Source organism: Anopheles stephensi, chromosome 2 (assembly GCF_013141755.1).
Source record: "Anopheles stephensi strain Indian chromosome 2, UCI_ANSTEP_V1.0, whole genome shotgun sequence".
Lineage (NCBI taxonomy): Eukaryota > Metazoa > Arthropoda > Insecta > Diptera > Culicidae > Anopheles > Anopheles stephensi.
This window is the reverse complement of record NC_050202.1, coordinates 41,708,041-41,982,844: the sequence shown is the minus strand read 5'-3', so window position 1 is coordinate 41,982,844 and position 274,804 is coordinate 41,708,041. Positions and strand designations below refer to the sequence as shown.

At 44.5% G+C, this 274,804-nt stretch overlaps 39 protein-coding genes and 2 long non-coding RNA genes across 86 annotated transcripts; 23 read left to right on the top strand and 18 right to left on the bottom strand.

The window, feature by feature from the left end:
- Positions 1–58,660: 58,660 nt before the first annotated feature.
- LOC118503279 (nucleolin) lies at positions 58,661–60,645 on the top strand. Its single transcript, XM_036036357.1, has 3 exons — positions 58,661–58,923; positions 59,001–59,091; positions 59,228–60,645. Exons 2-3 carry the CDS (start codon positions 59,046–59,048, stop codon positions 60,046–60,048), a joined length of 867 nt encoding a protein of 288 aa, XP_035892250.1. The 5' UTR covers positions 58,661–58,923; positions 59,001–59,045; the 3' UTR covers positions 60,049–60,645.
- A 779-nt stretch (positions 60,646–61,424) lies between these two features.
- On the bottom strand, positions 61,425–64,280 carry LOC118503277 (exonuclease 1). Its single transcript, XM_036036355.1, has 2 exons — positions 61,704–64,280; positions 61,425–61,643 (listed from the first exon to the last, which is right to left on the bottom strand). The coding sequence occupies exons 1-2, from the start codon at positions 64,137–64,139 to the stop codon at positions 61,617–61,619; spliced, it is 2,463 nt and encodes an 820-aa protein (XP_035892248.1). The 5' UTR covers positions 64,140–64,280; the 3' UTR covers positions 61,425–61,616.
- A 259-nt stretch (positions 64,281–64,539) lies between these two features.
- On the bottom strand, positions 64,540–66,433 carry LOC118503278 (G patch domain-containing protein 4). The gene is made up of 3 exons (XM_036036356.1): positions 66,306–66,433; positions 65,790–66,249; positions 64,540–65,713 (listed from the first exon to the last, which is right to left on the bottom strand). Exons 1-3 carry the CDS (start codon positions 66,349–66,351, stop codon positions 64,717–64,719), a joined length of 1,503 nt encoding a protein of 500 aa, XP_035892249.1. The 5' UTR covers positions 66,352–66,433; the 3' UTR covers positions 64,540–64,716.
- Positions 66,434–66,764: 331 nt separating this feature from the next.
- On the bottom strand, positions 66,765–72,355 carry LOC118503276 (acyl-CoA-binding domain-containing protein 5). 2 transcript variants are annotated; one of them, XR_004905168.1, is made up of 5 exons: positions 71,114–72,355; positions 68,854–68,965; positions 68,691–68,772; positions 67,629–68,618; positions 66,765–67,534 (listed from the first exon to the last, which is right to left on the bottom strand). XR_004905168.1 is itself a non-coding variant. In XM_036036354.1 (4 exons), the coding sequence occupies exons 1-4, from the start codon at positions 71,172–71,174 to the stop codon at positions 67,779–67,781; spliced, it is 1,095 nt and encodes a 364-aa protein (XP_035892247.1). In that variant the 5' UTR covers positions 71,175–72,355; the 3' UTR covers positions 66,765–67,778. The 2 variants fall into 2 exon arrangements, 1 of the variants encoding a protein (XP_035892247.1); XM_036036354.1 differs by having other exon boundaries at positions 66,765–68,618.
- A 200-nt stretch (positions 72,356–72,555) lies between these two features.
- Positions 72,556–74,714, bottom strand: LOC118503273 (actin-related protein 5). The gene has a single exon (XM_036036346.1). The coding sequence runs from the start codon at positions 74,592–74,594 to the stop codon at positions 72,621–72,623; it is 1,974 nt and encodes a 657-aa protein (XP_035892239.1). The 5' UTR covers positions 74,595–74,714; the 3' UTR covers positions 72,556–72,620.
- Positions 74,715–74,951: 237 nt separating this feature from the next.
- LOC118503274 (sorting nexin-6) lies at positions 74,952–79,318 on the top strand. Of its 2 annotated transcripts, XM_036036347.1 has the most exons (8): positions 74,952–75,291; positions 75,350–75,421; positions 75,578–75,736; positions 75,828–76,568; positions 76,656–76,838; positions 77,758–77,775; positions 77,891–78,000; positions 78,082–79,318. In XM_036036347.1, the coding sequence occupies exons 2-8, from the start codon at positions 75,416–75,418 to the stop codon at positions 78,173–78,175; spliced, it is 1,311 nt and encodes a 436-aa protein (XP_035892240.1). In that variant the 5' UTR covers positions 74,952–75,291; positions 75,350–75,415; the 3' UTR covers positions 78,176–79,318. The 2 variants fall into 2 exon arrangements, with proteins under 2 accessions (XP_035892240.1, XP_035892241.1); XM_036036348.1 differs by lacking the exon at positions 77,758–77,775 and having other exon boundaries at positions 74,954–75,291.
- A 480-nt stretch (positions 79,319–79,798) lies between these two features.
- On the bottom strand, positions 79,799–86,088 carry LOC118503275 (adiponectin receptor protein). 4 transcript variants are annotated; one of them, XM_036036349.1, is made up of 5 exons: positions 85,848–86,088; positions 83,579–84,349; positions 83,311–83,498; positions 83,047–83,240; positions 79,799–81,994 (listed from the first exon to the last, which is right to left on the bottom strand). In XM_036036349.1, the coding sequence occupies exons 2-5, from the start codon at positions 84,328–84,330 to the stop codon at positions 81,854–81,856; spliced, it is 1,275 nt and encodes a 424-aa protein (XP_035892242.1). In that variant the 5' UTR covers positions 84,331–84,349; positions 85,848–86,088; the 3' UTR covers positions 79,799–81,853. The 4 variants fall into 4 exon arrangements, with proteins under 4 accessions (XP_035892242.1, XP_035892245.1, XP_035892243.1 ...); XM_036036352.1 differs by having other exon boundaries at positions 85,306–86,059; XM_036036350.1 differs by lacking the exon at positions 85,848–86,088 and adding an exon at positions 84,776–85,131.
- A 733-nt stretch (positions 86,089–86,821) lies between these two features.
- Positions 86,822–96,879, top strand: LOC118503270 (leucine-rich repeat protein soc-2 homolog). 8 transcript variants are annotated; one of them, XM_036036336.1, is made up of 3 exons: positions 86,822–87,130; positions 88,802–91,765; positions 95,277–96,879. In XM_036036336.1, the coding sequence occupies exon 2, from the start codon at positions 89,026–89,028 to the stop codon at positions 90,838–90,840; it is 1,815 nt and encodes a 604-aa protein (XP_035892229.1). In that variant the 5' UTR covers positions 86,822–87,130; positions 88,802–89,025; the 3' UTR covers positions 90,841–91,765; positions 95,277–96,879. The 8 variants fall into 8 exon arrangements, with proteins under 8 accessions (XP_035892229.1, XP_035892234.1, XP_035892233.1 ...); XM_036036341.1 differs by lacking the exon at positions 86,822–87,130 and adding an exon at positions 87,191–87,581; XM_036036340.1 differs by lacking the exon at positions 86,822–87,130 and adding an exon at positions 87,191–87,603.
- LOC118503271 (CDGSH iron-sulfur domain-containing protein 2 homolog) lies at positions 93,085–95,102 on the bottom strand. The gene is made up of 3 exons (XM_036036345.1): positions 94,476–95,102; positions 93,726–93,937; positions 93,085–93,615 (listed from the first exon to the last, which is right to left on the bottom strand). Exons 1-3 carry the CDS (start codon positions 94,570–94,572, stop codon positions 93,526–93,528), a joined length of 399 nt encoding a protein of 132 aa, XP_035892238.1. The 5' UTR covers positions 94,573–95,102; the 3' UTR covers positions 93,085–93,525.
- Positions 96,880–105,966: 9,087 nt separating the features above from the next.
- Positions 105,967–122,803, bottom strand: LOC118503269 (lethal(2) giant larvae protein). Of its 6 annotated transcripts, none has more exons than XM_036036331.1 (9): positions 122,675–122,803; positions 121,274–121,407; positions 116,880–117,432; positions 109,522–111,373; positions 108,974–109,443; positions 108,280–108,743; positions 107,710–108,209; positions 107,525–107,633; positions 105,967–107,440 (listed from the first exon to the last, which is right to left on the bottom strand). In XM_036036331.1, exons 3-9 carry the CDS (start codon positions 116,961–116,963, stop codon positions 107,203–107,205), a joined length of 3,717 nt encoding a protein of 1,238 aa, XP_035892224.1. In that variant the 5' UTR covers positions 116,964–117,432; positions 121,274–121,407; positions 122,675–122,803; the 3' UTR covers positions 105,967–107,202. The 6 variants fall into 6 exon arrangements, with proteins under 6 accessions (XP_035892224.1, XP_035892222.1, XP_035892223.1 ...); XM_036036329.1 differs by having other exon boundaries at positions 122,566–122,715; XM_036036330.1 differs by having other exon boundaries at positions 122,512–122,714.
- Positions 113,806–115,311, top strand: LOC118503272. Its single transcript, XR_004905167.1, has 2 exons — positions 113,806–114,528; positions 114,609–115,311. It is a non-coding gene; the product is annotated as an uncharacterized LOC118503272 (long non-coding RNA).
- A 455-nt stretch (positions 122,804–123,258) lies between the features above and the next one.
- Positions 123,259–124,464, top strand: LOC118503267 (probable 28S ribosomal protein S26, mitochondrial). Its single transcript, XM_036036327.1, has 2 exons — positions 123,259–123,540; positions 123,628–124,464. The coding sequence occupies exon 2, from the start codon at positions 123,706–123,708 to the stop codon at positions 124,348–124,350; it is 645 nt and encodes a 214-aa protein (XP_035892220.1). The 5' UTR covers positions 123,259–123,540; positions 123,628–123,705; the 3' UTR covers positions 124,351–124,464.
- On the bottom strand, positions 124,348–125,843 carry LOC118503266 (DNA-directed RNA polymerase III subunit RPC4). The gene is made up of 4 exons (XM_036036326.1): positions 125,481–125,843; positions 125,238–125,398; positions 124,953–125,144; positions 124,348–124,879 (listed from the first exon to the last, which is right to left on the bottom strand). Exons 1-4 carry the CDS (start codon positions 125,708–125,710, stop codon positions 124,383–124,385), a joined length of 1,080 nt encoding a protein of 359 aa, XP_035892219.1. The 5' UTR covers positions 125,711–125,843; the 3' UTR covers positions 124,348–124,382.
- Positions 125,844–126,313: 470 nt separating this feature from the next.
- LOC118503268 (KAT8 regulatory NSL complex subunit 3) lies at positions 126,314–130,753 on the top strand. Its single transcript, XM_036036328.1, has 4 exons — positions 126,314–126,839; positions 126,904–127,728; positions 127,809–129,611; positions 130,111–130,753. The coding sequence occupies exons 1-4, from the start codon at positions 126,568–126,570 to the stop codon at positions 130,709–130,711; spliced, it is 3,501 nt and encodes a 1,166-aa protein (XP_035892221.1). The 5' UTR covers positions 126,314–126,567; the 3' UTR covers positions 130,712–130,753.
- A 139-nt stretch (positions 130,754–130,892) lies between these two features.
- On the top strand, positions 130,893–134,765 carry LOC118503264 (polyphosphoinositide phosphatase). The gene is made up of 4 exons (XM_036036308.1): positions 130,893–131,076; positions 131,158–132,751; positions 133,718–134,318; positions 134,394–134,765. The coding sequence occupies exons 1-4, from the start codon at positions 131,005–131,007 to the stop codon at positions 134,698–134,700; spliced, it is 2,574 nt and encodes an 857-aa protein (XP_035892201.1). The 5' UTR covers positions 130,893–131,004; the 3' UTR covers positions 134,701–134,765.
- A 1,948-nt stretch (positions 134,766–136,713) lies between these two features.
- Positions 136,714–165,877, bottom strand: LOC118503265 (synaptic vesicular amine transporter). Of its 15 annotated transcripts, none has more exons than XM_036036321.1 (10): positions 165,707–165,844; positions 164,717–165,067; positions 154,737–154,973; positions 141,230–141,373; positions 140,994–141,132; positions 140,860–140,918; positions 140,192–140,787; positions 139,912–140,108; positions 139,638–139,758; positions 136,714–138,871 (listed from the first exon to the last, which is right to left on the bottom strand). In XM_036036321.1, exons 3-10 carry the CDS (start codon positions 154,948–154,950, stop codon positions 138,803–138,805), a joined length of 1,539 nt encoding a protein of 512 aa, XP_035892214.1. In that variant the 5' UTR covers positions 154,951–154,973; positions 164,717–165,067; positions 165,707–165,844; the 3' UTR covers positions 136,714–138,802. The 15 variants fall into 15 exon arrangements, with proteins under 15 accessions (XP_035892214.1, XP_035892215.1, XP_035892216.1 ...); XM_036036322.1 differs by having other exon boundaries at positions 164,717–165,212; positions 165,787–165,842; XM_036036323.1 differs by having other exon boundaries at positions 137,652–138,871; positions 165,742–165,845.
- Positions 165,878–173,088: 7,211 nt separating this feature from the next.
- On the bottom strand, positions 173,089–175,701 carry LOC118504215. Its single transcript, XM_036038418.1, has 4 exons — positions 175,235–175,701; positions 174,738–175,150; positions 173,868–174,671; positions 173,089–173,793 (listed from the first exon to the last, which is right to left on the bottom strand). Exons 3-4 carry the CDS (start codon positions 174,549–174,551, stop codon positions 173,182–173,184), a joined length of 1,296 nt encoding a protein of 431 aa, XP_035894311.1. The 5' UTR covers positions 174,552–174,671; positions 174,738–175,150; positions 175,235–175,701; the 3' UTR covers positions 173,089–173,181.
- A 1,844-nt stretch (positions 175,702–177,545) lies between these two features.
- LOC118508541 lies at positions 177,546–181,320 on the top strand. The gene is made up of 4 exons (XM_036048422.1): positions 177,546–180,804; positions 180,864–180,955; positions 181,029–181,134; positions 181,200–181,320. The coding sequence occupies exons 1-4, from the start codon at positions 179,670–179,672 to the stop codon at positions 181,292–181,294; spliced, it is 1,428 nt and encodes a 475-aa protein (XP_035904315.1). The 5' UTR covers positions 177,546–179,669; the 3' UTR covers positions 181,295–181,320.
- Positions 181,275–182,384, top strand: LOC118508547 (dynein regulatory complex protein 9-like). The gene is made up of 2 exons (XM_036048436.1): positions 181,275–181,734; positions 181,802–182,384. Exons 1-2 carry the CDS (start codon positions 181,339–181,341, stop codon positions 182,342–182,344), a joined length of 939 nt encoding a protein of 312 aa, XP_035904329.1. The 5' UTR covers positions 181,275–181,338; the 3' UTR covers positions 182,345–182,384.
- LOC118508536 lies at positions 182,342–188,639 on the bottom strand. Of its 2 annotated transcripts, XM_036048416.1 has the most exons (8): positions 188,271–188,639; positions 188,079–188,199; positions 187,345–188,008; positions 187,206–187,268; positions 185,910–187,131; positions 185,654–185,828; positions 185,436–185,576; positions 182,342–184,991 (listed from the first exon to the last, which is right to left on the bottom strand). In XM_036048416.1, the coding sequence occupies exons 1-8, from the start codon at positions 188,435–188,437 to the stop codon at positions 182,505–182,507; spliced, it is 5,040 nt and encodes a 1,679-aa protein (XP_035904309.1). In that variant the 5' UTR covers positions 188,438–188,639; the 3' UTR covers positions 182,342–182,504. The 2 variants fall into 2 exon arrangements, with proteins under 2 accessions (XP_035904309.1, XP_035904308.1); XM_036048415.1 differs by having other exon boundaries at positions 185,654–187,131.
- A 119-nt stretch (positions 188,640–188,758) lies between these two features.
- LOC118508551 (protein C1orf43 homolog) lies at positions 188,759–190,620 on the top strand. Of its 2 annotated transcripts, none has more exons than XM_036048442.1 (5): positions 188,759–189,262; positions 189,335–189,639; positions 189,702–189,788; positions 189,859–190,142; positions 190,498–190,620. In XM_036048442.1, the coding sequence occupies exons 1-5, from the start codon at positions 189,107–189,109 to the stop codon at positions 190,521–190,523; spliced, it is 858 nt and encodes a 285-aa protein (XP_035904335.1). In that variant the 5' UTR covers positions 188,759–189,106; the 3' UTR covers positions 190,524–190,620. The 2 variants fall into 2 exon arrangements, with proteins under 2 accessions (XP_035904335.1, XP_035904334.1); XM_036048441.1 differs by having other exon boundaries at positions 190,479–190,589.
- A 31-nt stretch (positions 190,621–190,651) lies between these two features.
- LOC118508542 (CAAX prenyl protease 1 homolog) lies at positions 190,652–192,557 on the bottom strand. The gene is made up of 2 exons (XM_036048424.1): positions 192,261–192,557; positions 190,652–192,194 (listed from the first exon to the last, which is right to left on the bottom strand). The coding sequence occupies exons 1-2, from the start codon at positions 192,348–192,350 to the stop codon at positions 190,914–190,916; spliced, it is 1,371 nt and encodes a 456-aa protein (XP_035904317.1). The 5' UTR covers positions 192,351–192,557; the 3' UTR covers positions 190,652–190,913.
- A 260-nt stretch (positions 192,558–192,817) lies between these two features.
- On the top strand, positions 192,818–194,982 carry LOC118508552 (cytoplasmic phosphatidylinositol transfer protein 1). 2 transcript variants are annotated; one of them, XM_036048444.1, is made up of 7 exons: positions 192,818–193,117; positions 193,204–193,352; positions 193,428–193,516; positions 193,590–193,597; positions 193,668–193,739; positions 193,812–194,066; positions 194,124–194,982. In XM_036048444.1, the coding sequence occupies exons 1-7, from the start codon at positions 193,067–193,069 to the stop codon at positions 194,304–194,306; spliced, it is 807 nt and encodes a 268-aa protein (XP_035904337.1). In that variant the 5' UTR covers positions 192,818–193,066; the 3' UTR covers positions 194,307–194,982. The 2 variants fall into 2 exon arrangements, with proteins under 2 accessions (XP_035904337.1, XP_035904336.1); XM_036048443.1 differs by having other exon boundaries at positions 193,812–194,982.
- Positions 193,648–195,552, bottom strand: LOC118508555. Of its 2 annotated transcripts, XR_004905804.1 has the most exons (4): positions 195,370–195,552; positions 195,139–195,269; positions 194,817–194,948; positions 193,648–194,719 (listed from the first exon to the last, which is right to left on the bottom strand). It is a non-coding gene; the product is annotated as an uncharacterized LOC118508555 (long non-coding RNA). The 2 variants fall into 2 exon arrangements; XR_004905803.1 differs by having other exon boundaries at positions 194,817–195,269; positions 195,370–195,528.
- Positions 195,553–195,752: 200 nt separating this feature from the next.
- LOC118508550 (phosducin-like protein) lies at positions 195,753–197,531 on the top strand. Of its 2 annotated transcripts, none has more exons than XM_036048438.1 (2): positions 195,753–195,998; positions 196,065–197,531. In XM_036048438.1, the coding sequence occupies exon 2, from the start codon at positions 196,132–196,134 to the stop codon at positions 197,014–197,016; it is 885 nt and encodes a 294-aa protein (XP_035904331.1). In that variant the 5' UTR covers positions 195,753–195,998; positions 196,065–196,131; the 3' UTR covers positions 197,017–197,531. The 2 variants fall into 2 exon arrangements, with proteins under 2 accessions (XP_035904331.1, XP_035904332.1); XM_036048439.1 differs by having other exon boundaries at positions 195,780–196,007.
- LOC118508538 (centromere/kinetochore protein zw10) lies at positions 197,076–199,558 on the bottom strand. Its single transcript, XM_036048418.1, has 3 exons — positions 197,895–199,558; positions 197,562–197,827; positions 197,076–197,471 (listed from the first exon to the last, which is right to left on the bottom strand). Exons 1-3 carry the CDS (start codon positions 199,471–199,473, stop codon positions 197,256–197,258), a joined length of 2,061 nt encoding a protein of 686 aa, XP_035904311.1. The 5' UTR covers positions 199,474–199,558; the 3' UTR covers positions 197,076–197,255.
- A 237-nt stretch (positions 199,559–199,795) lies between these two features.
- LOC118508537 lies at positions 199,796–203,425 on the top strand. The gene is made up of 8 exons (XM_036048417.1): positions 199,796–199,950; positions 200,045–200,177; positions 200,257–200,355; positions 200,425–200,661; positions 200,721–200,815; positions 200,898–202,557; positions 202,619–202,848; positions 202,927–203,425. The coding sequence occupies exons 1-8, from the start codon at positions 199,943–199,945 to the stop codon at positions 203,093–203,095; spliced, it is 2,631 nt and encodes an 876-aa protein (XP_035904310.1). The 5' UTR covers positions 199,796–199,942; the 3' UTR covers positions 203,096–203,425.
- A 101-nt stretch (positions 203,426–203,526) lies between these two features.
- On the top strand, positions 203,527–204,675 carry LOC118508549 (probable dimethyladenosine transferase). Its single transcript, XM_036048437.1, has 2 exons — positions 203,527–203,678; positions 203,741–204,675. Exons 1-2 carry the CDS (start codon positions 203,621–203,623, stop codon positions 204,601–204,603), a joined length of 921 nt encoding a protein of 306 aa, XP_035904330.1. The 5' UTR covers positions 203,527–203,620; the 3' UTR covers positions 204,604–204,675.
- Positions 204,676–204,933: 258 nt separating this feature from the next.
- Positions 204,934–207,452, bottom strand: LOC118508539 (protein FAM114A2). Its single transcript, XM_036048419.1, has 2 exons — positions 205,267–207,452; positions 204,934–205,195 (listed from the first exon to the last, which is right to left on the bottom strand). The coding sequence occupies exons 1-2, from the start codon at positions 207,337–207,339 to the stop codon at positions 205,121–205,123; spliced, it is 2,148 nt and encodes a 715-aa protein (XP_035904312.1). The 5' UTR covers positions 207,340–207,452; the 3' UTR covers positions 204,934–205,120.
- Positions 207,453–207,760: 308 nt separating this feature from the next.
- LOC118508553 (nucleolar protein 12) lies at positions 207,761–208,855 on the top strand. The gene is made up of 2 exons (XM_036048445.1): positions 207,761–207,962; positions 208,034–208,855. Exons 1-2 carry the CDS (start codon positions 207,880–207,882, stop codon positions 208,791–208,793), a joined length of 843 nt encoding a protein of 280 aa, XP_035904338.1. The 5' UTR covers positions 207,761–207,879; the 3' UTR covers positions 208,794–208,855.
- Positions 208,856–208,858: 3 nt separating this feature from the next.
- On the bottom strand, positions 208,859–209,829 carry LOC118508554 (40S ribosomal protein S25). Its single transcript, XM_036048446.1, has 2 exons — positions 209,681–209,829; positions 208,859–209,367 (listed from the first exon to the last, which is right to left on the bottom strand). The coding sequence occupies exons 1-2, from the start codon at positions 209,681–209,683 to the stop codon at positions 209,011–209,013; spliced, it is 360 nt and encodes a 119-aa protein (XP_035904339.1). The 5' UTR covers positions 209,684–209,829; the 3' UTR covers positions 208,859–209,010.
- Positions 209,830–210,181: 352 nt separating this feature from the next.
- On the top strand, positions 210,182–213,108 carry LOC118508543 (zinc transporter 7). Of its 2 annotated transcripts, none has more exons than XM_036048425.1 (3): positions 210,182–210,410; positions 210,853–211,240; positions 211,308–213,108. In XM_036048425.1, exons 2-3 carry the CDS (start codon positions 211,060–211,062, stop codon positions 212,270–212,272), a joined length of 1,146 nt encoding a protein of 381 aa, XP_035904318.1. In that variant the 5' UTR covers positions 210,182–210,410; positions 210,853–211,059; the 3' UTR covers positions 212,273–213,108. The 2 variants fall into 2 exon arrangements, with proteins under 2 accessions (XP_035904318.1, XP_035904319.1); XM_036048426.1 differs by having other exon boundaries at positions 210,193–210,410; positions 210,858–211,240.
- Positions 213,109–213,243: 135 nt separating this feature from the next.
- On the top strand, positions 213,244–215,680 carry LOC118508544 (sialic acid synthase). The gene is made up of 3 exons (XM_036048427.1): positions 213,244–213,745; positions 213,835–214,455; positions 214,518–215,680. The coding sequence occupies exons 2-3, from the start codon at positions 214,348–214,350 to the stop codon at positions 215,535–215,537; spliced, it is 1,128 nt and encodes a 375-aa protein (XP_035904320.1). The 5' UTR covers positions 213,244–213,745; positions 213,835–214,347; the 3' UTR covers positions 215,538–215,680.
- Positions 213,607–214,091, top strand: LOC118502367 (tctex1 domain-containing protein 2-like). Its single transcript, XM_036034586.1, has 2 exons — positions 213,607–213,745; positions 213,835–214,091. Exons 1-2 carry the CDS (start codon positions 213,607–213,609, stop codon positions 214,089–214,091), a joined length of 396 nt encoding a protein of 131 aa, XP_035890479.1.
- LOC118508546 (SUMO-activating enzyme subunit 1) lies at positions 215,544–216,900 on the bottom strand. Its single transcript, XM_036048435.1, has 2 exons — positions 216,677–216,900; positions 215,544–216,590 (listed from the first exon to the last, which is right to left on the bottom strand). Exons 1-2 carry the CDS (start codon positions 216,766–216,768, stop codon positions 215,684–215,686), a joined length of 999 nt encoding a protein of 332 aa, XP_035904328.1. The 5' UTR covers positions 216,769–216,900; the 3' UTR covers positions 215,544–215,683.
- Positions 216,901–217,013: 113 nt separating this feature from the next.
- LOC118508545 (leucine-rich repeat-containing protein 58) lies at positions 217,014–224,539 on the top strand. 7 transcript variants are annotated; one of them, XM_036048429.1, is made up of 7 exons: positions 217,189–217,368; positions 219,722–220,139; positions 220,951–221,640; positions 222,494–222,710; positions 223,533–223,722; positions 223,800–223,893; positions 223,974–224,539. In XM_036048429.1, exons 3-7 carry the CDS (start codon positions 221,150–221,152, stop codon positions 224,050–224,052), a joined length of 1,071 nt encoding a protein of 356 aa, XP_035904322.1. In that variant the 5' UTR covers positions 217,189–217,368; positions 219,722–220,139; positions 220,951–221,149; the 3' UTR covers positions 224,053–224,539. The 7 variants fall into 7 exon arrangements, 6 of the variants coding, with proteins under 6 accessions (XP_035904321.1, XP_035904326.1, XP_035904322.1 ...); XM_036048430.1 differs by having other exon boundaries at positions 219,587–220,139; XM_036048428.1 differs by lacking the exon at positions 219,722–220,139 and having other exon boundaries at positions 217,183–217,368.
- A 1,613-nt stretch (positions 224,540–226,152) lies between these two features.
- LOC118508540 (facilitated trehalose transporter Tret1-like) lies at positions 226,153–232,891 on the top strand. 2 transcript variants are annotated; one of them, XM_036048420.1, is made up of 6 exons: positions 226,153–226,557; positions 228,874–229,328; positions 229,390–229,831; positions 229,905–230,074; positions 230,143–230,706; positions 230,790–232,891. In XM_036048420.1, exons 2-6 carry the CDS (start codon positions 229,116–229,118, stop codon positions 231,051–231,053), a joined length of 1,653 nt encoding a protein of 550 aa, XP_035904313.1. In that variant the 5' UTR covers positions 226,153–226,557; positions 228,874–229,115; the 3' UTR covers positions 231,054–232,891. The 2 variants fall into 2 exon arrangements, with proteins under 2 accessions (XP_035904313.1, XP_035904314.1); XM_036048421.1 differs by having other exon boundaries at positions 226,228–226,590.
- A 2,097-nt stretch (positions 232,892–234,988) lies between these two features.
- Positions 234,989–237,374, top strand: LOC118508535 (beta-1,3-glucan-binding protein-like). 2 transcript variants are annotated; one of them, XM_036048412.1, is made up of 5 exons: positions 234,989–235,103; positions 235,271–235,972; positions 236,033–236,127; positions 236,201–236,355; positions 236,439–237,373. In XM_036048412.1, exons 2-5 carry the CDS (start codon positions 235,816–235,818, stop codon positions 237,232–237,234), a joined length of 1,203 nt encoding a protein of 400 aa, XP_035904305.1. In that variant the 5' UTR covers positions 234,989–235,103; positions 235,271–235,815; the 3' UTR covers positions 237,235–237,373. The 2 variants fall into 2 exon arrangements, with proteins under 2 accessions (XP_035904305.1, XP_035904306.1); XM_036048413.1 differs by having other exon boundaries at positions 235,062–235,972; positions 236,439–237,374.
- A 1,595-nt stretch (positions 237,375–238,969) lies between these two features.
- On the top strand, positions 238,970–240,675 carry LOC118508252 (beta-1,3-glucan-binding protein-like). The gene is made up of 3 exons (XM_036047865.1): positions 238,970–239,411; positions 239,495–239,649; positions 239,810–240,675. Exons 1-3 carry the CDS (start codon positions 239,172–239,174, stop codon positions 240,582–240,584), a joined length of 1,170 nt encoding a protein of 389 aa, XP_035903758.1. The 5' UTR covers positions 238,970–239,171; the 3' UTR covers positions 240,585–240,675.
- A 4,073-nt stretch (positions 240,676–244,748) lies between these two features.
- On the bottom strand, positions 244,749–245,228 carry LOC118502366 (keratin, type II cytoskeletal 2 epidermal-like). Its single transcript, XM_036034585.1, has one exon. The coding sequence runs from the start codon at positions 245,226–245,228 to the stop codon at positions 244,749–244,751; it is 480 nt and encodes a 159-aa protein (XP_035890478.1).
- A 13,991-nt stretch (positions 245,229–259,219) lies between these two features.
- LOC118503514 lies at positions 259,220–261,154 on the top strand. The gene is made up of 2 exons (XM_036036866.1): positions 259,220–259,750; positions 260,846–261,154. Exons 1-2 carry the CDS (start codon positions 259,226–259,228, stop codon positions 260,852–260,854), a joined length of 534 nt encoding a protein of 177 aa, XP_035892759.1. The 5' UTR covers positions 259,220–259,225; the 3' UTR covers positions 260,855–261,154.
- Positions 261,155–274,804: the final 13,650 nt, after the last annotated feature.

Genomic DNA, 274,804 nt, shown 5'->3' with positions numbered 1-274,804 from the left:
TGAAGCGCTGACAGAAGTAGTAAAGATTATTTTCTAGAGTTACCGAGAGATTTTCTTGCTATATGCACGACTTCTTAGTTCAGTTCAAGCGGTCTATAGTTATGGCCAAGACTCTATAGTATCTTTTCTATTCGCTCTAACCAATGGATTAGGAGCATCCATCACACCGACGAGACATATAAAGGCATGGGGCATTATTAGGTCTCCTAGCAAGTATATCTAAACCAAACAACAAATAAAAAGTATGGTACGAAGGATGAAAGGTTCCATTACACTTCGGAGTGCAGTAATCCAAAGACTCTGATAGATGTCAGAAAGCAGTGTGAGTCATTGATTTTGTTCGACTAAATACGAATAAATTCTAGCATTTTATTGGTTTGCTCTGACCGTGGTGTGCGAACAAGGCTGGCTCCCATATCCCTGCCAATATTGTAGATAGTTGTGTCGCTAATATGCTAGAAGTGAAGACTACAGGTGTTGCAACGCAACAGGTAACAACCCACGAGAAATCAATTGAATACCGACGCCTTTTTATATCGGTGCACCAGTGTATTTCATGTAAAGTTTAGTTATTCACACAGCGGATAAAAATCTAAGCGTCTTAGTTCGCGCTCTTTTTGGTTGATACTGACATGTGTAACGCGGCCATTCGCCTTTCTTCCGTTTTTCTAATTCTCTCCGGTTCTTCCTTGGCTGCGCATGTGGCTCATCCTTGCACGGCTGCGTACAGCCACGGTCAGCTGTCACACGGTCGATCGTTAACGTTGAATTTTATCAACAACAGGACTAACCGTTCCAACACGCATGAGAACATATGATAACTCCTATGAGCTTAGCCAGCCATAAGCGATAATTCATGCAGTCAAATGAATCCTTTATGTCAGCATATGCTGAGACTGTTTGAGAGCCAACTAAGTATAATAAGTACCTTATGTGCGCAGGACAATAGTATCACCAACAATGCTGAAGAATTCCTTCTCTTAGCATTGGTAATAATTTATCTGGTTCTTTTATGTTTCGCATATTACAAACATGGCTATTTTCCCTAGTAATGAAAAAGACAATACTAGACATGATAGCTACCTATCAGTCTTAGGAGGTGTTTTGGTCGCAGGGTTTTCAACTTTCGATCAGCAGAAAGTTAAGGAAGTCAACAATCGCAGACCAACCCCTCCAGACGTTGTAGATCCAAAGTAGATGTAAAGGCCAAGGCAGAAGAAAAGCATCAAAATCAGTTCATAACATAATATTATTACTAGTGGATTATCATAGGAAATCTTGTTCCTGTATCTTCGCTCTGTTAACAGACATAACTGAAGTAAAATCATTAAACTATATTTCAAATTAAAAAAATGATTATGACCCGCTCGCATGCATCCATTCGTTGCTATTATAAGTAAATTGGGCTCAGCATTCCTTGCACGCGTCCGGATAAGCCCCAGGGCGAACTGATGCCACTACGCTGAACCATGGCACGACGATGTTAATTTGTAACACTTTGTACCATGTCCGAGTCTAGATAGCCTCCAGTTCGGTGTCCAGCGACGTGGGGTGTCGCCCGTTTATCTTCTTTGGTTAGGACGCGTAAAAAACACCTGAACATCCAAACACGGTCCAGACGCTGTGCACGAATCTGTTTGGTGAAGCTGCTCAAACGCTGCCAATCTGTCAACAGACAGTGTCGCGCGGAAGGTTAGTTGCCGTTGCTGTAGTTGCTTTGGCGATCGGTGCCTCACCACCGTGCTACACCTACGCCACACCGTACTAATCTTGCATCAATAATGGTCCGCTGGTCCGCGTGCACTTCTCTGCAACGGAACATTTGCTTGCGAAACGCCAACCGAGAATATGGTGCACTAGATGGGATTTCAATTGTTGAAATGAAATCGATATTACTTCACCTCAATGAAAGGACAAACTCGGTGTGGGTAAATATTGATGCATCTACACACACAACTCCCCCCTTGACACAGTGCACACGTTGCGATGGGAGAGCTCCGGACTCTAGCGAACGTTCTTGGGTAGGTTTTAGTAGCAACATATGGGAAAACATTGTTTAATACACGTGTCAATGAGGTTGTCTTCGAAATATGCCGTACAACCCGGGACTAACAATTGCACACGTTCAGGATATCCCAGAGAATAGTTAACAATTTCTCAGAAAGCTTTTACTGGAGGCACTGTTTACTGAAGACTCCCCAAATAAATTTGAATTAGTCCTCGTGCAGGAACACATTCAACGGAACATTTACAAGAGTTTTTTGATGAAATTTCGAAAAAAAAGCAATTCATGTCAAGTGATTCACATTTCTAGTTCTCTCGTCACATATTAATTGTTCCTTCAGTTACACTCAGAAATTGTGTACTGCAGAAACTAGGAACAATGTCTATAGTACTTTGAAATTTTTTTTTCCGTATTGCTTAGGAAACATATTTAGGAAGCCTTCAATAGATTGTAAAAAAGTCTGAACCATACATGGGAATTGTGAAAACAGAAACAATGGGCACACTTTCAAAAACTTCAGGATACTCTGTAGCGCTAAAATCGAACGTTCTGTCTGTCAGAGAAGTGATGCCAGAAGATCCCTGAAAGAAAACATATCCCTTCTTGGATATCCGGTCCAAAAGGCCAAGACTGTTTGTCACCTTTGATGCAAATAATGACCTATAAGGGATAACTTGCACAAAATGCTCTTCGCCATTGGAGGTAATCTTGGACTTGAAATGCTAGTCAATTGATCTCTGTACAATAAGGTGAGTGTGATAAAATTTTCCATGTTTCCAGACAAATTTTTAAAGCTACAGCGATGAAGGACCGCTTGAAAATGGCTTTCCGTGGAAATCCAAGAATAGAAGTAAGCTCTACATACGTTAGCCGGAAATTTTCTGAAGCCAATGTCCCCAGTTGAATAATCTCGATTGTTTCTGATCGCCTTTGGCTACCATAGAGCAGAACCTATCAATATCGATGTTCCACAAGATATATTGAAACATTCTCCTAAGTGGTTGAACTTAAATTCCATTTACGGGACCAAAAACCATTAAAAATGAAGAATTGACCGTAAATGGCGAATATTGGGTAGTAAGCTTTTAATAATAAAATGATGATGACATCCGTATATGATGGAATAAATCAATGACTACCAATTGTTTACTAAACGCTCCTACTTAATCGCTATTGCCCGTGCGTCCATCAAAATTAAAAACAGTCATTATGCAGTTTCCAATCTAATATATTTTAATAATAAAATCAGTAAAAAAAACTATCAGAATTATTCTTTTCTCTAGATATTCAATACTATTAAACCTTCCAGTATCAAGTACGATCTAATAAGCGATTGTCCCTTCATGTCATTTAAAGCTTAAATCCCCGTTTCACCACATTCAAACTGTGTTTAAAACTCCATAAGCACCAAACAAAGCAAGACACACAACAAATACGCACCTAACCGTACGCACCTAATGTACATGCGGAACGTTAGCATAAAGCTTGGCTATTAAAAATTTGCCATAACTTGCCCCAGCAAAACGCACTAAGATGTAAAGCAAAGAGAGAAAACCCCCACAACCTCACACGCTTTGCAAAACGGGCTGGTCGTTCTTAAAGCCCTGCTGCTTTCCAATGGTTTTCCATCCGTCAATAGGATCGTTTGTTTGCGTGGATGATGATGGATGATGAAACGAAACAAAAAATACATATATCTATATTTTTATGCTCCGCCACACGAACGATTAGACCATGGGGCACTGCACATTAAAGCCGCTGTCGGGAGGTCGGTTTAAATGATGGCAAATGGAAATATAGGAAATCCTTCTATTCATCGTGCTGCCGTGCACCGTGCGTGCCGTCCCCCTTGCTTTCATCGATTTCAGCCTTAGGATTTGAGCTATGAAACAAAACCAGCATCCAGCACAAAGAGTGTGTCGCATTTTCATCAAATTAACACACACAGAAGAGTGCACACAAGCAAGGAGTGATTTCATATGTTTTGCTTTTCTCTTTTGGATTCCAATTTTTTCTTTTATTTGTGATTTTTTTATTTTATTACAGCAATTTTTATGTATCCTTAAAGAGTTCAAAAAAATGTGTGAAAAATAATAAATATAATTATAAGCACTAACGCCATGAGCCACAATATTGGCTAGCAGCAACTACAATCCCCTTAACGTCACAATGTATCACAACTAGCAGAACTAATCGCATCACTTTCTACTAAAATGGACACTAATGTCTTTAACTGCATCCCCCCCCCCCGTCCCCCGCCCTCTGTTTTCCCTAACCAGCGTTCGGCCAGGGTCAACAAACTTCCCAGCGTAATAGTGGAGTAAAGTTTTCAGAAGAATAAAATTCTAGTAGCATGCAAATGCTCCCACGACTCGTCCTCTTACGTATACGCATGTCGATGTCGACGGCACGGCATTTCTACCCTTTTGTACGCTTTTATTTCACATCGAGCGTTAGCAACAATCACAGTCGATTGGTTCAGCTCAGGTCCACCCGTCCACTCACCCAATCCGCCACGAACGAACACGACTATCTAGCTAGCCTAGGGTATCGCATCTCGCCGGGGATGCCGGGAACTCTCGATCATAACAATACCGAACGACAAGATGCCCACGGATGATGCCTAGCTCCACGACGATCGTATTACATCGTCCCGAGGACGCGAGCTCGGGTAGTGGTAGTTGTAGTAGTAGCAGTACGGGTAAGCGACTCCTCAGCGGCATCAGCGATAGGCACTTTAAAAACCAATTTAAGCAGCGATAATGATTTCATTCCGCTTCAGGGCGCCCTCTCTTTTGATGCAAGTATCCAATTTAAAAACATAATCATTGTTTGATTTTTTCCTACCATTCTATGTCCGTGCACACAGCTGCAGCTGGAACAGCCTGGAATGAAGAGAGAGAGAGAGAGAGAGAGAGAGAGAGAGAGCGAGAACAGAGGTATCAGTATGTAGTAAGGATCTCACATACAAACACAACAGAGCAAAACATGAAACGATGTTTCGCTAATTCTTTATCTGCTTTTCGTTTTTTTTTCTTCAAACGATAATGCAACAATGTTACGGTTTGAAGAGTTACATCGTACATTACAAGGAATGTTTTGTAAAAATTCAAAATTTTAAACAAATCCTTTTGAACAGTTTTTTATTTATTCAAACCCTTTTTTTCGTTTGGTTTGTCCAATACTGTGATGAAACTCTTTCCCAGCACTGTAATTTTTTTATGTTATCCCGCCGAGAGTGTTCTGAGGAATCTGCCTAACGGCTCAACCCTCTCACAATCGCTTCCTGTACTTTTAGTTCCGGCGAAAATAACACCCCCCCCCCCCCCCCCCCCCCCGCCCTTACCACACTTTCCACTTACTCTCCCCTGCCAATTGTTTCTTGCAGCCAGTGGCACCCTACCTACGAGCGGCCATGAAAGAGAAACTTGATAAAGAATGGCTGGTAAACGGTTCCAAAGCAATGAGGAATCACGAAAAAAGGACTCTGGAGTGAGCAACAACAAAAAAACAAACCAGAGGAGCACAAAGGGACGTTGGATACTAGCTCTTGCAAAAAAAAGGAAGACAGAGGAGACTGATGGAGCTCGAATGTCCCTTGGTCGACTTGGTCCTGCTGCTTTCACACATGAAGTCATGTGTCATTAATGATCCTCGCTAGCTTTCCAACAGCAGCAGCAGCAGGGCAACACTGGCGTTTGTTTCTATTCCCTTCGCATCGGTTGCACTACTACTGCACTCTCCATTCACCAAAGTTCACCCCTGTGTGATTGATATGTAATGCAGTTCGCATGCACACATGCATTTTGCTCCAACACAATTCACCTGCTGCAGTTGGCAGTTGACGGTGCATCTTTCACTTCGGCCCTGGTGGATCAAATGAATGTGACAGCTGGTGCATCTAGTGCACAATCCTCCCGATCCTCCTTATTTTCCGGTGGGTTCCATCGAAAAAAGGGGGACTGTGTGTGTGTGTGTCTAGTCGCTCAGGGTACATGATTTGGATGGGGCGCGGTTATGTATGGGAGGACGCTTTGTTTGCGCTAGAACAACAAGCTAGTTCCACTAGGCCGTTACGTTTTCAGCAGTCTATAAAGAGAGTCCAAAAAATCACAACTTCAACCAGAGGACTCCGAGTTGAGTTTAATGTTCAAGCACGAATTAAGGGAGTTTGGAGCTTATAGAGCTCTTCCTCTTCTTCCTTAGCACTACAACCTCGAGAGGTCTCGGCCTGCCATTTCTGACTTTCTGTGACTTAATTTTACCCGTAGTAAAGTAATCAGCCTTACAGTCAGTCATCAGTCTGGATGGGATTTGAACCCCGGCCCTGCCGTGTGAAGACCGGCACTTATAAAGATAGGCTAAACAATTCAAGCCGGATTTCTTATATCTGAGTCTGTATCGATGATTTTCTGACTGCTAAAGCACCTATGAAGACAAATCTCGTCCAAACTGTCCCGACTGCACTTTATCGCTTTTTTCTGTGTGGCCCTCATGTGTCGTCAATCCCTCGCCCCTCGCCATTGACGCACTCGCATGTGAATGTCACGCAACTATTGTTCCTTTTGTGCATTGTTGTTTCGGTCCAAAACTGCCAACAATTGTGCATATCCTTGCAACCCTTCACAAGTCCAAATAATCCCACTTTCTTTTCACTGTGGCAATGTCACAGTGGCCAGCTCCCGGCCTTATACGCTTGCAGCTTGAAAGAACTTACGTTGAATGCTTCCACTTTGTCATTTTGTGAACGTGTGTTTGTGTGTGTGTGTGTGTGTTTGTGTGTATGGGTTGGTTTTGTTTCGCAAATTATCTATCCTTAACAGATTTTTTGTGCCTACGAACAATAAAGACTGACTAGCAGGATATGTGGCGAAAATATGTCTAGTATGGCGCATTACGGCAAGCATGACCTAGTACTGCGTCAATCTAATGCGAGGAAATAATTTGGCAATCTGGTTTGATAACATTTGATAGTTTAGTTTTTTTTTTAAATAATTATAATTCAATTTTTCAAAACTGGTAGTTCGATTCGAAACAGTATCAGGTTCTTATGAGAAGGTATAACTATATGCTTTTAGTTTATTTATGATGATCCTTTTAATACCATTTTATGATTGTTTTAGTACGATTTATGCATAAAGAGATGGTGTGGTGGCCACTGGGCGATGACGGCACCAATTTTCACTCAACAGGGCCGTAGTTCAAATCCCATTCAAACCGCCTCCCCGTACTCAGGGTTGACTACCTTGGTACGAGCAAAACCAAGTCACAGAAAACCAGAAATGGACCTTTCGAGGTTATGCAAAGGTAGAAGAAGAAGATTGATACATATAAATATAATTACTGTATCATTATTAAATCATTGATATAAGTCTTCGAGATTCTAATATCTTTTGCCAGAATATTATTTAATCGTACACATTTGTAGTTTCCTGGCCTTTCAGTATTAAGCCACCCGGGGTTGAATCAGGAAGTACGGGTGTACGGATGAGCCTCTTTAATGGATTACTTTCATGAACTTTCTATTGACTATTAGTCAATATGTCTGAAAGTCCTAACCATTGTAATGACACGTAACACAAATTTTGTGTATTTCTCTTCTTATGCACTCATGTTTAACCGACCACCACCAGCATTTAAGAATCACGTACTCAGAATTGATCAACATCGACCGTACCACTGATCGCCAATCACCAATACGATAAATTTCCTAGCTCATCAGGTTTTTAGTGTTCTCACAATAAGCCGCTTAACCCTATAATGCGCTAGCGATTTTGAGCCGCTTTGCAAGTTATTCCTATGCATTCTTCACTGAACCAGCACTGTCAAATTCTACTGACTATCCTCATGCCTCAAACCTGCTTCCACAGTGAAATCTATGAGTCCCTTTGAGCCAGCGACTCCTCGCGACCGTTCAGTTCGCGTGCCGTTCACTCCGCTACACCATATCTTCAAAAATCTCTCTGCGAGTCGGATCTTTGATTGATTGAAGGGCTTTCTAAATGTCGGAACCGCTTCATAAGTTTCCATTTGAAAATTACTGTCGATTTTTGCATTACAATCTTTAGACCAATCCAAGTCTATTATTACATGCTGATAGTAAGCATTATTTGTAAAAGCTTTATAAGAACACCAGCATAGAATACGAATATGTTCTGGCGAAAACTTGTAGGGAAGATAACTACACCATACAGTGATATACGCTAAAAGTTGTGGTTAATTAGCTATACAGTACGAGGAATGTCAAACACTAAATCTTACAGAACCCATAAGGCAATGTTTAACGAGTGCTATAAATAAGTTCAGATTATGAGTCCCACCTCTTACCCCGACAATGGATTGAGATATATTTAAACTAGGATATATTTAAAATGAAACAACTTCTACACACTACAATATCCCTGGAAGATAGCATTTACTTCACAATTAATCTCTTGAAAACGTTTACACACATTTGCAATCAAAACCAGTAAAACAATTAAGGATGCTTACGAGTAGCACACGCACCAGCATCGCTGCAAAATTCAATCGTTTTCCACCGATGCATAAGAATTAAGTAAATTGAATTACATCCCAACAATTCCCAACTGTGGACAAATTGTGTATATTAGTGATCCTCAGACTTGAGAGCACTGTGCCACACAAGCCTTCCAGTTTGTGCACAATAACAATCCGCAGTAAAACAAACATTGCCATAGCTCGGTAAACAGATTGATTGTAAAATAAAACACACGGTTCGGATTCCGTGCTGAGGCAACAGCTGAGTTGACGTAGAACGACATTGACATTTTATTTGTTGCCAGAATGGAAATACATTTTTCATACGGCATAAACGGTAACTACTCCGCAAAAGCTAATTATAAGTTTGCTACAAAAGCGCTACAGTGCCACAGTTGTTTCAGCACTGGTACCAAAACCAAAATTTTAGATTATTACACATTGTTGGCACGGCTCATTGTGCCCTCCGCTGCCGTTTTTTTCTTATTCTTTTCAGAAATATTTTTTTGAATCGTATTTCTCACTCACGCACTCATGTGCTTGCTGCTGCCTTCGCGTAGAACGCAGACACTCTATTCACCTAGCCGCCCGATCTCTACCGCGAGCGTAAACTTTTCGCTGCGCTTTCTGCGAATGTCAATTATGTGGCCTCGAGTGACGAATAATTTTATGGCGCAATAGTAACGATTTGCCAAACAATCGAGAGCGGGCGAGCGCGTGCACCGAGCCCCGAGCATAGCCGCGAATGGAAGGGATGCGGACGCTGTAAACCGCCGCACCACCGCAGCAGCTCCAAATGCAGTTCAGATTGTTCGAATTGTGCATCAACAAGTGCAACCGGCCGTGCAGCGAAAAACCTCGAGCTTTACGATAGCGAACAATTTTGTGTGTGTGATCATCTATCCCTCTCGGCCTAATTAGCAGTCAACGGGTTCGCCGTCCTGCTCTCTCCAACCGTGATGATCGTTCGCTCTACCATCCGATGATTGCATTTACGCTGCTACTTTCGGACTCGGCGGTCCTCACTGTCTCGATGCCGCTTGTTCGTTTTTGTGCCCCAACGCGCGTACGCTGGATGCATTTGATTCGACAAACGTTCGTCCGTCGTACGTACGGATCAAGGTCTAAGATCAATGCTTATTTGTCTTGTTTCGGATTTCCCTCGCCTCAGCCCCCTGAACGCCTGCCTCCTTTCTTCTCACTCTGCTCTGCCGCTGGGCCCTCACACTGCATTGAACTTCGTCGTTTTGTTTAGGCCTTTGCGCAACACTTGCCTGCCCGATTGGTGCGACTTTTTTGTGAACCCCCCACATTTTGCAGCCACCCCCCTACCCCCTGTTCCGACTCGAATTGTACCACTTTTTCTAACCACCGCAAACATTCCACTTCCAACCCGCCGCACCGATCTTGCTTCGACCAATCAATGGAGTTCCTTCCCAACTGCCATTTTATAGCAAACGATCGAGTCAAAATGGCTGATGGCTTGGCCTTGGAAGTTTGAGCTGGCGGGAGCTTAATTTCGTTTGCGGTTTCTATCTTGCTCTCGCGCTTAGACAAACGCCTTCCGAATGCAGGAGCAGCACCCCCTCACTGGGCTACTCTGTCAACATTTGACATATGCGCTAATGGCAGCTCGGTCTTGGTCACTTGGAGAGTCGCCGCAAAAGGTTCGTGTCTTTGAGAATGGCAATTGTAGGCAAAGCAAAAAAGATATCCGTGAACTGTGGGCCCATCATGACCCTCGATTACGGGAAGCACCCGTAGCGAATCAAAGAGATAAATTATCGCTACGCTATTGGCAGCGGCAGCTTGGCCTCCACTGTCTGTCGTCGTTATTAGAAACAAATCTCAAAATGGTTCTGCCCAGCGGCTAGAACTGCCGTCAGCGAGGAGATTTAAATACTAGCAAAAAACCAGTAGGGTTGGCATTCATTTTTTTCCTGTTTGAATGTTAATGAGAATTTAAACAAAGTTTATAGTTCGACTAATAAAAATTAAACTAATTTATTGGTAATTTTTATTACGAATGTATTTTTTGCTCGATTGCCTACAAACGCGATGTATAGGAAGTCATCTGAAAATATTGTATCTTCAAGTGCGTCTGTCTCATTATTCCTAACCGAAGAAGGAATTCTTATTCAACTGACGTTCATCACAACAAGCCCATGTGGTATGAATTATTCAGCAATTTAATAGTTTTTAATCGAAACTCTGATTGCGGAGGCTTTTTTTACTGAAGAGCCCAGGCTGACACAATGTGTTTAATTTGTCGAATATCAATCTATCGCTGAACTAATGGTTAACTTTACCATATAAAACAAATATAAATAAACTATACATTTAATGAAGTACCTTTACCTTATATGTACTTCAAGGCTATTCTCGAGACATAACATAGCTTTTTGTAATCATATTTAGATCTTTAGAAATCTTTAGATACACTAAACCCTTTTCTCTTCGCTTATAACAGTTTTTTTCTAAATCGATGTGCATTATGCCTTTATCAACTATATTAAACAGATTCCACATCGATTGTAACCAAACCTTTCCTCTATGAGCACGACAGCGCTTTTGTGAGGGCTACACCTAGCTGTCTTGCTAGCGTAGTCAAAATGGGAAGAAGATCCACAGCAAGCTGGAAGCTCCTTTCAAAGCGCCTCTTGAGTGAAGTGAGAATTGGCACGATAAACATTATTGATTCTAAGTTAGAAGAATATTTGTAGAGAGAAAAACAATTTCATATTTACTTTTAGTGCCTATTTCTTGACTTCTTTAGTCTAATCTCGTTTCACCCAATATTGCTCCGTACCGTTTCAACAAAGCCTGTATTAATTACAGTATCTTTCTGGATCGAAAGACTTGTAGATATTGAACAGGATAGAGACTATGACTATGACTATGAGACTATGAGACAGAAATGGCAAGCCTTCCGAAGTTGTTAGTGCCAAAGAAGAAGAACAAGTCTTAGGACAACAGAAGCGCGTCATGGCTAGAAAATGCATTTGCTTTGTTCTTGATTGAGCCTCGAGCAGTGCGATCGCCTGAATTATGGTAAAAAATCTTAAAGAATTGCAATTAAAATTTCATATTTTCCTCAACGACCTTAGTGCCACAAGATCGATACCCTGGAAGCTTGCTTTAAACGCTGTCACAAATGTTCCAGTCTAGTGTCTGTTGTACGATTCTTTTCATAGTCTTGTAATCATGGTACATCAACGTTATAGTCAATAAGCTAATTAAGCTCATTTTAATGCTCAGTCATATGTGTGAAGATGTCAAGGATAAAAGGATGCCCGTAGGTAACCCCAGAAATAAGACAGAAGAGGTAATAACGGTTCATCGAACGAACGAACTGATCGAAGCGTTCAATTAATTTATTTTTAATTGCATAAAAATGTTTGAAAAATCCTCCAGGATAATTCGGAAGAACACATGTTGAGATTAAACACATTGGATCATTTCCTAGAATCCTAGGAGACGTCACTTCGACGCTGGACGCTGGACACTGGACGAGAATGAAAATGACAAATGAGATCTTCGAAACCCAAAACCCAAAACTCTGGAATAACAATTGCTAAACTTATCTTATGCAAAATATTCCTTACAAACACCTTGCATTGGAACACTTCAATCTACGCACTCCCATATAAGTAGTGCTTGCTTTAGTGATATAACGCATAAAGCACTAACAGATAATGTATTCTAATAAATTAATTTCCAATCAAACCATCACGCAACGGAAACGGTCGACCAGTGCCAATCATTAGAGAGCGTAGAGCAAAAAAAACACACATATTTACATTCATCCTTCACCACAACAAAAAAGGACATCAGGGAAAAAGGAGCGCCTTTTCACGATCGATGAAAACGCACCCCGTTTCCGACCCAGAACGTTCATGAACCTGTCCGGCCATCCGCCGTGATTGTTGGGACTGTTGTTGAAAGAGGGTTGTCGTTTTTAAGCTATAACACGCATTTATAACAAACAACCATAAATTCAGAATTTCAAATCCTACCATGAATAATACAACACCGAGCGCCACATTATTTCAGGCCCGGGGTCAACCGTGTCGCTCTGTGCTCTGTGTGTGTGTCGATTAGCTGTCAATCAAATTCCTCCATCGCAGTCTACGATGAAAGCCTAGCCGCGACGTCAATCGCGAGAACCAGCGTACAGCACGCGTCATCACGGTGGCACTCCAGAATGATAATAGTAGAGCCGTTTTTTTTGTTTTGTATCGCGGGTCGTATGTTACGATCGGTGACATATCATTGGAAAGCAAAGACAAAAAAGCCAGACCACATAACATGGTGACATCTCGTAAAGGCCATCGCGATGTCTTTATTGTTCGATTCATAGCACGATAGAATGGCTGAGTTTGAGAAGTGAGGTTTTCAAATTCAAGCTCCCAACTCAAAATGTGATCCAGATTTAAAATTAGTCCCAACAGAGCACAGATTAACCCAGCCTGGTATTACCGTAAATCTCTCTTCGGCAGTCAGGAACGACTGACGGCGCAAAGGACCGTCAAACATTCATGGTCATCCAGACAAGAGTGAACGAATCGAACCAATGGGCCGCGAACTGGCCGCACGCTTTCTGTTTCAGTCCGAATCCAACGCGAAATCTCGATACAAACTCAAGATCCCCCCCCCTCGACTGCCCACTGCCGACTGACCCCTCCGTGGAGCCTCTGGCGTGGAAACAATGATCGTTTAGTAACCTTAACTTTTCCTCACACTGCTCCGTGTCCGTGCCGGACCGTGGATTTGCTTCCACGTTTAGAGCATGATTTATACCGACGAAGCGATTAGAATTTTAGATTTCTCACCTTCTCCAACCGGCCTGCGCTGCCTTCCTTATTGCGGAGCGAATAATAGCAACAAGTATTAGCTTAACTCCCGTGAGTTTGCCGCTGATTTATGGTAACCTTGTAGCCGAAGCTCTTGTTTTTTGTCTCTTACTCTCTACTTATACTACTACCACTACTACTACTACTACTGTCCCGCAAGGGGTTTCAGCACTTCACAGGTTGTGTTTGTTGTTGCTTTTTTGAAGGTTTGGCCCGCAGTAGCTCTAGCGGCCGGCCAGATCGTGCTGGCGAGTAAGAACAAAAAATTAATGACTCGTTCTTCGTTCGGAACACAATTCCAGGGCGACTAGATTCCTTTTTGTCACGAGCAATTGAAATAGCATCGTCAATGATAATGCGACTGCAAGTGGCCGTCGTGTGTGAATCGACTCTTGCAATGGCCCAATGGTGCAAGAGCCAGAGCTATGGCCAATGCTATATTGCAAACATGATTAGAATATTATTCGATTTTTGAGTGAAGTTTGTTCACCGGCAGTAATGAAAATTACATCAACGGCATCAAGTAAATTGTCCTAGTTTTTCGGAATTAGGAATATCTTAGCATTGACGAAGAACAAAATGGGTGTAAGTCCCAACTGCAATAGGATAGGCGTCAATTAAAACAGCATCTCACTCTTTATAGATGTGATAGCCGATGCGATAACGATCAAATCCCATCTTTACACCAGCTACAGATACAAAAATGACAGACCGAGACCTTGCTAGGTGGTAGTTCCAAGGAAGAAGAAAAACAAGAGAGAGCCCATGATTTTACTCAAATATCTCGAGTTTATAGTAGGTTTTTTTTCATTCATAAAGAACGGCCTGGCCGTATTGCTTATTGTAGGTTTTTAATAGATACAAAATCTGCCCTAACCATTAATCCAACCAACCTGAATTCCATTAACTAACTCGGCAAGTGTGATCGTAGCTGCATTACCGCCCCGAGCACCAACTCTCATGCTATTAGATGCTATAACAAACGTAGCTACTCCCAGCGTAATCGAGTAATGCAAATAAATTACTGACCTTCTCGGTTTCTGTACGGCCGATCGCGACAATACGCGCGGCCGTAAAGAAAATTACACAAAAAAACGAACAATTTTAAACCCATTATGATTCACCCGCTCGATGGATTAGTTTCGGAGGGTGTCGATCAGCCGGGGGCTGGCTGGCGGGTGCAGTTAAGGGTATCGATGATGACGCCACCGTTCTAAGAATGGCACCGGAACAAAGACACACCATACCATATACCTGCCGCTGTAGGCTGTAGGTTCCGTGAGGAAAATTAGATGATCGTCCAATTCAGCGAGTTGTATCATTATCACTCAGCGCCCCGCTTGATGGTCGCCCTGCTAGATCATCTGTACCAAGGTTGCGAGCTTTAAGCGATTCATAGTTCAGATGAGGTTGTGCTTCGTCAAATATCATCTCACTGGAGTAGTAGATCGATGTGGCGGTAACAACGATTTACTTCCATTACAACAAAAATGAGTTCTTATACACTTTAAAATGTCATTAACCTAGCCTTAATTTCCATTACCCTTGAGGTGACTGAGTGGGCTTTCTCTAGGAAGAAACCAACAATCCTGTCTGATTCAGGTGGTATACTAAAAGTGGTATAAAATCTATTTAAAACTCTTGCCACACTTTTTTATTAGTTTTTTATAATATCTTGTAGAGAACAGTTCAAACGTCATTATTAACCGATCAGTAAGCCAATATGTACAGAGTTCCGTGGAGCAATTAAACGAATTCTTAAAGCTTCTTCTGATTGACTTAACGATCTTCAAAATCTAGATCATACCTTCTATAGTCTAGTAAACCATTAGATGGCTTACTAGACTTAATGACACCACGGAGTTGGCTGGTCAGTCTTCAGCATGGAAGAACTCGCTTTAGCTTAAATCAATTAAAATGATCTAACAAGGGGTCGGTAATGCTATAACATCACAGGTATCACATGATTTGAATTTTCGATCAAGTCAAGTTAAACCAGGTAAACATATTTCCAACAGTTTTCCTTGATATTCTGGTGTTTCCTGAAGACATGGATCCGTAAACTCCAATCCGCTGTCCAATTGTTCCGGCAATTTGGCGTAAAATGGAAATATAGCAACAAGCAATCATAAAACATTAAAAAACATATTTTCAAAAATGGATTAAAAATCATCATCAGACATCACTTTACAGTAACAAGTTGGAAAGCTGTTCCAGACTTTTTTTGTCCTCTTCTGTGACACTAAAACCTCGAGAGGTCTCAGCTTGCCAATTCTGCCTTCTTTGTCTGGATTGTACCCATTGCTGGATACTACCTGTATCTACCGTGTGTCTCTAATGTGGTCTCGGTGTCTCTAATGAAACGACTACCGAACCAGTGGCGACCCTAAGCTCTAAGAATTTGGAGGCCTCCATTCATATCGATTCCGCTGATCGAAAGCGAGGTCTTTGAGCATTCGGGGCAGTTACGAGTTCGAGGCCTTCCGCAGCAGCGTAGACCACGTACCGTTAAACCCACCACTGCTATTCCTACCGTCGATGTTAACTTGAACTTCAGCAACAAGTTCGTGATATCATAACAAAAGCCTACAATACTGTTGGATTCATTATTCAAGTCACTGATGCTTTCCGCGATTTGGTTCGCAATTTGTTTAATATCGAGGGACCCGCTAAGATCGAAAGCATTTGAAGACATTTGCTCACGAGTTAGCTATAAACGGCACATTAATCCTTCTCTGCAGTGCTAATCACATTAATAATACTGTTTGGACTCAGTGAGTTAAACAAAACACGTCACAAAGCGCAGATGTCATATGCTGGTATTTCTTGGGACTTTATTTCCTAGCGCTCTATTCGGCTTAGAGATCCTATGGTGTTGTCCATATTGTGATTGCCTTCATTTTGACTGCAGTTGATTTAAGCATTTTGACGGTCTCAACTAATGCTTATCTTATTAACGTGACCGTTTGGCTTAATCCTTTTATGGCACCTAAATTCCATATCTGTAATTCTCCAAATCTACCTGAGTCTCCAATACCTCTTAAGCAATTGTTTTTATTATGAAAATAAATTTGAAGTTTAATAAATAAAACACACAACATAATCATACACATCTGCTCTTATCACTCCCGTTTAGTGATTCGGTGAGCACAATGAACCACGCACCCCGTTCCGGGAGAACCATTGGCATTGCTGAATTAAGACATCAGTTTTAAAAAAGCAAAACATCGCCCAGAACAACTTACAAGATTTTAGTCTCGATGCCATCGCCTGCACGGATAATTATGCTAATTTGATGGATGTTTTGCTAGCTTTTCCAGTCAACTGCCGACGGTACGATGCACCCAGCAGGGGGTGCCGATGGGGTCGAATGCCATACGCGGCGTTAAAAGCGCAACGACCACTATCGAGGCGACCCAGTCTGCACGGATTCCGCATCCGCGATCCGCGGAGGAGAGTTTATCAACCTGACCCCTCTCTTCTATCTTCCCTCCCCGCTCACCCCTTCTATCCTGTCATGATGACAGGTTTCGCGCTCAAGATTCGACCGTCCGTCTCTCTAGTCTGTGCCCGTTTCTACGACTATTATCACTGGCCATGTCGCTACCTTCCCAACCGACACCCGGCCTTGGCGCACCTTTACGCTACCAAATGGAAGCTACTACCATCATTGCTGGCGGCGATGATACACATAATTACCTTTTTTTTTTTTTGCTTCCCCCTTTGCTTGCTCGTATCAAAAACAATATCCAAACGGTACGATCCGTCCGGCCTGGTGCTGTGGCCTGGTGCTTTTAAGCCGACGCGCTTTTGTGACTGGTGCGTTCTCACCTCACGTCTACCGATTCCGATTTCCGGAGCTACTTATCCTTCCCACCCCACCCCGTTTGGTGCGCCATTTTAACGGGACCGTCGCGATTTTTCTCTTCAATTAAAAGCCTTCTCCTCACGGTCCCCCGCGCGTTCCAGCGCCTCACGCGATCAGAATCGCGAATTGTTTCGCGAAACGCACTACAACGAAAACATCACTTTATCCATGTCCAAGACCTCAGCCCCTCCCCTTCATCCGGGCCGAATGGACGCCGCTCAGTACACGGTGATGTTCAACGGCTTCTGCGCTCAACTTAGAATTGATTAAATTGCACACAAGCATAATGAGACCACGCATGATGGTAAGCCGACATTGGTGGCGATGCCTACCGCTGCCATTGCCGCTGCACGGATGCATGTACGACTCGGACACCCTACTTCGGCAGAACCGAGCTTTTGGGAAAAAGTTTGCACTTGTTGGTGGTGGAGGCACCGGCACAAGAATGCATTTGGAACTCCCCACGCCAGCTCCCAGAGTTTGTGAATGGTGTTGTTGTTTTTCCACATTGCCTCAATGTTTCAATGCGTCGATTATGCCCAGCTTTCCTCCGTTCGGGAGTGGTGCATTCCGCGGGCGAAGGGTTCTTCGCGGATACGCGAGATTAACCGCGGTTCGGCAGCACAAAACCCTTCGGCATCAAAACATTTGCAATACAAACAAAACTTAAGATGCAGCTAGGCTAGGTTAGGCTAGGAGGCGAGAAAGAGAGAGAGACTGAGAGAGAGAGAGAGAGTGAAAAAAAACTCCACATCCATCACCATCATTCTCCCACAATTATGATTGTCCGGGACGCAACCGGTGCATGTTCCGGTTGCTCGCCTTCCGTTGTTTAACATTTCTATTCTTTAATGGATGTTTGTTTCTTTCAACTATTTTTATTTATATGGCCCGCAGGCGTCTTTTTTGTGTTTGTGTTGAGTGTGTGTGTGTTTTTTTTTATTCCAGCAAGCGCACGCCCTCCAACGAAAGCAGATCAGTTGAGCGCTTTGGTTGATTTCGCGGGTATTTGTCAGAAATATCATGGGTCCGTTCTGCCCCGGCTCGTTTCGCATATGTTTAGTGCGCGGTACTTGATGCACTGCACCCCACAGTTCATCATAATTTTTTCACCAAGTAGTTTAATTGTAAAATCGTTTTTTTTAAGTTTTCCTCCACGCTGCACAACGCAGGAAAAATAACTCTTTTGCTCGGGAGGCACGAAAATGGGAAGCCGGTTTGTGATTAATGTGGCGCGTGAAATGGATATTGAAATTAAGGTCTCATTACGGATTCACCCTTATCTCGAAGGGTTTTTTTTTGTTCTTTCCACGGGTTTTTTTGTGAATCGATTATCACGCTCAGAAGGAAATACGCATCACAATGTATGTGCGTGGCAGTGTGGCATGAACAACCGAATCCCAATAAATACGTATGCGAGATTTTTTGTTATGCTCGCCGTTCTTTTATTTCACAATAACAAACACTTAAATCCTCCATCCGCGTCTGGGTGGTGGTGGAAAATGATTTTAAACGATTGATACGGTTTTTTGCGCTTTTCAAAGCAGATTTTCGCATTCTCTCAAACTTTACTCACTGTTCATCGACATCAATCACCAAAAAAAAAAAATGTTTGAAATTTTTATAAATATTTATACAATATAACAAAAAATATAACAACATTTGTTCAGGAATATTTAAGTAGAAATAAGTAAAACAATATATTTTTAATTACTACAGCCAATTATGCAATAAAAATATTGGGGATATCGAGTGTGAACTTTTGGAAAACATTAAAATGAATTTAAGTAATGTACAGAATGTTTTTTACTGATTATACGAATCCGAAAGATATCGAATTTTAAATGTTAAGTATAAAATTGAATAAGAATATAAACCAATAGGGCTTCCGAATGATTCCACAAGTATAAGAGCATTTGAGCCAAAAGCAATACGGCAACAGCTTTAGAGGCTATATTTAAGGCTTCTGGCCAGATGACATTGCAATGGATACACGGTACTGCAGCTTAAAGGAAGTAAGTAGACTAGTATGTTACTCTTGTGCAATCATCTCTTAAAATAATTAAAATAGCATTTGAAAGACAATACGGCATCGGATCGTCATAATACATAAATCATTATAAGAACTAAAACATCTCCAAAATTGGTTGTTATTAATTACTTATAAGCTCGTCTGTAGTGCTTTAAGTGTTAGTTGAATTCGTAAAATCTGTTAGAAGCGTGTAATATACAACGCCTTTTCAATTTTAACCTTCTAGCTTTCTTACTTACTGCTGCAACAATCCTCGATAGCGCTCACAGTCCAGCGTCGTCGTCTGCCAGTGATTATCCCGGTCGGTCTGGCGGACGCATCAACACCATCACTGTATATCAGGTTGAGCTTATCACGGCTTCTTTGTCCGTGTGGACAACCTTAAAGGACTTTACGGGTTAGGTCGTCCGGTGTCATTCTCATGACATGACCAGCCCACCGCAGTATGGCAAGTCTTATTAGCAGCTCCTCCATTGTCCTTCCACACATATGGGGCCAAAAATCCTTCTGAGCATCTTCCTCTCGAACGCAGCCTAGAGGGTTTCGTCAGTTTTGGGCAGAGCTCCTTGTATCAGAGGCGTATGTGAGTACTGGGACTATAAATGTTCTGTACAGTCCCAGCTTCGTCCATTCCGACAGGTATTTAGAGTGGAGAAGTTTCCTCAGGCTGTGGTATGACCGGTTGGCAGCCAGCACCCGTGCGTGTAACTCAACATCAATGTTGTTGTCGGTGCTGACTTTTGACCCCAGATAGGTGAAGCTTCGGAAGACTTCAAAAGTGCGGTTCCCTATCTGTGCATTACCTCTGTGTAAATCAGTGTTTGCTAGCAGGGCTGCTAGTAATGCCACCATCATTTTGGTTTTCGATTTCGGTAATCTCCAACCCGAGGTTAAGTGGCACTCGCCCGACCCTCTGGTAAGCTTCTGATCCATAGGAGAGCTCCTCACACCAATTATGTCTATGTCAACAGCGGTTTTATTTTTATGATTAAAATGCATTCTCACAGTATTTCAACTGCTTCAAGTAATTTTGTATCTATTTTGTGATCTACAAAGTCCACTCGCGATAGGCAATGCGGATGCATCTTTCCGCTAGTTGAATCATTCTATTCAATTTTTAGCTGTTTCAAGCCATATTTTTTAACTGTAGTATTAACTCTGAATAAAATGCACGACATCTTCTAAGTCGAGTTCGAGCAGAAAATGCTCAGAAGAGTTATTCAAGCTTTATGGTAGCCGCACTGTCTTGCATTGGATTGATCAGTGAGCTGGCTGGTCGTGTCATTAAAATGGTACCAGATAGCCCAGTTCAATAGTATTCCAAGACCGTGTGCATGGCCAGAAAAGAAGTTGTAGACCCCGATTGAGATAACGTTGAAGCGTTGATGCGTTTAAACAATAGTGATTGACCTTCAAACCAGGTCTAGGCCTAGGCCTGAAATAAGTAGAAGTTTTTTTTACTAGTAGGAATCAATTCAATGAATCTGTCTAAAGGAAATGTTCAATCGAATCCAGTACAAAGAAGAATAATAGGTTCTTTATTCTAGTGGAACTGCCTAACCGTATCGTTAGGTATTATGGCTTTCATTACCGAATTCGAAAGAAATTCAAGAGGTTTATAAGACAGTAATTCATTAATGTGCTAATTTCTGATGAGGTTAAACAAAGTGGTATCAATGTATCTTAAAATCACAATATCGATAACATAATCCTTCGAGCAATACAGCAGCATCCATGGAATGCCTCACAAAAGAATCACCACCAATCACCAACAAACCGTTAAACATCAATCCATCCGCACCCGAACCATGTTTGCCATTAGGCAGACAAAACATCTCATTAACCACCTACGGACCTTGGGCGGTTCTGTCCCCGCCATAGAATGGAAAATCTTTTGAGCAGCCTTGCGCAACACTAGGCCACATTCGTCATGTGCCAAATAAAAATAGTGAAAATGGTGAGCCAAACACAAAACCTTCAATGGCACACCTTGGTGCCTCGCATGATAAATATATCATCACATGCCAAAAGACACAAAAGGCCCGTGCCCCTGGTTGCCAGTGACTCCCATGCTCCCCGCACTCCCCGCCGAATCTGCGTACTTATAAAATGTCTTTTCACGTCCACGTCACGCTGCCAGTGAAAGCCTGTGCACCTATGCCGTGTTCATTACGCTCGATTATTCAATGTGACTGCCATGAAAAATCGTCATAATTAGAAAATTATAATCTTCTTTCTCACTCGCACGTACGCTCACACACAAACACACACACTCTTGGAGCTTCACAGCTGTCGCACACAAATTCTGCATCTTTCCCAAAATGCATGTGGTGATCTCAAATCTCGCTTTTTGGCCTCATTACATATGAGCTGATATCGTTATCGTCACCACACGTACGTACCCAGGCACATGTGTTTGGATGTGTGTGTGTGGTGGAAAATGAAAGGCACAAACCTAAACCCATAAAAGGAAGGCTCATATGTAAAGAGCGTGCAAACGGTACGATTTGAATGTCGTTAGGCCACGGCTCGATTCTGGAGGCGCTAGGCAAAAAAAGGATGTACAACAAAAGCGCACCGGTAATGATTTTAATGAGGAATTTGCGCCATTAATTTTCATGTGAAAATCCTTGCATTCATTTATGGCGTAGTGTTGTAAGTATGGTCAAAGTGTTAAAATAGTTTTGCTTTGCTAACGGGATTAATTATTAATTATCGGTCCTAATCATCTCATTGGAACTGGCAACATTACGGCTGGATTGAAGGTGAAATAGAATGTGTTGTTTTTAGAAATGCCTAATGGCGAACAAATTAACTCATCCACATAACTTTTCCACCTTTGAAAACTAAACAATGTTGGATATTTACTGAGTATGTAATTACGCACGCAAATAAAAAATTGTAACTGACTTGCGATTGCGTTGCGTTTGTAATACTGGTACAAACCTCGCACCCCTAGAAGAGCTCTGTAAACCGTTTTAACGTAGCTAGAATTGGGTCGTTGGCAATGTCACGATACTTTCGAAGATAAATCACAATCAATTGCTGATATCTGGCAGCCTCCATATCAGTGCCCAAATTCAACAATCGGATACACAAGACTCTAGACTAGACAACATCAGGCCCTTTGAGTCACTTCAATCCGGACGAAGCAAACGACTATCGCATCTACCGAATACTGAGTACGTTCAAAACGTTTTCTAGCAGACATTTTATCACATCCACTCTAGCAGTTTATTGCGTTCTAGTTGCTAAAACTAGAGAAAAATAGATTTTGTAATTGTGTTTTCCTAATTCTTTTTCTTCTTTTACTGCGCAGGTTTAGGAGGTCTTGGCCTGTCAATACTGGCTTCTTTGACTTAAATTTCCTATACCTATCGAGACCCTTGTTTGAGGCTTATTTCTAAATAAAAGGTGCGTTGCGATCGATCGAGGCTGCAATCATGAGTAAATAGTATCGCCAAATGAAACAGAGTGAGAGAGAGAGAGAGAGAGAGAGAGAGAAAGAGATTAGCAGTGTCAGTCTTTCACTTGGAAGGATCATGTGCCTGATGTCCCCGTTCGAGCTGAAGGAGAAAAAAAGAATGGATGGAAACAAGTAGGATAAGCATTTCTTGGACAACCACGTCCAACAAAATATTTAACTCTATGTGTGAGGCTATCAGCAAATAAATTTGACTATTTTCAACTTCCTTTTGGAGGACATAACAAGTGAACATCGTTACAATCTTTTCTATCTTCCCGTAAAACCCTTAATATTTAACCAATTCCTTTTCATAGTCGAGGTATCCTATAAATGTTCAAGTCGTCTTCCGCCGTTGTCATTTATGTCTAACACAGTTAATTTATTTAGTGTACCTTAAGAGATGAAATTAATTTTTGCCTTAAGTTAAAAAGTCCAAAAACACGCACGCCGACCACAATTCAAATTGGTTGTACACAGCAAAAACAAGTGTTTGCCCTTAACCCTCGGTGCGAATGAACCGCAGACGGTCGATAAGCAAACGAAAAAAAGACCCATCGGCATATGTACGCTAACGAACACAGACGCAATACGCTTTACAAAATAAAAGGCCGCCATCAACTAAGAAACCAAAATCGCTCCTCTACCATCTCTTCCCCGGGGGCCGTTCACACACAAACACACACACACAAGCAGCCAGCAAGCGGACTTGCTAATAATTTCGCGAGCTGAATTTTTTGTTGTGCTGTTTCGGAAACACACAACAACCGCTGGTCTGTGGCGCAAGTGGCGGAAGAAGAACGGCGGCACACAGTGTCAATGTGTTTGTGATGACGGCGGACGATACGAAACGGATCCAGGGTGCGTCTCCATCACTCAAACCCGGTGCCAGTGCGAGCGGATGTCAACCCGCGCACCCGCCAACAGACGACGCACGCAGACGACGGATGAGTTCCTTCAGATCGAACGACAACGAACGGTGCAAGAGAAATGCAAGCAAGCGTTAAAAAGAGCTAGCAGCTGTGTTACCCGCTGAAACTCAATCGGTAGCAGGCCCCCTGGGGGGAGGGAAGGTTCAGACGGTCAGAGAGTGAGATTGAGGGAGGGGGGGGACGTGATAATGGGCGCGCAAGGAGCGGCAGCCGATTCGAAACCGGAAAGAAGGTCAACGAACCTGTCTCAATTTTTATTTTGTTAGGATAGGTTCGGGTTTCCGACAACCAGACGGTCACTACCGGTGCCGCCCGTGATGTGATGATGGCTGTATGGTGTTGCGGTGTGTTATGTCAAGCAAAAGAAGGATGAGAGCGCATCGACGTTCTTCTGCTTGGAACGATAGCTTGAGAGTTGATTGCGTGGTTCCTTTTTACAACTCAAAATACTGTTGATGATTTGAAGTTCATGTTACTCACTATTATAATTCGCAAAGTTAAGCATTTAGAAACAAAGAAGATTCCATCAACACTCTTGAGTCAGGCCACTTTTGATTATCTCACCATATTCCCATACTCAACACTCCACAGCTGTTTGCTATTGCTGTACACCCTTTTTTTTCGTGAGTCATTTCGTTGGCTCTTCACGCGCATATGACGCCTCGTAGACGCAACAAACATACGCTCCGAGACCAACCATCGACAGCGCACGAACCTAACTTAGCCCCGTGTGCGATAATATATGCGGCCACAAAATTGGTGGCGGCGGGGAACAGAGCTGAGAGCTGAGATGCAAAAAAAACTGTTTTTAAAGAAAGCAACTCTAGCTGTATCGCGAGTCCAACCAACGCATGGCCATGACCTGTGGAAAAACATACCCCCGTTTGGGCATTTCCTTGTGGCATCGATGGGGTTGCGCTCTGGTGTCAGTTGGGGTTTTGTTTAGTCAAACTGATACATAGTAGTTGAGAGAGAGAAGCTTGTCCGAACTGATCGATGTGAGCGTAAAAATCATCTTAAACCTCGGCTGAGATACGATCGCTATTAGCAGCATTGAGATCTATGATCACGTGATGACTTAAGTTAGAGAACTAAACATCTCCGTCACCCAGCTGTAAAATCTTCCCTAATAAGCAATTGACAACAGACACTCAGTAGTTTGACAGCATCAAATATATGGAACTGTGCAGAATCCATACTGAGTTGTCTGAGTTGAACTTTGTCTGGATAAAATTTAAAACATATATTTCTAACTTGCCAGAGTTGTCCAGCAACTTTGTAAAATTTTGTGAAACTTATATGCAACTTAATTGTTAGCTTGGGGAAAAATTGCGGCAAAAAACCAATCCGGAGTCATTACAGACCTCCAATGACAGCTTCGTTAATACGATCTATTCGAACTTTGTTTTTCGAACAACTCTTAATAATTCGTTCATGTCTCTCTGGAAGGACAAATTGTAACACTACCATCATTATCATCATCATCATCATCCTCATCAACACCAGTGCAGTGACCTAGGAGTACCGGGGAGCAGAGGAGCAAGTAGCTTTTGTACAAAAAAAAACTATCTCCCAACTGCAATCCCAAGAATAGACAACATGGCGAGCTGGGAGAAACCTGCTTCTGCACCACGGACCGAACCCAATTGGTGGCACACCCAATCTCGTGCCTTGATGATGATGCCCTCGCGAAGTTTCCGCGAAGTACCGCGAACACCTGTTGTTTTGTGCCCGTGCTTTGGCCACCGGCGAAAAGGCTGCCAATCACGCCAATTGCTCCAAATAACACACTCCACCGTTCATGGTCACGGCCACCGGATAGGACGTATAGATGGATGGATGGATGGATGGATGAGCGGAGCGGGATTGCACTTGGCGTACTACCGATCGGATCCGATGATCGCCGTCAGTTTTTGTACCCATCTTTCAATCCCCTTCACTCTTCTGCTCTGATAGTAGACCATGTTTTCTCGCTCGCTCCGGACCCTCGCCACTGTCCACGCGGGGTTCTACGAATATTAATGAAAAGAAATACCGTATGCGTACGGTGGCTACCGCATGCCCCAAACTGAAACCCATCGCCATCACTCTCGCGCACCTCTTCCATCATCATCATCACCATCATCATCATCGATTCTCGATAGCGCGATGCCTACGAGTCGAACGAAAAGGCAAAAACGCACGCCAGCGATTCCTGGCCGGCTCCACGCGATCCGCACTCTTCGCCGAACCCGTCCACCGAACCGTGTTCTTAATTAAACTGCCACCTGCGGAAGGAGTGGCAACAACGATAAAGAGGACGACGACGACGACGACGGCGACGATGATGATGACGACGGCGATGGACGACGAAACATGCGAAAAAAGTAGTAATTTTATCCCCCCGGTTGGCCAATTATTTTTAAGTATTCTGCCATTAATAGTTGCCCTCTCGCGATCGAACCCCAACTCGGGCCGGACGCCAAACCGAAGCACCAAAACCGGAATCGGGGATGCAACGGTGCGGCGGGGCAACCATGGCTACATTCTGGCGCGTTCCCTCCATTCTGTCTAGTTTCCTCGAGGCGACGTCCAAAAGGGCCAGCACAGTAGTGGTTGCCTTCCGTCCGCGCCTCCAAACCTCGTCCCCACACCTCAACTACCGGTTCCCATTCGAACCGGGTTCGAGCTCGGTTTTTTTCCTTCGTGTATCGACAAAACGCGTTGTGGACCCTTTCGGGCAAGTAGTTCATCAGCGCAACCGAAGGGGAAACGCTTTGGCGTGCTCTCAATTTGGTGCTTCGCGTTCAAGCTTCGGGGAACCCGTGGACGTCCACAGCCACTGAGGACGCTCTCGTCGCGCCACTCGACCACACTCCACCGGGCCCCAACCGGACGCGTGGAGGTGAATGAGGGACAAATTACAATGCAAAAATGACCACTAAACTATTTATTAACGGTCTACAACGCAACATACGATCAACGCATCACATCGATCGTATCGGAACGATCTCGAGCAGCCTACCCGTTCGAACGGTGGCACGTTCACGCAATCCAATTTCACCTAGCCAGCTAGCTGTGGAAAGCGCGAAAGGAAAACAAAAACCGTACTCGCGTACCATCCGGGGCTGGCCAGGGACGATCGCTGTGGCGTGGAGCGAAGAAGGAAGTGACCGTGAGCCTTCAGGTTCTGGGATTTCATTCATGTCGACTCGTCGATCAACCTCAGGCTCAGCTTACATTATCGGCAGGGTACGCGGTCAGCCTATCTCAGCGATTCCGAACATTGTCGCTATTTGTTAAGGAAATGAACGATTATTGTAGTATAACGAAAAATTAAATATTTATCAACCTCGGCCGAACGATCGGAACAGATACGCCAAGTTCGAGCGCAGGGACTTTGACGTTGTGATAGGGTTGACGATCTCTTATGCTTCTTCCCCGTTGTGTCTGGGTTTCTTCTATTCTATTTGCTTGAATACGGCGCTCTTAACTATTCCATTGAAAACTTTAATTCCATTCCGATCAACAAGAAATCAATCGCCAAGCCCGCCTCAAGCGTTCCTCGATCCTCGATTACACTTGAATTGTAAGGCGTGCTTCGCTCATCGTTCTAATTATGGTAGCACGCGCAGCATAACTGTGAGAAAGTAAGACACCACCTACACCCACCCACAATGCGTCAGTTTAGCACGCTCGCATCACTCTCCCTCCCCCACTCCCCTCGAGCGCCACAACTACCGACCCGTACCGGCCGGCCGTAAATCACTCTCGCTTTCGATTGCCAGTGTCAACACGGCAACCACCGCAGACCGCCCATCACCGCTTTGCCGCCATGGCTCTACACACGACTTGCCATTCAATGATTGCGTCGGCAATGAAGTTGTATTTATTATAACCCATTAATGTGTGTTACGTGACACAGGCAAGACGTCACCACGTAGGCCTCTTCCCTGTTGCACCGGATGCATCCCAATATGGGCGCGGCGATACCTTGGCGCGAGGATTCGCTCGTCTAACGGCGACGGCGCGGCTATCCGCAGCAGCGATTTGGTCTTCGCTGTGTGTACGGCAGCAGCACGTAAGCTGCAAAACTATAACCGCTGCTGCTGCTGCTGCTGCTGCTTCTGTTGCTGGCAGCTTGACAGTTGAATCACTCAGACCTACTGACCAACTGCATCGGGTGCAGCCATCTTGCTGCCATCCTTGTGGCCATTCACCGCACCTCTCCAGTAAAGCTGCCCCGTTCTAGCCGTTACTCATCCGACTTCGACACATTTTATTACTTTCTCAACTGCACCATCGACCGCTCTTCCAACGTGGGCTTAATTCTACGGGAGCATTTTCCACTAAAGCGAAGCGCTTCGGGTTAGTGAGATTGTGGTGTTGCATCACCGTGACCGTAAGCACCTTTACTAGTGAAAGTGATGAACAGCTGATGAACAGTGCTTGGTGCTAGTAACGTACGCACGGCTGACACCATCTTCCGGCCAATCTCGTAGGTAAGGAAGATAACACATTTAATGTTATGAATCGTTTCTAGGTTAGTTGCTATTGAGCTGGACCTGAAAATTACACTAAATGCAAAAGCTAACGCCAGAGTTAGGATCGATTCCAAATTCAATGAGGATTCATGATCGAATTCTTCAACGTTGCCTTTAGATAGTAATACAAATAGGATTGTGTTATGAAGCTATAGCGAGAATCAATCGCGAAATGGGCCAGCAAAGAAGATCAATCCATCGATAGATGTCCTCTTCACCACACAGAATCCGTTACAGAAAAGCTACGACAAGGCTTGCAAAAGATATCCGGAACGATCAATCTGGATCTTGGTCGATCAACCCAGATCAGCGGGTACTTTCCCTTTCTTGTTTGACTGTACAACTTCGAAAGCTCTAACCCCGATATTTTAAGCTTCTCTTGACTTTATTATAGCCGTTGCTGGATAACCAGTCCTGCGTTCAGACAGCCGATCCAGACAGCCAAGAGACATCCGTTAAATTAATAGTAAGAAGATTTGGTTAATTTGGGGTGGTCCGGTGACCGAGGCGCCGGTCTTCATACGGCATGACCAGGGTTCAAATCCCATTCGGACCACCTCTCCGTACGCAGGGCTGACTACCTTGCTACGGGTAAAATCCAGTCACAGAAAGCCAGAAATAGCAGGCCGTGACCTTTCGAGGTTGTAGTGCCACCGAAGAAGAAGAAGAAAAAGAAGAAGAAGATTTGGTTAAAGCTTTTAAACTTTGACCACTTCACCGTATTAGATCCTACGATTCTTCCAAATTTCTTCTTCTTTGGCACTAACAACCTCGAGAGGTCTCGACCTGTTGACTAACTGGCTTCCTTAATCTTAATTTTGCCCGCGCTTACGGGTTGGCGGTTCGGATGGGATCACAGACCCGGATGAGACTGCCATGTGAAGTCCGGCGCCGCTATCACCTCGTCCACCGGACAGCCACACGATTCTTCCAACACCACTGTTTATAGTGTTTCGTTTAAACTACAGCAGATAATTCATACACAAACTGTCCGCTCTATTTTCCCTCCCTCCCTCTCTCTCTCTCTCTCTCTCTCTCTCTATCTCTCTGTCTCTCTCTCACTCTCTCTCTCTCTCACTTAATCTTTCGATCTAAAGTTCAACCATCCAGGTTTGATCGTTGATTGATTTATTGCGCATCTTGCCACCCGGTACCGGCGGCTTCGGTGGACTCTTTGTGCACGACAAATTGCTTCAAAATTGGTTCCATTTGCAAACGACCACACACACACACATTGAACCGAACATCGAATCGGTGATCATAATTTTTGGAGTGAGAATATGTGGTCTTTTATATATGACGATAAATTACTAGCATTAGAGCCGGATTAAAAATTGAGCACTATAGATGATGCGAAAGGTGAAAGTGTGAGAAAAAGAAGCAAGGAGGATGATTTGAATATCCAAAACTAGAATCCCAACTTGCACTATCTCCGTTGATAGGCTTTATCAACTTTAAGAATATGCGTATACCAACCACATTGCGTCCAGTTCGTTTTGCTCTGCCATATTGATAAGCGAATCCATCCCCTGCCTACCGATTGCTTCCTCAATGATTCAATTCTTAAAACTGTCAGCTTGTCGGAATGTCAAATAAGATGCTGTACGCTATGCGAGTTGCATGCGAAGTTATGAACCATAAAAAGTATGCAAAAGAAATGGAGGAGAAAAAACGGCCACCAAGGATCACGAATGGTGGCACTAGGTAGGTTCACTTTGAAATTGAATAGTTTTTACCCTCACACACCCACATGTTAACTAGAGGAACATGGACTGTGTAGCATCACATCACATCTCATCACTCACGGCGGCGCGATGCTTCACCATGCACTCTCAAACCGACGATAAAATGAGGACCGGAATGCAAAACTGTGGTCGAGGGAAAACTTTATTAAAATTACGATGATACATCACTTGTAATTATTCAAGGCATCCACATCGTTCGGCGTCCAACCTCGGGAAGCGGAGGCGATTCTCCCTTCGGAAGGCGCTCGGAAGGCTGAGGCGAAAATGAGGACATTAGTAAATTTTTCAATGCACTCCCAACACTCTCCCATGTTTCAAGGCGCTCCAAAGCCAGCTCTGTCCAGCTTTTGGCTCTATGCAATTTTCTCAACTCAATGGAATTGCCGGTCAGGATCGGATCCGACGGTGCTGTTCCTCAATTGAGTTAATGAACGTCACTCCGGGAGGACATCCAGTCATCCGCGGAACCGTATCCTGTCTTTCATTTATTTTTATTCCCTGTCCCTTCCAGTCCTGTCCTCCCCGTCACAAACACCTGGAGATGAGGCGGGGGGGGAGGCCAAGAGAAGTGCACCTAATCGCGAAAGCTGTCATTTTCATTTCGCTCCGGTGCCAGTTTTTGTGTACCGTTCTCAAGTGCCAAGCCGCACCGGTGGCGATAGGAAACCCGTTCAACTGTACCGCCCGGGTGAACACAGGCAACAGGTGAGATGAACATGAAGCACATAGACAAAAAAAACAACCGGCGGAGGATTTTGTTAGGGTAGATTCGTTAAAACAAAACCGAATCCAACACGCAAAAAATAGAACGCTCACAATAGGAGTACCCACCAGCCAGCAGACGTCCCTTTCCATAAGTGGCATTCGTTAGCCACTAGCAGCTGGTGTGGAGCTAGTAGTGTGCTGATTGTTTTCTGTTAGTTTGCGAAAAATTCACGCCTTTCGACAGTGTGCGTCTGGTGCCGTTTTTTTTGCCAACTAACCTGATACTTGATACAATTGATGTGGAACCGGTGCCGTTGTCGTGCAACACGGTACGGGCGAGCATTGAATACATCGACAAAAACTAATAGCGGAGGACACATTTAGACAAACACGGAGGGCCCATGGACGGCTTGAATTACTGGGAATAAAATTGTGGGGATAGATTTTTGAATCAAACTTCACGACTACAACGTGTTTTACATCTCATTGCTCAACTAATGTGTTTATTTTGGAAATTCAAATTCCCTTTAAAAACGAGAAACTCCCTACTCTTTGTATACTACACACTTTAGAAAAGTAGTTTTCTACCAACTTTAGCCCACATCGCGAGCTGCCTGTCAACTAGGGCTCCGTGGCGCAGTGCTGGAACGAAGATGTAACCTCCTCCGAGACACAAACATACACAAACAATCGTCTAACGCGACGTACTGTATATAACCAACCAAACACACCAGCAGCACAAGACGAAACAGTTGGTTGTGGAAAATGGCACATGCAACACGTTTGTTTGCTGGCTGGCAAATATTTGCCAATACCTTTTACAATATACTTTTTCCGTTCGCGCAGTTTCGACGTGCACCCGTCCGGGGCGGGTTGCCCGTTTTAGAGACAGCGAGGTCAGTTCGAAGTCGGGAGTCGAGAAAATGGTGAGCGGCAAAACGGAAGCAGGATCAACGGCTTACCTCCATATTCCCTTCTAAACTCTCCCCTTCCCTCATCCGTCCATCCCCTTTCTCAAGTCCATCCACTCCACCCGAGCGGAAGTGTGCCTGGCATGCAACTCTATGGTAACATTTTCACAAATAGTAAAATATGTCCATTGTCACCCACAAATACAAACACACTCACACACACATATGGTCAATGGCCCTGTTCGAACTTCGCACACCGTACAGTTCTTTGTTTCGGACACCCTAACCGCCCTAACCGGTCATCGTTTCAAATTGACAGCAAAATGATGACAGTTTTCGCAAAAAGACTGACCCAGTTCTCGGGCACCCAAGTTTGGCAGATGTTGGAAAAGTTGTCCGGATAGCAGCATCCCACGGTTACTAACAAACTGCTAGGGAAACACATTTCAGCAAGGATTTCCACCGGTTCGACCCAGCTCCAAGGAACACCGTTTACTCTAAATCAATCCTTGTCCTTGTTTCTTGATGCTCCCTAGATGGGTTGATATGGACGGGCAGGGGGTTCCCGGTTTTCATTTTTCCACTAAAACATCAAACCCAAAGTGCAAACGACACACACGGGCACGATGCAGATGAAAGCGTATAGCAACACATGGCTCTCCAACTGCACCAGGCCCTCTCAATCGATCTCCGTCGAATGCGATCCAATGCTCAACCGCCATGCCGTCCGAATCGCTTCCATTCCAAATCCATATCCGCGTGATTTCGCACAAGACACAGACAATATTGAATTTCGCAAATTGCAAACAATCGCGCCTTTGATTGATTGCACGAGAGCGTTACTTGCCACGGACCACGGCTCCGGCCCCGGTTCGGGCTGTCCGGAGATTCTATCTATTCGCTTCCATCGGTTCGAACGGGACGCGATCGAACGCGGTTTCGATTGCATTGGATTGAGATAAAAATTTATAAATTGTATAAATCATAACTTCCCACCCTCTCCCTCCCCAGGTCCCCATGTGTCGTGGGAACTGAAGCTTCTTTGCCAGCAGGTTGTCACCCACAAGCGCGGAGAAGCAAGCGCAATGGGATTCGCGTGAATCGGCGTAAAGAAATCCCCTTCGCGAAAACTGAGCAATGAAGCTTATGAAGATGGATGGTTGAAATGTGTGTTGTGTGTGTTCTTTTTTTTGTTTCAGGTTCGCGTTCCGGAGTGTGTTTTATGCCACAATTCAATCGCACACACACCGTACCGCTCCCCAATGCGACAAAATCCTCATCCGATTCGAGAGCCGGGCACGTTTTATGGCCGATTTCACCGAACCGCGGGCCCACCGACCGACCCACCCTTAATCCGGGCAACACTTGCTTGACCGTTTTGCTTTCGCTGCTCGGCAAACGACAAACACATGTGCCGGTCTTTAAACTTAAATCTGGCGCTGGCAACGAAATCCCCATCCCCATTCGTTCTGAACCCAATCCATTCCCACAACCAGCCGGAAATGGTACGCGATAAAACATACCACTCAGCTTGCTGCATGCATTTCACGCATTTCATGGCTGGGTGCAGATCGAAGGCATCCCGAACACAACGACTAGCTTCGTTTTGTCACAGGAATTGTTTTAAATCGTATATTTTTAACAGTCTGTATACGTAAGAGATCTGTTATTATACTGCCGGGAAATGATTAGATTCGCGCGTTTGGAGAGATAGGATGTGCGGAGAATTTATCTTTTTGCGAAAACAATGTGAAGAGTTGCTTATTTCAGAACAGTTCAACCGTTGCTTAGTCGATAGTGTATTATTAGATATTAATGAATCAATTAGATTCGTACAAAATGTGCTCCAATTAGAATTTTAGTTTATGCAAAACTTGAACCTGTGTGTTGTAACCTCAAAAACAAGTCTGGGCCTTGTAATGTAACTTCCAATGATGTTCAGGATTATCTTCCCTGTTAGGTTCTGTTTGGTTGGCAAACGCTTTAAGAATTTGCCAACCAGTTCTAGGTGCAACTCAAAGTACATGTCTAATAAAGGAATCTTTTCCACACATAATGAGTGATTAGAAACTTAAAAGAAATTTAAATTTAGCCATCCAAAACCTAAGGCTTCTATTGGACCAAGAAAAATCTCTAATCACAAGATAAATATTTAGTAATTATTGTAGGCAATATACGAATAATGACATATGAATGAAGTGATAAAAATTATTGCAAAAAAGTAGTTGACAACTGTAGTAGTTGAAATCTTGTTGAATATGTTAAAATATAGCTTTGAACCCGCTATCACTCCTTTGCAACATTGCTGAATTATGATACTAAACTAGCAAGCTGTAAATAGTTCAGTACATAGTCATCATAGGACGAGATTTGAACACTGTACAAAAGCGATAAACATCTCTCGAATACTATTATCGAGTGCTGGAAACTCCATAGTGTGTATTACGCCATTTCTTGCTTCTTTAATAAAAATTAACATGTTAACGAGCATGTTGAGTGAGATTCAAATTGTACATCCATTAGCCTGCTAGTTAAGATTGAATTAAAAAATAATGTTGCCTTTTCTGTTGAAACCTTGTCTCGAGATAGATTTTTGAGTATAGAAATGGAAATCTGTTTTATAGCAAATGATATCTTATCTTTGGTCAAGCACCTACTGGATACGTTATTAACTATGGTTCAAAGATAAGTTATCACTCAAATATATCAACTGTGTTGACCATTATTATTGAAACTGACTTTTTTTTTTGTATTTTTTCTTTTTTACTAGACTTGATGATGCCACGTACTTGGATAATCAGTCCTCACTATGTTAAATAAGCTTTACATCAAACAATCATCTTGACAAGAATCCAACACATGTTGCATCCACTTTAACGACTGGTAGAAACAGGTGACAGCTGTAAATGACATCATACGTCAGAGAAGTGTTTCATAATCAAACGGAGGACTGGGCATTCGGAAATCTTCCAAATCCATGAACTCTTAAAAAAAACTCATCATTTATTAAATATATCTTAGCTTAATTTTAATGAGGCATCAGAATCGTTCATTATCTTATGACTCATAGTGTACATATGGTCCCTTTTCATCTGTTTCCCCACTGGTTACTATCCCCACGTGGAGCGCTGAGCAGCAATTTAAATTAATACTTACTGAGAATGAGCATTGTTGAACGTTAAACATTTCCTGAAGGGGTTGTCACGAGATTTCCGACGTGGAAAACACTCGGAACATACGCATTTCCGGATTCACCCCACGGAGAGCTTAGAGCAAAAAGATGTAAAAGCATGTGCAAGGGGTTAGGGATCATTTTTCATTTCGCATAATACTCCCTTTTCGCTAAAAAAAAGTCTTGAAAAAATACTCACACTCACATTCAAATGCAATGATTGAAGAAAATTCTTGACCTCCGTTCGAAACCATCTCCGTCAAACAACACACAATCAAATCAATCGACCATTTGCACTCGCACAGGCATGCGGCAGCCCCGTCCGTTCCTGGTTCCACGCACGCACCGTCCCCAGTCACTCCCAGCGACCCGGCATCCGAAAGCAGGCACGCCGCAAATTAACAATTCATGAAGAAAAAGCACAGTCATCTGTCGAACATAACCTCGTTAATCAATTCACGTCGTTCACGTCGACGCGCCGGGAGTGCAATTTTGTGCCGGGCTGCGAATGTTACTGACCTACGCCAATGCGAAACGTATTTTGATAGCCAGCGCAGATGTTTTTGCTGCGATGCTGCATGCGAAGAAGATCGCCAGATCGCCAAGTGCGAACGCCAAGGGTTTTTGCTCCGTTCCACGGCCTCATTGCCAAACAGTTGCCACCACCACCACCATCACCATCACCAACGCCAACAACACCATCATCATCATCATCATCATCGTCATCAACAACGTATTCTTCATGTGCATCTTCATCTTGCACTTGAGCAGCAGCGACGGCGGCGCGATCATCACCATTAGCACAATCTTGTCCATTCTTTGCCCAGTTTTTTTTTTCAGCTGATGCCAACACGACTGGACACAAACAGATTCGGTTTACTTTAAGCATTCAGTTATGCTGGTCCACCCCTCTTTCGCCCACAGTCACTTCGGGGAACAAAAATTAATAGCTGCTAGACTCGGTGCCGTGCAGGAGCAACCCGCGGGAACTGCGGCCAACGGAACGGAGACCAGCTGAAGACAATGGTTGTCTTTCTCTAGCCAGCTTCGACAGCAACTTGTTTATGGTGGTTAGACGATTTAGGAGCACGACAAGTGGCGGTTGTGACATAAAGTACGCATCGGTAGCTGCGTGGCGTGCGTGTCTGTGCCTGCCTCCTGCTGCTGGATCCCTCAACATCAGCAGCGAAATAAATGAGTTCAGTGTGAGATTCCGCGACCGAAACCAAATCGAACGAACCAAAACTAAATACAGAAAGTACTAAATACACACACACGCGCGCCCGAAGGGACGGATACAGGAAAAAACCAACTGCAAATAGAAAGAATGGCAAACAGCAAACAGGCGGCGAATGGAAAGAAATGGCTACGAAAGGCACTACTAAGCATTGGACAGTGCATGGTGTGCAAAATTTCGGACCGTTATGTACGCATTCAACAGTAAAGCATGCAAAAAGCCTACGCGAATTCTAGCATTTATAGCCACGAACATTGCATATACCGAGACTTTATATGATCTTACACATGATCTTTTCGATCTTAGCTTGGTTTTTGGGGAGATGGAAATGGTGTTGTGGAGTTGTACTGTTGAGAATTTATTTGATGTTCATTAAATCGTAATTTTGTGAGTAATCAGAATAGCTATCATTTAGAGTCATGCTCTAGAAAAAATCGTACTTTATTGAATACTTTTATAATACTTTGATTTGCTCTCAAAGTATGTTTTATATCTATCAAACATCGTTCTTTTTATAGAAATCTATTACAACATCATCTATTCTTAGCATACAGAGCTATCAGAGTCTTTAAGGATTTTACGCAGGAGGCTTGTATAGATAGATGATCGCACCTCTAAAGTCGTTCAGAACATCAAACCTATGTCGGGTTTAAAGTCAGCGACAACAATACCATAGATGTTGAGATACCCGCAAGGATGCAAGGAGCTAACATTGTTATAGTCACAGTACTCACCATACGCTAATGGACATGGACTCTTTTGAACTCTGTTCAAAACTGACAAATTTTTTGCTGCTTCTGATTGAAGATTCCTGGATTCCTGTTTCAATCTGAAACGAGAACGATAATCAGAAAGATGCTGAAGGACAATGGAGGAGTTACTTGAAAGATGGTGATCTCTTCGTCGTGCAGCGAATTAGACACGCCAGGTCCGGCTGGTCATGTCATGAGAATGGCACCGGACGACCCAGTCCGTAAAGTCCAAGTAATCCGTCCTCATAGACAGAGGAGGCATGGTGGGACAGAGTGCTGCTGGCATGGTGGGACAGAGGAGGCCTAGTAAGTACTGCCTTTAAACCTACTTTGACTGTACGTCTCCAGCAGGATCCCCAAATATCCTGTTGTCCTAAAAAAGAAGATCGATCATATATTTCTTCGAATGTTCGATCGGCGATGGAATCAAGGCATTGTCTGTAATTGCTGAAAACGATTCTAAGACATTTATTTGAACTGACAATGAACTCAACTTTAGCACAAGTTCACCTATCGTCTGTGCCAGGGAAAAAAGGGGCCCCAAACCGCCCTAGACCGCAGTTAAAGTTCTCTCCTCCAGTTAAAGAGCAAATTTTTACCCACCGACCAACCGCAAAATTGTCCTGCCGTCAAAACGAATGCTCGTGAGAGTGACTATTATTTAAACTTTAGCCAATTTTTGTTAGAAAAAACCGATAACATGGGCAAGAAATGATACTTCCTCCTTATCCTAACCTACTAATGTCCAAACGTTCGTATATTATTTTCGTTTAAAAGATAGACTTTTAGCGATTTTAACAAATTGTCCATTGCTACTTACAGTTTCGGTTCTTATAATATGAAATGCATCTACAAGCCAGGAGCTTTTTTTTTGTACCATGTCTTGTACCGCGAAAATTGCGAAACTCGTCTACCACATTCTGACTGACTCTGACCTGACTCAATAAAATTTAGATTAGGTTGTAATTTATTTTTATTACGCCCGCGACCAGCCACCAGGATGCTAGGGACTGGGTGTATGCTTGGGACTGTGTTTTATGAAAATTGATTGATCGTTTATTGCTTTCGGGTTTCGTACCGGGCCATCTCCGCCCGCCACGGCCAGCAGCAACTGCAGCAGCCTTTGGTGCCTTCCGACCGCCCGTAGGACACTTCCGACGTCGATAAAGCACCGAAGAAGCGCTGCAACATGATTGATCTTTACTTTATTACATTTTTTTCGTCTGGTTCGTTCCATTTTTCGCCATTTAACCGGTCGGTTTAGTTTGTCGGTATATATGCGCTCAAGTCCGTCGTCAAGCTGCCAGGCGGCTATCGTCGATGTTTCTACGATGTATAATTTTTTTGTTGCTCCTATTTATTCACCACTTCCTGTACTCTGCAGCAACCTCGTCCTATGGCCCACAGTACCTCCAACATCTGACACGCGCACAGCTATCGTGTACCGAAAAAAATGAAGGAAGAAAAGACCTCCCCTCACACACACAGAAAATGTAGTTCAAGAAGAACTCATCAAGCAGCAGGAGCAGCAGCAGCACGATGCGAAGAACATGATGACATGAGATTGAAAAATATCGTTGCACCAACGGAGGAGAACCAGAGTACCGGAAGTCAATGGCAAAACCGGCTCCCAACCGATGACTTCCAACTGTCGATGGCTTCTCTTTCCCTCGCTGCTCGCTGGTTCGAGCAAATTACTCCTCTGATAAGCAAAACCCGTCACTGCGTTTGGTTGACAACGTTTAATCATAATCTAAGGGTTGTTGCGTCAACTGCTGCGGCACAAAAACGAAAAAGGTAAAAAGCAATAGGAACATCGCCACATGCCACATTGGGAGGAAGGATGAACGAAATTGAAGCTGCTTGAAAGTCTCTTCGGGGAATGCTCAGTAAGGTAGGATGAGGTAGGTGGAAGGAACTGACACATTTTACAGGAATTAGTGTTTCCTATACGTTTATTAAGCGTTACAAAGTAAGTATTAAAATATTTAAAATACATCAAAGGTTAAATGTCTTATTTTCTAACGACAAAAGCATTATGAGTAACTAAAAAGGGAAGCAATGTAAAGCTTTATTTCAACAGTTTTTTCTACGGGTTTTTGTTTGCATTTTCAAATTTTTTTTTTTCATCTGGAAGAATAAAGAGAAACAGAGTAGCAGAAAATAGCAGTCAATGGCAGTAAAGCATTATAATATAAAATTAATCACGGTATCGTATCACGGAGCATCACGGTTCGACGCCGACCCCATCAAGAAGTATCTTAATAAACATGTATAAAAAGAAAAGCAAAAAAGATATCAGAAGCAAGAAGAAATTAAAAAAACGAAGAAACATGAAAACTGAATTATAAAACCATTTTAAAACAGAAGGAAAACAAAAGAAGATTTTAATCAAAATGTTAAGCGAATCCAAAAGATTGTAAACAAAAAATTAAATAACACGGGCCTAGAAAAAAAAAGATAAAACGATAGGTAAATTAAAAAAGATAAAAGAAAGTAGAGCAAAAACATTCCACCTATTCCCAAACACATCAGGAACATAATAACAGGAGAAGAGAGAAACAGAAGTTAATAAAAAAGGAGAAAACAGGTTAAAATAGATTAGAACCACTGCAAAGGGAACACTCAGCATGGTTTAAAAAACCTGACTGACGAAGTACAAAAAACGCAAAGATTTAAAGATCTAAAGAGGCGAATTTCTTTTCCGAAACCAGTTGGCTGTCGTTAGTTCTATAATATAACAAATCTTTTAGAGAAACGTTTTTAAGTGCAAATTAATACTGAACGATAAACGTAAAATCGATTGTGCATGAGTTGCGACCTGCGTGGGGAGTGTTCACAATCTGCTCGATTTCATAAACATTGTTGAAATTGAACGACACGCTGTTGAAATCAAATACCACAAAATCGAGAAGCTTGATGGATGCAATACCCGTTGACACTTAAATACGAGCCATTAATCCCTGAAATGCTACTCTTTGGCAAACTACTAATGATGTATTAAAATGAATTGGTAAAAGTCCATTACAAGGAGTGCTTTCTATGCTTAGTTCCATAACACTGTATACTTCTGTCGACACACACTGTGTAAACTCTGCTTTGTGCAATACATTTCCGAGATGAGTTTTGAAGTATCACACTCATTGCCAACGTTGGAACCCCCCGATGATGTATGCATCCCGGCTCTAAAGTCCTTATGCAAACTGACAATTTGCGTACATGTTTGGTAGCATATAAATTTGACGACGAATGTAAGGCATGTTACATCGGGCCAACTTCCCATGCGTCTGTTCGCAGCGTCGCGTTGAGTAAACATTCGCTCACTCGGCGTGCTCCTCAACTGTGCTGACACTGGAGAAGAAGCACAAGTTTTTCATTTAATTAACACATTCAACTACTTCCAACACTTGGCCGGAAGCGAACTTGGGGTGCTGGGATGTTTAATTAGCCAATTTCGCCAGGCTGTCCACCACCGTACTAACCACATATGCGGTGGCAAAGTAAAGAGCGAAAAACAAAAACATCCTTTCCTCAAAGTTTATCAAACATATTCCTGAAGAAGAACTATCACCACCCTCAGACAACCCCAGACGCTACCGGCCGGCAGCTCCCTGTTTCTCAATGCTACTGAATGCGTAGCTCAAAAAAAATCCAGACCCCGCGAACAACCATACAAAAGCCAGACCACCGGACCGGATAAGTCGGAACCCAGTGTCAGGCGCTCACTGACCTACCTCAAGGTCTCGTCGGCTTTTGGCCATCGATCATGATAAATCATCTTTCTCGCGCGCGCACTCGCTCGCGCTCCCGCTTGAGAGCGGAAAGAGTGTTGTTATCTGACGCATGTTTGCACACACATATACGGAAGAAACGGCCAAGTTCGCGGGTATGCGTGTGCACCTTAGCGAGGAACCCACTTCTTAAATGTGCGAAAGCGATACGAACTGCAGCGAGCAATAAATGCGAAAAATTGCACCAAACCTCGTCTCGCTTTTTTTTAGGGATGCAAAGGGATGCGGAGATGGAGCTAGGGGGCGTAAGGGTGGAAGTGACAACGATTGACCAAACCATCATCATCATCATCATCGGTTGCTGAATATCGAGTTCTTTTCCTCATAAACACTCGCAGCCACAGACGCAGACACACACACCCGCCAGCACTGAGTAAACAGTTGATGCACCCTCTCTCCATCTCTCTCTCTCTCTCTCTTGCCGGACTGCCGTCGTGGCATGTATGGTGGATTTGGTCAACGACCTGTTCGGTTTGGCAAAAACGGGGGGTTTCTGGGGGTGGGGGGGTTGGTTTTGTGGTTTGTCCATTAGGGGTGACTGGCAATCGTTGGACTGAGGAACCAGGGTCGATGATGATGATGCGACAAGACAACGATGACAAAGACGACGACGGCGACGACGATGATGATGGCGGCGATGACGAGGACGAAAATCGTTGTCCAAAGAACGAAAACCATCAGTCTCCCCCCGTGCCCTCCCCCCCCCCCCCCACCTACCCTTTTGCTTTCACACATTCACCACACACACAGACACACACACACACACACACACAAGTTACGTATTCTTCTCGTCTCTTTATGGCGACCGTTTTCATGTGCGAAATAGGAACGAAATGGACACGAAATGGTCAACCTTAAGGAAGAGAATTCCAAAACGGAACAGCGGTGGAGATGGGGTGGAGGGAATGAGAAGGCATTGGTAAATGTCCATCCGTCAAGACTAAATACGGTTTCCACTTCCAACCCCGCTTCCCGTCCTTCATTCTCCCATCATCCCCCTTTCGAGGTTCGTATGACGTCGCATCGAATTGGTTCGAATCGGTTTGGGGCTGCGTGTTTTGAACTGTAACTGACCACGGTCAAGCCTTTGAACTGCGCTCGCTTCACTCTTCACTCAACGGTGACCGAGTGAACGCAAGGAGCGGGTGGGAATGGACCTATCGGGACGGGCGTCCCAAGTATCGTTCGGGTTAGTGGCCATTGGCCACTCTAACGAAAAACAGATGGGAAGACGCGAAAACAAAACACACAAAAACGCAACCCACCCAAATGGACACACAGCGAATGGAATCGATTGCATGTCATGCTAGGCGCGCCCTTGCCACCAGCTTGCCTTGGCTGCGCGCTTGCTTGTCGCGGGTTTTGGAGTACGTTTTTTATGGTTTTGGGGTAGGTCAGAAAATATGCAAAGTGCAGCCGTGAAGTATAAATTTACTGCCTCGTGGTTTGTTTTTTGTTCTTCAATTTTGTCTTGTGCCGTCACGTTGTGTGAGACTGGACGGTGTTGAGTATGAGCCGGTAGGTTAGTATAAATGTTTGTTGATGTAATGTAAAAAATATTAACTTAAAAAATAAGCAACAAAATGTATACAAATTTGATGAAAATGAAGTTATATTCCTGTTGCTCACTGTACCTTGAATGACTTCTTCAAACGATTAGATCGATTGGAAAGCTTCGGTGGAAAAGTATCCACCGAGATAGTTGCAGCATATTTCCAGGGCAGTCAAAGCCAATTCTTTCAGGAGGAATAAGAAGCAAATCTCCCCATTCGAATGCCTTTCCATTAGGAAGAGCTTGCCGCGCTATCATCTCCTATCATCCCCACATCCTCATGCTGCTCGGAGATAAAAATGACAAAACTGTACGAAATATGTTCGAATGGCTTCCAACGATTGGCCTGCCACAAATTGTTCGGCTTTTTCTAACGGGAACGCAAGTTATTTGAATTGAGGGACAACGGGAACGCTTTGAAATTTCGCTCTCCCGCTTAGGGCATTACCGTTACCGGAAGCGAAGTGATTGTAATTGAGATTATAGAGTTGGTCACTTTAAAAATGGTACTTAGAATTAGTACTTAGAGAGAGCCCTCATCTTTGTATAATCAGTTTAGGTTGCATTTTTTTGCATTTTAAACTGCTTATTGAGGTTGAATAATTTATTGAATGATATGAAAGGCTTCTAGCATAATATGACGTACATAACTATCCTATTCTAGTATGATAAAAATCAAACCTGCACAGAAAACAACAAGAGAAATATAATTACACAGAGCAAGAATTATGAAATCTCAATACGTCGATTTTTCAGTCGATCAATATTCGGTACTTAGGAATAAGGCGAGGCCGTTTCTAAACATTAAAAAAATCGGTACTTAATAAACGTGTTGGTCTTAAGTTTCAATAGGAGTCTGGAAGTAAATTTCCTCTTGAATCCGGTGAAAAGCTTGTATTGAAAAAGGCATTAGGCATAAGCGAATGAAGCCTCATGTTGGAGGGATTCTAATTATTATCCCTATTATTTTTCATTTTAGATTCATGCGTGACAATGAACATTATTTTAAAATTTTTACCCAATTTTCAAACGCAAGGTATACGAGGTTTTGGATATGAACTGGCATTGTTCGTGCCTTTCCTGGACTCTTTTTCAGATAAAGAGAAACATTTACAGATAAAACAAGACAGTATTCTCAACACCTTTCAATTGAAAGGGGGTTTTGTATGTCATGTAGGAGTGGGGCGGTCCGTTGACCGAGGCGACAACGGCGCCGATCTTCACACGGCAGGATCGGGCTTCAAATTCCATCCAGACCGCCTCCCCGTACGCAGAGCTGACTACTTTGCTACGGGTAAAATCAAGTCACAGAAAGCCTGAAATGGCAGGCCGAGACCTCTCGAGGTTGTAGTGCCACCGAAGATGAAGAAGCGTAGAAGTGAGCTTCAATATTTAAATTATGTCTTGGTCTTGTCAAGTTTAAAAATAATTGTACGAATTTTACTTCATTCTATGGGGTATCCTTTGTCCTGTGGCATATCTAATAGTCGTTATGTATCAGATTTTAGATTTGTCAGACCTTAAATTATATTATTTTAATTTCCCTTTAATTAGCATCACATATTTATATAGTTCCCCAGTTCTACCAATTTTAGAGTATAGTCAGGGTAATTTGGGACGAGACGTTACAAAGAAAATTTAAGCGCTACGCATTTTTGATGATTGTCGTGGAACAATCCGCGGTATCGAACACGTTTCCTGCACAAATATTTATGTATCGCCCAAGTGCTTTTCGACATCATAAAATCTAATTTCTTCTGTGAGAGGACCCAGACGGTTACTATATACTCTCGTATTCATCTTTTTGAGTTCTGAAATCTTAAGGCCTGTCATTGCTGGCGTCCTAGGCTGATCGTTTTTTTCTGAAGCTAGATAGTCACAGTCCAGCGAACGATGAGACGATGGATGAGAATTGATAACTGGCTCCTCTACAAAACCGAAACAATCGAATGGCTGGCTCAGATACAGGGCATGCAGAAGGCCACTTTAATTTTGTACTTATCTTTTGCACGCCCAATACGATAAATTATAAGATTTTTTTCATATAACTAATACGTTTTAATCTTACCAAATCCCGCCATGACAGCGTTCTGTCAACGGTACCTTACGTGATTTTTTTGCGTCCATTTTCTCCCATTCCCTACCGCCTCTACCATGATCTCATTTGCACCGGGCGACCGAGCTAGCCAAGCCGTGCCAACATTAGTCTCATTTTGTCTTCATCTCTTCCATTCCCTCCTGGCCTGACCATCGTTCATCATTTCTGAGCTAAGCATCATTCACGAAACCAGTCCAGTTGGTCGGACCTCAGCCAACCGACCAACCGACCCGCCCGCAATCACTTCGGTGTCAGCTTCAAAATAATCATCCAACAACGCATCCACCGTCGGGCGGATGTCCGAGGCGAAGGTAAAGATTACGCTACGTAACCAGAAACTTTGGCGATGGCATGGACGAAACGAGATCACGCGTCGAGGAAGAAACAGAGAGAGAGAACGCAAAAGCTACAGTCAAATAGCGATGTTAGAACATAAAACCCCTCTTTGCATTCCGTGCGTCTCCTTGTCATTGCAGTTCGCCGGTTACCCCGATCTGGTTCCCCATCACCAAAGATGGAGATGGTGAGATGGGCCACCGTCGAGACGCAGCACAGTCCGAAACGTCAGATTCTTCAAATGTGCAGCACGCTAAAAAGTACAAAAAGAAACCCCCAACTGTCCAGCTGAGATGCCAGAATGGGGATGGCGGGGGCAGAATTGTTTCATCGGTGGGAGTCGAATGTGCTAAAGATGAGTGGAGCCATGAGTGGAGATTTGTCGAATCAAGACGTGCGAAGAGTGCGAGCGAAACGAACAGCGCAGATTGATGTCAATGTACAGCAATTATTCCCTTTGTACACACTTCATCCGACAGATCTCGTGGGACCTGCGGTGGTCATATCCGTGCCGATGTTGGATACGATGGAAGGGAGGGAGGGAGGGGGAGAGGAAAGGCGGAAAGGCTAAGCAACGGTTGCAGGAGAATGCGTCGTGAATGCTCGTCGAGGATCGAGGGAAACGGTTGCAAGAGCCTTATTGACATAAAGTAGTGCTTGCTGGGAGCCAAGAAACGGCCCACACTGGAACTGGAATATGGACGGAGAGGGATTCAAGGAGGGCAGAGTGACGATAGTTTACCTTATTAAAAGACATGAGTGATGAGGAATTGGCTAAAATTTAAGGAAATTAATTTACCAACTCCAAGATCGCGTACTATCCTCGATCACGCTACTGATCCTAAAAGCCATCCTCAAAGATGCAGATTGCTAAACCCATAAAAGACGAAGACAACATACGGCCGATCTCCAACGCCAACTGGCCATCTCTTCCACGAAAGAACTCGTCGCCTCCCGCATGTGGTCGAAGAATGGACCGAACGGAACGAATGGTAGTCCCGACCGTACTTCGCCGTCCAAGATTCGAGCAGCTATCTATCAAGTTCACATGTTATAAATTATTTTATTACTTTTGAGTGAAAACTGATTCCGAACCCTCGGACCGACGAAGAGTTCCCAACCCCGTTTGCGCCACTTCCTCAAACCCCAGCTTCCATCCGATCGCAGTCTCAGATCTCGTCAATCACGCGAAAGCATCTGCGGCCTTCGTCCGACGCTCTGTGGTGCGATTGTGCTTTTGTGTGCCGTTTCGTGCCCGGTTCTTGCCTTCGCCTGTCAGTTTTGCAGTGCATTTTTGCCAAGATTTCCTGTTTTCGTTGATACTGAAGCTTCCTCCTCGCTCTCTCTCTCTCTCTCTCGTTTTCGCTGTCCTTCCCGTTCCGCTCAAACGTCTTTCTCCAATCTTATGCACACACTCGAAAAAAAAACCTTCGTGAGGGAAGTCTGACGGGAGGTCTGGAAGTTTTTCGATGGATACAATAGTGCGGCTGATTTGAAGTCAGGACCGACGCGGGAACGGACCGACGCGGCGGATGAGGGTGAGAGACGATTGCATGCCTTCTTTGGGTGGCATTTGGAGAGGAATTTACACATTTGAGCCACAAAGCGTTTGGTCATCGTGTACGGGAAGCTCCGGCTGAAGAACGCACCACACGGCCGTATCCAATTCGACCATGTGGACCATACATTCACACAAAATCCTCTGCTCAAACCAACCCCACAGCACTTCCCTCCCGAGAGGGGGTGCTGATCATGACGCCGATTATTATTACTGCAGCATCCTTCAACGGTTCGGCCATTCCGATGTGAAGATGCTTGGGCGGGTGTGTGTGTAACCCTTTCGAAGTGGTTTCTTTTGCGCCTAGGCAATCTTTTATTTTCGGAACGGATAAATGGAAGCGGTCCGCTGGTGATGCCCGCAATGATGACGCATCTAACGCGGGCAGAAGGCTGAGCCGGTAAAGAAATGTTAATGGAAAAGTAACGGCACAACGGCCAGGGCGATTGTGTATTGTGCCGGGCTTGGCAAAAATTGATTAATTAGTGTACCGTTGTCGGACGAAATGCGGCGACCGCGTTCGGAGCAATGCTTATTTGGAGATCAGTTATGAGGCGATTGTTTGAATGCTTTTGTACTCTTGTCCATACGCTAAAAATGATATCCTTGATAGGTGGTTAGAATATACAAGTAATTAGGGTGAAAGAGAAATCGACAAACAAAACTCAAATTGTATCAATAATAAATCTTATCTACTAGGTTTAAAATTTTATGAACCATTCTTGAATACAATTGAAATAAGAGTTTCCCAATACGCTAACATGGAGCCATTATTGGAATATGTACAAAAGGAAATGTCTGATAGAATTGGAATTTTGGAAACTCATGGTTGATTTGAGCTCATTGAGAGACTTGAAATAAGTTTGATGACTGGTCTAATTGAATATTATACATAAAAATGAGCATTTTTCATAAAATAAATCCGCAAAAACATCAACAAATAATTGCTGAGACTAGAACACGCAGGATAAAGGATACAGTCTTAATTAATAAAGGTTAGTCCGTGGGTGAGTTGAGGGGCGGTCCGATAGCCGAGGCGACAGCGGCCCCGGTATTCACTCGGCAGGACCGGGGATCAAATTCCAAAATGACAAAATCCAGAAACTTGGTATAAACTTTAATAGTTTACGAAGAAATCATCTTTTTCTAAAACAATTAATCAGTTAACGAAACTAAGTGTACATCATACGAATTAAAATAAGGCAATTGTTTTATCAAAAATCAACCAATACAGGATGTGTTAATCGAGCATAGATTATCGAGAAAAGAAGATTCAAAGATGCTTTTCTCCATTAACGAAATGTAATCAAACGGTTGAATCAGGCCATGGCAAAAGTACTCCTCTCCCATATACTATATACCATTCATTCGTAACCTTAACCTTCCTCAACGTGCCGAGCCGAGAAAAACGGGTACAACGTTCAACGAACGATGCCCTGCCGTCGTAAAATATCTCCCGCCCCGCGCAATAACCTCCACCGTACATCCCAACTTCAGCTGTGGGACGAGCTGGGGCAATTCTCGCCAATTTTGCGGTTCAATCTTTAAAAAATAAACAACCAAATCGAAGCGGCAAAAACAAGTTTGCCTCTCCAGCTCGGCAAACATTCCCGGGTCTTATTTTTTTCGGTTTTTGTGGCCAACCTCGAACCTCCGGCTGGAGCCGCACTCCAGCAAAGCCGCATTTCGCCAAATCCGACAGGACGGTATCCAGTCAGGCAGAAAGGCGAACAGGCGCAGCAGGCAGGCAAAAAAAAGCAAACAATAAAACAAAACAAAAATAACACCACCGAACGAAAATAAAACCGACAGCGCGGGTCGGACACTCGAAACATGGCTGGCAGCCACACCACGATCAGCGCAGCGCAAACGCAACAGCAAACGCATCGCCCATCCCATGCGCACGCGGTACTACACGGACAGCGAAAACGAACGAAATGCGCGAGAATCGAGCCCAAAAGGAGAACGACACAGGCCGGCAACGATAACAACAATAATAATAATTATACCAATAACAATAATACTGCTGCATGCATGCTTACCTACACAGGGCCGCAAAAATGAGCCGGCCCACCGTTCCACCCGAGCCGAGCCCGGGCTTCTGGCCGCGCGATCCGATCCGATCGCAGCACCCCAGCCATCGGTTCGCAAATCTGGTAACTTGTCTTCTGGGAACGATGCCGAACGATGCTCCAGAAGGCGAGAAGCTAGATCGGCTGGTGCTGCAGATTCGCGTTTTGAAATTGGTTTTAAATTACCAACGCGTTCGTCTTATCGCGCTGACGAAGGGCGATAGCACCGGCAAACGGGAAGATCGATCGTGGGCAAGTGAAGAACGAAGCCCAGAAATTAAACGAAGGCGAACAAGCAAGCGAAAGCGATGCAGCAAACCAGAATTTAGATGCTGTGTACATATATGACCAAATGTTAATGGTTCGGTGCACATCTTCGATGCTTCTTGTTGTTGTGATTTTAACAGATTTTGCAGTAAAAAATAAGATGTTAAACTATGATCTATTTACCTGACCAATAAATGAGAATAAACGAAAAAAAAGGATAAAATTCCGACAGCAAACCGATAAATGTAGTTCGTAAGTAACTTCGAACCCTTAAAGAACACAGTGGCGGGCAATAGAATAAGACTTCACTCTTTCTTCTGTGTTCATAACAATCTCGAGAGGTCATCGCCTGCCATTTCTGGCTTTCTGTGGCACGAATTTACCAGTAAATGGATAGTCAGTGCTGCGTGCGGATAGGCGGATTCCGGATTGGATTTGAACTCCGTTCCTGTCGTCTCCCGAGGCGCATATAGAATAAGACAACTTTTTAAAAATGGCGTAAATGTCGAAACTTAGTGTTTTTGAAAAACTTTGTAGTTTAGTAAACTAAGTATATTTATAGCTAAATAAGAATTAGGGAGAAATAACCAGGCCAGGTCATCCTTTAAGAATAAAAAAAAGTAATATTTAGGGAAAAGGATCCGATCGAACGATCGATTCTGAGTTACGTTACGCCATTCTGATGCAATTATGGCCAAACCCCTATGGACAATGAGATCATTCATCAAAAAAAAGCTTTGGGCCGTTTAACAACTTTCCAGCATTAGCACGAAACAAGTCCGACTTGTAATGAAGAGTTAATTTTTTAGTGGCAAAAATGTGTGATTTTTTATTCATACACAATTATGTATTAATTGTTACCGAAAAAATAGAGCTACACTGGACCGGTCTTTGTGGTACCCCTTTCTTCGAGGTGGTTCCATTAGCTATAGCTTTTTATGTTTAAAAGTTTTTTAGACAATTTAATAAGAATTGTAAGACCAGAGTTACTGGTCTAATAGTTAGGTATCTAGAGGGTCGTGAACAGTTGCTGCATTTTTTTTTATTTGTTCGAAGCCTCAAGCAAAACCTTCTTAAGCTAGGTCATGGACGAAAATGCAAGGTGTACAGCACAAGCAAACTTTTCATAGCCCGAAGGCTTCTCATCTCCTTTTTGTTATTGTTTTTTTTTGTTTAAGATTTCTACTGATTGACATGATCACTTTTACTGATTGAATATATTATTTGTAAGAACCTTCAAAATAGATGTTTCAAATTGTTAATAGTTATTTAAATTCAAATGTGTGCATTACACATCTATTACAACCATTTTATCACAAACAATCGTCTCATTTGTGTCATTTTGCCATGTGTAGCACTGTATGTATCAGCCGTACTACCAACGCTACCACTAGCGCGATATAAACTGACAAACCGAAACGAATTTTCTGTCAGAAAACAACAGCAACACAGCAGCAACACACGCAAGACACAACTTTTAGAATATAGATGTAACAAACCGGAGCTGGGAACGAAAATCCAAAGCAAGCTTGCCATGCTACTACCCTCAGCGGAACCCGAAACCCCGAACGGAACGGAACGGAACGGAACGGAACTGAACGGACCGAACCTGATTCCATCAAATTACGTGATAGTATTTCGTAACAATTAAAATAGCACGAACGCAAACCAGAACCAGCTCCGGGAGCCCAGGCGGTTATGGGAAGATGGGAATTAAAATACAAGAAGCGTAGCCTCCGTACGGTTCCGGGACGGCACCGGGGCCAGCTGTATTGTATTGCCCGCACCACACGCCACGGCCACTTATTTGAGCTCCTCTCGAAGATATGGGGCGCAAAGGTGGCCAGCAACACAAAAAACCACTGCACAACCATTTACGTTCAATCGGACTGGGGCCGCGCTGGGGATCCGGTCACAAACACTCACACGCACGCAGACACGCCAAACCGAAAAGATGACAGCAGAGAAAATGACTTAAAAAAGTGCCACAAGACCAGTGTAGTGTGTGGCAGAGGATGGCCAAAGAGAGAAAAAACCGATTCCAAACAGTTTGCCAACGGCTAGGGCTAGGGAATGCATTATATAAAATTACACCAGTTTTAACCAGCAACTTCAGGACGTTTCGACCCGGCAGGCAGATAGGCGTCTTCTGAGCTTCTGTACTAGGAGCTGGGTGAAGGAAAAAAAGACGTTCCACGAACAATTTTGCACAAATAACAACGTAACTAACTGAACACTAACTAACAAAAAAAGCACACCATCAACATTAAATGAAACAGTAGAAAAAGTGGGTAAAAAGAGGTTGATACACAAAAATAGACAAGAAAAGCTATCAGACCTAAGGCGATCGATAAAGGAAGCTTGATAAAACTGGTAAAAAAACAGCTAAGAGAGAAAGAACACATCGCATCACTGAATCCTACTGCTGCTCCTAGTGCGAATAATTTAAGATGGCTGATAAAGCGTGGACGTGGAGTAATTTTGAATTTTAAGGCACCCAGGGAAACTCGGAACCCTGTACGCGACTTCGGCAAAAAGCTCGCTTGAAAGTAGAAAGAAAATTCGCCCATTTACGGCTTCCATTCTTGCTCTCCTGCTGTTCCCGCTTTTCTATCAAATCGCCGGTCGGTGGTAATGATGGTGATTTGCCACAGTGCTACTAGAATTGCATTGCATCCCGACCCGCCCCAAGGGATCGTGGTGGGCAGCGCAACAAAATCGTCCACAGACAGATGCGCGGACTACCACTTCTTCGCGACTTCTCAGCATTGCGTACCGGCGAACGGAGAAGAAAATGGAAACGCAACACAACAAACAACAAAGGGCGTATCGAATCCGGATGATTGACGGGGGTTTGGCCGGGGTTTGTGCCGGGCGTAATTTCAACCTCCCAAAACCAGCTACCATCGTACCTTTGCTCGTTCGGTTCGGTCCTTTGCTCGTTCTCATTTTCTCTCATCATAACACCTGCACCAATGATCTGGTGGCTGATGGGTTTTAGCGTTCTACATCGCCATCTTCGAACGGACCTTATCAACCGAAAAGCGGGCGAGATCGTCCCCATCATAGCGAACCAGCGATCATCGGTAGCGATCAACGAAACAGAACAGAACAGAACCAAACAAACAGCAATTGCCCGGAGAGAAGGGCATTTTACCCTTTTTTTTTTGTTGTTGCTTTTCTAGCTCATTCGGCCATTCTCGAGCGTTCTATTTTGCTTGCCGTTTCTAACTTTGGTTCTCTTTCGCTTTGCTTTTTGTTTTCTACACTTCGATTTGCTCGATTTTTCCCCACAACTTTTGATGAATGGCTTGTCTTGTTTTTTCTTTAGCTTTTGTTAATCTTTCTTGTTGGCTACTTTTATTTAGCGATGGCCGCACCCGCCCCATCTTTCTGATCGGTGGTTTCGTATTTTTGCTATCCAAAATGGCATTTCTCATTACCGTTACTTTGGAGAGATGCTGCCACTCCAACTAGCTTCGTCTAGCTAGATGTTTTACTCTAAAAGGGCGATTTTGGAGTGTATTCGCACGCAAGTTTTTCGTTGCAATCCAATAGACATGGAAAGAAGGTATGATAAAAGAAAATTTATTTGTGAACGAGCTCCCGTACCAAGCATAAATCATTAGTTGATGGCCTTTGCGTCACTACACCAGCGCAAAACAGGTGATGTAGCCACCATTTTTTATCGTTTGAAGCCACACAGTGCTGGTGGACCCATATGAATTGGAAAATTGAGGAGGAACGGTGTGTGTCACAGCTTGTTTTAGGTAGTGGACATGAGAGTTACACTGAGGCCTCCCCTAAATAAACACACTGCTCTACATGGGCTCCTCTAATGAAGTTTCGCTCTTGCTGCTGCCCTTACAGAATAATGCCCATTTCTTATTATACAGCTAGGTTCTCACTATAAGTGTCTATCCTATAAACACTGTAATGCACTTCTCCCTTGGCACTACAACCTCGAGAGGTCTCGATCTGCCATTTATTTTGCTCCCTGTGACTTGAACTTTCCTATAGCTGCACAGTCAGTCCTGCGTACAGGGAGGCAATCTGAATGGGATTTTTGAATCCCTGTCCTGTCGAGGGAAGACCGGCGCCGTTAGACCGGCCTTTAGGTAACTTGTCCCTCACTAGATAGCTATGTCCTCACTAGATGTATCTACCAGCACGTAGATCTACCATTGCTTGGTAATCTTGTCCTCACTAGACACTTCTACCCTCTCAAAATAGCTCAAAATGTATATCTGTGCTCTCAAAGTTCTGACCTCTCAAAGTAGTTCTATCTTCACTAGAATGCTCTGAGCCCATTATCTACCTCCCGCAGTAGCTCTATCCTCAATAGATATCGCTGTTCACTAAAAGCATGTTTGCCCTCGCTATATATATATGTGCTCTCACAAGATTCACAAGTTCTCACAAGTTCTACCCTCACTAGATAGCTAGATAGATAGAAAAGTAACCCTGCCTCACTAGGTATCAGCGCCCTTGTAAAGTAGTTCTGTCTTCACTGGGAACTTCTTTCCTCACAAAGTAGCGCTGTCCTCACTAGGTATTTCTGTCCACATAAAGCAGTCTTAACTAGATATATCTGCACTTTTAAAGCACCGTTGTCCTCGTTAGGTATATCTTCGCTAAAAAAGTAACTACTCTCTCACTATGCAGCTCTGTCCTCACATAGTACCTCTGCCCCAACTAAATATCTCTGCCCACACGAAAGAGATCTGCTCTAGGTAGCTCTATCTTCACTAGACACTACACTACTGAGGAGCTCACAACACTCGCTAAGTAAAGCTCTTCAGCCCCAGTAAGCGTGGAACTACAGGAAAGTTTGGAAGTAATTTAATTAAACTGAACCAATCTTCAAAAGTGGATTGAGACAAAATTTCCTTAACTGGTACGGTCAACATGGTACGGTATATAAGTACTAATTTGAGTTGTGGCCTCTACTTTAATACAAATAATACGGAATAAACATAGATAAAACAGCATTTTTATGGCCATGGTAGAAGTCAATCTCAAGTGTAATCCTATGTCCACTTTACATCAAATCGCATACAAAATCGTTGTGGTGGCGGCTTCGTTTACCGCGGTCTTTTAAATATGTATGATTCTTCAATTATTCAGAAAATCTAATGGTCAATTAAAAAACAAAGATTTGGAGTTTATTGATGTGTTGGCACATTACCGAAACGGCATCCCAGGCGCTGATTATTCCGGCAGTCTCTCCTTCTAGGCCATTACACGAGAAAGTCGAATGTTCAGATGAAATTATTTACTTCCCATTTTATATGACACATGATAAGATAATCAGCCTTGTATAATGTTTAATGTAAAATTTTCACAAAATCTTATTAATCGGTCGATAGGTGCAGGCGATAAAAAAGTCAATTAATGGGCTACCAGTCGGCAATGTGGTAGATATCAAACCGCATCCTTATGACTATGCCCAGTACGGCTCTATCTCATCCTTAAGCATAAACTATGCAAGCTATACAAATACTTTTCAAAACTCACTTTTAAGTTGTGACGCACTAGGGTAAGTGTTAAATAAAGCTCTAACCACGACACAAAACAGCGTGAAGACTGATTGCCCAGCCCCCGCCCGGTGGTAGATAAATCATTTCACGCTATCGACCGATTCATTGAATTGAAGCGTATGATTCAATAAGATAAATATATATTGACGCTTTATTTTTCAACCGTTCCGTCCAACAACAACAAAAAACCGCTCTCGCTGCAAATGCTGCATTATGCATTCGAAAATATTTGTGTCCACGTGGGATTCGTTCATAATTATAGAGCCTGCGATCTTTACCTCAAGCACCGACACCAAGACCGACACTGCGCTGGATTGGAGAGAAGAAAAAAGCAACATTACATCCACAAACGGCCGGTGTGGCCGGCCGGTGCAAAGAGGAAAAAACTACGAATCGACACGGGCTCGCCTCCTGTATGGCATGGCATCCGCCGCCATTCGGCCTAAGCACATTTCCTGTGCGTTTTGCCAAAGCCTTAATTTAAGCAATCAATTGCCAACGGTTGCAGGAAATTTATTCGTCATGATCGTCGCCCGAGCGCAAGTAATCGAGGCAAAAAAGAAGCATTCATTACTCAAGATATACGCTGCATTCAAAAACGAACCTTACGACTAGCGAGCGAGGCCCCGGTACGGCAAAAATTGATAGCGAAAAAAGTAGCCTCGAAGTAATAGCCACGAAACAAAAAAAAATGCCACGTACAAAAACACAGCATCCCCTGTGTAGAGTAGTACACCTTGTGTTCGATGGTGACCAAACCTTTGGGCCGATTGCAATGAAGAGCATCGCATCGCGGACCAAGACTCCCAACGTAGGCCTTGGCAACGATGACAACGAACGCAAACGAACGCTCCCGGCAGGCTCCAACTTCCAAGCAACGAGCCAACACTGACCTACACCGGAGCGCTCAAACGCTATCGAATTGCGGTAGGCTCGACAGGAAACGATCCCCCTCGCCGTTGAGCAGCGATGGGGGCTGTGCTGAACGGAAGCTGAAAAAGTGGCAATTTTCGTGCCGTTTTCTATCATCCACTCCGTTCGTGTCCGTTCCCGGGCACAATCTTCCGGCCTTCGTCGGGGGCTTTTTTGTTTGCTTTACAAGAATGTCCGCCTCTGATCGGGCATCGTCACGGATTCGCAGGTTGGCAAAAAAACCGGGGCAATCTTCCCACTTGTTCTCTGGATTTTGTCAGATGTATGAACTTACCAGGTGGCAGTTGGGGTTTGTTTAGTAATATAAAAAGCGTGACCCATACCAACGCTTGATCAAGCAATCAAGTGGAAAATTATCAAACTCAGATATCTTTAGGCCGTTAAATTACGACCTAACTCTATATTCCTAATGGACTAATGGACGATTTGAGTAGCACGCATTATCATCAAAAGGGATTTTTTAAAAGCATAGTCTCGTATGATGTCAATCGTCTTTTTATCATTTTTCATACGCGATTATGTCCATCAACACGGATGCGCAATGCTTAAAGACAAACCAATAAAATGTATTGATGTAAGTATCTCTGCCTTTCCCTTTTCCCATCTCCATTCTGCTCGATTAATTCTACAGAATAATTGCCAGTTCCTTTAACAGCCGAATGCAGCTAAAAACCTCTTCTAGAAGTTCTTCTCAAAACACTACCCACAATTGGCATAATGGGATTGTTTAAAATGATGACATCAACTGCTTACCACCCAGCCTTCAAGCGACCCATGCAGGATATCCCCAAGCTAACCTAGGATAGCCCCTTGCACCAGGGTTTTGATGGTTTACCATACATTTTCAGTTTCGTCCGTCCGTTTTTTACGGTTTCCTAATTATTTTTTAATTTAAAATATTTTTTAGAAAAAGTTCTGATAAAAAATCTTCTATTTTCCATGGATGGATTAATGATTGTTATTTAAATGCCGTACCACGAGTTCGATGTTTCATCTCCTTTCCTCATCGTTGTTCAGTTTCATCTTGCTGTTGATTTTCTTGCATTTGATCCCCAGTCCTGCCGTATGACGATCGACGTCTCTACCACCGGACTGCCAACTTTACCATTCTTGTGCTTAGGTACCTTCAAATTTGTAAATGATTTTTCTAAGGGTGATTCTAAACCTTTTTCATGGTTAAATTGATTGTGTGATATGTTACAACTGCCATAATCTAGGACCTAACGTAAGCCAAACGTACACTTAATATTTTTTTATAAAAAACTCCTCCCGACATGTAGTTTTATTCCTATCAGCTTATATTGTACATCAGCTGTTTCGAAACATATTGGTAAAAAATCGAAAAATCTCTAGGAAAGCATAAAACATCTTCGGAACACCCTGTAAAATTGAGTCACTAGGAAATTCTTGATGCGGCAGATAACCCTGGCATTTACCCATCCCTTAAAAATATATCTCCAGAAAAGTTCATACAAATCTCTTTTCTTTATCGATAATTGAAGCCTTTGCCCAATCATGAACCCTCGAGGATGATTCCTTCAAGTTCCTAAAAGTTCTCAATAGAGGAGCAGGTGAGCTCTAATTTTAGGAGCTTATACACCAAGTACAAGTTCTGGACGATGCTTTGAGCTGACGGTGAGCAGAAACCTTATCCGGCAAGAGTTCTGGATGGATCTTATGCATATAAGAAGCTGCTGGACTTGAGGCTCTTAGCAGTCGAAGTCTTCGAGGCACGGTCGGTATCACGATATAACGGAGAGCAGTATTTATTATGAAACTTTAAATAAATAAGGTTATCTCACTAAGAAATATAAAAGAGATCTTTACAATGAGGGACAAAGCAGTAGAGCTGTTGCACAGATGTCAGCCCCTGGAAAGGAAACAACTGGTCTTACATCGGATTTTTTCAAAGAAACTTGCCTAACGATCTGCAATTCAAAATGGGTCCAGATCCAGAACAAAGTCCAGACAACACTTAAATTTTTTAATGGTTGTTTTTCTACAACTTGTATATTTCTTACACGAAAACTCTTAACTAAAACAAGACTGAAGTGATGTGTTTGATAACAGGAATGGATTAATTGTTTTTCAACTAATTTCAACCGACAAGGACGTTACGGAACGAATTAAACTACATATTGAGCTCAAAACAAACCTCTCGCATTACACACAATTCTTAAAATTCTCCCCTAAACACAACTAAGATATTTCGTAAAACATTGCATTCACCGATCAAGGTTCACGCGAATCGAGCGCAAGTAATTAATCAAATAATACCACTTTTTACTTCATTTCCCTATCTGAGCTTTAAATCGGGATGCAAAGCAGCAAACTGGAACTGCATGTACCCTAAAAAAAAACATAACGTTATTCAAATGTCACCTCAAGCTCAACAGCAAGCTCATTTCCGTTCGGTTCCAGTTGGAAGTGTTTGAAGCCGAAAAACTACCAACCATGCTACCAATTAAACGAGTGCCTGCATCTGGTGCCCACCTGTTGCAATGTGTGTGCCGCCGCCGCCGTTAGTGCCTCGTACGGGGTACTATTTTTCATTATGTGCCTATTAAAAGGCTCACAACCAACAAGCACACGCTTAGGCACATGTGTAACCTGCACACCACACACTTCACGCCCGGCTACCAGGCAGGCAATCTCGGGCCAAACTGCCGGATTATCGTGTCACGGTGACGGTAAAGAATGCCACCTTCAAGGACTTGCCGACCGATGCCAAAGGAACTGGCGCTGGCCTAATTCTAGCGTTCACTAATGATCGTTTGCGCCAGTACCGCGCGAGCCGAGCTCGGTTCAAATTCAATCGAACTGATGCCTGCGTTGGCTGTTCTTTTTTTTTGCATATTCTAAAGTATGTCATAAAACTTCCCAACCAATTCCACATTGTTGGGCGCCCGAAGCACTTGCAGAACGGTTGGTCGCCTAGTTTTTATTCGGCACGCTTCATTAAACACCCAACAACCAGAACCAATCGGGTAACCGAATCAACTAGACGATGGATGCTTACGGAGGGGCCGTATCCCTTTTAGCAAAACAATTATTTGGTCTTTGGAATCGTTTTTAAGAGTAAGTTAAAAATCATACAAAAAGCAGAATTTTTTAATTTGTTTCACAATTCAGCCCCAATACACTGCATGATCAAATTTATGATCATGATCATGATCGAAATGAAGTCCCTGCGGAAGTGAAACTCCCACTGCATCAGGTAGTAAAACTTACTAAATTATTCACTTATCAAACACTACAGGCACTTTAAGATCTTGGCAGCATCGTCAACCAATTCATTGTCCAATAACTACACCGCATTTTGCTTCTACCATAACTCTTCTCGGTGGCGGTTTTAAACAATTAACTGGCTAGGTCGTCCGGTGTAATTCTCCTGACATGACCAGAGAAATCTCGTTTTTTTTACACAGAGCGAGATCATTTGGAGCGGTCCGGTAGCAGAGGCGATAGCAGCGCTGTGCTTCACACGACAGAACATGGATTCAAATCCCATCCAGATCGCCGAAGAAGTTTCACCAGGCGGATCGCGTGACCGTAGAGTCACCAGCACCAACCCGCGTTTCGCTGCATTCATGCTGTCTTTTGACGATTTCAAAGGTACAACGGTACGATCACCTATCTGTACATTACCCATGTGTAGATAAAGGAAAAGAGGAACTGGTTGTGTTATGTTTCCGTTTTACTTGTCGATACTGTTCAAACGATAGCAACCAACGGCATATTCAAATTCGTCTTAAACGTAAACGCCACTTGACAGTCTGTCACTGTCAAATTGAGCGACGTTGACAGGGTTCAACAAACGGCCGCACGGTGCGCTGCTGGAAGCGTCTACGGCACCCCGGCATACATCTCTCGCACAAGAAAACATCTCCGGTCTCCTCGTTGCACCAAGCTGCACGCATTAGCAAGACGGCCAAAAGTCTCGTTAAACCTTCCAGAATACCAACACCATTTTGTGCGGAAAAGTGAGTGGCTGCAGTGGTGTTCCATCAACTCTAGGCCAGTGTTATTGCTCAAGCCGTATTGACACTGTAATAGAACCGTGTGCCACACACTTGCCATGTGAGTTATCGGTTTTAGCAGCGTGCATGGCATGGAATGAAGCTTTTATTCATCCACATTCTCATTTCCCATTGTAGCCCACGAGACCGGACAGTGAAACAACCACACAGACACGCGGCAAAATGAGCAAAAATCCCACGAAAGCCGAACTTAAGGCAGAGATTAGCAGTAAGTCCGTTTGTCTCTGATGGATCCCCAGCCGGTCGGACGGATAACGCTCTGCACCTGTGCCAAGCAATTATCCATCTATCGGCTGTTTCACACTGTGAGGCACCACCATACTCATGCTAACACTATCCCACAGAAATACTGAAGGATGCAAATCTGGAGGAAACAGCGGCTAAAAAAGTGCGCCTGCAGTTGGAGCAAAACCTGAAGTGTGACCTTTCCAACCGCAAGAAGGAGGTGGACGACCTGGTAATGGAGTACGTAAATTCACAAGCTTCCTCCGACGAAGAGGAGGAAGACGATGACGAGGACGACGACGATTACGCGGGTAACGGTAAGGGCAAAGCGGGCGGCCGAAAGGCTAAGGACAATAGCGACTACGAAGAGGAAGAAGACGACGAAGATTTCTCCGAGGAGGAAAAACCGAAGGGACGCAAAAGCGCAACGAAGCGTGCGACACCGGCAAAGCGAGGCCCAGCCAAGAAGAAGAAACGCACCTCGGACAGTGAGGACGAGTCCGGGGACGATGACGATGACGATGAGGAGCAGGGCAGCGATGACGATTACAAGCCACAGGGTGCGGCCAAGGGTGGCAAGGGCGGTAACAAGAAGAAGAAGAACGATTCCGATTCCGAGTCGGACGAAGACTGGAAGCGTTCGAAGCCAGCGCCCAAAGCGAAGAAGGCGGCCGGCGCAGCTGGTGGTGCGAAGAAATCGAGCGGCTACACCCGACCGTACACACTGTCGGCGGATCTGGCGCAAATCTGTGGCGCGGAATCGTTACCTCGGCATGAGGTGGTGAAGAAAATTTGGGCCATCATCAAGGAGCGCAATCTGTACGACCCGAAGAACAGACAGTACGCCATCTGCGATGCCGATCTGCAGAAGGTGATCGGTGTGAAGCGATTCCGCACCTTCGGAATGCTGAAGTATCTTAAGCCTCACTTTAAAGATTAGGTTCGGGACGGACGGTCAGGCCTGGGGGTAGTGCCCGGTGGGTAGAAGAAGGAGCAGACTTTTTTTCCATAACAATTATTTTAAGCCAGATCTAGATTCCTAGAGCTAGAGCAAATCGCTCTGCTAGCGTGTGCGTGCGTCGTCGACTAGCAACGTCTCTCGATCGGCAAGTAGTGCGTGAAGATAAAAGTGAACTATTTTTCCACACCGCGATACCTAGTAGCATATTTGATGCATTTGGCCACGGCCGAATAGCACGTCCACCATCGACTAGTCCGCATTGGGAAATTTAATTAATAGGACGGTCAGATAGCGTACAGTGTATGGTCCGGAAGCAGTCATCCTTCACAGCTCAATATTGACACAGGACGATTCAAATCACCCGGTTGTACACAGCCTCTCTCACACAAGAGCAGCTTGCACACAAACGCACCTTGAAACTATATTGTTCACGTGTTTTAATTCACTAGTACTAAAAATCGAAAACCGCTAGGTGGTTGGTAACGTGCAAGAATAGTAGTATTATAATACATTCTTTTCTGTAAAAAACGAATACGTGTTCTCAAAAAAATATCCACACAAACACTCCACCGTACACGATCGGAAAGTTTATGTTTGACGCTGGACCATATTTTCTTCCTTTATCAATATATTACAACACTTCCTCGCAAATACGGCGTCGAGCCGTAAAATAAAGGAAGAAAGATTAGAAACAAAAACACTTTTCATTCGAAAATGTGTTCAATTTGAACGAAATCGATTTGGTTTGATACCAGCTGTGGGCCAACCTCTCTCTCTCTCTCTCTCTCTCTCTCTCTCTCTCTCTCTCTCTCTCTCTCTCTCTCTCTCTCTCTCTCTCTCTCTCTCTATGTGTATGATAAGTGAATGTAATACAATGTCTGAATAAAACAAAAATCATTTGGAAAATTTGTTCCAACATGCAATAATGGATGGGGGACCCCAACGCTATGTCTCGCTCTGCATTTGATTGAGAGTTCACAGTCCGAACACTGTGCAGCTGAGAAAGGGATTTAAAATGCGAATAAGCATGATATGATGGGAAAAAGGCTGTTGGCCATCCAAACGGTGAAGAATATCTTGAACCAACAAGAACACCCGGTGTTAATGGCCCGCGCCTTCCTTTTCAAGTGTTGTTTATGGAAATCTACTCCCTAAAACCGATATCAAGCCCTCTGAAGGAGACCCATATACCTGAAGGAGGACCTTTGAACGGTGTGAGATTCCTCTAGAATCCTTCGTCGAAACCCAGATGCAGCTAGGGCAATATCCCTTCCCCACTAATACGTAACTCGTTGTGTGTGATACACTCACAAGAAATAGTTTCTCGTCTCTTTTTTACTATTAAAAACAAAGCATTAATAAACCATAAACTGGGCGTTGATATTTGTATAACTGTGAAACATGACAAAAAACAAGAGCACAAAAAACTTACTTAACTTAAACTTATACAAAAACTCCTGTTGGGAAGTCATTAACAAATGCCCGTTGTGCAGCATCCCGCATCAGAACGATCGACATCCGTTACACATGGCACGCCCCGGCTTCGACTACCGATTGTTCAGTTGCATTGAAGGCTGGAAAGGATAGAAAAGGATTGTAGAAATTGTCCTGCACGGGTTCAACCTTTGATTTACCTTCTTCTGAAACCCGAACATGGATAGTCGACTTTGCGTCAAGCCCGCTGCACCATTATCCGTCTTGGCAGTAGGCTTCCTGTTGACCGGCAATCCGGGCCGTTTACATGACGCACGTGGCTTAGCTTTAGTGTGCGCTTCTGCTGCTGTCTTAACTGTACGTGGTGGCAGGGTTGAAATGCGTGCTTCAGTCTTGAGCTCATCGTCTATTGGTTGCTTGGCCATGGTGCCGGCATCGTTACTACTATCGTCCAGCACAATCGCAAGCTCTTCCGTTGCATCCGACGATTGGGCCAACGGTTTCTTAACCTGTCGTTCAAACAATGCTAACCGCACGGCACGTGGAGATCGGTTGCTGCTTGAACTGCTCTTCTCAGTCACATCTAGCGCGACATCGTCGTTTTCCTTTTGCGAAGAGCTCGATCCGGTCCGGCTGTCTTCTTCCGTCATTGCTATACCACTGTCCAGCGGACCGATGGCCCCTTCCGAGTCTAAGTCGGGTGATACACGTGCCGCACGTTTCTCCGGCGTACGATCACCGCGAATCTGCAACCGTGCTTCGGGTGAGCTGAGATAGATCGCAGTCGCTCGAAGCGTTTGTTCTTCTCGCTTACTTCTAATCTCCTTTACTATAGCAGTGGGAGACACGAGCATGGTAGCCGATGTGCCACCACCTTTCTTGGGACTGCACATCGCTCCATTCGCAACAGCTGTGGTGCTGCGTTCCACCGTACTTTGAAGCTTTACCGTGGTTTGTGAGCAGAAAAACCGGCTTATCACCTTGGGTTCATCGCCAAGCGCTCCCTTGCCGCTCACAGACTTCAATCGACCAAATCGGCTTCCGGAAGGCACACAGTCGGACGGGCTGCGTTTTTGTGAGTAATCGATTCGCTTCACCGGACTTATATTGTGCAGAAGCGATCGGTTTGCTGCCGTTATCTTGGTCGGCGACAGTAATACCTCGGGCGAATCGTTCCCTTTGCCAAGCGCACGCTTGGCCGGCGAGATGGCGAAAGGATTGCGCTTCCGTTTCGGTGTTGCCGGTTGATCCAGCTGTCCCATCACATCCAGCGCTTCGATGTCTTTGTACTCCAACGATACCTTCGATACAACCGACCTTTGATGACACAACCGCTTCGAGGAGGGTTCGTCGGATTGGATTCCATACCCCTGCAACACATCGGCGATCGTTTCCTTACATTCCAGCTCCACTTCCGCTTCTTCCTGTTTGAGCACCGATCGCTTCATGAACGGTGTCAGTGACGATGGTTTCTGAATGTTCGCGCCCGTCTCGCTCGCTGCTTCTGCCTTCTGCGCTGTGTAATCTTTCCGCCAGATGCTAAGATGACGCATTTTGCTCGCATTTGCAGACATTTCTTCATCCTCCACTGCTGCGTCCGGATGCCAGTCGTCCAGCTTGCGCAGTGAAAACGGATCCAAATTACCAATCGCCAGCTCGAATGCGACCGCTTCGTCGAGGAATTGGCCCGCATTGCAGCAGTACCGCTCGGGAGTGGTTTCTTCGTCCGGATCGGCCAGTCTCGTTTGCTTCCGTCGAACGGGATCGTACACCACCATATGGCGGAAGGTGGCGTCCGCTTTCAGAAACTCATCCTTATACTCCTCCGACACGACCAGCTGGCGCTTGTTAAGGTAGGCCGGTATTTTCGCCAACGCTCGTCTGATGTCGGGATCTTCCGTTTTCAGCACAAACTTGCACGCCTTGGCCAGCCCAATCCCAGGCAATGAATCTAAGTAGTCACATCCGGAAAGGATGCACATGTAGCGAAACTTTTCGAACCTGTACCGATCCTCCCGGCAGCCCATCGCCAGGTGCAGCTTGCTAGCTTCCACCAGTCGCCCGTGTCCGGTCAGGTCCAGCTTGAACAGAATTCGGTTGCAGCCGAACAGCACCAAATCCGAATCCTCCGTTATGACGTACTGTGCGATATCGGCCCGATTCAGGTACGCCAGCTGTGCGTCAGCTTCGTACGGTGCCACAATGCAGTCGACGCCTCGTTTGCGGCATTCCTGAATCAGCTGCAATGCCATTTCGTGTGTAATGTCCACACATCGCCGCAGAAAACTGCGCGCCTCATCTACACGACCCAAGCGCAGCAGTTCGGCACCCCGTTTACGGGCCGTGTCTCTGCTTTCGCGTCTCTTCGCCTCGGTCGCAGCTTTGGCAGGCAAATGTTGCCCATCGAACACCAGTATTGGTTTGATGTTGTACGATAGCAGCAGCTGCACATATTTCAGGCAATACAGGATGTGAATATCGGTGGGCTCGCCGCGGGCCAATCGTTCCGCACAGGCAAATGCTCCCCGGTGCAACCAGCAGTAGGTGTCTATCGCCACACACTTGCCCCGCAGCTCACGCAAATGGCACGCACTGCTAGCTTTTTCCAGGAACGGTAACAGGCCGGTTATACCCATTTCTGAGCCCAGAATCGGTCGATTGCGGTCCGGCCGCGGATCAGGGATGGACTAAACAGTAGCAAACCTATAGTGGAACACACTTTCTCCCATCACTTCATCGCCATTGTTTTGTTTACGTTTTCTGCACATCCATTCCCGCCAAGTCACAATGGTTGACGGTGCGGTCATTTTGAGTGACAAATTCGAGCTGTTTGAGAAGCAAATGAGTGGGCTGAAAAGTACCTTTGCATTTATTTTATCTAATTATATTTTTAGTATTATGGCTTGACGCCGTATAGTCAGCACCTTTGCATTTGTGTGCAAAAAAATTGCAAGATTGCGTACCACACAATCCGGTAAAAAAAAATACAAATTGTACTGTGTCATCCACCCGAAAATCCACTCAATAGTCCAGAACTTCCAAAACATGTTCGCACTTTATTACGCGCTTACGCTGAGCGTGAATATAAATGCATCAATATTCCGTTGGAAATAGGATGAAACGCAAAACCGTTTCATCCATGGATCACCGACCAGACTGTAAAGGCCTACCGCACCAAAGTTGGCGCTCGGTAAGTGAATTATTGCTTTCCGTTTACAAATTTTTGCTCAATTTATCCGCCAACTGGGCCAGCTGCCGTTGGCTTTTCTTGGTCTTCTTGCGTTTCCCACTCGCGGTGCGATTGCCCACGCGCTTCACCTCGTTCCGGTGGCGCTCTCGCAAACTCTGTCCCAGCGCCAGACAATCGTCTTCCGTTGGTTCGATAATGTTTATCTTTGGCACATTGGCACGCATCTTCGACCAGTACCGCTTCTGCTCCTCGTTTACCCGCTGCACCACATCCTCTTCCTCTTGATCGCTGGAATCGGACCGGAGCAACGGTGCCGGCTTTTTCGCCAGCTTCCCTTCCGGTACCTCATCAGGCACGTACGCCTTCAGTAGACGATTGTTTTGCTTCAGTTCGGGACGATAGTCTTTGCGATACTTGGCCGCTGGATCAAGCAACACCGTATCGTCATCGTCTTCTGCGCCGTTGCCCTTCTTCTGCTGATGCTTGTTCTTCTTTTTCTTATCCTTTTTCTTTATCGTTATCGAACTGTGATCCAGCTTGCGAATCTTCTCACTCAACAGATCTAGCTCATCGTCCAGGCACAGGGCCTTTTTTGATTTGCTCTTCGACTTCTTCGCCTTTACCGGCACGGCCACCTCCGCTTCCTCTTGCTCTTCCACAACCTCTTCTTCCGGCAGTTCGGCAAACATGCCGAACATTCCGCTTGCCAACTCTTGGTCGGATTTTTGCTGGGCCTGCTTTTTCTTTTTGTTTTTCGACACCACGTAGTCGGCATGGTGTATCATGTCCTTCACTTCCGCATCCTCCGATTCTGCCGGTCCGTGATGTTCGATCCATCGCTGCTCATTCCGTTTCTGCTTCTTGGACTTTTTGCGCCCGTTTTTAGATGTCTGTACCTGCCAGTCGTTTGATTTTATCACAGCCTCGAACGAATTGCTTTCCAACTGTTGCAGCAGCTTTTTATTCTGTTCGTCGATGCGTGCCAACTTTCCTTTTAAGCCTAACCCGTGGCGAGCGCCCCTGTGTGAATGGAAATATAGGAAAGCAGATTAATATTGACCCGCCCTTCTCAAAGTTTCCTACAACTCCAGCTTACTTGTGGGCCGTTCGACCGCCACACGCTGCAAACAGCTCCTCGTCTGTAAGCGTTTTCACCCCAGCGAATTCGATATCCTCCGTGCGTACGTGATTGGGCACATCCTCTTCACGTCCCGTATCACCTAACAGCGTGGAAGCTCTCAGAAACACATTCCCGTACTTAGATTCCTGCCCACCATTCTGGTTCCGAGTTCTTTGTGTAAGCTTGTGCATTGAGTAACTGTTGGTGGTTACCTCGACCGCGTTCGGATCCAGCTGCTTCAGGGTAACTTCCCTACCCGTGCTCTTATCACCGTCGGCCTGTACCTCGATGTTTGTGGCCGCTTCATCGTAAACACGCGCCCACCAATTGTTAGTCGCATCATTCGCACTCGGTGCTCCTATTCCGCTGTTGCCCTGCTTGCGGCGGGCTCTGATGGGTGCCACAATACCATCCATGTTTTTGCCAAGACCAAGGCCTGAAACGATGCCGTTAATTGATTGATAGGGAAATGGATCAGCCTGCCATCATTACCTTCTTTCCAGCCATATTTTTGTAGCACATTTTTGGCAAAATCCATATTGCAACAAAGAAACACGTTGCTCCTGTGTTGTTTATGTCTGTTTGTGTCAGCCAAGTGACAGCTGGCAAAACAATCTACAGTGCCCTGCAAAAAAAGAGCATTGAAACCTCAGGTCACATCGTAGTCTTTTATGGGCAGTCATCTTTAAATGGCTAATTTTGACAGAAGAGTTACATCATTTGTGAACGAGTACAAATTGTTAATATGAAGTAGCTTTAGGGATTACCTTCACCTCGCAGGGAAAACAAAAATATAGTTATGCTGTACTTCTTCTTCTCTAGCACTACAAGCTGGATTAGTCAATTCTGCATAAAGAAAAGAGGTCTGCATGGGATTTGAACCTCGGTCGTGCTGTGTGAAGATAACGTGCCACTTTCATCCCGTGTACTAAAAGAGGTTAGAAAAAGGCATTCTTTTAATAGCGATTTATTTATTAGTATCGAACCGTAAGAACAATTGTAGATTTGTTACAATTTCTCTATCAATATGCCTACCCATAGCAAAAGCCTAACTATATCGCTGTAAATGTTATCAGTTTACCTATCGCACAAAATCAATGTCCAGTGTTTTACTCTCTCGCTAACTCTTAATCACCCACCCCACATCCACAGTATTTGTGTATTTTAACTGCATAACCGATTGTATAATGTAACCATAATTGAACCCAAACCTTACAGAACGAATAATATCCTTCCTAAAACAATCCAAAAGGACAATCATAACAGTGGTGGAAAAATCAATAACAAAAAAAAGTTCCGCACCATCATAAAACAATTTTTCTAACATTGAGTTTATAATAAAGAAGAAAAAAAGAACAGCACAATATCATATGCCTATATACTATGTAGTCAAGCACAATAATAACACATTACATAAAATTGCACTTATTCTTCGGCGAGCGTTTAGCAGATGGTGTTGAGAGACATCGATAAATTAACAACGTGCCACTTGGGCCTTGTAGGGTCAAATAAGAGAGACTGCAAAACTGTACGACTTGACTTTACTGCATAATTTCCACGTCTAATCGAAGCTTCCGTATCGTTTCCGTTCGCTCTTCGTTTAGATGTAATGGAATGTTCCTCCTTTCATCTTTTCCATCAAACACGCTGTACGCTTTGTACATGCTTGTCGCTTTAAATTGTTCCATCCATCCGTATTAAGCGTGCGTGTGATTGCGTGCCTGAATGTGGGAATTTGGTGTTGCGAAAAATGAAACATCAAACGTTATTGGCTAATCTGCTATGATGACTTCGCGCGTACGAGAGTCGTCTTACTTGCTGTAGATGCACTGGGTAATTGGGACTGCTACTTCCTAAGCGAATAAAACCGCTGCAATGCGTGGCTGCTACTGAACGTTATTACCACTATTCACAACTCCATGTTTGTTCTATTGTTCCAGCAATATCCTTACGTTTCGCACGTTTTCAGGCATTCTTTCTCTGCACCCAGCTGCCAGTTATTCGATTGATTACCAGCGGCCACAGTATGACGAATGCCAACAGTCCGGGCGATATTTCGGCAAAAGGCCACCAAGCAGGACGCGCCGACCGCGCAGAGGCGGCGCGCATTTTGACGACCTGCTGCTGTTGCTGTTCTCGCAGTTCAGCCATCGATTGCTCAATCACGCTAACCCGATTGTTTACTTGCTGCACGCTAATGTTTAACCGTTCGATCGTTCGGGTAATCTGAGCGGCCACATCGTTTCGCAGAAAGCCGGCACCTTCCGAGCCGTGTAGGAACGTTCCCGCACCGTTAACCATCGGCCTTCCTGCCCCATTGGACAAACCATTCTGATAGTAGTGAGCATGATTGACGGCCTCGATTGGACGGAAAACGGTGGTGGTAGTGGTTTCGCTTTCGAAGTCATCATCGTACGTATCGATGTACTCGTCGTCGCTTAGCTCGGACGGTCCCGAGCTAGCGCCGTTGCTCACCGTCGACGAAACAACGCCATTCGATTGATGATGACCGGCATGATAGCCGTTCTGAGTGTATCCGTTGATCGCCATCGGTTTATGCACGTGCCCATTCACCATCGGCGCGGCCTGAGAGGACATCAGCGGCGGCGGCGAAGGTGTGACCGGCGAGAGTCGATTGGGACTCGCTTCCCGCGATGCAAACGGTGAGTTTGGACGGGAGCGAACTTTTTTAATTGCTTCCGGCGCAACCATTTCCAAATCCTGGATGCTCACATTGTCCAGATCGCTCATGTTGTATTCCATGAAGTTGGCCACATTGTCGGTGTAGGACATCGTTTCAACAATCTGGAGATGGAAAATAATGGAGCATTGCGCATTAGATGCAAGCCTTTTCGTAAAGCCTCGCTTCCGACTTACCTTTTTCAACTCGTCTACATATTTCTGCATAGCCACTTCCTTGTCCATGTCACCTAACCGATTCCAAGCGTCCCATTTGGCACTGTTGATGGATCAATAAGAATGGAGCCAATGAAGCCAGGAATGCACGCGACTTGAGGAATACAAACAAGCGTTTACTCACCGATTAATAACATCCCAGAAGGCCGGTTTACGCTCATCACACTTGCCTTTCGTGGCCTGCTTGTAGTATGAATAAAACCGTAGCAGCATATCATTGCTTGGTTGATACGGTCCTGGTAGAAAAACGAGAGACATAAAACCACAAGTGTTAAATCTGTAAAATGGACTCAACCCAAGAAAAATTAGGTGATTTCCCATAACTCATACAAAGATACTCCTAATAAATTTACTTCAACTGTGTAACTCCTTGTTACATCAATTAGTGGACGTTAGAATGCGCTATTAGCAATACGGCCAGGCCGTTCTTCATGAATAAAAAAAAAAAAAAAGAATGCGCTATGATTCGCGTTTTTATTGCCCTACTCCAAGGGTTTCCAAACTTCCGCTAAAAATTTAAAATATACCTACATTCAGAAAATTAGAGTAGAAATTTAACAACGCACGGAGACTAAAACCGTAAAGCAAAAAAAATAAAAAGAACAGTAGTTTAGCATATCTGCTACACATCTAACTAACAATCGGTCGCACCATTAGCTTAGTTAAGTTCGATTAGTTAAGTCAATGTTTATTGGCTGCTCCCCTAACTCAAGTAAAGGCCTTCAATTATCTACTATTCAGAGAGGACGATTCGCTTCTGGAATAGTTTCAGTAGGTCAAAACTTCCTCGCCCGAAAAGCAATACAGTATCACCGCCCTAGTATATCGAACCAAGCCTGTTGGGTCCGAAAGAAAACGCGTGATTGGCGAGTTATCAGGTAAAGTGATATCCAATCAGCGATCATCATTACCATGGTAATTAACAATGTCGACACTAAAATCGTAGACTTTACGAAATGCTGTTGGCACGGAGCAACAAAACAGGTCAAGGATATATGAAGAATCTGCAAAAACTAAACCATTGAACCTACACAAAACAATTTCATTCTTTTGACCATTTGATCTATTTGGCAAGCATTTTTTCCATTTGTATTTACTGTTAGTATTAATGTACTCATGATTATCCGCCCGACAGACAAAGAAAAATATCTTGTAAGTCGAGCAATCGTTCGTATTTGAAGTGAGCGGAATTGTTTGCCGTACAGTATAATTTCCAAACAAATTAATGACCGTAAAAAGCTCATTTAAAAAAATGGCTATACGGAAACTTTTTACTCTATTCTTTAACTTTGATATCGGCTCGTAACTATGATATCGGAGTCATTGTGACCCTTCTACACAAGACCCCGCTCTGAACAAGACATAAGACGAACGAGAATTTCCATAGCTACAACCATCGGGGACTTGGATCTGAAGATAGTTTAGGGTCAAAATTCCAATAAAAAAAGCTGGGCTACCTACCCGCAGAGTTTAGGATAGTTTTAACCTCAACTAAAAACCCTGGGACCTAGCGACAGCAAATGATGTACCGTGGCTCTGTAGCCAGGCCAAATAGGCTAGTGTAAATCAAATTTTTCCTGCACCAAAAATGTCAACAAAAAATCATAAAAGACCATGGTAACCAAAATTCATTTATTGCACGCATTTATAGTGCGGGTTTTCAAAAACCAAACACAAAACAAAAATTAATTGTATGGCCTTGTCTCTCTGTACGGTTCAAGTTTGGTGCAAGCAAGCAAGCAAACAAACCAAGACATTTTGAGCTACATTACCACTCTTGCGTCGGATGGATGGTTCTCCGCTTTGCTACGACCTGCCATGGGTGTCTCAAAAACCGTTTTATAGACCGCTGAATAGGACGTTCGCTGCAACCTGCAAGTCATTTATTTTGCGCCACTTAATTACTCGAGCCACCCATGAAGGTTAACCCACTGGAGCTATGCGCCGGCCTTTTGTGTTACTTTTTGCTTGAGTATTTGTTTGCTCCGTCAAGCACACGAAGGGGTAAGTGCTACGTGCGGACGCTCGGAAGAAAGTCCAACGTTTGTACAAACTTCAAATGCGACGCCTTTGCGATTCATTTGCAAATTTACACGCTAATTTATGGATCCAAGCAGTATATCCTTCCAAGGTTTGCTGCTCGATCTCAAATTAAAGCAAGTGGCGCTCTTGTTGCCCAAATATTCATCAACATTTAACAATGCATTCACCACCATAACAATAAATATATTTTCAATTTAAATGTAGTAAAACCCGCCCCTTATCTACTTTCAAGCGTAATCTTATCAATATGTCCATTAATACAGCAACACAAACAATATGTGTGTGCGATAAGATACCATACTTTTGGACGATTCATCGTTCGGGAGGATTAGTATGCTTACCATTCTTTGGCAGTCCCCTGATCACGTTAACCGCTGCATTAAACCGTTGCTCAATCGACATTTTGCGATCGGATATGGGCGTGCTACTACTGCATCTGCGAATCCTGCCTCAACCCAATACAGGTATTATGCCAGCTCGTCGAATACGTCTGGTCGTCGTAGGACGCGTATCTCACAGGGCGATACTTCGAGGTATCGTAGAGGTTCCGCCACTAGCCCACTACTTATTATCGTAGTCGTTACGCAATCCGGGTCAAATTAATAGCTCCGAACGCGTTCGGATTTACGTGATTCCGTGTGGAAGTCCGATGCGATCACTTTCCTTCGTTACGCAGTCATCAGCGACTATCGAGTCGTCGTCGTTTCACTAGTGTGCGTCGTAACATCGATGCACTACTTGGTGTTGCTATGCATGCTGCTGGTGGGCATATTTTATGATTTTCGTCAGGAGTTTCGTAATTTGTTGAAGATATTTCTGTTCAACCAAACCACAATGCGTCCAGCACAATGTGTCTTCTAATCAATTACGCACAAAATGCGATATTCCTATCTGACATTCGATTACTGTCCTACGTTGTTTACACACGGGTGCACACACGGTAAAACTCAACAGTACGCAAAGGGCACAACACTACGGTTCCGACCTAGCCAGCCTGATTTCCAGCTTTATGTGTGCAGCTTCACCCAACTACTACTGCTCATCATCCCTTCCTTTGTCACTCAGCTTCAGCTTCGATTCGCGTTCGCCTATTCCTGCCAGCGCCAAGATTCCCTCTGCTCTCTGCTATACAAACAACTCTAGGAGGGAGTGTACAAAAAGGCGATGCCACGGAGCGTGAGATTTTCCACCGTAAACTTTCCAAATTCAGTTGCGGTATCGGACTGCAATGCCTTCGCAGACGGGTTTTTTACTCTAGCCACAAGTCTAATTGCACTTTGTCCCCCTCGTCACAACATTCGATGACAATTTTCCCGAACGTGTCCAACTACGTTCAATACGCGGTGGCACAAAACAGGCTATATCACTTTAAACCCTGAGCCGATATTTTCGAGCACGGACCGCTACGGTACGGTTTACAGAACGAACGAAACAAGACACTCAAATACACAGTCAATGCAGCATTATTGCTAATTTGCACCGGTCCTCTCGATAAAACGATGATCACAACAGAAAAGTAACACTTGTTTTGCTTCAGCTGGCCTGCTGGCTACAGTGCACAGTGAAACAAAAGTAAGGAAAGGCAGTGTTCGCTGACAGCTGCTGGTGTACGAAGTTGTTTGGGCCATTTGGGTCTGGATCGTCAACGTCAAGGCATTGTGACCCAAAACCATTTTCAAACCGAAACGATTGCCGTTATGTGCATCTCTTTGTAAATACAATTTTTTATCCTAACGATGTATTATTTAACATACTTTGAACTTACAAGAAATAAAGTCTAGTCATTGTATTACACATACACATTATTTATTTGAATTCCCTTCGTTCTGCATACTCTGTACCATCCTCTTATCCCATCATCTGCTGCTCATCGACCGAACTCTTTGGAGTCGGAAAATAAACGTTTCCGTGTACGTGTTCCTTAATGTACTCTCCACCACACTCATCGTACGTTGAGCGTGTAATAAGCGATTGACGAAATGTTTCCGTCAGACAAAATTTGCTCGCCCCATTCCACGCATCCAGCACCGGATCGCGAGCGAGTTCGATCTCGAATCGAGCCCCGAAGGGTAACATTTCTCTCATTTCCCGCGCAAGACGCTCCTTCAGCCCACGGATCTTTGCACATCCTCCGGTAAGGAAGATGTTTTCCACCAAACAACTTCGCTGGTGGTCCGGAAACAGCTTTAGTACAAAATCGATCGTTTCTGCTAGTCCAGCTTCGTAGCTGCCGATAATGCTCGGTTGGAACAGAATTTCCGGCGCACGGATACGTTCCACGCCCACGTGTAGCTGGTACAGTTCGGCCGCACTACCAGCCATCGTCAGTAGCGGATCCTCGTACGTTGCATCGTACTGCTTAAGAATGATTTCACACTCTAGCATGCGCTCGTTTTCGTTCTCATTGTCACTGTCCTCCTCGCGGCTAATCTGCTTATACACGTCCCAATCTTCGTCCCGCATTCCAAAGTCGTCGCTTCCTTTCTCCTTTCGCGCCAAGTGCGAGATGATGCGCATACGTTCCTGGGCAGCTGCAGTTCGTCGCTTGGCAAGGTCCTGCTTTCGTTGTCTGCGCGCTTGCCGCTTTTCTATAATGGCGTCCCGTTTGCGACGTGTTTCTTCCACCCATTCGGCCACGGTCATGTTTGGCGGCGGCTGTAACAATTTGTCCGTGTCGGGCTGTATTTGCTGTGAGCTAGTAGCTGCAGGAGCATTCATTTTTTGTCGAGTTTTATCGACCCGCGCGTTAACCGTGCTTATCATTCGCTTCAGCTCACCTACATCTTTGAGACTGTGTTCGGCCAACGCTTCGCGTACGTCATCTCCATCCTCGGCCGATTCCTCCAGCTGTTGTAGCTGTATGAGCAATTCCTCGTCCTGTGCTAAACGTTCTTCGCGGCGTCTAGCATTGATTTCGACCAAGCGTCTCGACAGCTCCTTCTTCTTTTCAAACTTTTGCTCGGTCGTAAGGACTGGCGTGGCCGCGGTCTGGTTGAAAGGCAGTTGGATTTTCTTCACGTTTTGATCATAATACTCAAGAGAGGCCCACTTTTGTAGCGCTTCTATATAATCGTACGCAAACTCTCCGTACTTGTGTAGCAAAACCTCCGAACGGCTCAACGTGATGGCGTTAAGATGGAACGTGTACTTAAGCTGCAAGCAACGATGCAGAAAGGCGATCATGTTTGAGCCTCCGATGTTTATGCGCCGCACGTTCTCCACGACAATGCGGCCATTCATCACCGGTATCACATGCGTCGTATGGTATCCGGTAGCAATGATGAGCCCATTTTTCGCTCTCTGATTCGAGTAGTAGCTAAACAAGCTGTCCACACCGTACGACAGCCCCGGTATGTCGTAGCATTCGAAGAGCAGCTCCGACATTAAACTGCGGCAGTAGTTCGGATTGAACAAGCATTCCGTTATCATCACTTTGTGAGGTACTCCATTCTCCGAGCTTATGCCCAGCTTCCCGAAAATGTAATCGAAAATTTGTTCCTGCACATTGTAGTGCGTTACGACATTGCGATCGAACTGGGTACGCAACTGCATGCGCATCGCCTCTATGTTCACTATATCGTTACCGATTTGGGTCACTGGCACGGTGGCAACATCGAGATCCTTTTTCGTGCGATCCTTCCTTGGTTTGGCAAGGATGTTTCGAAAGATCAGTGCCGGCTTCTCCTTCAGCATCCATCCGACACGGCAGTTGAACGACCCGTTGTCAATCACGATCACCCCCTCTCGACCGACGGAAGGGTCCGGGTACGGCTGCACGACGTCCGGGATAATTTTCAGGTCCTCAATGGCAGAGATTTCCATCGTACAGCGGCTTAGAAGAATCTTTACTACACCACAGCGGACCGCGGCGATTTGTCTAGCAACAAAACGAAGCGGCGCTGTTTGTTTGTTTATGTTTCGGTTTGACGTTTCATGCTGTCAATCATATGTGCAAATTCACGAAAACATTGCACGATTTTTCGTCATTTATGCTAAAATAATGCATTTGCAAACGTTGCAATCCAAATTATGTTAGCTTAATTAGTGATGCATTTATTGTTATAACAAAAACTGAGAATGGCTTCTTTGAATGTCAGCATTAGCGGACCTTGGCAGGCAGCCACGATTCGATTTGACAGCGGTAAACCAATTCCCATGCGCAATCACGAACGCACACACATTCAGACGCCTGCCCGCATACACACCATTGCACCCGTATCAATTTCTATCGGTCGAGAGTTGAAGTTTACAATATTGTGCTGACGAAGTCTATCACCACAGAACAACAGTAGGGAAAGATAGTATAGAAAAAATAGTGGTTTCCCAAGTCGCACTCAGCGAAACCCACCCCCCAGTTGCTTGAGCCTCTTGATGGAACGCGTAGCGGTGTGAAGCCAAATTAGTCGTTACTTTCAGTTGTTGATCATTTTTGTTGGCAATCGAAGCGCGTACCCCGGTAATGCGTACCGTTGCACTGCACTGCACTGCACTGCACTGATTCATCAAATTAGTTGCATTAGTAAGTACTCCGTTCGGTTTTCGCCTCCACGGATTAGAGTTTCAGTTCCCCTCGGCAGGACTTCCCTAAAGCAGGAGAAAACGGTACAGATCGTAGTGTACAGTGAGCGTAGCGAATTAGCAAGATGATGGTAAGTATGGCCGTGCCGTGCTGGCACCGCAGTATGGTGGTCATTCCTTTATGCATTATGGAACGCGCAGTGATAAGAACGCTGTGTGTGTCCGTGTGTGCACATATGTGGGCGGTTTTGTGACTCTGCTTATTATGATCATGCTGCTTGTCGCAGGACGGAATCGAAGAAAACGGATCGTCACCGCAAGTGACGAGCCCGAACGTCGTCACCAACGCACCACCGGAAACCATTGCAAGCTCTCGACAGGGATCCATAGAGGGTGGTGGATCAACTACCACATCATCTACCGCCCTGCCGGAAAATTCGCTTCTGGTGAGTCATTCCACTTTCTTTCTTTGTTCGCGATCGAGCACTATTATAAATAACTATCACTAATGGTTACGCTGCCTAACGGTTCCCCTAGGTCGACATTTCCGATGCATTGAGCGAGAAGGAACGAGTGAAATTTACCGTCCACACACGCACCAACCTGCCCGGGTTCGAAAAGCCGGACTTTCTGGTGGTCCGACAGCACGAAGAGTTCGTCTGGCTGCACGATCGCTTCGAGGAGAACGAGGAATACGCGGGCTACATCATACCGCCCTGTCCACCGCGGCCCGATTTCGATGCATCGCGCGAAAAGCTACAGCGGCTGGGCGAAGGCGAGGGAAACATGACCAAGGAAGAGTTCAAAAAGATGAAGCAGGAGCTGGAAGCGGAATATTTGGCCACCTTCAAAAAGACTGTCGCGATGCATGAAGTCTTCCTGACGCGCCTCGCCTCCCATCCCGTGTTTCGGGAAGACTCGCACCTGAAGGTGTTCCTGGTGTACGATCAGGATCTGTGCGCGAAGATGAAGAAAAAGATCGACATCTTCGGTGGGTTGGTAAAGAGCATCGGGAAAACTACCGACGAAATCTACCTCGGCACCATGGTGAAGGACGTGAACGATTTCTTTGAGCACGAGCTGCAATTTTTGGGCGAGTACCATGCACACCTGAAGGAGGCCGCCATACGGACGGAGAAGATGACCAACAAACACAAGGATGTGGCCGATTCGCATGTGCGCATTTCGTCGCAACTGCTGGCCCTGTCGACCGCTGAACATCATGGCTCGATGGAAAAGTTTCTAGCAAAAACATCTGACATTTTCGAGAAAATTAGGGTAAATATTCGCGTCGCGTGCATTCCCAACGAGATCTGATCGACGTACGTTTGTGTTTATTTTTTCTTCTGCTTTTGCTTTTGCTAGAACATGGAAGGACGTGTCGCAAGCGATCAAGACCTTAAGCTTGGCGATACGCTACGATACTATCAGCGAGATAGCAATGCCGCCAAGGCATTACTCATCCGTCGCTTACGCTGCTTGGCGGCGTACGAGGCGGCCAACCGGAACTTGGAAAAGGCACGGGCCAAAAACAAGGACGTACACGCGGTAAGCGTTTCTTAAGCAGCTAATGGCGCATTCAACATGAAACTGGACTTTGAATGACAAACGACGCTAATGCAGACTTGACGATGCCGTTGCTCACATGATTTCCACACTCACTTCGGCTATTCCTTTCCTATTCCTCCATGGTCACATTACCTTGTTCTAGATTTAGAAGCAATAATTCCTAAGAAGTTTTGCAAAACGTTCTTGGTGGTACCTTTTTATTGATTAAGCATACTGTGCTTGTGTTTTCCATAATTGAATCTGGTATCGTTTCATACCGGTTTCAATCATATGCGAATCAATCTTGCACTCTATGCTGTATCTTTCCATGATCTGAGTTGTAAAAATCCTCTTCATAACATGACTCATAACATTCCCTCCCAAGCGATCTTGGGTTTAGGAGTCTCGATTTAAGTTAGGCGAGGAAACGCTTCCACGATCCACGCTTCGCTTCCAACACATCAACCTGAAAGCTCTGGTTCGGTATGATCCTTTTCTTTAGCTCCCATCCGTTTTAAGAGCTACTCTCCTGTCTATTCCTCCTCTTTACTTCTAATATCCCAATTAGAATCAATCCGCGAATACCTCTACAACTGAACCACATAAGTCCTGATGAAGCCGAAGGTTTGTGGATAGTTATGAACGCTGACTCTTCGTTATCATCACTCTGCAGTCTTTTGGCAGATATAAGACAAATGGATAACGATTTTAAGATGACTACTAAGACACACTGGCGTTCACACCATTTTCTTTCTCTCTGTCTCTCTCTCTCTCTCTGGCATCGATGCCCCCGGTGTCGACCAATTATTTTATCAATAATATACTGTTTCTCACGCCTTCCTTTTCTATCTTTCGCCCCAACGTGTTTGTCTACGCTTCTTTCTCTTTTTATGCTTTCTTCCACGATGGCCGGCTTTAGCCGCTGGAAGTGCAGGAGGTGGGAATATGGTTTTAAATTCTTACAAAATCATGCATGCTTACTGCGTGAATGTTTTGAACAGGCAGTGTGTAGGTGAATGCAACGACTGATCGCTTAATTTTCTCATCCCCAGGCGGAAACTGCACAGACGCAGGCGTGTGAAAAGTTTGAATCCATGTCGGCACGCGGCAAGGAGGAGCTGGTCAGCTTTAGGTTGCGCCGTGTGGCTGCTTTTAAGAAAAGGTAAGCTGCTTGCACTTACCAGCTTGTGAGCTGGTTTACGATCGAATTTATGAGCTGGTTTTGTTTTCCTCCCTGTTTTAGTTTGACCGATCTGGCAGAACTGGAAATAAAGCACGCCAAAGGACAGTACGAATTTTTACGCCAGTCTTTACTCGCCTTACAAGAGTTGGTTTAAGTTGGTGGGGTTCCGGCCACATAGATCAACTAATAAAACCGTCTCCGTAGCCGTCTGTCTGTCTGTCTGTGTGGAACAATATAAGCTTCTATTTGCCTCCCCTCCACGGTCATTGGACAAAGTTCCGCCGGCGAGAAGAAGAAACAGAACGAAATAGAAGGATCTATATGAGCAAAAGTGATTCGCAAGCATATGAACTGATCATCTCGAACCATTGTAATGAAAGAGCGTCGTTAAGAAAAAGCGAAGCATCTTAATTCCCGGTTCCACCCTCTCCAGTGGATACTGCAACTAGTATTCTCCCATACATCAAACGCATAACCCGGTTTTAGGCGAAGAAGTAGAACTAAACACATTGTTGAAAGCATTGTCGCTCTATTACTACATTCTATTGTTGGTTGTTTAGATTAGGAGACCGCGAAGGTTTTTGCGAGCGTTCTGTTGAAGCAGAGTTTGTTCATTTCCCTTTCCCTTTTCTTTTATTCATCCATCTTGTTTCATCAAATATTAAATATTTGACCTTTATATTATATTACTTTGTTATTAGCGTATGGGTTATAGCGCTCGAATCGAATGAAATCATCGTGAATTATATTATACATGTATTGCACTACATTAGCCTTCCTGCATCAATAATATTCAAGATTTGGTTCAGCATTAAAATAGAAAAAAAAACAAACAAAATCACGTACGAAAGCTCTCGTATGTTTGTAGGGTGTAAGAATGTAAGCAAAGGAACATATTATATGAGGAACACGGAAGGGTGTTTTTAGTCCAGTTTTTTTGTGGCGCAAAGAATAGTTAGGGGAAAGTCGCATGCGTTCATCGAAAGCGGCAACAACTAGCCTCCCCCCCCCCAAACTGTGTGCTGCGTGACAAGTAGAACAATCTATTGGCATTTTATTTTTTCTACTATACTCTTTATACACACTTGCGATTGTTCTGTTCTTTCTCCGCGTTTCCCGCCCATTCGCCGATCGATGTCAACAGGCGATGAATCAACAGGCGATGAATCACGTACGGCGTACGACGCGCATTTCGAGGCCTGCGCATGTTTCTGTATAGGAGAAAGCGTACCAGTCGAACACAGCAGCAATTTGTATGAAATATTTGGATGAAATAAACAACAATCGACCACAGAGACAAGCGTTTTGGCAGACATGAGTTTCATCTACAGGTGTAATGTTGTAATACAGCCCTCCAAGAAGTACCGGAGGGCAAACAGCTCTTTTATCGTTTGAACCATGTTTAAGATATTTAACAAAAATCCGCTTCATCCTATTTGTAAATTGTCCACTTAATCTTGCACAGCAGAAAAGGCTCCGCTCCGGCTCCGGAATGGGACCGCTCGGGGCCTCATCGACGAAGGAAGTTCTTTTGGTCCTACTCACAAACGAGTCATTATTATAGGGAAGCCCTCAACTGCCCTTCCGCTCGGTGCCTCCAAAGACCTTGGTCCGCCACTGGTTTGGTTCGGGGCCACCAATGCGTATGCTCACCATCATCATTCATCGCCCGTGAAGTTCAACGATCAGCATATTCTCAGGGAGAGGTCCTTGCCAGCAACTACTACGGACGGTGTTTGTCATCCACTACTTACAGCAATTCATCAAACAGATACGGTTCTGTTGTCCGGTACACATGAACTGTATTTAACTTTCCCATAGTTCGTACATTTTGCCGTGTTACCATTTAGTGTGTGTGTTTGTGTTTGTGTGCCTGGTTTGTAATAATTGGTTTAGCCTTACTTAATGGTTGTTAAACATTTATTTGTTATTCCCTCCCAACCCCCAATCCATAGGTTCGAAATCCACGTATTTCCACAAGATGGATTTTACATCACTACCCTGTGTCTGTTGTGTTTAGCCCCGACCTTGGTTTTCCTTTTGTTGTTCAAACACAATCAACACAACCCCAGCAGCAACGCAGCAAACGATTCTTCCTTGAAACAGAGCTACACTTTTGTGTATAGGGCCGAATAGCCACCGGATGATGTGGTGTACCTCCTTCCGCTTATCTTCTGTGTTTTAATTCCGTGTAATGGGTTTGTATTGCTAGTTTTGACAAAATGTTTACCATTATCTACAAATTTTGTGAACGCGTTTGTCCTGCGGTGTTCCCCAGGTGTAAAAACATGAAACCGCAGTTTTTCAAATCAATTTTTCACCGAAAGAGCTTTCAGATTTGTAGCATAAATCTTTTGCCCAAATTATAATGTTGTTGATAGATGGCAAAGCGAGACATGTAGAGCGATGCCTGTAAAACTGCACGGCGGTTGCACATTTGCAGAGCTCTGGTACGGCGGCCGAATGCATGGGAATGCATGCAGGAAGGGGAGGTTGTAACACTCATAACGCCGGAATCAATTCACTTTTTTTAATTTAATGTCTCCAACCATACTCAAAGCTGTAGCAAATTATTTTCCACCCTTTTTTGTGTCGTGAAGAAGATGAAGTTCAAAACATCATTTAGTAATTGATAGCTAGCTTCCTAAGGACGACGGACGCCCACTCACTTCACGTTCCTTGGAAGCAAAGAAGTTTGTTAGGCCTGCAACGCATGGCATAACAGAAAGCAGCCTTAAACGCCATCATACTTACTGAGCTAGACTTTAATTTTTAAATGAAATTTTTAAACTCCTCCTTCCATATGTCGGCAAAACTGTTCCTGTTGCTACAGTTGTAGTTCCATTTTCATTACAAAAAATACGATACAAAATGAAGTAGATAAGAAATTTTAACGAGAAAATTTACGGAATGCACGGGTGATGATGATGCCCCCGGGAGGTAGGGTATTAAAACAGAAAACAGAAGAGTTTTTCTTTTTGTGTAATTACCACTCGTATGCTACCTTGAAGAGAATTGTAAAGCAACATTTAAAAGCTTGCAGATTGGACTTGGACTCTTCATGATTCCCGCCCGTCCGCGTGTCCGGCCGAAAAGGTTAATTGAAAGGGGTTATGGGGCGTGCTCAATTTTGGCCGTTAGTCTGGAGCCAAACGGTGTTTTCGGGTGGGGGGCACAACGACCCACCCAAGAAGTTGTGGTTGTGGATGTTTTGGTTTTTTGTATCACTTACGTAAAGTTGCGCATCGATCCATTGCATCAAAGGGCGTATGCAATGGTAAATCTAACGTTTGTTTTTATCCCCCCGTAATGCTAATAGTAGTTTAATAACATGGTTCCGGTTCCGGACTGAAAATATAATATGTGTGTGTGTGTGTGTATGTGTGGCGTAAAATAATATTCCAAACTGCAACAAAGCTCAGCTCAATTTGCAAAAGAAAAAAACCAAATTTACTGATACTGTAAGGCAAAATTTGCATTTAAATGTCTAACACCCTCCCATCCCGCAATACAACACTACAATAAATTATCCTGCGTATGTGGCTGCGTGGTGTGCTGTGTTCCATATCACCCTCTACAGTAAAGAGAGAGAGAGAGAGGGGGCGAGCGTTCCCTATACAAATCCGACTCGGCCGCGCGTTGTGATTTCGTCTGCTTCACTGAGATGTTAATATACTGCATTTGTGTGTGTGTATCTATCTTTGTATGAGTGCGTGTGTGTGTGTGTGTGATGTAAAACATGTTCCATCAATCGGGTTTGGAATCGGATGTTGGGCTCGATGTTGTTGCTGTTGTGGTTGTAACGCCGCACGCTTACCATGAGCTAGCAGGTTTAGAAGCTGATAGCGGGATGCTGATGAGGGATATCGCATTCACCGACCGTTACCCGATACATTGCCATCTCACTGATACCGTGGTAATGCACGAACGCGGCCACCAGCACAAGCACATGGAAGATCTGATGCGATTGGAACTGCAATTCAACGAGAGATGAATAGATATAAACATTATCCAGATTAATACTTTTGGTGAGAATTGTCCACGGTTTACAGGGCGCGGTAGGAAAAAATGTTGAAAAATTAAAGTAAATATATCTCATAAATTAAGAGATGCTTTAAAAAACCGTCATTTTCATAGTAAAGTGAGATGTGTTAGCAGCTTTGGACAAATTGTTGGACCTTCACGCTTTCACCCATCGTTGGGTCCCATTTGACGTATAATGTGGTGCTTCATCCCTTCATAGAGCAACGTTTCTATCTCCGTTACTGGTTCTATGCATAAGTAATTAGTCTTCTCATTATGGTTCGTGTGAGTTCTTACCCGGTAGGTCTGCTTCCTTAAGCACAACCTGCCTCAGCTATTTTTATAACTCATTAACGATGTCTGTTATATCCTTCCACGGTCTGGGTTTCTCCTTAATCCTAATGACCTAATGATTTTCGTAGACGAAAGGGAACATGGCTATGATACGCGATCTATCCTATGAAATTAGTGATCCGCTTTATCTCGATGCATTCTACTGCAGCCTGTTGCGATCTCGCGTCGAATGCGCTTGTATTGCTTTGTGTCTTATCAGTAGGATTTCCATAAACCAGATGGATCAAATTCTAGGATAGTGCATTACATCTTACTTCATTTGTATGTGAATAAACTTCTGAGAGAACTTGGCAATCGTGTGCTTCTTTCCTGTATGATTTTCTATATCTCTTCACGAATCCTATTTTCAGTCTGTATTCTATCTCTTTTCTTCACTGAGTAGTGATTTGGGTCGAGGATATTGCTTCTTTCTTTTTCAACTTCAATAACTCACTGCATACATTTTTAAACATGTTAAGGGTTCAATAACATGTCGCCTAACAGAAACATAATGGGTTTGGAGCAATCTTAGGAGCTATAACGATTTGATCACGTTTGGCACATACGTTATTCAGACCTCAAACCGTTTCGTACTTCGTATAATTCAACGTAATTTTCACCTTTTTGCCCCACCCAAACAAAGAGAGAATTTAGTGGAGACACACTCACCCAAATGTCACACTTGCCGGGGAACCACCGTTCCGGAACGCGCAAGGCATAGAACAGAGCGCCAAGAATATACAGCAGTCCCATCAGTATAAGCCAGCCCAGACTTGCTTGAGAAATTTTGCTAATCCATCCTTCCATCAGCACGTAATGTATAGCGGGGATAATTCCGGACAGACCAAAGCTCATAAAAACGCCTGTAAGGAGAGACAGGAACGGTAATGATTCCGGTGGTTACGAGGGTGCTAGGGTTCTTAGCATACTCACCTGCACGGAGCGGTCTCAAGTTGGGCTGAGAAAACTTGTCCCACAGCGAAGTGATGATCGAAGTTATGCCGAGCACAATCACCACAGTCAGGTAGATCAGCTTGTGCTTGTAGTGGCAGTAGAACCCATAGTAAAGCCAAGGAACGAACGAACCCATGATGAGGAGAGCAATGCCGCAGTAATCGAGCCTAGGCAAGAAGCAAGCAAGGAAACAGATTACGGATCATGTACACTAAAGGAAACATCGATGTGGTAAAATGTGTCTTACTTTGAAAAAAGCTTGCCAACCATTTCCGAGTGACAGCACAGCGTGTGGAACGCGAACGAAAATCCTAGACAAATGATGGCGCCAATGAAGAACGTAAGGAAGATGAGCTTCTCCTGCAGCTGAATTTCGAACGAAGGGCGCGTCAGGAAGTAGGCGGCCACGCCGATAAACATCACACAGCCCAGCAAGTGCGTCCAGATGTTGCCGGTTTCGGTGTGTATGCGAAAGATCGATTTGAAGCAAGCGCTGAACGAAGGCAACGGTGGCCGGTGTCCTTTGTGCAGGAAGTCGTTGTCCTGTAGCCAGGCCGGCAGGTTTTTAAAGTGACAAACCTTCCACGACGCTTCCCACACCTTGCGCACAAACTCTTCCGCTTGTTCGGCCGCATTGTGAGCCAACGCGCCAAGATCAATTTCATCCGAGAGGACGCCCGCCTTCAGCACTTCCGTCATTTCGGCCTCGAGCAGCTGATTATCTTCCGGTGTCGATGGTAACGGGCAGCCAACTCCATCGTCTTCCTCTTCCTCCAAATCGTCGTCATCGTCCAGCAGGTCGATATCTTCGGACGCGAGTGACACTTCTTCCGGGGCCCAAACGCGACGCTTTCTTATGCTGAAATCGGCACCCATCATGTTGTTGAACAGCTCATCGCCTGGCGCAGCATTCAGCGCACTTTTGCGACCGGATGTTGCTGGTTGCTGCTGTATGCCGCCATCGAGGCTGTCGTCCATGTCGTAGCGCAACGAAGACATCGTGTCCGCTGTTCGGGTTCTAAAAGAAATTTTGTATTGGTTGATACCGGATTAGGAAGAATTTGGGACTGATACGTTTTCGCTATCAACGACAAGATTACAATCTAGTAAGCGGATGTCTATTCCCATGACGTTGTTTGGCTGGAAGGAATGTTTTGCTATGCAGCAAATAGTTCATAACAAACATATCAATTGCTGTGCGGTCGTTGTAAACTACGCCGCGATCTTGTGACCGCATCTAAAACTGGCCAGCCCGTCATAAAACAATCAACACGAGCTCACATATTCAATACGTCACACATTAAAATGAAATAAACGATCGCAGCTAGCGCCGCAGCTTTGTGTGCGTGTGCGTCTCTGTTTTTATCGCAGTAACATGCGAAAAAAATTTATTTCCATAATTTCACAGACAAAACAACTATTTGTGCCAATGACACTGCTTTACCTTAGCGCAGCTGGCTACTTGATCACCTTGGACTTCACTTCTAGCTTTACCTCACATTGACCCGGACCCTATAACTTTCTTATCAACTTATCAGCCTGCTCTTTTTACCACGCCAAACACATGTGCCAATGCTGCTAAGGCCGGGGTTTTGTAATGTACGTTACACGCTAAATTGCACAAAATAAAAACAAATGGCGCTCGCGGAATATCGTTAGTCACGTAGCTTAGATATATCGCTCTAAACACAACACCTCTCATAAAACTGTACACAACAAACCTCAACTCGCGTTACGCACACACATACAGACACGCGTACTGTAGCCACCAGGTAATGCGACTCCGAAGGAAAAATCAATAATCTACGTCACCCTGCCTGTGCTTAGCTCATGCTGACTCCTTTCCATCAGTCACTATCTCTGGCATTACACACACGCTCTTAATACCTTCAAATCCCTTGCGAGATGATCTTGTAGGTATTATAGTTAAGACACTTTCATTGATAAACTGTTATTGATTAGAAAGCTCCTTACTTCTAACACTTTCCGACTCCGAGGTGGGATCATGTGATTGCACAACGAATTGTGTTTCGTTTCTTTTTTTGTTTGACTGGGAAGCAGCCCTAGTAGAATAGCTTCAATAGTTGGTTACACCGATAAAAACGCGGTTTCGATAAGGTTTTGCTGCTTTTCTTCAATCGGATCACGTTCTTAGCACATGCACTTCGTCATTTTCTATACCAATGGCCGATACACACATACACATATCAACATGAAAAATGAAAAGCTCCTCTCGGCAGGCGTATGAAGTGGAGTCCGAAGAGAAAACATCACTAATTGATGGCCCCAAAACCAAACTAACCCCCACCGGACAACGGTGGACAATTAAGTGTTCATGTTGCCTGGAGAGGTTAGCTTTTCTTTAATTGCGAGCCTTTACACAATCACAGCACAGTTTTATGCATTTTCAGCACACACACGCACAGCGGAAAGTAATAAGCTGGAAGGGATTATTTGGTGCAGGAAAAGAAGGCCGAGAGTGAGACTCCCGTTTTCCAGCTTTCTGGTAGACGTACCCGGAAATTGTGGCCACTAAAACAAGGCAAGTAGCGTTACTGTCGTTCCGATGCAGCCACCCCACAAAGCAAGCCAAACCCTTTCTCCCTTCGCAATAAAGCCCTTCGATCGAGGGCAAAAGGGAATTGCTACGTTTACGGCAACTGCACCCCCGATCTTCACTGATACGCACGCAGCAAGAGCACGAAAAAAACTACTCGGTGAAATAGCTTCGGCAATATACAGAGCGGCTGACGTATGGAAATGAACTGTCTGTGTTTTGTTTTGACAGAACGATGGGGTGTCCACACTACGACCAACGTTTGCTGTCCGTGAATTCACCAGCACGTTGAAGATTGGATAGATATCTTTTGCCAAGGGAAACAGGTTATTTGCAGTGTTTTATTTTGTAAAACTGTTCCGCTTGGAAAAGGGATAGAAAGTACGGGGAAAAAAGGTTTTTTTATTTCCTGAGTGAAAATCACTCTTGAAGTTGAATTCTCGTGTCATTTTCAATATCAGGTACTGGATGTCTGCTCTTAGTTCAAAGTGAATTTGGCATCGTACTTCGAAATTTCAAACCATTTTCTTTATGTACAAATGATAATGAGCAGTACTGAACTATTATTGCACATAAATGTTTCAAGCATTTTAAAATGGAAGTAAATAGCGAAAGAAATGCATGTTCCGTATTCATTCCAACGCATAGAATCCCTAAAGGCAGGATGTGGTGCGATTCAGCTGTATGTGCGTACAACAGAGATCGTGATTACTCTCATAATTCTCAATGTTTGTGTTCTCCCTCTTTTCTCCCCAAACAAATTCTCAATTTTGATACGGTGTTTTCTCTGCTGAACGCCTTTTACACATCCACGAGCATCGTTTAATTCTGTCTTTCGCCCATCGCTGCTCCCATACGGTGTAAACCTCCCACGTGAGATGTTTTATACAAATTTACATGCTTTCTGGAGAAGCGAACTTGCACGGTCTCGCATTCTTTCTCGCTCGCAAAATGTTCATTCATTTGTGGGCGCGTGTGTATGTGTGCGAGCATAAGTGCGATTCAGGAGAATCCGAGAGAGCAAGGTTCTCCTTTGACAGCAGGTCAAATTTTCAAAACCGTAGGGAAGCATCATCAGCGAAAAAGTGACGAGAATTCGCATTCCGACCTTATCCGCACCTGCCGTGCTGCCCGTGTACGTGCGCCATTCCGTGATAATAATTGTGTGTGCAGAGGAGCTTTGCTAAGCCCAGTGCTAGTGCTGTGTGACCATTTAACCACTCAAACCAGAATCGTCAAGGGGTGAGTAGTGTGTTTACGAGCCCCGGTTATTATGTCGCAAGGCAGTGTGAAACATTCCCAGCGATGAAATTGCAGCTACACCCACCACAACAACAGCTTTTTGATGTTGAAGCTGAACCCTTTCCACAAGCTGGTGGTGGATCCGTCCTCGGTGCTGGTTTTTGTGTTGTTTTCTATGAAATTGAATGTCATGGGATGGTCATCGTCAGTGGGGTAAATTTGCTCGATTGTTTGGATGCACTAAACCCACCACTGCTGCTGCTGCTGCCAGCAGTATCAGTCAGTGCGCGCAATCATTTGCTCCTTGGTAGAAATGATTCCCATCGGATTAATAACATCCCGAGTGCCATTTGCCAACAGAGTTCTAGCGAAGCTGCGTTTTGCGCGCCCTGTCTGTCCTGCTGCTTCCCTTCTGACCCAGAGGAAGAGGTTCGGGCAGATTTCAGCTCACGTAGGTTCAATGTCACGTCCAGGTGGGTTGGATAAGGTGGTGCTGAGGGGAGAAGGGTGGGGGTACATAGTTGTGAATGCTGTTGATAAAATGTCGGCGAGAGAAAATCAAGAGAATGACCGTCGTCCGCCCGTCCGGGGCAGGAGGAATACTGTATGTGCTGTGTGAGAGAAACATGCTATGAATATTAGCTGCGATGCTACACACTGCCTGTGATGAGATTTAATCGAACGAAAGGCAGGATATTGTGTCGAGCCGCCTCAGGTGTACGACTTAAGTAAGTTCGGTTCCCTCCTTTGCTGAACATAAACCGATTCCTTCTGCTTGAGTACTCCTCGCACGGATGTGGACAGCAGCAGCAGCAGCAGGAACAGGATGCTTGCCAAACCAGCAACGGATCCTATTACATCTTCGGTGTGTGGTAGAAGGATATACAAAAAAAAAGTTTTAAAGTGTTTGATGGTGGTCTGTAATCGATCACAGAAACCTTAGACATAGTCCCATCTTCTTGGTTAGTGATATCTTCTTCTTTTGCCTCACCCGACTGATGCGTGTAAACCAATCCCATTCGCAACGTCAGGTGCTCTTCTGAGTCACACACTGGTGTTTTCTTTGCTTTAATTTTTTTCGAATGTGTGCTATAGACCCTGCGACATTGATAACTGATTATGGTGGAGTTCTTGTGTGTTAGTCGACCGCTTACACACTTAAACAATCCCTGGGGTAGTTCTTTAGTGTTGCCCTGGGTCCTTCTTCAATCTCACAGTGCCTCTCTCTTTCTCGCTTTCTCGCCTCGGTTTCGGTGGAATGATGCATTTAAAATTACGACGCCTGCTATGTATGTGCAGTGAGCAACTGCCGCCGGACTCGCTGATGGTGTGTTTTGCTCACTCTCTCACATCACTATCTCTCGCGTTCTCTGGCCGTGCGAATCCTTGCTTGCTTGCTCCTCACGAGCCAGTTACAAGAAATCGTCAAGGATTTTCACGAGTGTGGGATGGGATACAAGATCCGGCAAAAATATAGCGCAGATCAGCAGTCCGTAATATCCAAAACCCAGCGGAGTCTGCCCGAAAAGGGTGTGTGAAGCAGAATGTAATGGTTGCAGCAGGTTGGCTGGGGCACACTAAAGGGAAGCTGGACATACCAGCATTCATTTAGCAAGTGTTAGAAAAAGTAGTACAACATATTTATACGAGTTTTTTTCATTTTCTCCACAGAAGCTGCTGGCGTACAGTGAGATAGGGTTGCACCGCTAGGACACTTACAATCTCAGGATTGTACCTGAGTGAATCCGATCAACAGGATCAAATCAGCTGTGTTAGTTGGTGTGGTTTGGAGTGTGTGTGTGTGCACGAACGGAAAGAAGATTGCAGTTCGGTAATCTCAGACTCGTTCTCAAACAGCATCATATCGTATTGTGCTATTCAGTGGAGCTCGCGGCATGAATTTGGGTAGCTCCGGTGGAGGCGGTACCGGCACCTCAGCGAACACTTCTGGCGGAAGCAGCAGCGGAGGCGGAGGCGGTAGCGCAGGATCATCCAATTCAGCTGCTAGTGGTGGTGTCGCCGGTGCTGGAAACGCAAACAGTGCGAACGTGAGTGGTAGTAGCACGGCGGCAGCACCAGGAAGCGGAGGATACGGCAGTGGAAGCGGAGGATCCGGCAGTGAAATGCCTGCAGAAATCATTCGCCCCAAGGTTGTGACGGTGAAGCACCCGGAGTCGAACAAACCGAAACCGACCACCAAGAAGGGGAAAGCGATACAGGCCGATGTAGACGTGATCAAGGAGTTTCAGCGATGCAAGGAGGAAAATATTCAGCGGCTCGATTTGAGCAAATCCTCCATCACCGTCATACCTGCGTCGGTGAAAGATTGCACGAGCTTGGTCGAGTTCTATCTGTATGGCAACAAGATATCGTCCCTGCCGCCGGAGATCGGTTGCCTGGCGAACCTGAAAACGTTGGCACTGAACGAGAATTCACTCACGTCGTTACCTGATTCGTTGCAGAACCTGAAGCAGCTGAAAGTGCTTGATCTGCGACATAACAAGCTGTCCGACATACCGGATGTGATTTACAAGCTGCACACGCTCACCACGCTTTATCTGCGCTTCAACAGGATCCGGGTGGTAGGTGACAATCTGAAAAATCTTAGCAACCTCACGATGCTTAGCCTGCGGGAGAACAAAATCCACGAGCTGCCCGCAGCCATCGGCCATCTGGTCAATCTGACGACGCTCGACCTTTCGCACAATCATCTGAAACACCTGCCCGAGGAGATCGGGAATTGCGTTAACCTGACTGCGCTCGATCTGCAGCACAACGATCTCCTGGACATTCCGGAGTCGATAGGCAATTTGTCGAACCTGATGCGGCTCGGGCTGCGCTACAACCAGCTCTCGTCAATTCCCGTCTCGCTGAAGAACTGCACGCACATGGATGAGTTTAACGTGGAGGGCAACGGGATCAGCCAGCTGCCCGATGGGCTGTTGGCCAGCCTGAGCAACCTTACCACGATCACCCTTTCGCGGAACGCGTTCCACAGCTACCCGTCCGGTGGGCCGGCCCAGTTCACGAACGTGACCAGCATCAATCTGGAGCATAATCAAATCGACAAGATACAGTACGGCATTTTCTCTCGTGCCCGCGGCTTGACCAAGCTGAACATGAAGGAAAACGCGCTCACCTCGCTGCCGCTCGACATCGGCACCTGGACCCAGATGGTAGAGCTAAACTTTGGCACCAACTCGCTCACGAAGCTTCCGGACGATATACACTGCCTGCAGAATCTGGAGATACTGATCCTGTCCAACAATCTACTGAAACGAATACCGAACACCATCGGCAACCTGAAGAAGCTGCGCGTGCTCGATCTGGAGGAGAATCGGCTCGAGTCCCTACCATCCGAAATAGGGCTGTTGCACGACCTGCAGAAGCTGATTTTGCAGTCAAACCAGCTCGGCGCGCTACCCCGCACGATTGGCCATCTAACGAACCTGACGTACCTGTCCGTGGGCGAAAACAATCTGCAGTTCCTGCCGGAGGAGATCGGTACGCTGGAAAATCTCGAATCGCTCTACATCAACGATAATCCGGCACTGATCAAGCTGCCGTACGAGCTGGCCCTGTGCCAGAATCTGGCAATTATGAGCATCGAAAACTGTCCCCTGTCGGCGCTTCCGCCGGAAGTCGTGAGCGGTGGTCCGAGCCTCGTAATACAGTACCTAAAGCTTCATTCGCCCTACCGACAGATGTGATTTGCTGGCTGAAGAAGAAGAAGAAGAAGGGCCTGCACCTGCCGGTCTGCCGCTTGCGTCACCTCGTCGTCCTTCTTCCTCACCCGTCTCTTTGTGCCGACTTCGGCCTAGCCGTTGATACTTTGGGTTTGGGACACGCGTGTGTGTGTGTATGTGTTACACTACTACTGCACTGCTTTATGGTTTGTTGATCATAAAACAACCGGAAAACACTTCCGAGACAAAGTTTCCGATTTTCTGAAATTGATTTGTCACGAAACGCCCTTCTGAATGGAAATCACAGAAAAATTGTGCAAAAGTGTGTGTGTGTGTGCGTGTTCGTGTGAAAAAAAAACACACGACAAGATACACACACGCACAAACAAACAAACTGAATCAATGTGATTAAAATAAAGCTTTAATGTTATTGCTTATTAAAAGAAAAAAAAGATAAAAACAACACACAACAACACACTACTACTAACTGCGCGCCAGTTAGAGTGGAAGAGCCATTCACAGAAACTATATTACCAAAAGCAAATGGAAAACGAAGCCAGAAACTGAACTATTAAGAAACAAGCGAAAAACATCGATATTTCGTAAGTGCGTGCGTTTATTGAGGTGCGCCGCCGTACGCTCTCGAGTCCGATCTCCTGTGTTCCTGTGTTGTGTTTTGCGGAAAGGACGAAATAGAAATGTGTGTGTTTAGTTTCGACGAAATACGAAAACAAATGTGACAATAGTGATAACCGCCGCCGCCGCCGCTGGCACGTAAAGTGTGATTAGTATTTATTGGTTTTTGTATGCTAAAGTGCTGAATTGTTTGGTGAACAATACTGTGAAGTGATCGTTGTGGCAAGGAAAAACAGACAGACCTGTGTGTTTGTGCTAGTAATTACCGTGTTTTGGCGAAGGATATGGATCGTCACAAGTAGTTACAAAATTGGTAAGTCCCCGCAAAATTATTTCTTTTAGTTAATCTATTAAGATGGTTTGAATCTGATCACTATAGTGTATTCACATGGACACTCGCACAGCGACTTTTCCATAACGGATGCTCGGATGTCTCTCTGGATCCCAGCCCAGTCTGATAATGATAAAACCTTGAACTCTTAACTACTTTCTGCTGTATTGTGAGAAACAAATACAATCAGCTATGGAGCAGTAGCAAAGACCTAACTGTCGTCGCATTAAAGATGGACATTAAACGAGATAGGCTCAGTATTTTGACCAGAAACTGCTAGAAGTTCCCCTAGTTGACGATGTCATGCTACAACTAACCGCGCTTACTGCGGTCATACGAAACAACTGAAGTTGAGACTGTACAGTGCAGTTGTAAATTTGGTACTTAGTCATTAAGAAGTTAGAATGCATTTTTGTTCACCAAACACTTACAATCTAACCGAAAATAGACTAGTGGTCATGTGATATGAATAACATATCGAACGACCCTGTCGCTAAAATCTTTTTCGGCCATCAACTTGGCAGAAAAAGTTTGGTAGAATGATCCAAATGCTACCGAAAAACCCTGTCATAGTAGTAGTCAGCAACGATAGACCAAGAACCTATCGGGATTGTAGGGCTGACAGCGAAAGATGTAAATAATGCGTCTGCCAGAATGGCTAGAATATGGGACAACCAAATGACGTGACCTGAACATATGAACGGCTTAGAAAGATTTCTGCCCTTTAAATAGGCTAGTCAATCGTTCATCGTCGATATCATATAGCACAGAACAAATCTAGCAGTATGAGTGCATTCCTGGTGACCAGGGAGGGATGTCATACAGTTATTCTAAACCGTTGCAGAACTTCCATTTGCTACAACTTTTCGCTAGAATAGTTAGGGCGAATGCTGTCCGTCATAGGCGCCAACATTCGATAATTTTACACCGTTACAACCGTTATTTTCTGGTACCTTCCTTCCTTTTGCTGGAATAGTTAGGGCGAATGCTATCTCTCATTGGGTTAGGTTGTGTTTTGTTTAAAAGGTTTCTGAGTATTGTGTGAGCCACTACTAGCTATACGCCGAGGTGTGAGGTTCCTGCTGCTTTGAAACCGTTATTTTACAACCTTATTGGCTCATCGTTAGTCAAACTAACTTCAATATAAAATAGAGCATTCGAACTCATGGAACATCGTGTACATTGTTGGTTTAATAATTATTTACTTGGGATTTTATGTAAGGGATAATCATGAAACTGCCATTATATGGGACAATGGTTGTATTCGGATAAATTCTCATTCGTTCTTAGCTACAGGCGCGTATCTGTTGAAAAGAATTTATTAATAGAAATAATGTAACAGTTCTATTGTTTTGGAGCAAAATGCGATTAGATTTGAAAACAACAGTTTCGAATGATCTGGGTAGAATGAGCTACTTTATATTAACTTATGAAACGCACCGTTCTGATAGAAGCTGTTTGTAACTAAGCTCTTGATGAAGGAAGTGGTCTTTTGTGTCTTTAGAAGCTAACATTGATTTTATCAATTTTCTACTCAAATGCACTTCTTCTCTATATTGTTCAATTTTAGGAAAGAGCAAACAGAAACAGCACGCTTTCCAATGGGTTTGGGTTGGTTTTAACCGTTGAATTTCGGTACCGGGTTAAGGGTTAGGCCAATAGGACATCATCATCACTGGACTGGCCACATTTAGCGCTAAGATGGGCAATAATTGATGATGTGTAAATGTGAATGTGCAAGCTTAGTTCTTCTTTCGCTGCACCACCACCGGTCCCAGGTTGTCTCCGCACTCCTTATTGTGGGCACCATGTGATCCATCGCAGTACGGCCACTGAAAGAGGTAGGATGGATTAGTGATGTAGTCGCAAGATAGAAAGATAGATAGCTGGCAGTTTATCTGAATGCAGCGGCAGAACGCGATAAACCCGAGGGCACACTTACGTTGTTGGATTTCCAGCAGCGGCAGAAAGCTGCTTTTTCGGCAATATCCTCAATGTCGATCATGTCCACCACTTTCGCTTCTTCCAGCCGGATCTTGTTGTTTGCCTTCTTCGAGGGCTTGGGACGAGCTTCCGGGCAGAAGGCCAAATATGACATATACACGACACCGGCCATGGCTGCCGTTGGTGGTACCAGCGAAAGCCAATCCTTAACTGCAATGGAAGAAAAAGTCTTTACATCTATGTTTTGCGGCACATGCCAAAAGCACATCAGCTTGGGTTCGAAGCAATAAGAAATTCGTCATCATAAAGACATTTGTGACGAAACACACACTTGGCTACACGCGTCTCGCCACGGTGATTATCTGTCTGGATTGGCCTAGCTGGGCTGGCTACAAACAAAGCTTACATAACGAGAAGAATCTTGTGCTTGTTTAGAAGCCTACATCCCTTGTGGAGTTGATTAGCAGAGCTTAGAAATAATCAGACGGCATGTTTAAAAAATGGTGCCGCTATTACGGGTGAAGGACCTCGCTTATTTCGTTTTCTGCACTCCACTCCATTCCACACTCTCTCTGTCTGCCACACGCGCCCTTCCTTTAGCACTGCATTCAACGATGCAATAAGTTACGCATGAACGGCCCCAAAACCGTATTCGTGGAGTGTGTCAGATCGCTTGGTCGGTGTGGGGCCAAAGGGAAATGGAAATATATGGGCTGCTATGGTGGAATGTACACAACCGAATACTTACAACCTAGCCGGAACCATCCTCCGAAACTGTCCGGAATTGGCAAACCGGACAGGTAGTTGGGCACGGTTGTTTTCACTAATCCAGAAAGCAGCTGCATGATGATGATGTACGAGTAACTACGCTCTGTTTTTACACCAAACTTTTAAAATGTCTAAGCAGCCCGGTTCTGCTAGTGTATTTATGAAAATATCACTGACTCCAAGACAACTAGATCAAATGGGTTATTGAGCAGCGTTGGTGGTGGTGGTACGTGCTGTGTTGTTTCGCTACACAACGATCAGCAACGACGACGACGACAAGTGCAACGAGACTGCTGGAAGGAACCAGTGACGTTTTCTTTTCTTCCAATTCACACTTCCGTTCCAATGATGAGACGGTGTTTGGTGGTTTCCTTGCTGCCAAAAGATTTGCAAAACGAACTACACCTGGCGGTGGCACCGCTTTCTGGGTAAACGAAAAGGGGCAAAAATGGCCTGATTCTCTTTCACTTTGTCGCTTTTTCTCGCTCGCACCAGGGGCGTACGTATTTGCCCTTCCCTTCTAGATACCGACACATTTCGCAATCGAGTCTCACTTTATGTTTCATTTGCCCAACAGACATTACGCGTGTGCGAGAAGGGTACAGCTATAGTGAAGCCGAAGTTATCGTTTTGCTGTCAAGAAGTGACAGCTCAACGTTCAGCTGCCCATTAGGCTGTGGTCTATAAATGCTTAATTTTGGAACCCATAAATAACCGATGAAAATTTGATTTTGCGTTCCAATAAAATGAAATAACACGTGTTTTTCTATTCTTTTTTCAGACTTCTTGGTTGCAGAGTCTCGGTTTGCTGGTGCTGGCACAAATATCGGCTCTGAAGCAATACGATACTCAACGGATCGTGCACTGTTGTTGAGCTAAATAATTTCACACGCTATTCAACGGTTGCATGTCTCTTGGGGCGCACGTGTTACGCCGTGTACAGGGTCAGCGCAAATTTTAAACGTTTCATTTAGTGTTTTATGATCTCTGGCGGAAGTTTTTAACTCCTGTAGCTCACGTCAAACTGAGCCATCGATACCATGCGAGAAAATTGACGATTTTATTCGTTTTAAAGTAGTAGTTGTAAGTAAGATTTTGTCGAAAGCGATCTTAGGCGACCGATTAAATTCCATTAGCGTTTGCAGGCGGTGCGTGAATGCGAAAATACGTAAAAAGTCCCAATTATATTATTATTACAGCTGTAGTAATATTGCACATTGACGACGGACGGTTCCGATCCTCCCATCGGAAGACAACCGGAACATTTTGAGTGGATTGATAATTTCTTCATGGGTTGTTGTGGTGTATTGAGGTAAAACTTTTTTCCATTTTGTGATCTGTGACTGCAGCACTTCCAAACACGTAAATTGTATGCGTGTGTGCAAAACAATGAACAGTAAAATTATTTCTTTTGGAAGCTAATAAATGAGGCAATGTAAGGAATTCGAGTTTACATCATAGAACAAAAAAAAACGAACTGCAACGAATTTAAAGCTTATGTGGAACCGAGTAAACACAATTGTGAGGCAAACGTAAGAAATGTTGGAATTCAACGCTACGCTAGAAATTAATGATTATATAAATTCAAATAGTTAATCGTATGAGTGGCACTCACGAGAAGATGCTTGTTGGTCGTATGTGGTTTTGTTTTAAAAAAATGTCGATTTTTGAACACTTCAAACGTTGTGTTTGTGCAAGCAGGCGGATCGAGGCGTCATTTTAATCTAGTCATATATAATTGAATCGTTTCACTTTTGGTTAATTCCGTTGCACCCCTGAGGCTAAAATAATAATGATAAATGTAAAACACACAGGCAGATAAACCAACCCACAAACAAGAAAACACAATGAAAACACACAAGAAAATCGGTTGGGTAAGATGCTAGAACACACACACACTTTAACAGTTCAATAAGTTTAACAATCCTATGTACACAGAGGGAGAAACAACAGAACGGAATGCATAAATGGCCTAAATAATACATGTAGCGATGAGAGCGATAAATAATACATAAATGTACACACCGCTGTGCAAAAGTAAGTCTATGAACAGAAAGTGAACAAAAGAAGAAGATGAAAAAAACAGCAGTAAATTAGTGCGAAAACTATTAAAAGTGTGTGCAACGTGTGTAAATTCAGAACGGTGTATCAGTTTAAATGTTGTGAGCACATCATGCAATCAAGCGAGACATGTTCGTTGTGTCCACCACCAACAAACTCATTGAATCGACGCTTACACCATCGGGAGCGTGTAACATCGGGGATGTATTTGTCGACGATCGAATTTAACAGCAAAAATGGAATTGACAATTTCTAGTAAGATACCATAATTAATATGAATGTCATTCCGCTTGCAAAGCAAAACCAAAAACAAAACAAAAAAACGCACACAAACACACAACAAAAAACGAATGTAAAAAAAGCAGAGCAAGTGCTGGAAAGAAGTATGTTTTTTGAGCTTATTACTGTCTATGTTGCTCAAGTAGGAAAAGTTTTATATATGTTTAATCTTACTCAACACAGTTAGCCGTTTTGCGCTGTTGCATTGTTCTACAAGATTCCTGCAAATGTCGTCAGTTCAAAAGTGTGCCATATGCATGATTTATGTGAGTGCGTGTGAACAAACGAATGCAAACGGCACGCAGCATCAAAGATTTCAACTATTATTTCTTGCTTAAATGCGCCCTATGTTATAATACTTTTTTTACAAACTTCTAGAACAGATGGAGCTTGAATGCTGTTAACACTAGAACCCGACCCTATCACTCATTTGGAATGGTGAGTTTTAAATTTGAGGTAAAATCAACTCAAACAATGCTTCGATATTACAACTATATAGATATTGGCGCCTGAAATAGGCGTTTAACATTTCCTTTGTTTCCATCGTAAAACAAGTGCTTCGCATCACGTGGTGTAAAGATGTTGAACTAGAAGAGAAACAAAGCGGAAAAAGCGAGTGGACTGTTGCACCCAAAGGAAAAGACGTGTAGACGCTTGTACGCTTGATGCAGGAATGAATCTTTATTCAAAGTTAAAGTGTGTGTGTGTGTTGTACAAAGTGTAGCCCGACTGGCACTCATTCCGTGTTGCCTGATAGGCACTCGTCGCGTCAAACCGAGAAGCTCAACACTCCTCCTCAACACTGAATGATTTTATTCCGATCGCTTCCCTAAGTTGTCGAAGTTTCACTGCTTGCAACGGTTTGGTAAGCAGATCAGCTTGCATGTGTTCGGTTGGGCAGTACTGCAGTTTCACGATGCCGTCCCGAACCATATCTTTCACGAAATTAAATTTCGTATCGATGTGTTTTGCTTTGCGTTCGGCTCGGTCTCCTTTAGTCAGCGCAATGCAACTTTGATTGTCTTCGTTGACCAGAACTGGACCATCCAGTTGCTCGCCAACATCCGCCATCAGTTTCAGGATCCACTTTACCTCCTGTAGACACTCGGCAAGAGAAATATATTCGGCCTCGGTGCTAGATAGTGCCACGCACTTCTGCTTATGACAGCCCCATCCGATGAGCCCGCCGCCGAACTTAAACACGAACCCCGAGTTGGATTTGCGGTCGCTCTCGTCGCCTGCCCAATCGGCGTCCACAAAACACTCCAGCTTCTGTTCGCCGCTTCCAAGGTACAATACACTATCCAGTGTACCCTTGAGGTAACGTAGTATCCGTTTGGCCTCGTTCCAATCTGCTTCTGATGGATCTTGCACTCTCCTGCCCAGAATGGCCGTGGCGATTGCAATATCGGGTCTGCTGGTCACTGCAGCGTACAACAGAGCCCCTATGAGACTTTGATACGCTTTTGGCGAATCCAACTTCCTGCCATTCTCCTCCTTTCGTTTTAAGAAGCCGGGATCCATCGGGTATTTGGACGGTTTAGCATCCAGCATGCCGAAACGCTCCAGAACTCGTTCCAAGTAAGCTTGTTGGTCCATACAGTAACGCCCATCGTTCCGCCGAACTCGTATGCCGAGAAAAAATCTTAGGTTACCCATGACGCTGATCGTGAAATTCAGTGTCAGGACGTGGACTACCTCAGAAAATTCTTCCTCCGTGTTACATATGACGATCACATCGTCAACGTAAATGAGAACAAAAATGGACTTACCCACTTTTTCGCGTATGTACAAACATGGGTCCGCCGTTGATTGGATGAAACCCATTGTTTTCAGTACGTCGTCGATCTTCGTATTCCAGACACGAGCTGCCTGCTTGAGCCCGTAAATGCTGCGATGCAGCCTGCAGACTTCGTTCGGGTTACCGCTCTCGAATCCCTGTGGCTGGCGCATAAAAATCTCCTCCTTGAGAAGACCATGTAGGTACGCCGTCTTTATGTCAACGTGCTTTGTTAACATCTTCCTTTTACTCGCCAGAACCAGCATCGTCCGGAAAGTAATCTGCTTTACGACGGGGGCAAACACTAGGTCGTAATCCGTCCCGAATTTCTGGCAGAAACCCTGCGCCACCAGCCGTGCTTTATACCGAACGAAATGACCGTCTTCATCCGCTTTACACTTGAAGATCCATTTCGACCCGATAGCCTTTCGGTGCGGCGGCAGCTCCGCTAGCTCCCACGTTCCATTTTCGTGATGGGACTGCATTTCTTCTGCCATCGCTGATTTCCATTCGGCACTCTGAGGACCAGATACAGCTTCCTTATACGTTTTTGGTTCGGTTATACATTCCTTCGCCAGATATACTTCTTCGTCATATCTTGCCGGTGGAACGCCAGCTGTCGCTCTTTGTGAACGACGAACGGGAGTACTCGACACCACCGGCACAGCCGCTGGCATCGCCTCCGGTATTACATCCAGCACCGCCTCCGGCTCCGCAGCTCCAGCTTCAGTGTCGTCATCGTCCCACAGTCCGCGAAGCCAATTGTTATCATTATCGTTCCAAAAACCTCGTGGCCAGCCATCGTCTGAACAATCCCAACCGTAAAATTCAGATTCGGAGGTTGTTTCATTGGCCACGTTGGTTTTAGCTTCCTGTTTCGTTTCATCGAGAGACCACTCAATTTCAACGCTTTCAGTCGGATTATCCTCTATTTTGGGATCGCCGTATGTCTGCTCCTTGGATCCGTCATCAATCTCAAGAAAACGGACATCCCGACTGATTTGAATTTCTCCCGTCTTAGTGTTTAGCATCCGATACGCCTTATGTTCGCCGGAATAGCCGACAAAAGTCATACGCTCCGCCTTGACGTCTAACTTTTTTCGTTTCACCGACGGAATCAGTACGTATCCAACACATCCAAACAGTCGCAGGTTGGTCAAATCTGGTTTTTTGCCGAACCAGATCTCGAATGGCGTACGATCTACTGCAGCAGACGGCAATCGATTTTGCAAGTAGCAAGCGGTATTGACTGCTTCCGCCCAAAATCGCTTATGCATACCTGCATCCCGAAGCATACACCGACCCATCTCCGTGAGCGATCGGTTCTTCCGCTCCGCGACACCATTTTGCTGGGGTGAATATGCTGCAGTAAATTCCATCTTTATCCCTTCGTCCGCACAGAATTTTCGAAGCGCCTTACTGAAGTATTCTCCTCCCTGATCGGAGCGAATGATCCGCGGTTTCCGGCCAAACTGGTTTTGAACCAATTTCACGTATTCGCGAATCTTATTCTCGACCTCCGATTTCTTTTTGAGAAAATAGACGAAAGTATACCTACTATGATCGTCTATTAGGGTCATATAGTAACGGCATCCCCCTAAGGTCGTTTCTTCCATTGGGCCGCACACATCACTGTGGATTATATCCAGCACTTCTGTCGAGGTTTTTTCTGCAACTGGTGGAAATGGCGAGCGTGCCATTTTGCATTCGATGCAGCATTCGCAGGTCCAGCGGATACCGCAGTCGACCACTTTTAGACCCGACACCAAGTCGTACCGCTTCATTTCACCGATGACAGCTGGATCCCTGTGCCCAAGACGACGATGCCAAGTGTGTTGGCAATTTTTCGTGTGCTCTTTTACGACTGATTTCATCACTCGATCCTGTGCAATTCGCAACCAATACATATCGCTCACTTTATCCGCGACCGCGACGATCGTATTTCCGTAAACGAGTTTGCACCCGGTGTTGTCAAAAACTGCACGCACACCTTTTTCCGCGAGTTTACCGATTGAAATCATGTTTCCCTCCAGCGTAGGGACATACAACACACCCCGTAGCGTGATTTCAATTATTTCGCCGTTTTCAACCGCACACTTGATCAGGCAATCGCCAACACCTTCGACGCGATTTTCGCTGCCATCTGCGACGGTAACATTTGAACGCAAGCTTTGTTCCATTACCGTGAACGCGCTTTTGTCGCTACACATGTGCGAACTAGCACCCGAGTCGATTAGCCACGACCGATCGTTACCGCAAATTTCAGGCTGACGAACCATGAACGTAAACGAACTTGTGTCGTTTTCGCGCACTATTTTCACTAGTTCTTTTTTATTCGGCTTATTCTTTTTCTTCTTTTCGCCTTCCCCGCTGCTCTTCCGATTCAGGAACTCTTTGCAGTCCCGTTTCTTATGGCCAGATTGACCACAAAAGAAACACGCGCCTGGTTTTGCTTCACTTTTCGCCTTCAGCACTCGCTCCTCCTGCACCTTTCCGCCGTACAGCTTCTCACTTTCGTCGATCAGCTTTGCCCGCACAAGTTCCATCGTTAGCTCTTTATCGGAACGACTTTCCAAAGCGGTAGTAAGAGCGTCAAATGCTTTTGGAAGGCTCCGCAAAATCATGGCCACCTGCATGTTCGCCGAGAGTTTTTCACCCGAATTCTCCAGCCGAGAGTAGAGATCTTCCATGCCGTATAAAAAATCTTCCATATTCTCACCTTCATGATAGTTTGCATTGCAAATCTCTTTCAGCAACGAAACTTTCCCGGTAAGAGTGGCTTTGTGGTGGTGTGCCTTGAGCGCATCCCATGTCTCTTTCGCTGTGTTCTTTGTCATGATGAGATTGTGTTGGTTATCCTCAACCAACAAAGCAATGGTCGCCCGCGCCTTCGAATCACCCTCCGTCCACTCCGGAGTTACCGGTGTCGGCGCGACACCCGGGTCAACGTACGTCCACGTACCCTCCCGCATCATCAACATCTGCACTTTGAAAGCCCACGACCGATAGTTTCGGTTGTTCAGCCGGATGACACCCACTTTCGAAAAATCCATTTTTGCTCGTGCCGAACCGTTCCCGGTTGGATTTTTTCTTTCACCACGAAAAACACACGATTCCTTAACCGCACCGCGTACCTTCCGGAAATGTCCTAATTTTTTCACGCCGAAAAAATCACTGTGATTCCGAACCGCGTCGCGCACTTTTCAATTGAACTGGCCACACTGAGCTGGGCCCATAACCTGTTGAACTAGAAGAGAAACAAAGCGGAAAAAGCGAGTGGACTGTTGCACCCAAAGGAAAAGACGTGTAGACGCTTGTACGCTTGATGCAGGAATGAATCTTTATTCAAAGTTAAAGTGTGTGTGTGTGTTGTACAAAGTGTAGCCCGACTGGCACTCATTCCGTGTTGCCTGATAGGCACTCGTCGCGTCAAACCGAGAAGCTCAACAAAAGAGGCACAAAGTTGATAAATTTAACAAGTACTCCGTTGGCATTGGCTAGAGAATGGATGGAGAAGGTGACAGTATCCGATTGAGAATTGATCGCTGCAGAGGTCATTAAGTATTTTGATTTGTTTTTTTATATTTATTGGAAACAAAGTATTGTTATGAGAATGGGAAAAAAAGTTTGGAAAGAATGTAGGTCTGTTTCTGCCGAAAATATACTCTAGCTGATCGTGGTCGTTCTAGTGTTAACACAAACTCTATTTCCAAAAAAAAAAAAACAGGACAGAATTAACAACCTGTTGCTTATTGTTGTGTTATTGGGTTTGGTAAAACATCAAACGGAATTCGCACAAGAGAAAAAAGAATTATCCCATAAACAAAAACAAAAAAACTATAGGACACTATATATTTTAATATTGGCGTTGAACGTGTGGTAGTGCGCGAATATGTGAAGCGGAAGGACAACATAATAAAAAAACAAACCCAGATATAACCCAAAAACAAACCCCTTAGCACATAAGCATAAAGCTACTAGACACTAAATGTACGATTATGCTGAGAGCAAACAAAGTATATAAATATATATACATAAATATATATTTAAATTTGTATGTAAAATAAGATAGATTATCATGAACCTCGGGCATGAGATTATTGTTCGGGAGAGAAACAATCGTGTATTTTACCAGCAAAGGGCAACAAAAAGGAAATGGAAAGGAAGCAACAGAGAGAGAGAGAAAGAGAGAGAGAGAGAGAGAGAAAGAAAGAAAGGAAAGTAGAAAATGAAATTGTAATGCGCACAACACAAGTATTCTGATGCGTATAGCTTAAGCCCGAACCGAAAGGTGGTGTTGGAGATCATATAAATTTCGAGCATAACGTACACACACACACACCTAAACTGTGGGCGCGATTAGTGAAAGTATGGAAAAAACATGTATAATTATTACCAACAGGGCGCTTCTTTAGTGACACAGGGTTGTGAATTGGCCCGTAACGAGTTGAAAAACGCATTGTAAGGTGTAAAGGAGGAAAACGAGAAAAAGCAAACAAAAAAAAGAACCTTAGTACATACGATACATAGCTATGCAATATCTGGCAAACGAAACAAAAGGAGGCGGAAATTAAGAAGAAACCAAACAAAAAAACACTCACAAACACACAACAAAAGTACAGCGAAAACATGGTTGCAAATTTGTAAAATGTAAGAAAAAACGTGACGCTCTCGTGTAGAGATGAGGAAATGTTCTGTTTAAACCGACTATAAGATACTATTTCGTAAATGAAAACCACACATGAAACACACACACACATACACGATATACTGGCTTTTTCAAAAGCTCTCTTTCTCTCTCTGTCTCTCTGTCTCTTCTACGTTGGTTAGATTTTCTAGTTGGAAAAGTATCTTTACAAAGCATGGGATGTGGTGTATAAACGTTAATAGTAGACACTTTTCTTTTCCTACAACCAATCACCCTATCGCTCGTACTGCTACTTAGTTCACTGCCATTTTACAGCGTTTTTTCAATTGATAATGTAAAAATAACGATCCTTTCTGTAAGCTCTGTACATGCAATGGTAAACAAAGCTAGTTACCATGGGAACGGCTTCAGATGGCAGGGGCATCAATTTCCCTTCATTGTGAAGTTACCACCAGATGATATTGTAATCGAAGCCGATGAAATTGTAAACGACCTGTTTACCATTTCATATAAAGAGCGTACAAAAAAAAGGGTCGATGCTTATACATTATCAACTGTAAATCCCTGTATGTCGATTTTCCTTGCTTTTTTCCCTTTGTGATCAGAACTGCACATGTGCACTGTGTTGGTTGATTGACTGTGAGAGCGTAGCGAAAGCGTTTGTTCCCTAAGTTGTTGATGTTGTTGTGGTTGTGTGGTGGAAGCATCTTCTATGTGTGGTTCCCGAGTGCCAAAAGAAAGCTCCCCCCAAACTTGATTTAGAAGTAGTAGAGTGAACAGGGATACAAAACACGAAGCAAACTTGTTCAACTTATTTGTAGGAAAAGGGACAATCGGAACTAAACGAAACGCATACTCAGACACGAACAGCGTTGTGGAGGGGCGCGGGTTGAATAATTTGCCCAAAACAGCTGTTATACTTTCCCCGTCTGTCTGTCCCTGTTTTGGCCATTTTCCTTCCCCCAAAATCCGGCAACCCGGTAGAAATCGAAAGGCTAAAAAGCTCTAACAAGCTAGCTCTCTCATTCGCAAGCTGTGTAATGGAAGCGAAACGACTTTACAGCGGAACCTTATTTTCACCACCAACCAATTCCTACGAAAACGTTTTATTCGATGTAGAGCACGACGACACTAGAAAGAGGACAAAAATTGCATACTGTGCTAAGGGAGAAGGAAACGAACCGACAACAAAATGAAACGGACGATGACAAAATTTCATAAATAAATGTTTATACATGTACAAACGTTGTGGGCAGGTGTGTGATATAAACTATTGCATGATGATAGACAAGGGGGGTACTGATCCCACAGCAGAGGTAAGTATTGGAATGGTTTTGTAATAAGTCCTCTTCGACTCCTAGGCCTCTTGTCAGACATAGGCTTGATCGTTCATTGGTAGTATTGGAACACGAATCCTTTTCGACTATGATGAGGTACCTTGATAGTGAGGCGGCTCTTGCCGAAAAACCATGGACGAGGAGCTCTTGAAAGTTGGTCGACAAGGCCATTACCTCCTGTCGTTTTGTTTATTTGAAAGATTCTACCGGTAGGATCAAGGCTCCCATCATGTAATCGAGTTCGACCGACATATATTCCAGATAAAGAATTGTTGGAAGCTATCAGAGAGGATTCCGAAACGGAAAATCTTGCAGCTCCATCTGCAGCTACCATCTCTTCAATGATTTTAAAGCCGCATATGACAGCATCGCCAGGGTAAAACTATACGACGCAATGAGCTCTTTTGGAATCCCGGCCAAGCTTACCAGGCAGGCCAACGTTATATGCCAGGTTGAGGTGTGGTGGAACACTCTCAGGGAGAGTTTCTGGATCTGGACTGCTTCCACCAAGGGTCTGCGCGCCAGAGAGATGGGCTTGCCATTGGTTTGAGGCTCTCGTATGCAGTAGAAGCTTACCAAACGGTCGAGCGAGTTTCACTAAACCTCGGGCTGTGGATTAAGGAGGCGAAATCCAAAATGATTGTTGCACCACCCTTTCTTACAAACACTGATTTACGCAGGGGTGATGTACAGATAGGTGTCCGCACCGCCGAAGTCGTCCAAAACATCTGCGGTCAAAAGCTAGCGCCGACAACAACATTGATGATGTTGAGCTACGCGAAAGAGTGCTGTAGAACTGTGCAGAGCATTTATAGTCCCGCCTCTGAGACATGAACATTGTCCAAAACTGGCGAACTCTCCTAGATGCATTCGAGAGGATGATGCTCGGAAGGACTGTTGGCCCCGTTTGTATGGAAGGACAATGGAGGAGTCGCTATAAGGTCTACGGTGATCGTGGAACGAATTAGACTCGCCAGGCTGTGCTGGGCAGGGCATGTGGTGAGAATGACACCGGACGACCCAGCCCGTATAGTCCTTTTAGGCCATCCCCACAGACGAAGCGGTTGTAGCGCCCGGATAAGTAAGGATAAGTAAGTAAGTTTTGGAATGAGAAAGGCACCAGACAATCTGGACGTCGTAAAGTGTTGCTTAGCTGTCCACATGGACCCAGGGAAAGCGTGATAGGGTCTCAAATAAGAAGCAGCAGTTTGTTGAACGAAGAAAGGGTTGCCCGTTTTATAGAGAGAAAGTTGGATACTTACCAAGTCGAAAGCGCTCCTTGCAACAAGTATCCATCTATGACATCATCACGAAAGATTTTCGCTGCGTTTCGGATTCGGCAACTAAATAACACAGAACCACACCATTATCATCGAATACGTCCATGTTTCCACGCGATTAAAATAGACACATGTAATATTCTGCTTTCGAAAAAACGGTCTGTTGTTTTTTTGTTGTTGCTTAAAAATAGAAAAAAGAAGTATATATATATATATAAATCAATCGTTCATATAATTTTTCGTGTTTTAAAAGTATAAAATTCAACCAACCAGTTGTAAGGTTTAAAATGCTCTGCGCCATTTTTTTTTTGTTTAACAGGATGCTGCAGTGTAAACAGCTCTTTTATAAGCTTCTCATCCATCTACCTATCCTTTTCTACGCTAAATTACCAAAGACATGCAGCAACATTAGTAACATCGTCCATTTTATGTACTGAGAACCGAAGACGGAACGCGAATCGCTACCGGTTGGAAGGAAAAATCATGTGTGTGCTACCGGCTGTAAAGTTCCGTTCCTGTAAAGTTTGGCATGATTGGAACCACGTCCATCCGCGCTGCTGCTAATAAGATTTAAGAAATGTTACCCTTACCGTTCGTTACGTTAAGAAATCTATCATTTACTCTGCCACTGTTTGCTAAGGCCGCGTTACGCTTCGCTCCGTGATCGATTGATGTACAGCAAAACCAACAGATAAAGCAATGATAAAGCTTGTGAAAAAAGTGACATGTTTGCGCACATTAATTTCGAACGCTTCGGCGCTCAACTTGGGCCAACGGCACGATCAAGAGCGATCGCTTATACATGCTGAAAATATGTTCATCATCCACTAAAAACTTAACTTGCAAGTAAGCATACATCTAATACAATACGCCTTCGTCTCTTCGTATCGTAACGCTGGGCCAGACGAGGAAGGATCTGTTTCGCCAGCGCTAAACTATAATAACCTGCAATACGAAGGGGATAGTAGCAAAAAAAAATCATTTCTTACTTCTTAGTAAAGGTTCAGCTTCGTCTTCGGATGTTCACTTCACTGTTTGGTTCCACAACAGGCGGCGTGGCGTGGTGTGGAAAAGGCAAAATTGGTGACGCGTCTTCTGCTTCCCTTTCTGGCCCCTTCTGCCTTCTTTACAAGCAAATGCTTCTCATCGTCGGTTAATACTTGTGTGTGTGTGTGTGTGTGTATGTGTTTATATACTAAGCTACCGTTCGTAACAGCCCCTTTTCGGAATACTAGCGCATTTCAGTACACACACGCTAAATACTGTGTCCTGTTCGCGTCTTTAACAAAGTGTTAGGGAAAGAAGAGGTCGAAAGCGCTCGCCTAGAATTGGCTCTCTTTCCTGAGCACGGTGATAAATGGTGGTGCCGTGGTCGGTAGCGGCGGTGGGACTGATTCGTTGCCGTTCACAGACGTGCTGGTTGTCGTGCTGGTGGTTGTGGTCGAGGACGTTCGGTTGTTCGATTCTTTCGCTTCACCGTTCGTTACGTTCGTACCGTGCCGTACGGTTGTGATTATGGATTTTATGATGGCCGAGTTGGACGTTTTCTCCGTTGTATCGCTGAGGAATGCAAGCAATCGAATGTCACAAATCGAAAAACGGAGGACAGAATCAGAACTGTAAAATAATCCTCCTTTTGCTTACCCGATTCCCTTCAGGTTGGTAATGTTCGATGAATTCAGGCTCAACACTTCACTGTTCTTGGCAGTGGACGAAGATTGGCTCGTGTGCGTGCTCAGTACGGATAGTCGACCTGAAAGATGGGCAAACACATGGTTAGGCGTTCAGTGGTTTGAGGTCTCACCACGAATAGGACCATCGAATCTTACCGACAATCTCCTCGGTCGTGGTAGAGCAAAGGGTCGTCGTGGTCGCATTCAAATGATCGCGCACGGAGTCGATCGTTATGTCGCCGATGGAGCTGGTGATCGTTTCGTTCGCTTTGTTCGGTGATGCTGATTCATCCCCGTTGGCAGCAACGCCATTGCTTAGTCTCGGGTTCGATGTGCCATTTGTAAGAGCCGTCGCACTACCGGTCACCTTATCGCCCGCAACTGACTGTTCACTTTTCGCTGCAGCAACGGAACCCGACGCGCTATTGTCCACTTCCCGCTCGGACGAAACTTCCTGTTTGTCTACATCCTGCTCCGGATCGTTATCGTCCTCGTTCGTGGCCGCGTTTTCGATCGGCGTTGACCAATCTTCAACCTCGATCATACCATTCGGTGCGACAATCTTCGTTGCCGACAGACTGATGCGCTGCACCTCGGAGGAGGACATCATGTACAATGCCTCACCGTGGCTTGTGAAGCACAGCGATGAAATGCCACTGCAAAAAGACACAAAACGAGCATTAGATCCAGACAGCCCCGTACGAATTTGATCAGCTTCTTGCGTACTTGATATCTTCCCGGCGCACTGCGGCGGAATTAAGCTGACGCCGGAGCTCCGGAACGGTCAACACAAGACAATCGCCCAGATTGGTCAAGCACAGCAGACTTATTTCGTAATGTGTCGTCACGTCCGATCCCACGTTGGATGTGTTGTTTTCGTTGATCGCTGTCGTTGAAGTGTTGCTGTCGGGGGATGACGGTTGTTCTGCTGGCTGCGGAGATGTGGCCGGTTTAGACGCGGCGGTCGCCTTCGGAGGACTCGCGTGCACCACAGAAGAGGTCGGAACGGTGCACATGAAGGTGGCGAACGCTATACGCCGTACACGTGCGCCTTCGTGAGCCGTCAGCTTGTACTTGTTGACCGGTTTCAGCTGCGGCAATGAGAAGATTTTAAACTGTTCTTCTGATGCAATCAGCACGCGATGCGGGGCCGGCCCAGGTACGTTCTGGAACTCCAACGGAACGCCATTCTGGAAAGCGAAGCGAACAAGTATTGTAATATTAACAGCAGCTTTCATGAGGTAGGCTACATCGATGATGCACTAGAAAGGCCTGAAAGTTTGTCAGGAAAACGGACAACTTGTAGTGAAGCTATTCGAGCAACTTCAGACATTCAAACCACAAAATTGCCTTGTAACTTGAGATCAGGAACTTAAGGTCTGAAGTATTAAGGGCCCAAGCTTCCCACACCAATACTTACGCTGTCAACCACAGCAATTCCTATAATTGGTGCACGATGCTTCATTTGAATTTCCTTGGCCAGTTTACCCGTTACCGGTGGCCCTTGCGGTACCGGCTCATCCGCTCCATTTTCCCCGGTAGCTGCGGGTTGTTTCGGCGGCAGATTCAACACAAATACCGACACGCAGCTGGAGTTTGTACCGGCCCACAGTGTAGGAATGTACACGTTCTGGTTGGTGATGAACGTTTGCGCAAAGGTTAGGCAGCGCACCATCGATCCCATACCGTCGTCGACCGGGCGTGCCTCGATCTGACGCTCGACTGGCCGTGTTTCGGCTGCCGACTGTGCGTGCTGCCCACCACCTGCACCACCGGCCGCATTCGGATTGTTTCTTGTCGAACGGCCCTTGCGCAACCGGCGGAAGGATTCGCGCAAAGTCTTTTTGAAAGACTTCCGACGGGAAAGCGTTTCGCCAGCACCGGTAAGATCTGTTGGCGAAGAAGAAAGCGCACGTGTGAGTAAGTGAGTTGGAAAGCATTCCGAAGATAAAATGGTGGATACCTTACCGTTCGGATTGAGCGTGCATTTGTGCAGCACCGGAGACAGATTGTTGTAGTCGAACAGCACGAGACCGTGGGCCGTTCCGGCTGCAACTAGCGACCATTTGCTCTGCATGGCGATGCAGGTGATGGCAGCCGGCGGCAGTACTTGCAGCACACCCACAAAATTCACTCCTTCCATGATGGGCGCATTTTCCTCCAGCAGCGTTCGCTTTACCTTCAACTGGTCGTGACCCTTCCAAACGAATCCATCACGATCGCTGACCAAATTCATCGTAGTCATCTTCAATGGTCCGTGTGTCGGTGTGTCGTCGGACCCATCGTGCGGCGACGCTTCAAAGTTGGCCATTACCACATTACCAGCGGTGCCAGCGATAACGAGCGTGCCCGTCTGCGGACACAGTTGCACCTTCTTCACGGCTAGCCGAGGATCGTCCGAATACGGATCGAACTGGCCAGCCTTACGGAACGGAGGTTCGCCATCATCCAACTGTTCGGTTGATGCGTTCAGATTACTGTCGAAATCGTCGCTGTTGTTGAAGAGCGGTGCCGTTTTGACGTGCAACAGCGGCGTTAGGCACACTTCCGAGCAGTCCCAAAACTTCACCGACCCATCTTCATGCCCAGTAATCAGTACGTCACGTTCCATCGGCTGATCGTCATCATCCGCCGGTTCATTGGGCAGAATGCCTCCGGTAATGGGCCATACTTTGCAACTATACTCGGCCATCTGCAGCTCTCCTGCCAGCTTGATCTTGGCATACACGTCCGGGGAAACTTGCGACACCAGATGGTTGCAGGTGACGGCGGACGCATGCAGAGAGTGAAGGTAGGGTGCATTGATCTGGGGCAGGGTTTCGTCGGTCAAGTCGTACGCAACCAACTCTTCCTCCAGCAACACAACCAACACTTCCGCCTGTTCCGGTCGGACGTCGTTGAACGTTACAAAGAAGTCGATCACTTTGGAGGTAAAATCGAAGGCTACCTTCGTACCATCCTTGCAGTGAACCGACACACACTGATGTTCGCCGTAGGCGGATCGAGGCATGCCACCGGAAAACACAACCAGCTCGCACCGTCCGCGATGCCCCCGGATCAATCGATCGATCGCCTTGCACGGATCTGGACCATAAGGGACGTACTTCTGGTTTTCCGGCGGTATCGGACTGTCCAAGTCCCAGGTAGCGAACGATCCATCCGCATGATACCACGTAAACTGCGTTGCATCCTGCGCGATGAACAGTCCCACACTCTGTCCGTGACCGGGCGATATGAACGATTGCTTCACACTGGCACTCTCGAGATCCCACAGGACGGCGAGACCACGGTTGTAGGCAATCAGCAGCAAATTATGATTGTTCGGTAGCTGCTTTACCGATTCGATCGCACCCGGATTTAAGCGGTACGAGGTGGGTAGTTGCTCCAGTACCACATCGTGGTAGATAACGGATTCTTTCACGCTGAAATTGCGCACGTCGAACTGATACACGTTACCGCCCTCGGTACCAATCCACACGGTATCCTTCATGTACGAGCAGCAGAGGGACGAAATCTTCTTCAGCTTGCCGTCGAACGCCAAATTCTTGATGGCAACCAGCAGCGTACCTGCCGGTTCCCATAGAACGAGCTGGTTTGAGGCCGTTAACGATAGCAATCGACCCGTTCCCGGGATCCATTCGAGCATCTGCACGATCAAATCTGCCGGATTGTTGCTGGGCGAGGTATGCTGGCCGTAGAACTCCACACCGGGACGGCCAAACACTTTGATCACGCCACTGTTGGTACCGATGGCCATAAGCTTACTTTTCGGATCGTACGCCAGTGCCGATGGTTTATGTGGGAAGCCATGTTGAGCGGTCTGAAACGGGAAATTGTAACAAGAAGTTTATTTTAAATTTTGACCGTAAATCATTTTATGTTTTAAATGTTATCTCTCAGTCTCAAAATGGTACATTACAATCAATTCAAGTTTGTCATGACAAGACATAACAGACTTAAAGCAATAAACCCAATAATGTGGGCACTGCAGCTGCACCTAATGTGTCCTAAGTGTTAAACTCTTCAAGATAGGGGAAAGTTGACGTACAGGAACAAATACACCCAGTGTACAAAAAGGGTGACGGACCAGTCTATGCAACTGGTCTATTGTAACAGGTGCTATCAGGCTGGAACTGCTGAAGGGAAAATCTACCTCAAACCAATACGATCAGACAGTTTTTATCAGAATGAATTAATTTTCGATGACAATACGGCATCGGACGGTCATATTTAATAAATAAGAAAAAAATCGCTTTTGCGTGATTGTCTACAAAACTTTGAATCAGGCCAAAATGTACAAGATCAATACAGATATGCTGTCGAAATCGTTAGGATCGCGTCCTACTTCAAAAGAGGAAGGATTCTTTTTTTTCTGTTTGATAAAGCTATGGAAGGTGTGTCATGAAAAGTGTAGTCTATCATATTCTGCGTCTCGTTAATACTTAAGATACATTGATTTCATAGGTACATCAATGAGCGTATGGGAAGCAGAAACCATACTGAAGCTCACTCACTCACTCACTAGTATTGGATGCAGGACCAACATGACGCAGACAAAGCACCTGCAATGACGATTTCAAGGTGATACAATAGTTCAGCTGCCTTATCACGATCAATACCTGGAATCACCAGCTACAACTAGATAGCACGCCCTCTCTGGATACGAGTCCTGAACTATGACTACCCAACCATAGTTTCTGATGGCGTAAACGAAAAGTCAAGCAAAATTGGCTGGGCGCGGTTAACGCGTTGAAATTTGCACCAATTAACCGCGTGTGGCAGCCTGGCCCTACATAAAACCTACATAAAGGATATTATTATTAAAACAGACATTCTTTATGATCGAAGAGCATAGCTTTTATGGGGTATTATGTTCTGTTCTCGATATGATTTTATTTCAGAATAAAATCAATTCATCAATTTGCACATAAAGGTACCTGTTTGTTGACTGCTTCAATAAAATCGTTACTCTTTATCGGTGTTTCTTCCTATTGATTCCATCACGGTCACCGTCGCTACCACATCACCTCTGGAAACTTATCTGTAAACCGTTTGGGAACGTTTTTGTTATGGTTATCGGCACAGGGAATCAGGGGGTCCATATCTGCCCTTCCGGCTACGGCCACGGTACAACGCTGGTGCAGCACCCAACCCAGCGCAGTATTGATAACCGAAAGCGACAAACCAACGCTTCAAGCAGCAGTGTTGTGTGGCTGTCGTATGTTGAGAAAACAGCTACAGCAAAAATCCGCCGATAAAAATAGGGTGTGGGGGTTTATTGCTGTTCAAACACGGCGAGCGAGCGAAACAGGTGAATCAAACGATAACGACACCGAATCTGATACGGCAGAGACCGGTGGTGTCTCTGCCTCATAGCTGTGATGTGAGCTGGCCCTTGAAACTGTGAAGCGACCATGGTTTGGTTTGGGTTACACCCCGAGCACACTTACTACAAACGGAACCGATGATTAAGCGCTCGTTGCTCCAAACCACAAAGAAACAATCGGTAAGGTGAACCCTTCCTGCCGGTGATAGCTTGCGCGTTTCGCGACGATGCCAGAGATAGGCGGCCGTGTGTTGCAATCGTTTGATCTGCACAAGAAGCAGCGCGAAAAGGACGACAAAAGGAATTAAAATACCATTTCATTGATAGAAACGCATCTTCCCCGTTGCACCTGTGGCATTATTTGCTTCATCTTAGCATAAAAGCTGTCCATCCAAATATAAGCTTTATGAACGTTGACAAATATTTGAACGCAACGTGTAAGGCACACGACGCGCGCTTTTACCTATGCGTTTGATAGCGACAGCACTTTAAATATACACATTCGCGACGTGGGACACAATCATAAGCATTGACAAACATGTAGAGCAATTTGAAATTGTTGATAGCATACGGTCGGCTGGTGCACCTTGCGACGAGTGTCCGTTGACTTGTTCGTTGACTGTTATCTTAAGTAAATACCTTCAAGTGGAAGAACGAGGTTAAAGCATGATATCACCGCACACCAGCACACCACACCAGGAGGAGGAGTTCGTCCGTTCGTTACCCATTACCAAATAAGTATTTTTTCCCTCCTGCTGCCTTGCCCTTAATGTTATCTCTCTCCCCTTGAGTGAAGTCACACGGTTTAAACCAGACTTTAATTTTCTTCGTCACCAATGACTGGCAATAGTTCGGCAGGCAAAGTTTGGATTCGCATTATTTCTGCCGACATCGACAGACGACGACGAGTAACCCTTCTTTATCGATTTGTAACATCAACAAGCCGTAGAACACACCCTGGCACAACAATCCCGCCCGGTCAATAAAGATGTGGACCAGTTTTCCATGAGGATATCTTCCTTTCTTTTTCACCGCACACAAACACGGTTCGGTCTACTAGGTGTGGCAAACCTAGGAGAGCGATACAGAACACACGGAGGGAGGGTTCAACAAGCCCTGGCCAGATTGAAGCTGAGCTATGTTCCAGACTAACGGGACATTCCTCCGCTGCTACTACTCACCGGCAAACGTCTTCAAGTGCATCATAGACCATCGTTTTTTGCTATTCCTCAATCTACTCGACGCTCGCTGGAGGCAATGTGTTTCAGCACCAAGCGCGCGGCCAAACAGTCGTGACATTCAATGGCTTAATGTCGCAATTATAATAGTCGCCCAGCCCGCAGATCGCTTTCCTCCGGGATCCACGTGTTCTTTGTTTTCTCTAGCCTGTACTTGGCCTGTACCAAATCGTTTCCTTTCTCCGATTTCGCTTCTCCAAGGCACAGCACACACAGCACGGCTTAGATTCTTTCCCTCTTGTACCGTGTGCTCATCGTCGTGCAGAGCTCTACCACTCCGGTGACCTTTCTACCCAGCGCAAGAGCGTTAGCGCAGATGATCTTAAGAAAAAGCACGACACCTTCTTTCCAACGCTCTCCCCTCCTTTCCCTACCACACCCCGACGACCAGGCATACCGTCTTCTGGCGAGGTAATTTAGCTCTAGCTTTTAAAGCTCCGAAGGTTGATTCGTGTGCACGAGGAAGGCATCGCCGCTTAAAAAACCGTTAGTTTACTTTTCCCTCTGCCAGGCGTTCGAAAGGCGTACGACGACTTCGACGACGACGACAACGCCAACACAATTGCAGCGATTTTGCTGTCCGTTCCAGATTTCAGGTTGAGTCCATCTCAAACAGAACGATACACAACAACGGAGGAGCAACGAATCATCGCTGGAAAGCAGGATAGAAAGTGAGCAGAGTGCGGACGAACGATTCGTTCTTGTGCTGTTGTTCAGTTTTCCGTTTTTATGGAGCTGTGAAGCTGTACATTTCGTGATCCAATCTCCGCGTCAGTGGGAGCAGCCTATTGGCGTAGGCGAACGAACGGCCAGCCAGGAATAATTTAATACAATTCATGTAGGCAGACAGGGCTGCAGTAAACGTCCAAAACTCTCTTTTCGATTATGCACACACGCTGCGGGCGTTCTGGTAGTATTTCGGTAAACATGTCGTCTTTTCTGTATGGAGCAGCATAATAACAAAAAAACGCTTGACTTTTGTAATGACATGAGAAATATATTCGTTTCAAGCTAAACAATGCAATTGCGACAAATCTTTTCGTGGTTGTAAGGGTAAGATCGAGAAACCACCCAACAGATGTGAAGGACACACACATCGCAGCGCACTCAGCTCCAGATGTATCAATTGTTATTTATCAAACACGCTGCATGGTAATCACGCAACAGTTGTGCAATGTCAGAAACAAAAAAAAACACCCTCAAACAATTAAGCGTATGCATGTGAGCAACATTTGGTAAACAATTCTCATGACTCACGTACAGTGCGTAAGCAGCTTTACATTCATTCATCGCAACGTCCGATACGCATACAACACCTGCGCGGACGTGGTTGTTCTCAGCATTCTAGCTCACTTTGCACACCCCACATATTCACACTAGTCGATTTTGCTTGGGATTCTAATCAAATGGCTACGATCGCGCTCTTTCCTCCTCGAGAGCTTGCTTGGTTTAGATCGTATTGTTTCAGTCTTGTTGTGTAGCTAAGATACGAATAACATAATAATACTGACAATCTGATAACTGTAAACGTTGTTTTGAGTAGAAAGTTACCCATTGTTAATTTATGTAACCCATGCTAAACGATCCAAAGCTAATAATAGCCACCTAAACACCCCCGTGTACCGAATACAGTTTGCTTTGGCTGTTTCTGACTCATCTGAGAGAGGAGTACTATAGGTTCAACCCTACTATCACAAGTGCACTCGGTCAATTAATACATGGCGTCATTCATTTACAGCAGGGGTCTCTAAAGTACAGGTCCAGAATGTATGACACTTTTATCAGGATCGTGGGCACAGTGGTAGGTAGAGGCGGTCGACAGGGCCCGGGACATCGAGTCTTATCCGGATCGTCACATCGTATTTAGCGACGGGATAAATCGAGTAGAAAGCCAGAAAGAGCAGACTAAAAGACTTCTAAAGGTTTATAAAATCTCCTAAAACACCTGAACCTTTTTCAACAATTCTTCTTCTTCCTTGGCACTACTACAACCTCGAGAGATCTCGGCCTGCCATTTCTGGATTTCTGTGACTTAATTTTAACCGTATTAAAGTAGTCAACCCTCCGTACGGGGAGGCGGTCTGGATGGGATTCGAACCCCGATCCTGCCGTGTGAAGACCAGCGCCGTTATTGCCTCGGCCACCGGATCGCCCCAATTATCAAACATAAATTTGAACCCTTCTGTTTTAAAACAGTTGTATTAAGTTTAATTTTTTTGAACCTTTTTTTTGCAGTGAATACTGCAAAGTGTTGCAAATAACGTAAACAAAAATGATTGAAAAGCGTGGTGCGAGTTGTCCGCTAGCGAGTTCATTAGAGTGTTTAGGATTAAGATACAGTGGAAGGTTTATACATTGTTCAGAGAAGTTAATGACCGTAGCATAACTAAACGAAAAAAGGTGAAAAGGTCGTGCGGGATTTCTGCGAAGTTCCTTCTCTGAAACCTCAGCCCACCACACTTTGCTATCGGATTAAGATGATCGGACTTCAATTCCGACAGTTCATTGCTCATCGTTTAATAGCAACTAAAATCTAGGCCAATTAAGGTTCTTTAAAAAATGAATTTAAAACTTAGATAACATTGATCTACGTGACTTGAGCTACTAGCACGCACGAGGTCACCGGTCACTTTTTTTCGCAAAAATGTTATGTTTATGTGCGCATACAGAACACCACCAGCACGGGGCGGCGTTGATGCATTAGAGTCAAGAAACAGAAAGAAAAAAAAAAAAACACTAAAGCTAAGCAAAGCTCAACTTACCCGACGAAATGCAAACAGTTCCTTCTGCAGCTTCTGCCGTTCCGACGAAGGTTGTTGGCCTTTTCCGCGTATAAACTTCAGCATTGTGCTTCCACCGTTGCTGTTGGCAGCGCGTGTTGCGTTGAGCGAGAATTGGCTATGATGGATGCGATACTTCGATTTTGCTGTCGGTTCTAGCCTCTTTCCTTGATTACACTCTTTTCACTTCCACGACTGCTGCTTCTACACCACACGTTGGATTGGGAAGAGCTTTGGATTTTCCAACCCGAACTCTCTATGTTGCAAGTTTCTTTTACACTGTGTTCTGCCCCTGCCTCACATCGAACGTATGAACCAGGGTAATTGAACAAGGCTGGAGTTGTTTATATCAGGTGAGCTTTACGATCTACTGAATTTGTATATAAAACTTTAGATTTTGTCACTAGTCGTTGCTGGTACTCCGGTTACCAGTTGTACTTTTAGTAGAGAATGATAAAAAGGCACACCGTGAATTATGTGTTCGTTGTAAATCGTTGCTATATGTCCGTAGCTCCAAGATAAGTTCAAGTAATGTCTGAAAATAAAAATAACGAAAAACAAAATTTAACATTTTAGTTGAAGCACAAAGCAAAACTAGGGTATCATTACAATTCTTATCGCAACCTCGATCGCCTAACGATTGATCAATGTTATGGCATTTAATCGGACTAGCTGTCGTCACTGTTTGGTTGATCGATCACTTAATACTGATTTACAATTTGTATAAATTACAAATGATGCAGGAATTCAGCGTAAAAAGTATCATAATCAAAACAGCGTCGCCTCATTGAGGCGGCACATTTTAAGTAAAGCCTTATGATGGTTTCCGGATTATTCAAGACCTGTTTTACTTAACTAAGCAAACAACTCAGCACTAGTATCTACTGTGGATAACACTGCAAGCAAGGTATCAAATTCGGGCTCATTTTCCTAAGAAATCACTTCAATCTTTGAAGAAACCGGTTATTCACCCCATCCACCATCAGCGATCATTTTCTTCGGCTTCGGTACAGAAAACCCTCCCGCCGCCAGCAACAACCCCCCTTTTGAAATGATGATCTGATACACACAATTGCGGTACATAATTTGTTTAGAAAATAAACACTTCCTCCTCCTCCTCTACCACGAAAGTGGTACACGGCTGGCTGGGGCAGGCAAGAAAGGCCAAAAACGCCGACCGGCTCTTGGGCAAACACATCCAGCAACAACCCCGTTCGATTGCGAAGAACGCGCCCCGTTCGATTGCTTCGGGCGCTTCATCCCAAGTTTTGGTGTGCGCCACACCAGCAACAACCACTCTCGATTTGTTTTCTATTTTTAAAATGGCGTTGATGCTTCTGCAAACAAGAACGATCAAACGAGTGCGGTAAAAACTGTCTCAATTAACGTATTGCAAGTTGTGGGAGGACTGAGAAGCTGTATTTAAAGAAGCTTGATCAGTCAAAGTGCTATCCGCCCGTGTGCATCGTTGATAAATCGGCGGTACATGGAAAAAGTTAGGGTTGAGGGAAACTAATGCACTACATTCGGGAAACAAACAAATGACGCCTCAGCATGCAAAGAACAAAAGTAACATCCACCAGTTGGAGGAAAATGTACCTCGCCCTAGCTTCAAGATCATTTTCTGCCTGACGGTGCGCGGTGAAGGAAGCCTGGGAATGGTTGAGAATGAGCCAGCCGTAGCCAGCAGCAACAGGAGATGCCGCCGCCGAGCAAGTAATTTGGTACGAAGAAAGGTATGACATCATGGTCGACGAATGACACGCCACGCCACCATCATCATCATCATCACCATCATCACGGTCACCACCATCGTGGGGCAGCAAGTGGCGGAACGAATGTGCGGGCGAACGAAGCGGCAAATGGTTCAACACACGCTCGAGTTCGAAACTTGGTGCAGCATAGAAAAGCGAGGAAAACTCGTCACTCGGAGGGATGGATTCTGGATGTGTTCCGGTGCTGGTACTTTGCTTTCAAGTGGGTGGATAACTTGTTCGCAACATAAAACCACACCATCGTGCATCGATCATTAAACCTGATCGTAAATGGATGTGTTTGTGTTTGTGATACAGTGCGACAAGCGGAAATCCGGACGCCTCAAAAACAAGCAAGAAACCTATTGGTCGACTTTGTGGACAGTTTTTTTATAACTTAATGTTTGACAATTATGATTTTCTTTCTTAACCTTTATGTTATGGTATTACTGTTCAAAAATTGGAACAAAATAGGAGTTGTTTGCATTTCCAAAGGAAAATCGGACAAGAGCAATGGAATGGATCGAATTGTAATTGTTTCTAAAATTTGGAAGTATTATTCAAAGTTCTCTCAACAAGAAATATAGTTATTTAATTGTTTGGGAATACTTTCTATAACTCCGTGGACCTGAAAAATGGTCATGAGAGTATGGTCCAGCCCAAGTCTAAGCAAACCGTTCTTAACTTCGAGCAGATTTTTAACACAGACATACACACACACACTAGTGTCCGGTACTCTATATGACGCACTGTACATATCAACGGAAAATAGTCCCACAAACCCCAAACATTGCTCCAGCGCTTATTACTAGATCAACAGTCTTGCGCACCAGCCGCTAGTTTGCCTATTTTATTAGAAGATGATTATTTGAAGCACGACTGGCCTGGTCGGACATGATGGTCGCGATACGAGCGTTGGACCAATGCCATTTTGTATAATGGGAGCATTACTAATTTAATAAAACATTGCTCTAACTCCATGTGGCAGCGCACCCTCCCCAAACCAAACGCTACTCACTTAATGAAAATCCTGGGATATGTGCTTCAATCTCATCATACCGATTATCGTCAATGCATTGAGAAGGACTGCACTTAATGCTACTAAACAACCCCCAAACGCAAATCCCCAGGCAAAGATTTATATGTAAACCCATAAAAGTGCACCTATACCCACAAACAGGTATCCATTTTCATGTGCAATCCGTCTCGTGGGGAGGAAGGAGCAGAAGGCAAACACAAAATTGCATACACACAAACTACATGTCCCCTTATTACAATGCAAAAAGGTTGTCCATTGCTACAGGAGTGAAGCTCGGGACATTTTACCATTACCGGTTTACCTAAATGTTTGTATTTGCTTTTACTGTACGGAATCAAACGGTTACGGATGCATCGTGTCATGGCTGTGCGTGTGTGTGTACCGTTGTGTTTTGTGTGTCCCTTTAAAATCTACCTGGGCACCTGCTTTGTACCACCCCTGTGTGCTGGCGACCTGTAATCCAATCCTGCATTTGGGGTTTTGTTTACGGTTTTCGGTCAGTCAATACCTGGTCTGCTCGGGCGGAGGACCATTTCCTGTCTTTTTTGCGCCTTCTTTCGTTACACAGATTGTTTGTTGTTGAGCAAAGAAGTGTTGTATTTTGTAGAATGTACAAGTATATAATATAATAACGTAGTGTACTATCAAACTTTGAAACGACAATCCTGTGTTCCAAGGTAATTTACTTCAGAACTTCAGAAGGTTGTCATTGAAGCACAAGGCAAGTTTTTCCATTATCTTATCGCTTACCATTCTTTCTATCACATTTGATACGAAAATTGAACGTACATTTTTCCGAGCACATGAAACATAGGAATTGCATTTATGAAACTCCTTACGCGCATTCTCATGAAAAGAAACCTAATTTGAACTAAGATACAGTCAAATCTCTTATTACGAATTTTATCCGATCAAGTATTTCGGACGTTCCAGTCGTGGGACTAATACTTGGAACTAATCGTAAAATTTTCCACAGAGATTAATCTGTTACGAAGTGTTTAAAATTTTGTATCAATCTGGAAACATAATCTGAAATTAATTATTCTTCATTTTTGCAATGTAAAAAAAGAACAAAAAACAAATCGTATGGTCCCTCCTAAGAAGAAACTTCGAACATTTTTTAGTCTAGCGATCAATACCCCTTTAGAGGATGCGGCGATGACACACTCAACGAAGTAGAGGAAATCACTTGGATCACTTGGACGCGGGGCTCCTTTTCGACTACGGTCTATCTTCTGATACACAAGATCTCTTGATCTCTTCAGAGGGGAATATTGACCGGAAATGAAAATATAAAGTTTCGTGAACGTCTCCAACTATTAGGGCCAATGTTTAGCATAAATGACCCTTGGGAATGTATGAGGACACAGTATTCCAAATTTTTCACATTTTTAGGATACAATAGCAATACAAACAAAATATTCCAACTCCTATTGCTCTTTATGCGACATTCGTTGCGACCGGCTTCATGTGGATAAACAATAAATAACATTAATTAGGCTGCTATAGCAACATCTAAGCAACAGGTGTTGGTCGCAGCAGCCGCATTCGCAGCCCTTAACGCACACTCACTCATTACTTACCGTTCCCGGTTTGCGAATACACACTAAAGGAAGCTTACTGAATTGATGTCGCACGAGCTGAGTCAGCTTTCAATGATCTTTTAGCATCTTAAAGTTTCACAAGGCACAATTTCCAAAAATCAACGCGTAACAACCTGCGAATGAACAATATAACAAATAAACACACCATCATACACAACGCACACAAACACAATAATGATAAACATAGCTTTGCCCTTTTTTCCGTTCTTCTTACACGCCACAGCCGGGAGCACCGGAAAAACTAAGCTTTTCTTGCACTCCCCGCGTGTGTGCGTGTGTATGAACACGATCCTCCTTCCTTCCTTTCCAGTCACGGTTTATAATTTCCGGCACGGACCGTTCTGAGGAGGGCTCGCTCACAATGCAAAAGCGCACACGAAAAGACTATAAACATTCAACACAACATCCGCCGGCAGGGCCACCGGAAAACCGTCTAAGTACGGCCGTCTCGCGTTCCGTTCCGTTCCGTCCCGCGTACCGCGTTTGTATGCAAAACACACGCATGCACACGCACACACACTTGTGCAGAGGGTTTACCGAACCCGAACGCGCACGTAAGTGCAGAATACTTCCCACCACATATCCATCCAAGAAAGCGGCGGCGAGAAACCATCGGACGCACCCGGTTTTTTGTGTGTGTGTTTCTTTCACCCTGGTATCTTTGCTTTGATCGCGTTCGTTCTGCTGGAGCCGTGCTTCTGACCCATCGGCACGTTTCTCTTTAGCTGGAGAAGATCGCTCAAGACCCCACCCAAGTGGTTGGTGCTGACAGGGGGGGCGGGAGGAAGGTAAGGGGTTGGGAGGAATAGAAGCCGACAGACGAGGTGATATAATCGGAACTTGGCGTTAGTCAGCGACGCACACACCTATTCACACACACTTACACAGGTAAAAACTACACTTAGAACAATACTGCGTAAGTTCCATTAGCATCGTTTGCATATCTGGCTTTAACACTTGCGCGACCGTTTTTTTAACAACTTCTAACCTCCAATGTGTACAGGACAGGGAATACAGTTTGGTAAAATATGGCAAGTTTCTTGTCACGTTTACAGCATTGCATTCAAACCAACACCAAGCTATTTCCCACCGGTCGGCACAAACTTGTCATTCTGCTCCCGTGTATCACCACTGCAAGCACAACTTTCCCCGCACGGCTCCGCAATCCGATCGCATGAATAACGCACAATAAGGAACAGTTACAACGCGTCACTTACAAGCTGCACGTAAATCAACACGCTTTCGCTAATTGTATAAAGAACACCACAAACCGTGTTGCCGCAGCGTTCCGTGCACCGAGCATGCGATCCGAGTGTACGGAAAAGAATACGGCGGAATGCCAAATTATTTATGCTGGTATGGTAAGTAAAGACTCCGTACGGGCAAAGTTACTCTTCGGCAGCAATACAAGAAATAAAATCTCATTTATCCGTGCGATTCTTTCCGTGCATCAACGCCACGGATAATCGGATTGGTAGGGTTGACAGGTAGATATTTCCCAGTACACAATTTTGACTCGAGATTTTGACAACTGAATTCTATTTGATTTTGGAAAGGGCAAAAATAAACGTCCCTGGTGACGAAATCATCGTCCTATCTCGCTTTGGTAGGTTTACTTGTTACTTAGATAGAACGAGAAAGCATTACGATTTTGTTAACAGGGGTGAGAAAGAATTTTATGCGATCAGTAATGCGAGAGTATTTCTTATGAGATCTTTACTATTCGTCATTGACTTCAAAACTGTATACAGCTATCATCAAATGCCTACCGCTTGGAAATTGTCTTGTTTGTCTTTTCTTCAACTTGGTGCTATCTATCCGAGACTGCCCTGGTAACAATTTCGTAATGCTTTATTGCTCTATCTAAGTAACAAGTAAACCTACCAAAGAGGGAAAGAATGATGATTTTGTCACCAGGGTGGTCAGTGAAATAATTGAGAATCATCTTTTACAGGTCAGTGCAGATCCTGGCATATGCTGATGGTGTAGTAGCAGAATGCTGGATGATCTCTAAGTATCAGAAGCTAATCAAAGCTTTGAGCAAGAGAAGATTAACTTCTGGTAGGAGATCAACGTAAGAATTTCAATAGTATGGTGACAGAATTAGCGGCCTAAAGATACTGGTAACAGGATCAAACAACCATCCTGTGTTTGCCCCAATAAATGCGAGCAGGATTTTCTACAGGAAAACATTTAATTTTGCAGATGTTCGGCTTTCAACGATGCAATCCCGTCCTGACCAACAGGTAAATTTAAAAAATCAGCCTGTTGACGTTTATTTTCCAAAAATGTCATTTATCGCCGACGAACCCTGCATTTACCCTTCAACGCAGTGTTATTCAATATCAACAGAAAATCAACAAACGTGTGCGGTTCGGCCGGAGTAAATCACTGAAAAGCAATAACTTGCTATGGCTAACTTAGCGGCAGCATTTACTGGTATTTTTACCAAAACAAGAGCGGTGGCACTACTGCAATACACCACAGTTCGGTTCCGACGAAAACCACGCTGGCTCGGTACAGCCAAAAGCAAACTGTTCCGTGTACCGGAACGCAAGAAACAGATCGAGGAAGAGATTGAAGAGCTAAAGCGATTGCACAATAACTATCGCACGCAGATGAAGGCGGTTCGCAACTTTCTGCGTGACGAGGTGGAAGCATACAAGCTAGTGTCTCGTGCCGGTCTAGTGCTACAAACGCCGGAACAGGAGGAAGCCGAATGGCAAGAAGCGTTGCGCAGAAACGAAGAGTGGAACCAACAGACGGCTGCCAAACGCGAGGAACGTCTCACGGCGGAACGTGCGGCTCGTAAGGAATATATACTGGAGAGGCTAGTGCTGAAGGAGCAAAGGGAGGCAGATAAAAAGGAGCAGATCGAAGCGCAGGTGCGCGTCGAGAAAGAACAGTCGAAAACGTTCATCACGCGCGACAACATCGATAAGGCGATTGAGCTGGCACTGGTACAGCCAACCTCCTTCAACTTTGCACTAGATCGCGACGGAAATCTGCACCGGGCGGCCGATTCTGGTCCGAAAGAAAGCAATCCACAGAGCTAGATATCCACCCGGGACTAGGATCACCGTTTATTTCATGTAGAATTCTTGAATAAATATTCCCAATCCGGGGACGCGTTCAGCTTAGCGTTGATAGTGCCGATGTTAATGATGTTACCGTTGCGTTCCGTTTGATTAGTATTGATAGAAACCAGTTCCTGCAAAAATCCTGTATCCATACCGAGGTTGATGTCGAACATTATGTCGCCCAACATTAGTTTTACCTTCCCGGAACGGTACCGGATCAGTTTTCCAATGTAACCTTCCGCCAAATCCCGAACTGTACAATACTGTGGCACATCTTCGCCGTTGGCAGTTGCTTCCGACTTACAATCACTGCCGCTGCCATTCGGTGCGCTGGCACCTTTGTCAACGGCATCGCACTTCCCAGGCAAAGCATCGGGCAGCTGTAAAAGGAACATCTTGTTTGTCTGTTCTCCGGATAACACGCTTTGGACCGAGTTCACTGGATCTAGCTTTGGTTCGGCCAGGTTTTCGGTCTTAACTTCTGGAGGTTTGATTTTGTAGTCAGCTAAAACAAAAATATGGAAATAGTTGAAAGAAAAGGTAACATTATGATGAAGAAACGCAATTTCTGAGCTTACAGTTTTCTAGCTTGATCGGTAGCTTTAATCCGTTCTCCAGCTTTTGCTCCAGGTCTGCCATATCTGCATCATTGTCGTTGTACAAATGTTGTATCATCTTGTGCTCGACTTCCAGATTTATCTTGGTATCCGTTTTAGAGAACATGGGTTTTCGAATGGAATCTCCTGGCTCTTTCGAAGAACTCGATCTGTCTGAAGGGATACATAAGCCGAGGACGATTGTTCATGATTAAAATGTGCAGCAATGTTGCGTAGAATGATACCATACAACACCAAGCATCGTACCAGACTTGGATGCACGTGTAAGAACGCGTTGAGCTAAGCCGTCCGAAAAGATACCGGATGTCTGTATCATCGCTGCCTTTTTGTTTCTCATATCTTTATCATTTCTGTTACGATCAGTCTTTACTCTGCTCTTTGGACCAGTGGATGCCGTTTTCACGTCGCTACAGAAGCAATAGATAAAGCATTATTGTACTGCATGCTGCCCAGCGGTGAGTTGTTACGTTCCAGCGTTACTAAACTTACGTATTTTTGTTTCTCACTGCGTTCAGATTGGGGGTGTAGACTTTCTTGTTGGCCGGAGGCTTTGTTGTGCGCCCATTGGACAGCGTGAGATCCCGCGGTCCGCGGAATGTCTGTAGGCGCTCCGTTTTCACCGCAGCTTCCATCGGTACAGTGCCAATCAGATTGTTACCTTTCTCGATGAATGCCGATTCAAGGCTTGGTTCTTGCTTAATCCGAGCGGCAGGATCCATTTCACTTGTTTGTGAGAGGGAACAATTAATTTGAACGAGTGCGTATTTTCTTCGTCACCAGCTTTTTACATGCGCTTTCCTTCAATCGTTTTGGGAGAAACCAAAACAATCCCACGCAAGGTATATACACAGTGCTCTGAGCGTCTGTAGCTACCTCGGTGTTCTTTTCCAGCAAAATGCCGAGCTTAGAGCTTTGAGTTGGAACATAAAAGACGGAAAAGGATCGGAATCAACCATTGGACGGGGAATGGTATGTTTAAATATGGTATTATCATGCTGAAAGCTAGAGGTTAAAGCAATTTCTGCGTTTATTTTGATGCTGTTTATTTTGTGATGTACTAAAACCACTGTTTTCGTACAAAGCGTCGTTTGAAAAACTGCAATTTGGCAACACTGTAGCGCAAACGACGAATTGATGCCAGGTTTGCAATTTACTCTACACGGAGAATGTATTCGATTATTTGCGATTTCACATACTTTTCATGAATTTATTTTTGACTCTATCTTTGAAAAAGCAATCATTTATTCGGTATCCTGTTATCTCCTCGTATGTTCTAAAGCATTTCTGACAAACGTCATTCGCTATGTCCGAACGTGTAGCTGGTGTGCACCACCATTTGTGAAAAACGCTGTTTTGTTGTTCTGAGCTGATGCAAGTTCCGCGTATGTACAATAAAACGCAATTAAAACAGCTTTCAACGAGTTTTTCTACGAGTAATATCAGCAGCCCGCATTAAAAGTGTTCCGCCAATCGCTTCGTCATCAGTGAGCAACGCAAGAAACAACGCATCGCCTGTTTCTTGCAGGGCTTGTTTAGGACCGAAGCGGAAAGCAACAACATCACGACGACTCCTATCATGGAACACAGTTATACGCGCGATTTTCGTCTATTGGAAAGTAGTCAAACTGCAATGACCCGCACGTTGATGATACATCGGCCGCCCCAGTGCCCTTCGTGCCACACGCACTCGCACGATGAGCGAATCGATCTGGAGGAATCGCACAATCCACCCATACCGTCGTACAATGAGGAAAGTGCGCGCCGTGCTATGCAGGAAAGTGAAAACATAGTGGTTACCGCCAGAAACTCTGTGTCGGATGAGGACGATTGGGAGGAACGAGTCAACACGTAAGATTGGGACGATATTTAATCATACTGTATGCTATACTAACTGTCTTCTATCGCATTTTAGCTTTGGATGGACGGTACAGCAGTTCAAGTTGTTCGACCGTGTAGCACGGCTGCTGGATATGGACCGGCTGGCAAGGTTGACAAACACGGAAAAGCAGCACGAGCCCGTGCATCGTCGTACAGTCATTGACAAGTCGGTTAGCCGGCTCCGACAGGCACTGGCAAGCGTTTCGTGGGAAACGAGACTAACCCAGTGGCTTCATGTGCTGCTGATGGAGAATCTCCCACCTTCGTATTTGGCGATTTACATCGATATACTACAAACACTTCACGCTAAACTGCCGCTGTTGGCGAACAAAATGATCTTCGGAAGTACGCTCAACGTGGGCCAGGAACTGCTTCGCCCGGTGCTGAAGAAACCGTGGGAACCGATAGTGTCGCACAAAAATCGGAAGCTCCCGGGTCAGCCGTACATTGTGATCGCGCCGTCGGTGCCAAATTTCTCCCAACCGACCGCACGCCAACAGAAATGGTTTAGCCTGTTTGCGACCATGTCCTCGGTAATACCGATCCAAGGCACGCAAGGCAAAACCAATATCGACAAACAGTCGCTGCAGCTGCTGGCAGAGAACATGGTGGCCACCACGCGAGCTAAAATACAACAGGTGCGCAGTACAACACCGAATCGATCGATCATTTTGGTGGGTTTTGATGCGGGTTCCGCCATTGCCATCCAGGTCGGCTTGGTAGAGTCCGTTAGCTGTGTCATTTGCTTGGGATTCTCGTACAACACGTACAACGGTGTACGTGGCACACCGGATGATCACATTGTGGACATCGGTTGTCCCGTGCTGTTCGTCATTGGTCAGAACTCTGCTCGCGCCAGGTAAACATGTTCATCATCTACCAATCGCTACCAAAACATTATCTTAACGAACTGTTTTCGCTATTTCCCTCCGTCTATAGCCACGAAGAAATAGAAATGCTGCGAGATCGCATGTCCACCCAAACATCGCTCGTTGTGGTAGGAGCGGCAGACGAGTGTCTCCGCGTGTCGAAAACGAAGCGCAAAATCGAAGGAGTAACGCAATCGATGGTGGACAACATGGTTGCCGACGAGATAGCGGAATTTGCCACGAACTGCTTAGTTAGCCCCCCGCGAACGAAGCAATCCGCCATGGGTGGACAGTTCACGAATGGCACAGGCCTATCGGAAACCATACCTCAATCCCAACGCCCCGAAAGCGACCTAACGGCACAGCGCAAGCGAAAACATACGCCAGATTCTAAAACTGATTTTAAGCTGCAGAAAAAATCACAGAACCGCCGTTCCACTAAAACGAACCAACCACCCGATGGCGCTCTCGCTACGTCTCAGACTTCGCAGGATGCATTGGATGTAGCCATCCAGAGCATCCTACCAACGACACCGGATAAACAAATAAAGAGCGAGAAGATCATTCTACCGCTCGCGAAGAACGATGAGGTGCTGAAATTTGAATCCGGCAGTACGCAGATTATTTCTGCCAGGGCTAGCACACCGATAGTGCTTCCGGCACTGAAGCGAGACTCCGCGCATAGTTCCCTGTCGAGCGGGGTATTGCAGCCGCAGCAGCAGCACCAGGGCAATGTGAATGTGAAACTGATTGAATCGAACCAACTGATCCATCTGAAACCAGCCACAGGCACGACGCAGAAGTTTTACTCCATCAAATCCTCGTCCAAACCGGTCGTGTCCGTGCTACCGAATGCAAGTCCGGGTGTAAGTGATGGTGCCATATCGTCGACCGAAATAAGCAGCCCGCCTAAGTTTACGATCGTGCGCAGTGTGGGCTCCACGCCGGCCGTTTTCAGTTCGACAGCAGATGCAAGCGCTACGAGCAAGGTGGCCAAGGACCTTTCGGAGACAAACATTTTCGATCTTCCGATCGTGTTTGCCGACAGTGATGGTGTCATTCAAGAGGGCTCGCCCGAAAAGCCAAAGCAAGATATTCGGCCCGCAAGTGGTGGCGCGACAGCAACAGTTACATCAACCGTAACGGGGCTGGGTGGTTCGCCAACGTCAGGAAATGCGGAGGGTAGCGCTACGCCTGCCCAGCCAACCGGTAATCGATTTATCACGCTGCAACAACCTTCCGCCGGAGGTTTGCCACAGATATCGATAGGAAAGAATTCGAAGCAGCTGGTGGTCATTAACAAGGGAACGCTTAAACCAGTCGATCCCAGCATCGTATTGCCGGTGGGGACCAAAATTAACTTACCCTTGTCCGTCGCATCGAGTGCTGCAAATACGACAGCCGGCGGCACGGTGGTAACGACTGGAGTGGGAGCAAGGCCCAAATTTACAAAACTACTCCTGACCAAACCACTTACCACCACCGGCACCGGCAGTGGTGGTGTGGTGAAGAATTTGGGTGAACTGTTGTCGGGCAGCAAGATTGGATTTGTTAACTGTGCGACTGGTGTGAAACAGACCTCCGTGACGGGCACGGGCACCCCAGTGACCGTGCAGCAGAACAAAATTCAATCCATCGTCATCAACCCGTACAATGCGAACAAGCTTCAGCAAACCGTGGCCGGTAATAAGGACGCTGCTGGCAGCAGTATCCCGATCGTCGGAAGCAATAAGATTTTGATTAAAACGACCACCTCGGCACTATCTGCTGCGAGCGCGGCACCTTCACTGGTGGGCCGGAATCTGAAGTTCAACATCGTGTCCACATCGACGGGCACTAAGCAGAGTACTGCCACGCGCAATGTGGATGGTTCGCCAAAGGAAAAATAACTTTTTTCTTCGCTTTTATAGTCTATGTTTAAGTGAAACCGTTAAAATAAGGAGCACCCCATTAGCTTTACTGTTCAAAAGTAAATAAAAAAACACTTAAATTCGGATTGAAATATACTAGAAGAGATGAGATAAGGTATCATTATCATGACATGACCAACCTTTTCCTTCATTGCCATTTCTAGCCTCCACCAAATTAGGTAAATTGAATTTGAATTTCGAAATACCACTGAAGTCTCCACTACCGATTCTGCGCATTGTCGAAGCGTTTTCTCCTGCCGATTGCGCAACACTACGTTTGTTTACAACGAATGCTGTCAAATTGCAGTTCGCAGAGCAATGCAAAGCTGCTTTGCCGGTAGGACCTTCCCGGGATGATGAAATATATACACCGGAAGTAAAAAAATAATCTTACGGTAAGTGAGTCTTCCGTGATAGAAGAGAACTGTGAACCCTTAACTGATATTGGTATGCACCTTTCAGAAAAATGCTTACCCTTAGACCCGCCGTGCTGGGAATCCTGTCCCAAACGAAGCCGATGGTTCTGCAAACCAAACCACTCAGCAGACCATTCTGGGGCTGGGTTAACATGATGTTTAACCGTGTGGATCGTGCCCGGCTGAAAAAGGTCGGCCCCGATCGTTTGTGCGCCGAATGGTTACTGAAGAATGGAGCGAAGGCAAAATTTGTCAAGGACAGCCGTATACACGTACACTTCAATGCCCTTCCGGATGAAAAGCTGCCGGTACTGATGGAGGAACTCGATGGCACCGATTCGGGCATTATGCACATTGGTTTCGACCATCTGGACGGATTGAGCCGGCTCAGGAAGGTGGTACTACACAACTGTGTCTACATTGACGACCAGGCTCTGTACAAGCTGCGGTACGTGGCCAGTACGCTGGAAGAGCTACAAATTTCGAAATGCGGCAACGTTACCGACCACGGGCTACTGCATCTGAAGCAGCTGACCAACTTGCAGCAGGTGAAAACGTTTGATTTGCCGGATGTGAAAAATATGCAGGATGTGGAAAAAACGCTAAAGCAAACACTTCCCAACTGTAAATTTGATATGCATCCTTAAGAAACCCGAAATAAAAACCTAGAAATGGTAAAAGGTTGAAAATGCGACTTGAATTACAATACTGCTTCTGGGAGCGATCGGTAAAGAAGGTAAAAATGCAGCAGCGGCACAAACATAAACAAGCGTTTCGTCGATTGTTATGAATCGACGGTACACAATAGTCGATGAAAGAATGACAATTTGCCTGATCGATTGGTATCGTGCAGAACAAGCAAAAACAGGGGGCCCGTAACGCAGCTGAGCTGCTATTTCGTTCCGGTTTAATATTACAAAGGCTTCGTATAACAACCAAAATGGATCAAAATGTACGATTTCATCCGCTCATTAGCTCGATACAGAAGGTGGCTTTATTCGAGACAAAGGCGGTGAGTTGTTTTTTCCTCCTTATCGTTGTCGTTTGCCGATGACTAATCCGTTTTGTTGGGTGTTTCACTGTCCCCTTCCAGAAACTCTACCTTATCGGGAGCAACAGTAAGGAGACGCGGTTTCGCGTGCTAGAAATTGATAGGCGTGCTCCGGACCTTACGATCTACGAAAATCCAAACGAGCTCGAGAAGGGTGACATCCGCAAGTTTGTACAATCGCGCTCCTTCATCCGGTCGATCAGTGCGTACGGCGTGCTGGGGTTTGTAAAGTTTCTCGAAGGCTACTACCTGATTCTGGTCACCAAGCGCACACGATGCACGTTCATTGGCAAGCACATCATCTACACCATCAAGGATACGGCCATGATACGGGTGAACGAATCGTCGAGCAAACAGATGCACCCGCTGGAGCAGCGCTACGTCAAGATGTTCAACAATGTGGATTTGAACAGTAATTTCTACTTCAGCTACAGCTATGACCTCACGCACAGCTTGCAGTACAATCTGGCTGCGCCGAAGTTCGTGGGGACGCGGTGCGACATTGTGCAGGATGAACCGCTCGTGTGGCAGAACCGAACCGGCGAAAAGATTACGTACGCGTTCCGTGGTGTATCGCGGGAACGGTTCGTCTGGAATGCGTTTCATCTGAAGCCGCTGCAGGACGTTGTGCATAAGGATTGGATGTTGGAAATCATACACGGCTTCATCAGCCAATCGAGCATCAGCATATTTGGCCGACAGGTGTACGTTTGTCTCATAGCACGACGTAGCACCCGGTACGCCGGAACACGATTCCTTAAACGTGGCGCAAACTTTCACGGTGACGTGGCGAATGAGGTAGAAACGGAGCAGATCGTACTGGACGGCAATCGGATGTGCAGCTTCACACAGTTGCGAGGCTCGGTTCCCTCGCACTGGTCACAGGACGTTAGCAAAATGGTGCCGAAACCGCAGATTGCTATCGACCTGTCCGATCCGTACGGCGAAACGGCGGGCAAACACTACCAGCGGCTGATGTTCCATTACGGCGCACCCGTGATTATTCTGAACCTGGTTAAAACGAGAGAAAAGCGTCGCCACGAAAGCCTGCTCAGTGAGGAAATGTATTCAACGGTCAGCTATCTGAACCAGTTTCTTCCACCGCACCTTCGCATACGCTACATAGACTTCGACATGGCACGCAAAAGCCGCGGCACGGGTAACGTGATGGAAAAGTTGGCAAAGATCGCGGAAACAGTGATCCAGCAGACGGGCATGTTTTACTCGGACGACGAACGCAACCAAAGGCAGACCGGCATTGTGCGCGTAAACTGTGTCGATTGTCTGGATCGTACCAACACGGCACAGTTTGCGATCGGGAAGTGCGTTCTCGCGCATCAGCTGTACGATCTGGGGTTCCTGAAGGAACGCAAACTGGAGTTCGAGTCGGATTGTATAACGATGCTTGAGAACCTGTACGAAGATCACGGTGATACGTTGGCGCTTCAGTACGGTGGGTCGCAGCTGGTGCATCGGATAAAAACTTACCGCAAGACGGCGGTATGGGCGTCGCAGGGCAACGATATCATGCAAACGCTCAGCCGATACTACAGCAACACGTTCAGCGATACGGAAAAACAGCACAGCATCAATTTGTTCCTCGGCTACTACATTCCATCGAAGGCGGAAGTGAACAGTGAGTATCAGATGCGGTAGCCCAAAGTCCTATAACCGTGTACGTTTGTCACTTACATCATTCTATCTCTTGCTCTCTCGCCTTCTTCATCTTCATACTTAGTTGAATTAGTTGAATTTAGTGTAACCCGGATTTCAGAAACAGGCAACATAAGTATTAGTGATGTTCAGTCTATTGCCATCTATCGGCCACAAGGCTCATTTTCTGCTGAAAACGACCCTAACATATACCATATTTTGCTAAGCATTTCTTCTGCAGCGGCTGGCAAGATTTGAGGAACTCGAACACTCCTTTTAACGGTTCATTTAATGTTTGACTATCGACAAGAACGCTGTCCTTCTTTACTTGGTTTGACTATCTTTCAGCTCTATGTCTTTTGGGAACCAAAAGACAGCCAAACTCTATTCATTCTTGTCTTTTCCGCTCCTCAGGACTCATTCTGTCTGCCTCAAAATTATGTTCAAAGCTAAAATCTAACTTGATCTAACCTACCTAAGCAATGAAGTACAATTAAGGTGAAGATATAGTGAAAATGTCAAAGGAATTCGAGACGGGTGCGGAATAACACATAAGATAAGCATAAGATGTGTAAATCGAACCATAGGACAAAGAATTTCATCAGTACTCCAGGTTAGAGTACGTGAAGGATTATGGGACCGAGAAGTAGCGAACAATCCATCGAACCAATTCCAGGCTTGTTAGGCCCCGGACAAAGTTTTCCTAACCAATGAATGAGTTTGACATTTTGGAAGATGAGAGCATTCTCCAACTGTATTGGATTGTGATGTGGTTGATAGGAACTAAGGGCTGGATTATGGAAGGTTGAGAATGTACAGGGCCGGAGCCGGATTTCAGCCAGTTCGAATGAGCTTCAATATCTGGGTCTGCCTTGGGAACAATTGTTTTTCAAGTTATAAGTTAATAACAGAACACTTTTTTTAAATTGGTTTATTTGATTTCTTTCAGAACCGCTCCACATCTGGGATCTGGAGACGGATTTCTACATACACAACTCCCGGTTCGATGAAATCAGACAGATCTCCTCCACCCCGCTAACGCAGTGGGTTAGCCCGTTCGTGATGAACTGGCTGCCGGCCGCAGTGAGCGACGAAAATCGGGTCGTGAAAGAGCTGATCAAAATCCACTCGAACGATGCGGAAATAATCGACTACTATTCCAACTTCCACTACGACTACAAGCTAACCTCGTTCGAGGAACACATCGACTATCAGCTGAGCCATCTGTCACGCAATCTGGCGCCCGCATTCCGATCCAACTTCAGCCCGTTCGAACCGATCCGTCGACAGCAAAGTACGGCACTGAAAAATCCTTCCCTGACGGGGCAATCGTCTACGAGTTCGGCGAACAGCTCTTCGTCGGATCGGTCGGACGAGGAATCGGAATCGGACGAGGAGGATAAAAGCAACCGTAATGCTGCGGCACCGACGAGCAGCAGCAACAATAGCAGCCGGGCAGAGGATCCCGTCACGCTCAGTTCCATGTTTCCGATGACGAACGACATATACGGGTTCGAGATACGGTTGCCGAAAAAGGCGGACATGCTAAAGTAAGTGTATGGCGAGACAATTATCCAACGTGATGGTATATTATCGCACATGCGTCTTTCCGTTTACATTCCAAGGTACGAAAAGTATGCTGAAATCAATCGCATCTCCAGCTCATCCGGCGGACCGATCAGACCGTCCTCTCCCCACCAACACAACCGTCACGCGCAGATGAACGAGAGTGGAGGCCTCTCGATACACAACAACGAAATTATCGTCGGGAACGGTGCGACCGAGAAGGACATCCAGAACGATATGCCGATACCGACGGTCAGCGAGGAAAGTGTAGCGATCTACGAACGGTACTGTGCGCTGAAGCACACCATCATGCACGACTTTCACTGCGATCCAAAGATACTCGAGTACGTCAGTATGTTCGCGTAAGGCGGTGCGCGAGCAAATAAACGCAAACAAGCGCGCGGGCAAGCTAGATGTCACCAACAACTTTATTCTGTGTTCCCCATGTTTGTTCGTCTTGATTGTACATAAGTGATTGTGTGTGTGTGTGGTAAGTATTTTAGCATGATTATAGCAGTTTTTTTTTTGTTTTGGCTTGGTAGGCGTTCTGCGCGCCCCCTGTTCGTCCTATGTTTTCTAGTTTAGGAGTTTCCACCTTCTCTTCTCTTGTCTTTCCAATCCTAGTCACAGCAATATGGATACACTGATAAACGCGTGTTTTAAAAATTCGGACCAGCTAACGGTCACTGCAAAACGCATCCAATCGTACATTATAACATTATCTTTTTCCATAAATTCCTATCACCGTATATAGTATATGTATAGAATTCCATACCTATTGTATATGCTTGTCTGTATGTATATAGTATATATAGTATATATATTTGTAGATGTATGTATATATTCGGGATTATCTACTACCTGCTTGATGCTGTATTATAAATTGTGTATAGTAATATTCTCCGTTCCTTCACACACACACCGGATGTTGTGACCGGTAGTGCGATAGTGGATAATGTACTGTACGGATTGTGCTTGATCGTTTGACATGGTATTCCTAGGTCGGATACGAAATTTGAATATCAAACAGTACAACAAATGGAATATGGATATCTTGCGCGTTCAGTAACGTGTGTAAATAGTGCTATTAGTTTGCCTATAAATGGGGACCAGGCCTGGGTTCACCAGGGCTCGATTGCCGATTGCCCCGGTTCACGCCTTCTACAATCCGAAGCTTCGGACAACAACAAAGTTAGCCGATTGCTCTACGTTTGTTTTGGCCTTTGTCTAAGTTTTATCTTAACATGTGTTTGTTAGTATGTTTTTTAAGTGTTTTTGAGGGGCGTTGTTAATGCAAAATTGAGAGTTAATGGATGCAGACAGCTACATCGTAAATGTAATCGTACGACTTAAAGGAAGGGAAAAACGATACTAAATTTACTAATTAGGGAAACCTTACAAGATTATTCTTAAAATAGGAAGGCGAGAAGTGTGGGCTATATAGCATAAAAGGATGACAAAATCTCAACTGCATAAAACATATCGGGCAAGGAATGTTTGTGGTTTTGTAGTTGTTGCGTTAGTATCTATCGAGTATTAGTAGCTTAGTGTGATTTTAAGTCCAGTTCGATGTACGAACTGTTGTGAATCTGTGACCCCATACCAGCCTTGTTTTGTTTGTTTGTATTGAGATAGGTAATACGATACGTACATATGTTTCTTCGTTTAAACGCGCATCTCGTGCCTTTTCTTAGCACTACAGCGTTAACTTAAAGCATCATCGATAAACCAATCGAGCGCATTCTGTTTTACATTCGCAAACTATACCCTCAAAAGGGCTGTTTCTTGCTGTCGGGCAAAGAGTTCGGATTGTTATGCTTGGTGCGATGGTGTGGAAAACACTTGTCGTTTAAACGCTTTCCCCGTTCAAAGATACATCAGCAAAAAGGTTATTGTCTAACTCACAATAACACGGCTCACGGTGGACCGAATTTTCTTTTCTACAGTGTTTCCATTTTTTTTTACTTTTCGTAACAGCGATGTGCACAACAGATTGACACGACAGACTAACGCATCGAAATCGATATACATACACATACACACACACTCATACTATGTCAGCACCGCGGCAACACAAAGTTTACTAGACGGAGACCAATCGGTAGTAGTAATAGTAGTAACACGGCGAAAGCTGTAGTAGCTGTGGACAATCACGCACGAAGGTTAGTGTATTGGTGTATTGAATTTGTTTGTATTTTTTTGGTTCTATCGTAACGATAGATTTGTCCTTTTGGTAGGAGATTTTCGAGAAGCGAGCAATGTGTGTGAGTGCATTTTTTTCAAATTAAAAAAAAAAAGGGAAAACTTGTCCTGATCTCATACTATCAAACCTGTACAACGCATTATCGAGATGTGTTCGACAGATTGTAAGTATTCTTCTTTTTTTTGATTGAGTCAGCAATTCATCGTCGTGAATGAGATTTCGTATCTTGTTTTTTCCTCCCCTTTTTCGGGATTCGTTTCTTCCTTTAGTGGAAATAGAAGGATAGCTAATCATAAACTTTTTCTTTAGAAGACGTGCGCGTCCGTTACACTTTTGCATCAGTTTTCCAATTTAAAAATGTTTGTTTTTTTGTCCAATAGTTTCTCCATTATATTGCCATTCGATACTTGTGGTAGAGTTTTTAGCAATAGCAGTCAATAGTACTGCTTAGAGTTTAGAGTATTTTCGATTAACTAATATTGCACATCGTAGTGTGATAAGGTTATTTGTTGGGTAGTTAAGGTGGTTAAGTATGATATTGTGTGCCAACTCATTGCAGCCGCAGGGGTTGGATAGTGTCTAGCAAAACTTGCAGCCATTCAAATTTTCCAAAGAGATTATCACCACCACTGCCGCCGGGTCTGTGTGTATGTGTCGCAGGTGTTGGGTGGACACAGTGAACCATCAATGTTGTCAGCTAGTGTATCTGCAAGAAGTAGCCTCGTTCATATGTTTTGCTCTTAAAAGGGTGGTTATTTATGTACGTGTACGAGTATGCTGTACGATACTATTTTTACAAGCCAAATAGACACCAATCCATGTGGTAAGTACAATGGTTTATATTGTAGTTTCTTTAAGGAAAGATAGTAGTAGCGCACAGCTCACGCACACCACGTGAAGGTGGTTGCTGAGCATGCAAAATGGTATCATATTTGTTTTTGTCCCATATTTTGGTCAGATTGTTTTTTGTTTGCTGTTCTTTACTACCTTCTACAGCGACTACTGCTACACAACGACACAGTGAGATATTGTGTCATAGAAGATTATACAGTTACAGATAGCGATGATTTGAAGTTTGTCAAGTAGATAACATGTGCGTGTGTTTTTTTTTTAATTTTTGAATTAGTTGTTTTCAAGCATTGATACAGCCGTGCTGCCTTACCAGGAGATGATCAAATGTGATGGTTTTTCATGTGATTTCCAATCGTTTTGCAGAATTCCGCCCCAAAATAGAAATGTGCTGTGCTGTCTGTACTTATCGGCTGCAAGCGATTCGATTCGACGGAACGGGCGTTAAACACTTGCGCAGCATGCGAGCCACGTGTTTGCGCCCGTTGCGTTGACGTAATCTCACCCTGCTATAAACACAAACAGAATCTGTCAAACTGTTTGTCGGGTAAGGGAATTTCGCGCATTACTAAACACTACTCTGCGTGAGTAGTCGTACTAGGCTCGTCTGGTCGCAGCAGGCTAGGTCGGTTTCGATCGATGCTTTTGACTGACACACTTTCAGCTCACTTGACTCGACCGTCCGACCATCGCAGCGGTTTTTGCTCTGATCCGATCCTATTACTAAAAGCGCCGAATGTAGTGTCACTCAAAATCAGGGACGAAACCGATTGACTTAGTATTTTGCAGGGAGTAATTATAGTTTGTTTGTTTTTTTTTTGGGATTTTGTTTTAAGCATAAAGTTTTATCCTTTCGATCGATAGCGAGACTCGCCATCAGCCGATCGTGTTGAAAACATACAATGTGCAAGATAGGTCAGTAAGAAGCGGAATTTTAGTGTTTGATTTTTCTTTTCCTGCTTTTTTGCTGATCGTTTTGTAAAATGTACCCTGGCCACATGTGCCCAAAGTTACATCACTAATTTCTATCCCTCTCTCTCTCACACAAATGTTTAAATTATCGTTCCCCGCATGAAGGAGGATCATTGTTGTCGGTGCTTCGCATAACAAGTGTGGGCATTGTTTGCCCGTTGGGCCAAATTATTGTTCCTGACAGTTACACACGTTCGTTCTATCATTCCTTTTGCTTTTATTAGGCTCAGGCAAATTTGTGTTTCTATACACAAATATGATTGTTGTGCTGCATTTTAACGTTGCTTCTTCGTGCTCTACAGTCTTTAAAATGCTTCTCTGGTCTCTGGGTTTTTGTATGAGTTGTCTTCGGATTTCGGTTGTTTTATATCGATGCAATTTGCAGTTGGTCAGGGTCGGTATTTTTTAATGGGTTAATGCTTTGTCGTGCAGCTTAGTCCAGGTTTATTCATCCTCTTCCTCGTTCTGGTACGTGACGTACCGAACGGATGAGCGCTCTCCAACGATGAGTGACTGAAAGCAAAAAAGTGCGTAAAACAGTAAAATTTAAAAACGTGTCCACGGTAGCACAACCATTTTTTGTTTCCGATGTTTAATTCATCTTACGAAGTAGGTGCAAAATCAAACTGAAACAAAACATTAAAGAAAATTAAAAAGAAACTTGTAATAAAATAAATAAAATAAGTAGTTTAAAAATAAAAAAAGATACAAAAATATACAAACCAAAGTTACTTACTCAAATTAAACGCAAAATAGCAAAAACCAAACAAAGAAACATAAAAAACTCATATTAAAAATCTTTATTTCATTCGAAGTGGTATCTTACAACTTAAACACACTTTGCAGTAAACAAAACTCAATTGATACTCAAATGCAGCGTAATGTACAGATCAGTGGGAAACATGTTGGGGTTACGAACTAAATCACCACTAACAGATATCCTTCCTTAGAAAGGCGCATTTTGTCATATTACGATTAGTTACTTTAAAAACGAAAGCGGACGAAGAGAGCTCGCGAGAAAATATGAGTAAATGGTTTTACAAGTTGTGCAAAGACTTTACAACTTCGTCACATAATTTTCACCCCCACTGAGACTGTCGGAGACACCGTTCGTGGTACCGTTTCCGTTGGCCGATTTCCCATTAGATTGAGACGATTTCCCATTGCTGGCAGGTGAGGCATTGCCATTGGTGGTGGGGTGTGCGTTAGCGTCGTTTGACGAACCGCACGGTCCAGCTTCAAGCGACAGTCCAGCATTGTCGATACCGTTGATGCTTACCTTCTTTTCCTCCTTGGTCGGTGGTGCTCTCAAGAAAGTCAACAATGGTGCGTAAGCGAAGCAAAGGATCGAAATTCCGACAAGCATCCACTCGAAGCCGATGGTGTTTACCAAGGTGCCACTTTGGATTGATGATGCGGGGAGAGGCAAGAAAAAAATGGTTAAGGGTTAGAGGACTTTTTTAGTACAGTCAATAAACCTCGACGAATCGATAGTATGTTCTGCCACTTGACTTTTAATTTTCACACCTAAACACACTCGCAGACACACGTACCTGAGGGCAGGACCAATGGCGAATCCCAAACAGAATGCAACATCGCCGATTGCGTAAACACTACCATACACGGCCGAATGCCGGATGTCCACCAGATAGCCTAGCTCGGGCATCATGCAGGAATCGACCATTCCGATGGCGAACCCGAGACCAGCGTTCGGCAAGATCAGATGGTTGATGGAGGTAGCCATCGGAATCTGGTGGAGCAATGACACCCAACAAGAAATCATTAATACAGCAAAACGGTTCTACACGCCGCAAGTCCACCGGTGACACTTACACACAACAAGCACAGTCCGATAATAACCAAACCAAGCAACGCAGCCAACCACCGCCCGATGCGATGTCCGAGCGGTCCAAACAGATTCGTACCGATCAGATAGCTAATGGAGGCGGGCAGAAACGTGACGCCCTGCTCCCATCGACTAGCGCCCATGTTGTCCATCATCCAGATCGGTAGCGAAGGTTCCAGCATGGCAATGCCCATGTTCGCAAACGTGATCGCACCGGCCGCAATAATGATGTAAGGATCAGTGACGAGCGCCTTCAACGATGGTGGATCGGATTCCTCAATTACGACCGACGGTTGCAGCATGATCAGCTGCAGCAATCCATCGCCCAATGCAAGCGCCGACAGCACGAGGAATGGCGCAGATTTGCCGACGAACTCGTACATGATGCCACCGAACGGCGGTCCGATCAGTACGCCCAGCGCAAGGCCACCGAGCGCAATGCCCATCGCGTTACCGCGCTCCTTGTCGTCCGTGTAGCGATCGGCCAGCATGCCCATGCCCGATACGGACGAACAGGACGAACCGATACCCTGCAATGCTCGGGCCAGGAATAGTACGGAGTACGTTCTTCCGAAGGCGAAAACTGATCGTGGTATACAAATTAGCAAACAAAAATCTCTCTCTCTCTTACATACGACGCGAGGGGTTTACTTACTTAACGTAGAGATGAACATAATGACGAACCCGGCAAACATCGGAATGCTGTAACCTATTCTGTGGGTTGGAAGACGAGCAAGAAATGCCGATTAAGCGACGATTCGCGAAATTCGAAATTTCCGCGCTACGTACTTGTGCGTTAGTGGTCCAACGATCGGATTAGCCAGCAGCTGGACGAATGCTTTTGAGGCAAACATCAGCCCAACCTCGACCGTCTCCTCAACCAGCTCCTTGTGCCGTTCCTCCCGTTCCGCGTACCAGCTGGCGTTATCTGCACGAGTGCACGAATAAAAAGCAAGAGTCGGAAAAATATGAATCTGAACGAAACTGCGCACAAAACAATCCTACCATTTTGGCGGAAGACCTACCGTAGCCTTGCGTGGTGACATCGATGCCATTGTACGGTGTCGTCACTTCCTTCTCGCACGGTGTGGTCGGCGGTGTCTTAGGAAAGCTGGCCAGCGGTGCGTCCGGGTGTCTGATGTCGTAAAGAAACTCCGGAATGATTGGCACTGGCAGAGTAATGAAATACAGAAATGGAGTAGTAGTAGCATGTGATAAGAAGATGGCAGTAAACTGATGGAAACTCGGAAATACGAAACACTCATAAAACCCGGCACTAGCCAGCACCGCCAATCGAACAGTGAATTCTTGTGCATTCGAACATACGGTGATGTGTTTGCTCCGCAGAAGTCGATTGGAGAACGGTAAGGATGATGTTTTGTTTCGCTGAGAAGTTATAAACAAACCATTCGTTTAACGTATGCATTAAAAAAGGATTGATTTAGGATGGTAATTCAACTAAAACTACTAGGTATAACTCTTTTCATCCTATTTTGTACGACATTTAAATTTTTTTTAATTAGTCTTATTAGCTACTATGAATGTTTGAATTCTTTGGCCATAGTAAACAAAACGGCAAGTAAAAACAATTGTTCAACACTAGATTTTTCTAGGAAAATCTTAAAAATTCGAAAAGATTGATTAAAATGGTGTTAAAGTAAATCAACCAAAATAGAGGACTCACTATAGAGGAATAGAAACCTTATACTTTTATAGAAAAGTAGCATTGAAAGGGTCCTTGGGGCCATTCTGGGAATGTCCCGATGTGATAATTACATATCTTAAACAGTTTTCATACAATATTAAGATTTTTATCAGTTTTATCCGTTTTTTGTTAAAACTGACTTCATTCTCCTATTTTTATTGAGTAAAGAACGGACATGAGATTGATTTATTGAGACCTAAATGTAAAAAAATCGAACAAAATGCCTTGATTTTCTATTCTTTCAAATTTGTCAATTTGTACTTTTCCTAGTTGGAGTCTCTAAATACAAAAACTATGTTTGGTTTTCTCCTAGCTCAGATAGGATCGGTTTCATCACGCCCAACGTCCAATGAGGTCTGGACGGAAGCTCTGTCTCTCTGCATCTAATATTCATGTCAGTTAAGTCATAAGGCAATTAAACCTTGGTATTTCCTTTTTATTGCTATATTCGAAGAGTCAAACAACGCTGTTGGTCATCGAGAATCTGTCCCCATAATGGGATTTTGTCGTCTGACACCAGAACTTACGTTTCTGACTGTAGAAACGACAAAATGTCAGGATGTGTCACAGTATTTTCAACAATTTCGATAGGCTAGATCGTTGTAAAAACAAATCTACAAATGCAATCACTCGACTGCTTTGGATTTTCTAGTATAAATAAAGGATGCGATACAAACAAAAGGTATTATACAAATGACAACTACTTGATGGATCGCTAAAACATAGGGTCATCGAATGAAAAATCCTGAAAATCTGCCAATTTTCCAACATTCAACAAATAGAGCCTTATCAGGATCCTGAAGGAGCGGCCGCTCGGAGCCTCGTCGGTTAGGGAGGCCTCTTCAGCGAGGGAGCTCCTGTTGTTTCCCTCTAATATCATAATTAGAGGGGCCTCAACAGCTAGGGGCTTCCATGGCTCCAGGGCGTTCGATGTGTGGTACAATAAACAATACGGACACAGATACAGCTCAGCGTATTTTCAAGACAAAATATATCGATATCATCATCGGTTCATGGTGCAAACGCTTCTGGCCAGAGTAACAAAATCAACGGTGTGCCGGCTTACCCATCCTGTCCCCAACCACGAACAGAGACGGTGGCGACCCTGGAGTGGCGTGATTGCGTATCGTTTGCCATTTCTCGGTGCGAAGATGACGACGACGATCGTGATGCGGCTGGTGGTCGTCTAGTCATCTTCAACCAGAGATAGCAAGCGTATAATGCACGTAGCACGTAGTTCTTGTGCTCGTGCGCAGTGGGGTAATTGAATTATCTTAGTTTTAAATGAAAGTTGAAATTAAACTGTCAATTCGCCCCATCCTTGCTATGGCCTTGTTTCCGGGGGCTTTGCATCCAAGTGCAGAGAATTTGCATCGGGTCCGGGTGCACCACCGGATCCTGCCGGAAGTGGGAGGCGGTTTCGCATTTACCACCGCCGGTGGTTTCGTTCCGCTCTACGGATGGATGGATAGGTGCGGACATGAGACAAAACACTGCGTTTACCACGTTTCTAGTTTCCTAGCAGGAAGCGGAAGATGAGAACAGCTAACTGAGTTTGGTTTGTTAGTTTTTGATTGTGTGTTTAATTGAGATTTCACTTTAGCTCAAGCCACCTTGCTGGAGAGTAGTTTTAATTATCTCCTAATTGTTTCTAGACGAAACTGTGCCGTTTTTTTTGTTGCAATTTTTTAACTGTGTTTGTCCTAAGCAATACGGCTTCTTCTTGCATCTATATACACACATACAGACACTTTAACGTGATACATGTTCGCCATTGTTTCACTTCTAAGTTACATGGTTCTTATAGACCCAAACATTGTTGTCTTGATTGCTACGTACAGTAGATGAAAGATAAAACAAAATTGAGCTTTACACCCGACACCTTCAATCGCTAGGGGACACTCTTCAATCGATTGAAAGGTTTATCATCTTCCATTCGAACTTCATTTCGCTTGATGTATGGAGAATTACGGAGCGCAATTACATCGAGCACCGTCCTAGCCTTACTGTGCCGTCGTATCTTTACTGATCGATTCTTGTGGCATTGGTATTGATCATCGGTTGCTAGCAAAAAAGGGACATCCTCCATTTTGCCCCATGCTTGCCCCATTTTCCAACCATTTGGCCAATCGGTTGCTGCCGTACCTGGTTGCTGTATCAAAGACAATCAGTCTAAAATGAAGTGCTCGAAGGCGCTCGGTGCCTTCTATCATAGCACATGAAAGCGAACCATTTTGTAATCGAATAAATTTTGATGATTCAATTATGATAGCAGTGCTTTCAGGGCACTCTTCGACACTTTGCCAGAACAGTCTACAGCCCTTGATGTTACGCTGTTCCTTGATTCTAACTTTAGCACATTTCTAGCGGCAAACCCGTGTCACGCAACTGAAGGATTCAGAGACTCGTCGCTTTAACGGGAAATTTTGCATCCTTGGCTGAGTAGCAAGCAAGGATGAAAAGTCGATAATTTATCCTCCTCGAATCAGCTCGAATCCCACCATGAAGATGCAATGTCGGAGCGGAAGTTTTTATCATCGGAAAGAAACAGTTTGTAACTTGGAGTTTATCGAGCTACTAAGCTATAGCCGGTCGATGTCACCCGAACCCAATCGATGTCTGTACGGTAATTAGTTGAGAAAATGGTAACTTCACCAAGCATCCCCAGCCGTTTCCGGCGTACTGCTGATTCGCCTCCTAACGCCCGAAGGAGAAAAGGATTAGTTACAGTTCGTTTCATAGAATAATTTCCCACCACCCGGCACTCAGACCACCGAAAGCTTGTCGTCATTATCGCTATCATCACTGCCGGCGGGCACACCGTTCGTTGGGAAAAGCGTCCACCATAGTCCGCCAATTAAATTACCCTTTAACTCGTTTAGCTGTTAATAAACAAGAAATTAACAGCTTGCTTAGCACCAGCATCGTTCGCAGCTTCCGGACGTTCGCGTGGATCTGTGTTATTTATTTTGTTTTAAATCCTGATAGCAGGAGCTGGAATCCGGAGTGGAATCAACATTGCCTCTACAATTTGGCTGCAGACAGGAGAAGCTAGAATTCAAAACATTCGCTGGCTTTATTAATCGTTTATCCGTGTATCCGCTCTGTTTCTACACTTGATTGTGGATGAGTATCTTAAGCAGAGGATTTTTTTTTTTTGAAAAAATGTTGTGCTGTAGAACAATCATGTAATTTGAGCAACGGTGAAAATGGAAGTTTTACACCTTGTTTTCGCATAGTTGGCGTTAGTAGGTTAAGAAGCGATATTCAAATCGTGTTCGGGCCATGGACTCTGAACAGAAGTGATCCTGGTGCAGGTAAATATAAATTCAAGGTAAATTAGAAGCAGAGGAACAGAGCAATAACGAATGGAACAATATTTTTACAAACTTCTACTACATTATGAGAGGAAACCTCGGAGCAAAAATTAGTCGACCGGTAATGTTCATAAGAGCCCAAGGGCCAACTCTTAACGCTACTACATTCCTAAAAATAATTCGTCCAGATAAACGAATTAAATCATTCCTCATTTATCAGATAATAAATTGAGATAAACATTTAGGTGAAAATCACTTCCGTTTCAACACAAATAATTGTTTAAAATTCTTTTTGAAACAAATCCCGTATAAAATAAAATAAAAAAAAACTTAGAAACCGCCTCGAAACGATCTCAAAAATATATGGGAAAGTTTGAAAAAAACCTCGGATGTTAGATTGATTTTTTTTTTCAATTACTATTAAAAGCATAACATTGTTCGAAAAAAAGATACATATAAGTTAGCTTGAATAAAATATGATCTTTTTTGTATTTATAACAGAACAAACTACTTTGAAATAAATCTTATTTTTCACGCTTCACGTTTGTGATGGCCCTGAATGGCGTCTTTATTTTCACATTCTTTGAATGGATCTCCAACCATCGAATCGAGCCGCACCGAAGACAATAATACCGTCGACGACTATTCGATCCTGGCGCATTCCAACCGTATGGAAAGTGAGCGTCGGAATTTCTGTGGAAAATAGTTTATCAATCGGACCATTATCTCACCCGGGCAGCGGGCTGCGGGCACATTGGAGCGTTCGGAATGTCGAAGGAAAATGCTTGCCTGCTTGCCAACTCTCCACATTGCTGAACGATCGCTTCCCTTCATACCGACGTCGGGCTGGATGGATGGTTCAAGAGCAGCAGGAAGTGTTCTCCCAACAATGCCAAATTAAACCAATGATGGTGGCTAACGACTGTGTGGTAAATTATAAATGATTCCCCCCCCCCCCATCCCTGTACACAGCTCCGCTAACAGGGCCGGTGGAACGGGACTTTGCTTACCACATCTGACAGCAACTCATTACTCCTTCGTAAAGTATGCTGTTTTCGTCTCAGACAAAAGTGACCGTGGTGGTTGCTTACCGGGTTTTTCCGTACCCTTCCATTTTAGAGCTCGACGAGTGTGTCTGATGACCGACTTTGTCATCATCACCACAATTTTCTTTGGCGCTTGCAAACACAGACCGAACCACAAAAAAAAAGAATCTGGTTCTTTGGTGAGAACTAGCGAATGTAGTTCATAAAGGAAGGACACGGTAAAGCGCACCAACGAGGTATTTACTTTTACTGCCAGAGGTAAAGCACAAAAGCAAATGAATCGTGGTGAGAATGATGGTTGGTGAGCTAGAACCACCGTAAAACCACAGAAACTGATGCGACCAAGCATGGTTTTCAATATTTTTTTTTTCTGGTGAGATTCTACTCATAAAATTGAGGTAGACGTAGTTAGTTTAGAGCAGTTATTTCTGACTCCTTAGGATGCTTAGTGTTTTTGTGACAAAAGCACGATTTAATTTATTGATAAGTGAATACTGCTGGTAGCGAAATTGAAAGACACATCAACGCAAATAGCAACGATCCTGGACCATTGAACAAAATCATACAAAAAGGAACAAAAGAGTAAACTATTAATTAAATGTTCCTAAAAAACAATGCCACTGAGCTTATATGCAATTAAAAATTGAAAAAAATAATCTCATTCGTCCCGTAAATCCGACTCACTTCTAGCCACCAACCAGATCATCGTTTCAATCGCTTCAAAAGAAAGTTGGTGATGGGAAATGGTGATTATGCCCGTATTACACCCAACGTACGTGCCCTACCCGACTCAAAAAGTACCGAAGCGTTTGTGACTTTGACAGATACACCCCGATTAGTCATAGAGGGATACCCCCTCCTCCGTTATCGTTCTCCCTCAACGTCCCGTGTCGTCTATCCGGAGCGAGCAGGCATGAAACATACGTATGCTTTCAGCGCGATAAAAGTACAATGGGAAATATTATCACATTGCTAGGAGTTATATGGTGATTAAGACATTATAAAGCACCCGAGGACATAGCTTTTCCATTCCCCGGGAATCGTACGGGAAACAATATGTGAGTCGAACCGCAGTTGGCAGCTCTAGTTTTGCACCATTTCGCACGGCTTACCGGCTAATGGCGTTGTCTGTTGCTTCTTTGGTGCGAGGGCAAGAAAGCTGCTCACCAACAAACCCACCCGGATACACATGATCCTGACGAAGCACGTAGCAAATCTGGTTGAAAAGACAACTCTCCCTTTATCTGTATGCTCGTCCGGGCCGGGTTTTCTTGTGCCTTTGCATCCGTCGCAGAGTGGAGTGTGGCACACTACTTGAGCTTCACACTAGTCAGACAGTCGGACAGTTGTTTATACTTGGTAAAGGATCGTTCCGGGTGATTCCTTCGCCACAGTTCTCTTTCGCCGCGTGCTGCGCTGAGCAATGGCGCACGGTGGGACCATATCACCAATGCTAATGTGAGATCATCGGATGCGAAAAACAAAACCGGCAAAAAGGGAACCCTCATTATCAGATCTAATCCACTAAGCAACGATTTTTCAGGCCTTGTCCACCTTCGTTTCACTTGAAGAACTTTTTTGCTGCTGTTGTGGTGCTTCTGCCAGCTTCCGCACATAACACCAGGCGCCTCCATTGGCGGGCATCATACATACGCGTTCCTACACTTGATCCACACAATTTAATGGACACCGAAGAGCATCGGTAAGGACGTGGCGGGTAGTGGTGAGTACGAAGACACCCCCTAAAGTAAACCGAATTTCCAGCTCGTTGACTTTGTTCTCTCCAGCCATTTCCGTGCAATCGCAATCGGGAAAACGATTCGAGCAGGTTTCCGACTCCCGTTTACGCTAACCCTAACTGTTGAATATGAATGACCGGCAGCTACGAACGAAGGGTGAGCGTGATTCATTGTTCCTTTTTTTTTTGCTCGCTGCCAACCGATTCGTAATGGCTGCTAATCGGAAAATTATGTTCCTTTCGTCTAGTCCACGCTACAAGGACGTCAACGGAATATAGTGATCGTACAGTTACGTGTGTGTGTATGTGTTGGTGGAGTTTGCCACAGAAAACACCCTATTACACACACGCTGGCTCAAACAGCGAAAGAGCTCCGAGACTGGTCTGAGACTTTTCAGGCTGACTTTTAACCATCGTTAGTACTGGTGAATGTTTTTCTTAATAAGAATTTTGTTGATTATCGACACTGCTAAGGACATTTTATCCCTGTTTCATCCAACATGATTGAACATAAATCGAAGCACATCACATTGTTTGACACTGTTTCACAAGTAAAAATTGCGTATCAAACGTGAAATAGTATCACACGGCGCCCCGCTTATTTCGCTTCCAGCTTTGTACACTGTCAGCCACAAGTGATAGAACGTGATACTCTATCAAAGATTGAACCACTTGGCCTCTCCTGCCAGTGACAGGGAAAAGTGCACGGAGCACAATAGCATTACCCCATCCGAATGATTTATGGCACAGTTCGAATCGATCACATTCGCACCCCAGCGAACAGGTGGTGTACTGTGTCAAGAACAGAGAATGCCTTTTATTTTGCCTTGCTGTGTCCACCGGCTTATGAAGCGCATTGGCAATCCCAACCAATTTTGAATGTGTTTAAAAATCGTGTTCCAGTATCATCATGTCCTACCTGACCACAATGTTTCGACAAGGACATTACAAGTATTACAATCGGTGCCGTACTTTTACACGTATTTAACCGATAAGCGTTACGGCTGTTTCGCAACCAAACAACCCGTTTTCGCATAGCATCGACGAGCAATATCGTTTAATTTAATCCTTGTTCGGCCTCCAAAACCACTCGGTCACCATTTTCCAACGGGAATCGCATCGAGTGTTGTTTGAAAACATAAATAAATAACCTTTACATAAAAGAAACCCTCTTCGATTGTGAGCCTTCGCTTGCACACCGGGACGGGCTCAAGTAGGCCCGGGGTGCAATGCTGTTGTGCTCTTAAACAGAAGCTGCCCCATTTCATACGTACGGTAAGAAGTACTCGTTTTTCAATCGGAGATGAATCTACCCGCTACCTGAAATACGACTCTCCCGAACCATGCGAAGTACGGCAGATCGATGGCCGCAATGCGACTAGCGCCAAAGGTATTTGTTGCCAGAAGGATTGTTACGATGCTGTGCTGCGGAATGCTGGCCGGTGCTTCTAAAACCCATAAAATTACTGTGAGTGTGATCGGAACATTACGGTAATACCCGTTATTCCATCCTTCCATCCGGCTGTAATAAAGGATTAATAGCTAATGGGACTCATTCTTCATTATCCTCATTTTGGTATTTTATCGTGGCAGTGGAAAATGATATCCCACCACACCCGGAGCGGTGCTTCTTAAATCGTTTTGGGTGATGATTGATTTGCGTATTCCGGGGGACTCTTCGCGGCACCCTTTTAAATTCACGTTATGATTATTTGCACTGCTATGCTAAACGTACCATTAACTCGTGCTGGAAGAGTCCAATTGGCAAACATAATTCGTTATATAGACATACGTGCTTCTTAAGAATGAATTTCAGCTAACGGTCTACACCGAAACGGTTTTGATAAATTCAGCGATTGTCATTGGTACAAAAAACTTTGCTGTAAGAATTTCACGGTAAAAATACACAAAGTGTTCCCAACTATCGCAAATATTATGTCCTCCTACTTTGAGTCTGTTGCGAAAAAATAGAGTTTGTGTTTGTGAGTGATAAAAAGTTCCAGCATATCACCAACCGATGGTAAAAATCAAACGAGTAAACTCACAAGCATTTCTCTAAACGAATTCTGATTCACTATTAGGAAAATTGCTGTTGAAGTAGGAATTCCACGCGCAAGGGTGCTGGCTGCCAACCGGTTTTGCTACAGCCTGAGGAAGCTTCTCCACTCAAAATACCTGTCGGGTCGGGAGGCTGTCCTAGTTCTCATATACGCCCTCAAGACATGGACTCTGTCCAAAACTGAGGAAAGCCTCTAGCCGTGTTCGAGTTGCTTAGAAGGATTTGTAACTCCGTTTATGTGGACGCACAATGGAAGTGGCGTTACAATGACGAGCCCCTACAATGGTCACGTCATGGGATTGACACCGGACGACCCATCCCTTAAACTCCTTTTAGGTCGCCGAATACACGGAGGAGGTGTGATAGGTCGAAATTGAGATAGAGTGATGACGTCCGCCCCGAGGCGGTCCGGTGGCCGAGGCGACAGCGGCGCCGGTCTTCACACGGCAGGGTCGGGGTTCAAATCCCATCCAGACTACCTCCCCGTACGCAGGGCTGACTACTTTGCTACGGGTAAAATTAAGTCACAAAAAGCCAGAAATGGCAGCCCGATACCTCTCGAAGTTGTAGTGCCAAGGAAGAAGAAGAAGATGACGTCCTCCAGAACGGCGCTAAACCGTTAGCGGCATCGAGGTTGTTGCAGAAGGCCATCGCGGACTTGGCCTGTAGCGGTTGTGGCGCTCCATAGGTAAGTCAATAGACAATCTTTTAACTAAATTTGTTTTTTTAAACTTTGTTCTGCGATGGCCCTGTCAACACACAATCCACTTAGCTATCCATTCTGTCTTTACGTACGGAACCATAATCAAAGCACTTTTATAATCTCAAAGCGATTTGTAGGTTAAAATACTCAAGAAATTACAATTGACAATTGTTTAGTTCACCGCTCTATAGTGAGGCACTTATTGAGTGTAAAGTATAATTGATGTAGAACATCATTTTTCTTCATAACAAAAACTAGAGCATAGAGTTGCTGCTTGATCGCTGCTATCCGGAAGTATTGTAAGTACATAAAATGTACCCGCCGATGGTAAGGAAAAAACCAAGGCCTGATGGTTTTATTCTTCCCAACAAAAAGATCAAGGATCAGAGCATGCGTCTGTGTGTTGAAGAAGACATCGAACAAGATCGTCAAACTAAATCCCCAGTCAAAACCCAAAGCCATGCCAGGCCAATCTTCTAAACCTGCGACTGATGACGTTAGTGAAAATTATTGGTCTGTTGATCAGTACGTTATCGAGAACTGAATTTTACATCTCCTCTCAGAGGTGATCAATAGAAATGTGGAGAAGAAAAGAGTCTAACTCTATAACTAGTTAATCACTAAAGAAATTCAGAGATTGATCATTGAAAAAGCTGGAACAAGGATAAAACAAGATAACACAAGCCGAATTCATCGAGAATACAAAGCAATTAGCTAATGTCGACTTTATAACTTATTTGCCCTTCTAGACTTATTTATACTACGCAACTATTCGTCAGTCCTTGCCCAAGCACTGCAGGGCTACAATAACCTTAGCATGAAAAGAACAAAAAAATGCAAAACTTATTACAAAAGCTTAACTACATGAATGAATGTTCGTGTCAAGTAGCGTTTGGTAGCTTTCTACCCACCGTTCCTCGCCAATGAATGAATGCAACTAATCGCTAGTTCCATTATTATGCACCACTTCTAGCGCGAAAGCATGTGTCCCTTGCTGCAGATGGCAAGCAACAGACAGGAAATTGTGTTTTCTTTTTCCATCCACCGACGACCGTGTGCTATAAAATGCAACAAGTTGCATCCAGAACAATGGACGGTCTCTCAAAGAAAGCGTCGTTTTTGCTTTTCATCCCTCCGCCTTGTTGTGGTACTTGTGGGCATGAATCGCTTGTTCAACCACTTTAGCATTTTATTTTTTGAAAAGTCCCTCTTTTCTCTGGAGAAGCTCTGGCATCAGACAAGGGTGAAATAGGTTCTCCATTTGTCATACATTTGATGGAGTTGTGGTTAAAAGTTCCAGCACAGGCAGCTCGATTGCAGTAGGGAATGTGTTCGAGCACTTGAACTTACAGAGAAGTCGTAATATGGTGCTTTTTATTTATTCTTCGCCTCTGCCAGACCATTGTTTGGTCCTCGGTAATTGAACTAGACGTTCCTTCGGCTTAGATGTATGACTTATGTGTCTGATATCTTAGAATCGGTATTTATGATAGCATAGCCTGTTTTGTACAGCATACTTTTACTTCAATAAGGATGTTTTATCAACCGCCGCACATCCATTCCACGCCAGTAACTTCATCAGCAATAAATTAAAGGTTCATCTGGTGAGATAGTAATGGTGTGCCATTTGCCAGTCTTCATAATCCGACTGAATCCATCGCCACGCACCGAATCAAATGCAACAGTTGAGTGTGAAAATAGCGTCAAGACCCTCCTCAAAAGAGAAGGATCGTCCGTAAAACGAGCACTAAAGACTAAAGAAGAAACGACTTCTGCAGTCTCGGTGCGCTTTCTCTACAGCGTTGCGTTTCCCTTCCGGTACCGTTCCAGCAAATTCCGGTGGGACCGTTTTCCGTTCCATTTCCGCACCGTCGGGATGTCAGGCCGAAACGGCAGTCGGTTAAGTAATAGACACGTCCCTGCCAAATGATTAGGATCTGCTGCCGAGTAAGTGGCTATGAAGCTGCTTTAAAGAAACAATTTTCAATTCTATTATTCTGCCTTTTTGACGCGTTTTCGGGTCGCACGGATGAAGCAGCTGTAAATGGGCCAGGAGATGGTACGAGCAGCAAGTGTACGGCTAGGAAGGCAGTTGTGTTCAGCAAAGCGAACGAATGAACCCAAGAGCAGCAATTGGTAATCTTGTGCGAAAGGAAATCATTTCACTTTGCAGCCATTGGGAAAATGATTCCTGAAGCTTTGCTTGCTCCCACTTCCGCGAATCGATGCTGGCTGTAAGCAAACCCGGCATAAGAAAGGCGGCAAACCTCATCCGCATTACTTCTTGGCACTCGCATCAGTGGTCGTGATGAAAATAGCATTCATCAGCAGTGGCGTGCATGGCGCAGATTGTATTATTCCATCGTTCTTGTAACATTGAAGGTCTCGAAGTAGCGGGCAGTTTGGTGGGAAGGGTAAGTGATTCATCGTCCTTCATTGGCGTTGTCGTGGCTACCTTATTAGTCTATTAGCTAAAGATGGCGCTTTTGCTTTTGCGTACTTCCTGTGCACAGAAGAAAAGGGAACAATAATAATAATAATGGAGCTGGAAGCTTCTGCGTCGATGATGGAGTGAAAATCATCTTACAACGTCAGAACCTTGCCTATTTGCGGTACATTTTACACCTTTTCTGCTGACGTCCACCCTTGCAGCTGGTGTGTAATTAACGAAAAGCTTCTACGTAAGAAGTGAAGCGGCATAAAAAGAACGTTCGATGTTATTTGGCTTAAAATATCATTATCGATTCAAAGTTTCCAATGAAATTGAATGCCAAAGAACGGAGATTATATATAATATCGACGTTCTGTTAGCTACAATTTGAAGTGGGAAAAACGTCAATCAACGTGTGTAAAGTTGACCAACATTTTCATGATATCGTCATGTTTTCAATTATTAGTAGTTCTTCTTTAAATAATAGTCTACCCTATTCCAGAGTTGGGTTATTTTTGTCAAAACCAGATAGCTTTTATACCAGATTTTATACTCAAATCGTCTTGATCATAATTAGGATGGGATTTTCAAATTTGCAAAATTGGTCAGCTGATGACAGAATAAGCAAATCAAGCAGTTGCTACCCGCTCTTATGGACTATTTCTTCCTAGTAGCAGGATGTGGGGTGCTGAGAGCCTCGATCATCCAAAAATGTCATAAAGAGCGTCACATAAAGTGTACGCTTGGCACCAGTCAACAGAATTGATGTGTTAGGGGCCTGCAACGTTCGTGCTGCCAGGGGTCTTCAACGAGCTTGATGCGCCCTTAACGTGGTAATCATTTCACCTGTAAAGTTGAAGTCTTTGTAATATATGTACGACCGAAAAAGCAACTTTTGGGTGGAATAAATTTAAGAATTGAATTTAATACCCAGAATTGATCTGTAACCATGCACATCATTGAACGCTTGAAGATTTCTGTTTGCGCACAGTGTACAAACTAAAATCTCTGTTTCTGCCATTTGTTAAGGGTAACATCGGCTTTCAATATAAAACTTTCTCGACATGACGTAAAACAAATGTATTTTCTTACTAATCAAATTTAGTTCATTTCGAGCTAATTTTCTCTCTACTAGAGAAATGAGAAGCAATGTTCATACCAGGTTTGTTAAATCGTAAAGTCAGATTAACGATTGATTCGATTTGGAATGACCAATTTCTTGTTTTGAATTGCCTACCATTCGAACCTCGACAAAGTCCGTGCTGTGGTCGAATTTTATGAAAAATATTATAGGCATTATCCTGAGTTAATGTTGTACAATTGTTGGAAAATTGCAAAAAGTTGCAAAATAGTTGTTAACTATTTCACATACTTTCAAGTCAATAGATGAGACTTTTGTCGAGCATATAACTTCAAAATTCCATACATCTGAAGTAGTTACCTGTGTTTAAAACACCTTCATGTGTAATTAGTCCCGGGTTTTTTTTTTTGTTCGTTTCTATCGGTACCATTTCTATTTGAACCCAAACTTACCAACGACGGTCAGCAGCATATTGTCGAGCAGGAGTGCGATGGCGACGATGACGAGCACCAGTTTCCGCGAGCCGCGCCATCTTATCACGTTCGCTTTCAACGATGCCCAAGACCCGGGTGGCGGTGGTTTCGGAGATGAGCTGTGATTGTGGCCGGTGCTACTGCTGCTACTGTTGGGTCCCTGACCGTTTCCCTCCGAGACCGTTGCTTGCATTTCAGCTTACTCAACACCAGTGGCTGACGAGGGACATCCACGGGAGCGTGTCCCAAACCAAGACGCGCCAGACATTTTCACACACATTGCGTGGATGCGGCGGTAATTGTGGAGGCCCGGAGGTGTTACGTTGTCAGTTGTCGTGCCCGCATTTACATCGATGGTCCATGGTCGGTCGGTCGGTTGAGGGTTGGGCGTCCATCGCCAAAAAGCGGAACAGGAAAGTAGAGATTGAAATGAAAAGCGGATTATTTTCTTTTGCGACTGTGAACGTGCCGATGCAAGCGGGGTAGCTAGGCGAAGCAAAACGTGGCAAGGGGACGTAAGAAGAATAAGGGCGAGACGCGGAAGAAGGAAAAGAATGCGAAAAGGCGAAACGGGCCGAGGTGGGATCAAAGACCGACTGCTTCTGGCATGGGTCGGTTCCTGCGGAAGCCAGGACACGGCTGGGCAAGATTAAAGTAAAATACCGCCCAAGCCGGCGCTGGGGAAGTTGCGGAGAAGTGGGGCAAGAAGGAGGCTCAGGAAGTTGGGAAAAGCGGGAAAAGGAAAACGTATCGTTGGAAAGGGGACACGGTTTTGCGAAGGGAGACTCACTCGGTACGCAACGATTGCGGAAGGATCTAATGGTGATTAGGATGGTTGCGAACGACAGCCGACCGTAGTGTCTTACGACAATTGAAAAGTATCCCGTCTCATATTTCATGATTTCCCAAGGTGACGTTTTTATTTCCGCTACCACGAATCGGTTATGCCACCGCACTGCATTATAATGTGGTTTCTGCCGGATGCCGGCTTAACTGTACCGACGTAAAACGTTCCGATAAATTATAAGCTAATGCAGAGACAAGTGTTTTTTCTGTTTCTTCTACATTTTCTCAACTCCCATTGCCGATGTATTGTATGGTTGATAAGCAGTTAAATAGCGAAAGAAGTACAGGACTAGTATTCGAGACCAGAATGGAATAGATTTTCTAAGGGTTCAATGCATGTATCTATTTCGTTCTACAAACGGAGCCACAATTCGATTTGACCTTCAATAATAAACGGGGTACGCTGCGCATTACACGCAACTATATTGTTTAAAGTGTTTTTGTTTGTTGTTCCATAGTAAGGCTAGTTTAGGTTCTCCGCTTACGATTAACCTGCATTATTTCTATTTCGTTCTATAGAGCACCAGTTCTTTTTCTTCCGTGGCACTACAATCTCGAGAAGTCTCGGGCTACCATTTTGATAATCAGTCCTGCGTACGGGGTCGGTGGCCAGTCTAGATGGGATTTGAACACTGGTCCTGCCGTGTGAAATGGCTGCCGTCTCAGCCATTGGTCTACCCTAATCAAGAGCTCAAGAAGATGACGCAAGCCAACCAAAAAGGTTTTTATTTACAATTATAATGCTTTAAGAAAAGAACCACCTTTTCACACTAACACAACGCGAGGCCACATATGGTATCATCTTATCATATGGTTAGATTTGGGTCAACAACTTTAATCTGAACAAATAACTTAAAAAAAGTTCACAATGGGTCACAAATACCGATTTTCCCCACGTGGCGTTTAAAATTGGGGATGGTATTTTATTTTGAGATTGATAATGGGTTAATGCAAACCCAACGCATGTGTTAAAAAAATACACTGATTCACAGCACCATTCATGAAATGTGTGGAGCCTCAATAGTCGAATCGAGCCTAATGATTTAAAGGTATTATGTTTAATCGTATAATGGTCTCTAATGGTCTTTTGGAACCAACATAGTCGATTGTAATTGAAGAATGGTTCGTGCTACGAATTTTATTCGTGAACAAGGAAGTGGGAAATAGCGAAATATACGCTTAACAACATTTATAGCTGCATTTGGTTTATAATGTCTTCTAGATTCTAAAAACAAACATCTAACGAAACATCTAACAAAATGAAGATTGGCCTTCTAACACTTGTCTTTCCGACGACGAGCGTAATATCTAAAAGATTTTCAGTTAACCGTAGAAACGATCAACATAAACTCTAAAGAAAATCTCTTTTGGAAGACCTTATCCAAAAAATAGCAAAAATAGAGACGCAATTGCTCATTCATGCCCAGAAAGAGTTGAAAAAATGAGAACATTAACTTTAACGATACCCATCGTTAACGTCCTATGTAATTGTATAAGAAACGTCCAAGAAAGCCATGCAATATTTTTATTTTTAAGTATTTTTGTTGCCATCCTAAGCTAGATAAACCGGCATCTTATCACAAATGCATCCAATTTCACGTATGCATGTAAAATTTTGAAAAATGTGAAAGAAACATGCCTATTTTATCCGAAAACAATGCCAAACATTGTATGCATGACATTCAGGCAAGTCAGCGTTCTGATCGTTGCAACGTTCAGTACATTTATCAAACAGTGCATGTTTGCATGTTTATCCTCTCTACGGTGAAAGGTATTTCGGGCATTATAAGAGCAATGTGCCAATGAATTTACATTCACAATAACGGCAGCGTCAAATTTAATTACCTAGACCCGATTTTCACACTAATGCTTCAATCAAGAACTATGTGTGAGTGTGTGTTTTTCAATTTCGTGCATTTCCAACGAAATTTCATCTGAATTCTGCAGCGTCCAAATCGGCGTCCTCATTAATCGTACTATCCATGCTACACGTGCTCACATCCAACACCACGCGAGCCCATGTGCTGGAATCGCTACACACAATAGTACACACGTTCCAAATTGGAGCTTCCCAATGCCATATCAGCAACAATGCACGGTTCCACGTTCAAGTTCACTATCACGCGCTCTCTTCAATTCATGCGAACCACAACCATGCGTAGGCCGCGCGATGATCACAATTCAGCAAGATCTTGTTGTTTTTGTTGTTGTTGTGTACTATGATTCCGGATGATGCACGATGCACCCGATTAGCGCCTAAACAGCGCGGTGTAAATGAGACTCTCTGGACTCGCAGCTTCTGTACCCACTCCGGTGCCGGTGGATTCACTTTGCTTGCAACCCATTGCCCATTCGTATGGCCACCTATGCGAAATGATGGAATACGACTGAATGCTTGTGACAGGTGCCGGTGGGGCGGCACGGAAAGATTCCTATCTAATGTGAACTATGCGTGGAAAGAGATGATTGAGCGCATGCACTCACTACTCCCGTTGGACGGACCCGGACGGTTGAGAAGACAAAAGGTAACTGCGCCATACTGCAGCTCGCTGGGAGGCCGGTCGGCCCGTTGGTCGACCACTGTGACGAAAATGGAACTAACGGGTCGTCACGTGCTAATCACTCGACCGTGGTCAATGAATGTCACCGGCTTGTTTGGTCCACCTCCCTCCCCCGTGTGCGGGCTGAGGTGAAATGTAGTTATTAGATTGTTGGACGTTTGTGAGTCGCTAAATGTGGCCGCGAATTGCTTCCCGGCGAGCGTCCGTACGTGTGCTACGGCTTGATTCTATTTTGTCAACTTCCTTATTTCTGACAATTAAGCCTGGCCAGTGCACCGGACCCCGTTGATGGTGGCGTGTTTCCTACAGCTCCAAGGGCCTCCATCATCATGATCACCACTTTTCCTCCAAAAGATCGGTTGATGGACAAGCAACGAGCATTCTTGGCAAACCGTTAAGAATTTACAAACCTACCTGACAGGCAAATGTCAGGTAGCACCGATGCCACAATTTCAATTCGTCACGTTCGAGTTGCAACGATGCTCGCGTCCCAGCATCCAGCCGCAAGCAACGGGGTAATAATTGGTTAAAGTACACAATCAATCAGATAAACAAAACAAAGAGAAAACAACAACTGCTTGCTCAAATGACCATAAATCAAATAGTCGTTACAGGGGCTCTTGTGTGAGGTGATACAATGTATGTTTGGAAGAGATCACAACACTTTCCTGGGAGATATCGGGAAAGAATGGAATATTTTCTTTGATTTGATTTTATCGATATTAGGACTTTTTATAACAACATTTTGACTGTAAGGTGACCATATCGACATAACAGCAGGAATTCCAGAAAAAAACTTCGCTACAGTACACAGTGTTAGCACATCAGTGTGAACAAACGCTGTCACACAAGGCCGTTCACGGTTTAGTGAACTTCAAGTTCGTTATGAATGAAATGTCGCCGAGAACTGACCTTCAGCGCGTAAACAGATTACATTTCTATCTCACCTTATATTACCTTCTTGGGGTAGAGGAAATGCGCTTCAAACGCCAGATTCACTTCTGATCACCTTACAGAGCAAAAACACCACCGTTTTAGCAAACAAATACAAGTTGTCGTCTAACCATATCACTCATATGTGTAAAGCACTAATGTTTATTTTTGACAAAATTTAGCCTAAAACTGATCACAAGCCTTTCCGAAAGTGGCACAGCGTATGGCAGCTTCTGCACTTATGCAAACGAAGCCGGTTGGACGTTCACGAGCAGCGGGACGCATCCACACATCCAAAAGCGTCGTTATGATTTAAAAATTTACCGACACAACCAAACGTATCGCGAAATCGATCACTTGCGAGATCACTCGATGCCAACCGATAGGAGGAACCTGACGCGTAGACCCGATGCTTGCCGCGCGAATCGCAAAGAAAAACTAACAACACATTTCTTCCTCGATGCGTCGCTGTTATCTTTGTCACTACCCCACCATACCAGCTACATTACACACAGCGTCTAAGATGACTATCGTTATGTTGCTATCGCGCTCGTACTCGCTTGCCCACTTTTTCACTCGCGAGCGCCTATCCGCACACACGCATACGGCAAAGCTCTGACACAGGCACGCACATGCCGGTACGAGGTTCTGGTCCAGAGTCACAAAAAGCTACACTTATCTCAAACTCATCCTCACTGGTATTAGAGCATGCAGCATCATCCACCGGTTTTCGGTTCGTTGTGGTCTCCAGCAATCAATGTGAAGACCGCTCTGCCAAAACCTCCCCAACTTTACACACGTTTGAGCGTTATAGTCCTTGTTGGAACATCACGACGCAACGCAAGCTCAACAGGTACCTCCACAACGGTGGCTGTTAATGTTGCTTTGGTTCTTCTTTAAATGACTCGAATGAGATTTCTATCCGCAGCATCGCTTGCTCCATTCTACCATAGAATGACTTTCATCTGTTGGTTCTATCATCGGATGGGCAGCAGAATCTTTGTAGAGTTACAGTGTGGGATGGATGTTTTGTTGAAATACGGTGAGATGAATATATAATTTAGCTGAAGCTGTGCTCTTCTAAAAATTACAAGCTATTCTCATGTTTTGGATTAAATTTCTCTTAGAAGACACAAATTCTTATCGCTAATAGAACAAATACAGTCAAGTTTACAGAGCTATACCGGGCTCATCTGCTGTTCCGATGGCCACTACTGTCCGATATCAGTTCCACGCATTCATCCAGGCAATGTTTGGGCAAGCTTCAAAAGCTTTCGCCCGAAAGAACCCCAACGAGAACACGAAATTGTAGCGAGCTCCCAAAACGCCGACAGGATAGAGAACCTGTTTTGGAATGTTTTCTCCATCTTCCGTCTTTTCGTCTTCGTGGTTGTTTTCAGTTTCAGCTGTGAGGTGTTTTGGTGATTTGTGTTTTCTTTCTGGGCAGAGCCGTTCTGGCCAGTGCTCATCACTTTCAACGCAGCCTCCCCACTGGGGTTGAGTGAGAGCTTCTACCATCTTTCGATCCCTGACCAGGCCGCACAACACAGCGACCATGGCTTGTCTGATTTCCTTGCAAGAAAGTGAACAAATTTGTAGATTGTTTTTGTGGGATCCTCATTCGCTTAGAATAGAATGGTAGCATCTGCAGACGGAACATGGTCAACAAGTTTTGACCGTTGGGTTCGCTGATTTCGCTTAGCGAACCGGAAATAAGAAACATGTTGTGAAGCCAAAACGTGTTTTTCTGATTTATTTATTTTTTGGGTTGTAAAGTATTAAAGATTTGTTTTAGGTTTTTTAGCAGTTCCGTAGGCAAAGGCTGCAGAAAGACAAAGGTTTTTTGTATTCCACAGTTTTAGACAATGGAATTTTATATAAGAAATATTTATGTATTGGTTAATGCGTTTATAGCAGGTTCCAGCTACCACCACGTTAGCTTCAATTCCCTTATGCCACAACTGAATCTATCATACGTTGTTTTATTTTACGTGGGTCTAGTTTATTGTAAAAGAACTTTTCAGTTTTCCAGTAATTCAAACCAGAATCTAATCTAACCCGAACATCGCGAAAATTATCATAACTGAAAAGCATGGCAATTAAAATGCTCACATCGCACACATGCAACAAGTAGCTGTACACGAGCCGAATCAGGCACAATGCCAAGGAAAGAACATGACATTGCACCACAGTATGGCGAATTGCATTGTGCAGCGCAGTGTTAAGAGAAGCATTTTGTTTGTTGGTGATGTGTGGCATATCGTGTTAAACCTTGACCAGCGTAAATATGCAAGTACCATGCAATGGGCTCAAATCAATTTCAAGCTTAAGAAGGCATGCGTGTTTGTATAAAATTAGCAAAAAACAACACACCTGCATTCAAATCTTCCGTTTGTTTTAATGTTTACTGTACAGGATGGTTTACTAGGTGTTTGTAACACGTGTAGCTGGTGCAAATATTTACAGTATGATTTATTCCGCACTAATGATACGCTTTACTACGACAAGAAAGGTAAAGATTACTTTTCTGTGTATTTTTATACTATGAAAAGATTATAAAGTGTTTTTTTAAATTATGCTAATTTTACCTATCAACATGTCAACAAATTTAGGGCGAGCGAAATTAAATTGATTGTTGACGGCTTTTTTCTGCAGTTTGCCTCGATTAATTGGTCTGTGGCACACGCTCTGGTAAAAATTGTTTTGATATGCTCCATGGATTCTGCTTGTTACTGAATTGGATGAAATAACATGACAAAAACAAATGCTTCACATTTTGGGAAATATTATCAAAGATCTGAGGTGGACAGAATGGAGCTATTAGATTTTATTTGTCTCTTCAAGACATTGAATTGGCTATTATTCAACTGTCCAGCATTTACAACAAACTTTGTTCCAAACTGTAAGATGTAGAAGAAATGCAACTCCGAATAGAAGTTCAATGACGATGCAAGATTATTCAACGTGTTAAAAACAGATGGAACACCTGTTGAACTTGCACATATGACGTAAAAGGAGATTTTTTTTTTGAGCCGTTTTTTTATCTTTCAACGAAATATGGCCATGGAAGCAAAATGCATTGCCGCTTATTGTATGCAGGAATAAAAACTAGTAACATCGACTAATAATTTATATAAAACCTCATCTAAAAATTCGCTCTAAGGTGCAATGGATACTACGAATAATTGGTTAAAATACAATAAGCAGATACAATTCATCTAAAGAAAAGACCGACCTCAGGTAGAGAGAAATCTCTTGTATCGACGACGAACCCATCGTATAACATATATAGCTTTAGTATCAGTCACTAACTCTGAGAGATTATCAAATGGAGTGCTGTATATGTAGAAATTTGCTGTATTTGTAGAAAATCCTTTGTTTTCTCATCAGTCAAATATCACCAGAATTCAGATGGTGTTATAAAACTCAAAACGGCTTTTAGTGGACATCAGGATTCCATCCTGATCAATTCATCAATTGGTTCAATCAATTGGTAACACTATAATAATGATGTGCATGAAATATTTAGTTGGTTGGTAAGTTGTCTAACACTTAAAAACATTGAGTCATTAAGCTACTTTCGACTTTCATATAATATATTATGCAAAAGACGATGAAAACTTGTATGGAACGTTATGACGCAAGCTCTCTAAACGTAGAACTTTTGTAATTTCCAGTCTTATTTGAACGCAATATGTAAGTTTTTAATTTCGTACTGTTGGTAATGAAAACCAGTCAAGAGAAAATTCAATCATAGATAATCATATCATGAGAGAGTCAATCTTCAGAAAATAAACGTCTTTTTAACAAGTTTTTAGAACGGAATAGGCAATAGCTATATTGGGTTTAGTGCATAAACTTTACGATAAAAATATCACTAGCTCAGTGCATAGTTTAATCCTAGTTGTGTGCCTTTAACTTTTTTAACCATGTTTTATACCGTAATCTCTATCATTTCCCGGAATAACAAAAATCCGCTAAAGATTTATATGTCCCGAAATCCCTTTGAAAGGTTAATCGATTACATGGGCTTCTAACACTACCATAAATATCAACATTTTTAACCCTTCTATTTCCATCTCACAGCCCGTGTTTCACACAGGCTTACGACCTCAAATAAACACCACGAAAAAGGTGTTTCAACAGACTCTAAAAGACAAACAAGCTCTCTTCTAGGCTGTCAGTTTGAATTGGTTCCCGGAATCAATCCCGACTAGTTTTCCGTTTGGTATGCTCGGTTGCAGAAAAACCAGCCGACGGTGTGACCGGCATTTTTTTTGCTTCCTTCCTGTGCCGGATTAATTGAGCTACAACGAAAGTTTTCCCGTAGCTAGACCGGAAAAATATGATGAAATTTTAATGTAAAAAGTTGCTCTTCCATCACCAGCTGTTCGGGGCGATACATTTCGACTCTATCGCATGACCCTTGTAAGGCAGCCGTCTAACCTCCGAGCGGTTGGACGCGATTGTTCTTTGTCCATTTTGATTGAACTCCAAAGGAAATCGGGCATCCGATTCCGAAACGATCAAGTTCAATAAAGAAGAGCTGTGCTTAGCCAACCTGCACCGAGCTCCAATAACCGCCGGTAAATGGAAAGTACCGCGCTTTGAGCTGCTTTTGGCGAATCAACATACATATTGTGGGTGCGTGCGTCTGTGTGTAGGCCACTAACGCTTTCCCGATTGTTGGCGCGTGATTTGCTGGTTTCTACCGCCCTCAAGTCCTTGCTTCCTTCCGGTTGTGCTCTCGGGGTGTTTCATCTGGAACGAGACCGCTTTCGTGAACCGCTTTTATAGCAACAATCAGCGATGATAACGAGCTGTAAACGGGTCTCTCTTGCTCCTGCTAACCGACTGTGGTAAAGGAGCTCGATTTTTCGAGCAACTTTCGTGTTTGTCTCCTACTTTCCCTAAACCACTGCGTCAGGTGCGTAAGAAAAACAAGGACAGGCAAAAAAAAAGGGAGGTACGAAGGAAAATGCAAAACGACAAACATGAAACACTACCGGAAGCCATTTGAAAAGCACCGTCTGTGCTCTGGAAGGATGAACGGGAGAAGCACAGCATGGTTGGGATGGAAAATATTGTCCCACACAGTGTAAAGCAACTTCGCACGTGGCTCTGCTGTGGGGTCGCTTGAAGTGAAGACGCCTGATCGTCTGAGGAGTAAGATGTTGTATTTATTTTTTATATCACAGTAAGATTCCCTGTATTTCAAATTCAGCAGAAATATAAATAGACAGCCGACGATATCTGGTGGTCTCACGGAGCACGATACGGTATACATTTGTTTGGCTGTTGTACTGTAAACTCGGCGAGGTAAAGCGTCGCTACCGTTGCCAAGGCAACTACTGACAAGACTCAGGTTTCGATATTTTTAATTGGATTTAAACGGTTGGATTGACTTTGGGATGTAGGAATAATGACATTTGCAAAACAAAGAGAGTTTTTAAAAAATCACCAAAAACTTTGCAGTGCTCCAGGATGGTAGAAGCATTCACTCGCTCTGAACAAGTTTACCTTCACAGTTATGAGGGATTAGGAATTTTGCGTCATTGGTTCGCGGCTTAAGCTCTACTGGCTGTGTGAGGCCACAGCACACTCAACACGGTTACTTACATGACTCGGTTTCGTTGTGGGTCTACGGGAGGGATCGCAAATGAGCCGGAAGTCTGGCGGAACAGTGTCACTTCATCCTGGAATCGCAAGCTTAGCAACAGTACCGTACCGCTCGAGTACCCCGACGGCTGCGGTTCTGTGAGGTTTCACGTCAAATGTTTTCTTTTTCCCACTCGCGTGCGTGCGTGTGGTTTACTTCCTTGAACGGAAGCTGGAGACCACAACCTGCAAACGGGATCCACCTGGAGCCTCCTGCTACACTGGACGCCCAGCAAAACACCACGTGTTGTCGCACTAATGTTTTCCGGTTTGCCTGTTGTTGGCGATTCTGTACGAGACGCGACAGCAAACCTGCGGGGAAGCGTGGTCAAAAGCGCCCATTGCAAAATGAACCGGAATCGAAACAGAGCCAACTGACTACTGCGTTCTCGGGCTTTCTGTTTGGATTCCCACCATTTTCCGACGGCAGATGAAAATGCCCGACCCAACAGATTCGCTTCGTTTGCGTTAACGTTCGATTAGGTTTCCGGGACCAGAACTCCGCGGCGGAAATATTGGGTAGGTTGGGGATCAAGTAGCAAGTTGACGAAAAATAATATCGCAATAAAATGAACAGAAAAGGAACCACTGAAGCGCGGCTATGTAATAACTCTTCACCACCGCCGCGATGCGGATTGAACGTTATGATGTTTGGTAAAGCTCGTTCGAAGACATTACACTGAGTCTGACGGTCCTGTAGGAACACTGTTTTTCATGTTAGCAATGCGAACACGTAACATTGGATTGAGCCATGATTGTTTGATTAGAACCGAACAGTACATACGCATCGTCCTTCGCGCTGTTTGTGCTGTAGGTAAACCGTACCGGTTCTACCGTACTTATCATTTTCTAGTCACAATACAACCACAATTTACAGGACGCATGCAGATAAGTACAGTGAAAACAACGCCAAAGAAAAGGATAATGGGCGATAAAGCTGATAAACCGAACCGAATGCCAAAGGACGTTTCCGAGACGCACCATACACACGCTCACACACCACGGTTCCCACTGTTGGACAGAAATCTCACCACCACTGGAAGAGAGCGAGCGAACCGCGGCCTGCTGCGACGAGATCCAGTCTCGTACTGTGTGAGACACGCTAGCAGACGTCGAACGAATGGTCCGTCAGCAGCCAGCAGGATGGATGCTGACAGTAAATGAATCTGTCCCATCCGAACCGAAACCGGCACGAACCTGGTCCCGAGTCCTGGTCGTACACGCGGCGCTTGAAGCGAACCCAGTGGTTGTCCCGTTTTCACAGCCAGGCGAAGGGGTGCTCGGAAAAACTCACTCAGCAGCAACAGTTTTCCACATCGGTTTTGGTTTCTTGTGTTGACGGGACAGACGCACTGTAAGACAGCTCGGGAGGGAACCGAAGGCGTACTATTCTTCCGCACGTTTTATTGCATTTCCAAAGCCAAATCCTTCTCCTCCCTCTCATCATTTCGCCATCGCCAGTTCACAATGGCTCATGTCACCTTCCGGTCGGTCCACCGTCGCGTGCTCAGTGCGTCCTTGTTTGATTCGCACGAGCTCAATTAAATGGGTGTAAAACAAAATAAAAAGACAGCGGCAAATAGAAACGATAAACCGAGCGAACCATCATCATCGTCACCATCATCACACTATTGCTTCTCCCGCTGCTGGGCAAAGGCAAAGTTCGTCAGAATATCTTCGGATGTGGCCGTTCGTACATTGCCGTGTACGCGTAGATGTAGATGCACACAGAACACACCAAGCACTCCCGACGCGACTTCGTCCTTTCTTTAACTGCTTCTTGAGCTTATCCTTCTTCTCCAGAATTCCACCCACTCCTTCCCATACCGGAAGCAGACCATCCGCGTGTGTGAAGAAAGCAAACGGTTCGTGTTGAAGCGGTTCGAGCTTAGCGCAACAGGGTGAACTAGCACGGATACAGCTGAACGTTACACAAAGAAAACAAAAAAGGCGAAAAAATCGTTGCAGAACAATTTCAACAAGTGGCAGTAGCCGCGCACACCATTTCCTTCCTCGTTTCCTCCACCTGGCCACCCCACTAGCCCCCCGTAACATTCATTTCTTCGATACCCGGCTATCGTGCTATAAAACAGCAAGGACATCATCGACAAGACCAGATATCTGACTTCGGAATTGTCTGGGGCAGATTCCATCGATTCTGGTCGGTTCCCTGACCGCGCGCCTTCGTTATCGTCTTCCAGACCGTTTATCCGAAATTGGAGAAATGTGATGAAAATTTATGTGCGTTCATTTCAACCCCGGAATCTATCGTTGGAGCTACCAGCAGGCAGAAAGGTACGAAACAACAAAAAAAAAGCTGCTGGTTGCTTATCCGGCATCCAGTTCCATCTGCGCCCGAGGAAACTGCTATACATCACGAATCGCAGAAAGGGCCTCCATCCATCCGGGTAGCGAGGGATGAAGGGAAGATGGGTTAGTCCTTTTAGGAAGATTCGATAGCGATTCGTACTCTGTGTGCCGCGCAGTCCTCTGTGCAACAGTTGCGCTACCGGAGTTCGGGTGCGGGCCAGTACGCCCATGAAATTCAAATTACAACAATATGATATCAGTTACTCACTTACCGCAATTTGCATAACAGATTTATCGTGCCGTTCCGTGACACTTACTTGGCTATGGCTTTTGGGTTAAGCTGGCCTGGCCCTACTGCTACCACCACCACCACCACCACCACGGTGGTTTCACGGGGAGGTTTAATCAACAACTTGTTGGACTTGTTGTGTGAGGGAGGTTGGGGATTTGTTACAATTTACCAACGATCTTTTCGGTCCTTTTATTCACTTTCTTTAGTGTATGGGCTGAACAGTAGTAATTGATGCGATGATTTTAGTGAATTCTTTCGTTCTTATGTATTCAATCTTATTCTATTCACTTTATTAGGCTTTACAATCTAATCTGAATACATTGCGTCTAATAACTAATACACCCAGAATGATTTCCCATTGCCAGCCTAAAAAGTCGAAAGGAGGTCAGAACTAACAAGTATTAAAAACCACTATAAAATATGAAACTAACGTTCAAGATGAATTCTACTAAAGTGAGCATTAACAGACAATAATGATTAACAACAAAATTCTAGGGGTACGTTTTAAAAACTGTGGACATGGCTGAAATTCGATCTTGGCCCGTGTAATGGACCTTTCACAACCGATTGCAATCATTTGATAATGCCTGTTAGTGAAACGGGCCGGTTCTATGACTGATGTGACTACGGCACCGGTTTTCACACGGCAGGACCGGCTCTCAAATCCCATCCAGATCATCTACCCGTACGCAGGACTAACTACCTTGCTACGTGTAAAACAAGAGTCACAACAAGTCAGAAATGACACGCCGATACCTTTCGAGGTTGTAGTGCCAAGAAAGAAGATGAAGTGAAACGAATTACATGTAAATTATTTGTAGACAACAATCTTAATGCATCTGTACCTCCTTTCAAATGTTCTGTCGTAAACAATTTCTGACGACTATGTATCCTGCTACAATGACGAGCTATACGAACTGTTCGATGATCACACCACCGTGCAGCGAATTAGACTCGCAAGGCTTTGGCGGGCTGGTCATGTCATGAGAACGACACCGGACGACCAAGCCCGTAAAGTCCTTTTAGGAGGTGCACACGGACAAAGGAGGCGTGATATGCCCAAACTTAGATGAAGTCATGGCGTTGATGCGTCCGCCAGAACAGCCGGGATAGTGGATTGGCAGCCGAAAGCGCTGGATCGTGAGCGGTATCGAGGATTGTTACAGCAGGCCAAGACCACAAAGCGGTTGAGCACCTGATAATTAAGAAAGTATGTATCCTGCGTGATCATGTGTCTCCTGTTAAGAGTTATTTCGTAGTGAAAAGCAGCGAATGTTGTTATCAAGTTGATAATAGGGGTCAATTAAATTGAGCCTTAGCTATTCTATGATCGCTATGTACCGCAACGTGGAGCGAGATATCCTGCCAGACGAGCGAGAGGTGATCAACAGCTAGAAGTGCGACTTTGAGGATTACATAAACGGAATAGAAGTAGGAGATATCAGACCTGGTGCTGAGATTAGAGAAGCATGCTTGAGCGAAGTTAGCAGTACCATTGAACAACCAAAATGTAATAGGTTGGAAGCGCTGGCTGGTTGCAAAACTGTTTAAGATGCCGCTTTTGGCGACTGTTTGTATGGATTGGGGACTAGGAAGAACTACTGGACTGGGTACACAGGGCTGACTACTTTGCTACGGGTAAAATTAAGTCAGAGAATGCTAGAAATGGCAGGTCGAGATCTTTGGAGGTGGTAGTGCCTAGGAAGAAGAAGATTGGACTGGGTATCATTAACCAAGTGTACAAAAAAGGCGGCAGGCTGAATTGTGCTAACTTCACATCATCAGCCACAGTCACAGAGCACCACATCGACAGGCGCGACCTGTTCATTGACCGAACTCATCGGACGAACGAGTCACAGATGCGACTGAAATGCGACACCCAAACTTCAAATTGTCAACTGTGGCCTCCACAAACTCTCAACCCCCTGAGGTAGCTCGACCAACACTGATGCGGCTGCTAAGGACTTTTTTTGAGGTGTGTGGTTTAACTATGGAGTTACAGAATGACATTAGATGAGATATTCTGACGGTAGCTAACACCGAAAGGATATGGGAGGATAAGAGTACATCGAGTACACCACACTACGCATGTGAACTTTACTACTGATCCTAGCGAGCAGTTCAGCGTTTTGGCCAAAGTTGGATCAGCTAGATCTCGTGCCAGATGCTTCTGCTTACCATATCGTCAAAAAGCACTCCAAGATCCCGCAACGCAACGTTTACGCTCATTGAATCACTCCAACGAGCATGCTCATGAGACTCAGAACGTATGCTCAAAAAACTGATGCTGGGAAAAAATAAGGATGACACATGTTTGCAAGTCCGAGGCCATTGGCATAAATAAAGCTTTTAGAAAACACCCCCAACACAACTTTTAAATTATACTTTCTTCAACAATTTTATTAAAACTTTCCTGCTCCGATATACCGCTTCGAATACACATTTATTAAGCGATGAATTTCTGATTCCCTGCAGGATGACATCATCACTCTAGTGAATGGGTAAAACGCACTCACACACAATTACAAGCCCGTAACATGTGCTTATTCTGACAGTATTTCATGCGAACACATCAACTCAAAATACGATCGCAAGCCCTGAAACGGAAGCAAGGAAAATAAAGCCAAAACAACAACTTAAAAAACCCGTCCTACACATTCCGTCCCAAGGCATTCTCGGTGATCGACGCGTGGCATACGCAAAACGGGGGACGACGGGGACGGGGGCTCGGATAGCCCGATTTGCCAGCAGAATGCCAGCACACGGACGGGATATTTGAATGCAGATCCTGGCGCCAAGCACAAGTACCACTTGTAGCTGTCAGAAGCATTCTTATGGAGCCACTCGTGAATGCGAGCATGTCCGGGGCTTGCGTGCCTTACTACGTCACCACCACCACGTGGTGGTTTCCTGCGACCGTCGGCAGGACGCGTGCAGGCAGCGGGGCGGTCGGTGCAAATTCAATCAATACCATTTTAATTGACTCTCGGCAGTGGCAGAAATAGCCTTGTTCGTACCGGGGAACACACGACCGATTTGTCCGAGTTCCGGATGATTTGCGATGGTTTGCAAGCGCGCCCGTTGTTGAACGAACGACCGGTCGGCAGAAATTATCGAACATGTTGCTGTGGTTTTGCTCGATTGATTAGCAGACTAGCAGATTTATCCATTAGATAAGACGCTCCTTTAACGACTTCCCGTACGGTGCGCTACCGTCACGGTACTGCTCCATAACGAAATGTAATTAAATTTACGTCCATACACCCTGCGATTGTCTGTCAGGTGGGCGACAAGCAACAGATATTTGAACTATACCGATTGCATGCATCTTTTTCGGCCCAATTTACCTACCCGGTTGTGCTCAGAAAATGCACACAAATGGTTTATGTGTTAAACCGCAGAAGAAAACACACCAAAAAAGAAAGCAGCGTGAAAATTAGCTTCGTAAGCTTAACCCGGCTGTGCAGAATGCAGAATGTTTCAACAATTTCGCTTACTTTTGCTAAACTTTTGCTATTCACCAAACAATCCAACGCGGGGGGGTGGGGCGTTTTTCTTTCGATTTTGAATAACCTTCCTGGGGATGGGGACTACTTTAAAAACGGATGATTAAGAGATCCGAGCGCCAGAAAACACAGGGTGAAAAATAAACCAACAAAAATTAAAACGAAACTTTAGCTACCTACCTGAATAATGTCGAGGCGGTTGAAAGCGGTTTATTCACAACTTTCGTGCTCGTGCACTTATCGTACCGTTTGCCGCACACTTACACCAGTTCGTTTTGCACGTTTACACCACGTGATGTACCATCAATCAGGGTAATCAGGAAAAGCGAGCGGAAGAGCGAGAGAGAGTTCCATCACTTTGTAAGCAGTGTTTTGGCACTGCGATATGGTGGCTTAATGGGGGTTTTCCCCCATTTTCTGCTACCGAGTCCCGAACCGGCGCGCCGGAATCCCGCTGGCGAACAGATTTGAATGTAAACGCCGGAACGGAACGGAACGGTTCAGAAAAGGTGATCGTAAGCACTTATTTCCCTGGCTCGCAAAAGGGAAGGACGCAGGGATTGATAAATGGTTAGAAGTCACCACCGAAGATGCTTACCTCAGGATAAGGATACAGCAACAAGAAAAAAGGCGGATGTCTATTTTCCCGGATGTCGACCCGAGTGACGCACACCTCCATAATTGGTGTGTTGGTTGTGTAGTGCGGGCTACATACTTTCCACCGGTTATGAAGCATGTAAGCATATAATTTAATTTTCGCGTGACCCTTTCACACCATTGATCGCTTCCTGTGCGACTCATCGCATCATCTTGAGACATCCTTTTCCTGCACACAACCATCCGACCGAGATGATCGATAAAAATGTCGATAATCCCGCTCTCGTCTCGGCACGTTCTTGCAAGCAAATTAGTGTCTCAATTCAAACGTCATCAGCAATGATGAAAACATTCATTCAATTATCACTAGCACACGCGTGAATGCGGGCTGCGCCAGGGAAATTTTATTCACCTTCTGCTGAGCATTTTCTTTTCTAAATTCTTTCTCTTTCCATCAGGGCCGGAAGTAAGGCAACAAGTAGTATGATCTAAACTTACTATACCGCGGTTGAGATGGAAAGTATGCATTAAGAAATGGACTGATTTTTGAGGATTTTACAAGCGATGACTTTATGTCCTAGCGATCTTCCCAACTGTACGTCGCATTTTGAATAAACTTAGCGTAGGTATGGTCAGAACAGTCGAAAGAACAGCAATTGAAGTATTGCTCGTAGTTTGAGTGTTATCCCTAAAAATGTTCGCCACCCGGAAGGGTCGAAGTGACCTAGTGACACGCAAACCTTCACATGGCAGGACCGATTATTGCATTGCATTGCACTGTACCCAGGACTGCATACTCGGCGACGTAATATTAATATTCGCTTACACCAACTGCCATGCAATATGCGATCAAAGGAGCACACTTTCAAAATAATTTTGAGACATTCTCAAAAGAATGGTACGCGACAAACACCTGCTTATCGTGACAGGTTTGGAAAAAGATCTTCTCATGTTTTTTCTACGAGAATCCAGCAAATCTGTCAGATTCTGGACTATATTGAGGTTCTTATGTGCCGGTGCCACAATGTTCTCCAGAACATCGGTCTTATGGTAGGCTCCATCGAAGTTTTCCTCGAAAAACACCAGCGGGAGCTTACCACACCTGGATACGGCTGCCCAAACCATCACCGACGGGACACGCTGGAACCGTGGGATGTTTTATGTCGAGCGGAAGAATGTTGGCCAAACTTGGTGCCCTTAATCGACCATTTTAACACTGTTTGGCTGTTGTAAGACGAAGAGTTTCCCAACAATAAACACAAACTTCTGACCCGTGTGCCGCAAAAGCTTTTGTTTGACTCGGTTCAGCCTCTGCTCGTGAACCTTGCGGTCCTAGTAGAGCTTGAATCTCAGGTTCTTCTTACTTATGTAAACTTATCCCTCTTACCAAAAACAGCCATTTAATCCACTTAGAAAATCCACGAAAAAGCTGTGATAGTCACTCCCTGATAAGACCCCAAAGACCTGATATAATCAATCTGCAGTCAAAACGGAGGATCAACTGATCGTTAGTGCTTTGAAACAGTTGAAAAAAACTGAAGAAAAAACTGAATCAATTATTTAATGCTACTTCTAAAACGTAAACTTGAGTTCTACGCTGTAGTTTTATTTTCATAATCGTCCATTGTTGAACTATTCATCAAAATTCATTGCGTTATGTGCGCATCTCGACCCATCCTACGCTCAAAGGGGCCATAAGCGATATTATTTACCGATGAATTTTAACCTCCACTTGCGACGAACATTTCCACAATAAAAACGATTAAACTAACCGATATGCCCATCGCCATAATATAGAACGACGTTTGCATATCAATAACGGTAAGCTTGCGAAACATCGACTCCTCTCGATGTTCGATCATCTGCTTGATGCGTTTCTGAGCGATCAGTGCATCCTCAGTGTCGGCGTACCACTTCATGCACAGTCCCGACTCCACAAATCGAGATATGGCGGCGTTAAAGAGGGGCGCAAATTGCCAACCCTTCCGGACGATGTAGGCGAGCGAGTACACCCGCGGACACTCATCGATGACGTGCAGCATCGGTTGCCCGTCCGGCCGGATGTACTCCGTGTTAATGATCAGATGCACGTCTGAGTAGCGTTCGATGCAGCATACGTCCCGTTCATAAGCCGCCCGATGGCGGGCGGATTCGTTCAGTATTTGTAGTTTGCCCTTCAGTGACTGATACAGCGGGCTGAGTGAAGTGTTCCCAAAAATGTCCAGCAGCGAGCGGGACGAGGTTGCGATTGGCAAAGCGGAACGATCCAGTGCAGCAAGGGTGTTTATATCCTTGTAGTATGATTTGGTGCTGAATGCTGTAGTTAGTGTGCCCTGCGGAACAAACCGGAGTAAGAGACACATTAACGTAGCCCGGTGAGGGGTCATAGCTGTTTACAGAACCGTACCTGGAACGTGCCCGAGATAATAACGTTCGCAATGAGAAACACCGTTAGTAGCAGCCGCTCGATCATCCGAACCGGCAAATGCGTTGAGCTTGCTCCCAACAGCACAAGCCACAACTCAATCGATAGTACAGAACATTGGGCACGATCGCCTCTTCGCAGGCGTTGCCTGTATCGACGCATCTTGGATAGGCCCCAGCGTCGCAATACGTACCAACAGTAGCCTCCAACGAACCCAATCACCACAAACGACGCCCAAACGTAGGGATGAAAGCAAAGGAAGATGGCCAACCACTGAGGTATCTCTAGCGATTTCGGTGACAGGATGCACAGCCGGTCCGAATAGATCGGGTGCAGAAACTCAATCTCATCTGTGTCGTAGAACTTCATGAAGCGAATGTTGAACGATACGTCGGTCCGATACTGTAACAGGTCGCCGAGCGATCCCACAAAACTATCGTTCGGGAGCCGATATCCGTACTCTAACCTGTCGGATGCATCCATCGTTTCGGCGGTGAAATTCATCGCCACTGCCAGGTTACCGAGCAGCATCCCATCCAGTCCACCCGACCCATTGGAGGCCTGCACCGATTGTTGCACGTACCGGGCACTGCGGAACGATTCCGGAAGGGTATCCCACGGCAGTAGCGTCGGATTTCGAGGAAACACTGTACAGCGGATGGGCATGCCCTGGAATATGTTAAGTTTGGAGCTGGCGGTAGGACTCGTCACGAAATCCTCTCGAACGTAGAACGGTAACAGCTGCTCGCGAACGTCCGTGTGGAAGGGATTAAAAAAATATAGCTTCTGGAAGATAAGACGGCTATTAGACTTGAATGTGGGTTAGCTCCGGCCGATTCATTGTCAACTTACAATACCATCCTCCGGTTCCACCAGTAGTGGGCCCACGGACACAACCAGATTCAGAATAGAATTGTAGCGCCACAGTCAGTAAACGGTGCTGCGAAGCATCTCGATCGATTCTGTTGGCTGCTGTATGAAGATCAGATAATTGCCATGCACATAGCGCTGCAGCTCGTGGAGCGGATGGAGATCCTCGCAGTAGCGGGCAAAATGACACACCGTACTAAACTGCAGCACAACACCAACCTCGGCATGTTCCGGCAGGATAAGAACGTTATCGCTCGTGCTGAGCGAGCCAGGTTCGTTCCCATCCGCACCCCCACCAGATGGACTGTCGTTGCCCACCGGCGGCTGAATACATTCCACAGTTTCCGGCTGCTGGTGGGTGAACAGCAGCAACGGTATTTGCAGTGAGGAGAACCCTGAAAGCAATAACTTAAAACTGCTGCAGCCAGACAATTGCAATTCAAAAACTATCAATCCACCGTCAGCCGGCTTTCGCTTACATTCGCCCGATGGTTCGTTCAGCTCCCGGTAGCTGCCAAGAAGAAGCACCCGAACACTTTGGAAGTAGCGCAACATCAGCGTACGCATCGTTTGGGCCACCAGCGGGTCCCCACTGGGAGTACCTTCGATGGGTGTGCTGTCCAATCTTTCCGAAGACCCAACCCACATGTGTACCAGTGCCAGGAGCGCCATCGTAAAGCCCTTAGTAAACATTTTTTTACGGCACACGCGTTTGATTGCAGTGAACAACGGAAGGACAAACCGTACCGTAGCCCAACATCAAATGAACTGATTTCGTTTGATTGACATATTTCCGTTCCGTGAATGTTGATGAATGGTGTTCATAACGCTCGCTCGTTCCCACTGTTGTCAGGAGACTGATTGTTTCTCATTAGGCGTAAAATAAATAATCAATGGATATGGTCCGCAGAGAACATTCCTGAACCGCTTTCCGGTGGCCCGTGGAAGCGTAGCTATACAGCGTGGCGTTTAGTTTGTACCGAAAGTGGTTGTTATAGATTGTAGTATCGAGTTTCGTACTTTTTTACAGAAGGAGGTGATGATTAGACGTAACAGTATATGGACATTATTTGCCCCGTGGTTTAGTGATCTTATGACCGTTGGTGATTGATGGTCTAGTGCGACTCAAATTACACAGGCTGACACTGTATTGTGAGAACTACTATTGAGCATTTTTGTTAAAGTAGTTATATTTGAATTTCATAACTGATTAAATTCAAAAGAATATTTCTAGCAGTTAATGGAAATCTCAGTGAAATTACAATTAATTGTTCATAATCCGGACGGTTCGGGTCAATTAAATTCCACCTCGACCGCCTCCCCATACGCAGGATTGACTATCCTGCCATGGGTAAAATTGAGTCATAGAGAGCCAAAAAAAAGGCAAGCCAAGACCTCTCGAGATTGTAAAGCCTCGTAAGAAGAAGTTTTTCATAAACGATAGCTCTAAAACTGCACAAAACTGTTGCTCGTTTGAAAAAAAAATAAGTTGCAGCAAAAGACCGACACTTTATAATCGATGGTCAAAATGTTGCTCCCCTGTTTATGTGGTTCAAATACGAACTAAACTAATATAAGCCAATGGCAAGCTTCCTTAGGCACTTATAACCATTTTATAACAAATTCTGCCCGATGTGCTGCACTCGTCTGTCTTAACATGCAGTCGATTTGTTTTGCACATAAATCCATCCGTTAGACTAGAAGCCGAGTACGATGAAGAACTCTGATGTTGGTCCAATACTCTGCCGGATACCCTCCATAGTCTCTCCAGCAGTGCAGAACACATCTAGTGAACTTGCATTGAATGGACTCTGGACTGGATGGATTGGATGGAGGCTGTATGGTCCTGTTGGTTGGGGTGGTCTTTCCGCGGCAGGACCGGGGTTCAAAACCCATCCAGACCGCCATCCCCATATGTAGGGCTGACTACTTTACTACGGGTAAACCAAGTCACAGAAAGCCAGAAGTGGCTGGCCGAGACCTCTCGAGGTTGTAGTGCCAAGGAGGAAGAAGAAGAAGAAGTAAGGTCCAGGTCTGAGATCGAGCATTTGGGGGGAAACCCAAACTCCCCAAGGAGCATCGTTTATCCCCCGCTCTGTAGCGCCCGCATTTCACACGAAAATTATATTTCCAAACGATTTTTCCATTTGTCCACATGCCCAGTCAGTGGAATCATTTTGTTGTGGCCTCCAACGTTCATCCTGCGGAGGGCTTCTACGAATCGTGAAACTAATAATCACTTCATCTTATATTAGGCCTATCATACCACTTGGTCTATCCAACAGAAATTTGCAAATTGTTCAGAGCTATTATACATGAACCAAAAGCAGTATTTTCTAAGTATCTAAGCCTAAGAGGCCATAGGTTGCAAGAGGTGTTTGCACGCACTCCATATTTATTACAGGGTCAGCTATGTCCGAATTTTTCGAACGTGTGTAAAGGTACAATCGCCTATCACTACAACGTCTACGCTGCCCAATAATGTCCATATAAAGTAAATTTGTTTGTTGACCGCATGAAAGACTTATGTAAAGTCTGACTCAAGGAGCTTTTACGAAGTCAAAAAAAATCTACACACAAACGTTCGGATGCTTTGCACAGCTTTCTGCAAGAAAAGGACTCTTAAGGTAATTCAGATATCAGGATAAACCTTATTAAAGAATCTCAATTGTGTTGTGCTTCTTGTTTTTTTTTGCAGTGTATTCTTTATAGAGCCAGGTCGTCCATTGCTAATTTTCCTGACATCATTTTTTGTAACAGGATAGTTAATTCTTTTGTACGAGAGAGCATGCGAGCCACCCGCCACGCCTACATGTGACTATTACCTTCATTAAAGTGCTTACTGCTTACTTTCATTTAAATATATTACACAGTTTTTAACTGTCCCTAACATTTTTTAACGGGTATAGGGCAACATTACAAAACCCGATTGAGTTTTCTGAGTGAGGCTTATCAACGAACGAACACAAGAGTGATGGACAACTGCACATCCTCCTTACCGACCCATTCTTCCCCATTTTCAGCCGCCCGGTACAAAAATGCCGGTGCCATTTTATTCATTCCGATTGAGATGCTATTTTTAAACCGGGTGATTTCGATTCCGCGATAGCAGGACCGGCATTAAGTTCGAAATACCAATCGTCCTCTTACGCCACACAAGTACATAATCATTCTCCTCAGTTGGCCAAATGCGTGCGATTGCGAAACCGAAACTGAATAGGTAAATAAGCAGCCCGCGCTACTGCAGCTATGCTCCAGCGTGATGGTCGAGAAACGGAAAAGGGAATTTTGTCCTACGATCACTAGCAAAAAGATAGCAAAGAGGCAAGAGGCGAGAGGGCTAGTGTGCTATGTGTGGTCGGCACGGCCCGGCAGACCCGGCAGGATCCTTATCTCATCTCTATTCAGCCTACATTTTCCCCTTTTCTGTGGTGCCGCTGTGTCCTACGCAATTCCTCATTGATCCACTGCAAAGGCGTTCTTCTCCGAGGACGGGTGCTTCCGTTGATGGTCTATTGGAAAAAGGGCGTAGAATTGGAGTTGCGTACTGATGATGATGATGCTCTGATGAAGTTAAGATATTTAATTTTCTCACGAACTTCTCCCTTTCTCGAGAGGAATTCCTCTAATAATCGTCAAAGGAATTCAATAATAAAATAATGACACCCTTCAAGACGAGTGCTGAGAATACACCGAATCGTTTGCCATTTGTTCTTCGTGGTTTGTGTGGACCGAAAACGCTGACCTCGTTTGAATGAGGCTTCGTGTGAAATAGATTTATTGCCGATGAAGTAATGGAGATTTATATGATGAGCAAGTTCCACTCAAAACGCATAAAAAATGAACGTTTGTAGAAATTTGCTTTTACAGAAACAAAAAGTTGTACCGTCAAAGTTGAAGGAAAAATAGAAGCAATTACATTTTGGCAACTCCAGCAATTCAATTTTAAACTTTTTCTCGTACACACACACACATTCCGGAATAAAATATCGCGTTCGGCCAATTATCAACAGCACAGCATAGAGGAAGCGAATGCGTTGCGAATGACTTGTGAGAATAGGTGGCCAAATTGTGGTCTACGCCTTTGCGCAATGTACGATAGTCGTCAGCCGTTTGCTACGGAACATTAACATTTATCTTACCGTGGAGCCAGCGACTGACGTGACTAAATTTCAACAACCACGCCACTTTCTGACCGACCAGTTTGCCTCACTGGTAGATCCGAGGACGCACAACGTGTACCAGTTATAATATAGTTTTCCATGAACGTATGAGGCTGATGGTAAGCTTTAACCACATTTTGAAGCTTCCCTTTTACGATTCTATGTGATAAACCGGTTGGTCATTTGTTCTATGTCGCTGCTAGGGAGGCAAGGGTTAGCGACATATTTGCTTCCGGAGAAAGCAACGCCTCGAAGGCGCCTCGAGAGTGTTCGTACGGACGCCGTCGAATGGAGAAGGGAGATTTCGTACCTCTTATTTTGTGCTGTGTAATGGACATATTTTAATCAAACATCATTCCTTCTAGTAAACTTGTTGTACTAAAGGTTGAAAACGTGCTTCAGATTTTTTTTTTATAAACTTGGAACACAATGATGTCTAGAAATCAATACCCTAAAGGGCGCGGTGCATTGATTCTAATGGCATGAATTATTTAACGCTCTGAGGAACATATAATCTAGATGCGATGTATCCGATTTGGCGGACCATCGTCACCCGAGCAGGATCATTAATTCTTACCATTACCGCAAGTGGGTGATTAATCAGAACCCCGGGCGCCATCCCGGAGATCGACATTTCGTCATGCGTTAATTGAATTAAATGGGCGTGATAAGCCACTACGGCGGTGTAGAAGAACAAAAAGGAAGCTAACCCGGACGGTCCCACAAAACCGATGTACAATAATTAAGGAGCATGAAAACGCAATCCATATCCAGCACACCGAACGCAGTACAGCCACTAGCACCGCTCATCATTCCAGTGCTAACGATGCTCCGGAGCAGGTTGTGGAGACGCGTATTGGACCGTTCGAAACGGTTTGTCGTCAATCTGTTGACGACCACCTCGGCTCACGGCATCGGACACGTGGTCCAGGGAGGGTTGCACATAATCGAGCGCATTATATGGATTTCGTGCATCTCCATCGGTGTGTACGGTATGGTGGCACTGTCCCAGCGCATTTGGAATCGTTTCCAAACGTCGCCGACCGTTATCTCGATGGATCGCAATATGTACTTTTGGAACACTAGCTTCCCGAGCTTGACCATCTGCTCGCATCGGCGCATCGACGAGGATAAGCTCGCGGACTACATTCGAATGCGCGGATTTGACGAGGACGATGCGGAACAGTTCCGGGAGTTTATTGTGCTGCTGGCGAACGTGTCATACAGCACCTTTCTCGATCTACCGATGTACAAAACGTTCGGTATTGCCGGGTACGAATATATGGAGCTGCTGCACAATTTGTCCTGGAGCTTTCAGCCGCAGGTTAACAGTGGCACCTCGACTGCCCTGTCCGTGCAGCCCACAATCACGGAGCTGGGGCTATGTCTGGCGGTAAATTCACGGATTGCGGTGTACAATTCGTACGACTATTGGCAGGCCCGGCGCTGGGAACGGGTGTACGAGCCGGCGCCACTGGTTGTGCATCCTCTCGACGGGGAAGTGTACGGGCAGCTAATCAAGCTGGAAAGCTCGTACGAGGTGTTTTTCCACGGATCAATGGAGGTGGCCGAGATCTCGAAACGGCAGTACTCATTCCAGGAGTCGTACTACACCACGGTCGAGCTGCTGGCGCTGGAAATTCTTACCTCACGCAATGCCCGCGAACTGTCCATTTCGCAGCGCCAGTGTCGCTTTACACACGAAGGTGAAACCCTGATGTTTAGCCCCGTTTACAGCTACAACCTGTGCCGTATTGAGTGTCGCATGAAATTTGCTTTCAAGTTATGTGGCTGTGTGCCACACTTCTACCGACCGATCGGAAAGGGTAACTTCCGATATCGCATCTGTGACTTTGAAGGGTTGCGGTGTCTTGGGCAGCTTGCGGGTAAGGTATACATGCCTTCTCACACCACATGATCAGCTTAGCTATTGCAACAATTACAGATGAGATGATAACACTACGCTCGAAAAAGCACACCATCGAGTGCAACTGTTTGCCGAACTGCGATGATTCAAACTTCTTCATACAAGCACATGTATGTAGAACTCCGCCTTACTTATTGCTACTTGATCATACATCCCATCGTCAATATGGTGCCTTCATTTTAGCGATCGCGTGAATGGTTTTTAGGCGCAAATCTACAGTGGGGATTGACGGACTATCCTAAAATGCAGCTAAACCGAGATATTATCTTCGGACTTTCTGATGTATTCGGTGGGATATGTTTTTAGTTCAAAATCAATCAACAATTTATAATAATGTTTTGTCTTTCTTTCCAGTGTACATTGGGGGTCTGGGAGGTTTCTTTCTGGGGTGCAGCTTGATCACGTTTGCTGAATTTATTTTCTTTCTCACCTGGCGACTGTTTAAATAGATCATCATAGTAGCCGAGAACGCAAAGAACATAGCAACAGTAGTATGGCCGAATCCAGGTTCGAAGAAACCGCACTCCTGATTAAAATAATCGTAGAGGAATGCTTGAGAAAGCTTGAAATTCTAGAATTGTGCACCAAGAATGCAAAATTGTACGACCCTACCGGCACCTACACCATAGCTGACTTACTACACCACAGAAGCAAAGGTTTGCAGGCGATTGTACTAGAACTTGCCGTAAATCCGAAACACCCGGGATCGTCGGTCGCCTCGCTAAGCACACTGGGCAGTTGCATTCCACTCGATGAAAGTGCTTCGGGCGAGGACAGAGTCTACTACGATCGCTTTGAGTATCTTGACAGAAGCAAAATAATTCAGCGTCTAGTGAAAAGGCTTGAAGTGCTTAAATTTCAATGCCACGAGTGGAACCACAAACTGCACGTAAGTCTTTGCTTTCACGTTTGTCCTAAAATGATATAAGATCAAGTTCAACATAACTCTTGCTCAGGAAGAGTCGCAAATCGAAATGACCAAACAGCGCTTTGTAATGTGGTGGGAATTGGCACGAAAAGAGCAGTTGCAAAAATCCATTGCCCTTCGTGTGCAAGATCTGCAGCAGGAGCAAACGGTCGTCGATCGATGCAGAACCAATGCACTTCAGGCTGCCATTACGATCGATGAATACTACGACTGGAAGCTGACAAACATCGAGCAAGCCATCGAGGGTTGGATGACAAGATTCGATCGTGAAAAGGAGGAACAAGACGCTCGGTTTCAAAAAGCGCGTGCAACCGAAAAGCACTGGAATGAGTTGATGCAGCTGCACGAACAACAGGCACGGGAAATTGTTGATTTAGAAAGGGATTTAGAGCGCTGGGAAGAGGAGGCGAAATTTAAAGAATACTGCCACCGCATGGCTACCAAATTGCAAGCCTGGTGGCGTGGCACAATGGTACGGAAAGGGTTTGGGCGGTTTGATACTACTGGCAGGAGAGACAAGGGAAAGAAAAACAAGGCCAAAGGTAAAAAACCGAAAAAAGGCAAGAAATAGAGAGTTTCGATATCGTTCACATAACGGTCACGCAAGTTAATTCGGGTGATGTTATGAGTCATACTTTAATACGCGTCCTATATTCACAGCGTTACTAAAACGTAAACTAAGAAAAACCGGACCCGAAAACCCTCGGTTCCCCAGAGAGTTCCAGAGAGGATTACTTTTGATTTACCTGTCGTAACATTCGGTGTAAAAATTCGAACCTACTTCTGATCTGCTCACTCGTTCGGTCAGGTATTTTTGCCTCAATCTGCCTAACGAACGTATCTACGGACGTGAATCCTTTCACTATATCCTGCAGAATGATTTTATCCTCTTCTCGCGTCCAACTGGGCGCTTCCGTGACGTTTTCGTTGCCTTTCGATGCTTCTGGTGGTTTTGGTTGATGCGTTTCAACAGCAACGTTTGCACTGCTGCTAGTTTCTTCAGAGGCCGTCGTATTCGGTATTGGTTGTTCGGAGCTGACTTCTAACCTTTCCTTTACATTGCCGCCCTGCTGTTCACTCGAGCAAGGATCGGCCGGCTGTTGCTCTTCCTGCGAGCATGTCTGTGGTGGTGCCTCTAGGAGAGCCTTCAATCTCCTCGCCGATGCCAAGGCTTTCGATTCGGGCGGAACCGTCACCAGGACGGTCGAAGTGGTGTTCTTCTTAGGTGTCGTAGTAGTAGTGGCGGCAGCATTGGCAGCCTCCTTGCTGCCACTTCCCGGTGATAGTTTTTCATCGCCCGGAGAAGCTCCCGCCTTACGAGAGATGGGTGAATTGAAGCGTTTCTTTAAGGGTAGCTTTGGTGTTAGCTTTTTGGAGGTGGTTCCCGTTTTGCTTTCGTCCTCCACATTCGCACCTGCGATCGACACGTCCGGAGATGATCCAACTTCCGATTCTCCATTGCGCTCAACCAGCAAATGAGCAACATCTGCGTACGTGATACCTTTCGGGCAGTGGACGAGCGGATTTAGGCGAATGGCATGCGCCATCAGTGTCGAATCGTCGCACAGATTGTCACCATTGCTAAACGCTGACTCTTCGGTAGTTTGATTGACGGCACGCGTCACACAACTGTTTGCGAGGAAGGTTAACCGTGCCGGTAGAGCACCTTGGAATATTCGTCCCTGTATGTACCGTATCCCATTCGATGCACAAGGATTTTCTGACCCGTCTGGAAGCGTTTCGGTGAACGATACGTGCTCGTACACTGTCCCCGCATCGTAGGTATCGTTGGTGGGGTGCTTTTTCATCGCAATGTGCTCATAATCGCTTATCGGTGATTCGGGTGGCCGTTCTCCAGGGAACAGCTGTAAAAACCATTCCGTTAGAAGTGTACTGCCCTTCAGCAGTGGTAATACTTTCAGTTTCACCTGCTCCATGGTAACGTCCGGTTCGTTCGACAGCTCATTAAGACACGCGTGTATTTTTTTAATCTGTGCCGGCTGTTTGGCGAAAAACACGTTCAGCTTCTCGAGAAAATCGCTCATATTGGTAAGGATAAAGTGCTCGAAAAATTTGCCCACCTGTGCCGCCTGCCCCGGCAGCAGAAAGGTCAAGAAGGTGTCCACCAACTGCGGGAAGCTTTCGCCCAACAGATCTTCGATCTGGTAATACAGTAAAGACACCCGGTCTTCGATCTCGTCAAAGTTGCGCAGAATCTGTTCGAAGCGATCCAGCAGATCGGTCCGACCGGCCGCGACTAACGTTTCTTCCACTTTCTCGTAGTAATTGAACGCATAAACGGCATCCTTGTCTTCCATGCTCTGGTAATCGTCGAACGAATCGGTAATGTATTCGGCACTCACGATAAAACTGCCATCAGCGCGATGGTTGCACGATAGCCGCAGTAAACCCTGCTGCGCCTGCCGGAAGTAACATTGTGGCAGTGGTCTGTATTGATAGGTTGCAAAGTTTTCGCTCATTTTTCGCAGTTCACCCAAAAATCGGCTATACACCTCTAGCTGCTTAAAGTGAGCATAGACGCGAAAAGTGGGATGTTTCGCCTGCCCGTGAGAAGGCACCGTTAGCTCCCGTCTAATATCGTTGTTCTGTGCTTGCAGGTACCTTTTCAGGGTCGAGTATAGAGTAGCGACCGCGGCAGACCGGGAATAATTGTCACACTTTTTAGTTCCGTTTCTACCATACACTCGGTTCGCCGAAGAGGTGCGATCGTTCCCGCAAACAATAGCTTCGGTAGAATTGTTCCTGGGAGCGTCGAACGATACACTGTTGTCAGTCCGTTTGCCATCACTTACATTAGGCTCTATCACAGATGCAGACCTTGCTGCTGCAGTGCTCCAACACTCGTGTGCTTCCGCATTTTTTGCATAAAAGTTACTACTTTTGCTGCTAATATCATTGTCATTCTGAAGGTTCACCACAAAACTTCCGTACGGTATCTGCACCATTGCCGTACCCGGAGTACCATTGCTAATTGAATGGATCGGTTGCTTTTCACTGTTTCGCACTTGAACACCATCCCGCTTTTCCGGTAGAACCTGTTCAGGCTCCACAGGAAGTAACACATTTACTTTGAGTAGCACATTCGATTCCTTCGATTCAAGCAAAGTTGGCGCCTTGCAACCAATTGTTTGGTCAGCGTCATGTTGCTCGGTTGGTTGCTGTTTCCGGCCTTTTTCCGACACTTGACGATAGTTTGCCTGTAGTAAAGAGAGCAAAATGTGTATTAGCGATAAAAGAGTTGATAAAGCTGGATTTATTTAACACAAAACACCGTACATTTACACGCAACAACAAAACAGAAGCCAATTTGCCTTGGACATGTTCGCTTTGTTATGACATTTTGACTGATCGATGATGCGCCGATCGGCTCATACCAAGATGCAGCTGGCCGGATATTGATTAACGGTAAAATTATAAAAAATGGACAAAGTTGTTTCAAAAGTTCTGATTTACTGCAATGACTAAGCTAAATAAGCGGAAAAAAAAATAAAAATATTTAAAAGGAAAAAAACCGTGCGATGAAAATAAATTGTCAAAATTTCCACCAGATGTGCCACCTTGCGGGCAGTTTTCAAAGCTTGAGCAGGAGGAACGTTCATTTTTGTTGAATGATTTAAATATGAAAAAAAAAGTTTGCTTACCCTGTTTTTAGAAAATATATACAGTTCCCAATTGTAGTGGAGCGTGTTTCTTTGGTACTGGGACAGAAGAATTCCCTCGGGAGGATTAAACAGTTCCAGCACGTGCTCTATAGGTGGCGCATAACCGTGTTTGAAGAAAAACTGTTGAAGAAGTAACGTACAACGGAAATGATAGTGCCAGAGATATGAAACAGACACACTTCGTAAGCAACACTTACCTCGATTGGATTCCCAGGCTTTGTTTGCTGTTTGTATACTATCCATTTGAAATACTTCGGGCTCTGTTTGATATAGAAATGTTGAGCCACATAGGCGCATACTTCAGCCTTGCTCGGCGTGTACTTTTCTTTCGTTAGCTTCTTGTATCCTCGCTCGAGCCACATGGCAATCAACCTGCAATTAAAAATATCAACAAATAGAACCCACTTAACGCCTATGGCCGACAACCAGAAGCACATTTGCGTAACACCATACTGTTTTTCGGCGTTGATTGCCAGAGATGTGCGACCACTCCGACAGCTGCGGAACGCTTTGTAGGGTAGCAAGGACGGATACAAAAATGCTTTGCTGCTTAGAATTTGTTCCCGAATCAGCCAATGAAAATCACTATGATAAACACGTTGCAGTGATTGCGCATCTTCCTCACGGGCAATTTCGTTGGTCCAATATTTGGTCAATAGCTTCCTTTTGCTACTATCTTCGGCTAGCTGCTGCTCCCAACTTTCACAACACTCAACGGCCGGCGCTAAATTCCACGGCAAAACGTTCGGTTTTGCCTTTCCAATCTCTTCCAGCTCGGTAAGCATATTTTTAAACTTTGGGGCCAGCTTTCCCAGTACAGGGTGGACATACGTTTGGATGAAATGTTGTGTGGTCAGCTGTACATGCATCCGAAGCTGTTGATGCATCAGCAGAAATTGAAAATCGTTCATTCCTGGCTCCGTTTCGGACACGCTCACTTCAACGGGTATGGTTGTAGAATGAGTTCGGTAGCGCGGCTCAAAGCAATCGGTAGTTTTTGCCGTTGCATCACTATAGTAACTGCTCACGTGTGATACTTCTGCGTCTGATGTCATTGGCCATAAGTCGGTGGTTTTAACAAAAAATCTTGAAATTGAAGAACCTGCGATCGGTTTTGGATTAGGCGATATTTGTTCCTGCTGGGTTTTCCCATGATCGGAGCCGGTCGTTGGAATGAGCTGTGTTGAGTTAAGTGTTGTGTCCGTAAAGGAAACTGAATTGTAAGGTTCCGTCGACACGTTAAAATTTGGCTGAGGTGGCATATATACCGGCGGGAACATTGCGGAGTTACATCCAGCTTGTGTACTAGCCATTTGTGGTTGTGTTGTGTTATATGATTGATTTGTTGCTACCGCTGGTGGTTGTGATGGTAATGATGATAGCGAAGCAGGCATGGCTGGAAACTGTTGTGCTTGAACTGAAACCGACTCCGTTTCAGGCACTGTAGTAGGTTGCACGACACTACTATTGCTGCAATCAATTTCCTCAGTCGGGACGGGTGTGCTTAACATTTCAGATCGGTCATCTATGCGACAGTTAAGAGATTCGTTGATAGTCTCGGTCAACGTTTGTTCCAACAATGAATCATCCGTTCCACCCATTTCCATCAGCTCCATGATCAACTCGTTAAGCTCCTTTTTGGACACATTTACTGCTCGCATTTCCTCGGGATCAACTAGAAACATAAACGAGGTTGCAAACGTTATTCCCGTTCCCGTTCTTCAAATATAGTAACACAGCAAACCGTACATGGTATTCCTTCGGTCGCAACATACTCCGGATCATTGTCGTCGTCATCCTCCAAGTTGTTTGCTGTTAAATAGAGAGCAAAATAAGCATTGCGTACTATTCATTCAAAACTCGAAGCCACACTGCCAAATGTACTCACGTAGCGGCTTCGTGAACTCTTCTAGAAAATCTTTCCAAGCTTGATCCATTTCACCATCATATTCGTACATATCATTTGTAATATCGGGTGGTATGAAGGTAGATTCAATCGTTTCAATTGCAGTCGTCGTGAGACACAATTTGGATCTCGTCCGTAAAGCGATGTTTTCCTGCTCTTGCTCCTGCTCGGATTGCGAACAATGGCTATCGTTGCGTGGCTTCGGTATCTTGAACAGACCATCCGTCGTGTACTGCACCTCTTCAGGCTCATGCTCCTGCTCAACAGCCGTGGCGGTCGACTTGGGTGTTCTGGGCTGTGACTCGACGTCTGACACCGTCGTGTTTGGATCTTCGTCCGACCCAGTTTCGTCTTCTGCCGGTTGGTACTCCTCATCGTCATCATCCGAACCTAACTCTTGGTGAATCAAAGCCGCTACCTCATCGTCTGGAATGGGTTCGTTTAACGACGCTATTGGAAACGGCGTTTGTTTCAGCTGTTTTGCCTTCAGTCGTGTTAATTTTGGTTCCGGTTCTTCTTTCTCGCCTTCGTCTTCTTCACCGTCACCGGTGTCCGGTTGGCTGTTCTCATTCATTTTTATTTTCTTTGTTTCTTCCTCTTCCTTTAGCCGAACTATTGCAAATACATGTTCGTTTACGACTATTTTCTGAAACATAAAAGCGAGAAGGAGCGATATTGTTGGATCGAAAACTACTTTCCCCCATCATCGGCGTTACCTTCAACAGTTTTTTAACGCACATCGGAGTGAGATTATTTTTGACTGCGGCAGATTTTATAGTTTCTTCAAAGTTCTGGTCAAACAGTTCCTCGTCATTATCCGGAAAGGACATTCGCTTCCTGAAGCGAGTTCAAAGAGTTTAGTATTATTTTCCAAATGGTATAGATATCGAAATATGCTGTATACTTGCCGTTTTCTGCGAAATGGACGTTTCACGCCGGAACTTGTACTTGGCCTCGGTGCTGCCGGCGTTGATTGTTCGGCAGATTTGATGTCGCTTTCGAAATCGTCCAGGAAACCGCTCGTTGAGTTTTCTGACGATGAGCTGATTTTTCTGTCGGAGCTATTGTTGTCCATTGCATTAAGGAGGCCCGCCACTTTATTTGATCTATTTGGCCATTTTCCGCCATTTATCCAATACAACACGCCACGCTTAAGAGTCACTGTTGAACAAATCACCCGTAACGTTTTTTCGGTTGTCTGCTTGCATTGCTAAGCTACATGCAACTATGCGTTGCGCTACGGTTTGTTTGATTACGGCGAATTCGGTGCTTTGTTTACATCTGCCATATATTCGACTTTTGACAGCAAAGAGCGCATAGGTGATGACATTCGTGACATATTTGTGTTTGTTTCGCTATATTCACCTTGGACGCTTTAAATTCCACGCACAAAATGTGGTTTTCCCTATGCTTGTTCAATAATGCTCTAAATTATCGAAACATTTTAAAATGAACAGCACAATCGTTTCAGAAGTTTATAAATATGCGGGCAACAGCGATTTTATTTTATGTGAATTACATTCTCTCTTTTCTTCGATTCGTCGTATCGTTCATTGTTCATCTGTCAAAACATTCCATTCTGGTAAACAACGCTAGCAGCAATGTTTATTCCTGCAGTGATTGCATCGTACAGGCAGATTATCGATTTTTCATCGTGAAAGTAAAACAGTTTCTGCTTTTTATCATGCTTTAAAAGTCGAGAGTACAAGGATTCAAAAGTACACATAAACACACACCAAACAATATGGAAGAGCTGTCGGGGGTTATGATAGTGCTGATAATAGGCGGCGGAGTGCTGGGTGTTACGATATGTTTCATTTTCGCGAAACGGCAGATCGTTCGATTTACGCTCCGGCAACGACGCGGACCTCATGTTGCTGTTGGACACGATGCTAAAAAGGTAGGTTTACTGCTACTGAAATAGACGGGAATCGAATTAACGAACCCATATGCATATCGTGTTGCTTTGCAGTCCATCAAGAAGGAGATAGAACGAAGGCTAGACTGCATACAGAAAATATATTACGAACCCAAGCTCATCTGGGATGATAAGCAGAAAGACGATGAGAAGTACATTTTGAAGCCAGATACCACGTTACCGCCGTACTACTGGCGCATGAAGGCGGTGGATGATGTGAAAGAGCTTGAGCGTGAAATAGCCAAACAGGACGGTGCCACAAGACATCCTAGGGACAGCATGAGAGCGTTCCTCCTCACCACACTGGCGGCGCCGCTGAACGGCTCGGGCCAACGGCTAATACATCAGTTCTGTGATATGTAAGTTTTTGTCCCGGCGATGGAAGGTCGTTGACTGAAGTGATGCACAATTTTCGTTAAAGGTACGAACATGCTCGACACGATCCAAATGAATTTGGCGAGGAAGAATATCAAGCATACCAACGATTGCTTAAAAAATTGTTCGAAGCGTAAGTTGTATAACCCATAGGGCCATCTTTTCTTACAACTGAGTGTTTTTGCTTTCCACCTTATTTTCAGCACAAAGATGCTCAAATCGTACTCCAGCAGTCGAAAATCTTCACCAAATCGAACACCAGTGAAAAAACACTCAAAAATGCAATCGCTACTCGATCCTGCCCGCTTACGCCCTCCGCCAGTAGCACTAACAGCAGGCAATACAGGTGATACGATCATTTCGAACACTCGGATGAATCTTTCCCTTGCGGTACAACTGCAACAACAGCAGCAAGAACAACAATTCCAACAACCCGATCTAGAGGAAAACGAAATACTCAGCATCTCACAGTACCACGGAGAGACAGGTTAGTCGCTACATAACAGCGCAAACAGTTGATCGTAATAGTCTGTAACATTATCCGTTGGCTAGTTGAACATTTCCTCACATTCATCATTCTGTAGCCAGGTTGTATGAGTTAACATAGTTTTTTCTTTTACTAGCAATGCGTACCGTTTCAGCTTAGTACGTGTAGTGCTTTTGTAGCATTTTTATTTTCGTAATTTAGCACTAGCCCAAACACATTTACACAATTATCTCTAACTTTCTGCTTTCTTCTTCTTCTACTGCCACTGCGTATTTCTTCTCTTTCTCTTTCCGTCGCTTTCAACACTACCCCTTCCGTTTTTCAATTACTCAAAAGAAACATTTACTATACGCAGGTCTTTCAAAAATTGAAATGGTCTGACTCGATCGGAATCGGTAAGATGATCCATACGTTCTAGTTTAAATAAAATCGTCTGTGGAATACAAATAGCCTGTTATCCCTTGGGACACAAAACCAATACGAAGGGAAGATCATTGAGAACATAATAGTTGGTTTGAATATTTTATTTCACAGGTTCTTCATTGCAATCATGAATACATTAATATGCGAATCACCCCGTGTGCGAAACAACTTCCACAGCACATTTCGTTCAAGAGCGCCAGTGTACGTTTGGTTTATGTTGTATTGGTGCAGTAAAAATATTTTGTACGAAACATTCATTACATTGATGCCATTTTTTTGCTGATCTACTCATAATTGTTGGAAGTACAATATCCGACGTCTTAATATGATGGCTTGACCTTTTTCTGCTTATTGAGTCTTAGGTTTGTGCGTTTTATCCTCTCCTTGGTCGATAGTTTTTAACCTAGCGAGGCGCTGCAGAACGGTTGGATGGGAATGATTCCACGCAGAGTACATCCAATCGTACACAGGAAATCCTAGATTGTCCAGTTGCAGTTTGATGAGCGCGTTCCCCAAATCTTTCGCATATCCAAGTTGTTGTGCGAACGCATCGGACTGGTATTCGAATCGTCTAGAGATGACGGTCATAACGAACGAGATCATTGTGTTGTACGGTGCCAACACGTACGTCATAATCACTAAGAACCCAAGCAGAATGGGTTTCTCGCCGGGTGGCATACCGATCGCTTCATACACCGGACCGTACGTAAAGAGCTGTGAAAAGGCGAGGAAAATCAAAAATAATTGCACCTGCACAATTACTATGTTCTTGACGACGTGTCCCAGCTTCCAGTGGCCAAGTTCATGCGCCAGCACGGCCAGTACTTCGTCGTTACTGCATCCCTTGCCCTTGTCGCTTTCCGTTAGCGAGGGATCATCCTCCGGCAATCCTTTGTTCACTAGCAGCGTATCAAACAGCACGATTCGCTTCACAAACAGCCCGGTAAAGTAGGCATTGCTGTGTGCCGAACGCTTAGAGCCCTCGACGACAAACAGCTGTCCCAGGGGAAACTTAACACTGCCTGCCAGCTCGTGTATGCGCTGTTTCAGTTCTCCATCTTCCAACGGGCGGAATTTGTCAAATAAGGGTGCGATGTACACGGGATAAATGGTAATGAGCAACAGCGAAACGGCAGTAATAAACACAAACAGCCAAATGAAGAAATATTGGCCGCCGATTTGAACAATGTATACAAACGCAGCCGCTATGGGAAGGCTTAAAACCTGGCCTAGCAGGAGAGATTTGATTTGATCCTTGATGAAAAATCCCGCCGTCTGCTTGTTGAAACCGTGCTTTTCCTCCAGCACAAAGGTGTTGTAAATTTTAAACGGCATATCCTTCAACATTCCTACCAAGTTCAGCAGCATGGCGAAAAGGCACCCTACTTGTATTTCGCTTTTGGGGTTCAGCCCAATAGTGGCGGAGATTTCGACCGAACGAGCCCACACGAGTGCAATAAAGCCGCAGCTCAGCTCCAGCAGCTGAATTAAGACATCGCACACAAGCACCGAGACGACACCAAAATACGCTCTGTCCAGCCCGTATACGCGAGCCTTCTCGAATGTATCGTTGGTCATGACGTGCTGTAGCTCTTTCGGCACGGTCTTGCTCTGCTTGTACACGCGTATCTGCAACGAACGGGAATGGTAGTTGTTTGCGGACGAAGCAGCACACAGTACACCTCATTAAGTTACCTGACGCATCGTTAGATACACTTCTAGCACCTTTTCTAAAAGCAGAAACGCACATATGGCGTACAATGTTTTCTCCGATGCGTCCCACATTTTGCCCGCTGATTGGATGATGAAGAACCGCTGCAAAATGTGCAACGCGTAGTCTTTCAGCTCTTCGAATTGAATACACGAACCACGACGGATATTATCGTCCTGCGCAAAATTTCTGACTAGGAAGCTTTCCAGGGTTAGCTGGCTGGACAAGCAAAAACACCGGATTCATGAAAAAACAACGTTTCGTCATGCAAACAAAGTTTGACATCGGTTGTCATGTCTTTACCAAGATAAAGAGACATCTGTGCTCAAAAGCGAACATGGCCGGAACAATTATTCGTATCCTTTTCATTATTTTTATGAGTTCTCGTAATATAAAAAAGACTTTGTTTGTATTTCGTATTACAAAAGCAAAGTATTTCTCTATTAAATAAAACTGTTAAATCCTTAAATATTGGAAAGATACATTGTACTAAGCTTGTATATACGCACCTTGGTACGGAGGAAGAAATCGATAGCAAACATCGGAACATTGTCAAAGTTTGGACGAATTCCGTCAAAAGCGCAGAACTAATTTCGTACCAACTACAGGCGGTATCGGGAGTCGGTGCGGACGAATCGTTTATAATACATTCGCGGGATGATTGCTCCCACCGATGCAATTGCAATTGAAGTACAAATAGTGTAATAGGATCAAATCTGCAAAAGTTTAACCAGATAAGACTTGTTTGTTGATTAATCGAGTCCCGAGCAGCAGAAGCAGCAGCAGCAGCATGGTGCTTGTAAAAGAGTATCGAATATGTATGCCTCTGACCGTGGAGGAAGTGAGTACAGTTCTACGGTGTATCAATCGATAGTAATTCCCAACAGCATGTGATATTTACACTTCGTTCGCCCTCCTCGATTTCAGTACAAAATTGGACAGTTGTACATGATCGCGCGCCACAGTCTTGAACAGTCGGACGATGGGGAAGGGGTGGAGGTGATTGAAAATAAGGAATGTTTTGATCCGGATCACGGCAAGGGTCAGTACACCGAAAAGCGGATACACTTGTCCAGGTATGATGGTGGCGCTGCTCGGATAGCAATGCAAGGTATGGTAATAATCGTATCTGATCTTATGCTTGTAATTAGCCGTCTTCCTTACTGGCTGCAAGCCGTCTGCCCAAAAGTGTTCTACGTTATAGAGAAGGGCTGGAACTATTATCCCTACACGGTGACCGGTAAGTGAGCATGAAGCATAGTCTAACGCACTATCCTTTTTTAATGGGTTTTTATTAATGATTCTTTCTGCAGAATATACGGTAAGTAGCGATAGTGAGGAAGTGTTACAACTTAATTAAACATAATATTCTTTTTCCGTTCTCTCCAAAGTGCTCGTTTATTCCAAAGCTACATATACGTATACTGACTCGATTTGAAGATAATGCTGGCACATCGGAAAACGTATGCTAAACCATCTTACTCACACCAACACAGCTCCGTCCAGTAGCTTACTATCATTCCACTCTCTTGCAGTGCCTAAACCTTGCAGAGGAAGCTCTAAAAACTCGAATAGTTGACCATGTCGACATAGCTTTTGAGGAACCCTCGGAAAAGCATTACAAAAAGGAGGAAGATCCCAAATTCTTCAAGTCACGTGTTACTGGACGTGGCCCCCTAGTGGAGGGATGGCGCCAAACGGATAAACCAATGATGTGCTCCTACAAATTGGTAGAAGCTTCCTTCGAAGTCTGGGGCTTGCAGACACGGGTTGAGGACTTCATACAGAAGGTATCTCAAATTGCCCATTTAATCCACCCTTCGGTTAATCGATGTTTCCGTTTCAAGTGTATTCGAGATGTGCTGCTGCTGGGACACAGGCAAGCGTTTGCATGGATTGACGAGTGGCACGGCATGAGCATCGACGATGTGCGCATGTATGAGAAAGATAAACAGATGGAAGCGAATGATAAGCTGCGACAATCGTTACCTCCCGCGATGGAAACTGATAAGACTCAGGAGAACAATTAGCTCATCGGCTGACATTTCGGCTGCTGTCCATGCTGTATATGATGCTACCAGAATTGGCGTCGTACATACCAATTCGAACATAATCGATGGAACCAAAACTTAACTAGTTCATGGGTAGATGTATCGTGAATCGTACGCTATACGATCAATGGCTCAACAATCCTCGCTCAGCTAAGCCTAGCCAACTCGACCAAATAACTACACCGGTTACAATCGTATCTTCTATCCCTACAATAGAATCTCCCGGACAATGAGGTACAACGGAAATCTATACTCGAATAATGTCACTACTCTTTATTGCTCTCGGCACCATCGATGTTCTCTATGCACGCACGCACTAATGATGAACCCTCCGCATAGCTTTCTCAGTAGTCAAAAACTTTAAACACGGACTGGGTTTCGTCAATCATCATCTAGAATAGGGTGAAAATAGTCGATAGTAGTCATTGATTAGTACAACATGTCGTCACGCTCTTGCGTCAGGGTCGTCTGTTATTATCCGATAAGCACCTGTTCCGGACTCTTGCAGTCTACCTCGGCAAAGGGAAGCTTCGTGTCAAGACTCTCCTGTTGCGAAGGATCTAGCGTTAACAAACCGGATGGATGCGCGGATCGCAGAAAATCAACCTGATTTTGCAACTCCTGATCAGCGACGATAAATATAGAGTGAAACGTATTACTGGTTGTGTCAAACGTTGATTGCTTCAAATATTGCGTATGCATCTTTTTCTACGACGTTACACGGAACCTCACCAATGTACGCTTACATTACTGTATTGAAATCATGATAAGTTGATGGGAAATGCCCAAACCATTCGAAAAGTCCCTTTACCTTCTGCTTCTACCACAGACCAATCATTCACATTATGGTGAATACGATTCAAACCGGTTTCGCCGTTGATTGTTGGTTACCAGCATTTCTGTAGATGCGCCTGTTTTACGTCAGCGGCTGAATTCAGTCACCTGCAGAGGAATGATAACAATGCTGACTGATGATCTAATCATTTCTATTGCAAGTCCATGCACCCAAAAAGCGCTCTTAAGTGAGGATTTTTAGACTTACTGCATGTGTTGAAGCTGCTTTGGATATTAGTATGATGTGCCCGCGGTGTTTAGTTGAACTGTGGATTACACAAATATCTCCCTTGTGGAATTCCATTCTGTGGAATGCGGCTCCGACTGCGACGCAGGATCCATGCAAATAAAAATAGATTTGAAGTAACCCCGCCACACGCGCGAGTTGATTTCAAATGTACGCGTTTATAGTATCGATTCCAAAAATTCATAAGAAAGCAACCGGCAAACAAGCGGTTTTGTGTAAGTAATTATGAGAATATTTGTGTAAAGTTATGTAATGAATAGCATACTAAGCACCGCCAAAAATGGCTTACATCAATACGATGAAAAATAATTACTACAAATGCTGTCCACATCGAGTCCCGTTATTTGCTGCCCCCTTGCATATAACAACCTTGTGCCTAAAATCGTTCTGTATTTTGTTTGTTTGTTTAATTGCTTGAACCCAAGCTTTGTTGGGGCTTCTCCGCATAAGTGTACATCGCATTTTGTATTTTATATTGAATGAAACAGTCTCCGCAGTAAACCATCAACCAGTTTTACGTGTGTTAATTCCATGGCCAAACGGAGCAAGTGACCAGAAACACAACTCGCACTCTAGCAAAAGCGTCATTCGTAAGCAAGGTTTGGTGGCATGATCGCTCGCTACCGTGTTAATTAATAATTGCCCCTCGTAATTAGATTGCAGCTCACGACACGACGCTTCATCAAGGCAAGACACACCTAATCACGAACGGTGACTACAAGCATGGCCACGTTAGACGATAAACTACTGGGGGAGAAGCTGGAAAACTATTGCAGCAGCAGCGAAGATGAAGCAGCCGACGATGATTGCGATTCGAGCGAAGCATCTGGTACGGGAAAGTCCGCCGGCAAGCAGGGCTCATCGTCATCCAAGTCCCAGTTTCGTAGCGTGGCCGACATGGAGCAACCCACACTGACGCAGAACAAAACGCACTGGACAGGAACGACGGGCAATACGGGCCCGAAGGGAGTGATACAGGACTGGCAGCGGTTCAAGCAGCTGGAAGCGGAACGACGCGAACAGGACGAGGCGGAAAAGCTGCGCTTGCTCAAGAAGCTCAGCATTACGGCACGCACCAAGGAGGAGGACAAAGCGGCCGAAACGATGAGCGAGCTGGACGCCGAGTTTCAGGAGCTGATGGATGAAGATTTTCTGCTGGAATACCAGCGCAAACGTATGGCCGAAATGCTTGCCTTGATGGACAAAAAGGGTTGCTACGGGGAGCTGATCCATCTGAAGGATGGGGGCGATTTTTTGCAAGCCGTCGACAAGGAAGATAAAAACACGACCGTTGTGATACATATCTACCGTGAAAAGTATGGCCCGTGCGTGAAGATGAACGAGGCGCTCACCACACTGGCGAAAGAGTACACGAACGTAAAGTTTTGCAAATTTGTCAGCAGTGATGCTGGCCTCAGCAACATGTTTAAAGCTTCCGGCGTACCGGCACTGCTGATCTACAAGGGTGGCCAAATGATCGGGAACTTTGTGAAACTGGTCGATGATCTGAGCGACGAGTTTGATTTTAGCGATGTCGAGAGCTTCCTGGTGGAGAACGGCATCATCAACGACAAGTCCTGCAAACCGACCATCGTTGAGCAGAAATAGGAACCGAGAGAGAAAAAGAGATCTCATTTTACTTATGCAAGGGACGGCACGTACGCTGCTTTGCGAGGACAACTTATAAATATTTTTTTTATTAAAAAACAAGGCAAATAGTTATTTTATGCCGCGCATACATACATTAAAATCATTACTTGCTGACGCGCATTATCTTAATCATTATTAATGGATAAAATAGCTTTTAGTGCGTTGTGGTTTTCTTTTTCGCCCGTTTAATTTCTATTCTAAACGATTGAAGCAATGCAAGCCTGTCGCTGTTTAGTATTTTGGAATAAGGCACGAACCAAGTGTTTGATTTCTTCCGCGCTAAAGCACATCGTCAGCGGACCCTTTCCTTCGGCCCACAGTTCCGTGATTTCTACCAGTGAGCCGCACAGTATCTGCCGCAGCTGTAACAATTTCGTCCACTGTTTGACGAGCTGGTGAATCTCGCTTTGTTCCTGCAACATGCATTCAACAATAAAAAGAGAATAATGAAAAAACTGCCAACAACAGCATTAGCCATGGTCTCTTTCTCGGTTCGTTTTTACCTTAAACAGTTTTGGCAGCGTTTCGGTCATGATGTCGATAAGCAGTACCAGGCCATTGCCAATGGCGGTCGTGATGTCTTCCAGACTTTGTATTCTTTTCATAACCTCCCGCAGAAACTGATCGATCAGCCCGGACAGGCTCTGCTTGTACACGGGATCCGGCAAAACGGTCTGCCAGACATTCTTCAGTAGTTCAAACTGTCGAACACACTGCCGGATGGCCCGCTGCTGTTCAGTGCCCAGCTCCAGCAGGTGAATGGGAAGTTCTGCAATACGGCCGTAAGTTTTAGATAAAATTCTGTACACATCAAATGCGCATCAGCCGTCACATACTAAATCCTCCCAATGCCTGCATCATTTGTGTCCGCTGACTGTTTAGCTGCTGCTGGAATATGTCCTCTCCGCAAGCCTTTAGCGCGTCCGATATGTTGGCGAACGAACAGTGATCGTTGAGCTTGTCGTCGTTTTTCTGCAGCCAGTAGTTCAGATACGTGCAATCGTTCCGAAACAGTGCCGACTGTTGGGGAATCTTAAAAAGTAGCTTCTCGTTCGCCATCGGCACATCCACCATGTATCGTTCCAGGATGGTAGCAATTGTTTTAATGAACCGATTGGCCGCATCTCCGTGCGCGGACGCTTCCGCTAGCACTTTGTCGAGAAACTTTTTCAATTCCACCACCGTGCGCGTTACCATGCAGCTGGACTGTCGAGCCGTCGAGCTTCCGACGAACTGATACTCGTGATCCTCGATCGGTACCATTTCGTGGCTTTCGCGCTTCATAATTTCTAGCGCCGTCTCAAGCACATTGTCGCAAAGCTTCTTCTGGTGTATCGTGTCAATCGAGTTCGCATACTCCTCCAGCAACCCGTCATTTTCTCCGTCCACAAAGTTGGTAGTTTTCAAGAAATTATTGAACTCGCACAGGTCCTTCACCATCGTCGACTCCTTCATGCCTTCAATCGTGCCGGGAATGTCGCGCTCGAGGCATCGTTCGATCAGCATGGTGCACAGTTCCTTCTTCATCTGCTTGGCAAGCACCTTGAACAGGCATTCGTCCTCCGACACAACGATGTTCATGTTGCTTAGGTTGTAAAAGATTTGCATCACATTCGAGAGCACCGTCTTGTAACCGGGTCGCAACTCTTCTCCCACCGATAGTTGATAGGACAGTTGAATCAGCACGCTGCTATCCTGCGACTTTTCGTCACATATCAACGAGACGGGCTTTACAATAACGGGTGCAAACACGTTCTCCAACAGAAACTGGCAAACGGTGCGGAAATTGTGCTGCGTTTTCAGCAGCGTTACCACCACCTGATACAAGACCGTTTCATCCCGGTGAATGCGTATCGTGACGGATTTGGTGTTTTGAAACGAGCGATGCTGCAGCTGAACCAGCTCGTTGAACTTGGCATTCAGATCGTTAATGAGCGTTTCGTACTCGGTTTCGTAGCGTAAAATAAGGCCCTGAAAGCAGTGCATATCTACCAGCACGGGATCTTCCACCTCGTCCAGGAGCGTCTTAATTTTCCCCAGTAAATGCGCCGTTTTCTCGAATCCATTCCCGGCCAGGTTGAGGCTCTCGAATAGATCGTGTATGGACAGAAGCTTCCGGGCAATCTTGTAACCGCGCATGGCTTCCTCGAGATCTCGCTGATAGTTACGCAGGTCATTCCGGGCCAGATTAGACTTATCCACGCTCAGCTGGCTGGTAGAAGCTACGAGCTCTTTTATTCCCGTTTCCAGCGATTTCAGTCCGGCGAGCACATCGTGCGTGTTGACGGAGACAAAGTCCACGTAGTTGGCATTTACGATGTCGCGCACCTCCTCCTGAAGCTTGCGGATGCGGGACAACACCTCGGGCACGTTAAAGGACACATTTTCAAACTGGGTTTGCTCAATCGTTTCCATTTTCTGCGGACTTGCGGCACCAACAAATGACCACGAACACAAAGCTGATTGTTTGGATTTAAAACGCAAACACTTGTCAAGCGCCATAAAAGCGGTTACAAACGCCAAAAAAGCGGGACAGCTTGTCAAGGTGTATAGAAGGAAAATGCGCGGATTTGCACTGTTGCAGGCTGATTGTGCGAGCATCGTTCATGTAATTGTGCATTCACAATCATCTAATTATGCTCATCGGTTGCAGGAGAATGATTCTAATAAAATTTGCACGTTTTTATATTTACTCCCTCCAATTATTTTCCCCAAGATACGCATACGAATTTGCGGGATACCTTCTGTCCAATAACCTTGGCTATGACGTCACACAAGATGTAATTTGATAGTGCAAGAACAACCACAGACGGCACTTCATCGTCCTACGATTTTTCCCATTTTCCGTTCTAGCAAATGAAGTGCACCGAAGGAACTGCTCACAATGTCGAAGTAAGTGGCAAATAGTGACCAAACTGTAGATACTATTCCGGTAAACGGATGTGCGAACGTTTGCTGTACTGTTGTTCTCTATTTGTCCGTGCAGGGAAACGATGATAATCTTTGTTTACGACCTAACTAAGAAGGTGGAAAACGATGACCCAACGGGCTCCATTATTTACTTCCATCCGATGTGGGTGTCGGAACTGCAGAAAAAATCGCTCTGTGGCCAACTGATGGTATGATAATGTGCGCCGGGCGGAAATAACATCAATCAGAACCTCCTTGTATTGGATTTGCTTCATTTCTCTTCGTCAGGGATCCACGTACTTTCTCGGTGAAACTCTATCGAAAGTTCGGTTTATATCACTACAGAACGGCAAATTTGCGTTACGATCGCATGGGCGTTTCATGCTGGTAAGTAGCTGTTTACTGGCTGGCACGTACATAGACCGTTCTCATCAATCTGTGACTCTACATTCGTAGGCCGTAGGGTCCGACCGCAACATAGCGGAATCCATTCTAGAGTACCGGGCCAGCTTGTTGTCCTCGCTGATTGAACTATACCATGGCGATTTCAACAACTTGTACAGTGTTTACGTTGAAAAGGAACAGAAAACGGGGTTCAATGAGAAGGTGTTTTGTTTGATGGAATCCACCTTACCGCTGTTGCAATTCAATGGCAACATTTTACAAAATATGCCCCTTCTTCGGCTGCCTAAGGTATGTTACAATTACTGAAAAGGTCCTTCAAAGTTATATTATACGTCTCGTCGTTTCAGTGCGCAAGTAATGTATACCTGGAGTCAAATCAAATTCTGCAGAGCTTCCTTCAAAATAAAGGAGTCCTGGGAGGGTCCATCTTTTACCACAATAAGTGAGTATTTTTCAGGGTCTCTGTTGCAATCAGTGTATTGATAACACTTTTACCAAAAAAAAAACACATCCTTTCCACACAGGGTTCTGGCTTCACAGTTGCCGACCAATTTGACGAAACTGTTCGTGTACTCCGATCCTTATCGCGCGAAGCTAGCGGAAATGATAGCAGTCACATTCCACGTGCCAAACGGCGTCAGCCTCATCAGTGCGTACATCACGAAGCGTGACTACACACAGCTGGTCGATGCGACAAAAAACATTCCCATTTATTTCAACAATTGTACCACGGCAGCAACAGCACCAGCATCCTCTACTGGGCCACCGGTACCGTTTGCCATTAAGAAGAAGCTAATTCCATCGAAAGAGCTCGTCGGTGGCACCGTGGCTGGCTTTCCGATGCTTAAGACGGACAAATCGATTATTTTTTCCAACATTCCGGAAGAGGAAATGGTTGGTGGGGAGGCTGCTGGGCAAATCTGTGAGCCGGCTCAGAAAAAAGCACCGTTTAGCACCGTGTCACGGCCAACCTTTTTACCGCTAAAGTTTAAAAATCTCACCTCACGAGACATCATCGATTCCGGTGTGAATTCGATCAACTTTGACGAATCGGATAGTTTCCCCAACTTTATCGGCAAAACTAGCGTCGTTTCGACGCCACTGACTGAGAATAAGATTGTGCCAAACAGGAACATGATGTCGATATGTGTCACACAGGACCAACCGTCCGCTGCACCGGTGGAGGAAGTGAAAGAAAGTGTGGATGCTGAAGCGGACGGTGTTCAGCCAGAAGCAACGAAAGACAATGTCAGTATTTTGAAATGCTTCAATGCTAGAAAGTACAGCATCCTCAACAATCCCTTCATCATGCCGGCGAATGTTCGTTGTGCGTCAATGTCGAATTTAACCGGAAAGGAACACGACGAAACGGAGGAGAATTCGCCAGCTGAATCCATCTCCAATAGTGAAGAGAGGGAGATGCAAAGAAAGTATCAGCATAAGTTCCCTAAAAACTATGACCCGTTGAAAACTATCTGCGATCCAACCTATCCTATAGTGGACCAGCGAAAGCGAGCAATGTCGTACAGTTTGTTCCAAGATTTCGAACGAACTCGCAACGAACGGATAGCCGAATTGGTCGAACAGGAGGCAAAGCAAGAAACCAAAGGCAAGTCCACTAAAGATGCTACGGAAGAGCGCATACCAACGACGGTTAACATGGTAACCGTAAATACTGCGCGTAAAATGAATCTGCCATCAGAGCAACCGAAGACGGCTGTACAGGCTACGACGCCTAAAGATCGACGTGGTCTCAGCTTGCCGATCAAATCCTTTAATCTTAACGATGATCCGCCACCAGCAGCAAGGGTGGCTAGTAACGGTACCAGCCAGGAGCTGTTCACACGCCGCAAAAGTACACTCGAACTAACACCGCTGATGTCAAAGCTAACCGTACTGGCAATGAACGACACCGAATCGAGTGGCGTATCGAGCTGGGACACAACGCCAGGATGTAGTTACAACATGGCAATTTCACCGCAAGAATACATTCCACAGCGCCGGAAATCGCAAGACATATCACAATCTGCGGCAGTACCGTCGAACGGCGCTGGTGTGGCGCCGGCAGGTGATGAGAAGGCTCTCGTTAAGGTGGATCTGTTCGTATGCGTACAGCAGAACATGACATTGATACTGGTCATGCAGGAGAAAAACTGTAAAAATCAACGGCTTGTGCAAACACTGGTAAGATTTGCATCATTTTGCAAGGAATTTTAGCTTTTAAAAATGTCAATATCCATTCCAGTTTGAATCGTGCGTATCGAAATTCCTGAGGATTGAAAACGACATTCAACTTGCCATGAACATTAACGTGGATGGGTTTGACAAGGCGGACGGGTACAGCTTGATTGCCCTCGATTCTGGCTGGGATGTGGCGAAAAAGAATGGACCATGGAACGCGTTGGAACTGCAGACAGCAGAATCTTTGCATACCTACTTCCGGAAGCGGAGCCTAGTGACGGAAGTGACGCTAAAGTAAACTATCGTCTGCTGCATTCGACTGCGATTTTAAGTGCCTTCTGGGATATAACATTTTGACTTGTTGTTTTACAGATCGCAAGAAACCGTGCTGTACGGGTACCAATGTGGCATGCGGGAGCTATTTTATACACAGATCGCAAACGCCCAGGGCGGATTACCTCCACCGCAGGATGTGATGGGTGCGGTTCCGCTGTGCGCAAAGCGTCGCATCGAGCGCGATCATTTTGCTTTGTTACTTTAAAGTGCGCTGCGTGCATAATAATCATCATACTACATACAACATACATACGTTTAGCAAATGTTTGCCATAGCCGTACTGAGAATAGGAATACCCCTTACGCATTACAGACACCAACACTCACATCATCACAATCGCGTTTCGCCTACCGAAATACCGTGTTCTTCTCCGTACGTGGCCAAAGTTTAATAATCGTCTAACTTACTATACTCTCATTAGCCGTCTAGTTCCAAGACAACAACCTATTTCAAAGGATTCCATTTCATTCTGTGTGGTACGTTCCGGATATGTTCGTAAATAAATGTCCTAACCCGAGAGGGAATGAAAATCGAACCGAATTGTGTTTGTCTCGATCTTTTCAACCGACACCTGCTACGATTGTTTTGGTTTCGTTTCAAATTTGACAGCTGTATCGGATGGATGACGTTTGGATTTTTTTCTTGTTTACCTCTTTCGCACATGGCATTGTTTACGGTCCGTGCTATAGCGCGATAGCTTACACATTTTGTTTTAATCCACCACGAAAAAATGCCGAAAGTACGCGCAGAAAAGAAATCCCGAACGCAGGAAGGAGTTGCGAAGCAGGGTAAGAGATGTACTAAGCTGTTGGAACAGGAGCAATAACTTACATTTCACTCTTTCCAATAGGTATCGTGTTCAACAAGGACTTCGGCCAACACATTCTTAAGAACCCGCTCGTCATCACCTCCATGCTGGAAAAGGCCGCTCTACGCCCGACGGATGTAGTGCTCGAAATTGGTCCCGGGACCGGCAACATGACGGTAAAGATACTGGAAAAGGTGAAGAAAGTGGTAGCGTGCGAAATCGATACACGGCTCGTGGCCGAACTGCAAAAGCGCGTACAGGGCACCAATATGCAGCCCAAGTTGCAAATCCTCATCGGCGACGTATTGAAAACGGACCTACCATTTTTCGACATTTGCGTCGCCAACATGCCGTACCAGATTAGCTCACCGTTCGTGTTTAAGCTGTTGCTTCATAGGCCATTCTTTCGCTGTGCCGTGCTAATGTTTCAACGCGAGTTTGCTCAACGGCTCGTTGCCAAACCGGGTGATAAGCTGTACTGTCGGTTAAGCATCAACACCCAACTGTTGGCCCGTGTCGATATGCTGATGAAGGTGGGAAAGAACAACTTCAAGCCACCACCAAAAGTTGAGTCGAGTGTGGTACGCATCGAACCCCGGAATCCACCGCCCCCGATCAACTACACCGAATGGGATGGTTTGACTAGAATTGCGTTCCTGCGCAAAAATAAAACACTTGCTGCCGCGTTCAAGCAAACCACCGTACTAGCAACGCTGGAAGATAACTACAAATTGCACTGTTCGCTCAAAAACGTGGATGTTCCGACTGATCTGAACGTGAAGGCTATGGTGGAAAACATATTGGAAAAGTTGGACGCTGGCAGCAAGCGTGCGCGATCGATGGACATCGATGATTTCATGGCGGTTCTGCAGGCGTTCAATGCTGAGGGCTTCCATTTCAGCTAAGCACCGGAGGACGGCCACGTTTGCTTTAACATTATAGATGTATATTTATCTAATAAAAATCGTTAAACTGAATGCTCAGCTCCATTACTATACTAACGCTGGATTTTAAGGATAAAACAAGAACTTGAAGAGATAGATAGCAATGGTATTCTATGAAACCTTCTTGGAAGAAAAATTTTCAAATTTTACACACATGGTACTTTCCTTTATTACGTACGAAATTGCTCTATGCAACATATCTGCTACCGTACGTACTTTTAGTTGGCCTTCTAAATTGTTTCAAGTAGAAAACTAAGAGGGGTTAAAGAATGTGTAGCTTTAAAACATGCATGAATTATAAAACGACGTGAATTTGTATTCTTTATTACTTACTACAATATAAATACTATCCATCTCTTTGAGTTTCTGTTTTATTCTCTTAAAACAGGTTTGAAAAAACGATTAACGTAAGGATATTTCTCAACCATCTTGGTGATGCTGGTGACGGAAGAAACGTGACTTTCCTTCAAGGTTGGTTTTAAGCCGCGCCAAGTTGCAGGATTGGAATGAAAAGTTGAAACGCGTTCTGAACGTACGACGTGCTGTTCGAGCCCTGTAAAATCCAAGAGAAAAATAATGTCACCACTTATCGCTTCGCATATTGTGACCGAAAAAAATAGTTACCTCCAAGAATATGTTGGTTATAAGCGCACTGTCGTTATCATCTCCAGACTCGTCCTTCATCTTGGTCAGTTCCGAGCAGAACCGGGTCGCAACACCGCTCAGATGCCAGCAGAACACGGCCGTTAGCTGTACCAGCACATCCGCTTCCGTGGCCGTACTGTGATGGTCGCTGATGAGCAGTATTTCCGCCAGCTTGTGCATCCGCAGCACACACAGCGCCGTCGTCTGGGCTAGTGCATGCATCGCCTTTTCAAACACATCCTTCCCGGTACGTTCCGGTTCGCTCTTGTTGCCGATCCATTCGGTGTACTCGGTCCAACTCTTTACGATCTCCCCAAAGTCGACCTTAACGTTCGGGTTAAGATCGGCGATGGTTTCCAGCAGCTTTGCCTCTAGCTCGTCCGCCGTGTGTAGCCCATCAGCATCGTCGTTGTCCGTTTCGGGTAGCTCGCACAGCTCCTTCACTTCGCTCATCGTTTCCTGCAGTTCCTCTAAGGCTTTCCCGGTTAGGGGAGCCATCAACGATTCCAGCTTTAGCGATGCTTGCTTCGACAGCATTTCAAGTGCCTCCAGATGCACCAACCCGTGGTAATCGTCGAACAGCGTTTCAAAGTGAAGCTTTTTCTTATACTGGTGCTTTTGGATTTGCTTTAAGTTGCGTTCACGTTCTTCCGTCTTCGCTTTTGCCTCGCGCAAAACCTGACTCAACACTACCCCATCGTTCGGCTGCAGCCCGAGCAGCTTTCGCTTGTTCAACAACCCTGGATCGTTCTCTTGTAGTATTGTCATCGTTTTCTTTCCAATTCCTTCCAGCGTATCTAGCCCGCCGCTTATCACCTTACTGCTGATCTGTGTCACACCGGAAACGAGTTGATCGAAACCGAACCGGTCTTCGGTTTGTCGTTCCGCCGATGGGGCTCCCTGGTCCAGGTCCGGTTCCTCTCGAAGGTAACCTTCCGCTTTTAGCTTAGCTTCGGTCTCCGCTTGACGGCGGGCCAACTCTTCCGGATTCGGTACCCCAATGCCCGATTCAATCACCTGCGTAATGTTGGTTGTAATCGACGCAACGGATTTCGATGCGTTCGAAAGGAAGGAAACGGCTGCTCCGCCCCAGGATGGCTTCCAGCTACCCCAGGATTGTCCGGCATCACCCGATGATTTAGCACTGTCCGCTCCCGACGAAAGTCGATCGAGCACGGACGTTAAGGGGGGATCGTCCTTGTGTTTCATAAAATCTTGTAGCTTATGCTCAACCTCATCGATATCCACGTCCCGAAAGCTGGCTTTTGCAGAACTAGCAACCGCCACCTCCTTAACGTCGGCTTTGGGTGCTACAGTGGCACCACCCTCAACGGTAAAATCTCCCCAATCATCATCGAAATCGTCCCAGCCTCCTTCTTCGACTCCTCCTGATGTGCTTTGCGGTTTGTTCTGCTCTGGTGCGGTCCGTTCCGGTTCCGGAACTCGCTTTTCACTCTCTTCCAGTATCTGTGGCTTGGCTGGCTTAAGCACAAGCTTCTTGGGAACGTTGTTCGAACTTTTTACTTCGGGTGGAGACTGTGCTTTCTCATCATCGTTGCTAGGCTGCAATGCTGGAGATGGTTTTCGTGTGGCTTTTGCCTCAAGTGCTTCATCTTTTTCAACATCGCTAGCAGGGCTGACATTTGTATTTAATTTTTCTTTTTCTTTCTTAGCCGTCGTGGAACCCGTAGCCTGGTCCTCTTGCAAAGAATCGCTTTTGCCATCCACAGACTTCGGCACAACGGGTGTCTTTTCTTCATTTTTCACGTCTGCAACGATCGAAGTAGAAGTCGGTGGGGAGCTAGCCACACTGTCCTCCGGAGACTGTGTTTTATCCACCAGTTGATCTGCATTCGACTCGCGAGCTGATTTGCTTACAGGTTCCACGTCAGATTTTGTGGGTGATTCTGGAGCTGCAAGCTGCTGTTCCTTTTTCTTTGAAGACACATCCGACGGTTTTGTGCTCTGAAGCACCTCCTCCAGCTCATCTGGTTCAATTTCTTCAAAATCCTCATCAGCACTCGCAAACTCTTCACTATCGGAATCGCACATTGTTGTTGAACGGCAGAAATGCTACGAGTACAAAAGGCAAAATTACTACGACGAAATTCGGATAGGCGAATAAAAACAGCAAGGATGACAAAGGCAGCTGACGTTTTGTTGATGAACTGGATTGGCAGTCGATGAAACTAAAATATGTGTAGCAATACGACCAGGCCGTCCTTCATGAGTAAAAAACAAAAAAAAACTTGAATCCGTGGAAATGAATAAGTAATAGGAAGAAATTTTGAATGTGAAGCTCATAGATATTTGATAGAACACAAATAAATGTTATTTTCCTTCAACAATTTGAACAAACATATTTTTAGCATCGTTCAATGGAATAGCGGCCAACCTTGCTAACTCGATAGCAAGCCGTTCGAACCAGCCCTGAATGTCAAAGCTTTCGTCGATTTGTTGTCATCGGCATGTCGAGCATGCACGCGCTATTTGTTTACATTCTTCCAACCAGCAGCGACTGAGCAGACGTTAGCGTGCTCGTTTAGTTAAGAAACTAGCGTGAAATTGTGTTAGAAACCTTTTTGCTCCAACATGAAGCGTAAATCAGAGAGTGGCAACAAGCAGCCCTTCCAGCGGAAAAAGACCGAGCTGGTATTTGACCCACAGAAACGAATGTACGAAGTTCATGTTTTCGCCCGATCCGCAACGACTCGTGTTACTCCATTTCTAAATCCTTTTTTTTTAGGGAATTTCTCACCGGATTTCACAAACGCAAGCAGCATCGTCGAAAAGTTGCACAGGGAGAAATGCAACGAAAGCTGAAGGAAGAAACGAAACGGATACGCACGGAGGCAAAAGAAAAGATGAAAAATCTGTACCATTCGTACAAACCCTTGTCGGAGTTGACGGAAGAGGATAAGGCAGAGGAGCAGGAGGATGAGTATGACACGGAAAACGTTACCGTAAAGGTAGTGGAACTGTCTACCCGTGATCTAGCCAAGGAAAACAATTGGCTCGGTGAAAACCGTGTAATAGTGAAGGATGCAAGCGGATCAGAAGCGGAGGACGCGAGCGACGATGACGAGCTCGACGAAAACCAGCTGGGTGTTATTCCGGGCATGGAGCTGGAAGGAGAGAAAAAGGTTAAAAGAAAACACAAACCGTTGGCCGAAGAGGATGCGTCGGACGAAGCGGCGGAAAAGGGCGATAAAAGTGAGGCAGAAAAACAGAAACCGAAGAAGGGACCGGTACTGAACCTGGATGGCATACGGTCGAAGAAAGATTTGAACCACAAGCTAAAACGCTATGCGCTGAAATCCATGAAAAACAGTCAGGCTTTTCGGCAGAAGGATCGTGTCCATAAGCTGAAGCAGCTTAAAAAATCGCGTCGCATCCGTCACCAGAAGGAGAAACACATGAAGCAGAAAAAGGGTTTCAGGAACCGCGGTGCTGCTGGTGGCGCCGGTGGCCGAGGAGAATCAAGACGGAAACGAAAGGATGACTGAACAGTATAAGCGACACGAGCGGATATAATACAATAAAGTAAAAATTAACAAAAACTCTGCAATGATTCACTTAGTTTACAAGAAGTATATTTCTTCCATTCCGAAGTGTTTCATGTTGGAAGGATCTGCCTGGAATATCTCTCTCTCGTTGGCTCAAGATCGACGAGCACACAGCACTCACAACACAAACATAACGGAACCGTCAGCAGCACCGTTTTTACGCCACCGGGTCGTCTCCCTTTGTGGTGCGGGTATAGATGACCTGTGCGTGATGGTGCACGACCTGCTTGATCAATCCCTTCACGCAGAGCTCGCGTAGACCGCGCTTCGCCAGCGATCCACGGATCTTCAGCCTTTCGGACACGACCGACGGGGTGATCAGCTTGTAGGCGGGTACCTCCTTGTACAGTTTCTCGTACGTGGCCTTGTCGAACAGGACCTGGTTGTTCAGCTTGTCACGAACCTTTCCCTTCGACCACTTCTTCTTCTTGGCCTTTCCGCCGGATCCTCCCTCCTTCTTCTTCTGGGTCTTTTGCGGCTGTTTCGCCGATCCCTTGGTATCCTTCTTCGGAGGCTAAAATGGAAACGAAAACATGGGCGGCTCGTTAGTGTTCGGGTGGTCTCAGGTCCGACTCCCCGTGAAATGTGTCGCGTTGCGTTGAGGCCGGTGTGTTTGTACACAGCTCACTACCCACTAGGGCTCCGATTCACTTGTGCACCACCACACAATTGGCCACTGTTTTAGAGCGCTAACGGAACGTATTTACAGCCAACACACAGCTTCTTTGCACAAATAACACCTTGATGCACGATTTAGCACTCAACGCAAAGCATTTCACATTAAATGGGTGGTATTTTTCGCATAAACTCAACCAAATTCAACCTACCATTCTGAAGTATGGACTCGAAAAGAAAGAGAACGTCGGCGGCAGTTGATTGAAAGAAGGAAGTACGCAAACGCGTATTTGATGAAAACGCGTACCTTTGTCTGTCAAACGGGAAACGTCATCGAGTGTGCGTTTTTTCTCATTTGAATAATCGGTTGGAAACAGTGCAAAAAAACCCAAGAAAATCGATTTTGTTTATTGTAGCATTTGCAAAAATATACAACACACCTAATTTACCAAGCTAAAAGCTCTTAGCTAAAAAACAATTACAGAAAATATGAATAAAAGGGTGTGTGTCTTGTTGGTAAGTCCACCTGATCTCAGACAGACCGTTGGAGAAGAGAATAAAGCGTCCCATGCTAGAAATTTATCCACGCTTACGCTTTATCTTTATAAACCTATTTTTAGGAGTTCCTTGGTGGAGCCGAGCTATGCAAAACCCGGTTGAAGAAGCGATCGAATCGCTGATTGAAGAAGAGTGTGCGCATCCCCAATCACAGCTGTCATATCAGCTTGGATGTCGTGTCAACATCACCGTGTACGACAGAAGAAAAAAGATCTGCACCGCTTGCAGTGTAATTACGGGTGCACGGCCAGCCGTCGAACGCCTTCCGGAGAATAAAAAACGCGAAATAAATATCCAAAAATGTTTTACAAACGATGCTGATCCTTCAAAAAGCGCTGTTCAACCGTAGGATATCCGGATCGCTCAGTTTATCCACAACATAGGGTATGTAGAGCTTTGTCGTTGCCGTGCCTGGTCCTCACGATCGGTGTTTGCTTCCACTGTGTTCCTGCCGATGTTCGTTTCGATGGTCCGATTTCACAAAGACTTTGTGAAATAGTAAAGAAAAACCCCTGGCCCATCCAGCGTACTAACGGCACCTTGTTTGTCATCCTCCGTACTCGAAACCCGGAAGCTGCCGAAAGGGCCGCTTTTATTTAGTCAATTGTGTGCATACGTAAGCAAAACAAGGTGTAAGCGCTCGGTGGTCGGTCGTTGAAACAGCATTGTTTACAATTTTGGTCAGGGCCGGGATAATACGTGATGTGTCAGAGCTACTGATTTGCAAATGGGCCAAAAAGTCCATTGGATGAAGATTTTTGTGACGTACAACCATTAATCAACGAATTCGTTATCGCTAATGATCATTCTCGTTTTATCGTTTCAGCATAGATTCCTTCCTGCAGATAAATCTCGGCTGAAGGTGCCACCACAACGCTTGCCAAGCGAGACCTTCATCGAGTTGTATTTGACCGATTACATTCCGCCGTCCCGGTTTCCTAAAGCGCTCCGCTGTCTGTGTGTGGCTGAAAGGGTTTTTCGAAGTGCTTATCAGCGTAGTTTGTGGTCCCAATAGGAAAAATAGACCTTCACGATGCTGCCATTAACGCATAAAGATTCGCGTGGATTTGGTTATCGGATACGGGAGAAGTTCAGCAGTTGGAGCCGACTCATTCTGTCGGATCGTAATTCGCGGAATTTGTTTTTCTTCCTGCTGCTTAATCTGAGCTTTGCATTTGTTGAACTGATGTACGGAATATGGACGAACAGTTTAGGTAAGTTTCCCTTCCGAGCAACTCGTCGTTTGCAAAATACTGTATTATCTTTCATTTTCTTCTCAAGGTTTGATCTCCGATTCGTTCCACATGTTCTTCGACTGTACCGGGCTGCTGGCCGGGTTGGCTGCGTCCGTCATTACAAAGTGGCGCGCGAATGAAAAGTATTCTTACGGCTACGTTCGTGCAGAAGTGTTGGCTGGATTCGTGAACAGCCTTTTTCTATTGTTTATCGCTTTCTTCATCATGTCGGAGGCGGTTGAACGTGCGATCGAGCCTCCGGAGGTGAAACACGAACGATTGTTCGTCGTTTCCGTATTAGGATTGTTGGTGAACCTGGTCGGCATCTATGCATTCCAGCACGGTGGACACGGTCATTCGCATGGTGGTGGTGGAGGCCACGGCCATTCGCATGGTGGCGGCGGCGGTGGAGCAAGCCACGGACATTCTCACGGCGGTGCAATGAACCACAACAGCCACGACACTCACCATCTACTGTCGAACCATAACGATCACCATGGGCATTCGCACGGTGCAGGCGATCATCATCATGCGCACAGCCATGGAGGCGGTGAGATTGTGTCCACCAATTCGCAGATTATGCGTGGCGTCTTCCTGCACATTCTGGCCGACACGCTCGGCTCGGTAGGTGTGATCATATCGGCTGTGTTGATGCAGCTGTTTGGCTGGATGCGAGCCGACCCCATCTGCAGCATGTTCATTGCGCTGACGATCGGGCTCAGTACGCTGTCGTTGATCAAGGAATCGGTCATGGTGCTGATGCAGCGCCAGCCGGTAGCGCTGGACCGATTACTGCCGTCCTGCTACCAGAAGGTGACCGGTCTGGCCGGTGTGTACAGCGTACAGGAGCCACATTTTTGGACCCTCTGCACCGACGTGTACGTAGGTGTGATCAAGCTGGAGGTATCGAAAAACGTTGATCCCAAGTACGTGGTACAGCACACGCGCATGATCTTCGAAGCGATAGGCGTGCGGCAGATGAACATTCAGCTAGACTATACTGCAATGTGATAAAGTGGAGTGCAGGAGCGGTGGAAACGGGAGCAGAGGGACACACGGGCAAAACGTCAACCGGTCAATTGGTCGTTGTGTATTGTTTCAGCTTGTTTCCAAAACAAAAACACACCACTGTGCTCGCCCACTGTGGTAGTACTGGTTTCTTCTACCTCTACGCTGCTCCCTTCCGGCTAGAGCTTTTCTTTCCACGTGTTCCGTTTCCGTTTTATTTCATAGGCACCACCTAGTGGGAGAAGTATTGCTAAAAAAGAAAATGAAAAACATTTCAGACGTACGGTTTAGAATATAGTCTAAGTTTTGTTTTACGAAACCACACACTTACATACCTACCTGTTTTCCGCAAAGCATTGTTCAAACTGTTCTCCGTTTAAGCGATAAAGTCTGTGCGCATGGTACTAGGATTACATCTAAATAAGCCAAATCAGCTAAGGGTGGCTCAATAATCGGTCGATTCCAACCCCTGTGACGACAGTCAGATGATGCGTGTGCGAGAATCGTAGATCGTGGACGGATTAAATTATAGAATGTTAAACATAAATGGTATCGTGTATGCAAAAACAGTGCAAGACGCTCCCCACGAAGCAAGAACTGAACGGGCTGGGTTGGTCGCATACCAGCATGTAGTAAGATTTATTTCCAAGGGATCATGAATGATGTGCAACGTTCATGTTGCAATAGGTAGATTCGTAGTTTATGGGGGACATAATTCGCAAGATAAGAAACTGAACAGATGCCTAATCATCATACAAATGCATTTGATTTTACATTGCATCTACGTTTGTGGGATGCAAGAATGCTGGAAAAAATACAATTCTGTTAATGATAACGTGCGAGATACTTTCTGTCTCAATTCCTATTCCTTTTTATATTCAACCTTCTGCTGCACACGTGTGACAAATTCAAATGAGGAAATGTCATCCAGGTGATTGGTTATGGATCTGCTCGAGAAATGTCATTATGTCGTTGAGAGCTCAGGCGGCGTTGTTTTTGTGCAAGAGAGGGCTGAAAACCGATATCAAACCAATTTTCATTTAGCTTAAAACAGTAACTTACTTAAATGAACGATTATTTTAACGATTCTGGGTTTAGTAATACATCGGAAAGCATCGAAAAGAACGTTAAACAATTCTATGGGTGGCACTACTGCGTATATTGAGAGCGGCCTGTCTTTCTAACAAATCACCACCAACACAACATAAATCGTTGCTGTGGAAACCAAAACAAATCGGCAAAGGGTTTTCCATTTTTCCCGAAGACGGCAGCGTACGTGCCGGTTTTCGCACCATTCCCTTTCGTTCGCCGTGAAGAAAGAAAGCTGCTGTGTAAAAATGCCGTTGAACGAAACCGAAACCGGACATATTCCCCCTTCACCGGCCGGGTATCAGATGCGACCGGAGCTAAGCGAAACCTTTAAATCGGAAAAGATACGCGAAATTATCAACAACGTGCTGACGGAAACGCTAACCGGTAAGATATATTTTACACGACACACTGTGCCTGCTTTGTTTGGAAGTCGCTACTTAAAAGCTACGCGTTTTCTCGATACCGGCCCCTAGGTCAAACTTATTCGGCAGCAGATGCATCCCGCTGGACCAAATCAATGGCGGACGAAATAAGTTTGCAGGTAAAGGATCTGGAAATGCATCATTACAAGCATGTGGTGCAGGTGTGGATCGGTCAGCAGCTCGGCGCGGGTTGCAAATGTGTGGCCCGATGCCGTTGGGATACGGAGTGTGATAACTATGCGACGGCCGAATTTAAGAACTCGACGATGTTTTGCCTCGTGACAGTTTACGGCCTTTATTTGTACTGATTGGCAAGGCGGATGGCAACAACCCAAAACTGTGATGCTGGAGCGTATGCACGCGAAAGGGAGAATGAAGGAATACGTGTCATATGTCTCTTCTCGTTTCAACTTTATCTAACTGAGTGTTGGACCGAGATAGGGCGGCTGTAGCTGTATCTGCTTAACACACTTTAGGGTAGCGGCAGTTTTTGTATATAAATTATTTTCGTTTGTGCAAACCGCGTGTGAAAAGCTTACGCAAGTCAATTTGAACCAAAAAAGCATGGCATTGTGGAACAATGAGCCGGGCAAAACGTTCATAGTCGCCGAAATTGGCCAGAACCATCAAGGATCACTACCTACAGCGAAGCAAATGATAAAAGCGGCCAAGGTACGAGGTATAGTTGGGTTTGGATTGGTGAGTAATTGATCTACTTGGCTCATGCTTTTTAGGAATGTGGCGCTGATTGTGTAAAGTTCCAGCGATCGAATTTGACCGAAAAGTTTACCGCCCCTGCCTTGGCACGCCCTTACACCGGACCCAACTCTTGGGGCAGCACGTACGGAGAACATAAGGAGTGGCTTGAGTTTTCGATCGATCAGTACCGTGAGCTGCAAGCGTTTGCCAATGAGAATGATATCGTATTTACTGCGTCCGCAATGGACGGAGCCTCGTACCGAGAGCTGGAAGAGCAGCTGGCTGTCCCGTTTATTAAGATCGGTTCAGGTGATGCGGATAACGTTCCGCTGTTGCGTTACGCTGCCAACCGATCTACTCCGCTGATAGTTTCTACCGGGATGCAGGACTGGAATCACCTGCGCACCATTCACAGCATGTTCCGTCATCGCAAAGACGTGGCATTGCTTCACTGTGTATCGTCCTATCCGACGCCGGCAGAAGATAGTATGTTGCAGATGATTCCTCTATTTCGGAGTCATTTTCCTGACCTTACCGTAGGCTATTCGGGCCATGAGCTGGGCATACAGCTGTCTGTGGCGAGCGTAGTGTTGGGAGCACGGATAGTCGAACGGCACTTTACGTTGGACAAAGAGTGGAAAGGAACCGACCATAAGGCATCGTTGAATCCGGCCGAATTTGCACGTATGGTAAGGTGTATTAGAGCGGTGGATAAAAAGGCAGCAAGTCAGGATGCAGGGGCAATAATTGATCAGATAAGATGTGTACTGGATGAGGATGATTTTAATGAAGGCGAACTAATTCTCGCTCTCAAGGAGGTTACCACGAACGACAGAAAGCTGCTAGAGTGTGAACGGCTTTGTCATGACAAGCTGGGGAAATCGTTGGTGTACGCCAACGATGTCCATTGCGGAACTCTTCTTGCCGAGACAGACATTCGCATAAAAGTGAGCGAACCGAAAGGTTTAGCTCCACGGATGTATGATTCTATAGTGGGAAAAATAGTGAAACATACCGTTTTGAAGGATTATCCCGTTTTGGAGCAACATTTTTAACATTTCTTTGAAGATAGTTTAGCTTACGACGATCGAAAGGATATTTTATTGTGAAGTAGCACATTAATATGTATTGTACGCAAGGAGAAAATAAAATAATGGGCACCACCATCGGGAGCTAGCTTACTGTGTTGAACTGTAAACTATTACTTCTCTGCCCCGATCAGATCCACGAATCCACAGCAACTTTCCGGATCGAACAGAAACATGTTACGGTGCGGTCTTTCCTTTTGCGATACTACCTTGATGATTTCGTGCGCCACAGCACCTCCGACAATGGCGGCCACGGGTGAAATCTGCGCAAACACGTGATCGAACGATTGGTCCGTGATCAACTCTGGTGCTAGCTCGTCCCGCAGTTGTAGCAGTTTCTTCAAATCCTCCTCACGCTTGCCATAGGCCGGATCACGTTGCTCTTGGTCGCGGAACTTTTGCAGCACTCGCTGTACAGGGAGTGCCGGTCCGTTCCTTTTCAGGCGTCGCGCGTACGATGCGTCGCGGAAATCAAAATCCACCAGAGACTGGTAGGATGGGTACTCTACCGTACACTTGACCGTAGTGTTCACGGTTTCGGATTTAGGTTTTTCGTTCGGTTTCGACACAACCACATACTTTGCGACATCCTCCGCGAACTCGTGCTTCTGCAGATCGGCAAAACTGAAGCCATACATTCCCCAAACGTCAGTGGCGAAAAATTTCACATTCGCCTCCCGGCATATGGCATTCACCCGTAGATGCTGAGCCGTTGACGCACCGATGAGACAAACCACATCGAAGTTCATAAAGTATGCGTCCTCCTTCGTGTCGAGCGATTCGGTGTCGGCTTTCAGTTCTACCATCGGATTTAGGTTCTGCGCACGGGTAAGCGATGCTTCGGCTCGGTTGCTGCCGGCGGATGATTGCGGCGCGAGAAACTGGGAGCAGAAATCTTCCTCCGTAACTTTCCGATCATCCAGCAGTGTGACAGATTTGACTCCGGCCAAAATGATGTTTTTGGCTATTTCCGCACCGAGGCCATTTACTCCTGATATCAGAATGCGGGCCGAACGGAGGCTGTAAGGATGGGGAAAGGGGGAAGACAAAAACAGAATCAATGTAGACCGGGATGGGTGATTCAGGATAGAGAGTTCAATAGTTACCGCTTCTGAGAATCCAACCCCCACAGACGAATCTGACGATCGTACAGCTCGGCCTCGTGTTCCGTCAATTCGGCACCGTTGGACTGGACCATTTTGTATCGATGGTGTGATTTTGTGATTTTGATCGCAATGGATTTTACAGAAAACGGAAAAATGTATCGGCGGCGTCTTGATTCCGGTTTCCCAAAACAGCAGGCTGTACGTATCGCTGCGCTTTGACATCTTGTTTGACAGTTTTACAGTGCTGCTTTGTTGGTCTGACGTTTGTGATCAGAAAGGGGGGGGGGGGAGATAAGATGGAATTTTTTCCACAACTTTCTGTGTTTTGGTACTACTTTTCTGAAAACAACAAACTATTAATGGCGATGATCGCTCTAAAAACCAAACATTTATTCGAATTCGATACGCAGGAACTGCGCGTTGGTCAAAATGAGGAGCAGGATTTGCGCCACCATCGCAGCTCCGTGAGCCAACTGCTCGATGACAGCTGATGTTGTTTTGATCGTGTGTCAGATGACGAGGAAGGATGCAGCGAGGTACGAAATCGCAGCCTCTTTTCGTATCTCCGGCACAATAATCGCAACCTATCGAGATGCTGGTGCGCATCTACGTTGCTCTATTGTTTTAATCAATTGTGTTTCACATCCTGTGCGGTCGTGCGTGTGCCGTTGAGTATAACTACACAAGGAAAGGTAATATAACCGGTGCTGTTTGCGTTTGTGTGTTGTGAATAGTTTTCGTCGAACTGCGTGACTTTGTGCTGCAAACAATTGTGTTGATGCGTAGTAGGCCCCTGGCAGAAGCTTGTGGTTCTTTTTTGGGAAACAAAATTTGAACATCAGCTGTGCAGCTTCGGTTGTTTATTTTGGTGATAATTACTTGTGATATAAAATGTATGCTCGATACGAGTTGTGGGTTACGTTGTACAGAAAGTTTCTGAATCAGTTGAAAGAATGCTGCAACAGCAGCAGTTCGCACAGTTTGGCACCAACGTTGGCAAATCGGCTAGTGGCTCGGGAATTGCATAGTGACTCCGATGGCTGGAACAAGTGCCGTAATGCACTCCTTCTAGAATACCGGAAGCATCGTCAGCGTCTGGCAAAACGGGAACAGCTTGAGCTGGTCCGCGAAATGATTGCCGCTCGTGAAATCGCTCAACACTGCCGGAGTAATAACCGTACCTACAGTGAGCTACGTGATCTTGAAGCAATGGATAACGGACGGCCATTGTCATTCGTGCAGCGTATATTTCTTGAGAATCGTTACATCTTCGAGGCGATCGCGAAACACGTACGTACCGCCGAACTCCTGACCGATGTGCGGGTGAATCCGACGCTCGAACAGCTACAGGTTGGCAAGTGTAACTTGCGACCAGAAACCTTGCGCCGCCTGACCGAGTATGTGCTGGAAAGCGAGTACTGTGGCTGGGTGCACATCTACACGGATGCTTCAAAGTCTCCGGATGGCCAGTGTGGCATCGGTGTGTACGACGAAACGAACGACGTACGGATTGCCGTTCAGCTGAAGCTCGACACCAGCATCATGACGGCGGAAACACTAGCGATCAAGGTAGCCATGCAACACATTGCCGACCGCAGCATCCATCGAGCAGTGTTGCTAACAGACAGCCAAGCGGCGTGTACGTTTTTGAAGAAAAATCGCCAATCCCGCTATCGAAATGCGGTGGCCAACGAAATCCTGGAGCTGGCGCGTACATTTCAAGTTAACATCCAGTGGATACCGGGGCACGTCGAGGTAACCGGAAACACGATTGCGGATGATCTGTCGCGTGCCGCTCTTGCCAACGGTACGGAGCGGTTGGAGAACGACATTTTCGTCCACGACGCCATCAGCTACTTTGAGGAACGGCAAGCGCCGAAAATTAACAAATGGTACCAGGAGTACATTCGTCTGAAAGGAAAATCCCTGAAACAACTCTGTGGAGAGGAAAACCGGGAGGCGGATTCGGCACAATCGTATTGTGCGCTGTAAACGATGATCTCGCGAGGAAAAATCGTAGGCGTAGAACAAATTGCGTATTTATTTATTTATATCGAATGCTGTGTATTTTTTTTGGATCGGGAGGTGCAAAAACAAACGCTTAGTATTTTGAGCAATCTGCGATAACGTTTGAGGACATTTAAGTATCTACAAACAAGTGTACGATTGGGAAGAGCGAATCTGCCAACACATTGAACCAATCAGAGGTGAGAGAGTGGTAGTATGGATATCTATTTGCTAGCTTCATCACCTGTTAATTGGTTTACCTTTCTATTTTACAAAATTCTCTTACCCACACATTAGTTTATTCACTTTCTGTTTGCCTTAACTGCACTCTGTATATCATTGTTTTGTATCCTATTTTCTCTGCACGAACGGTTCGGTAGCGGAGATGGGGTAGCAGCGCTGATCATTGACATGGCAGGAGCGGGTATCGAATCCCATTCGAATAGTCGTTTCCCTGTACTTACTATTTAGCTTCGGGAATAATCAAATCAAGTAAACTAGCTAAGGCAGGTCAAGACCTCGCGATCTTTTCTCTTCTGTTTTCATTCAGCTGCCATCATTCTGCTGCCATTCCTATGGAAACGAATGATTCAATAATTCACTTTCGATTTCAAATGGCAGTATGGTAGTCAATTGCATTGTCCAGTCCCGGCCAGCGAGCGCGGTTTCTGGACGGGCATTAATTTATTCCGATTAAGACAATTGATGTCATCGTACAATTGTGTGTGTACGGCTCATCGGACGGGAAGATTTGGATGTTATTTTAGTCACTTAAAGAGTGCTTCGAAATGGCAGATCGTAGTATGCGGAATCTCTAGGTTCTTCCAGCGAGTGTGCTCTGGTGTTGGTGTATACTGCCAACGGTTATCAAGCGTTTCGTTCCGCCCATTCCCACCTAACCAGCGCTTTACAGGGAAGGGTCGCGATAAGCGGAGGTTCCAATCTCTTTCCTTGGGAGTCCGGCAGGCCCCAAACGCCGCGTAAATGCGTATGTGCGCGTAGTTTAGTGTGGCGGTCTAATATAATACATTCGCACAGCGTTACCATCAGTTGGAAGTCGTCCGAACTGTTAGACGGTCGTTGGGGAGATTCGGTATGCCGTATTGCGACGTTCTCCGGAGGTAGTAAGCTTGCCTGGGGGCCGAGTGTTTCTTTTTGCCGTAGTACTGCTACTACTACTACTACTGCCGGTGGAGAGTTTCATCTCGTTTGGCACACGACAGAGTGTTGTTCTGTTGTTCGCGGGCTACCGAATGTCCAACGCAGTGTGCCGTGGTGCCGCCGTACAGCCAACCAACCACCATCGAGCGAGGGCAACGGGCAACTTGTGCTGACTGATAACAGGCGACGACAACGACGACCACGCACACTAGCAAAAGGTTGCTCCGCGAAAGCCGATTCCCTACGTGCGAGTTTCGAACAAGTGTCCACTCAAAGATCAGCAGGAAAAAAGAAGGTAATATAGCAAATGCAGGCAGTCAGGGTGGTGTTGGTGGTGTTGGGTTGAATTTCTCGCGTTTATCATCGCAAAATCTACTCCCATCCATCGTCTCAGCCCCCCCCCCACTACCCGTCCGCAGCCGTTCCCGGCCTTGAAAGAGATGGTCCCAGTAAGTCCGTGTAGCCTATATAAAACGGACCATTCGTCGGCCAACCCGAAACCATTGATTTGGTCCCTCGACGGTAACACGACGCGGCGGACAGTTGTTGTTGTGGTTGCCGCTGGGTTGTTATCGCGCAAACACTTTACGCTGTTGCGCGAAGAGAATCGCATGCGTGCGTGCGTGCGAGCAAAGATTCGTTCGTTTGGTGTTGTGTAGTGCTGCGAGACGCGTCGCTCCCAGTGAGAACAAAACGGTTGCCAGTAAGTTAGCAACAAAGCAAGCCGAGCTTGTCTCCAATTGTCGTTTGACAAATCCATCTTCCCGTTTGCCCGTTTGTAGTGTAGTGTGGAGCAAATTTTCTTTCCCTTTTCACTGAGTGGTTTTACTATTTCTAAGTTGATCGTTGATACCTCACCATATGTTGTGTGTTTGTATGTGGCACCCCGGGTGAGAACGTGTGTGAATGTGTGCAATTTTTATTTATCGGTTGTTCTATTTTCATCCTAGGTTTTTAGCCTTTCGGTTGATCTGTTTGTGTTGTTGTCTCTACTATAGTGACGATGTTTGTTTGGCGATCGTACAGTGTGCTTCCGCTTATATGACCGGCGTATTTATACATGTTCTACGTCTTCAAAAACGTATCTCTCTCATTCTTTTTTGCAGCCGCCAGCACGACTAGTGCAGCTCATCCATTCCTTTCCGGTTATCTTTCGATGCCCCGACCGATCGATCGGTCAGGAACGCAGGCGACGTGCTCCAGTCCGTAGTTGGTCCGACGGTGATAGATAATACGGACTCCGGCACATCGGTTCGGTATTGGTTGCGCTGCCCCACGAAAGTCACGCTACAACCCTTGCACAAAATGGATGTCGTCTACACCTCGGACAGCTGCGATAGTGACTCGCGCGAACAGAAAACGGTCGATCTGGGCCACTCGAACAAGCGGCATCTAGATGACGATCTGCTGCGCGTTTCAAAGTCAAAGAAGCTGGCCGAAGATATCGAAACGGTGCTGCTCAATCACAATAAGCTGATAAGAGTGCCGCTGTCGCTTGCCGACTTTACCAACCTGAAGGTGCTGGATCTGAGCAACAATCGACTGGAAGAGCTGCCTGACGTGATCACGCAATGCCAGCTGACGACACTGATCGTAAAGAACAATCTGCTGACGGATAAGTCACTGCCAAAGTCTTTGCTAGCGGCGGCGGGCAGCGGCCTGAAGGAGCTCAATTTAAGCGGCAACCGTTTTGCCCACTTTCCCGAGCAGGTGATTGAGCTGCGGTCGCTGAAATATCTTTACCTGGGCGGAAATCAAATCACGAACGTTTCGAAGGATATATGGAAGCTGCAAAAGTAAGTAGCAATGGGTCTGGGGACCTAGGGGACCGGTCTGTACATTGTACAATCATAAACAATGACTTTCATCTTTCCTCGGATGTAAACAAGTTGCTCGTAGGGCAAGTAAAAGGGAATAATTAGCAAACAGGGACGCCAGGCGATTAGGGCACTTGTATGACGTAGTTTGTTCGACAATATTCGCACTGGGTACAGTGTTCTTTTCCAATTTCTAGAAACAGCTGACCTGACGGAGAAGGCTACGCGATCGTAGCCTCGCGATAACAACGCACATAATGGTCCTGCGTTTGCGTTTCGCACGACATTAGAAACAGTTGCGAAGGAGGGACAGCTCGTTTATCTTGCCACTACCTCTGCGTGGGAGATAGCAATTGCTCAAATGCTTCGAGATAGTGTCATTATCTTTCTTTGCAGTTCAATAGCTTCCTATGGCTAGGATCATGATGGTTTTGTTTGGCTGCCTGCGAACATCTCACAAATTCGATGTTATTTAAATCATTATTTGCCACATAGCCCCAAAAATGCCACATAGTTTCCAAATTTATTAAACCTTTTTAAAGTTAACCTCAGGCGAAAGATGCTTATTGTTGAGATATAGTAATCTTTTTGTTTCTTGGCCTAACGACATCTTAGGTCATGCCTGCTATTTCTGGCTTACTAGATTTATTGATATCGCTTAGTTGGGTAGTCTGTCCTCACTAGGTGGTGGGAGATATAGTAATATAGGAGAATATAAGAGCAACGTAGGATTAACATATGTTTATGTAAGGGAGAAAAATAATGCCTTTAGGGGTTGAAAGTTAATTAAATTTGCAATGTTTCTAACACATACTTTACTGTTCATTTTTAGCCTGCAGCTGCTGTCGCTCGGCGGAAACCTTATTTCCGAAATCCCGGAGACCGTCGGTTTGCTCAACCATCTGCATGCCCTCGTTCTCTGTGATAATCTGTTGGAGATGCTGCCCGCATCCATAGCGCGACTGGTCAATCTGAAGTCGCTACTATTGCACAAAAATCGTTTACGACATCTGCCGCGGGAGATTATCACGTTGCGAAACTTAACCGAGGTACGTTTCCTGTTCCAGGACTGTGTATGGAGTGTGTGGCGTTTTGACCTCATTACAGCTTCTTACGTAGCGATGATTAACAAACTGACCAGAAAATCCGATAAAGCCGATTTCTTGCTGTCCGCTCTAATCCTTAATGGAGCGGGTTTGTTTGAAGTGAGATTGTAGATGGTATAAGTTTGTTGTCACACAAGGACCACTTTAGATTGTTGTAATCTAACGGTCTCAGGACGGCTTAAGCACGATACCCAGTGCCTGTTCTGTTTACAAGCTTTCGCGGAACGATTTGTTTCGGCGGGAAGTAGGATGTTTGGATGGGATACAAATTATTGTGTGAATTATACAAAATCGTTGAAACAAGAAGATTAAAAAAATGTAGATGGCAGGAGCATCTAATTACTACGGTTCAAGTTTAAGACTTCCGTATTGTTATTTACTTCGTGCCATACTTTGAACCTATACCGGAGAAAACCACAACGTAAAAACTGAATCTAGTACTGAGTGGCGTACGTCACTCGGTGAAACAATTTAGTTTGATCTTGATTAATAGTGAGAGGTGATGGTGGTGTTAAGCAAAGGGTTCACGTTGACAAAGAGCAGCACACGACTGATAACACTGATCGTCGATGATGCAGCGTCGATTAGCTAGCGCCGTGTAGTTTGCACTTTAACATGACATGCATTTTTTCAGTGAATAAAACACTTTAAATTGTGTATTTGTAGGAAAGGTTATGGTGAGAAGCCATCACGACGCAGTTACGTGAAACAGGCAGTTAGATGTATTGTGTCTAAAACGACTTTACTTTCTTCTTCAATCCACAGCTGAGTCTGCGTGATAACCCGTTGGTTGTGCGCTTCGTGAAGGATATGACATTGAATCCGCCAAGCTTGCTGGAGCTCGCAGGACGTACTGTGAAAACCTGTGCCATTCGTTATGGCGCGGAAGATTTGCCGCGCACCTTGATCGAGTACCTCCACACAGCGAACTGTTGCGTCAATCCAAATTGCAAAGGTGAGCATCGCGATGAAAATGATTTGATTTGGTTTTGGATTTTAACTCTTTTTTCCATTTCTGTGCCTTTGTTTTAGGAGTATTTTTCGACAACCGCGTAGAACATATCAAGTTTGTTGATTTCTGTGGCAAATACCGTATTCCTTTGTTGCAGTATTTATGCTCCTCAAAGTAAGTATCCGCCTTCGTGCGTTCGTTTGTGGGATAACGATTTTTTTTTATTAAAAATTTTTTTTTCAATACTATTCAAGATGCGTTGCAGATACTAGCTCATCGGATCCGGGCAGCGAGCCAAGCAGTAGCATGATGCGTAAAGTTTTGCTCGGCTAGCTCGGTCAGGATATGTTTCAATGGTCAATGGTACAAATTGTTAGAGCTTATCGCCAAAAAGCGCCATACACACGGGTGGACAATCATGAGTACGACTACTACTATTATACAGCTACAGCTGCGTGCGTTCCACACTCTTCCCGCTGCACCGTAAAGAACGGTCGATTGTTGTTCAATGCTAATGTGCTACTCTAGTTACAACCAGGATTCAATGTGTGCAAGATAATTTCAAAGAAGTTGATAGATCGACATCGAGATTGAAGAGATAAGAGAGGTATAGAATGTTGTACCATGTGCTAGACGCTAGCATCTCAAAACACTGCAGCAACCTTAACATCATTCTCTTATCGTAAAGCAAACGACCGCAACACCTCTTGGAAAGATAATGTGATTTTTGCTCCAAGAGCAGCTAGTAGACGGAAAGCACTAATATTTACAATATGCGTATACAACAAAAAAAAAAGGTTGATTCTAAAAGAAAGATAAATTAGTCCCGCGCTAGTATGTTTGTCATCAATATCACAACAGTAAAATAAGATAGCATATGGCGTATCCATCTATCGTATTGAAATTAAGTGATGGAAGGAATTCATTTGCCAAGCGATAAAGTACATGCTTTTGCCGCTAAATCACATCGGTGGACTGTGCAAAAATCTGTGCAAAAAGACGCATGACAATGATTTCCGGTTACGTGATTTTTATTCAGTCCAACGATCATCTATTCGATGCCTGATCATTAGTCGCCAGATAGGTGCGTTTTATGGAGATAAGATAATATTGTGTTTGAGCGTCACGTTTATCTTGTTTCCGATAGGCAAACGATGGTTGTTGTACCCGATGCCGCAAAGTGCATAATGCTTTTGAATTCATAATGACCAGACGAACTCTCCAGCAGTTCATCGTCTTTTGTTTAATGTATTTTATGCACAAAATATTACAACGTTATCATAGTGATTTGGGGCGATTACGGCCAAAACAGTCGAGGAACTCGTTCTCGTTGAAGGATGGTTCGCATCCCTACGCAAAACGGTGGAAAATATTGAGGCCACCCTGACCACCGGTTATTACCGGCTTCCAATTTATCAATATCTTATCATTGTTTGAGCAACCAAGGCTTTATCGACTGGCTAGCTTTATCGTTGTGACACTTTGATCCAGGGGTCAGGGCATCCGTTCAAATCGGTGAAGAGTATCCGAGACAAGATGGACAATGTTATGGCTACGAGGCTCGTTGTCCATTTCTGAGATGGTGCCATCCATTAGACAATCACTCAGATTGAGCGGATGACAAAGTATTTGGAAAAAATCTTTCTGACTATGGATGTGTCACTTATTGGCGAGACGGCCAACTGACTGCAACGGAGACCATTACGTTATCGCGACTTATAGCTGATAGAGCGCTTTTTTGGTTATTAGATTTGAGCATAATTGAATTCTATAAGATGCTATTATCATTTCCATCTTAAATAAGTCGATTTTCTATCCGTAAGTTATTGTACTTTTTTATACTGTTTACTTACATTATTCAAAGTACATGTATTTTATTTCGTATAAACTGTCTGTTAATGGTAAATTTAGTGCTTTATGATGTTCTGTTAACATAATTTGAATTAGGCTCTGCAAAGTTTCAATTCTGGTTTCAAGGTTGAAATATTTCAACCGTCAACACAGGGTGTAGTCGAAGAAAAATTACACGAGCTGCAAAGAAAATGCAATGAATGCAAATCCATTCGCAATATGTGTGAGAGTGTGTGTAATACAACTACCACTACACAGTTGCAATACATGTACAAATACGAGAAATTTATACAAGTGAACGAATACATGTAAGAGGATGATATCGACCCAAATAACAATTCGTCGCTTGTAAAATTCATGTAATATTTCACTCGATTTCATGTAATATTTCAGCATGGGTGTGATTGAAGTAAGCACAAAATGATTTAAGCTAAAATAAGTAATTTCCACGCCTCAACAGTGGCTTGGGCCTTAACATGTTGGTTGTAACAGACACGTACAATTTAAAAGAAAAAAAAAATACAACCTGATTTGGCTACTGCTATTGCAGTAGTTTATACGCTACGATATCAGTAACTGCGATGAACGCGGTAGCCGCACACGGCATGGGCTCAATTTAACGACACGCCTCGTGTCGTGTGCTGTCACTGTTCGTATTCCGTCGTCAAACCCCGTGTTTACGTTCTAATTTTTCTGTTCGCGAGAAGGGGGTGTCATTTTTCGCTGATGCACCACAAGAACGGGTACCGGGCGCTGCTCGCAAGAGTGTGCAGCAGAGTGGACAGAGCTTAACAATAAGTGTTGGTTGTTTCAGTATAGTTTATCTGGTCGGGTAGTGTTCGAAGTGATTTGCTGCATACCATCGAGAACTGTGCGTAGAAGTGAGCTACAGATGTCGATGGAGACGCATGATGGATGCCAGGTGAACCATGTGCTGTGATAGTGTGCGACTGTTTAGATAGGCATCCGCCCGTGCATTGCGTTTCGGTAAGTGATTTTACCGAGTGTTTCATCGAGCAGGTGAGACGGTGATACATCTTCCTAGCGCGAGCCGCTCACAGTCCATCCATCACCCATCTTTATCTCATATCAGCAGTCGTATGTGTGTTGCGGTGCAATGCAACGTGTCAGTGAACTAGTTTTATGTGGTCTTACATATTTGTGCGAGTGTGATGCAGTTGCACCATTGCGTATTTGCTTGAACCTTCCATATCTAATCGAATTTGAAAGTTTGTTGACCTCGCGCAAGACTATTCCGAACGTCGTTTTTGCTATCGTGTGGCAGTGTGGCGAACAAAACAACAGAAACGTGCTGTGGTTTGTTATGCCGTTAACCCGCATGTGCGTAAAGGTCGTTCAACAATGAATGTTCTGAACATCTGTACGCACCCTCCGAATGCTCTTTGTCCTTGGTTGCTATGTAACTCCAGGGTGCTGCTGTGCCTTCTGCTCCGTTGCTTTGTCGAAACATCACCAAAAACCGCTCACCTACGGTGTTTGCTTATGCACCGTAGCCTCTCTTCGACGGTGCTCTCTCAATTTTCTGTAATGTTGGAATCAGCTGTTCACTAAAACTAAAACGCTTCGATGTGCGTATACGGCTTCGATCAAAACAAAAATGAAGGCAGTTGTGGTTTGTTTACGTTTCACTTTCGTTGCCGTTCCGCCAGCAGCAGCAGCAGCAGCAACAGTAGCAGCAACGTTTGTTGCTTTCCGTATATTTGAGTCTAGTGCGTAACGGTGTCTGTATAAGTTTGTGTATATATGTGTGTGTGTGTGGTTTAAATAGTAGGAATTTATAAACAGAACTACACCGCGTATAATTACCACTGAGCTGTCCCCTGTGAGAAAAGAGCGGCCAGTTGGTGAACGAACGACCAATATTATGACAATAATTATTATCAAAATCATTCGCAGAGCACGTACTTTGTGCGGCGCTGAATCGCGGCGCGGTTTTGATTAGTATGTGCGGAATAAGATAGGCGCGAAACGGAGTGGCCAAGACAGCTAGTGATTAGTTTGTGCAGGACTGAATTATTGTATTTTACTTTCGTTACCTAGAATTTGTGGACTTGTGGCCCTTATTTCCGAACTCTTCAACAAACCATTAATTTTAGAGGTCAAATCAATACAGCGCATGAAGACAGTTTGGTTCGGTTCATTCATTCAAGAGCAATTCTTTTGCAATGATGCTACTACAATGCGAGGCATAGATGCCAATTATTGCTGCAGGTTGTTGAAGCGATTGCAAACCGTGTGAAATTTGATCGCGAAATGCTTCATATTCAATTCAGCTTAACTATCGCAACTCGGACGAAACTGCAGAAGACACCATGAAGTTGACCTCGACCATGTGGGCCATTTTTTCCCAAACTGTCGGCTAGACAATTGGGATTCTGTTCACGGGACCTTGCTGTTAACTCACAAAAATGGGCAAATAAGCCCAGGTGGCCCAACGAAAGGGACAAAAGCGTGCCGAAAGTATATTTTTCAAACACCAATCAGAAACTGGGAAGTTGCATTTAAGGTTAAATTTATAGGAATTTTATTTAAAGTTAAATGCCCAACTTGATTGTTGGTTTCATTACATAAATGGACTAACTAACTTTTTAAAAAAATCCTGATCGTTTTGCTTAGAACTAAGTAACAAATGGAATACAATTCGAGAGATGGTACATTCGTTTGAAGCGAAAATAATTTGTTGTATGTAAAGAATAGATAGATATAATACACACTTTCCATTTTATTTATTAATCCTTTATGTTATTGCAAAATTCACATAATGACATTGTGGAAATCATATTTCTCAAGATAAACCATTGGTAGATTTACTTCTTTGGTATTCCACCCAAAGATATTGGCCTGCCCTTTATGGCTTTTATGACTAAGTTATGGATAGCATTGTATAAATTATTGTTTATATTATGTTCTATACCAAACAACGCCAACATTACTATTTGCTGTTTAGGTGTACATCGAGATATTTTTTTTCTTTTTTTTTTCTTTACCTTGATAAGTTAATCAAGCTAATGATTGGTAGCTTCATGCAACAAAAGTCAAACTCGTAGAAGAAGGAGTTTTTTTATGTATCGCGATTGTTATCAATGAATTAATTAGTTAATGAACAATTTAGCACCGGAACAGACATATGATGATTAGACGGACGTTCTTCGTTCCTTTTCTATTCCCTTATCGTTGCCTCTGCTATCGTTGATCCTTTAATAACAGAAACCACCGGTCATAAACGCTTATGTGCCAGACAAAACTATTCCAGTTCTAACAGACGGGCACTTCTCTTTCCAGCGCTTGACAGCGTGAGCAAATACACAGCCAGTACAAAACGAAAACAGCTGGCCTTATCTCCATGAAACAAGAGTGGGTTATTTATCTTCTGATTGTACCGCGACGCTGAACCATTGCATATCACCACCGGACGCAGCTCTATCTTTAGCGAAGTAGCATCATCCTTTTGTGGCAGTTCTGCTTAACACGGTGTTCAATGATACGCTTCTAGCAGTTCCAACCAGTCCGTGATCGCTTTCAGAATGGCTCCGACTGAAAACGGAACGGATGGAATCGAAAAAACGATCGGCATACCCGAAATACTCAACGGTGGCGATGACGAGGAACGGAAGGAAGATCACCACGATCTAGAAGCACAACCACTTTCGGTTGAAGTGACGAGAGAAAAATTGACAGCTAGCAACGAACCGAACAAACCATTGGCGAGCGTTGGCTGGAAGGATGCATATCAGCAGGTAGGTATCCTTTGTGACTATTTCAGCCACAAGAAAGCTCATGCTTTGCTTTGCTTCACAGGTACTTGCTACATGCTTGGTGAATTTGATCGTCGTCCAAGCGGGCATCAACATGACGTACTCGGCCATCCTTCTGCCGCAACTTTCCGAACCGGACAGTCCCATCCTGATTGGGCGCAATGAAGCGTCCTGGATAGCGTCGGTGGTGACGATCGCCTTACCGCTCGGATCGCTCGTCGTTGGCCAGCTGATGGATCAGTTTGGGCGGAAAAAGATATCGCTCGCGACCTGTGTTCCGTTTACGCTCGGTTGGATTTTAATTGCCAGCGCTTCGAACGTCAGTATGATCTATGTGGCGCGCATCATCTTGGGAACGTCCGGTGGACTTACCACCGTCGCACTGGTTTACGTGAGCGAAATTTCCCACGTATCCTTGCGCCCGATGCTGCTGTGTGCGAACAGTGTGTTTGTTTCGTTCGGCATACTGCTTACCTGCGTTTTAGGTAAGGCGTTGGGTGTTTTTTTCGATGAGTCAAAAGCATGAGGTAACTGTTTTCTTATTTTATCTATTGTTAGCGGTATTCTTTGACTGGCGTGCGATAGCTTACATTTTTGCGGGGTTTTCTGTTGTAACGTTTCTGCTGATTCTGTTAATACCCGAATCTCCACATTGGCTAGTGACATTCACCAAGAAGGACCCCACCAAAGCCCGGAGCGTTCTTTACTGGCTGTACCGTAACAAGAAAGTAAATTTGGCACCGCTTTACGCGATTTATTTTGTCATTCTAATGAGCGGCGTTTGCTTGTGCTTCAGCTGGCAGAGGAACAGTTTCAACAAATTGTGTCAAATACCACACCGACACGCCAGTCGCACGCGGCGATCGGAAAAGGAAAGAGTGCCATAAACTCACTGTCGCTAAAGGTGTTTCTACAGCCCCGCGTTTACCGACCAATGACCATCCTGCTGCTGGTGTTCCTGTTCCAGCAGCTGTCCGGTGCGTATGTGCTCATCTTCTACGCACTGAATGTGTTCCAGGAGATCAACGATGCGACGCTGGACGGCGAACAGCAAGGAGCCACGTTCAATCAGTACACCGCACTGGTAGTGTTGGGCCTGATACGTTTCATTATGTCCATCATAACGTCAGGCTGCTCGAGAAAGTATGGCCGCCGTCCGTTGCTTTGCATCTCGGGACTGGCCATGGGTGTGTGCATGATAGTTGGCGGACTGTACCTGGATTTATTGCACACTCGGTTAGGTAATGCAGTGCTCGGCAGTTACATCTTGCTGGCATGCGTGCTCGGGTACGTGTGCTTCAGCGCTCTCGGTTATCTGGTGCTGCCCTGGACGATGATTGGTGAACTGCTGCCGACAGATGTGAGTAGTCGTAAAGGACACCTTCGCCGTGATTTTCTGATCGTTTACTGACGCTCATGTTTGTGTGTGTTCTCGCATTCTAGGTTAAAGGAAAGCTTGGCGGCTTAACCGTCTCCGTAGCGTACGTGCTAATGTTCGGTGTGGTCAAGATCTTTCCTTATCTGCTGGAGCAGGTTTCAATACGCGGCATATTTTATCTGTACGCCGGCACGTGTTTTGCTGGAGTGGCGTACATCTACTGTTACGTGCCGGAAACGTTTGGCAAGAGCTTTGCCGAGATTGAGCGCCACTTTACCGACAAACACCACCGGCGAAGAGAGGTACCACCGGCCACACTTAGACAATAGTATAATAAGGTCTGACTTTTAGTGATACGCTCACGTGTGTGCGTTATTTGTGCGCGTTGATTTATGTCAAGAACTTTTTTTTTGTCATTTACATTTCAATTACACATGTATTGACGCAATGGTGCAACATGTACAACCAAACACAGCGATAACTGTGTGATAATAGAGTAAGCTAACGTCGCGGGTAAGCAGATGTAGGTGTAGATGGCACAAAGATTTTTAGTCTTCCAACTAGCTTAGCCAATATATACCATACACAACAAAAAAAAAAAACATACGTACCTTAAGCCAAAGCCAAAAGTGAGTGGAAATGAAAGGACAAGATTTTAAAATTAAAGACATGAAATAAGGGGCAGTTATAGCGAAGGTAGAGGGCGAATCGTCTATTATACGAACAGAAAACCTAGGAGAACCAAAAAAGATGAAACAAGCAAACTCGCGTTTTTATCTCCATATACACAATGAGACCATTGAAAAGATTCGTACAACTATTCGTATTACGGTTTTATATCGCGTCTTTTGATGTGGTGGCTTAAACCGCTGATGGTTGTATTTATTTAGCATGCCGCGTGCTGCTATCTTATCGGCAAACGGCACGCCATAAGCAGCGGAACAGCTAGATCAAACAAATTGTTGCAAAAATGTAGCCGAGAACGAGATAACCGTTTTACTGTGTGGAATGGCTCTATATAGAATACTATTTGCCGGGTTTGCGACTCCACCCATCGACGAAAGGACCACAGCGCTGGAGGTGTGTATTTTGTTGTTGTTGAAAAGAAAATAAAACAGCTAGAAACAACCACAGCGTAGCGTGCAGGAGACGAACAACTGTGCCGATGGTTGAGATAATTTGTGTAGTAGCCGTTCGCCATAGAAGCTACATAAATATCAATAATGACAAGCGCAAAGATGGAAGCGTTTGGTGACGGTTCAGCGCACCATTTCATTATCGTTGTTAGCCGTGCCTAGCGCCCCGTGAGACGAGCCGGTAATGTTGATGGATGAAGTATAACCGAGCACCGAGCGAAAGAGGCCACCGTTGCAGAGATAAAACTATGCAGTATAACCCTCCCCATCGGCAGAAAAGTTGATCAATCGCGCTTTGCATTATCAAATGACGTCGCGCCGTTGTGGAACGTTTGCATACTTTATGTGCAATCCGTCTGTTGCAGCAGCAGCAGAGCTAACACGATTGCAGCGCTGCTCGTCCAGATGGGTAGCAATATGCGGGAAGTGGCGGATGATTCGCTGCTCTTGTGCTCCAATTGCAAATACGGTACCTTGCGCACGCTGCACTCGCTGAAAGCGAAATAATTCACGTTGATTTCATTTTCCCGCCGGATCCCGTTCTCCGGGGAGTTTTGGCAGATTTAGCACGAACGAAAACTTTTTTCTGTTTTTTTTTTCCGCTGTTAGTTTACCTTTTCTGTTTTGGTGTTGTTTCGTTTTTTTTCGTTTGCTGGATATCAATTTGTCGCCTATTGGAAGAAATTCCGATTCGTTGAACAATGGAAGCACGACGATAGAATAATTGATTAGATTGATAGTTTGAAGGTATTTTAATTGAAGGTTGCAGGTTTTGCGTTTTTTGGAAGTTTAGCTTAGTAAAGATTCATTATGGATTTAGTACGATGCGTTGTTTTTATTTACCTGCAAGCCTAGCGAGACGATATTGTATTTTTTTTTTAATTGCTTTGTAATTTACCTACAACAGAATGACAATACTTAAGGAAATAAGTAAAGAAAATATAGCCCGTTGGGTATGGTAACTGAAGAAACTACTTATTAAATTTGTTTAAATGTATTGCATGTTTAATAAACCCCTCTCTCTCTCTCTCTCTCTCTCTCTCTCTCTCTCTTTTCTATGTTTTTAACGAAAGAGAACAATTGTTCACCAGCCAAAGGTGTCAAAGCTCAATTTTGACCTGCAAAGCGCTCGTATGTGGTCAACGCAGGCTTTTTCGATTCAATGACGTTTTTGATTGCGATTTTTTAAATAACGTTTAGATGGTCTGAAACATAAAAAATTAAATACACACAGCGGACTCAAGCCCACAAAGAGTTGAGTTTTTTGAGTTTTTTTCCTGGGAAAAGTGGGACTAAACAGTGCAGTGCAGTGAATGCAGTTGAAACGAATGAGTAAAACCTAGACTCTATTTTGTAACTGGAGGGTTTATCGTTGGGAAACTTTCATCCAGGAGGCAGAAGTCCTCTCGAGATCACCAATTGTAGAAAAAAATCCCTAGCCCTGTGGTATTTCGGTGTTTCCACGATCGGCCGTTTGATCCTATAGAGTCTACATTTTATCGAATTAAATACTAATCCGAAAAGGGGGATTCGCGACGAAATTCTCGTTTTCCTCGTTGAACATCTCGACGACTTGTTGCGTCCCTTTTTGAAAACCTCGGCAGGATACGTCTCTCAGCGTCGAGCGAAGCAGCCTTTCAAACTTCCTTGCTTAATTTGTGCGTAAGCACCGATGTCGATGGTCCTCTCCATACCGTTGAGGATCGTTGGTTGGTTGGTTGGTTTGTTTGACTGTAAAGACTTTGAGCCATTTGGCTTTATCCTCAGTATCTTCTATTGCTGTGGGCGATTTGTGATTTTAAAAGTAAAGTTATATGTGTGTTATTTAAATTTTATTTTAAATGTCTGTAGTTCGAAGAAATCGGAAGAGCTTTTGAAGTGCTTGGCTGTTGTTGGACACGACAGAACAGATCGTTGGTATTTCCCAAGCAAACGTTTAGGCGATTTTGGATATCACAAGACATTCCAAAGATGGGAACATTAGGTATTTGGTTGTCATGTTTGTGTGTACTATCCGAAGGCGCAAAAGGACTCTTTGGCCTCCACTAGCGACCGTGTCGTGGGTTTTACGAGTCAAAGAAAACGATTCTGATATTGAAACCATTTTCCTACGGTGCAACTGTCAGAGTTGGTATTTTTTGTCTAAAGAAGATGGTCGTGTTTGAATACTTCCCCGGGAGTTCAGCGTGACATGGGACCCAGCAGTTAGTTACATCTCCAATTCTGGGCAGCTTTTCGAGGTACTGGATGATATAAAAGTGAAGATGACTTATCGCTAACTAATGCGCAGAAGGCTTGTCGGGTTGTGGTGCTGTTTGATCGGGTGTAGATCTTATTTTTGATGTCCCAGTTTATTTTAGAACATGTTTGGGATTTTAGAACATGGTGGCGCATAGAGGCGAGGCAGGCACCTTTATAATGTCGGGCAGTTTTCCATCAAACGGGCAGCGGCAACAACTAATTTGAGTTCGGTAATTAGGTGTTTGAGAGGAAGTTGTCCGCTTTCACTAAGCAGCAATCTAATTGGATTAAGGGCGCATCGGGAGGTGGTGGGGTGGAGTTGGGCTGTATTTAAGATGGAGAAAAGCTCGATTCCATATAATAGATTCACGAGAAACCAGGCAGGATCTAGGTGTTCAACAATTACGCGTACACGTCCTCTCAGCGCACGCGCAAGTGCGTGCAACATCATCGGCTATTATGACAATATTTTCTAAAGAATTCACAATAAAAGGTGTTTGATTCCGCTGTCATCTGAAGCCGTTCCCATATCAACTAGCTTTGTTTACCTTTTCATCTAAGGAGCGTATAATAAAACTGGATGCTGTTGCCATGTCAACTGAAAACCCCCGTATGAAGTTAACATGTTGATGTTGTGTGTCTATCGATATACTAATCCATTTTTCTTCCGTTGTTTATCCAGCGTGACCTACTCCACCTTTACAGGCAATATGCAGTAGTAAATGATCACCAAGGTTCATTTTTAAAAGTAATACGTTGAATGTTTTGAATTATTTATAATTTTTCGCAATTACGAACATTATCTCATTACCTTAAAAACAGCATCATTTTAAATGTTTTAACAAGACTTCAGAAGGTTTTCAAACATATATGAAGTCGGGCGAATAAATTGTTAAAGCTTAAATTCGTTTGCCCCTATTTTACAGGTCAGTTCGGCCCCGGTTTTGCTTCGACAAAACAAACCCTTAAATATGAGTTTGAGTTGCCACCTTCCCGATGCAGGTGCGTAAATCATTTATCAGATCAATTGTCCACACGCCCGCAAACTGCCATGTGCCGATGTGCGGCTGTGTGTTGCACAATGTCATTAAACTGACGCCACATCTGACGAAAGCTTTTGGTTTCACTTCATTTTCCCTATTCTTATCGCGAATCTGCCACCCACCCAGCCACTGGAACGGTGGCCAGTCCGATGCTAATGGTGTGCATCTGACAGCCGTTGAAATGATGCACCACTCACTCATGACACCGCGACGGCCCACCACCACCATCATCATCATCATCGTCACCATGAATGCGGCGTGTCCAACATGACACTTTCGATAGTAATCTCGTTACTGGGCATTGTCGCAACCTGAGCCGATGCTGGATGCTCCAACTTTCACACGTCGAGGCGCACGTTACTTCCTCGAAATCTTCCCCGCGGCAAGCGCCATGCGTGTAGTAGTGTAGCGTGTAGCGCCCGGTGCCGACCTTCCCGGGAATGATCGATGTTGACCGGGCCCGGTGGTAAATCAATGCCCGACGAGCATAATTATGCTGTAAATCTAACTGATGCTACCAGTTCCCACGGCAGGCGTCGTAGTACTCGCATAGTACGCGGCATTCGGGAAACCGGCGGTATAAAAGACCAGTGCTAAGTGGACTGCTGGGGACAGTTCAGTGGGAAGCTGAGAGTGAATTTCTTGCTAAACTAGAATACTGTTTGTGCGAAATGAGTTCCACGACAAGGAGCGTGAGATGCCATCTGGTTCTGGTGGTGGTGGTGGTTCTTACCATGGCTGGAACTGTTTCGAGCGGAAAAACAAGCTCCAGTTCCAAGTGTCAGGAAAAGTCGCTTACGACGGCCAGCGGATTGAAGGCCCCTTCGGGTAGGTTGTCGCGGGGCGGGCGTAGTTCTTCCGTTTAATACCTCTGGTTCATGCGCATAGGTCCGTTCTGTCCTGGGGATCTCATATTCGAGGATACGTTCGATGGATTCGATCTGGAGACTTGGCAGCACGAAAACACGCTCGCCGGGAATACGGTAAGGGACGGACAGTGGATTTATCGTCCCAGGTACGAACGACATTTGTTTGCATCGATACTTTGTTTTGTAGGACTCGGAGTTTCAGTGGTTCACCAACAACCGCACGAACTCGTTCGTCCGAGAGGGCAACCTGTTTATCCGGCCAACGCTGACGGTGGACGAGTTCGGGGAACCGTTCCTGCGTTCCGGCGTGCTTAATATCCATGGTGGATCCCCGGCCGAACAGTAAGGAAGCGATGGAAGGGGGCATGAGGGGGTCGTCTCGGTCGACGTTTATTAATTTGTCGTTTTCGGTTCGATACGCGCAGATGCACCAAACATTCGCCGGCCGGTTGCGAACGGGTCGGGTCGCACGGTCAGGTACTGAATCCGGTCAAGAGTGCCAGCATCCGGACGGTCGAATCGTTTGCGTTCAAGTACGGGAAGGTCGAGGTAAGCGCCAAGCTGCCGGCGGGCGATTGGCTCTGGCCAGCGATTTGGTTCCTGCCGAAGGTGAACGCGTACGGTCGATGGCCAGCATCCGGCGAGATCGATCTGCTCGAATCGAAAGGCAATCGGGATCTGATTAAGAATGGTATCAACGTTGGCATCGAGCAGGTCACGTCCACGCTAAAGTTCGGCCCGAATGCGGCGTACGGTGCCGGGTACGGAGCACCGGGCACCTCCTTCACGCGTAATTCGGAATCGGGCAAGGGCTACCATACCGGGTTCAATCGGTACCAGATGGAGTGGACACCGGACCACATAACGTTCAGCATAAATGACATCGAGACGGGCACGGTGAAGGTTGGGACCGGGTTTTGGCAGAAGGGCAACTTCAATATCAGCGCACCGGGCATCGATAATCCGTGGCGGTACGGCAGCATTATGGCACCGTTCGATCAGGAGTTTTACTTCAAGATATCGGTGGCCGTCGGTGGATCGGAGTACTTCTCCGACGACGACATCAATCCGACGCGCAAACCGTGGCACAACGGAGCACCGAACGCGATGACCGAGTTCTGGAACGGAAAGAACGATTGGTTACCGACGTGGAAGCTGGATGACGGTGACTCGAAGGATGCAACGATGCAGGTAGACTATGTACGGGTTTGGGCCCTGTGATAAGCTGGAGGAGGAGGACCCCTACAATGGATCCAAGAACCAGTTTCGATTGATTGTAGTTGCTGGATAGAAAGTTGATAATAAACTCTAGCTGTGTTATCCGTTTAAAATCCCATCCATTACCCATTGTTCGACGCAAGTGCGATCGTTTCCTTTATACGCGCTTGATTGGGTGATAAATTGTTCGTGAGCATTGCTTTGCCTAATTAAACGGCAATGGTAATGATGTATTGCACTATCAGTCACGAGCTAAAGCTAATGAGCTCAGGACAGGTTTGTGTGCCCATGTTGCTTGTGCTTGCAACATCTGGTGGACGTCTGGAACAACAACAGATCCATGGAACCTGTTTTGAGACGCGAGACAGAATGGATCACTGCTACATTAAGAGATAGCCAGCGCGGGGTCTTCGGGGTTTCGGCTACGTACAACACGATGCAGTGTGAGTTTTTGTTTCCCCCGGGGGGTTTTCCGCTCAATGCGGTTCGGTTTTTTTCCCATCGATCAACATACTTAAACTTAAACGGAGTTGGCGGTGTTATCGCAGCGGATCGCATTAAGTTGCACCCAATTTTTCAAACGCCTTCGTGCACTGGATTTTACTGGTTTAGCTGAAAGGCTCATAAAAATGCTGCTGTTGTACGTGCGTTTGGCAAACAAATGGCAATGCATGGGTTATAAAAAGAGGACTCTACCTAGAGGAGTGTATAGGTTGAGGTGAACAGACGGGCCGAACACGACATGAGTCAATGGGGCCGTGCAGCGGCCTGTTTGTGATACTGATCGGTGAATCCCAATGGTCCCAATGGGTTGTCGTGAAAGTCTTGTTAGGTTTCGGTTTTCAGAATTTTATTTTTTGTTTTGATGGGGAGAAGAGCTTGTAAATTCTTATTCTGTAGAGGTTCTGATGTAACCAAGAGCATCCAGTCCTGGTGGCAAATACAACCGATTTATCCAGTGGCATATGCAATTTGATTACTTTTACTTTAACAAAGGCTAATTGTGCCTGTTATTGACCTATGCTTCTAACATGTGCAGTTCAAATATAATTTTAAAATCTATAATTAATAATTAAAATTATAGAGAAATTATTGATTAAGGTAGATATTTGTTTTTAGTTATTCATAAAGGGAAGGCCTGGCCGTATCGCTGCACAGAACCTATTTGACCATATTTAACTATTTCTCCACAGATAAGCTGTCATTGAGACAATAACAAAATTGAGGACAGTAGTTTTGAAGAAATAAGAAAAGAAGGGGGGGGGGGGGGGGTCGGTTTTAGCGCCAAGGAGGAGAAGAAGAAGAGGAAGTTTCGAAGAAAACATTTCACATGACTGTGTTACAAATCGGAAATCTTATGAAAAATGAATTTTTATTTATTAATAATGACGGTCCGATGCCGTATTGTCATATGAAAAATGAATGTTAAATATAAATTTTAATGAAAAGATAAGCCCATGGAACAGACAATGAATAATGGTAATGATAATTATGGTGATAATAAAAATATTACTATTTTTTTGGGATCACCAATTGCAGTTGGTTATGGGCCGTGGTATTAAAACATTAAACTTTCATTAATATCAAAATCAATTTGGTAAGAAATTCGTATAGGAAAATTCAGAAAAAAACGATTTCTGCTTTGCAGCATCACTTTCAGAACAACCCAACAACTAATCAGCATGAATTTTACTAGCCGACTCCATCTGCGTCCAATCGTTTGGCGATCAAGCAACCAGTTTGGCAGCGCCTACAGGTCGGAGATTCTGTAGAGCCGGTTGTTATAAAACAGAATTCTACCAGCGTCGCTGAACTCAGTGTCGCTGCTGTTCTCGCCGGGTTAGGTAAGGGTGGATCGCGTGCGTTTTGCGACAGCATCCAACCGGTAACTTTGTATTGTGTGTTTGTGTGATTACGGTGGACAACAACTACAACGTTGCATGATGCAGCAAACTTTGTTGATCGTTGGTTCGTTGCTATTGGCAACCGGTGTTTGGTCTGACGATGCAACTACGCCTGCCGCCGCAACCGGTGATTGTGTGCGTTCTGTAACGACGGCTAGCGGAAGTTTGATCGACCGTGGCCGTACTTTCTGCAGTGGAGAGCTTATATTTGAGGACAACTTTGATTTCTTCGACTTTGAAAAATGGGACCATGAGAATACGTTGGCCGGTGGTGGTGTAAGTGTTTGAGATGTTTGAAGATGATTCTGAGAACTACTAGCAGGGATAGCCATCTGAATTGGTTTGAAAATATCACACAGAACTGGGAGTTCCAGTGGTACACCAACAATCGGTCCAACTCGTTCGTTGAGGATGGAGCGCTCAACATTCGGCCTACGTTGACTGCAGATCAGTTTGGGCTTGATTTCATGACATCCGGGACGCTGAGCCTGCAGGGCAGTTATCCCACGGACCAGTAAGTTATTTGCTTTGTGGTGTGTGGCAGCGATAACGTTCATTTGATAACGAAACTAATCACCAAATTAGTACAGCGTCTTATCAAGTAGAATTTTTTGTTGCTGTAGTGTAAAATCCGGTGATTAATGGCTTCACATCCCACTCTACTCTCTTTGCAGCTGCACAAATGATGCATTTTTCGGCTGTGTCCGGGTCGGCAATCGGCAGCACATAGTGAACCCGGTCAAAAGTGCTCGCATCCGTACGATCAGCTCGTTCAACTTCAAGTACGGTCGGGCGGAGGTGCGCGCCAAGCTACCGACGGGCGATTGGCTATGGCCGGCCATCTGGTTGCTGCCGAAGCGCAATGTGTACGGCACTTGGCCGGCGTCGGGCGAGATGGATCTGATGGAATCGCGTGGTAACGAAAACCTTTTCCTCGACGGAGTACAGATCGGAACGCGCCAGGTCGGACAAACGTTACACTTCGGACCGAACCCCTCGTACAATGGTTACCCGACGACCACGCTCACGAAGAACGCGATGCCGGAACAAGAGTTTAACAAAAACTTCAGCACGTTCGGGTTCGTGTGGACGCCCGACAACATTACGGTGAGCATCAACGGGGAGGATCTGGCCACGATCGAGGGCGACTTCTGGACGCGCGGTGACTTTGGCAAGCACAATTTGGAAAATCCGTGGCGTCATGGGACGCGCATGGCACCGTTCGATCAGGAGTTCCATTTCATAATCAATCTGGCGGTGGGGGGTGTGGCCTTTTTCCCCGACGCAGCTACCAACCCGGGCGGTAAGCCGTGGACCAACAACTCACCGCAAGCGGCCACAGACTTTTGGAATGGGCGCGCCCAGTGGCTGCCGACCTGGAACCTGGATAAGGATGGTGGCAAGTCGGCCTCGCTGCTCGTTGATTATGTGAAAGTTTGGGCGCTGTAGTCTCGTTCCTCGTAAATATTCTGATTAAACAATTTTGAATAAAACTTGGCCGTTGTACAACACGGAAGCAACGGCGGTTCTGTTATCCTTATGTGGAAAACTGCATGTTACGTTACGCGCCACTCGGAACGGTCAATGGGCGGATTTGCAAAGACTGTTCGTAATCAATTAGAAGCGGTATTAAATTTCCAATTACTAAGCCTGTCAGCAACTGTCAGTGGGTCAGAGCTTTGAAGTTAGTTTTTCAGTCGGCTTCTACACATTCAAACCCGCTCGCAGGGGACGTATAATTAATCGTCAATAGTAATTAAATCTGATGTGTCTTGTTGTCTCGTGCGTGTTGGTAGCAGGAGGAACGAAAACATTAAACTGCTGCCAAACAGCGCCATTTAAAGTGTCGTTCAAATTCATCCTCGCTGGCCGATTGAGTGGAGTGGTACTAATTTTAATAATTAATTCCTAGGCCTGTTTGCAATTAACGCCTCCAGAAAGTCAACAGTTGGGGATGGCCTATTTTTTGTGTTTTGGCTTTTTTATAGCAAGAAATAACTTTGAACAGGTGCATTATGTGAATTGCTTGCTTATCGGCTGGACCCAGAACAGTGGTGGTAATTTATTCATTGCGCAGGGGATAATGTTTTAATTATAGGGTCATATTTATGCACATCTCCAGATGGCGTGGGCACAAATGCTGTTGTTTGGTACACGTTTGGAAGAAAAGCTTATGAGGCAAGTGTGCCGTTCATTTTGATGTCGGTTTCTGTTGTTGTCAAATTAAACGGCTCTTGAGCTGAGCAATACTTTTGGTGCATCGTGTAAGAAATTCTAGAGAATTCACCAAACGGTGACTCGTAGAGTCCTTATAGCTAAAGGCAATTGGTGTGAGACCAGAGCATCAGGACGTAGTCAGTTGCTCGCCGTCGACATCGTCTGTCGGTTATCGAGGCACGATCACAACCTCGATCACCTCGGGCTGAAGTGGACGATCAAGGCATGTTAAGAGGAGTTGATTATTCTCGGCTTAGCGAATTAATAAATAGGATTGGAACCACAACAACAGTTTATTCCGGATTTTTTTTATAGGTTTCTTTACTAATTATCGAAATTTGTTGTCCAGCTAATGAGATTCATGGAGAAAGGAGCGACTTTCCATAAGTCTTATTAGATTGAAGCAGCTGAGAGATTTAATGCTATAGAAACTGATCAGGCAGGTCTTTTGACTTTATAATTTTATGCTTTAGAATTGTTATTAAAGATGTGCACACTGAGTAACAGTGAGTGAGTGAGTTTAGTTTCATCTCAACTCAGCATAGGGAGTCTTAATTACTCTCCCTTGCTGTGTCGGCAAGTGACTCAACTGGACTTTTGGTTTCAACTCACTTTCACTGCCTGGCTAAACGCCTGGCTTTAGTGCTACATCTCTAGCGTCTTGCGTACATGCGAATTGACTTTTTGGAGTAGTTAAATTATTGTCCGATCATTCACGCCTCTTGTGTCCATGTCGGCGAAATACTTTGATTTTACTGGTTGTTTCGTGGTGTTCTTTTGACATGACCAGCTCACCGAAGTTTGAAGAAATGTCCAGCACTCTTGGCACAAGATAGGTGAAGATTTGCACGACTTCGAATGAGCTTTTAAAGTAATACTTTTCTGCTGTCCTCAAATACTACATCATCATCAGGGTGACCCTTACTCCGGAACATTTTAAGACTCTTGGCCTAGCCCTGGAAATCCTCAAATGTAAATTGTGTGTGTATGTGTGTTGAGGTTCACCATAATGCAACTATCCCATCTAACACTTCCATGAGCTACAGTGCGATAATGGCGGTGGATTACCGTTAAACGATTGTTTGATCTACCGCAAAACTGCACACCATCAATAACCGATAAACCGATTGAAGTTGTTGCCGGATGGCGGAAGCTGTCCTGCCGCACCGGTTCGATGCAACTGCCGGCAAAGCATTGCATGACGAGATGAAATGGGAATGGGAATGTTTATGTGTGTGTGTGTGGGGACACCATCCATCAGTCCCGGTATGGCAAGCTGATGGAAATCGTCCCGTAAATGTGCCCTCCACGGTTATATTGAAAAAGTTTCGTAATAAAGTTTTTCAGCTTTTCGGTCGCGAGGTTTCTCTCACACATTCCGAGCTGTTAAGCGCCGCTCGTATTGGGTTTGCGCGTCGCGTGGGTTTGGTCTTTGGGGAAAAGTTTACAGGTCCCGTTTTCGCGCATCCCGCCCAAACTGAACGCTACTTCCGGGGCCAGTATTGGAACGATCCCCCGGCTCAGGCGCAATAAAGTGTATTGGCATATAACTCTTTGCTTTGCGTTTTGCCGACTGCCGGTCTTGCTGAGCCGTGGTTTGATTTATGAATTGGCCTGAAGTCGATTCGCGTGCGTGTCCGTCCGTCCTATTGATGTGAGTGGCTAGAAAAATTGACACTCGCGCAAAACTTTTGGCAAACGAGATCGCACGGAACCCTTAATATAAATCGACAATCCGCTGGTTCGTGTGCTGTGCCTGGGAAAAGTCAGGTTAACAGAAAAAAACGAACGATTCACCGGGCGGTCGAAAAGGAAAACTTTCGCCTGCAAAAGCACGCACAGTTTGGCTAAAGTTCTTTTGGTACGGATTTTTTGTGTGCCGGATTCCGACGATTGAAGCATTGGTGGTGCTGGGTTTGTGCGGGGAACGCAGCGGCCACCAACTTTCCAACAAACTGCTGCCCCACGTTTGGTTTGGGCAATTTAGATAAATAACTCGTTCGAGAAAAGCGAACCAACCAACTCTCCGTTGCCTCCCCCGCGGTAAGGGAATAACCACAAATAAACCAGGCGACTATCAATCGCAACCCTTGAGCAGCAGCAGGAGCAGCCGTAGAAATGTGTTATTTATTACAAATTTATTTAATTTCCTATCTCACAGTTCGCCCGGGGAATCGCCCGAGTGCGAAGATCCTTTCGGCGCGGGGGAACAGAAAGTTGTGTGAATTTATTTTGCCGCGTTACGCCGGGACGGCCACTCGCCGCGCCATTGGCATTGTTGCGATTTTTCAATGGGAGCGAGTTAAATTCTGCGTGTCCTCCCACTGCTGGTTCCCGGGAAGCCCATTCGCTTCGGGCGGTGGAAATGTTCTTCCCAGCAGCACGGAGGAGAAGTGCTTAAGTTTCAATTAGGCAGAAGGAAATTGTTTGTGAAAGTTAACGGTTTCATCTTCCGGGGCCGAGCGTGGCGAGAGTGTCGGTGAATTACTTTCTGATCAAATCTCTGGGGTTTGATTTTTGTGGCCAGGACGGAACAGAGCGACATAAAATTTTAGAACATCCTTAAAAAGTATCTGCACCACAATGGGATACTTGCCAGGATGAAGCTAGTTGGCCTGTTAAAAGTTAAGTACTGTGGAATAAAATTTTCATTTCAGCACTGGAATTGATGTTGAGTTCTCTGGAGAAACATTCGCAAGGCGTGCTTCGAATTGATAGAGCCGTTTCATTGGTTTCATGAGCTACGGATAACAAAAATGGTCTTAAGCATTCCAATGGCTTCAATTAATTTGAGAAGAAGCAAACCCTTTAAATTATAATAAAATATGCCAATATAGGGTGAACGAGCTCCTCTATCCTTTGTTATGTAGCTGATTTAATGTAAAAAGCTCACCAATCGTTCGCATCTACTGATGTGTAAATGTGATCGCAGCTCATTGTCTGAGGATCTTTATCACGATCCCGCGAAGGAAAATCCCTATCGCCGTAACCGGAAGCCCAGGCGCCGGGCAATAAATCTTCCGCGTAATTAACGGAAGGAGTTTGTGGCTTTTGCTGCTACTGCTAATGCTCCGCCCAAGAACAGCCGCCCGACAGAAGTATCTGCCTAGGCTCCTCCTTTTGTGAGTGCGCCTCGAAAGATAAATTTGAATAATATCAAATCGTGTTTACCCTGCAAGCTGGAGCTTACTTTTGGAAAACTTCAAAAGTCGAATGGCATTATCATGGATGACGGTAATGTGTCACGAACGTAAGCAAACACACATAAAGAGCCGGCAGCTTGTGATAAAGTGAAATAATTTATTTGCTGTGAATAAATTAATGCTCGCAAATGAGGTTTTGAGAGCTAGTGAGCTTCGAGTAAACGGAAGTCTGTTTTTCGAATTTTTGGTGTAGCTAGCCGAAGAATCCACCGCTGTATCCCGATCCGTAGCCATAGTGGTACCCACTGGCGTATCCTCCACCTCCGTACGGACCGTGGAAGCCTCCGAAGCCGTGCGGATGGCCGTATCCGTAAGGTCCACCGAACCCGTACGGCGCTCCGAAATCGCCTCCGAAGTGTCCTCCATGGCCTCCGTAAAATCCTTCATGGCCTCCAAAATATCCTCCGTGTCCGTAGTGATCGTACGGGCTGAAGCCTCCACCGATCAGCCCCACTCCTATACCGATGCCTCCGAAAGCGAGATGGCGCTTGTTTCGATCCGCATCGGGATCATCGGCCAAACGAGCCGCAGGTTGTGTGCTGCTTTTGGGTTCAGCCAGTTCCAATTTCGTTGATGGCGGTGCTCCAGATGTGGATCCAGAGTTTTGGATGGGAACGGCAAGGGCCACCCCAAAGAAAAGCACTGTGGCAACTGCAACAGTCCTCGACTGCATGCTGATATGACGGATCGCTTGCTTTTTTTGACTAATTTGGAATGCTTTTATGGAGCCGTTGTATCCACTGCTTGCTTTCTCGCGGTACTACGCAAGATGCAATAGAGCAGATCTTATTTATACCGCTCCAGAGATTTAGCTTGCTATAATGTAAGGCAAAAGCCTTGGCAAGCGTGCCTTGTTGACATTGGTTTCGTTTTCGATTCTTAGTCAACAAAACTGTTCTTCTAGCACTCGATCATCATCCAAACGGGGTATCGAACGAAGTGATCTCCAAAACTGTGTGTGAACCATTCAACCGCGACACCAGTTAACCTTGGCGCAGTGGTGCGATCTTTAGCGCACAATACCGACCCGGCGACCATCTCCACCTGCGGCAGAGGTGGCCAGAGTTCATTGACTGGTTCGGGCCGGAACATGCACGGAACGATGTAGGTGTTTTGCGGAAGGATTCTGTTCCGGTACACCATACCTGCAACACACCTACTACGGTGACTCACACCAACTACCTTGGGGCCATTGTATCGGCGGCGTTCGGACCGGTTTTTAAACGCGAAACACTAACCGTACCGCTGGCAGAACCGTTTGGTGGGGCTTTTGTTTACACAGAGTTTATTGAAGATGCCGTTGGAATTCCCCGAATGGGTTTGTGGTGGTGTCGGCGAATCGGACAACCCGTTGCAAGCTGCTGGTGGAATATTCATGATCGCCGGCTAATGAATTTCGAGCGTTTCGGAACGTTACAAATGTTTGGATAAACTTTTAAAGTGTCAATGCTGAAGCGCTATAGCAAATGTTTCCTGCATCAGAGTAGATTAAATATCCGGAAGGGAAAACTATATTCAAAGAGACTTTGTGGATACTGCTTTATTAAAACTATGTTTCACGGGTCAATTTTGGTTCTTTGCGTGAAGGTGTTGAGAAAATGTTGATTTAGATACAGACTGAATTGACATTGCAATAGGGTCAACAATAAACAATTTATTTATAGTTTAAATTTACTTTTAACGAAATTTACAACATTTTATAGAGATGAATCAACCGTAAAACAGTGGGGCGATGATAACGGAACTGGTCTTCACATTGCAGGACCGGGGTTCAAATCCCATTCGGTCCGCCTCTCAGTATACAGGGGTGACTACCATGCATGGTATCTCAATCATGGAGGTTTAATCGCGTTGTTCGATCTAAGATGGGTTCGAGTTGCACCAAGGCCCTCGTTGAAGGAGACAATCAAAAAATACCCGTTTCTTGAACAATGATCGAATCGACGAAAGCGTCATTATTCATTAGAGTCATGAAGCTCAAGAAACATGTTAGTGACCGCTATCTAGCAATTAGCTGCTCCCCACAACGACATGGTCAACCTGTCGAGGCGTTATTTAGTTATTGCTACGCGATGCTAGTGTGTCTGAAATGTGTTTTTGTATTTCAGAGTAAATCTTATAGATTTTCATTGCTTTTCGATGATACTGGTATCAAAGAGAAGGCAAGCGTATGGAATTTTTTTTTCATAAGAAAGCATTTGAGGTGAATTACGTCAAATCGTGTAATTTGACAACACATCTTCGGCATACATCTTCGCAAAAAGCAACACATCTTCGGCATAAAACTAATACCAGTGATTAATGTTTTAAATGCTTGTTTTATGAACCATAAAAAGGCAGTCATGTATTTTCCAAAGTTTATATTGCCTGGGCAACTATTTTATGTTGTTCCTAGCTCTCTTCCTAGTGTTAGCAAAAATGAGGTACGAGCGTAATAAAAGTCAATAGCAAACAAGAAGAAAACTAAAAAGGCTTCGTCACCTGGGACGATAACGGTGCCCCAAACGAACCCGTTCTTGCAGCCTTATATCCTTACGTTCGATCTAAACACTTGAACAAAATTAATCACAGTTTTCGATTAGTTTGAGCCCATGATCACTCATCCGTTTCCGGTTAGGACCAGGATCATCCTGCGTATGTGGTTGAATGTGTACTGTTTGCTTACTTCTTTCTGTTTGGTTTGGTTCCATACACTCAACACAATCTCCGTTCGCAGTGTACTAAAGTTTCGTTTTGTCGATAAATCCCATCCTCTGATAAAAGGTTCGATTCAATCGATCGGCTCAAATGCTGGGGTTGTTGTTGTTGTTGTTGACTGAAGCGTTAGATGTTTCTACATACATACACACACACTGGTACGGTAAGGAAGCGTCACCCCCAAAAACATGCAAAAACAATTCCTCAAACTTACTGGCTGCTTCCTGGGGTGCTTGTGTGCTTTGGGTGGTCCGCTTGTGTGTTTTTTGTTGAGAAGATCACTCATCGGCATTTCCGTTTCAATGAACCGTGAAATCAAAATCCTCCCTCTCCGCGGCTTACCGCCAGTGTCACTACACAGCACGGGAAAGGGTTTATCGTGCTGTAGGAAAAACAAAGAAAGAAGAAGACGAAAAAGATGGCTAGACACAACTATGGGTTTAGTCCGATACTTAACATCCGATAATAGATATCGGGGATCGGAATCAAGATGATAGGAGTAGCTCACCTTTAAATAACGAAAGGATGTAAACATTACAAGTTCAATAAGAAAGAAAGGGCTCTCAGTAGCTTTTGGTTACTGGCCAGCTTAACATTGTCCGCCTTTCTTTACTTACGGAGAAACTGTTTTGGGTCCTTTTTCTCAAGTACCGTTCTACCGGGGACCGTGTAAGGAACTCTCGAGTTCAGGTTTAACGCCTTGTTGGCATAAATTACGCCTCCCGAACGAACGCATGGACTTGTTCATCAGAAAGCATCACATTTAGCCTAGGATTAGGGCTAGTTGCATGTGAGCCGGGGAACGAGAAAATTGCTTCTAGATAGCAGTATCGTGTGGATCTCGGAACGAACTATCGGTAAGAGCGAGAAGGAGGTCCTTCAGTACCGTGCACTGGACTGGCCGCTCGAGGTGCAAACCAAAGACCCACCCACCACCCTGGAACTTGGGATTTGTGTAGCAAAAACGCATCATTTATCCGGCCCGGTTTGGCCAGGGAACAGGAACCGGTACCGGGTAGAGCGGCTTGCTTCACAGCACCCTTGCGGCAACTGGCGCTTGTCAACTGGCACAATGTCAAATGGTAAAAGCTGACGGGAAGTCTAGGAATTGTTCTCGGCACCAGAAGAAAGCGGACGGATGAATGAAAATGAACTGAAAGCACTCGTCGTAAATTTAAATTTAAAGCTCAGCAGCCTGAATGCCCGCTGCAAACGATTGGCACGGTTGCTATGGAGTTTTCGAGCTGTCTCCAGATCGAAAGCAGCAACAGCACAACGATCTACGTCGGCTTCCGTAATTTCTCTGGTTTTCCTTACCTTCAGCGGGTGCGGTCCTCTGGCGCTACGGAGGACATCCTTCGATAATTTCCGGTAAGTGTTCTTTCTGTCGCTTCACTGTTCATCTTTCGGTTTCCTCCGTCCGTGTTTCCACTGCGAACAACATCAATAATAGTGGTACGTGGGCTCTTTGATGATGCTGCCATAATGCTCGAACAACACTTCGACAGTGTTTTGACTTTTCGGGAGGCGGGTGTACGGTGTAAAGGGAGGTTGACCGTCGTTTAGGAAAGCCACGTCGGATGGGCTCAGGTACAGGCACGGACAGCTCAGAGCAGGTCGTAAATCAAAGAATAGTTTTAAACCTGTACTATCATCGGCAAAGGAGAGGGAGACGCACCGGGTGCAGGATGCAGGAAGCAGTCTGTGCTGCTATTTACCTTCAAAATGGCGCACTGTGTTCATAAATCTTGGCCAGTGTCGTATAAATAACCAAACTCCACACATGATGCTGTTGGCCGGAAAAGGGAACATTGGAGTCGGCGGTGGTGGTGGTGAATTTCCATATTCATTTGCTCTTTTTCTCTCTCTCTAGCTCTCTCTCTCATCCACTCATCCACTCGCACACACACATCCATATTGTGCGTCCTGTTAGATGGGGTGGTTTGGTTAATTTAAGGACTGGGCTGGGACTGTTTAGGTCGGGAAATCGGGAAAGGACTTCCTTGGTACTTGTAGAATGTTAAGATCGCAGCAGTGACGGCCCAGAAGTACAGAGTCGATGTGCGGCGTCGGAAGGGTTTTCGGACTCGTTTTGCATAAATCATTTGGTTTTGAAGTTAATTGAAACAGATTCGGCTACCGGAAGGCAGGAAGGGCCTCGTCAGAAGGTCACCCGGTTGGCAGTTGCGTGGCGGTAATGGGAGTTTCAAGGACACACACAGTCATCTTTTTCCTGATGGAAAGGAGAAAAGATCGTTAGTTCGGTAGAGTTACATTTACATTTTAACGCACAATTTGGTGTGTAGTGTAAGCGAGGCATTTTGTAAGTTTTAGTGCAATGCAGACATTTAAAAAAACTGTAAGAGCAATTTAATAGTCTTTCGAGTTATTTTATATCCAATTACGGATACTTGAGAATTGAAGTGCTTCTCAGAAACCTTGTTGAAAATTTAATTTTGGTCGAAAAAACATAGATTTTGGTTGTGTTGATTCTTCTATAACGCAAAAACTACAATGCTTTTTGTATGTGTACTTAAAGGGATGTAAGTAGAAGTTCTCACACAGTTTCCGAGAATGTCTGAAACATTAAGGAAATCCTCGGGTATTACAGTTCTGGATATTGAATGAAATCGTAAAAATATAGGTACATCAACGAAGATAATGGTGCCTCCAGGTTTTCTATAGTCTAAACATTGGATACCTGAGATGATAGTTTTGAGATAATTAATGTAAGTAATAAAAAAACCATAATCTTTTTTTTTTCATTCTGGACCTAGATAAGTTTGCTTAGCGAGCATATGTTCACCTGCGAAGCTTAGCCTTTCTTTACCTTTTGACTCATTTTTTCCCTGGAACAAAACGCTCATTTTGCTTCCCAAATGTTTGCCCAACCTTTTTGTCATGGGATGTGTAGATTTCGAAGGTAGAAAAGTCCCAGCCTCGCTGGGATGCTCAACCGGTCGCTTTGAAAGGATTTTATCCCTTTTTAGTTTTTCCTAGTTAGCTAGAAAAAGCGGATAGATGATGGTGGTGGTGATGGTTAGGGAGTTCGTTGCTAAAAAGCCTTCATCGGGGGAGAAAAGAGATTTCTTTTCGTTGCTTTTTACGGTTGGCGAACAATCGGAGATCATGGCGAAAAAGGTGATGGAACGGTGGAACCCGCTCATAAATTGGTTTCTGATAAGGGTTCAATTACACCAGGGGATTGCAGGTTTGCGCATTGAGTTCGAAGCCTTTTTAGAGTGCGGGTCTACCGCTGCGCACTTTCTGATGATGACAACGAATGAATTTTACGTACGTTCGCCGGCAGAACGAATGAAGCGGCGCACTCAGAGAAGCGGGTTTGAACTATTATTAAGCGAGCAAAATAGGAGAAAAATCGCTGTCTGCTTTTTTTAAATGTGAAGATATTTTGAAATTATGAGAAAAAGGGGAGAGATAGTATGTACACTTTATGGGTCCACATTTTTGAAATGCTCCATATTTTAATTTTAAACCAGCATAAAACTTTCATCATCAACAATGTTTGGTAGCTGCCTGTGCATAAATTGAACCCGGGAAAAATAAATTTCAACCATAAATTGTTAAAAATCGAGGCGATTATACAAAAAAATGATCCGCATCAAGCTTTCCAGCAAAGTTTGTTACTTAGGTAAGTCATTCCCATTGTTTCCTGAGAGCTTGGTGTGTGTTCTTTTGATTAAAAAACGTGTTCGCTGTGCTTCAGATTCTCTCGCCTACCGTCAAGTTGATTTTAATCCAAAGTTCTCTAAACGTACTAGTTGGCACTACATGGGGATACAGTCCACAAGGGAAATCTGAGAATGTCTAAGTTGTGGCTATGTTTCGTTGATGCTTTGCGTTGGGAATTAGTTCAGGATCAGCTTTTTTTTAACATCTTTTTGCAGAAAATTAATTGCAACGAGAAAGTTGCAGTTGGGAATACAAATTAATCATGCATTGTGTTGAGAAATGAGGTGGAATGGTTTATAATTTCGTATTCCTTAGCTTATGTTACGAAAAGCTGCAACAAACCTAATGAAAAAGCTGTATTGATTCCAGCATGATAAGAAGCCACAATTTCTTCGGGTGTTTGGACGATAAGCAATTTGAAGACAACACCAAGAATAATAGAAGTGCTTCAGCAAAAAGCTGCTCTTAAATTGTTTATCCTTCACGCGACACAGCAGACAAGGAACTGGCGCGTAGTGCCCACCTCCAGCAACCATCGATCTACTCTTCCATCCATCAATCAAGCGCTATCAGCGTAATGGCGTTCGATGCCATCTCGCCATTTTGCGTGCAAAGACGATGCCGGTCCCCGGTTCCGGTTTATATCGTCAGCCGTAAGACAACGACATCAATTATTTGGAAGGGAAGCAAAGTCTCTACACCGGGCCAAGAACCTAACTACGATCCCTTGTCTTCATAAGTAGGAAGACTTAGTTTCACCGTCAGGCACTGATTAGTCGAAGGCGAGCGTCTTCCTGTGCTACAACCAATGCACCGACACCATCGACGATTAGCCGTCCGGGGTTGTCAAATTTAAATGCCGATGCTTTGGCGTTTGTGCAAATAATGGTGGCTTTGGAAGTTGGTGGCGGTGGAAATTTTCACGTGGCCCACTTTCGCGTGTCTGTTTGCGTTACTGTGCGGGAAGAGATTTCTTGCCGAGAGATTGATTGATCCTGTTTTTGTGTTGCTGCCCGGGCGAAGATACGTTTTGTCTTTAGCACGTCCACTTGGCGTGATTAGTCAAAGTGCGGAGCAATAACGTTTGAAGAAAATTGTGATAAAAATGGTTGTCAATTGGTGCAAAAGTCAGGCCGTTTCCTTGTCAGCGATGCTATCTAGCTTTTGACAAAATGTTTACGATTACTGCAAGGGGGAAGCGTTTTACGATCCATTTCGATTAGTGGTGGAAGATGGTAATGATAAACTCTCTACCCTGGCAAACTGTTGAGCTCTAGAGGCTTTTAGCTTTAAGAAGAGTGTTTTGCAATTGTAACTAAGGCTTGCATTAGTTTTAGAGGTTCTTTTTCCGGTGAAGAATTTAAGCATGAGAAAACTTCAATTAGAACCTGCTTAGCTAGAATGGAGGAACAAAAAGTGGAATAATTTATAATATGCTTATTAAACCATTGCAAAGATATTGACTTTTTATTAAAATTTAAGATATTTTCTTGAAGGAACTGTTGAAAGGAACCTTAAGAAACGAGCCGTTTTGTTGAGTTTCGTTCATTCATCCAGTGGGTTTGAGTAGGCATAAATGTATCAGTACTTCAAGTTTTGTCTCACAATTTACTGGTGTTTTGATCGTACTTCCTTTCTGGTCTTATTGGCAATATTGGTAATTGTCTATTTTCTTGAACTGCGTCTACCATAAAAGATGATTAATCTGACTCAACAAGCTTTAGATAGATCGAAGTCGTACTATCTTCCGAATAAATGTAGGATCCCTTAAGATGCTGTGGAATCAAAGAATCAACAAAACTTTGGGAAAAGTTGAGTTCAAAAATCTCAAAGCTAAGACACCGTACTGTAAGACTGTAATACACGTAGGAGATCGTGGGATAAAACGGGCCTATAGAAAAGAGTCCCTCTCGTATCAGCCTTTTCGGCCAATTAATCCGACTTTTCATAAACAAGAACACAGAAATTAAATTGAGGTCAACACCAGATCAGACCCATAAAACAAAATAGTGTAGACTCGTCACGTATTCACCCGGTGGACCAGAAGTTATGCTTAATAAGGCGTAGCTTAATCTACCGAGCATGACGATGATCTGCAAGAAGCCTGTAAGGAATCAAAATTATAGTACTTTATGGGATTGCTGCTATGGAGCGAGTGAAAGTTAAGTTCTTAATGACGTTGATAGTTGAATATAATTTGAAGTACTTCTCACTGGTTTAGTGTTTTGTTTCTGGTATAATATTTCTTTTGAAACCCAGCGTTATTGTTATCGATTGTGGAGCTATTAAATAAGGCTGCTACCATGCTTCGTTATCGAGCTTTTAGTTCGCCTGCTGGGTATTAAAACCTGTTAATATGGTGTTAAGCTTCCCACGGAAGGAAAAATACATTCTAATTAAAATTATCACCAGACTTGCCACACACACACACGCGCGCGCTTTCCGAACACGGTGTTACTGTTTGGATAATGGTTGTATAAACAATTGCGCTCCCGGAGTTGCGGTTTGGGAGGCAGCACCAGTTTAACAGCTGCTAAGCTCGGTCATGTTAGCCTTCGGGAAGGGCGAGCAAAATCCGGCAGCAGCCACATATGCTAATTATCGCTAGACGGCAAGACCGGCACAGGGAACCGCTTTCCCATGAATCGTGTTTGTGGTACCCAAATCGCAGTTGGGCGCGGCTATGGTGATTAGATTTGTTTCCGTTAGGAGAATGCTGGCACACCTGCCACTGTTGATGTGAGCTGTGAGATGTTATTGGTTATGTTATTGGCCGGTATTTGCTCCCGAAAGGCAACTGTGGCAATTTGACTTACTTACTATTGTAGGCCAAACAATTCCATGAATTTAGAATAGGGCAACGCGAAAGGTTTGTTTCTTCTTCCGGTGAAAAATGAGCAAATAGCTTATGGTTACGAAAGCAGGGTATCTATTGTGAAGGATGTACACAAGTGGAATGTATCACACGCAACGCGAAAGTGATGTTTGTGTAAGTAAATTTAGTATGACCGCGATTGTTTTCTGGCTTAGAGCGTTTGTGATCGTATGGAACTTGGACGTAAATGTGAAGTTGCCTCTTAAGAAGGAAAGGATTGAACTGTAATTAAGACAATGATTTGAGGACTAAATAAAATGTTGAATTACGTCGCTGATGTCGTTTAATCGTTCAAAACGTTTTATTTTTATGACTACATGCTACTTACCTATTTACCTGCTTCTCACACTTCACGAGCTTGGATTGCTCAAAACAATCTTTGATAGCGCTCAGTATGTAGCACTATCGTCTGCTAATTTATTATCTTGGCTGTTTTTTCGGAAGCATCCAAACCGTCTCTCCATCTCAATTTGGGCCTATCACGCCTCCTCTGCCCGTGTGGACGGCCTTAAAGAACTTTACGGGCTAGGTTAGGTCCGGTGTCCGGTGCTAGGTTAGGACGGGCTGGGCTCATGACGTGACCAGCTCACCGGAGTCTGGCGAGTCTAATTCGACACACAATGGTGAAATCACCGTACAGCTCGTAGAGCTCGTCATTGCAGCGACTCCTCCATTGTCATTCCCCACAACGGGGCCAAAAATCCTTCTGGGCATCTTCCTCTCGAGCGCTGCTAAGAGGGTTTCGTCAGTCTATGTCTCAGACGCGTATATGAGTATTGGGACTAAAGATGTTCTGTACAATCCCAGCTTCCGTCGAGACAGGTATTTAGAGGGGAGAAGTTTTCTCAGACTGTAGTATGACCCGCTGGCAGCCAGCACCCTTGCGCGTAACTCAACACCAGTGTTATCTTTGCTGACTTTTGAGTAAATATAGGTTAAGTTTTGAGAGAGTTCAAAGGTGCGGTCACCTATCTGTACATCATCCTTGCGTAAATCGGTATTTGTTAGTAAGCCCACTGGTTACATAGGAAAACCTCTAACCAATGATGTCTATGGCATCAGCGAATGCCAGGAGCTGGATTGACTTATAGAAAGTGGTCCCCGATGTTTCCACTTCCGAGTCACGGATGGCGCTCTCTAGCACCAAATTGACCAAGCCCATCTCCTTACCGCAGGCCCCACAGGTGGTAGTAAAGAGCCCACAGAGTTTCCTATCCACCTTCACCTTAGTGGAATGCTGGCCATTGTGATTCTTAGAAGTTTGGTAAGCTTGGACAAGATTACAAGAGAGCTCATCGCGTCGTATAGTTTTACGCTGGCTATGCTGTGATACGTGGCTTTTAAACCAATGAAGAGAAGATAGAAGATCCTTAGATCAGACATAAAAGATAAAACTCCGAATGACTTAAAGTCTCTTTAACGCACCAATCAATTCTTATTATCTTAGTTGCATTTTTTTTATTTGTCATCTCAATTGAATTATTTTGCTATATTCTAATGTTTTGGGTAGTGAGTTAGATAAAATACGAAAGAAATTAATTAGCCAGGTTGGATCATTGAAGTACATGTAGATGTTAAATAGCTTAGATTGCTCTGAGTTAAGGATTTTTTTGAAAAATTAATTATTTTCTCAGATTTGGTAGCAGGCCTGAGATAGAGAAGACAGCATTAGTTAGTGGATTCGTTTTAAAAATGACTTTCTGTACAATTCACACACTTTTAATGTTAGACTTTTATTTATTTTAATGGTATAAGAATTTATAGAGCATCCATCTATAATTATTGCTCAGGTCATATTGGTGGGGGGGGGGGGGCATGGATTTCAATTCGACAAATAAAAAATAAATGTATAGATCAATTTATTTATTCACAACTGGCTGTGAAGAATTATGATCACATAATAAGACTCCGAGTTTACGCTTTGAAAGTTAACAACAAATAGAATGCATTCCTTTCATGTTAAGCCGGTATGGGACAGGCTACCGAAGTGCGCTAGCGGACAAATTCTTCCGATCTGCAGTGACGTCGGTGCATCGAAGCGAATGATTTATGCCTTCATCTTTTCACTAAAAGTCCCATTTCTGACCGGAAATTGTTCATCATTGCAGCTGGCGAGATACGGCCAAGCCGAAGGAGCCGGCCAAGGGGTTTTGTGTGCACATATTGTTAGGTTGCATCTTTTGCGATGAATGGAACCGTACTTCCTTTCTCCACTTCGCATGCTGTTTCTTCGCACCAGCGAACCAATATCGTTTTGATTTAAATGGATTGTTGAAGCGCAAAAATCATCGCTTTGATTATCCATTACTCATGCTGATTGCAGTTTTAGTTTGATGGATGGTTTGCCCGAGCGTTTAATGTTGCACAGAATGGATTGCGAACTGGAGCCGTTCGCTTCGACTGCTTCGGTTTTCTTGTTGAAGCTTATACAATCGAGCTTAGCTTAGTATTCAGAAGTTATATCTTTGTATTTCGAATTTATAACATAGCCTTTTCTACTTTGAAAGTCAAACAATCTACGACACTTTTCTATCTTGCATGTTCATTGTGTATGTATTGAGCTTCATTTAAAATGGAAGTGAAAGACATTTTCAACCGTATCCATAAAAAAATGCATCTCAGTGACAATTTCTAGCAGTGTGTTATAAATGAGAAACGTAGCTGCCGTAATTACGCGAGGACATTTTTTTAAACAACTGCTCCTTGCTATGGACGGTGCACCTTTTCGCTCCATCCTTAGCCGGATATGATATGCCATCTTCAGCCGGGTTGTAAATTGTTCCTAAGCGTTTAGTCAAACTTCATTAAAACTATCTCGCTACACTGGAAGGCAGGTCCGTTTCGAGCACGGTTTAACGCCTTCATTTGCCGCGACAGTAACCGTGGACCATCAATCTTTCCGCAGCCATCGAGCCAAAGCAGAAAGAGGTCCCGGGTTGGAAAACGGGAGCAAGTAAAACTATAATTAATAAACTTCAACGGACGCCAGAAAGTTCGGTCCCAAAGACAGTGACACTCGCCGAGCCTTGGTCAGGGAAAAGCCGAAAGCGAGTAAAAATATGATCCTGCTCCGCGAGATGCAGTGATGAAAAACTTGCGACACTCGTGAAAGTGTATGTGTGTGTGTGAGGACCTTCGAGGCTTGGTACCATGGTCGACGAGGGTTACGGTTTGCCGGTAAGAAAAGCGGTCCGCGAATCCGCGAGGTTTTGTTCGGCAAGTGTTTTTCTTTCAATTTCATTTTTATGAAATTTTGCCTTCCAGTTGCGTTTTGTCCATCCGTCAAGCCGTGTGCTTGGAAAGTGGAAATGCATCAATGGCGGTGGTGGTGGTGGTGGATAATCCACCGTCGTTGGGAGGGAAATGGCCAACAGGCGTAATTTAGTTCATTTACTGACAGCAGGAAATAATTAAACATCGTTTCGGGAACAATGCACAATCCGGAGCGTGGTGCGGCGATTGAGTAACAGCTTCATCCACTGACGGACGGTCGGCTGTTTTTGTGGCATGATGCTTTTTCCGTACTGTACAAACTCTCGGATGGTTTATTAAGTTGTGCCTGTTTTTTTTTTTAGACTGGCTCACTTGGTGCAATAGCCGGAACAATGATTGTGGGCGCTTGCGGAAGGTTTTGATTGAACAATGGAAATGCAATTTTTCGCTTGAACGTGAATAGCTCTTGTGGGTGTGGAGCGTCTGTTGAAAGGGAGTTGCATTTTAACGCTTAAAGTAGTTTGATTGAGTGAAGGAAACTAAAGTTGTCTTTCAGCTGTTGAAAGCATAATACGCTCTAAAGCGTTTTGTGGCAAATAGATTTCATAAATAGTTTTCAGCTTGGGGAGAATGATACTGCAGTACATGGGAAGCCATAAGAGTACCGCAGTAATTTTATTTCATATCACTGTTTGTATTTCATCCAAATTTGCTCTTAAATTACCTAAACACAAAGTTATCCAAACGTTAACCTAACCTAACAACATGATTAATAATAAAAAATAGTATATATATAGGAGCCGGCCCGGTGGTAGAAGCAACAACGGCGCAGGTCTTCATATGGCAGGACCGGGATTCAAATCCCATCCGGACCGTTCCCCCGTAGTAAGGCCTGACTATCCTGCTACGTGGTATTATTAAGTCTAGTAAGCCAGAAATGGCAGGCATGACCTCGTTAGGCCAAGAAGAGAGAGAGAGAGTATATAGGAAAGCTTTTTAGGCAGAAAACGTACCGTTTTAGAATCAATAATGAAGGTTGGGTGTTAGGTCACGAGAAGGAAAATACAATAGCAGAGAAACGATCTTCTAGGATTTTACTGAGGGGCAAACCTGCTTCGTCTCGATATATTCGATGTGGATATTGGCGGGTAAGGATACGTTCATGAAAGAGTACTCCATTAGGTGCTCTGCATTAGGTGTCCTCTTAGAAATGCTGACTCTAGCGTCAATTTGGTCAGAGCAGGTCATGCAGCAGCCTCATGTAAGCGAGGTCTCTAATCGCCAAAACTTCTCTAATTTCTATACCCGTTCGGCTGCTGATGCTCCCGAGTGCGCCCAACAAGGAGGGTCTTGCGGTTTAAAACTCCAAGAAGGTGATCAACATCGTGAAATCCGTCACCGCAGCCACACACCTTCGTCTGAGCCAGAGTTAAACGCTGCAGATGAGCATTCAACGCGAAATGATTCGACATAAGTCGAGACATCATGCGTATGAATGCCCGATCAACAGAGAGCCCACCGAACCAAGGCCGCAGGGACACTTGCGGAGAGATCGAGAAAAGGAATCGCCCGAGATCATCCGCCTCCCACATGCTCTGCCAGCGAGACAGGAAAAGTTGCTGTGGTAGACGAAGAAACTCTCGGGCCGAGATCGGACGGTCGTAAAAGGCGCCTTGTTGGACGCCTGTTTTGGCCAGTGAGTCTGCCTTCTCGTTGCCGGGAATTCCACAATGAGAAGTGTCATAGCTGTCAAATGACAGCAGGCAATAAAAGGCAGTCGGGGATTGAAGCGCAAGCAGAACACACGTGTGGATTCCTCTTGTTCCGAAACACAACAGTTGGCGACGAGGCTGAACCAGTTCATGGAAGAGGAAAAGAAAAAAAACAGTGTTTGTTCAAGTCTACCCGTAGAGGAAAAGTTTATCAAAATGAATAATCCGACTCATAATGTCTACATTGAACCATACAACAAAGAAGTGTTATCATGGAAGAGATGGGTAAAACGGTTGGAGACAGCAATGGAGATGATGGATTTGCAGCCGGAGAAAAAGAAACCAGTGCTCTTGCATTACATGGGTATGGAATGCTACAACACCCTGTGTGATTTAGCCTTACCCAAAGAACCGGAAGGTTTGACCTACCAGGAAGTAGTGGATAAATTAACTTCCCATTACGAACTCAGACCATTGGAAATGGTAGAATTGTTCAAATTTTGGCAACGAAAACAGCAAGAAGGTGAAACGGTTGCGGAATACGCCAAAGTGCTCCAGAAAGAAGCAAGATTTTGTGGGTTCGCCGAATACCTGAACAAGGCGTTAAGAAACCAATTTGTCTTCGGATTGCAAAACAAAGCCATGCAAACCAGGCTGTTGGAAGAGAAGGAGCTTACATGGGAAAAGGCAACCACATTGGCATCAGCTATGGAAGCAACGCAACAAGGAATAGGCATTGTGAGACATGAAGCAGCCGCAGCCGAAGTGAAGTTCGTAGAAAAATCTCAGAAGCCGGAGCTAAAACAAAAGAACTACAAGCCAGCATCGCTGAAATGCTATAGATGTGGTAGTGATGGGCACATGGCAAACATGTGCAGACATGCCACTACTACTTGTTTAAAGTGCAAAAAGGTTGGACATTTGCATAGTGTGTGTCGAAACAACACGAAGAAAAAGGTTAATGTCGTCGAGGAAATTCACGACAGCGAGGAGGAAGAAGAAGAGGTAAATACAGTTGTAGTGAGTAACATAAAAAGTGAAGATTCTGTATATGCACCAAAAATATTTTTGGACTTACTAGTGAACAAACAAGTGATTAAATTCGAAATAGATACGGGATCCCCAGTTTCAATTATCAACCTTCAAGATAAACTTAAGTGGTTTAAAGATTATTTAATGTTGCCGTCAAAAATAAGATTGAGCAGTTATTGTGGAAAGGAAATTGAATTATACGGAACCATTTTGATCGAAGTAGGAATAGGAAACACAAAAACAAAACTCAGATTATTTGTTGTAAATTCTAATAGACGCCCTTTATTGGGACGAGAGTGGATACAGTCCTTAAAGTTGAATTGGAATGAAATTTTACTCACCCGAAAGGTACTAGTGAAATCAATCGGCACACAATCGGAAGAAGTGAAAGAAAAGCTTATGGAAAAATTTCCAAGAGTATTTGAAGAAACAGTAGGCAGAATAACAAATATGCAAGCTTCACTTGTTTTAAAACAGAACGCTAGACCAGTTTTTCTTAAATCACGAACCTTACCTTTCGCGTTAAAGGAACTAGTAGAAACAGAAATAAATAAGCTAGTACAACAAGGAATATGGACAAAAGTAAATCAAAGTGAGTGGGCCACTCCTATTGTTCCAGTTAAGAAAACTGGAAATAAAATAAGACTATGTGGTGACTACAAACTAACGGTGAATAAACATTTGTTAGTAGATGAACACCCATTACCTACAATAGAAGAGCTGTTTGCAAACATGGCTGGTGGAAAAAATTTACGAAGCTAGATCTAGCTCAAGCCTACTTGCAAATGGAAGTCCATCCACAAAGTCAGGAAATCCTAACATTAAATACGCATATGGGACTGTTCAAACCTAACAGATTGATGTATGGGGTTGCTTCGGCACCAGCTATTTTTCAAAGGCAAATCAGTTCAATACTCCAAGACATACCTGGAGTGTCTGTTTTTCTAGATGACGTAAAAATAACAGGATCCAACGACGAAATGCATATGCAAAGACTAACTGAAGTTTTAAAAAGATTTGACGAAAACAACATAAGAATAAATGTAAAAAAATGTTTCTTTTTTGCAGATAGTATAGAATACTGCGGGTATGTAATCGACAAACAAGGAATACATAAGATGGAATCAAAAATAGAAGCCATACAGAAGATGCCAAGGCCAAAAGATCAGGATCAAGTGCGTGCTTTTATGGGACTAGTGAACTATTATGGAAGATTTTTGCCGAACTTAAGTACTTACATGTATCCAATTAACAACCTACTAAAAAACAAGACAAATTTTAGGTGGAATACAGAGTGTGAAAAGGCCTTTAACTGGGTAAAGTCAGAAATACAGTCTGAGAGAGTATTGGTACACTACGATAGTACCCTTCCATTAATATTAGCTGTAGATGCTTCACCGTATGGAGTAGGTGCTGTTCTTAGCCATATCATGCCTGACAAGAAAGAACGTCCGATACAATATGCATCCCAAACACTCTCAAGCACACAACAAAAATATACTCAAGTGGATAAGGAAGCGTACGCCATAATATTTGGAGTAAAAAAATATTAAAGATACTTGTACGGAAGAAAGTTCATATTAGAAACTGATAACAAACCAGTATCACAAATATTCTTACCAAACAAAGGTCTTCCTACGTTATCGGCATTACGAATGCAACACTACGCAGTGTTCTTACAATCTTTCGACTTCGAAATCAGACATAGACCTTCGCAAGATCATGCAAATGCGGACGCGATGTCACGACTTCCACTTTCAAACAAGGGAAATGACTTAACAAGCAAAGAAATAGATGAAATTGAAATTAATCAGATAGAAACATTACCAGTAACTTTGAAAGAATTGAAGGAATGTACAGAAAAAGACGACACAGTACAAATACTCATGGAAGGTTTAAGGACTGGCAGAACAGTAGAAAAGGAAAATCGTTTTGGAATAGATCAGGAAGAATTCACTTTACAAAGCGGATGTTTGATGAGAGGGTCAAGGGCATACGTACCACCTTCCTTAAGAACAAAAGTATTACAAGAATTGCATACAGGACATTTTGGAATTTGTAGAATGAAATCAATGGCCAGAGCATATTGTTGGTGGCATAAAATAGATGAAGATATAGAAAAATTATCTAAACAATGCATTGGATGTGCGAAAGTTAGAAAAGATCCACCAAAAATTTCAACGCATATCTGGGAAAGACCAACAGTTCCATTTCATAGAGTTCATGCGGATTATGCAGGGCCGTTTCAAGGATGCTATTTCCTCATTTTAGTTGATGCGTTTAGTAAGTGGCCTGAGGTAAAAATAACTAAAGACATGAACACTGAAACAACAATAGAAAAAATGAGAGAAATTTTCTCTACATTTGGTTTGCCATCCACATTAGTAACAGATAGAGGAACACAATTTACATCTGAAAGCTTTCAATCATTTTTAAAAGCAAATGGGATTGTCCATAAAATGGGAGCGCCATATCATCCAGCAACAAATGGGCAGGCTGAAAGATATGTACAGACGATTAAAGAAAAGATTAAGGCTTTGAATTGCAAGACTTCTGAAATATCTAAGCAACTGCAAAATATACTTATGATATATAGAAAAACGGTGCATCCATCTACGGGAGAGAGTTCATCAATGTTGATGTTAGGAAGGCAGATCAGATCTCGTATAGATGTTATGTTACCGCCTAAGGAGAAAGAGTACTCCACGTATGAGGAAAAACCTACAAAAAGATCATTCAACCCACAAGATAGAGTAACTGCAAGAAATTTCGTACCGAATAAAGAGAGATGGGAATTCGGTACAATTAAAAGTAAAATTGGTAAATTACATTATGAAGTCGTATTAGATGATGGAAGAATTTGGAAAAGACATGTAAATCAATTAAGGCCAGGACCCGAAAAAAATCAATTCGAAACAAGATTTACATGCCCAGAAACAGAAGTAGAAGAACGAGAAAGCACGGATAGTGACATGGTATTACCAAATGATGATCATGGTAAGACCTCGTCCACAGATAATCACGAAGCAAGAGATAATACATTGCGAAGATCTATAAGAATAAGAACATTACCAGCTAAATTACGTTAAGTTTAAACATTGTTTAAGAACCCATAAATAATTCTCTGTAAAGGGGAGGAAAGTTGTCATAGCTGTCAAATGACAGCAGGCAATAAAAGGCAGTCGGGGATTGAAGCGCAAGCAGAACACACGTGTGGATTCCTCTTGTTCCGAAACACAACAAGAAGGTACCCAAATTAACGAAATCCTGAACGCCTTGTCGAACATTGAGCTAAGCAATTCTATGATTTTCATGGTAAGGAAATCCTGACTCTCAACAGCCTTCGGGGATCGTAGTGCTTCGATAGCGCTAAGGCTATCTGTGAAGATGAAGTACTGATCCGAAGGTCTCGCTGCTATCATCAATAGTGCGTACAACATTGCGGCTACTTCTGCGGTGTAGACACTACACGCCTCCCGCAATTTGAAAAATGCTTCGAGCGGACTCACTAAAAACGCCGAAGCCGGTGCCTTCCTTAGAGCATGATCCATCAGTATAATACTGGCTTATTTGGTCTAAATGGCCATACTTATCCCTGAAAATGCCCGGAACTACCATCGGGCGAAGATCATTCGGTATGGTCTTAATTTCCTCGTGCAACGAGGAATCTGTTGTTAAAAGGGAACTGTAGGTCTCAGGAAGGGCAGCACGGTTTAATGCCTGTGGATCGCTAGGAGCGTTAGGGTAACAAAATCTTCGTAAATTTTCAAGATTTTGCTCTTAGAACCTGTCTCTAGAAACGCTTTAAAATTTTCTTCGATCAAGGGATTTGATGCTGAAGAACGGGCTAGAAGGCAAAGCGACAGCATTTCAAAACGTAGTTTCAGCGGCATCACTCCGGTCATCACTTCTAGGGACATGTTGTGTGTTGATTCCATGCTCCCTAGTGGGAGTCTAAGACAACGATACTGTAGCCTCTCTAGTTTGAGGACATGCGTGTTGGATGCCCAATGGAAGCATATGCTACCAACACGCATAGTACCGTAGTAGTAGTTGATTCTTTTACTGCATTTTTGCACCAGATGGGTGATATGTGTACTCCCAGATGGGTTATATGTGTGAAGTTTAGCCTTGAATTGAATCAAACACCAAGGTATCGAAAATTATCGGTAGTTGATATTTTTTCTCCATACAGAAAGACATCAATTCTCGGGTCAAATAGTCTTTTCTCCCTGTTTTTCGTCGTGTCGCTAAAAGGAGAAAAGACTTCTATCTCAGTTTTCGTTGCAGCGCACTTGATACCAAGGTTTTCAGACCACTCGGCAAGGTTGTCCAAAGTGGTTTGTTAAGTCAGTTGTATTTCGGCGGCGTCCTTGCTCAAGTAGGACCCTTGTACTAGTCCATGGAAACTGGTCCGCTTTAGCTGAACATGATTTTTTCCGAGCTTTTTCCGACAAAAGGTTGAACAGAAAGTCATTCAACTTTGGACCCAGCCAGATTTGATGTACATCTGTGCAAAAATTCAGTAAAAAACAGCATTTGTGTTTGAATTTTGGCTCAGTCATATTGATTTTGAAAGGAATCAAGATTCACTAAGGATCTTCTTCTTGTCTTAACGACTTGCTGGATCATTAAATGACCTACTAGGCTTATTGGTATGGGATTAGATTAAGGATCAATAAGATCAGCCTCGGACCGAGCTTCCTGGCAACGGCTTGCCGACATAGTTGCATGAGAGACAAGGCGGATCCCTAAAGGCTTGTGTTAGGCCAGGAATTATTCCCATTATTCTGTTTACTTTCGATACGATAAATTATACATGGCCAATAAAAGTCAGCTCCTGATCAATAATCACCCCGAGATCGAAGATGGATGGTACACGATTGAGCTTAGTTGAATCCACCGTATAATCAAAGAACACGACGAGCTATACCCTGAGCAGGTTAAATTAAGATACGATTAAGTGAAGTAGTTCCTTCGTTGGAAAAAGTATTATGAAGGAAACAATCTCATGCCTTAAATATTCACCACCGGTATCTCAATTATCAATGTGTTGCACAGTACAGCAGCAACACATTGATAATTGAAAAGTTTTTTTCTTTATCTATGATGGGACGCATGAGCAACACATAATTAAGAAAACATTATCCATATTTATTTTCTTGCTCTTCATTTGAAACTCCCTTAACAGTGGGTCCATCAAAGTTAGAGAGAATATGGACAACATATAAGGTCAGGGTGTCCTTGAATTTCCGAACTAAGTCTCAGCAAGAGAACAACTTTGAAAATAATTTTCGGCGCTTCTTGCACTCCCTGGTACTCATGGAAAGTGCTCATATAATGCATCCTGTCGACCTGTCCAAACCTCCAAGGTTGTCTATGATCAACCGCAAAGCTTAATCATTGGAGGAAAACCAGTGCCCAGCACAAAAGCAGGAAAACATCGATAGAATTTTAAGTAACGCGAGATCCTTAGAGTGGAGCTTCTCCACTCGGTTGTAGCAAGCTCTGAGCTAAGGTGCATCTGCATTCGATGCACATTTTTTTTGTGCCTTGTGTCAAAAGCTTTATGTATACCATATTTTGCTAGCACACCATGGAGGCCCCACCATTGTCCATGGATTGAAACGATACATCGGGAGTGGTGTTGAAAAGTTGAGAAATTATTAAAACTTTTCAGCTTTGTTATTTATTGCTGTGGACTTTTATAGTCCCGCTCCGGATCCGATCCGGAACTACGTTTGTGAGCGTGATGCGCGAGGTGAGGAGAGAGAGAGAGAGAGAGAGAGAAGAAAAGTTTTTCTTGAAGCAATTAGCAAGTCAGGCGCAATTGAGATGGTGCACGAAAGTGGGCAAGAAGCTGCTCATTAAGTAGTTTGTGTGGATGATGCATGCTAGATGAGACAAGTAAATGACGGTTGGTAGTTTTTATGTTGCATAATGTTTTCGTTTTGCACGTGAACAACGCAGACGGGCCTGATAGATATGTTTATGTTGGTATGGCTTGAGGCTTGATTCATATTGAATTTGTGATGAAGGTCTTTGAAGAAATTGGTCAATGTTGAATGGGAATAAAGGCTAGTGTTCTTGCTCTGTTTGTAGTATTCAGCGAGTGTTTTTTTACGGTGATTTATTGTTTTTGATGAATCAAGTATGGCCAGACCTCATATCCAAGTGTTGATTGAAATGATCAAGATAACTAGTGTGTGGTATGACAAACAATAGCACGGCAATATCGCTAGTGTTACGAGTGCAGCTAGTGGCATTGATTTCACTGTTCTGCTGTGCACTAGTTCAATCAGTTCAACACGTTACACAACACGACTCCTTATCCGGTTGTGGAGCGAATCATCGAGGTTCGTACGATGAAGTTGACAAACAGTAACGACAGTGCTTCCAGAATGCAGAAGAGCAACAATATACTGGGTGGGTCGTAAAAAGTGTTGACGAGCAGCTCAATAGTGTACACCGCAACGGATGAGGAGCAGCTACCGGATGCTGGAATTCGTAAGGAAGGCACACTAACAGGCCTTGTGGAATTTCGTAAACACAAACGCAACGCCTAAGGAAAGAAAGTGACACTTCATTTAAGCAGCCTTTGCCATCGACAGGCCGAACGTGTTCATTTGGGATTGCCCACGCTACGTACACGCCGCCCGAACGTGCACTGTATCATCTTTCACCAGGAGCCCGGGTGTGCGAAACAGAGACGGATAACGGCCCCAAAACAATAAAGTGACGGTGTCATAAACAGGTTCTCTTGAAAATTGTCGTAAATTTTTATTTACGATCGAAGGGCAACTTGCTTCTTCTCGCCGGATGGTCTCTCCCTCTATCCCTCGGAGAGAAGCTTGTTGTCGCTGGTGCAAAAAGTTTTCCAACAGTTGGACTTTTCCGTGACACAACCCTTGACGGCTGCTGGGTACTAGGTGATGGGTGAGAAAATGGCACGGGAAGGTATCTGTGTACTATTTTCTTCCATTTGTCAGACCATCAAACATCACACTGCGATGCCTCGTACGATTGAGATTGAGGAACAAGCCCTGTCGTGGGGATGGTTTTATTTTCTTTGCTCAATCCGCACCCACACACCCACACACACATGGATCATTTTGCCGATATTCAATTATGTCCAAAACTTCACACGCACTGGCTGGTGTGAAGAACGCAAATGGAAAAATGCCAACAAAGTGAAGTGTACAGCCATTGGGCCGTACGCCAACCCTGACAGCTACGAGAATAACTTCCGTAAGGATTATTTGTCTGTTTATGTTATGCTTGCCCCTGTGTGTGTGGAATGTCTGTGCTTGAGAGGCGGATTTTCTGCCTCGCCGAACCATAATCAACTCACCAGAACCAGGCCCACGCGGATCACCAACACCAGCACGAACTTTGTTTCGCTGCCGCCTGGCTTGGTGGCTGTCTGGCTGGACCAAAACCTGACGACGGACACCAGGCAGTGCGCCTTAATTTATGCTATCGGTTTATTGTACCCACTATCACAGGTTTTTAGGGCCAATTAGAGCAAGAGAAAGAGTGGCGCGCGATGCTGCTCCCTCCGGATGGGTGAGTGGGTGGGCTTGAATTATTCATGCCATCCCGACGCGCCAGAAACGTTCGGTGTGGCAGGATTTAGTGCAATCCTCGTTTGTTTGGACCTGTTCCCACATACGCCTCGGGAACTGGGGAATCTGGAGGGGTGAGAGGGCCTGGAATCAATTTTACATTTGGCTTTTAGTGATACCGGTGGCAATTTTGTTTCGTCGCCCGGTACGCCCGGAGGATGATTGTAAACGTAATTGATTGTTTTTAGCGGTGTGCATTAGAACTCGGCAATAAAAGTGAGTAGTATAGGAAACGAAACACTCGACTCGAACGTGTCTTGGATTTGTTTTTGTTTGTGTATGTTTGTTCGTGCTCTTTTTATGACACGCACCAGCAAATGATTTTTAAGCAAAAGTTTTTATTATCGCCTCTGCTTTGAGTGGATTCGTCATTAAGGATAGCGTGTAAGAGTTGAAATATCGTAAAGGGATGATGTAGATGTAGGTTCCTGAGGGATGCAATTATTTTAGACGATTTTTTACCACTTTGCATTAGACGAAATAAGAGTTTCGTAATAAAGGGTTTAAGAAGAACTCCCGAAGGAGTGCATATATTTAAGCAAAACAAGCGATGTTTTAAACAATTGAAGGAGATGCAGCTCCCCAGTTTACAAAACTTAGCGGTCAAGTTATCCAAATGTAGCAGATGATAGCACAATTCAGGCACTTGGTAGTATAATGGTCTCTAATGTCTGGAATACTTCTAGGCCTTATTCATTCTCGCCCTCCTATTATTTAACCTAATTCCCTAATCCGAGTTAACTTGTCGTGGGAACAGTGGCCCGTTATGATTATAACGCGTAGCGACGGTTAATAGGACACCGCCTGGATTCCGACTTACACCGACTTGTGGTAACGCGGTCACCTATTCTCTGTTGGTCCCTTCGTGGTTCAATTCACGGCTCGGTTTATTTACGTTTAATGAACATTTTTAGTCCTAAACTAAACTCGATCTTAGTGGGACGTACCGAAAGTAAAAGAAAGAATCCTGAGGGAACTACCCTCGTAACTCCCGTGTGCTAGTCAATCTGGCATCATATGGACCGTACGATGCTCGAAGGATTCTTCGTGGTTAAAACGCTTAGCCCGTGATTTTAACGACCTCAGTGTTGTGACCGATCGCTTTGACTCTTTATTCTAGACTGACTGCCGACCTTCCAATTACATCTTATAATGCATCTTAGATGCAAAATCTGACACACTAATACTAACATACTAACACACATTATTTACCACTTCCATATACTACACTCAGGTACTTTCATTGTTGAGTGATTGTGACTTACTGCTCAGTGATCTAGTCCCCTAGCTTCTAGCCCCTAGTGACTATTTTTCCTATCCTTTTGATTACTACCTCTCTTTATCCTCTTTTCGTTCCCACTTTTTTTAATTCGTAAATACTCTCCCCTTCAGTCTTCTCCTCTTGCCTTTCCCCTCATCGCTTGGGAAGGTTAGGTAAGGCTGAATAATTAGCATGCAAGGGATATATCGTTGCGGTAAACATTAAAAGACTAAGTAGAGTTAGAAATAGTTGAAAACATTAGAGCTAAAGTGCTTTTTATAAGCGCCGTCGGTCGTATTACTTTAAATTACGTTACAGGTAGACAATACTAGACGGAGTACAATTCACATCGGTTTGGGGACATTTGTTTATTGAAATTGAATTTGATTGAAATTGATTTGAAAAAATTGTCTAAATACAATTTCACCGAAAAACAAAGTTGAGATATGTTGAGAAGTTACCTTCTGACGATTTTCAAGCTTATTGATGACTAAGTAAAGTCACTGTGCTTCACAATCTACAAAATATTAGCTCACTGAATTAATAATAATTTTTTTAACCAAATAAAAGCAAATTGTTAGTATTTAGTGTCATACTAACAGCAAGAAGTTTTTACTTTTATACTTTGCAGCTTGCTAAAGGTCAGATTTTGAGCGAATAGCTGAGCAGCAACTGATAGGGCGCCAATAGCTTCCATCACAATCGATGTTTTGCTGCTGATTAGGAGCCATTTCTGATGTAGCACGTCCGTCCCATAACAAAGGTCGATGTTCGGTTCACTGGAGAATACCGGTACCATCAAGTTTTGGCCATAAAAAATGAAGCTTTTTATTTCACTGGCTGTGACGCTACCGGGTACCGTAACGAGCATGCTGTAGCAAAGTCAACTGTCTCATGGTGACACGCGTGTCCGCACATTGGCGCAATTCTAACGCTTGGCAACACATGAGCGCTTCACCAAATCTTTTCGGCAGTACACACCCTAAACATGCCATCCCACCCAAAACCTTCCCGTGTCCAGTAAGATTGATGTCGGAAAAGTCTAGCGCATGAAATGTATCGATTTTCTATTAAAGTTAAAAACACTCAATATAATGAAATTTATTCAATTATGTTCGGCCCCCGCTTGCGATGTTTGGCAGGCAAGTGCGATGACACAGTCCTAACGCAGTGCGAATCTCGGGTCGGGAGTCTATGATGGGTGGTAATAATGGTTCTAGGAATTTCGGGTCGGTTACGGAGCTTGAGTATGTTGTGTTTTGATGAGGTGAGCTTCAACTTCAAAGGGGCCGGATAGGGAAGTTGGAATAAATTAAAAATGTGACATTTCTGAAACGAAACTGAATGGAGTATCTTTAAGAGTGTTCGATAACACTTCCTCGAATCAGGGGAGATTATTTTCGTGCAAAGCGGTACAGTGCGAGATGATAATCGATGTACAAAATGGATTCTGATAGTGCGGAATTTGCTTGGGAAACTGTTAGATAAAAAAAATTAAATAGGATAGCAAGAATATTTCAAGTTCTTTCTTTTGTTTTTTAAGTGCTGTTGTTTAAAAAATTTACTGACAAAGGTTTTGTATTCTGACCATAGATCTTAGTTAATGAAACAATGGAAACCGTCGAGGCGCCCAGTAGTTGTGAAATGTTAAATTTTTAAACACTGCTAAGCACATGAATTTACTTTACTTATTATTTTGTTTTTATTTTGTTTATATGCAGAGCGTGAGGTATGAAAAGCATTACCATAGTTTTAGCCATATTTCTGAAAATTTTAGCGAGCCGTTTAGATATTTGACTTAAAAATTTTAATTAAAAAGAGTGCGAAATAAAAGAGTACTGTTAAGCAAAACAAAAATTCCTACTCTAGTGTTGACAAAAGTTTTTTTTACAAACTAGGAACGTTAACGCTGGTAAACAGATAATTTGAGAAGCTTTGTCATTTCAAAGAAAGCTGCCATGGCTATGAGTCTGAGCGAGACTGAAGTCGGAAGGCATCTAAAATTTTGCATTAATCTTACTTGATCATGTTTGAGTCTTGTAAGGGTCCAGAATTTATTTAGCATCAGGAAAACGGTGTGATTCTGAACTCTGAACTGACTGAAGCATAATTTTCAAAGCATGATTAAATTTTTTATGGGTTTTAATTTCGTACATAGAACCCGCACCACGCGGCTCTATCCATTGCCAATCCTCTATTCTTTCCTTCCTCATTCCATTTACAAAACCAGCAAACAATTGAACGACTTTAGGAAGTTGTAACATCTGTAATTCGTGTGTGTTAAGAACTCATCGAAATGTGTGCCTCGGAAAACCAATATTTGACCCAAAAGATATGCCATTACTAACTAATTTGGGATAATTACTCGTACACTTACGTATAACAGTTTGAAAATATATTTTAATTTGCTTAATGTGTTGTAATATAGACATCCGTTGATCCATATAAAGCAAACATGTCTACAAAACTAACCGAAGCATTTATGTATTACTGGCAAACCTTCAACGTACCAAAGAAAGAGCACATTTTGATCTTACTGCCTTGTCAGTATGAGTTAACAACTAATATTCACTGGGCGCCTCCACCATTTCTGAGTAATGTGAAAATATAGAGCGCCAGTGAAACATTTAATTAGACATAAACAATTACATTAGTATCAGTACTAATTGACTGGTGATGTAAATTTTCGTAATTGAAGAGTAAATAAATTACTTATAAGTTTGCTTGTGAAGCACCTTTTCCTAGCAAACTAACGCTAAACACAATTTGCGGCAAACACCCCGTTTCTGACGATTACCACATGCACCGAACCAAATTAAAATTCCACTGCCAATCGAATTGAAAATGTGTTCCATCTCAAATCAATCGGTCAGCGAGCGGTGAATAAATTGACTTCCATCACGTTTCAATCGCTGCCCGTTCACTCGTTCGGTTCGGCTCTGATCAACTGATCGGTTTTCATGCCGGTGATGAAGTCCTACAAATGAGTTTACCGGTTATACGGCTGGCATCGTTGCAGCGGCAGGTGATTTAAGTTCAGTCCTTACGGGCGAGTGGTTGAGGCAGGTTATAAATGATTGGTTTTTGGAGTTTTATTGTGCCCTAATATGTTAATTCGTCCCTTGCGAAGACCCTCATTAATTTGCTGAACTACCCGCTATTAGCAGGGCGAGTAGTGCAGTGGACCGGGCTCACGTGGCATGGTCGCTAGAAATCGTGACAAAATGAAGCACATTTTTTGTTACACGAACATATTTTCGCTTCCTGCACAATATCTGGACGTTCGTGCCATTTTATTTCGGTCCACTTCTTCGACCGAGCACTTACTGTAGGATGTTGCTGCAAATCAAGTGAAGCGTACGATATTGAGCGTACCGTTTTTGCCTTATGCTTTGCCTCTGAACCTTGGTGTGTCTGTATTAGCGTGCGTCTGTGATTGCATAAAGTATCCCCGTGTTCGTGGCCAGCGTTCTGGTGGGGCCGATGTAGAGCGAGCAGTCAAATGAATATCTTTCTTTTTAAGATGACCATTTGGCGAGCAATTGCACCGTGTTGGAGAAATAAATGACCCATTTATCATGCTCCTTGCCGAAACGTCCACCCGCTCGCTGGATTGTAGGCGGCGATTTTTGCTTAATATAATGTTTCGCTCGCGCTGCAAGAAGCAATTTGCGAGGTAGATTAGTGCTGCTAATTGTAGCTTTAAAATCTCGCATTATTTTATTCGCTACAGCCAGGATTCAGGGAATCTACTGATCTAGCCACTCCACACAGAGGTTGATTGATCACTTCGTGTCACATGCAAGTGGTTTTGCCTGGCAGAGTGTTTGCAGTAATCTGTTCGGACAATCTGGACAATTTAATATGCACAATTTAGATGCAAGTTTGACCCGCATCTTGTTAGTTATGTTTAAAGTACAAAGGATGATAAAGGCTTATTTAAATGCATATTGAAGTAATACCACACGCGTTAAACAGTTTTTAAAAAGTTTAAATGTTTGATTTAAACATGGTTTTTGCTCCACTGTTGAAATTTTGTGCGCAGAAGGAAGCATGTAGAGAGTTAGAATGAATGTGGAAATATTAAATTTGATTTTATATTTGATCGTAAAACAATGTGGGGTTAAACGTCGGTCTAAAGAGAACAACAAATGTATCATAAGTGGCATTAAACGTTGTAGTCTACCTAGGTATGTCCCCATACTGAGGGAAAGTTATTTGTTTAGTTTGAATTTCTTTAGAAACTGGGATATATTACTGGCAAGATTCGTATTAATGAAATTATAAAATTTTCAAAAAAAATCATCTTAAAACGACAAAGATTGTTCAAACTTGATGTGGATGTAATGACCCTTCTGGATGTATGTCTCTTAGACGACCATAGTACTTAATTGTTTGTGTTGTTCGTCCGAGATATCCTGAAGCACTTATATCTTATAAAATTATGAAATATCATTTTTTTTGTTAGCGGTTTGATATTATATTTGAATTTATTGATAAATTTCTATTTTCAATTCTCGTCTAGTGACGTTTTATCAACAATTTTGACAATTTGGAACTCTTTAAGTGTATTGAATTAGATTGTTTGTTAACCATTTTTAAGGTTTCATTTATCGTCTGAGCTTAGTATAACTGAAAATTATGCAAAACCAATAAAACTTATTGTTTATATTACACTGGCTGAAAACAACACCTTAAAAATTATCATCTTTAATAATTTTATGTACAATAAACAGGAGAGTTTCATAGCAAGCTGATTAAAAAAAGAATATTTGCGTATTTCATACGCAAGGCATGCTTAAATTGTTTTAGTTACAATTTTTGTGCTTCTTGTATTGACATATAGAGGGCTCTCCCTAGCATATATTTTAAGCGCTTTTTCACCAGGTTAAGCCGTCTAATGTAGGTTCTACCGCACATCTCCTTTACAAAGTTTGATAATAAATTTTCCTCTAATGTTGTGCAATGGTTTCTATTTTTAAATAGTTTAATTATGAATGACACTCTGTTTTATGAATTCAAAAGCTGTTCTGTAACCGTTTGATTTAAATTCATAACGGTACTAGGAATCTAGCACGGTCCGAATCTTGTGCAATGCTACGACCTTAGGATTACTGAACAACTGCATGTAGTATTTTCCAAGCTCCTCCTCACAACGAACCACCCGATTCGGAACTTGCTCGTTCACACCTTGTTCCAGGCATGTTTACACTCGTGGTTCGACAAACTGCGCAAATCGATCCCGGAACCCAATCGGCATAAATTGTGCCAACCAAATCAAAAGCCATTCGCATCCCTTTGCCCCATACGTTATGCGCGCGAACGTTGTGATTATGGCAACCTTTTTGCCGACCATGGATTTTAATCAAATCAACTGAAACCCTACTGATTGGCTGCCTTCGTGTGGGGATCACTTTGCTCTCACTCTCGCATAAATCGCTCCGAATGCAACGCAAGCAGAACCCGTTGCGCGCCTCCATCTTGCGCGTTATGATGAGACCTGCGGAAAAGGGATCGGTACGAATTTTCACTTTCCTCATCGCTTTCGGTCGATTTAATTAAATATTCCCCGAGCTTGGCGAAACGTTATCGATATTTATCAAACGGATTATGCCTCACAACCGTGTGTCGGGGTGGTACGTCGTCCCGTGCAATGTACGTGAGGTCTGATGATGCCGTCTCCATCAACAGCGGCCGGCTTTCGGGAGAATTCTCCGAAAAATGGGGACCCCGGGCACAGGCCTTCTCTTTTGGACGGCAAAGCCAAACCCGCAGCTGAACGGCAAGCAAGGCACATTTTTCATCTTTCACACGCATCCTTCTCGAAGAGCGAGAAAGCTCGGTTTGTGGTGAAGGGGCTCAAGGTATGGGGCGAGGTGGCGGGTGGCCCGGATTGGAGGATAAGCAACGGGTCCGTCCTGGCTCACGTTCTGTGGGCTAGAAATTACGGATCTTAAAAGGCATAAGCTGCTGAAATTGAACGACATCGGCGGGCGTGTTTTGGTCGAGCTGGCAGGCTTGCATCAATCAGCAAAGTCTGAGAAAAGCTGCTGAATCAAATTTCCCTGGAGGAAAAAGCTTGTTGCTGCTGTTGTTGTTGTCGATGTGTGCCAGAGAAGACACGACGGTAGGTTGCGAATA

Coding starts and splice junctions, on each gene's coding strand:
- LOC118503279 (XM_036036357.1), top strand. CDS start 59,046: ATGAGCAAAAATCCCACGAAAGCCGAACTTAAGGCAGAGATTAGCA. Junction 59,092..59,227: donor ACTTAAGGCAGAGATTAGCA/GTAAGTCCGTTT, acceptor ACTATCCCACAG/AAATACTGAAGGATGCAAAT.
- LOC118503277 (XM_036036355.1), bottom strand. CDS start 64,139: ATGGGTATAACCGGCCTGTTACCGTTCCTGGAAAAAGCTAGCAGTGCG. Junction 61,644..61,703: donor TGTTCGGGTTTCAGAAGAAG/GTAAATCAAAGG, acceptor TATCCTTTCCAG/CCTTCAATGCAACTGAACAA.
- LOC118503278 (XM_036036356.1), bottom strand. CDS start 66,351: ATGGATTTTGCCAAAAATGTGCTACAAAAATATGGCTGGAAAGAAG. Junction 66,250..66,305: donor AAAATATGGCTGGAAAGAAG/GTAATGATGGCA, acceptor GCATCGTTTCAG/GCCTTGGTCTTGGCAAAAAC. Junction 65,714..65,789: donor GGCGGTCGAACGGCCCACAA/GTAAGCTGGAGT, acceptor CCATTCACACAG/GGGCGCTCGCCACGGGTTAG.
- LOC118503276 (XM_036036354.1), bottom strand. CDS start 71,174: ATGTCGATTGAGCAACGGTTTAATGCAGCGGTTAACGTGATCAGGGGA. Junction 68,966..71,113: donor CAGGGGACTGCCAAAGAATG/GTAAGCATACTA, acceptor TTTTTCTACCAG/GACCGTATCAACCAAGCAAT. Junction 68,773..68,853: donor TTCTGGGATGTTATTAATCG/GTGAGTAAACGC, acceptor ATCCATCAACAG/TGCCAAATGGGACGCTTGGA.
- LOC118503273 (XM_036036346.1), bottom strand. CDS start 74,594: ATGGAAATCTCTGCCATTGAGGACCTGAAAATTATCCCGGACGTCGTG.
- LOC118503274 (XM_036036347.1), top strand. Junction 75,737..75,827: donor TGCCGGAAAATTCGCTTCTG/GTGAGTCATTCC, acceptor CGGTTCCCCTAG/GTCGACATTTCCGATGCATT. Junction 78,001..78,081: donor GTGGCTGCTTTTAAGAAAAG/GTAAGCTGCTTG, acceptor TCCCTGTTTTAG/TTTGACCGATCTGGCAGAAC.
- LOC118503275 (XM_036036349.1), bottom strand. CDS start 84,330: ATGTCTTCGTTGCGCTACGACATGGACGACAGCCTCGATGGCGGCATA. Junction 83,499..83,578: donor GTTGGCAAGCTTTTTTCAAA/GTAAGACACATT, acceptor CTTCTTGCCTAG/GCTCGATTACTGCGGCATTG. Junction 83,241..83,310: donor CTTGAGACCGCTCCGTGCAG/GTGAGTATGCTA, acceptor CTCTCCTTACAG/GCGTTTTTATGAGCTTTGGT.
- LOC118503270 (XM_036036336.1), top strand. CDS start 89,026: ATGAATTTGGGTAGCTCCGGTGGAGGCGGTACCGGCACCTCAGCGAAC.
- LOC118503271 (XM_036036345.1), bottom strand. CDS start 94,572: ATGCAGCTGCTTTCTGGATTAGTGAAAACAACCGTGCCCAACTACCTG. Junction 93,938..94,475: donor AGGATGGTTCCGGCTAGGTT/GTAAGTATTCGG, acceptor CTTCCATTGCAG/TTAAGGATTGGCTTTCGCTG. Junction 93,616..93,725: donor GCTGCTGGAAATCCAACAAC/GTAAGTGTGCCC, acceptor TACCTCTTTCAG/TGGCCGTACTGCGATGGATC.
- LOC118503269 (XM_036036331.1), bottom strand. CDS start 116,963: ATGCTGAAGTTTATACGCGGAAAAGGCCAACAACCTTCGTCGGAACGG. Junction 111,374..116,879: donor AACTGTTTGCATTTCGTCGG/GTAAGTTGAGCT, acceptor TTCCCGTTTCAG/ACCGCTCAACATGGCTTCCC. Junction 108,744..108,973: donor GAATTGCTGTGGTTGACAGC/GTAAGTATTGGT, acceptor TTCGCTTTCCAG/AATGGCGTTCCGTTGGAGTT.
- LOC118503267 (XM_036036327.1), top strand. CDS start 123,706: ATGGCTAACTTAGCGGCAGCATTTACTGGTATTTTTACCAAAACAAGA.
- LOC118503266 (XM_036036326.1), bottom strand. CDS start 125,710: ATGGATCCTGCCGCTCGGATTAAGCAAGAACCAAGCCTTGAATCGGCA. Junction 125,399..125,480: donor GCAGTGAGAAACAAAAATAC/GTAAGTTTAGTA, acceptor TTGCTTCTGTAG/CGACGTGAAAACGGCATCCA. Junction 124,880..124,952: donor ACCGATCAAGCTAGAAAACT/GTAAGCTCAGAA, acceptor TTTTTGTTTTAG/CTGACTACAAAATCAAACCT.
- LOC118503268 (XM_036036328.1), top strand. CDS start 126,568: ATGGAACACAGTTATACGCGCGATTTTCGTCTATTGGAAAGTAGTCAA. Junction 126,840..126,903: donor TGGGAGGAACGAGTCAACAC/GTAAGATTGGGA, acceptor ATCGCATTTTAG/CTTTGGATGGACGGTACAGC. Junction 129,612..130,110: donor ACGCGCAATGTGGATGGTTC/GCCAAAGGAAAA, acceptor TGCACCTTTCAG/AAAAATGCTTACCCTTAGAC.
- LOC118503264 (XM_036036308.1), top strand. CDS start 131,005: ATGGATCAAAATGTACGATTTCATCCGCTCATTAGCTCGATACAGAAG. Junction 132,752..133,717: donor ATCGAAGGCGGAAGTGAACA/GTGAGTATCAGA, acceptor GATTTCTTTCAG/AACCGCTCCACATCTGGGAT. Junction 134,319..134,393: donor AAAAAGGCGGACATGCTAAA/GTAAGTGTATGG, acceptor TTACATTCCAAG/GTACGAAAAGTATGCTGAAA.
- LOC118503265 (XM_036036311.1), bottom strand. CDS start 154,950: ATGCAAGCAACGGTCTCGGAGGGAAACGGTCAGGGACCCAACAGTAGC. Junction 141,133..141,229: donor TGTCACCACGCAAGGCTACG/GTAGGTCTTCCG, acceptor GCACTCGTGCAG/ATAACGCCAGCTGGTACGCG. Junction 139,759..139,911: donor GCCATTGGTCCTGCCCTCAG/GTACGTGTGTCT, acceptor ATCAATCCAAAG/TGGCACCTTGGTAAACACCA.
- LOC118504215 (XM_036038418.1), bottom strand. CDS start 174,551: ATGCCCATCCGCTGTACAGTGTTTCCTCGAAATCCGACGCTACTGCCG. Junction 173,794..173,867: donor TTATCTCGGGCACGTTCCAG/GTACGGTTCTGT, acceptor TTTGTTCCGCAG/GGCACACTAACTACAGCATT.
- LOC118508541 (XM_036048422.1), top strand. CDS start 179,670: ATGAAAACGCAATCCATATCCAGCACACCGAACGCAGTACAGCCACTA. Junction 180,805..180,863: donor GTGTCTTGGGCAGCTTGCGG/GTAAGGTATACA, acceptor CAACAATTACAG/ATGAGATGATAACACTACGC. Junction 181,135..181,199: donor CGGACTTTCTGATGTATTCG/GTGGGATATGTT, acceptor CTTTCTTTCCAG/TGTACATTGGGGGTCTGGGA.
- LOC118508547 (XM_036048436.1), top strand. CDS start 181,339: ATGGCCGAATCCAGGTTCGAAGAAACCGCACTCCTGATTAAAATAATC. Junction 181,735..181,801: donor AGTGGAACCACAAACTGCAC/GTAAGTCTTTGC, acceptor ACTCTTGCTCAG/GAAGAGTCGCAAATCGAAAT.
- LOC118508536 (XM_036048415.1), bottom strand. CDS start 188,437: ATGGACAACAATAGCTCCGACAGAAAAATCAGCTCATCGTCAGAAAAC. Junction 187,132..187,205: donor TGCGACCGAAGGAATACCAT/GTACGGTTTGCT, acceptor TTATGTTTCTAG/TTGATCCCGAGGAAATGCGA. Junction 185,577..185,653: donor AGCCTGGGAATCCAATCGAG/GTAAGTGTTGCT, acceptor CTTCTTCAACAG/TTTTTCTTCAAACACGGTTA.
- LOC118508551 (XM_036048441.1), top strand. CDS start 189,107: ATGGAAGAGCTGTCGGGGGTTATGATAGTGCTGATAATAGGCGGCGGA. Junction 189,789..189,858: donor CTTAAAAAATTGTTCGAAGC/GTAAGTTGTATA, acceptor CCTTATTTTCAG/CACAAAGATGCTCAAATCGT. Junction 190,143..190,478: donor ACAGTACCACGGAGAGACAG/GTTAGTCGCTAC, acceptor ATTACTCAAAAG/AAACATTTACTATACGCAGG.
- LOC118508542 (XM_036048424.1), bottom strand. CDS start 192,350: ATGTGGGACGCATCGGAGAAAACATTGTACGCCATATGTGCGTTTCTG. Junction 192,195..192,260: donor TGTATCTAACGATGCGTCAG/GTAACTTAATGA, acceptor CGTTCGTTGCAG/ATACGCGTGTACAAGCAGAG.
- LOC118508552 (XM_036048443.1), top strand. CDS start 193,067: ATGGTGCTTGTAAAAGAGTATCGAATATGTATGCCTCTGACCGTGGAG. Junction 193,118..193,203: donor TGCCTCTGACCGTGGAGGAA/GTGAGTACAGTT, acceptor CCTCGATTTCAG/TACAAAATTGGACAGTTGTA. Junction 193,740..193,811: donor ATGCTGGCACATCGGAAAAC/GTATGCTAAACC, acceptor ACTCTCTTGCAG/TGCCTAAACCTTGCAGAGGA.
- LOC118508550 (XM_036048438.1), top strand. CDS start 196,132: ATGGCCACGTTAGACGATAAACTACTGGGGGAGAAGCTGGAAAACTAT.
- LOC118508538 (XM_036048418.1), bottom strand. CDS start 199,473: ATGGAAACGATTGAGCAAACCCAGTTTGAAAATGTGTCCTTTAACGTG. Junction 197,828..197,894: donor GCAGGCATTGGGAGGATTTA/GTATGTGACGGC, acceptor GCCGTATTGCAG/AACTTCCCATTCACCTGCTG. Junction 197,472..197,561: donor CGCTGCCAAAACTGTTTAAG/GTAAAAACGAAC, acceptor TGCATGTTGCAG/GAACAAAGCGAGATTCACCA.
- LOC118508537 (XM_036048417.1), top strand. Junction 200,356..200,424: donor CGCATGGGCGTTTCATGCTG/GTAAGTAGCTGT, acceptor CTACATTCGTAG/GCCGTAGGGTCCGACCGCAA. Junction 202,849..202,926: donor GTGACGGAAGTGACGCTAAA/GTAAACTATCGT, acceptor GTTGTTTTACAG/ATCGCAAGAAACCGTGCTGT.
- LOC118508549 (XM_036048437.1), top strand. CDS start 203,621: ATGCCGAAAGTACGCGCAGAAAAGAAATCCCGAACGCAGGAAGGAGTT. Junction 203,679..203,740: donor GGAAGGAGTTGCGAAGCAGG/GTAAGAGATGTA, acceptor TCTTTCCAATAG/GTATCGTGTTCAACAAGGAC.
- LOC118508539 (XM_036048419.1), bottom strand. CDS start 207,339: ATGTGCGATTCCGATAGTGAAGAGTTTGCGAGTGCTGATGAGGATTTT. Junction 205,196..205,266: donor TAACCAACATATTCTTGGAG/GTAACTATTTTT, acceptor TGGATTTTACAG/GGCTCGAACAGCACGTCGTA.
- LOC118508553 (XM_036048445.1), top strand. CDS start 207,880: ATGAAGCGTAAATCAGAGAGTGGCAACAAGCAGCCCTTCCAGCGGAAA. Junction 207,963..208,033: donor TTTGACCCACAGAAACGAAT/GTACGAAGTTCA, acceptor CTTTTTTTTTAG/GGAATTTCTCACCGGATTTC.
- LOC118508543 (XM_036048425.1), top strand. CDS start 211,060: ATGCTGCCATTAACGCATAAAGATTCGCGTGGATTTGGTTATCGGATA. Junction 211,241..211,307: donor AATATGGACGAACAGTTTAG/GTAAGTTTCCCT, acceptor TTTCTTCTCAAG/GTTTGATCTCCGATTCGTTC.
- LOC118502367 (XM_036034586.1), top strand. CDS start 213,607: ATGCCGTTGAACGAAACCGAAACCGGACATATTCCCCCTTCACCGGCC. Junction 213,746..213,834: donor GCTGACGGAAACGCTAACCG/GTAAGATATATT, acceptor ACCGGCCCCTAG/GTCAAACTTATTCGGCAGCA.
- LOC118508544 (XM_036048427.1), top strand. CDS start 214,348: ATGGCATTGTGGAACAATGAGCCGGGCAAAACGTTCATAGTCGCCGAA. Junction 214,456..214,517: donor AAATGATAAAAGCGGCCAAG/GTACGAGGTATA, acceptor CATGCTTTTTAG/GAATGTGGCGCTGATTGTGT.
- LOC118508546 (XM_036048435.1), bottom strand. CDS start 216,768: ATGGTCCAGTCCAACGGTGCCGAATTGACGGAACACGAGGCCGAGCTG. Junction 216,591..216,676: donor GGGTTGGATTCTCAGAAGCG/GTAACTATTGAA, acceptor CCATCCTTACAG/CCTCCGTTCGGCCCGCATTC.
- LOC118508545 (XM_036048428.1), top strand. CDS start 221,150: ATGGATGTCGTCTACACCTCGGACAGCTGCGATAGTGACTCGCGCGAA. Junction 222,711..223,532: donor CGTTGCGAAACTTAACCGAG/GTACGTTTCCTG, acceptor TTCAATCCACAG/CTGAGTCTGCGTGATAACCC. Junction 223,723..223,799: donor CGTCAATCCAAATTGCAAAG/GTGAGCATCGCG, acceptor CCTTTGTTTTAG/GAGTATTTTTCGACAACCGC.
- LOC118508540 (XM_036048420.1), top strand. CDS start 229,116: ATGGCTCCGACTGAAAACGGAACGGATGGAATCGAAAAAACGATCGGC. Junction 229,832..229,904: donor ACTGCTTACCTGCGTTTTAG/GTAAGGCGTTGG, acceptor ATCTATTGTTAG/CGGTATTCTTTGACTGGCGT. Junction 230,075..230,142: donor GGCTGTACCGTAACAAGAAA/GTAAATTTGGCA, acceptor CTTGTGCTTCAG/CTGGCAGAGGAACAGTTTCA.
- LOC118508535 (XM_036048413.1), top strand. CDS start 235,816: ATGAGTTCCACGACAAGGAGCGTGAGATGCCATCTGGTTCTGGTGGTG. Junction 235,973..236,032: donor CGGATTGAAGGCCCCTTCGG/GTAGGTTGTCGC, acceptor TCATGCGCATAG/GTCCGTTCTGTCCTGGGGAT. Junction 236,356..236,438: donor GGTGGATCCCCGGCCGAACA/GTAAGGAAGCGA, acceptor CGATACGCGCAG/ATGCACCAAACATTCGCCGG.
- LOC118508252 (XM_036047865.1), top strand. CDS start 239,172: ATGATGCAGCAAACTTTGTTGATCGTTGGTTCGTTGCTATTGGCAACC. Junction 239,412..239,494: donor ATACGTTGGCCGGTGGTGGT/GTAAGTGTTTGA, acceptor AATATCACACAG/AACTGGGAGTTCCAGTGGTA. Junction 239,650..239,809: donor GGCAGTTATCCCACGGACCA/GTAAGTTATTTG, acceptor CTCTCTTTGCAG/CTGCACAAATGATGCATTTT.
- LOC118502366 (XM_036034585.1), bottom strand. CDS start 245,228: ATGCAGTCGAGGACTGTTGCAGTTGCCACAGTGCTTTTCTTTGGGGTG.
- LOC118503514 (XM_036036866.1), top strand. CDS start 259,226: ATGGTAGAATTGTTCAAATTTTGGCAACGAAAACAGCAAGAAGGTGAA.